At 38.3% G+C, this 288358-nt stretch overlaps 1 protein-coding gene across 1 annotated transcript; it reads left to right on the top strand.

The window, feature by feature from the left end:
• Window positions 1-50076: 50076 nt before the first annotated feature.
• Window positions 50077-269696, top strand: LOC149217021 (uncharacterized). The gene is made up of 9 exons (XM_089390112.1): window positions 50077-50425; window positions 112402-112645; window positions 160296-160365; window positions 160672-160907; window positions 231761-231871; window positions 232020-232187; window positions 232376-232666; window positions 266571-267385; window positions 267701-269696. Exons 2-9 carry the CDS (start codon window positions 112556-112558, stop codon window positions 269694-269696), a joined length of 3777 nt encoding a protein of 1258 aa, XP_089246238.1. The 5' UTR covers window positions 50077-50425; window positions 112402-112555.
• Window positions 269697-288358: the final 18662 nt, after the last annotated feature.

Raw genomic sequence — 288358 nt, 5'->3', positions numbered from 1 at the left:
GACAAATCACAAGGGGAATCAAGAGATCAGAAAGAAATGGAGAACCAACCGAAGAAAGAACCCAAAAAAGATCAACCCAATTTGAGTGTCATGAATCAATCTTATCCCCTGTTTAAAATGGAAGTGTGGGTCAATATCAAGTCGTACCACAGTGAGATCGACACTCTAAAGTTAAATCACTAGTTGCGGCAACTAGAAGTGTATTTTAGTGTCCATTAAATTGAGAAAGAATAAAATATTTCATTTGCACGACTGAAATAAGAGGGCCATTGCTTGACTCAGTGGGAAAGCCACACAAAGACCCTAAGGTTGGAGGGGGGGCCTCTAGTGAATACATGGGATGACTTCAAAACCCTCGTAAAGTCAACGGGTTAACCCTATTGCATATGTAGAGGACCAGTGAATCTGGCGGCACTAATTCAGGAAAAAGATGGGGCAAAGCGTGCAAAGAGTATACCAAAAATTTTAGAAAGATGGTCATAAAGTTGGGGATCTCCCCAAAGAACTCAAATGTACACCTCAAGTATTTGGGGGGTCTACACCACCATCTATAGGAGTAAGTGATGTTGTTCAAGCCCAAATCAGTGTATGAGGCTTGTGTACATGCACAATACTTGGAGAACATAGGCCTGAAGAAAGCACAATCAAGTGGATCAAAGCAAAAGGAGCAAAAGGATGCTTCTAAGGAGGGGAAGAAGAAGCAAGGAAAATTTTAGGGGTGAAATTTTGCTAACTGGCTATTTTTTGGAAAAAAAATATATATATATATATATATATATATATATATAATTCACTCATTTGGTTAAAAATTCGCCCATTTTTTACATATATATGATTAAATATATAATATTCGCCAAAATTTTACCAATTTTAATAGTATATTTTAGGGTTTTTATTGAATATTTTCCCACATTCTATGTGTATGAAGTTTCAAACTAGAATAGTCTCCCATAATACTATACATAGGCATAGTATTTAAATCCTTAAAAAATACACTAAGAAGACGTAGAAAGGGGGAAACGATAAAAATACAACCATAACACACCAATGCAAAGATCCCAAAAACCATTGGAATATTGACGGTCATGCAAAGGAGAAGTGCTAGAAGTTGCATCTAGAGCTTAACCGAAAGAACAAAAAGAAAGATAATAAGGAGAAGAATCTCATGCCCATTGATTCGAGCAACCATGTTGAAAGTAGCTCGAATGTGGATGAGAAGATTGTCTATATGCCAGTGTATATGGAGCGGAACAGTGGACTGGAACTAGAGCACAACAGAACCATGAAACTAGGTGGAACCATGATGGAGAAACCTTGACCTTGTGTAACTGTGACACAAGGAATATTTCTTGATGTTGTGAGGAATATTTTAGATTCCTTTGAGGCCCATATTTGAAAAATATGGAATAGGGTCGTGTTTATACTCAAATTTCATGATTTTTCGCAAGGATCGCGATGGTGTAGTCTATTTTGGCATTACAATAGTTGATTTTCATGCCATCGTCAAATTGGGAGGTATAATGATGCATGAGGGCCAATTGCTTGTTTTTATTTTGGTGAAAGGATGGATGCATGTTGAACGTTCTAGTGATCTTTGTATGCTGTAGTAGGACAACAAGATATAAATCTTTGCGGGAAATTCATCATGTTATTTGTTGCACCAAAACCGAGATGGTGTATATTGAAGGAGAATGTTCAAATGTAGTTGAAGCAAGGGATTCCTCAAACAAAGAATCCAAGCCATTGTTAAAACCATCGAGGAAAGAGGAAGAGCTAAGACAAGTACTTCTCACCAGGCTTGCTTCAGAGACAACTAACCAAGGTATAAAAAGTCTAGGTATTCTAATGTTCATTTTGATTACAAGAAAATTGATAATGATGAGCAAAACTTATGGCATAGAAAACCATGTACCTTTTGTGGTTTGAATAACCATGTTGTTGCCAAGTGTTGGAAAAGAATGGAAATAAGGAAGAAGCCAAGACAAGTTTGGGAAAGAAAGAACTTTTGAAACCATTATAACAAGGGTGGACATCAAAGATCCACCAGTTGGAAGCTCCATCCAGAGCAACGACCAAAGAGAGACATGAAGCATGTGAAAGCACCTATGAAGGAATGAGTCAGTGAAGCAGTTCAACAAGAAAGTCGACTACAAGGAGAAGATCTATTCACCTGGTTGGGTAAGAGATGGGTAGAATTGTGAAGTATTTGAAAATGGCCACATTTGTAAATCACATGTTGTAGTTGTTTGTAAATGTGATTAATGTATAAAATCATTTATGTTGGAAACATAGTGATACTTTGGCCTTGTTATTGGATAACATGGGGCATGATTTTGATGTGAACTTGACCATGAGTGTGTTGTAAACTCTTGGAAAGTATAGGTATTTTATTAGGTCTTATTATGGTCTCGTAATTGAACATGTATTAGAAACTATTGGTTTGCATATGGATACAGGTGTCGGTTTCACCATTCCAAATTCTGAAGTACAAAGGTGAAGGAAAGGGAAGGTGGCTTGTCAGAGGCATATGTTATGCATATTGAGATTGTAGTCATGTTTATGCTTTTGGAGGACCAAAATCTCCTAAGTGAGGAGGAATGGTCCAGGTGGGTCTGGAGAAGCCCAAGAATTAAAGTATTTAGATTTCATCGAAACTAGAACTAGATTGAAGAGCTCATAGTCCTGATTCCAATAGCACAGATGACACCTCAATCTGACTTTGTATGTACAAGTTGTTACCAGTCAAAATCTCAAGGCAAAGAAGTAGGACTTTTATCGATAGATAAATTTGGAGGCTCACTAAATTTGGAAACTCAAACAAATTTGGTCATAACAAATCAAGCGACAAATTCAGCTTTAACAGTAGCCAGAAATGGTCTAAATGTCACCTAGTTAATTTTTACAGTGAACCCCGCTAGAATCTGATGAACGATTTTATATTATTATTAAAAAAAACAAATATATATATATATATATATATATATATATATATATATATATATATATATGTATACATATATACATATATGTATATATACATGTATATATGTATATATGCATACATGTATATATATGTGTACATATACATATATAAAGATCAAAGCTATCAGAGATATCCTTGTGACTGTGGCAATTTGTGATCAGCATGGGACAACGAGGACCCTCGGTCAAGCGCGCAGACCGTTGGCCCATGGTAACGCACACTGGTGCAAATTGGCAAAACCAGAGGTTAATTCGAGAAACGGGGGCAAACCCCTCAAAGAAGGAAAAGCCCCGAGCACCCGGACCCGAAATATTATGAAATGCGGAAAAGTAATTATTTCGGTTCCGACGGAGCGGGATTCCACAAAACCGGCAAGATATCGGAAGGGCTTGAGGCAGTAAGCGGTTTCAACCAAGTTCTTCCCAATGCCACACACCGATTGCCACGCGTCCAGCGGAAGAGAGAGAAAATCGCTCACATCGGACAGGTAAACATTGAGCTACTCAACCGCCCGATACGAGCGACCACCGTAGGATTTGGAAGGCCCAGATCGACGGCGGAGACTCAACCGGATGGATGACCGGATTCGACAGGGTAAAAAAGGCAAAGTTATATAAGATTTGAAGTTCGATATGGACAATGCGTTGGCGGAGATTCGTGTTTCACGGGCATTCTTGGAGTTAACGGACAAAACAACCATTCAAACATTTCCAGTGAACCTGACACACCCATCCATTATAGAATAGGTGGCCACCTCCCTATGAGGCGTTATACAGTGATGATAACGCAGAACAGAGGGATTCAAACGACATAGGCAGGGAACCGGAGAGTCGAGAAGTGGAAACGAACAGTCAGGAAGCAGATGGCTTTAAAGCCACGAACTGACAGAGACAAAGCAAGCAGTAAGTAAGTGAAGCAAAGCAGAAAGCATAAAGAAGAAGCCGAGCTGACCTGTAGAGCAAAGGCAGCATCGAGCCAGAGTTAGGACAGAGCTAGAGAGAGTCAGAGAGTCTGTGTACTCCAGAGACGACTTGAGAGGTTCAAGTGAACTCCTCTGTATATGCCTGTCATGTATGAGTCTCAGATTGGGCTCATACCACTGTGACCAATAAAGGTCAGGTTTCAGTAAGGAGAGTCTCTGTACTCCAGAGACTTGGGGAATCCAAGTACAGTATTGTTGATTTATGTTTGATGTGTGAGACTCAAATTGAGCTCACTGTTGTAAAAACTCTACTTTGAAAACGTAATAGAGAGGCCACCACTGAAGGCTGGACCAGGGGACGTAACCCAGGAGTATTGGGTGAACTCCTTATTAAACTTGTTGTGATTATATGTTTTCCTGTTACGTTTTCTTTAATTGCTTCATTGCCTGTGTACTTCACAATCTTATCGATCTGTTGCATAAAGTAACATAGGCACATCCATGCACATGAGTTTATAATACCTTAATTGTTTGTCTTAGATAAATTACGGACCAAGTGGTATCAGAGCTCTAGGTTACTAAGGTTAGACAAGCTTGTGTTGGATTTTTGTTGTTGAATGCTAACTAGGACAAAACTCAAATTAAGAGAAGGAGAGTTGATTGAAGCTAACCCTAAAATTGGAAGAGCCTATCCTAAAAGGAAAATGGCAGAAGAAAGTCCCCTGGAATCAAACTCCTAGTTCATGGACAGTTTCATGACCATGAGGGCCATGGTAGAAGAAATGCATAGAGAATTTAAGAAAGGTAGAGATGAAGATTCATCAAACTCCAAACAAGATAAAGGAGCAGAAGAATCTCTCCTCCATGACCATTCTAAAGGGAAAGAAGAAAAGCTTCCCACACCTCCTGATAGTCCTGAAAATAAAAAGAAGAAAGCATCTTTGATTAAATTAGATGTTAAATTTGATTTGCCAATATATGATGGAGAGTTGAATGCAGAGAAGCTGGATAATTGGATTAGACAGATAGATGTATATTTTAGGGTACAGAGCATCGAATCAGACAAAAGTAAGATTTAGCTGACCAGCCTATTCCTTGGAGGAACTGCCTTGGTGGGAAGGCAGGACACAAGCTGACATAAAGAAGCATGGTAAAATTCTTTCTGCCTGGAGTGAATTTGTTTCTGCAATCAAAAAAAAATTCTATCCACTAGCTTATATGCAGCAAGCCATGATGAGTTAGCAAACTCTTCACCAAATGAAAGGGAAAAGTGTACAAAGTTACACCCAAGAATTTCGAAAGAGAGCTTTGATTCTAGGTATTTCTTTAGACTCACCTGAAACTATACTGAAGTATATAGGTGGTCTACATAGTTACTTAAGGCACACCATTCTCATGTTTAACCCTACTAGCATAGATGAGGTATCTGTCCAAGCCACCCATCTTGAGGCTAGAGGCAAGAATGTGGTCCCAGAAGTTGGGGGATCATCAAAACCCACTACAAGCAAGAACAAGAAAAAGAGAAAACAAAAATGGAAAGAGAGGAAGACAAATACTGTACAAAACACCAAACCTTCGTGCACCCACTGCAAGAAGGATGGGCATGATGATGAACATTGTTGGATTCTGCATCCAGAGCTAAAACCCAAGAAGTACGATGGCAAAAAGAAGAAGATTGTTGCAGTTATTCAGAAGGATTTGGGGTTAGACTCAAGGGATGAAAGAACAATCACAGCCACAGGTATAAAAGGTAAAAATTCTGAAGCATCTACTAGTAATTCTGCACAATCTATTGATAATGAAGAAAATGAGAGGAAAAGGCATGAGCTTTTTCATATTAGAGTTATTTCCAAGCATCAAAAGATTGATACTTTGTTTGATAATGGCTCACAAGTAAATTTAATTTCTGAAGCAATTGTAAAGAAGTTGGGATTACTAACCAAACCTCACAAGAAGCCATATCCATTAGGTTGGGTATGTGATAAAGCAAAGCTACAAGTGACTAGACAATGTAAACTTAGGTTTTCTTTTGGGTCAGCATTTGTAGATGAGGTTGAGTTAGATATAGTTCCCTTGGATATATGTGGAATTATTTTAGGAAGTCCTTACTTGTACGATAGAAAAGCCATTTTCTATAGAGCAGAAAACAAGTATCAACTCGTTAAAGATGGAATTGAATATATTATAAGAGCTCATAAACTCAAGAACAATTATACTCTCATAAATTCAGGACATGTGAAGAGAATTGTAAATTCATGCAAACAATTTTTACTGATGGTTGTAAAGGAAAAGAAACTTGATAAAACCAATGCATTTGAGGGTTGTAATGCTAAACAGCAAGCTAATTTAGAAAAATTTGTTTTAGAATATGATATATTATTTCAAGAACCTAAAGGTCTGCCACCCAAAAAGGAAATAGTACATGATATTAATTTGCAGCAAGATGCTGCATTGCCTAACATCGAAATGTACAGGTTGTCCGCTTTAGAGAATGCAAAAATCAAGAAGTAGGTACAAGAGTTGCTCAAGAAAGGGTTCATAAGACCCAGCACAACACCATGTGGGTATCCAATCGTCTTGGTGAGAAAGAAAGATGGGCATGGAGAATGTGCATTGATTACCGAGCACTGAATAAAATAACAATCAAAAATCGTTATCCCCTTCCCCGCATAGATGATCTATTAGATCAGTTGAAAGAAGTTGTTTACTTTTCCAAGTTGGACTTGCGTAGTGGCTACCATCAAGTCAGAGTTGCAGAGCAAGATGCATGGAAGACTGCTTTCAAAACGAAGCAGGGATTGTATGAGTGGTTAGTTATGCCTTTTGGCTTAACTAATGCTCCTGCTACTTTCATGAGAGTAATGAATGATGTACTCGGGCCTTTTATTGATGATTTTGTCATTGTATATTTAGATGACATTCTTGTATTTAGTAAAACATGGGAAGAACATTTGAAGCATGTAAAGCAGACTCTAAATGTTTTGAAAAAAGAAAATCTTTATGTTAAGCTATCAAAATGTGAATTTGGTAAAACATCCTTGAATTATTTGGGTCATATTGTAGGGGGTGGTGAATTGAAGATAGATCCCTCTAAGGTTGTGGTCATTGTAAACTGGCCTAAACCCAAATCTGCTACAGAAGTTAGAAGCTTCCTAGGAGCAGCACAGTATTGGAGAAAGTTCATTTCTAACTTTTCCTTAATTGCAGCTCCCTTACACGCTTTAACAGGATTGAACAAGGTGTTTCGGTGGGGAGGCAAACAACAGAAAGCCTTCGACACCTTAAAAGAAAAGATTAGTATAGCACCAGTACTAGCATTATCCAATCTTCAAATACCATTTGAGATTGAAACAGATGCCAGTGACTATGCCATGGGAGCAGTGGTTGATGCAACACGGTAAACCCATATGTTATCATTTTGAGACATTTAATTATGCAATAGTTAATTATCCCACATATGATAAAGAATTGTATGCAGTAGTACAGAGTGTGAAAAAGTGGAAACATTACCTAATGGGCAAAGAAACAGTGATACATACTGATCATCAACCACTTCAGTATTTACACTCACAAACTAAGTTGCAGCAATCAAGACACTATAGGTGGATGGGTTTTCTACAACAGTTTCATCTTGTCATCAGATATAAAAAGGGCATACACAATAAAGTTGCAGATATGTTGTCCAGACCAATCATAAATGCATCTGCTATACTTAAGCATAACTTAGTATTGTGTTAAAGCTACATTGAATAGTATGCTCAAGATATAGATTTTAAAGATGTATATGCAACTTTAAGTCATGGAAAACAAGTAGAAGAATTGGATTATCATGTTAAGAACCAACTCTTGTATCATTTTGGAAAGTTATGCATTCCTCAAACTGAAAGAGTAAAGATAATTAGGGAGGCACACACTTCCCTGATATCAAGTCATTTTGGTGTAAGTAAAACAGTTGCACAGCTGCAGAGATTTTGTTATTGGCCAAAAATGAATGAAACAGTTTCTAGATATGTAAGAGGGTGTACCATGTGTGTTAAAAGCAAGCCCAATAATAGAAAACTAGGCTTGTACACTCCACTACCAGTTCCTTCTCATCCTTGGGAAAGTATTTCCATGGACTTTGTTGGGGGACTGCCTAAATCTAGAAAAGGTCATGACTATTTATATGTTATTGTGGATAGGTTCAATAAAATGTGTATTTTAATACCTTGTAACAAACAGATTATAGCTGAACAAACAGCTAAGTTGTTCTTTCAGCATGTATGGGTTCATTTTGGATTACCCACTTCCATTATATCTTATCGAGATACCCGATTTATCGGGAAATTTTAGTCGAGTCTGTGGGAATTGATGGACACCAAACTGAAGAAGAGCATAGCCTTTCATCCATAAACAGATGGCCAAATAGAGGTAGTCAACAGGACAGTGATCCAGTTGCTCAGAGGCTATTGCAGCAAGCATCCCAAGCTTTGGGATGAACATTTATGTTATGTGTGTTAGCGCTGCTACATAGCTTCGGTTTTTGGAGGTCAGAAATGAGCTCGGTTCGCTTAGTCATGCTTAAAGGGAAGCTCATAACGGTCACTTTCTCCTTTTCCTTTGCCCCACTCATTCTCCCTTCATCAGTCCTAAAAACGATTAATTCCTTTATCGGATCCCGGTTTAATCGCTATCGCAGATCGCATCTGTGTGTGTACAAAGGTCGCGCCCCTCAACTTCCGCCGATGCGATATTGCGATGCGATCTGATCGCAATCGCATCCATGTGTGTATAAAAGCCATGCCCCTCTGCTTCCGCCGATGCGATATTGCGATGTGATCTGATCGCAATCGCACATCGCCATATGTAAAGGCCCAAAGAATTACCCAAAAAACTCGATCCGATGACTCTCGTCTCGCCCGATCACTCCTCCACCGTCTGATCAGTTCCACCCAGATCCAATGGCCCATGCTTATTCTGCTCCCGCTTCTTCCGATGTCCCTCGCCAAGCCATCTCCACCATCTATCCACCCGATCTGACGGCCAGTCTCGTTCCTCCATCAAACTATTCCACCCACTGCACAGACCGCGTACCTTAACCGTTCCATGCTCCCGAAAGGACGAAGGTGACCAGTTTTAGTACCAGGTGCATTTCCTCCTCAACAACCACATTCAAGAAGCAGTATGGCCGAGAAGGAAAGGGATAGAGCACGAATAGGCAAACGCATTTAACAGTTATGGGACTTCATCCCATACGACACTCCAGCCACCTGAGAGGACAACAGAGTACCCGAGAAGATCAATTTCATCCTCTGCAGCAAGCAAATCACACTCAGACTCCATCAGGCAGTTAAAGCGGTTGGTGGTCAATTATGACCCCTCCATACTTAGAATGGCCGAGTGCCTTTGTAATGAAACTCTATATATACCCAGAAATCAGATGTAATCTGGGGGGACGGTTGTTGCTTGATGTAAGGCTCAACTTCTAGAGATTGTAACTGCTTTGATACTTGCAGCGTCTCGTCGGCATTTTCAGCTAATACAAGCTTCTTTTGTTGTTAATTGCTCTTTCCATCTCTTTTCTGTTCTAGGTTGTGCTTGATATGCATTCTTCCTGAACTATTGATGTTTAGCATTCGAGGGGCTGTCATCCCACCTTTGTGTTATAATCTTGCATGTATCAGTGAATGCATTGATCAGGTTTCTTTTCACTTAGTGACAGAGAGCTGTCATCCTGTCTGTGCACTAGGGAATTAGATTTGCAGACCTTTTTACTCGTTGCAGCTGGCCATCACAGGGTCCTATGCATTTGCCGGTGTGGTCAGTATTCTCCATATTCACCCAATCCTAAAACTGTGAGTAATTGGTGGTCTAAAGCCTTGTAGTCTGGGGGTGTTCATGCATGTCTGGAGTCAAGAAAAGTAGGAGTGGTTATCTGGCTTGAATATGCATAACTCATTCCATTCATCCATTTCCAACATCTAGTTGAGTTTGTGACGTCCCGAGCATCTCCGAGCTACAACCTAGGAGAGTTTCTTGGGGTGATAACATCAATTGGCATTGTTGTCGGGGAGAGGAGATTGAAGCTCAGCTTCCCTGGGAGAACGACACGGTTCCATGCTTTGATGATAAACAAAGTCTAGACACATTTCTGGTTGTAATCATCTATCTGGTGACTCTACTGGAGAACCTACCTGGTGGCGACTCCACATTTCAGTTCTGGCTCAGTTTGTGAGGCATACCTGGAGAAATGCTCAGAAATCACCAGCTGACCCAGTGCCTGACCCTGAGAAGATTGTTAAGCAAAAGAAGACATCACAGAAAGGAGCATCAGGATCAGGTAAGCCTAAAAAATCTTATGAATCTCTGCAAGAAAGGCTTGTAGCTGAACATGTGTAGTTTAAAGATCTAGAGCCTAGCACTGTTAATGAAGAAATACCTACAGAGATTCATAAAGCTCCTTGTTCATTTAGTTCCCCTTTGGATCTCAGTCCAAAGAAAGTCTCCCATACAGTCCATCATACTCCTTTGTCTCTGTCATCTATTTCGTTACTTCCTACCATTCAATCTGCCAGTATCCTTCCATCTATCCCAGTCATGGCAAGCCAACAAGCTCCCACGAAGATGGAAAGAATCATAGCTGCTAGGTATGGACCCCTGTTCTTTCCTGTTCCTTTGAATGCCATGCCTGCAGGAGAGTATTAGAAATATATGCCCAAGTTCACTGGTACAGAGGGAGTAACAGCTAAAGAACATCAGAGGATGAGAGCATATAAAGAGGGGGTGAAATACAAACCATCTCTACCCGATGAGGTCAAATGCTCTAAACTTTTTGAGGTAGATGATCAAATCAACCCGATTTTGCAAGTCTTTGATGAATCGGCTAACATGCAGACTGACAAAGAGAAGGGGAAACAATTTTGGTGGCCCAGTAAATGGGCAGTTTTTGAAAATTTAGGTTGTTTAAGGTTTTCAAACCTTAATGTTGTAAATGTGTTCTTTTACAGGTTTTAGTGTAGACTTAATTAGACTCCATCCCCAATGGAATACTATGCAATGTTTTTAATCTTGTTCTGATGTAGAAGGCAATGGTCTACGGTTCTTAAGACCTCACAGGGAGGATCTCATCCCCAGAAGGAGCCAGTGTTAGCGCTGCTACATAGCTTCGGTTTTTGGAGGTCAGAAATGAGCTCAGTCCACTTGGTCATGCTTAAACGAAAGCTCATAATGGTCACTTTCTCCTTTTCCTTTTCCCCGCTCATTCTCCCTTTATCAGTCCTAAAAGCTATTAATTCCTTTATCGAATCCCGATTTAATCGCTATCGCAAATCGCATTCGTGTGTGTACAAAGGCCGCGCCCCTCAACTTCCGCCGATGCGATATTGCGATGCGATCTGATCGCAATCGCATCCATGTGTGTATAAAAGTTGCGCCCCTCTGCTTCTGCCAATGCGATATTGCGATGCGATCTAATCGCAATCGCACATCGCCATATGTAAAGGCCCAAAGAATTACCCAAAAAACCCGATCCGATGACTCCCGTCTCGCCCAATCACTCCTCCGCCGTCTGATCAGTTCCGCCCAGATCCAACGGCCCATGCTTATTCCGCTCCTGCTTCTTCCGATGTCCCTCGCCAAGCCATCTCCACCGTCTATCCACCCAATCCGATGGCCAGTCTCGTTCCTCCATCCGACTATTCCACCCACTGCACAGACCGCGTACCTTAACCGTTCCATGCTCCCGAAAGGACGAAGGTGACTAGTTTTAGTACCAGGTGCATTTCCTCCTCAACAACCACATTCAAGAAGTAGTATGGCCGAGAAGGAAAGGGACAGAGCACGAACAGGCAAACGCATTTAACAGTTATGGGACTTCATCCCATACGACACTCTAGCCACCTGAGAGGACAACAAAGTACCCAAGAAGATCAATTTCATCCTCTACAGCAAGCAAATCGCACTCAGACTCCATCGGGCAGTTAAAGTAGTTGGTGGTCAATTATGACCACTCCATACTTAGAATGGCCGAGTGCCTTTGTAATGAAACTCTATATATACCCAAAAATCAGATGTAATCTGGGGGGATGGTTGTTGCTTGATGTAAGGTTCAACTTCTGGAGACTGTAACTGCTTTGATACTTGCAGCGTCTCGTCGTCATTTTCAGCTAATACAAGTTTCTTTTGCTGTTAATTTCTCACTTTCCATCTCTTTTCTGTTCTAGGTTGTTCTTGATATGCATTATTCCTAAACTCTTGATGTTTATCATTCGAGGGGTTGTCATCCCACCTCTGTGTTATAATCTTGCATGTATCAGTGAATGTATTGATTAGGTTTATTTTCACTTAGTGACAGAGAGCTGTCATCCTGTCTGTGCACTAGGGAATTAGATTTGCAAACCTTTTTACTGGTTGCAGCCAGCCATCACAGGGTCCTGTGCATCTGCTGGTGTGGTCAGTATTCTCCATATTCACCCAATCCTAAAACTGTGAGTAATTGGTGGTCTAAAGCCTTGTAGTCTGGGGGTGTTCACGCATGTCTGGAGTCAAGCAAAGTAGGAGTGGTTATCTGGCTTGAATATGCATCATTCCTTCCATTCATCCATTTCCAACATCAAGTTGAGTTTGTGATGTCCTGAGCATCTCCGAGCTACAACCTAGGAGAGTTTCTTGGGGTGATAACATCGATTGGCGCCGTTGTCGGGGAGAGGAGATTGAAGCTCAGCTTCCCTGGGAGAACGACACAGTTCCATGCTTTGATGATAGACAAAGTCTAGACACATTTCTGGTTGTAATCATCTATCTGGCGACTCTATTGGAGAACCTACCTGGTGGCGACTCCACATTTCAGTTCTGGCTCAGTTTGTGAGGCATACCTGGAGAAATCCTCAGAAATCACCAGCTGACCCAGTGCCTGACCCTGAGAAGATTGCTAAGCAGAAGAAGACATCACAGAAAGGAGCATCAGGATCAGGTAAGCCTAAAAAATCTTATGAATCTCTGCAAGAAAGGCTTGTAGCTGAACATGTGTAGTTTAAATATCTAGAGCCTAGCACTGTTAATGAAGAAATACCTGCAGAGATTCATAAAGATCCTTGTTCATTTAGTTCCCCTTTGGATCTCAGTCCAAAGAAAGCCTCCCATACAGTCCATCATACTCCTTTGTCTCTGTCATCTATTTCGTTACTTCCTACCATTCAATCTGCCAGTATCCTTCCATCTATCCCAGTCATGGCAAGCCAACAAGCTCCCACGAAGATGGAAAGAATCATAGCTGCTAGGTATGGACCCCTGTTCTTTCCTGTTCCTTTGAATGCCATGCCTGCAGGACAGTATTAGAAATATATGCCCAAGTTCACTGGTACAGAGGGAGTAACAGCTAAATAACATCAGAGGATGAGAGCATATAAAGAGGGGGTGAAATACAAACCATCTCTACCCGATGAGGTCAAATGCTCTAAACGTTTTGAGGTAGATGATCAAATCAACTCGATTTTTGCAAGTCTTTGATGAATCGGCTGACATGCCGACTAACAAAGAGAAGGGGAAAAAATTTTGGTGGCCCAGTAAATGGGCAGTTTTTGAAAATTTAGGTTGCTTTAAATGAACCTCTCACTTTTCTTTAGTTAGTTGTTCATTGAAAAGAAATGGTTTCTTCACTCATTTAGCTGCATCTTAGGAGCTTTTGAAGATACATTCGGTAGGGCCTTGAAACTAAAATTTAATTCAAGATTAACTGCTAAAATTTATTGAATTAATCTAAAAACGCATTGGAACTCAACACTCACATATCTAGAGGTCTAGGCTAGAGACGTGTTCCGACGTCGTTAAACCTAGTGGCTGTTGTTTTCACTAAAGTTGGGTGATTCCTCCTTTTGTGAATCGATAAGTACTATTACGGACTTGTGCTCCCTGTACCGTCGTGTATATGATGGGAGACCCCACTAGGTTACAATCTTATTATCCATAGGAAGTCGAGTCTGCCGCATTATGAATCGTAATGCACCAAACACAGCATTTGGGAAGATTAGCTGTCGTACGAAAAGTCCTTGGTCATTTCTCTTTCATTTTACTACCAAGGTGTATATGCAATTTGACAATTTGTCTGGTAAACATTTTTCCTAGAATTCCAGAGTAGTCACTTTCGTTCCTTTTTTGAAACTTTAAAAGTAAAAGGATCATCTGAGCACTTGTCCTTTCAGGCTCATTAAAATTTGAAGGAGACTAGAGTCATCTTTTTTTCCTTTTTCTTGACTCTATAAACATGAAAAGGTAAAGTTTTGTTCCAATGTCATAGAATTTATTTGCCCACGATAACATCCTACCTGTTAATTTTGGCCACATTGTGAGTAATACCCTTTTCAAAGCCCTCTTACTTAAATCTTATCTCCTGGTCTTTTGAGTTTAGGCCATCCTGGTGGACTCATTTGTTTCGTTGTCTTTACCAAGTGACGGAGAGCCTTCTTCCCCCGTCCCATCTAAGGTATCATCTGCTAGTGGCTCTCTTGCTATTGTTCCAAGTATTCAGCCTCTTGCCTCTCGATCTCTGAGTGGGGAACCTTTTGATATCAATTAGACTCCTCCCAACGTTTGGGAATTTCTAAACAAGGATCTTCTGTCTACTCCCCCCTGATGCTTCGGTTCCTATGGCCTCTTCCGACATGGATGAGTCGAGTCCTATTAGCAGTCAAGAGAGCCTTGTGTCAATTGGTGAATATCAGTTTTCTCCAGAAGGTTTCCCTTTCCACACCTCTCCAAATGTTTCATTACCGCTTCGCTATCGCGCTCTGGCTGACATACTTGGTTCTACATCTCTGCACCAGAGCTCTGTATGGTCTCGTACGACAGTTCTGACTTCATGGCCGTTCATGTCTACTCAGTCGGCTTCGACCTCCATTCCTCGGACGCAGGTTACATCAGTTACATTTGTTCCATCGATGCCCACTGTTTGTGTGGCATCTTCGGCTTCTTTTGTTAGTGCGGTTACCGCATCCTCGGTGGTCAATGCTGTTAGTGGGATATCTTTCGGACCTGTTGATAGTGGTCCTTCACCTCTGGCATCCAGAGTCAGTCAACCTATGGGTAATGTACCTATTTCCTCAAATTCCATTCCGGGGGGGTTGTCGTATGATCAATATATGTTTGCTCTTCAAAATCTAACTTATAACCCTCTAGGTTCTCAGCAGATGTTTATTCCGCATAACCCTCCACACTATTATGATCATTGTGGAGCCCATATGTATTATACTGGACCTCTTCCTCCGACGGCTCCAGTTGATAGTCAAATTCCACCTTTGGTTTCCTGGAATCACACTACTTACCATGGCTCGCAAGGACAACCCATTCAGGGACAACCTTATTCCTCGGTAGGTCAGTCTTATAGTCAGCAGGGGCAACCTTTAGGCTCGCAAGGATAACCCTTTCAGGGACAACCTTTCGCCCAAACAAGATCATCCTTTGTTTATTCACGACAACCTCCTTTATCTCAAGGACCTCCTTCTGGTCAGTTAGGTCAGCCTCAGTTCCAACAAGGCTAACCTGTTGCTTAGCAAGGACAACCTTCTAGTCAATTAGGTCAGCCCTAGTTCCAACAAGGCCTACCTGCTGCTCAGCAAGGACAACCTTCTAGTCAGTTAGGTCAACCCCAGTTCCAACAAGGCCAACCTGCTGCTCAGCAAGGACAACCTTTTGGTCAGGTCAATCCAGTTATTAGTCAACCTAGTGTTCAAATGTAACTTGGACCTCAAGCTCAAGCTGGTCCCCAAACTCAACCCGATCCCCAAGCTCAGTTGGGATTCCAAACTCAACCTATTTATCAGATACAACCTCGGCCCCAAGCGCAGTTTGGGCCTCAGTTTTAGTACGGTCCTCAAGTACCTCAGCAACCCCAAGGGCAACCTCAAAGTAATCCATATCAGAACTATCAACAACCTCAGGTTAATCCTTATCAGAATTTTTAGCAGCCATATGCTGCCCCTGTTGGTCAAGCTGGTAATCAATGGTTTGTTGGAGGTCAAATCCAAGTCAACAACCAGGGTATGGTTTCAATCCTCCAAACTATAACCCTTATGGACAAAATCCTTCGGGACAAGATCCATAGGGGGCAACAAAGCACTTGTTGGAACCCAACGCTAGTCCTTGTCAAAGACCCATGATGTCTTTCAATCCTCAATTACCTTTTCTTATGACTTTGGAACTGCGTGATATGTCGAAGTTGACCAATGATCCTATGCTTCATAATCCATATTGGCCACCTGTTCCAACCAAGATCCTTGGTGACTATCCTAAGTTTGAAGGCAAGTCTTGAGAACATACCCATGCACATGTCATGACTTATCACCTTTGGTGTTCATCCAATTCTTGGCTTGACGATTCTATTTGTCTCCATCTTTTCCAAAGGACTCTTACTGGTTCCACTGCAAAATTGTACATTGAACTCGCTCATGGGACTTTCCAAGATTTTAACTCTCTCACGATGGCATTCCTTACGCATTTTCAGTTACCGATTCGCTATGAAACGGGAACGCATCTTCTTACCTCTCTGAAACAGGACACAGCTACTCACATCTCTGATCATATTCATGAATGGAGAAGGCATCGTCATTTGATCAAGTTCTGGATTCCTGATCAGCTATTGAATGATTGGTTCACTACCTCTTTTATCGGTCCAATAGCCAAATATATTGCTATGGGGGCATGCGTTACTAAAGAGCAATCCATCGTGCATGCTCAATATCTTGATTTGGTATATTCCCAATCTGGCATGCTTTATGACGTCTTGCCTGATGCCCCGCAACCTAGAACTTCTAAAGCTTCGCCGACACCTTCTGTCGATGGAGTTATTGGTTTCGTCGCTCAGTCTTCTTGAAAGTCTTCCACGACTCCTGCAAAGAAAAAATCCATTGCTCCTACTGAAACTGCTTCTCAGTATCCATCCAATCCTGGGAAAACCTCAGAAGTTAACGTCGTCCAGTCCACCACGGTGGAGAAAAATTCGAAGAGTAAGAAGAAAGGGAAAGGTAAAAATAAGTCTGACACGCCAAAGCAAGAAACTCCTAAGACTCCTATCGATGATGGTTCTAAACGCAAACCTAAATATCCTTGTCCTATCTATGATGAGGATCACTTCACTAAAGACTGTCCTCGACAGTCTGAGGTAAGTCGTTTGCTTAACGGGACTTCGAGGATTCTTGTTGTGCTTAAAGAACCTTTTCCTTCCCAGCAAACTCAAATGGTGGACCAGCGCCAATCCTCTTCCTCATCTGGTTCCTAGGTCTTTATGGCTGGGACTATTTCTATTCACGTGTCTACTTGATCGAAAGATTATGCTCCGTCGGTCGGGAAAGAACCTGAAGTTCCTTCTAGTGTTCCCCTGTCCAGTTCTAGCCCTCTTCATATTGAAAAGCCTAGTAATGAGTCTGTCATCGACCACCTGCTAAAGGAATTCTCCATAAATATAGATCGCTTTTCTTATCCAAGTTATTATTTAGTTGTTTCCTGGTCAATTATAGTCGTTTCCTGGTCAAATATAGCCATTCCTAGTCAATTATAGTTGTTAGATAACCTGCTCTGTCTATTTATACTACAGCTATGATCTAGTTCTTCAACTTGTCCATACGATGAAACACGCTGGCTGGTTTGAAACGCATAGACAAACGAATTATGATGTGATTTCCGCCGAAAACCCTCTCAAAAACTCAAAGACTATTCATCGTACTGTTATCGATGAAGGAGCCTCGACTTGCATCATGTTTATTGCTTGTTGGGAAGCCATTGGTTCTCCCTCTTTGAGTCAATCTCTGAATACCTTGGAGGCATTTGATGGAAGATATTCTCGTCTATTTGGTATTCTCCCACGTTTTCCTATCACCTTGGAAGGCAAGATGGTCAACGTCGAAGTAGAGGTTGTCGACGCCAATCTGACTTACAACCTTCTACTGGGTCGAAGTTGGACGTATGCTATGCATGTCGTTGCTTCTTCACTATTCCGCATACTCCGTTTTCCTCATCAGGGGAATTTTTTTACATTCGATCAGTTTTCCTTCTTTGCTTCCTCTTCCTCGGAAGGCAATGTGCCATATGTGGAGCATACCAGTATTCCTTATGAGAGTGTGGGTGCTGGGCTCTTTAAATCTCCTATCCTCATGGGCATTTTTTCTGCTCCCACCTCCTAATGTCACCTCCGTTAATATGATCTCTGTTAACCCTGATCCTTGGGTGATCCCTCCTCTCGATCAGGTAGATTCTTGGGGTGATGTTATGCCACTAAGCCCTGTTGAGATCAACTATGTTGAAATCGTTTCGGATTCAGCTTCTTCTTCTGACTCTACTCCTTCGAGTAGATCTCTTGACACGTATGTGCAATCCCCTGGGCTTGGAGATATTGCTTCTCCTGATCCTTTGTAAGAGACGTTTCCTTCTAATGAGGCTATTCTTGAAACTTTTCCTTTTGAATATCCTCCTTGGGTTGATAGTCATCATCCTTCCTCGTTTCTTCCTGGATTTGGGGAAATGACTGCCTGTCTAGATAATTTTTCTTCCTATGTTCCTTCTCAACCACTTTAGATGCCCATCTTAACTCATGAGGTCTTTTCTGAAGGGAATATGGGAAACATCACGCAAACCATTCCTATCGACATCTCTGTTAAACTAGGGGTTGTCGAAAATATTCACATTGGAGTAACTTGTTCTCCCAAGGAAATCGAGATTTACACTAGTCTCTTCCGAGAGTTTTGCGACGTGTTCGCTTGGTCGTATGAAGAAGTGCCCGGTATAGATCTGAGTATTGTGGTGCATGAGATCCCTACGTATCCTGATGTGAAACCAATTCATCAATGTTTACGTCCCATGCACCCAAGAAAGGCAGCTGCCATTAAAGGAGAGGTTGAAAAACTTCTCAAGGTTGGGTTCATTTATCCTATTCCATTGACAGACTGGGTCTCTAACATTGTCCCTGTGACTAAAAAGTAGGGCACTATTCGAGTTTGTGTTGATTATCATGATATTAATCGCGCATGTCTGAAAGATAACTACCCCACTCCCTTTATTGACCAACTTATTGATGACTGTGTTGGGAGTGAAATATTCTCTTTTATGGACAGCTTCTCTCGCTATAACCAGATCAATATTTTACCTGTTGATCAGCACAAGACTTCCTTTATCTGTCCGTGGGGTACTTTTGCTTATAAAAAACTTCCTTTTGGTCTGAAGAATGTCGTTGCGACTTTCCAAAGAGAAATGTCATATGCTTTTCATGATATTAGACACATTGTTCAGCCTTATTTGGATGATCTTCCTACTGATTCAACTAAATGCACAGAACATCCAAAGCACCTCCGTTAGATTTTTCTTTGTTGTAGGAATTATAATATTCATCTCAATCCACACAAATGTGTCTTTTGCGTTGAGTCTGGCAGACTCCATAGGTTTGTCGTTTCTAAGGAGGGTATTCGTCTCGATCCACTCAAGGTCGAAGCTATTTTGAATCTCCAGCCTCCTCCTACTTTGCACCAGTTCCAGAGTCTGCAAGGGAAGGCTAATTTATTGCGTCATTTCATCCCTAACTACGCTAAGGTCGCTAAAGGTTATATGCGTCTGCTTAAGTGTGACATTCCATTCATTTGGGATGAAATTTCCCAAAACTCATTTGAGCAGCTCAAGACCCTTCTTGTTTCTGCTCCTTTGTTGCGTCCACCTACCTATCACTGTGATTACTCGCTTTATCTAGTTGTCGCTGATAGTACCATTGGCATGGTTCTAGTATAGGACGACGATGATGGTTCCGAGCATGTCATATATTATCTTAGCGCAACCTTCTTGACACTGAGATTCACTATGCTTATGTCGAGAAGTTGGCCTTCGTAGTCGTTCAAGTTGTTCAACATTTTTGTTATTACATTTTGTTGCATACCACAACCATTATTTCTGATTGCAACCTGATGACATATATTTTGTCACGTCAATTGCTGGGGGGCAAATACTCCAAGTGGATCGTTATCCTCCAAGAGTTTGATTTGGAGTTCATTACTGCCAAATCTAAGAAGTCATTAGTTTTCGCTGAGTTGATTTGCTCCTTACCATCTGCTTCCGCTCCCTCTCGGATAGAGGACAGCATTCTAGACACTACACTTTTCTTGATTAGCACCCTCGATCCCTGGTATGGTGACATCATCGTTTACCTCCAGACGTCTTCATTTCACTTTGACTTGTCTAAGGATGCTTGATGACGTATTCGCCATAATTCTCAGCCATATCGTATTATTGGAGACACGTTATACCATGTCAGCATTAATTATATTATTCACCGCTATTTAACCCTTGAGGAAGCTGAGAAAGTCTTAAATGACTGTCACTCTAGCATCTGTGGCGGTCATATGTCTGGTTATGCCACTGCTAAGAAGATTCTTCGTGCTGGTTATTTTTAGCCATCCATTTTCAAGGATTGAATTCTTCTCGTTCGTTCCTGTCATGCATGTTAGATTTACCAGCGCAAGATGCATGCACCACCTTCTCTTTTGCATCCTGTCATTACCATTGACCCTTTTGCAAAGTGGGGCATTGATTTTATGACCTGTAACCCTTGCTCGGCTGAGGGGCATGGGTATATCATCATTGTCATTGATTACTTTATGAAATGGGCTGAAGCAGTGCCTACATTGACTAACGACAGTAAGACAACTACTCAATTTCTATTCAATCATGTGATTGCCAAGTTCAAAGTCCCTCAGGCCATCGTCACAGATCATGGCTCTCATTTTTGTAGTTACATGATGGCCGAGTTGACATCTCAATTGGGCTTGCGTCACAACAATTCGACAACATATTACCCCCAGTCCAAAGGCCAAGTCAAAGCAGTGAACAAAGTGTTGTTCACCATGCTTTAGCGTACCATTGGAATGCATAAGTCCAATTGGCATTTGATGTTTTTTTCAACTCTATGGGCCTACTGAACCTCGGTTAAGGATGCTACCGGTTTTACACCATTTCAGCTAGTTTATGGTCTGGAAGCTACCCTTCCGATTAAATGTGAAATTCCTTCTGCTGAATACCACTCCGGTGGAGGAGCATCTTCTTTATTTAGAAAGACTTGATGAGACTCTTCAACTTGCTTCATTGGTCATTGAAGCACAGAAGAAGCGAGTGAAAGCTCACTTCGATCAAACGGTCAACCCACGTTCCTTCATTGAATGGGATTTAGTCCTGTTGTATGATCAAGCTCATGATAAGCTGGGGGTAGGCAAATTCAAACCCATGTGGCACGGGCCCTACATTGTAAAACGTGTTTTGCAAAAAGGTGCCTATGTGCTGATTGATTATGAAGGCAATCCTTTAGATAAGCCCTGAAACGAGCTTTATCTCAAGAAGTATTATGCATAAGTCTTTCGTGCATTTCTATGTACATAAGTGTGTTTTAATTTTTGTACATGTTTGGCTTGGTGTGTAAGTGTTTTTTTCTTATTATGTCATTTTGCTTCTTATGCAGATGTTTGTCTCACCTTATGTTGATTTCGTTGATGGTGCTTGTCGCAGTACTTGAAATCTTTCCTCCAAGGCATGGGTTATCTATGATCCTCACGTGAGTTGGTAGATCTTCAAGGTGTTTGTCTAGGATGTACTACGAACAATGTCGTTGAATATAGTGCAGTTGTTGAGCTATTGACTGAGGTTTTTGCCCTCAATATGCGTGCTCTGATCGTAAATCTAGATTCACAACTTGTTGTCCTCCAGCCCAACGGGCGTTATTCCATTAGAAACCCTCAGATTTTAAGGTTGTATTTACGTGTTTGTTTACTGGAAAAGAATTTTGATTTCATTACATATCAACATATTCCTAGAAGACTAAATACATTAATAGATGCATTGGAAAATCATGTATTAGATAGACATTTGCGACATCTGTAAAAGTAAATATTGAGACATAATAAGTTGGTAAAGTAGAACATAGGTATGTATGTATGTATATATATATATATATATACATATATATATATATATATATATATATATATCATGTGTTGCAAATCGTAGTGCTCAAAAATATGTGTTCAGGTTACATCATGAGACAACATGTCTCTCAATATTGCAGAAAATAAACCTAGGGGTCTAATCTGCGTGATGCTCTCTATAGCACCCCACTACTTAGACGACACGTCTAAGCAGTCGATGGATCCTGTTCAACACCCCTGTTTTGTGTCGTTGGTACTTTCGAGGGACATCTTCGAATCCCGCGTAATCCAGGATCCCCTCTGTCAAGCCCTCTAGGTCTCAAGCAATCTCATCCTCCACGTCTCTGCCAGGAGGAGGTAGCTCGAACTCCCTCTCGACTCTCCGAGCAATGGGAGACAAACCTGCAAGTCTTTCTGGTCCAACATCTGCAAGATTGAAACATAATGATCAGGACATATATATAAAATATCATAAAAAATTACAAAACTCTCTAAAAATCAAAAAATGAGTTTGTTACCTCTATCATCCCAGTTTTCCCTAGGAAGAAGTACTAGGTCTGGATCACCTCTGAAGTTAGTCTCGACATATGGCCAGTCCTTTGCAACGATGATTTGGTGATATAGCCACTCGAAGAACTTTGGTCTCCACGACATCTGTTGACCCCCACCTCCTCGAGGCATCAGTATAGCCCAGCGAGTGATCCGTGGCTCCCGTGGTGGTGGCCTTGCCACAACCACTTCCTGTCTCTGAAAGATGGGAAGTCGTTCCAAGATGAACGGTACAAGGATTGAGCCATACCCGAACTATTTGGTATCACCTCACTGGCATTTTGTCAACTGCCTTTTGAGGTTGCCTGATAATGCCTCTGGCCAATTGAATATGGTGGGGTTAAGCAGTCAGCGACCAGCCAGAGTTGAGTCTTGGTGGCCTCATGCAGGGCCTACGAACCAGCTGCTCTAGTGATGGTGGAAAGGAGGACTTGCAGGGACAAGTCAGCTACTGTTGCGATTTTTAGTTTACCTCCCTTGTTTGATTTATGGGCCTCTTGGCACATTCTCCCGATGAGCATGTTCATCGTCTCTCCTGTGATTCGAGTACCTGTCATTCGGGGCCTTTCTCCCCTCCGTGATAACCTTGTCAAGAAATAGATGTCGGTGGCAATGATTTCTATTTCCTGCCCCCAAATGTTGAATTTCCCTTCATTTGGATCCCATGGTCCAACCAGGTACTGAAATAGATCGAGGTGTGCTCTTAGGCACGACACAATGAAGAACTTAAGGAGCCTGCAATTCCTGGGCACATCCAAACAATTTGGATCCCCCATTGCCAACTCATCATCGTTGTTATGTTCCTACTATTTCCATTCGATCACCATGATTTTCTCCTTGCAAACACGCAAACATCCAGTTATAAATGCCATAATTGTGCTAAAAACCCCATGAAATTGCTTAAATTTGGAGGAATTTTGGTTCTCGGCGCTCGTTCGCCTGTTTTTCAAACAGGTGCGCCGAGCCAGAATCTACAGTTTGGAAAATTAGGGCTCTTTGCGACTAATTGGTGTACAGTTGCGAAGAGCTCATTTTCCCTTCATTGGAAAATTCGGATCTTCGCAGTCCCGAGCTGGGAACTTGCGCCAACAGCTGCGGACACTCCCGTCTGCAAACCTCCTCTAAATCATGACTACAAACTTCAAAAACAAGATACATTCTGTCTAAAAATGCAGGAAAAAGGTGTGGTGCCTACTTGGATTGGACGGATTCGTAAACAAGCTTTTGAAACTCCTCCAATCGATCGCTGAAATCACAAATGCACAAGGGTAAATTTTTCCACTCCAAGGTAAAAAGTAAAAAGTGAATTGTTTTTTACCCAATGGTCCTTTTATAAGCTCTTTTTGGCAAATTAGGGTTTTAGGTTAGGGTTTTCGGTCTATTTTATGCATATTTACATCGAAAACAAATCTTACACTTGTTTTTGTGCAGCGACAGGTTCCAAGTACTCTGGTGATGATTTACGAGTTGTATTTTATACTTTTTTGGACTCGGTAAAAACATGAAAAAGTCCCTTTTGGAGTCATCTTTAAGCTCTTTTCAGAGTCTCTAAACATGAAAAGATCGTCGATCTCTTGTTGCTTTGAACTTTTTAACAGTTGCGAAGCGTCATCTACCCAGTATAAGTTTACCCCTTTTACGGACTAGGATAGATTACTTACAAAAAAGGTAAACGTTGATCTATCAAGGTCAATAGGTTCCCTTGGGTATTGTTTTCTACCTTTTCGGATTCAAGAGACAAATTTACGAAAAGGGACCTTTGGAGTTTTCTTTTCTGTGTCTTTTTCAAACTCTATAAATATGAAAAAGACTTCGAGTTTTACCTATGTCGGACTCGTTAAACCTTGACGACATTGGACTTGTCATCATGATGAGACCGAGCTTCTCCTTCCTAGGGCTCGTTAAAACTGACTAGGTCGGATTTGTCCAAATGACAAACTTACATTACAAGCATATGCTATCCCCTTCAAGCTTGTGTTTCAAAAATAATTGGGGTACTCGCCAGAAATGGTGGGGAAAAATTGGGAAGTATTTTGTTGGTTGTATTAATTATTACGGTAGCTTGTCGCTCTTGAACATCGACACTCTTTCTGTTTCGTGTCAGGTTGAGATATCCTCACTTTATCATTGGCCTTTCGAGTTTGGGGTATCCATTTTGCCTCATTCCATCTGACCCTTGCTGCGTCATCATGACCTTTGATCCCTTAGTACCAAAATGCTGCCAAACTCCTGAGTCGTGTCGTCGATATGTTCAAGAGCTTAATCCTTCTACAGTTTGTATCCTTACACACCTTCCTCAGAATCTTTGTCTCATCCACATTCATCTTATTCCTTTTTCTTGCGTCGATGATTTGGGAAACATTATGGCCCTCCTTTGACCGATCACTTCCTATCGACTTTAGCTCATTATCTGGGAAGTTGATCTAGAGACTCCTTTCTAAAACCTTGGAGCTTGCATGCCTTAATGGCAAGTTCTTCACATTCGACGACAGGATTTCATCATTAGCCTTCAATCGAGTGATTTCATGAGTGTTTGACTTCAGATCATTCTTCACACTTTGTGAATTGTATTAGCGATACCTTGAGAACCATTGACATTACTGGTGGTCTCTCTCGCGCTTGTTAACGGTTTACATCATTGAGCGGTAATCAAGCAATTTTCTAGTATGCTCGACTTCAGCACATCTATTCGCATATTATAATTTGTACCATGATTGGGTTGGGATTCAAGACTCTGGGCTCAGATTACACAAAGTTCAGGTTGCGCGGATTGGTTCATGATTGAATACATGACTCTTTTGATTAGATGGTTGCGACCATACCTGAGTATTTCATATGGTCCTTTTGATTGGATGGCTGCATCCATACCGCAGATCGTTTATGTTTATCTTCTGGATGGTTGCGCCCATGCCTTATGCACATGTATTTCCTTTCACTATGTACTCATGTATTAGAGATATGTAGTATACCTAGGGGGGATAATATGGGGTACAAAGGGAGGTACCCAAGGGAATAATGTAATAATTGGATGGCCATGGTAATAAATAAGGTGGTTAACCTGTATCATGTAAGGGAACACAAGTAGTTAGTAATAATGTAATGGGCCCATGGTATTAGATAGATGGTATTGAGGGAACTATGGTAATGACCCATGGTATGTATGTATGAGGCCTATATAGAGGCTAGAGACTCCCCATTGAGAGATGTCAAGGACTATTTTATGAACAAACATATGGCTTGTGGAGTGTTCTTCTTTCCTAAGGAGTGAATATATGGTGTTGCCCTACCTTAAGGGTTTGATCAATAAAGAAGCATTTATATATATTCAAATCTTGTTATTTTTGGTGATTATTTGCAGTTATTGGGTATATTGGCATGTTTTCATATAATTGCAGGTCAGATCTATAACAAGTGGTATCAGAGCACTTTCTTGGGCAAAGCAAAGAATTTTTTTATTTTTATTATTTTTTTGCAGGAAATTTTTGGGGGCCGAGTTTGCAGATCAGATCTGTAAGTTTTGGTGCAAAATCTACAAAATCTAATTGTAGATCTAGATGTTTCATGAAAAAATACCCAATTTAAAAAAAAAATCGGCTGAATCGGTGTCCAGATGAAGGAGATATCACTGATCTAAAAAATCAGTGGTGTTGTAGACATTTTTCAGGGCAGCGAGTTTGCGGAGTAGATCTGTACGTTCTGGTGCAAAATCTGTAGAATCTAATTGCAGATCTGACATCTTTGTGAAAAAATACCCAAGTTCAAAAAAAAAATTAGTCGAATCGGATTACGGACGAGAGAGATATTGCTGATTTAAAATCAGCGTTTTTTAAGAAATTTTTTGCGATGACGGGATAGTTGCAGCGCGGATTTGAAATTCCAGTGCCTAGATTGAAATTTCTACCACATGGGAAGATGTAGAATGGTTGTTCCATTTCCGAAAACAGGTCATAATAGGGATTTTGAGCAATATTGACGGAATTGTGGCCATTTAAAATTTTCACCAAGTAAGTGAGCTTTTCTCAAATCCTCTTCCTGGAGATGATATATTTTACAGGAAAAGATGATAGCCCTACTATTGAAGAATTCATACAGAGACAAAAGTTAAAATACGGGAATATTTGGAAGGATATGATACCACTTAATTTCCAAGATGAGGCGTCCAAATGGTTGCGCTCATTTGACAACAAGCAGTGGACCAAACTGTCAGATGAAGAATTTGAAAGAGTCTTTTTAGACAAATGTTCTCATGCTAGAAAACAGAAGAATGAGACATGTAAGGGGTTATTTTCTACTGGTATATCATTATTGTAGGTTCATGGATTCATTTAGAAGGAGAAGATTATTGTGTTTATAAGTCCTAGTTGTCAGCATATTTTTATCAATGTTAATTTGGCAAAAAAATTGCAAGTTCCGACAAAACACATTGAAAACACACAAGTTGGTGATGAGGATGTTCAAGTTGATAAGGATTTGAAGATTTCTATGGATAATTATGTGTTCCATGGTGATTTTTATACTTCAGATCTGGATAAAATGGATGTTGTTTTGGATATCCTTGGATGGAATCCGTGGGTACTATGAATATTAATGTGTTGAAGAAATACCTGAAGCTCTGGTATAAAAAGAAGAAAATTACATTACAGGATATTTCCATCAATAAACAGGTAGAGTCCACGGAGGCTGAAGCAGAAGATGTTCCAGGGACTGACATATCAGATGATGAGCCATTGATGGTTGACAACCACACACAAACATCAAACTAGGTACCAGAAAAACAGGTAGAGGCTGAAGCAAAAAATGTTACATAAGAGGGGGACTCAGTGGTTGAAGTAATATTGAAAGATACGAAACAACAAGAGACACAACAATAGGTACCAGATACCCATCAGGCTCCATTAGGTGGTGAATTAAAGAAAGATACATTGTTGGTTAACACTTCAGCATATCACCACCCACATCACCCCGCAAGAAAACAACCAACAAGATGGCAACGAATTAGCCACAAGGACAACAACCCCTGCATGACAGATAGAGAGGAGCGAAGATCCACCTACTACACATCAACACAGAAGAGCTGCCAAGGTCAACTTCCATCTCAAACGAGCGAGGCACCAGCGAGATCGAGGGTTCACCTTTCTCTTGGATGGCTAGATGCACATGCACGTACTAGTGGTCTACTCTTTTGAGTATATCTTATTATTTGTGTTCTTCCCATGTTTTGGGGACGAAACATGTTAAGGGGGGTGGAATGTAGTATACCTAGGGGGGATAATATGGGGTACAAAGGGAGGTACCCAAGGGAATAATGTAATAATGGGATGGCCATAGTAATAAATAAGGTGGTTAACCCATATCATGTAAGGGACCACAAGTAGTTAGTAATAATGTAATGGGCTCATGGTATTACATAGATGGTATTGAGGGAACCATGGTATGACCCATGGTATTATATGTATGAGGCCTATACAGAGGCTAGAGACTCCCCATTGAGAGATGTCAAGGATTATTGTATGAATAGGCATATGGCTTATGGATTGTTCTCCTTCCTTAAGGAGTGAATGTATGGTGTTGCCCTACCTTAAGGGTTTGATCAATAAAGAAGCATTTATATATATTCAAATCTTGTTATTTTTGGTGATTATTTGCAGTTATTGGGTATATTGGTATGTTTTCATATAATTGCAGATCAGATCTATAACAGATATCAGTGTAGAAATTCCCACTGTAGATCACCTGATAATGCAATGTACTAAAGCAAAATACTTGATCTACTTCTACTATCAAACTTTGCGGAAGCTTAATCAATTTGAGCAAGATCAATCGGAACACGTATAACAGAGAAGAAGATTCAATCACATATGAAACACATAAGAATACTCTGGGGAAAGCCTCAACTAAAAACCCAGCTATCTGTATTATTATACAAGTGGAAATATCTCAAGATTACACAAAGCTTTAGCTCTCAAGCTATCCAGCTCTCAATACAATCCCTCTGCTGCTCATAGATAGTCAAAGGCTTCTCACAAACCTTCTCCTCTACCCTCCAAGCCTCCTATTTCCTTGTGCAATTTCTCCTGGGGTCCAATGCTACCACCTGTGTGAATTGGCCTCTCACACTGCTCACTATTGCGCAATCCTGAAGGAGATAATTCCTTATGCATGCATGAGTTTCCTAGGAAAATTCCTCCAACTGATAGTACATTGTCCCTTCCTTTGATCTCAACTGGGCCTCTGACTGAACTGACATGCATGAGTTATTTATGAGAGAATATTCAGTTATCTGAAGTGCGGAAGTTATATGCATGCATGCATTAACTAACTGAACTCACAATTAGTTCAACAAACTATTTGAACTAATCTAATTGGACTTAAATCAATTAACTGAGCTAACTAATTACAACTCAAAGTACAACTCATCCTAATCTCTTTAACTAAGGGATAAATTCCTCAATCAATGGGATAATTGTTGCATGTCCTCACATAGACTTCATGTTTGATTTTCTCCAACTAATTAACTCAAGATGAATTAATTAATTATTAATCAAACAGCTGCTAAGAACAAATTCAAATTTTACTTTTCAATTTTAGTTCAGGGGCTAACTAAAATTGGAATCCATCTCGAAATGCTATTTATAACAATGTTATTTTGAACACTTCCATTTTTCATTCCTTGTTGCTATGTCCAACACTGGTACCTAAACAGATATTTATAGCAATGCTATTTTTAGCATTTCTTGTTGCCATTTTCAACACTTCCTCTCAATAAGAAACGCATTCAACTCGAACCCTATCCTGAACCTTTAGAATGTTCTGCATGCAACACTTCTCCCAAGTGTTATTGCTCCAACAACTCTAGAAACAAAAAAATCTCCCAAATGACCTCTTTGTTGGGCTAGAAACACCCTCTGATGCTGAAGCTCCCTCTGCCGCTGGCAAGTTCTCCCTCTCTGACCTTTGAGCTGCTGCAACACTCCATGCATCTCGCACCGTTGAACACCTCTCTGTACCATCCTACACTAGTGCAACACTCTTGTGCCTCTCGCATTGTTGTAGCCTGCTAGCTCTGCACTGTCTTGGGATTCCTGCACTGTAGCTCTCTCTGCCGCTCCATTCGAATCTGTCTCTACCCACTTAGCCACTCCTGCTACTTCTCGTCGGGGCTCCCGTAGCAAGGTCTAATCAAAGAGGTTGGGAACCTCAATGATCCCGCTCCTATTCCAGCCTTCTTGGGACTATCACTCCACATCGTCCAACCTCCTACCTGGAGGTATGGATGCATGTGCTCCCTCTACCCACTTGGCTCGAAATTTCTCCCTACTGGAGGTCTTTGCATGAGTGGATGCATCCACTCTGTCTTCTCTCGGCTTCTCTAGTTGTGGTTGCTCCAAAACCTCCTGAAGCTGCTTCACCAATTGTGGCTCCTCCACAATTGTCTGAGACTTCTTCTGGCGCTGCATGTTGAGAGGTAATGTACTCTCCCTCTCAACCACCAAGTCTCCATCAGTTTCCTTGCTCCTCAAGGCTTTGCATGCATCTTGAACCTCAAGAGCATACAGGTTCTTGACTCGTGAACCAATCTGCTTCACCTGTCTAGTGGTGATGTGTCAAAGGAAAACCTTTCCCTTACTAAAGACTACATCATAGCCCTTGTCTTCCAGCATTGCGATTGACACCAAATTTTTCCTCAGTCCTGGTACATACTTGACATCGGTCAAGGTAATGCGAGCTCCATGCTCCCTCTAAAAAACAACTGTGACTACACCTAAGACACTATACTTTTCATCATTACCCATCGCTATGAGTATCTAGAGATCTTTCTTCTCCAAGGTACTGAACAAACTCTTGTCGTCGGTCATGTGGAAAGAAGCTCCACTGTCAAGAAACCAACCACATCCCACCATGGATGAAACCATGCATACGAAGAGGGTGAAATCCAACTCGAACTGTGAGGCCAATGCCTCACCTCCAGATCCTTCCTTGGATCCCTTCTTGGATTTCTTCTTTGGACAATTTGTTGCATAATGGCCCATCTCATGACAATGAAAGCATCGTACTTTCAATTTGTCAAACTTCTTCCCACCATGGGAAGAACTCGATTTGGGATGAGAATCCTTCTCCTTCCCTTTCTTTGCCTTACTCGCTAAGGCGCAATTTTCTTCATCCTCCTTGGATGAAGAACCATTTCTAGTGCTTCTCCTTATCTCCTCTTGCATCAGATCCAACCAAATTCGTTCCCAATCTGGCAGTTTCTCTCTTCCATTTACCGAGTCTTGCTAGCTATGCTAGCTCTTAGGAAGATCGAGGAGAGCAAGACTCACCATGTCATCATCGAATGTCATGATCCCTTCACTTCCAAGCTCATCCCTACAGGTGGTAAGCTTGTTCAGATATGTAGAGATCGTGTCGCCCTTTTCACACTTGATTTTCCGAAGCTTGTCTTTCAGCGCCAACTTCCTCTGATTGCTGCTATTCTGATATAGATCTTTCAATGTTTTCACATCGAAAACGGTGTCTCCTTCCCATGGAGGCTCGAGACAATGTGGTCTCGAACTCCCTCCAGGAGGATTCTCCTTGCTCTAGCTACACATTTCTTCCATTATCCGAATTTTGTAGCATTAGCTGCTGCCAACTTAGGAACTTCTTGATCAATGAAGTCCTTTATACCATTGTCCTCTAATATTGCTTCCATGCGATCCTTCCAGGCTATATAATTCAAGTTGCCATCAAGGGCATACTCGAGTCTTAAATTGCTAAACGCCATTGGTGAAATTGAGATGTGATAAGAACTCGATTTCTGTATTTAGGAACCTCAAACTTCGAACTTCTCCCTTCTTGTATACTGTTCTTCGCTTTGATCAACATGGCTCTGATACCATGTAGAAATTCCCACTGTAGATCACCTGATAATGCAATGTACTAAAGAAAAATACTTGATCTACTTCTACTATCAAACTTTCGGAAGCTTAATCAATTTGAGCAAGATCAATTGGAACACATATAACATAGAAGAAGATTCAATCACACATGAAACATAGAAGAATACTCTGGGGATACCCTCAGCTAAAAACTTCGCTATCTGTATTATCATACAAGTGGAAATATCTCAGGATTACACAAAGCTTTATCTCTCAAGCTATCCAGCTCTCAGTACGATCCCTCTACTGCTCATAAACAGTCAAAGGCTTCTCACAAACCTTCTCCTCTACCCTCCAAGCCTCCTATTTCCTTGTGCAGTTTCTCCTGGGGTCCAATGCTGCCACCTGTGTGAATTGGCCTCTCACACTACTCACTAAACTCAGAAGTAACTGCGCAATCCTGAAGGAGATAATTCCTTATGCATGCATGAGTTTCCTATATAGGAAAATTACTCCAACTGATAGTACACTGTCCCTTCCTCTGATCTCAATTGGTTCTCTAACTGAACTGAAATGCATGATTTATTTATGAAAGAATATTCAGTTATCTGAAGTGCAGCAGTTACATGCATGCATGCATTAACTAACTGAACTCACAATTAGTTCAACAAACTATTTGAACTAATCTAACTGGACTTAACTCAGTTAACTGAGCTAACTAATTACAACTTAAAGTACAACTCATCCTGATCTCTTTAACTAAGGGATAAATTCCTCAATCAATGGGATAATTGTTGCATGTCCTCACATAGACTTCATGTTTGATTTTCTCCAACTAATTAACTCAAGATGAATTAATTAATTATTAATTAAACAACTGCTAAGAACAAATTCGAATTTTACTTCTCAATTTTAGTTCAAGGACTAACTAAAATTGGAATCCATCCCAAAATGCTATTTATAGCAATGTTATTTTTAGAACTTCCAGTTTTCATTCCTTGTTGCTATGTCCAACACTGGTACCCGAACTGCTATTTATAGCAATGCTACTTTTAGCATTTCTTGTTGCCATTTTCAACAATCAGTTGTACTTGCGGTTGCAGGTTCTCCGTGATGGTGTTCTGTTTTAGTTATGGATTCGTAAAGCATTTCACCCCTCCCACTTGCTCGGCCTTCATGCTTTTGGGGGAATCTGTTACACAATAATTTGTCACCGACCCTGTATTCCCTGATTCCAGACACTGTCGGTCCGTGTTATTGACATTTTCCTTGTGTCATGTTGCAAATTATGTGTCAATATCTTCCTTGTCATCTCAGGAAGAATACCTCAATTCACTACTCCTGGAGCAGACCCTTTTTTACCTATGTTTTTGGGTCATTGCGGGACAGCAGTTGTTCCACCTATGAAGATGGCCAAGATTGCACTAGCCCTAGCGAAGTCTTCGCTCTATCTATGTGTTGCACTCGCAACGATATACTTTTGGCAAGTTTTTTAAACAACTCGTCGAAGCTTCAAAGTGTAACAGCTTCATGGGCGGTCTTAGGGTCGGTTGTTGGACCAAATGAGCTTGCCTCTCTCCTTTGGGATGGTTATTCCGCCTTTTGTGCAACCTCTCAAAGAGATAAGCTCTTTCTCCCATTTCTTATGGAAGCTCCTCCTCCTATAAATACTTCCTCCATGACTAAGATCAACTAGCCTGGTAGCTTCAGAGTTCAAGAATTCAATAGTAAAAGTAGAGAGTTTTGCCAGAGTGTGGAAGTAGCCTCTCATATAACTTAGCTTGGGATGGTTTTGGGTGGAGTTAACTTGATTGTAAGAATGTTCTAGCATTAGCCTTTTGGGTAGGAGAGGGAGTTATTTGTCCTTTTGGGAGATAGTTCATGAGTGAATGCTTGCGAAGACATGCTGACAGGACCCTTCAAGGAGGATTACAACGTCAAGGCTTGGTTGTAAGTTCTACTTTAATTTACATTAATACAAATCAATAGCTTATTTCCTATATCTTATTTCGAATTTCATAGTGATAGCTTGAAGCTCCTTGATTGTTTGAGTAGATTGTTTTTGTCATACTCTATTATGTTTGTGGTTATGTTATGTATGTTGTTTTCAGGTACAAGTGATTAGAAGAATGAGAGCTGGGGCAACACAACAGGGACTTCATCGAACGACGTTTTTAAGGTAAGCCTTCATGACATCAACTTTCTAAGGAAATTTGATTTGGTATTGTCTTTGTTGTGACTAGACCCACTCTAGGGCTAGAGGGGTTGCCTCTGTCCGCAGAGGGAACTTGCCTGCGTCACACATTGCCAAAACCATAGAGGAAAGATGATGCTGAGAGCACATCACAATATTCCTGTGATAGTGATCATTATAAAGGAAGAGCTAAGGCAAGTAATGCTCGCCAAGTTTGCACTAGAGGCAACCAAGCAAGGTATAAAAAGTCTTGATATTCTAATGTTCATTTTGATTACAGGCAAATTGATAATGATGAGCAAAACTTATGGCATAGAAAACCATGTACCTTTTGTGGTTTGAACAACCATGTTGTTGCCAAGTGTTGGAAAATAATGACAACTAGGAAGAAGCCAAGGCAAGTCTAGGAAAGAAAAAACTTTTGCAGCCATTGTAACAAGGGTGGAAATTAGAGATCCACATGTTGGAAACTCCATCCAGAGCAATGACCAAAGAGGGACAGGAAGCATGTGAATGCACCTGTGAAGGAACTAGTCAGTGAAGCAGTTCAACAAGAAAGTCTGCTACAGGGTGAAGACCCATTCACTTGGTTAGGTAAGAGATGGGTAGAATTTTTTAATAGTTTAAAATGGCCACATTTGTAAATCACATGTTGCAGTTATTTGTAAATGCGATGAATGTATAACATCATTTATGTTGGAAATGTATAGATATTTTGGCCTTCTTATTAAATAACATGGAGCATGATTTTGTTGTAAACTTGACCATGAGTGTGCTATAAACTCTTGGCAAGTATGGGTTTTTTATTGTTTCTTGTTTTGGTCTTGTAATTGAACATGTGTTAGTAGCTACAAGGTTTTATATGGATACAAGTGTCAGTTTCATCATTCCAAGTTCCGAAGTATAAAGGTGAAGGAAAGGGAAGGTGGTTTTCCAGAGGCATATGTTATGCAGATGTCGATTACAGTCATGTTTATGATTTTGGAGGAACATAAGCTCTTGAGTGGGGAGGAATGATCTAAGTGACTCTAGAGAAGCTAAAAAATCAAAGTCTTCAAATTTCATTGAAACTAGGTCCCGATTCCAACAACGTAGATAGTGCCTCACTCTGACTTCGTATGTGCAAGTTATTGTTAGTCAAAATAAGTCAAAGAAGTAGGAATTTTATCACCAAATAAATTTGGAGGCTCAGTAAATTTGGAAACTTGGAAAAATTTGGCCATAACAAACTGAGTGAAAAAATAGGCTTTAACGACAGCCAAAACTGGTCCAAATGTCGCCTAGTTAATTTTTCTAGTGACCCGCCCAGAATCCGGCTGACGGTTATATATATAATAATAATAATAATAATAAGTTGGCGGGTTATGTTGGCGGGCTACCAACCCCACCAATGTCCAAAATTTAAAATATATTATGATTTAGGGCCCTTAGGTCTAACCTTGGGACCTTGCCCAATGACCCAACAAAGGTACCATATATAAAAGGGTTGGTGGGATTTGAAGCCCGCCCAATCAACAATCCCAAGTCACAACACCAAAATTAAACCAACACCGTTCTAACAGAGGCCAAAATAGAGGCCGCATGTTTTAAACCCGACTAGCTCCCCAACATATTCATGAATTAATCCTCTAAATCATTACGCCCACGAAAACCATATAAGCGTAATTCAATTGAGCGCAGAGGACAGAGAAGGGCGGGAGCAAAACAGTGACCTGCAACCAAAGCACAACAAAACTATAAATTCAGGTAGAACCACGCCGATATAACCCTAACCCTATGGAACCCTAACACAGGGAATATTCTCTTATGTTGTGAGGAATCTTTTAGATTCCCTGGAGACCCAGATTTGACAGAGTTGGAAAGAGGTCGTGTTTATACTCAAATTTCACGATTTTTCACAAGGATCATGATGGCACAGTCCATTTTGGCATTTGAGTAGTTGATTTTTAGGCCATCGTAAGATTGGGAGGTATAATGATGCATGTTGGCCACTTGCTTGTTTTTATTTTGGCGAAATGATGGATGTATGTTGTAGGTTTTGGTGATATTTGAATGTTGCAATAGGACAACAAGATCTTAATCTTTGTTGGAAATCCATCATGTTAGTCATTACACGAAAATTGAGATGGAGCAGTGATGAAAGATGGTCATGTTGACACTTTTCCAGAAAGTAGTCATGTTTACAGTCGTTGGTCTCAGAATTTCGAAACAATTATGATGATGATGAGTATGATTTGAATTTGATCAACAGAGTCAAGTGAACCTGTTGCCAATTATGTGAGAGTGTCCATTTATGCCACTTTTGTGAGAAATCATTTATTTGTCTTGTTTAAGGAGAAGTCTTTGTGAGTGATATTTGTTTGTAGGAGAATGTCTCTTTGAAGGAGAGAGATTGTCGCTTGAGATGAGAGAGATATCCTTTTGTTGACGAATATCTTCCATGTAATCATTATCTTTTGTTATGACTAATGAAGAAACCTCCCCATTCTTGGCCTATGGCCTAAAGACATAGTCCACACTGAACGAACTTCGTTATCATGTGTTGTGTTATGATTGCTTCATGGTTAGTTGCCTCCTTTTTATGTTGATGGATTGTTGAAGTATTCTTTAGAGAATGTATAACTCATATTTCACATGAAAATATAAGTGTCAGTAAAATGTCCTACAGATGAATATTTTTGTTTAAGAGTATTCATAAAAATTCTTGGACATCCATATAAAGATACAAGTTAAGAAGACAAAGATTAATGATCTGTTTAACTTAAAATTGCAGGAAAATCTCGTTGCAACAAAGTTGGTCAAGAAGCTGGGATTGGAAGCTCATGATCATTAAGCCCATATCCATTGGGATGGGTAAATAAGAATGTAGATTTGAAGGTAACAAAACAATTCAAAATTATATTTGCCATCAACATTGATTTTATTGATGAAGTAGAACTAGATGTGGTTCCCCTTGATGTATGTGGAGTCACGTTTGGGAGTCCCTACATGTACATGCAAGAAGTAACATTCATGCGGAGATCCAATCAGTATTAGCTCGTCAAGTATGGAACATAATTCACCATAAATACGCATAAAGGCAAGTCACAAATTTCACTGGTAAGTGCTAACCAAGCCAAGAAATTAATCAGTTCTCACAAGAAGTATGTTTTATTATTTAAAAGAGAAAATTAGTTTGTAGAAGATTTAGTAACATGCAAGGCATCCCTAGAGGGGTGTACTAAGAAGCAGAAACAACAACTAGAAAAGTTTCTACATGTATATATGGATGTGTTATGAGAGCCTAAAGGGTTACCACCTAAGAGGGAAGTGGAGCACAAGATCCAACTATTTCCAGATTCACTATTTTCAAAAATTGGGTTGTACATGTAGTCTGTTATATAAGCAAGTGAGGTGAAGAAACAATTGTAGCAACTACTGGAACATGGTGTCACTCGATTGAGTACATCACGATGTGTGTTACCCATCATCATTGTGCCAAATAAGGATGGGACTTGGCAGGTGTGTATAGATTACAGGGCATTGAAAAAAGTCACACTTAAGAATAGGTACCCCTTGCCCAGGATAGATGATTTGTTGGATCAGTTGCAACAAGAAAAATACTTCACCAAGATGGACTTAAAGTCTAGATATCACCATATTTGAGTTAGAGAAGAAAATACATGGAAGACCACCTTCAAAACCAATCAAGGTTTGTATGAGTGGTTAGTCATGACATTTGGCGTATGTAATGAACTAGCTACGTTTATGAGATTAAGGAAGTATTTATTGCACCCTTTTATAGATTCAATAATTATTGTCTATTTGGATGATATATTGGTATACAATGCTACTTGGGAGGATAAAATTTCACATTTGACGCAGGTGTTGGAGACATTAGAGAAACACCAACTGCTAACAAATCCCAATAAGTGTGAATTTACATAACGATATTTGGTGTATATGGGGTATGTGATAGGTGGAGGAGAGCTAAAGTTAGATCTTGCCAAGATGGAGGCCATCATGAAATTGTCAGTGTCTACTAATGTTTATGAGATCAAGAGTTTCATTGGGGAAACACAATACCTGAGGAAATTCCTAACCTCATTTTCAACAGTAGAAACACTGCTCCATGCCATAATAGCAAGTGGAAAGAGTTTCCAGTGGAGAAAGGGTCAGCAGGGGGCTTTTAACGAGTCAAAGAAGAAGATAAAGCAAGCATCATTTCTGGCATTACCAAACTTGCAACAACCCTTTGAAATGGAGACATATGTGAGTGGGTATGTTATGGGAGCAATCTTGATGTAGGGAGGACGACCTGTATGCTACCATTCTAAAGTATTTCATGGGTTAGTTCTTAACTGCCCTACCTACAACAAGGAGGTCTATGCCCTAGTGCAAGTTGTGAAGAAGCGAAATCAATATTTGATGGGAAAGGAGACAGTAATCCACACTTATCGCCAACCACTATAGTACCTGTAGGATCAAAGTAAGCTACAACAAAGCAAGCATTGCAAGTGGATGGGGTTTCTACAACAATTTCTGTTGGTGATGAAGTACAAGAAGGGAAACACAAACAAGTTGGCCAGCATGCTCCCAATTCCACCCATATCAAAGATCACAACTTTGGGGACTCTTATGCACATGGAGCCATTCACCCATGATGCATACAGAGAGGCATGTTATGAGGATGCAGACTTCAAGGAGGAGTTTCAACAATTGTAGAGTTAGATTCATGTGCACGATGATGACAACACCATTGAATACCATCCCTAGGATGGGTTACTCTATAGGTTGGATAAGTGATGTGTTCCTAAAGGTGAGATATTACAATTGATTAGAGAATTTTACACCTCCAAGGTTGCATGGAACTTTGGTGTAGGGAAGACCGTGACCAACTTGCATAAGTATGTGTATTGGCCCAAGATGCAAGAATAGGTAGTTAGATTCATAAGAAGATGCATTATTTGTTGTACCAACTAGCCTAGCAACATGAATAAAGATATATAACATCCCTTACTTGTATCCACTTGTCCTTGGGAAAGCATTTTCATGGACTTTATTGGAGGTTTACCAACCACTGGGAAGGGACATGACTACATGTTTGTGGTAGTTGACAACTTCAACACTATTTGTGTTCTGATACCCTATCAAAAGACCATAAGTGGGCAATAAGCAACATATTTGTTCTTTGGACATGTCGAAGGGCACTTTGGGATACCAAGGAGCATTGTTTCAGACAGGGACACAAGATTTCTCAGTGCAATATGGACTACATTGTGGGAGAAGATGGACACAAAGTTGAAGAGATCTACAACATTCCATCCACAAACATATGGGGAGATAGAAGTAGCCAATAGGACTTTGGTGCAAATTCTAAGGGGATGTAACTAGAAGCATCCAAAGACCTAGGATGAAAATTTGGTATATATACATCATTCTTACAACAGAGCAATCCACACTTCTATAGGAAGTTCCCCAATTGAAACTTGTTTTGGACATTTGTTGTCTTCACCTTTGGACATTGCATATGTGAAACAAGGAGTAGTGAGGGAAGATATTACAAGAGATGCCTTAAGGGCTAATTTTTTTATAGAGAATATCAGTCATGTCCATATACAAGTACAAGGGACACTGCAAAAGTCACAGTAGGAATATAAGGCCATGCATGATCATCATAGAACAAAGAAATTGTTCAAGGTGGGAGATAGAGTATGGCTACAACTGAACAAGGAGAGGCTACACGGGCTTGGTAAGAAAATCAAGGCTTTGAGGTATGGTCCCTTCAAGGTACTGGAAAAGGTTGGTGATAATTCCTATCGAATGAGTTTGCCACCATATATGAACATTTACTTAGTTGTGAATGTAGAGAATCTAAAACTTTATGAGATTTCCATGTTAAGTCAGGAAGAGGAACACGGCCTACCTTCTGTGGAGGATTTGGCACTAAATGATTAGGTAAAGTTGACATAAGATACAATTTTTCATAAGAGGTCCAAAACTACAAGACAAGGGCAACATTACCTTTGGCAGATTGGGTTGAAAGGACAACTTCTAGGCAATGCTAAATGGTACATGAAAGAGAAGGTGGATTTTTTTTTCCTTACCTCATTCAGGAGAAGCTTTTGGGGACAAAAATCCTCCCAAAATGGGGAGGTGTGATCCATATTGGATCATTATAGTGTTTTTCATCCATCTCGATGCTTTTAGGGTGGAAAAAGTGGACGAATAAGCTCATTGGACCCTTTTTATCGGTGGGACCCAGTTTGGAAAAATGGGGCTTGAAACCTTCCGGTAACATTTTGAGGCATAAAATGACTTTTTTGGGGTAAAAAATTACTGCTTTAGCTTCCAACGATGCAATAATCACATCAATTGGAGTCTGTAAGTACAAAATATGCCACTCGGAATTGAACCTTCTTGTTTTCACCACCATAATTTGAGAGGATGCCACGTCAGCCCCCATTATTCATGGAAAATGGGATACCCTATGATTATGATGTAGAAGACTCTAGAAGAGTCTATATTGTAACTTCGGTTAAGGGTTGAGGTGGTCAAACCTAACCACTAGAAGGCTAATCAGGCTTTGTTATAACTGGGCCACTAGAAGGAAAATGGGTTCCATTCTTTCAAGTGCATTTGTTGCATAACTAAGTAAAAATAGCCAAGAGGGATAGGAGATAGAGCACACCTAAAGAGGATTTGTGCACTGTAGTAGCCCACAGGCCATAAGTCATACTTCTTTGTATTCGTAGCCATATTTTCATTCAGAGAAAGAGAGTGGAGTGACCTCACCTTCTAACTGGGTTTTTCTCCTGAAAGAGTTTCCTAGGTCATATCGTGCGTCAAATGTGTTTGTGAGCTTTTATTTTTTCATTCTCTATTTTCTGCATAATTTTTAATTCGCATGCATGCCATATTAACAATATTCTACAGATCTAGAAATATATATAAAAAAGAAATAAGAGTGTAACAATGTAGAATTTCATATTTTAAATATAATTTTATTAGATCTATTGTGATGAAATATCTAGTAGAATATCCACGATAGTTTATGTATCAAAATCTTCCCATAGTAATGAACAAAATTTAGTTTTTTCTCCACCATCGTCAAGTCTTGATGAGTATGGAGGAATGAGAATAGTATATAGAGGTGCATAATTGATTGCACTAGTCACAACACTTTTTTTGGTGCAACAAGAACCAACCACAATTTGTACCATGGATGCTACCCACTAGTTGACGTTGAATTGATATCATCCCCTTCTCCTACTTTTTTTCTGCAGTTGCACTAGTTGAGTGTAATTGGATATGATGATTATTGAATGATATGTTTGGGAGGAAATTACTTCAATCCACCATAAAGAATGCATTCCTCTTAAAAACTCATAATAAGTGTTTGCCTTGGGTAGTCTTACAATAATGAACAAGACACAATGGTACTTGAAAGAATGAAACAAGTAGGTGAAAAAATAATTTGCAAATGTGAAGTAGTAACATGGTGAGGAATTATGATAGAAGGAAGAATATATTCAAGATTGGAAGCAAAAGGTAGTTAAGACTCAAGAACTAGTTGTTAATATGCTAGCTTGTATACCACTGTCAACTATTTATAACATGCATCTCAGAGAACAATGGTTTAGAATACATCTAGAATGGAATTTATTTAACTTGCAATTTGACATGAAGAGTATTGGAAATGTTATGTGGAATTTACATTTCCTAGTTCCTTGAGAGGAAAAATTTGCTCTATGAATTATGTTTGCACAATTATTGGATAACACTCTGTGGAATCCTAACCATTTTATATGGGATATCAATCTTCAGGCATTTTAATCCACTTTGCAAAATGAAGTTAAAAGAGCTCATGGGATAGATTATATATGGGAGAGGATTTTAATGCACCTTCGTGGGTTCAAACTGAAATGAATTTTGTGGTTGATACAACCAAAGGTCATCATTGGAGGATTTCAAACCCTCACATTTGAGACATGATGGTCCATGAATAATAAACTCTACTAGCTGAATTCATTGATTTTTACACAAAATCAATTGAAACTGTAGTTTTCAAAACAGATTTGGGGAGATCACTAATGAGCTCAAGCATTGGGAGCCACATTCCTTACCAAATACCCATGCTTCATTTTACTAGATATGATGTCTATCACTATTACTAAAGAGTTGGAATTTCCATGGGTTGGGTTTTAAAATCCATTTTGGATTGAAGATGTGGTTTTGCTCATTATAAGGGCAGATCTAGAAAGAGGTGATAGCTAATCATAATCTTGCAAGGTTTCCATTTAGGGAACGCCTATACTTGTTTCATTCCCTATGACCTTCACGTAATTTGTGATGAAAAAATCCTTGATCTAATTATGGTTATGATTAGGTCATTGCACAAGGAATGTGCAATATGATGAGCTTGGCAATTCCCTTATTTTGCTTACCATTTTAATTGTAATTCTTCCTCGAGTTTGAACTTTTAAACCCCTTTGTCATTCATTTTGACCAAATTCATGTTTTTGATGACCTTCATAATACACAAGGGCTTCACCATGTTGATCAATATCATACCACATTCCTTTATAAAGAGGGTTTTTAGACCCTGAGAAATAAAGTCAATATATTGTAGGTATTGGGAGGTTTACAAATATTTGGGGGTATTAAAGGGGTGTCTAGTAAAAATGAGGGGGGTTTTTTAATTGGAAATATGTGTAGACTCACCGAGTGAAGACTCTGCATCAGGATATTACCACTTCATACTTCAAATTTCATGATTAATGAATAATTTTTGCATAAGATGATAGTAAAATGCATGAATTCACATATTTGGAATTGTTAGTGATTACGTTCAACATACTAGATTGATGCCACACCCCATTTTGTTGAGGTTCATTGATAGTTGGAGAAGTTATGCTAAAATTTATCATCTAAGAGTTTCTCATTGGAATGTACATGAGTTGTTGTAGAGTCTTGTTTAAATATTGATGAACCTTTTAACCACTTGTTGATGAGTTGCATGGCATGCTTGAAATTTTAAAATCAAAATAATTTTCCCACGCATATAAAATTGGAGATTTTGCACAGAAGGTACTTTGGGATCATATCATTCCGCAATTTCAAGATTTTATGGTAGCTAATTAAAAAGCAACTAAAATACTACATATTTGTCAAATCATTGCCCTTTTTAGGAGGAATTTTTTTTTGTCTTTTACTCTCCTTGAATGTAAAGAAAAGCATCAAAGGATAGGAAAATCAATTTTTTGAATACGAGTTATTTTTCTAAAGATGGGGTCATGGCCTAAGAACTTTTTTGTTAGATTGTATAAATAAACAGGTTAGAGAACCATTTGGGTTGATTGGAAAATTGTTAAAAACAATTTGATCATTTTAAATCATCGATATTGAGTTACCTTTGTAGTTTGAGTTAGTTTTAGGAGAGCATTTAGTGAGTTATAGAGTAAGGGTCCACTATTGCATCATGCATTCATTGATGGTCTTAGTGTTTTCAACATTTATCTTATTTCTTGTTTTCATCATTGTTTATGTAATTTTTTTTCTTGGTTGAATAACACAAGTAGTATAATGGCTTACTTTCAATGCTTTAATTCCTTGTTATTTTAATCCCTACAATATTGCTTATCTTTACAAGTTGGTAATGTAACATGTGCATTTGACAAGCCATAGAACAACAACTTGCATGCTACTTTCATAGAATGGTCAAAAGGATTTAGGTTTACTTTATTTGTTCTTAATTTCATTGGGTTAATTTTGTGAAGCCACATAATAAAGTTCTTAAGTTTCTCTCGGTTGAATTTCTCTAGAAGTCCTTGGCTAATTTTGACATCTTTAATATAGTTATAACAATTCTACAAAGCCATAGGTTATTAAATTTTAGGTTACTTCCAGTAAAGTTGTCTCCATAGCCTTAGGCTAGTTAGTGTTTAATTACTACAATGTTTGAGTCACAACAAATCAAAGTATGTAATCTTAGAATTTTTTGTAGAATGATTCATCTACATTTTTATGATTTCTTGGTAGTGGGATACAATAAATTGATTCAAGATAACCCACAAAAATAGTAGTTAGTATCCTAATCACCCCAACAATTAGAAGCAATGAAAATACACATACATTGTAGGCATTTGAAAGTTTATATTCCCAGGTTTATAAACTAAATTAAACTCTAACTAATCTTCGACTCTTTAATCCTAATTATTACAGGAGAAATCATTGTGTGTCATGACCTCCATACCTGTATGATTCCTTTGAAAAAACTATGGATTGGAGAATCCACAAGCAATTGTCTACTCAATAATATAAGGATCATCCCACAAGATGCTTGCACAAGTGTGACACATCCAATACGTCAACATTTGAACTTGCACAATAAGTTGCATTTATAAATTCACATAAATTAGCAAGCTATCGTATTGGGAAATAATAGCAAGAGGTTATGCCTTATCAAACATGACATCACTCTGTCTCATCTTGATGAGATAAATAAGAACTGAAGTAAACTTCAGTAAATTGAAAGGAAAATTTTAGCGTGAGTATTATATAATAGATTAGGCCTCCATCTTCATTAGTCACGATTACCATTTACATCCTAAATAAATAACTAGCTCCTACATCATAAGTTTTACACTCAACTCTCAACGACCTAATTAAATTAGATATAATTAAAAAAATTAAAGGCCTTAGTTCACAATAACTATAACAATTTTTTTTTTTTGGGTTGTTGGGTGGGGGGGGGGGGGGGGGCTAATAAAAAGAGGTGTGGTTTTCCAACATGGCTTTGATTAGTTGATAAAAATTGAGGTGTTGTTATACCTTGCCCATATTCAAATCCCTTTTAGTACATTTTTTCCCTTTGTGCATTGACACACATGTGCAAATGGGCAATTAGCCGTGGTTGAAGCCAATAAAATCCTTGAATGTTTTTGGTGAAATATATACCCCTAATCATGTATGCTTATCTAAAAAACACATTTTAAAGCATGCGATATATTGAAACTTTATTATAATGTAATATTTCATATTACATGATGACACTTCAATTGCTAAGTAGCCTAAATTTCATATAATGAACCAAGGAAACAATATCACACAAAATTTGTGTTTTTTCACTTGATGTATTCACATTTTTTCATTTTTCATGACATGTGGTTTTTATATGGTGTAAATGAAATATTTCTTCAACCCTTCAATCTCGAGGGTCTATAAAACATAAGCCTTTCAAATTTGATCATTAGTGTAAATAGTGTGGAAGTTAACATGTTGCTTATCCTCTTTTCTTTTGAATTTGCAAAGCATAGGGCTCAACATAGTTCCATACTTATTAAGTTCCCACATTCTTATCATGACATAAAATTTACATAGAGTTTTCATGGGCCTCCATCAACAAAGATATGGTAATTTTGAAAGGCTCTAAGAAGAAGCACTTACAGTTTCTTCACTATTGTGGAATGTTTGGAAGACAACATAATGTATATATTTATGCTTTTAAGCTAGCAAAGGTGTGAAATGGCGTACAACATGGCAAGACTTGCATGTCCTCCCAATGTGATATGTACTCTCCCAAGTAACCTATGTATACTTTTCCCACGATCACCATCGCATACTGCTTTGTGGCCATAAGTCTAATAGGAATTCGTCCCATATTGGGCTCGCTAATGTATGAAGAAAACAAGGGCCTACTTAGCAGTGAAATTCTCATCTTCATGTTAATGTATCTAAGGAATTCATTCCATATTGGGCTCGCTAATGTATGAAGAAAACAAGAGCCTACTTAGCAGTGCAATTCTCATCCTCATGTTAATGTATCTATTAATCTTAAGATGGATGTTGTTGAAGATTGAAAAGAGTTAGCTGACTCATCTCATCCCTTAAGTTTGACAATCCATGCAAACTACCATGTGCATTGTTTGATCATGAGTATTCGTTATCCCGATTAAAATATGTGCTATAACCATCTCCATGTTGTAGATATTTCCTAATCATGGTAAGCTAAGTAGCTCTCCTTCTTGAAGTTGAAGGCCAATCTTAAATATCATAAGTTTCTATCCTAGGCAACTCTTGTGGGTGTTGTTCATGGTTAGAAACATATGTACATACAAACAATCTCATCAAGGTAAGAGGTGCCATAAGTGCCTTTACACAGATTGCTAAATCTACTAAATGTGTTGTTGTACCATGCAACTCCACTCCTTGATTTCCTATGACTGAGGCTACCACAAATATTGGGCCAAATTATTAGGTTGTACAAGCCTGAGTGCGCTTTATTACAACGTATGGTGACATGCATCATCCAAACTATTACCCATGGCCTATTATTGTTAGCATAGCTTACTAACTCATGAATAAAGATAATCACCATAATGTTTAGAAACCTAATGATTTATTCACATTCCACCCCCTAATGACTGCATAAAATGAGCATGGCACCTAAATTTTTGCTTAACTTAGAATAGAAATGAGTCACATGTTTGTTTAACTAAATATCATTCCACTATTCCACCTAATGTGCTATACATATCCATAAAAAAAATGAACTATCAACACATCACACAACTCAACTCATTGGATGTCCATTCACTCAGTTACCACTATCATCTTAGCGTAATATTTCTCGATTAAACCAACCACACTTAACCTCAATTGCGAGTAAATAGGAAGCATGCGCATCACATCAATCTAAATATCAAATACCAAATTTGTACTATGATAAATTACATATAACAATTTGCTTTTTTCCTTTTAATTGATAAAACACAACTCTTAACACAACTCTATACTTACTAAGCCCCTACTTTCTAATTGCAACTTCAGGTTCGATATAAGAAGCTCTTCAAATTGACCACTATCATAAAATGGTACTATAAACCAACTTTTCACTTAACTTGAGGAAGCCGTAGGGTTAACATAAACATTATATCTAAGTTACATTTATTATCAAAAAGTGTGGATATGGTTCCTTGAAACAAAATACCGAACTAACTTTTCTAGCAAGGTACTTATGCAATTGGTATTTATTGGTATTTCAATATAAAGAGAGATACATTTTAAAACAAAATACTAAAGTAATGTGTCTAGTAAGATACATATGTTATTCACATTTATTTTTATTTTCTACGTAGATATTTATAAACAAAATGAAAATGAAAATATTAAAAAAATACCATTCATTTCATTCATATAAATAGAGATAATCTTAGTTTCTACATGAATGGTTATTAAATTTGAATGAAACAAATATTTATATTATTACCCTAATTAAGTTTCCTCGTATTTAGTATAATAATAAATTATGGAATAAATCAATTAATTGATAAATTCAAATTTTTTTAGGGTTAAACTTTGATAAAAGTTATGGTTAAATGAAAACTTTAATTATGGAATTTTTTTTTTTTTTTTTTTTTAAGCTTCAGTAGGACCCACTCATTTTCCAATTTTACAACCTCCCCATGAATCGAACTTGACTGGGGGGTGTGAAAGCCATCCGCCCCAACCATTACATCATGCACTTTATGTGCTTAATTAATTATGGAATTTTATTTTAAAGGTTTTAGTTCATTTTAAAATGATCAAATATTTTTTTTCCATTTACTAAAATTTTGACTATGGAACTTTATTTTTAAGAGTAATTATAATTTCTTTATTCATGAAAACTTTGACTATAAAATTTTATTTTTATTTTATTTTAAAATAATTTACGAATAAATTCAAATGAAAAAATAAATAAATATAAATAAAATTTTATTCATGAAAACTTTGACTATATAATTTTATTTTTAGTCTATTTTAAAATAATTTATGAATACATTTAAATAAAAAAATTAAAAATATAAATGGAACGGCCTTTTCTACAAATTTATCCACTTTTTAACATATTTAGCAACGAACAATTTCATTGATATTTATTCCTATTTTTAATTTATAAATATTCATAACCAAAATACCAAATTAAAATACAAATATTCATAAACAAAATATGATGTAATGAGTGAAACTTGGTCCCGTGAGAAAAAAAACTAATCATAACAATTAAATTTATTAACTTTTTAACTTATTCCATAAATTCATATTTATTTTAACTTTCCATATTAAAAAAAAAACAAAAAAACCTAAGTACAATAAACATCTTATTCACATCTATTTGCATATTTTTCCAATATGATACTCATAAACAAAATATCAAATATTAAGTTAATGTGCTGGAAAAATTTCCAATAAAACCAAAGTGTTAAGTTAAAGCGTTAAAAAGATTGAATTTGTCCACTTTTTATTTCGTGTCATAAACTCTAAATCATTAGAATCCATTAGTCACTATGCAAACAGTTTAATTCTAAACTTTTGATTTTGAGCGTGTTTTTTTAACTAATTTGTTTTAAATGAGATTTGATAATCAAAATGCCTTGAAATTATGTGAAGGAATTATATTATTTAAATAATATGAAGTTTTGGTAAACAATGTAACTTTTTTGTGATTTTAATAATTTTTTTTCATATGCAAAATAAAACTATATATATATATATATAAAATTAAATATATTTTTTATTTTTAAATGGTGTGGTTTAATTTATAAAAGAAATCATTTTTTTTTTTTCAGGATATTTTTTGGTAGAGATTTTTGAGAACTTGTATTTAAGTTATTTAATTTGTATAATTTGAGTGTCACATGAGATGTTGAATCTATTTATGTATTCAAAAATGCCTTTTAAAAGATAGAAAATCATATTATTCTTGAAATTATATTGCCAAATTTAAATGAGAAAGTCCATTTCATCTATAAGTTAAACAATACCAAATTAAATTACAAAATACCAAATTAATGTGCATACCATAAAACTCATATTATTAATATTTATTAAAAAAACTTATAATACTTATACCATGTTCAAACTTATTCTATTAATATACATCTACTTTTATAATAAAAAAAAATATAAAATATAAAATTAATATTTATTCTACACATTAAAAAAACCAAATATATTTAATTAAATACCTATATCATTGATATATGGTAATTTTCATACAAAATAACAATTGCATTGATATCTATACACATTTTTCAATATAAATATCTTCCAACAAAATACAAAGTTAAGTGGTAACAAAATACTCACATCTTTAACATTCATTCAGTTTAGAATTTTTTTTTAAACTTTAAATTAATTATATATATATATAAAAAAACAAATAAAATTAAAAAAATTATATTATTATTTTTATCTGAACTCATGTATTTTGTATTAAGTTTATATAACATAAAAATTATATAGACTAAATTTTTTTCATTACTAATTTGTTTGAAGGAAAATCAAATCAATAAAGTTTAGAATCTTGAGGTTGTTAAAACTTTATCTAATTAGAGCCTATTATAAATAGAAACTTATAAAAATAAGGTTGATGAGGTACATTGACATGAGAAGACAAAAAAGACTACGAATATTACAAGAAAAAAACCAGTGAGTCATAACAATTATTGCGTAGAATCAATGCACCTATGGTGGATTTTTACTACTCTCATTTGAGGAGAAGGAGATAAACAATGCACCCATGGTGGCTTTTTACTACTCTCATTTGAGGAGAAGGAGATGTTCGAAGGAGATGTTTGCTCATCTCCTAGCTAGAATGTTCAACTTGCAATCTATACTATCAATATGGTCAACTTTCAATCTATACTATAAATATGGTCAACTTGCAATCTATACTATCAATTTTTTCCTCCAACTCTACTAGAGATTTCTCTTGTACCTTCATATGCAACCTGCAATATTCAAATGACTTCGTGCCATGACAGATGAATTGATGAGAGCACATACGGTGCTCCAAGTATAGTGTGAGTTGCAACCCCTTTTCGTGTGTGCTGACATAAGGCTAGAGATAACTACAAAATATTATATTATTATTCTTATTTATTTTTCCATAAAAATATTCATACCTAAAATATTAAATTCAAACCTTTATTAAAAATAGGCGAGGTCTAACTTCTAAAAAGAAATAACATTTTTTCACGACATTTTTCCTAGTCAGTTTTAATCAAAATTAGGCAAAGATTTTTAAAATCTTGAGTTCAAGTTGTTTAATCTAAGTGCCCCATGGATTTTTTAAGTGCTAAATATATTTATGAATTCAAAAATGTATTTTAAACAACAAAAAATTACATTCTTACTCGATAACAAAAAATCCCATTGTATTAACCTATTCTAGTGAGAAAAACTATTTTTTCTATATATTAAACTATACCTTAAAAATATTTATATAAATAATATTTTCTATTTATAAATAAAAAACTAAATTATCATATCTATTTGAATATTATATAAATAATATTTTCTATTATTTATTATTTTTAAATAAAAAAACTAAATTATCATATCTATTTGAATATTTGATTTTCCATACAAGTATTCATAAACAAAATACCAAATTAAAATGTTTGCCAACATACTGATAGGGCATTAATATTTCTTATTATTTTCCAATATTATAAATATACGCATGTTATTGATATTTCTTCTTATTATTTGCCATGTTAATAAAAATGTTATGATTTTTTTTTAATAAAGATGTAACAACGCAACGACACCTCAAAAATTTTGCACATCGTTTAGTTAGTGTTCTCCAACGAAGATGTGGCACATTTAGTGAGGTGATTCACGAAGAATCCCCTCATCCTCTAAATATAGTTAGGGTTTATCAACTCCAAATTGCGGGTGGTGGAGCGGCGGAGGCTGGTTTGCTGTTGAGTGGCCAGCGGAGCGGCGCGGCGCGGCGGGGCGGGGCGGCGTTCACATGACACGATAAAAATAAACCAAAAAAGACATTTAAAAGAAAGAGCCGAGGCCGACGCCTCTTCTTCTCGTTTCTATTTCATTTGAAGAAGCCGACGACGGAATCGCCAACGAAGTTGACGGCCACGATTCGCAGAACGCAAAAAGCATTGAAACCCCACAAACCCTCGTGAAATTCTCGTGTGCTGATGGCGACCGAGGTCACGCGATCGAATATCGGTGAGTCCATGATGCCTGTGAATTTTCTTCTATCTCGACAAAATATCCGTATTCTGTTGCCTGTTTACATGTATGTATGCTTATGGCTGCTTGAATCTTCGGATTAGAAGGATTTAAAATTTAATCGCTCTTTGAAGTTGCTTAGATGGCGTCGTAGAAGTAAAGATAAAATTGTCTGGCCTCTGTCCTGCCACCCGCGAAGATGGCGGCGCGGCGCTATCTTGGCAGAGTATAGCACAAATGTTAGACAGATGTGGTGTTTTTTTAGGGGCCTTTGGCCATCCGCTGTTGGCTTTAGTCGCAGGCTGCTGTATTGTTGTACAACGATGCACAGCGAAGTACATGCGGCTGCCGCGGAGCTTCGAGGCCGCCTGCGTCGCGGGTTCGAAATCGGGGACTTAACAGGGGGGAGGGGGTTCCGGTGTTTACATGTGGCTAATGCCGGGTCAGGGCTTTGTGTAAAATCTTGGGAGGAATAATGGTGGAGTCATCGTTACAACGCCGTCGTTAACCCCGCCGATGGTCTTTTCACGTTTGTTCTCCATTTGCCGGTGACGCAGGCGTTTCTTGATCCTTTTACGAGCTTGCTTGGGGTCTGCCGCCGTGATTTTGCATTCTACGTGAAGATTTGAGCTCGAGTTCCGTCAATTTTGTCGCCGATTACCTCGAGGTGATTCGAGCCGTGGTGTTCAAGTTTCTGGAGAGAATGTTGGGGTGCCGACGATGCAGCATGTTGGGGTGCCGACGATTGAAAGATGTTTAAAAGCTTAAATGGCCAGGTGATTGAAGGGTTCGTCGGCCTTTTAGAGTGGTGAGGCCAAACCCGCTTTACTGGTTTGGCATGAAATGTTAAATTCTCATGTCAGACATTCTGGAGTCTAGTAAGAAAAAAAAGATGCATTGTATTATACAGCATTGGGTTCAGAATGTATAAAAGTTAGCTTTGGTTTTTGTATTGTGTTAATGTCTTAAGGGTTCATGCAGGCACGTGACTCTATTTACGAGGACATTTGATGCTTATAGAGGCATGTGTTATTTTATTTTTTTAGAAAAAAAGGTTTATATCTAAGAAAAATTGTACAATTCAAAGTCCCCACCCCACCGTCTCCCAACTGATATCGTTTCCAGGGAGATGGGCATGACTGTACTCTGGTTCTTGTAGGGCATGTGCTATTACCAGGCAAAATAGTCCCTGCATTTTCAAATATTTTTTAAGGGAAATAGTTTCAGTACAGGTTTTACCTTACCGTAGAAGTAAATTTCACGACCTTTACTACGTGAATACACAATCTATTCAATAAACAATGTTAGTAGACAATCTTAAGAGATAGATTGACCAACTGAGAGAAACATCTTGCCTCTTGCACCTTAAAATTTTGGGCCTAGTAAAGCAACACAATCTGCGTCATTGTTATTCCGTTGGCAAAAAAATCTGGCATATACATGCATGTGAGACTCTTGCTATTTGAAATTGAAGTCTCTGCTTCACACCCTTCTGTTATGGTGTCATATAAGTAGTAGTAGAGGAAATTTTTTACTGGAACCTCTAGCAAGAACATGTAGACACCATTTATTTGGTAAACAATGTTAGTAGACAATCATGAGAGCTAAATTGACCAACAAAGAGAAACATCGTACCTTTAGTTTTGGACCTAGCAAAGATATTAAGTTTTAACCAATCCATGCCAATATTATTCCGTTGGCATAACAATCTGAGCCTATGTTAGCATGTGCATGTATGTGTCACTCATGATTGGATATTGGATTGAAAGGATTTGAAATTCAATCAATCTTTTGCTATTTTTAAGATCTTGCTTTGTATCCTTACTTTTATGAAGACTCCAGTGGTTTGAGAAACAATGTTATTAGACAATCATAAGAGATAACTTTGCCAACTAACATGAAGACACTAGTGTTTGGGAAACAATGTTAGTATACAATCATAAGAGCTCTAATTAGCCAACTACGTGAAAGATCAAGTTTTGGGATTAGCAAGGGCATAAACTAATATGAGTCATTATTATTCTGTTGGCATAACAATAACTTTTGAGCCTATGTACATTTATGTGTGACTCTTTGGATTTAAAGGTTTTGAAATGCAACTGTTCCTTCGTTATGTTTAAGCTCCTTCCCATGGCTTTCTTTTTATGATGTAGTGGAAATAGAAGTACAAGAAAAATTTAATTGGAAGCTTGAGCAATAACATGAAGATACCATCTCTTTTGTAAACAATGTTAAGGGATGAACGTGAGAGTTGAATTGGCCAAATAAGGGAAAAATCACCTCTCTTGCACCTTAAGGTTTTGGGCCTAGTAAAGGCATAAGCCAACCTGTGTCATTAGTTTTTTGTTGGCCAAACAATTTGGGCTTATGTATATGTTTGTGTGACTCATGCTTGAAGATTGGATAGAAAAGATTGGAAATTTAATTCTTTTTGCTATGCTTAATACCCTTCTTTGTATCCTTACTTTTATAGTGTTATAGAGGTAGAGGGAGAGAACATGAAGACACCATCTATTTGGTAATTGATGTTACTAGACAATTATAAAAGCCACATTAGCCAGCTAAGCTAAGCTAAGAGAAAGATCTAGTCCCTTGAGGCTTGTAAACTTTTGAGCCTACTAATTGTGCAAACCAATCTGTGCTTGAAAAATAGAGATTATTGTATTACATGGCTTTTGGTTTGAAAGAGTTGTATTATGTTTGAAGTAGAGTAATAATAGAGATGGGATGTTGTTCAAATTGATGTGATGGAGTGGAACTGGAACCTATGTCATTGGATCCTATTGCCCCGCTCCTATATATGTTTTGATACATATGGGAGAATAGGATTCAAGTTTATGGTACTATAAACATGTTTGTTGCTTCATGTAGTTCATGATATGACTAATGCAATATCAAGAAAAGTTAATGAATTGAAACCTAATGTACACCATAACTTCAACATAAATAATACAAACTATGGAAATAAAATAATGCACACTAGATTGCTTAGGAACTATGGACCTCCCAAACAACTCACACTCTCTTTCATTTGAAATATACTTACTTTTTATTGAATTTAGAAAATGGTTTGATTGTGCAAGGCATATTACAAAAAATAATAAACGTGAAAGTGTTGACACCGGGAAAGGAAATCTTGGGTAGACTGAAAACCTCTTAATAAACCTTGAGAAGCAATTTGTTGTAGCAAATCCCCTTTAGCAATTGAATTGGAAATATTTAATAACTATCAGTAACAATTTTTTCTTCCCCTTTACAAGCTCTGGGATAACATGCAATCGAGCAATATGATCTTGAAAGGTCCACAAAAATAGGTGGTCATTGTCATTAAGACAAATTCATCATGCATTAGAAGCAATGTTTTAAAACTCGAACTCAAAATCCATCGAGGGTCAACTTGTACTCTGACTCAAACTTTGATTGACTTGGATTGATTTGATTTCAATGGCTTGGTTTACTAAAAAAATACATAAAATATTTAAATTTTAATGAAAATATTATATTTTAAAGATTCCAAACCATGATTCCAAAAAATTATTGAAAGTTAGAAAGAAAGCATTATGAATAAAAGAGTGAGAACATTTAAATGGAAAACATAAATGATAAGTAATATTCCACCTTTGCCTCTATCTTGATCTTTTAGGGACATCAATCAACACCACAATTAATCAATGAATGTATTGAATTGATTTACATGAGCAAATGAAGCTCAATAAGTAATACAGAGATATTTACAGAAATAGAAACATCAAGTTTCTATTAGGAAATAGAAACAACCAGTTTCTTTAGAGTCAAGAAGCCTGTATAGACCATGATCCTCTAGGCCAACAACAACCGTAAGCCTAGTGTTCCTGTCAATAATGGAGCACTTGTGCGCACTGAACACTACATCAAGCTGAGGAGAGTTCCTCATAATCTGGCTGACAGACAACAGATTAATTTCCACACTAGGAACATAGTACACATTCAGGGAGATGAGTATGCACCCACCAGATTGGATCTGAACTGTACCTTTGCCAACCACTGTGTACTCTTCACCTCCGCCGAATACCACGGAATCATTGAAAGGTGGGAAATCAATAAACCAGTCACGCCTGTGAGAGAAATGGTGTGATGCACCAGAGTCAATGTACCAGGCCGAAGACGGGACATGATCTGAAGACCTTTTAGCCATAAAGGCATAAAAGGCAGATTCTGTCTGCTTGGAATGTTCTGCAACATTTGCTGTCTGATGGGGCCCTTCCTGTTTCTTCTGTTCAGAAGCAATCCTCTGTCGGCAATCTTTCTTCATGTAGCCGAATTTGTGACAGTAATTATACTGCACATTTTCTTTCTAGCAGGTTCAAAAAACTAAGAAGAACCTTTATGCTGAAAGGACTGAGAGGGTTGATATTTGGCAACAAAAGCATTTTCTGAGGAGGCTGATGAGGCACCACTACCAAACTGTTGTTTCCAACGATCCTGCTGCATGAGTTTGGTGCATAACTCCGGAAACTTCAGATCAACATTAGTGGAGGTAATGTTGAGTGTTTCTATGAAGTGCTCATAAGATTTTGGTAGACTTTTCAGAGTGATGACTACCATATCTTCTTCCTCCATGGTTCGACCAATGGCTTCGAGCTGATCTCGAATGTCTTTAATCTTGTTAAGATGTTCCTGTAAAGACATATGTTCGTCCATCATGATGGAGAACAACTGATTCTTGAGAAAGAAAGCTCTGCTCTTGTCGGATGTCTCGTGCAATTCCTTCAGATGTTGCCAAATTTCAGCAGCTGTTTTGCCGGAAGGAATCTGCGGTAACTGATCATCAGTCACAGAAAGTTTGAGAAGCATAACAGCCTCTCGATTTCGATTATCAAACTTATCTTGATCAGTACCAGCTATACCGATATGGAGCTCTTTGTTCAGAACGAGCTGGTCAGGACGCCTATACTAAAAAATGGTCAACATTCTCTGTTTCCAGATGTTATAATTGGTGCCATTAAAGCGCTGATTGCCTTCCAACATCAGATTGGTTAGCGAGGCCATCTGCACGTTTCCTAAGACACATAAAACAACAAAGGAGTCTGGCACAGATTTCTAGGCAGATGCCGGCTGATCTAGAGAAAAATCTGACAGGTGCAATATGAAATAAAACTAGAAGTCGTAATTTTTATGGACAGATGATACCTGTATCACGCCAAAAAAAAAATCCATTACTCCGTACGTGCGACCCCTCCTCGGTTCGCTCAATGGAACTTGGCAAATGACGCGCACTATCTCTTTATTAAAAAAACACACTGCTGAAGCACACAATCATAGAAAACAGAGCTGAGCAGTTAAAAAATGGCCAAAAGACAGGTAGAGAGTAAACGTTTCGATTCTGGTGGCTTTTGATAATGTTGCGGACGCATCACACGGAACAGTGTCTGACGATATTAGACTGCCTCCATCGTGTTATTACGTATGTTTGCCATGCAATACCAACTGCTTGCCTCCAAATGTATGCACAAATTTTTCAGGGAATATCGTGTGACTGATTGTGTTATAGATGACAGACGGTTACGATGAAGAACATCATCACTGTGTTCTCACTCCTCAACTGATTTTCACGGCGTGTTTTCGATGGGACCTATGGTCGACTCTCCAACATGTTCCGCACCATCTGCATTCCACCAATTTCTGGCGGCATGGGCCCTGTCAAATTATTGCCCGAGAGATCGAAAAGAAATTCTAGGTTTCGAAGACTGGCAGCCTCGGGAGGAATGGTGCTGGAAAGATTTTCCTGCGAGAGATCGAAGGTGTCCAAGAACTTGCATTGTTCCAAATTGTTTAATCTCACGGCCACTTTTGCGTGAAAGCAATTCAGTGTTTTGAATGAATGAAAATGTTGTGTAAGCCCAGGCAAATGGAAACATGCGGCTAGCGGCTTTGTAGCGGACTGGGGTTCCTGGCAGTGTGAGTTCCTCCAACTCAGCTAACTGAAATATAATCAGTTCGTAGAGAGGTGACAGCCTGGGCAAGACCGACAACAGCCGAGCTCGGAACAGAGAGCAGTCGAGCCCAACAATTTCCCTGATGCCGAAGAAAGAAAGAAAAAATATTGTCGAGTTGTCAGAGAGAGAAAGGTTGAAAGCCGGGCGTCGAAGTAGCAGGATGTTGGAAGATACAAAGCGGTTGGTGCCTATATCTTGCTCGAAAGTCTGTGACAAGATTCGATCCGGCTGTGGCACGAACAACTGAGCGAGAAAAAACAAAACCCTCTCGTGGTGTTTTGTCAAGGTCTGTCGAACTCTAGCGGAAAACAAATACGACACCCCCAAAAAAAATTTCAGATTTCTAGAGAGCAATTTCAAAATGAAGCACGAAATTTTCCAAATAATGGAAAATTATTTCGAAAGAAAACCTAAGCTTTGATACCAAAATCAATGAATGTATTGAATTGATTTACATGAGCAAATGAAGCTCAATAATTAATACAGAGATATTTACAGAAATAGAAACATCAAGTTTCTATTAGGAAATAGAAACAACTAGTTTCTTCTAAGAAACTGCTAAAAAGATAAAAATAGAAAACAACTAATAAGAATGAGCATTAAGCACTAAATAGCATTATTCTAATAACGATTTCAATGACATTGCCTAGTGCAAGCCTTACAATATGGTAGAAAATGCTTAACATGTCTAATTAATGATTTTAGTTTGAGTGAAGGAGCCATGATAGAGTAGTTCAACAATTAATACCGCTAACATCGAGGTACATAAAGGGCTTGGTGCTCTTGATTAAATGCCAATCCTATGCCCTCATACAATGATAAAATCCAATGAAAATGTTGCAATCCTACCAATCTTGAAATCTTGAAAATTGTTAAGTTTGTTCAATTTTGAATGGTATATGAAATTCTACTCTCCATATGAAGTTTGATGAGCTTGGAGTCACTCAAACGGCTTGGAACAATTAACAGTAATGCTAAGAAATTAACTAAAAGGGTAAAAAGGAAAGATAAAGGAAATTTCAACTTTTACTTCTTATCATTACCATTGATTGCCAACATTTTTGGTCAAATCATGTGAGGCAAGATGAGAGTTATCCAAGGCAAGACATTGGTAGGGTTTAGGAGTTAGGTTTTTTGGTTTTTATTTTTATTTTTATTATTATTAAAAAATTGAATTTTTTTGGTAAGTCTACCATTTTGGGATCTTGGAGCTACTTGGTCAAGTAGGTACAAACTTGGTTGAGTAGGGTCAATTTGGTATAAAAATGGCCAAGTCAGGCTTTGACTCAGTTGGTTTTCATAACCAAATTGGCCTTTTAAACCTAGTAGGATGCCAAGTTAGTACGACCACCAATCAACTCAAATGAGTTGAGATCACTTTTTTTAAAACACTTACTAGAACATGTCCTTTATGTTAGAAAATCCGAAAGGCAGAAATATTTTCTTATATAGATAATTACTTTTGATTATTTTATCTTTATGTTCTTCTTTTATCTTTCAGTTCATCAAGCAATTACCAAAACAATAACACAAGGACAACAGTTGTAGGTGGACAGCCAGAGCAAAACCCATATCTAGGGGAAAACCCTGTCAACAATTCTTCCTTCAATAGTTTTTTGAGATAGTCCAAGACTCTAGACCCTGAAAGAGACTTCCTCCACACCAAGTCAACCCTCAATCCTTCTTGCAGATGATAACCCTTTCAAAGCAACAACTTTGACCAGACTTGGAAGACTTCAATCTCCCTTGATACACCTTAGAAATGAGTGAGAGTTGTCCCAAAATTTCGATCTTGAGGTCTTCTATCTCCTTCCAGAAACTCACACTTCTTTCCAGCTCCTTTCAAGCCCTTTACTAACTTCACACCTTTCTAGCTTCCAACTTCAGAGATCGAACTATGTGAGAGAGAATGAGATGCTCCAAATGAATTTGAACTGCCTTGTATTTATAACCTTCCAGGGAGGTCGAATTACTCTCCTTGAGGCTGACTTGATCTTCTTGAGGCCGACTTGGTGTGGAGACTAAATTCATTTTTGACTCAAAAAAGTTTCTTTTTACATGATTCGAAAGCCCAAGAAGGGTCTCTTTTAATGTACAATGACTCTAGTGACTCAAAATAAATCCTAGAAGTCATCAATGGGGACTTTGACCTAAAACATGATGACCCAAGCATGAAACCCATGCTTTAGTAAGTCATGATAATAATAATAAAAATATTTTCTTCATTCTTTTGATAAGTACATCTCAAATACATTTATGAAACCAAACCTAGTTACATATTTCAACACTCCCTCTTATTAACTAGGGAGGTATTGTTTTAAAAAATGGTCAAGCCGACTTTGATTTGGCTGAGCTGACCAAGCCATACCCTTGGCCGGTTCGGCTCGACAGAAAAATCGATCTCGTGGTCGATTTATTACCGAATCGGCCGAGCCGGTCAACGACTTGGCCGGTTTGGTAACAAACCGGCTGGCTTGGCCGAGTCTGTGTTAAATCGGCCGAACCGGCCAAGGACGCCCAAAGTCGCCCAACGACTTGTTTGGAAGGGAAAATCAAACCCCAAACATAATTATAATTTAGTTTTAGGTTTTCTTTAAGGCCATCTACCTCTCCCAAGCCTATAAAAGCTACCCAACCCCCTCACATTTGCTCATAGCTATCTCATTGCATGTGTGTGAAAATTTGTGAGGAGTTTGTGAAGAGTTGTGGAGTTTGTTTTTGGAGCAGCAGTGAGGAGTCTTGGGCAATCATTGGAGGAGCAGTGAGGAGCTTCTTGGGCAGCCATTGGAGCAACATTGAGGAGGCAATTTGTGCCTAGAGGCATTTTTTTTTCACTTATAAAATATTTTTTTGCTTGTGTTTTTTTTATGCAAATCTAGAAATTGAAAAGAATAATTTTTGTAAAAGAAATGAACATTGAAGCATTGTTTTTTGCTTTTGTTTTCATTTTCAGATTTTTTTCCTTTCATTTCCAAGTCCAAATATCAGAAAATGGCTCCTAGAATGAAAGATGCTGCTTGGGCATATGTTGAAATGATTAATAATCAACTGCATTGCAAATTTTGTCATAGAGAAATTAAGGGCAGTCATAGGCGAAACAACACTTGGCTGGTGTTAGAGGCCAAATTACTCCATGCGAGGCACCATCAAAACAAATTGGGGAGATTAGGAAGGAGTTGCTAGATAAATTTGAGAAGTTTGAGGAAGAAAAAGCTAGGCAAAAAGAAATAGAGGCTGAAATTGTGAGGAAGAGGAGTATAAAACACATGATGGCTGCCAATCCCAATTTTGATTATGAGGGCTCTTCATCTATCCCTTGCGCTGATGCATCCGACCCCTTTCACGATGTTCCTCCCTCTTTGGAGTCTATTCAGGAAAAGGGTAAGGGTAAAATGAAAAAGAAGGGTGATATCAAAAGTTATTTCACACGCTCCTCTCCCTTTGATAGTGCAAATGGTCCTCAAGCTAATAGAGGTCAAATGCAACCCACTTTAGATGACCATTGGAAGAAAGAATTGAGAGAGACTGCCTGTGATTACATAGCTAGATGGTGGAATGATGCTGAGATCCCCTTCAATGCTTTTTGTTCACCATATTATGAACATATGTTTGATGCCATAGTTGCTGCTGGAAAGGGCTTCAAAGGCCCTACTAAGCATGAGTTAAGGGGATCTCTTTTGCAAAAATAAGTTTCCTCCATTGATGGATATTTGAAAGATTTCAAAAGTTCATGGGCAAAAATAGGATGTACCAGCATGTCAGATGGATGGATTGATCAAAGGAACTGTACCATCATAAACTTTCTTATCTTTTGCCCGCAGGGAACCATGTTTCTAAAATCAGTTGATGCATCTGATAGGGTGAAAGATGCACACTTGTTGTTTCAGATTTTGGATGAGGTTGTTGAAGAGGTGGGGGTGACTAATGTTGTTCAAATCATCATAGATAATGCCTCTAACTATGTTTTTGCTTGTTAGAGGAAAAACACAAAACCATCTTTTGGACCCCATGTGCTGCACATTGCATAGACCTCATGCTTGAGGATATTGGCAAAATAGATTGGGTCAAGAACACTGTAGAGCATGCCAAAAGCATAACAAAATATATCTACAATCACTCATGGATTTTGAGCCTGATGAGGAAACACACAAGGGGCAAGGATATTATTAGGCCTGCCATCACTAGATTTGCAACTCATTTTTTGACATTGCAATCTATGCTTTCTCAACATAGAAACTTGGAAAGGGTGTTTTCCATTGATGAATGGAATGAATGTCTATGGTCTCGCAAACAAGATGGCAAAGATGTGAGAAAGAAAGTTAATGAAGAAATATTTTTGAAAAAGGCAGCAGAGGTTGTGAAGGTTGTTGAGCCACCGGTTAAGGTGTTGTTGTTGGTGGATGGGGAAATATTGGCTATGGGCTTCATTTATGAGGCTATGGATCAAGCAAAGGAGCAAATAAAGGTAGTATACAAGGATATAGTGGCTAAGTATGGGCCCATTTGGGAAATCATTGATCAAAGATGGAACAATCAATTCTATTGCTCTATACATGCAACTAGGTTTTTTCTGAACCTAAGGTATCATTATAAATCTTTGGAGGTAGAAGCTTTGACTGGGGAGGCCACAGATGGATTGATTGACTGCATTGATTGCATGGTCCCTAAGGAGAGTGATCAGTTGGAGATACACCGACATATCACTTGTTTCAGCAGAGCCACAGGTACCTTTGGCAAGAACCTAGCAAGGATTGCAAGGGAAGTAGATGAGCCAAGTAAACAAAAGTTTCAATTTTTTGTTTATAATTTGAAAGGTGGATATAATTTGTTGAGCTAACTCATTACACAACTATGTTTTTTGCAGCACAATGGTGGGAGGCTTTTGGTAGCCATTGTCCTCAATTGTAGAAGTTTGCAATCTGTATTTTGAGTCAAACTTGCAGTGCTACTGGGTGTGAGTGCAATTGGTCTGTCGTTGAGAGGATTCACACAAAGAAGAGAAAGTGTTTGGAACAAAAACGGTTAAATGATCTAGTCTATGTCCAATACAACCTCCGACTAAGACGCAACCAATTGCTGAACAAAAGACTTGATACAAATCCCATTGTGTTGGAAGATATTGATCTAGCATCAGATTGGGTAGTGGAGAGTCATCCAACAGAGTTTGATTATGATGAGGATATTGGTCTTGATTTGGATTTACAGATGGAGGCATTAGTTGAACATAATGTTTAGTTGAATGCAGATCCACTTGTACCAAGCCCAGCGCCAAGTCCTCCAGTTGCAGACACTTCCTCTACTTAGCCACGACGAAAGCGCATATCTCGTCTATCTCAGCGTGCAGCTCCTGCGCCTGCTAGTGCTACTACTTGTACAATTGCAGTTGGAGATGGTGATGAGGAGGAGGAGCCATGGGTTTCCCTATTTGGCTTTGATTTGGAGTTTGAGCTAGATGATGTTGGCTTCTTTAGCAGTAGCCAGTAGTACTGATGACTCGTGATGTTTTACAATTTACTTTTGTTGTAGAGGCCATTTAGAGCCTCCTTGGTTATGTGTTTTTGTTTTGATCTCTATATCATGCATGTATTGGACAGTGCACTGGGTGCCATTTTGATATAATGGATATATTCATGAGCCTACTTTGATCAGATGTTGTCTTCTCTCAATATTATAATTCTTTGTGTTTGGAAACATGAAAGAAAATCTTTAAAATTATGTTTTTTCATAAAAAAATAAATATTTAATGTATTTTTTACAACAACTGAGTCATTGAAATCAAACTGGCCGAGTCGATACCGAGTCGGAGTCAGAGTCGGGGCCGAGTCGATACCGAGTCGGAGTCAGAGTCGGAGCCGACCCTCGGTCGGTTGGAAACTCGAGTAAGAGTTTTAAAACACTTGTACAAGTATAAGGAAGATCTCAGAACACATGAACCATGGAGAATTTTAGGCATTGCAATGCCATGGACTAGATTCCTGACCAGGGCAATCTATCCAAGGTCCTCCAACAGTTTAGGCACCGCAATGCCATGGATTAGATTCCTGGCCAGGGCAATCTATCCAGGTGGGACTAAGATGGACTAAAGCTTGCATCCTCTCTAGATACCATCAAGCTTACTTACTAACCATCAACCCAGGGATCTAGGTGTGTATACGAGGTCAGAGCTCCATGACCAACGCCATCCTCCCTACTTCGGGAACTAGATATCAACACAAAGTGCCGACCATATGTCCTCCTAGGTAATGTCTTAGATCGGCGACAAATCTCTGCCAATGAAATAGATCGACAACTCTAAATATGTTATCAAACTTCCAAGAGATTTATCTGTACAAACACAACCCCAATTACAAACAAACTTTCAAATGTACATAAATAGATACAAACCTTCGGGGTCTTCTAAACAACTTGATGTTGCTTCTCAACTTTTCACAGCGGGACTTAGAGCTTTCCAAATGAACCTTGACAGAAGATTTCTCAACCATGCAACTTCCTCTCCTACTTTTCATGCAACAACATATTCTACAAATAGATCCGACCCTTATTTCGGTAGCCCTTCAAAATACGTTCTCCAATTTCATCTTTCACTCATGGCCTTCACTAAAACTTACGACTGTTAGTCATGGTCTAGTGCATGACACATGAAGTAGAGAACCATATCCATCACTGCCTCTTAATTGGGGAGGATATAATTTTCATCTAGGCTCCTTCTCAACTTAGGGGGCTCAACTTCTTTTCTATGACATCGGACAATCTTCCGTGGCTTCCATCCTTCTCATCAAAGTTATCATGATCATCATCATTCACATCACGCCTATCACATCAACTTTACTTTGCGAACATCTTCACCATCTTGAAGATTATGTGCTTGCACAACCTGGATAGCAAGTACAACCAAATTTATAGAAGCATGAAGTTAACCATATCAAAATCATGGAAGCATTCAACTTTAGACATTAGAATACTCAAACTTAGTTATACACAAGAGACACATATATTTCAGCGTCTTACTAGGGTTTCTGTCATAAACCCTTGACTACTTCATCAAGACTTTGAGCATTTCATAACAACTTTCACTATATCTAGGGTTTCAATGTTTCTTCCAGAGGTATGATATACCCTAATACAACATATTGCAAATCCTAGAAACAATTCAGGCAAATATAGATCTACAATGTATCTAACAACTTTATAATTCATATGTTAGACTTCTTACTAGGATTTAGTGTGAGATCTTAGATTTTATACATGAGCTTTTAATAAACAAAACTAATCACAACTCAATTCAAAGTAACAACATGACTAGCTTCCACTAGGGTTTGTTGCAAACCCTAGATTTTCTCAAACAATCAAACATCAATCATAACTAAAACTCAGAACATAACAATCTTACACAAATCTCAAATTATCACATAATCATCATATATTAGAGATTTGGACTTCTATTAAGGTTTAATTACAAAACCCTATAATTCACAAAGACTATCATCTTTAGAGAATCAAACTTCGACTAGGGCTTAATTCCAAACCCTAGGACTCATAACCATCAATAATTAGGTCAACTCATATATCTAGGATTCCATCATCATGCATAAGCATATCATAACATGTGTTAGTCAAACCCAACTACACAAATATCAATAAGAGTTAGACATATAACAAACTTGATTAGACTAGGGTTTGATTAGACAAACACGCATACTAAGGATTTCATTTCTAGGACATTATAAGGGTTTTGCTTATACACCCTACCAAAACATAATGATCTAGGGTTTCATTACAAAACATAGCAAACCCTAAATTTTCAATACTTCAAAGGTTCAGGATTTCAGACATTACCACTCAACCCTGACAAGTTAGGGTTTCCCTAACCATGTTAAAACCCCAAACATGACATTATCAAAGCATCGAGCATTTTTTTTTGACTTCGGCAATTACCCTAAGTAGGCTAGGGTTTCACACATTATCATCAACATACACTTAAGTGAGGGTTTTCGTAATGAACCTTTCTAAGGTTCCACAAGAATAATCAAAGATATGAGGAGGGTAGATTAATCTAATGATGAATCACCCAATCAAGAATCTTTAAGATTCAGGAAAGCTAGACACAAGGATGTTAGTGATAGTTTATCAAAAATGAATATGGAGAGAGCAAAACTTGTAATTCAAAACATACCGCTTGTTTCTTAACAAACCTTGTAATTCCAATGCTTTGTTTGGTGAGGCCTTCTTCCTTGAGTCTTCAACAAGTTTTCCTAAAGAAGGAAAATAAGAGTAGAAATGTGATTAGTATTTAATGCAAACAAAACTAGATAAATAAGACAAACTAAAAATGAAATTGGTAATGAGATAATTATCTTTGGAGGTTGGTGTGGGCTCCCTCCAAGCTTGAGGGATGCCTATAATCTTAAGAGAATGTTTTTCCAAAATATGTTAAACCTACAAATACTAAAAAGATAAAATAACTAAAGCTTAGATCAAAGGACTTAGTAGTGTAAGTCCCTTGTATGCAGTGCTTCGGACTTAGTATTCTTTGGAGATCCTTCTTCAACAACATTGGCTTGATCTCTGCTTCTTTTTCTTGTTCTTTGGATTGTCAGTACAATCACTTTTATAGTGACCCATCTTGTGGCATTGGTAGCATTCTATCTTGGACATATCGACTTTCCTTATTGGCCCTCTTGACTTCTTGGAGTGTCCTTTCTTGTGAGAAGCAGAGTATGCATTTGACACCTTTTCTTCGTCATTGTTGGATACCAATGGAATTCTCATTTTTTCTTGGGTGCAAGCATTCCACAATTGTTCAAAGTTAGGAGCTTCTTTCCAACTATCGAGACTTGAAGCAAAAGAGCTCCAAGTAGGAGGTAATTCCAATAGTGCGGTGATTACTAGCTCCTTCTCTAGTACAATTTCATCTATGGCTTGTAGTTCATCGCTAATTCTAGATATCCTCACAAAGAAGGAAGCCACAATATCATCCTTTGTCATCTTAGTAGCCCTTAACTCATTCTTCAAACTTGCTACTTGACCAATATTTTTGATAGTGAATAATTTTGACAATGCTTCATACATTTCTTGAGCATGGTCTATATTGGAAATGTATGGAACAAGATTGTCCTTTATGCTTTCTACCATCAGTGTCATAGCCAGTATCTCCAATTCTTTATACTTCACCTTATCTGCATCACTGGATTCTTTGGTAGGTTTTTTCACCTCTCCTTTGACCACATCCAAGACCTTGTTCTTTTCAAGAATGAGGTCAATCCTCTTCTTCCAAGACTTGAAGTTTGATGCTCCTTTTAATTTGTTCTCACTCTTTATTGTGTCAGACATTGTCCTTGAAGATAGTGAGCTTCTTCTCTTTTAAGAGCTCCTTATATGATCCCTAGATCAATCCTTCAGTTCCTTCTAGTAGAGACTCAAGACTGACTTTTTCCTCCTTCACCTTAGCTTTGAAACCATGTTAGAAAATCAGAAAGGCAGAAAGATTTTTTGATATAGATAATTACTTGTGATTCTTTAATCTTTATGTTCTTCTTTTATCTTTTAGTTCATCAAGCAATTACCAAAACAATAACACAAGGACAACAGATGTAGGCGGACAGCCAGGGCAAAACCCCAGTCTAGGGGAAAACCTAGTCAACAATTCTTCCTTCAATAGGTTCTCAAGATAAGCCAAGATTGTAGACCTAGAAAGAGACTTCCTGCATACCAAGTCAACCCTCAATCCTTGTTGTAGATGATATTCCTTTCAAAGCAACTTCTACCTAGGAGCATCAACAACAACTTCAACCTAGTAGCAGTAGCAACAACAACTTCGACCAGACTTGGAAGACTTCGATCTCCCTTGATACACCTCAAAACTGAGTGAGAGTTGTCCCAAAATTTTGATCTTGAGGTCTTCTATCTCCTTCCAGAAACTCACACTTCTTTCCAACTCCTTTTCTATCCCTTTACCAACTTCGCACTTTTCCAGCTTTCAGCTTCAGAGATCAAACTATGTGAGAGAGAATGAGATGCTCCAAATGAATTTGAACTGCCTTGTATTTATAGCCTTCTAGGGAGGTCAAATAACTCTCCTTGAGATTGACTTGATCTTCTTGAGGCCGACTTGGTGTGGAGGAGACTAAATTAATTTTTGCCTAAAAAATAATTCTTTTTACATGATTTGAAAGCCCAAGAAGGGTCTCTTTTAATGTACAATGACTCTAATGACATGGAATAAATCCTAGAAGTCATCAATGGGGACTTTGACCTAAAACATGATGACCCAAGCATGAAACCCATGCTTTAATAAATCATAATAATAATAATAATAAAAATATTTTCTTCATTCTTTTGATAAGTACATCTCAAATACATTTATGAAGACTGAACCTAGTTACGTATTTCAACACTTTAGATGATTGTTGAGGTAGGTTGTGTAGAACACGCCTCCCATGGGTCACAATCATCCACAATAAGAAGAAAAATCTAATGTGGTTCCACATGTCGACGTTACAAATTTGTTAGAAAGGGGGATGCACCTTGCCATTCATTGTGCATCCATGCACCAATTGCAAGTTGAATGGGATGAATTTCCCTAAGTGTGCCTTCTTTCCCTTGTAATACTATCTCGAAATGTGTTTTCTATGTAAAGGAGGATAGGGCTACATGGCCGTAATGTTGCCTACATCCTTTAAGCACTAATGGTCACTTGCCCTGTTAAAATTGGAGGTTGGATGGGTGTCTTTGCATAGGCCTTGTGTCCAAGCATGTAGAAGATACCTTAATAATTATGTCGAGAAGCACTCTCCAGCCCAATATGGTAGAGATGTTGTAATGTAATGTCTTGTTTAACATTTGGACTTGGTCAAATTACATACAAATAAAATAAAATAAAAAAATAATTATAACTAATAATTAAACCAACCTAGATCCATCTTAACTCCAGATCTACCAAGCGCAGAGAGGGATCAAATCAGTGTGGAAAAAGTCCCGATAAAATCTCCCCAAAACGCCAAGAAAAGGATTAAAATTGCCGACTTTTTAATCGGGATTAAATCGAAAAAGTCATTAAAACCAATCCTTTAATGATCAAATCATCTTAAGTCGGGATTTTATTGAAAAAGTCCATTTTTGATTTTGCCGACTTTTTGCCGACTTTTTCAAGACTTTGCCGAGTTTTTCAAGACCCTTGCCGAATTAATCCCGACTTCGACTTTTTCCACATTGGATCAAATACCTTGAGATGCAAACCTATTTTAGAGTGAAAAGAAATTTGATCCCTCTCAACACTTGGTAGATTCAGAGTCAAGATGGATCTAGGCTGGTTACTTATTTCAACATTTTTTTTCTTAGATAAAACTTAGGAAAAGCATGATAATTAGTTATTATTGGCTTTGTAACTTAGATTTCAAAAATTTATAACTTTGGAAATCAATATTTCTTTTTTGACTGGATCAAAAGAAAGTGATAAGATCAAATTTTGGCCTTTAATATTTTCTTTGAGGATCTCAAGGAGGAGATAGGGTTATGAGAGAAATTATAAATTGCTAGAATGAGTGGGTGAAGGACACAATTTGGAGATCACATCGAGTGAGAGAGAAGAAGGTCGATTTGGGTGAGAAGAAGGAAGGTCAAGCAATTGAAAAGGGATCGAGTTTGCAGAGAGAGAGAGAGGGGCTGTGCCTAAGTTGAGTTCACAGGAGTAGGGCGGAGTTCTTTGCTGGAGGAGAGGCCACATCCTAGTTTGAGTTTGCTGAAGAGAAAGGGGCTATACGTTGCAAAGGGAGAGGTTGTTTGTTGGGCCGTACTGTGCAAAGGAGAGGGGCCATTTTCTAGGGTTGTTCTTGGCTATAAATTCTCTGGAACTGCTGTTGTAATATTTTCTTGATTTATTCTCTGAAGCCTAATAAAATCCCTCTTTGCTGGTTTTTCCCCACATATGGGTTTTTAAGGGTAAAAGCTGTGTAAAAGTTTGTGCTTGGATTTATTGTTTCTGTTGTGCATAATTTGTTAAAACTCAATTGTGTTAATTGTGTGTAGATTTCGTATTTGATTTTTCTGGGTTTTTAGTAAAAATAAAATTTAGAGTATAAAATTATTGGCACGTTAATAATTTTTGTTGGCTTAGAGAAAACTAACATGGTATTAGAGCAAAGCCTCTGAAAGAAATTTAAGCGTTGCACAAGTTCAAGCTCGAAGGAGTTCGTGGTCTTTCTAGGGATTTTAGTAAACAATTATTCAAGGGTTTGATTTACTATGGAAACCAATGTCATGTATGAAGACAGGTTAGAAGGAGCGGCAAACTATCTTCAGTGGATCACAACTGTTCTCAAGGAGAACAAGTTGCAGAGCTTTGCTAACTCCACAGTGATTTTGCCAATGTTAGATCTTGTTGCCCTAAATCTCCATGAGGTGAAACAAGTAAGGGCTTAGGGGATCATCTTAGGTGGGGTGAAAGATCTGCTTGAGAAAAATACTGCCAAAGATGTTGGATGCACTCACCAAATTGTACTAGAGTGACAACCAGAACTAGAAGATGGCTAAAGGATAAGCTTTATGGCACCAACATGTCCAAGGGAGAGAACATGGCTTCCTACCTTACCAAGCTCACGCAAGTGTGAGATGAGATGGTAGCTGTAGGGGAGATAGTGTGTAAATCTGAACTGGTGCATATAGCCTTGAATGGCTTTACAAAGTAGTAGGATGTATGTAGGATGCATCGTGGGACGAGAGCATCTTCCCACCTGAGAAAGGATACAGGATATTTCACACAGGAGGAGATCTGAGAAGGGTCTCATCATGGAGACACAAAAGAAGCGAGAGGAGGAAGAGAAGGAAGGTGTGCAAGGGGTGTGCCATGGGCAAGTACACCAAGATTGTGTCTCCTAACAGTGACAACAGGTCTAATGGGATATTGGACTTAATTCATTTAGATGTATGTGGATCGATGTCAGCCCTGTCTACTAGAGGGTTTGACCCTGACCAATTAGACTCTAGTAAACCAAGTCCCCAAACCGTAGAACTATACAAAATGTGGGCCAAACAAGAATGTCCATGAGTGACATCTTGGTTGATATGTCCTAAAAATGATTTTCAAAAGACTATCTCTCAAGAAGTGCTAAGTGTCGAATTTTGTAGCTATGGTTGGTCTTCATAATTTATATTTTTGGCCCTTGAAATATATAATGAAATTGTAAGACATGTTCTTGATGTCATTTTCATTAGTTAGCCCTAAAAAGAATTAATATAAGACATGTTCTTCATGTTAGTATGAAAAGAGAAAATTTTGAAATTTGATTTTTTGAATTTTTGGCTCCAAACTTGTCAAGTCGGCCCCAGTGAAGAGACACGCCCATTCAAACAAGCATAACACTATATATAGAGCATTCGGCCTCCTCCACAAGGCATCATTTGGCCTCTCACATAAGAAGACATATTTTGGGCATCCTTGCAAAGAAGGACAAGAAGAACGAATTCATCTCTAGCATATTTCTCTCTCTACTTCACACATGTGACTTTCTGGTCATATTTTGGGCAGTAGGTCGAACTTCTGGTAAGCATGGCCGAGTTTCTGGGCATATTCTAGGAGGTCGAAATTCGGCCTAGGCAGATTAGAGAGGGTTGAAGTTGAAGGCTAGAAGATTGATTTGAAAAGAGGGTTGTTTGACCAGGTTTGATGATAGATTTGTTGGTTAGTTTGACCTCATAGTTGATTAACAATGCTAGGTGTATCTCTTGTTGAACTAAATAATTTCTCGAAGGAAAAGGTTGTTGGGTTTGCCCCCCTAGTGGGTTTTCCTAGGTTAAATATTGTGCATTATGATCTCTACTATCCTTATGCATTTATGGTTGAATTTCAGAAGTATAATTGCGTAATGATAAACTGCAAGTGCTAAAGGAATATCTACATCATTAGAAGTAATTATCAACATTTCAAAAATTTGTGCTTGTATCTATTGCACTTGAAAAATTAACACTAAGGACCCATAACCCTTGTTGATTTGGGTTGATGTACATGTTGCAAATTGAAGCTGGGTCCTTTGAATAATACCCCAAGATAAGTATATGAGTTGGTGATCTTGATCTCCTCTCCTTTGAAAAAGAAATGGTGATCACAAAGGATTTTCTTTGAGGCATTGAAGATCATGGCCTTGGCCTTATCTAGGTTGGTGTTCAACTATCAAAGTTCACAGAAAACGGCCAGGGCGTCCAATTGTTTCTTCAATCCATTTGGGAATGAGGCTAGAAGAACCACATAATCCGCAAATATCAATATGGAAATCAAGACATGGTGTAGAAGGCAACCATCACCATCTTGTATTTGTTCCTACAAGGACTCCAACTCGTCAGTGTAGATCCCAAATAATGTGGGTGGGAAGGGGCATCCTTGTTTTAGATTAATAGTATTCCAGATAAAATTTGATAGCTCATGTGCTATGCATAGATGACCAAGAATTTATTTGTATGAATGTGTGATGGCTATTAAAAGGGTCTCTGAGATGCTAATGTCTTCGAGTCTCTAGAATAAAGCCTTCCTTGGGAAAGAGTCAAAATCTTTTTGAAAGTCTACAAAATAATAGTAAACTTTTGAAGAGCAATGTTGAGCTTCCTCAATGATGGCCCTAGGTGTAAGGATGCGATCAATAGTTTGGTGATTAGTTTAGAATCAACTTGTCCTTTAGCTCTAAGTTGCATCTACTCGAGCTCTCTAGAGAGCTACAAGTGGAGTGATGTAGCATATAGCTTCAAGAATGTGTGGCCCACCATGATTGTCCTATAATTGTTGGGATCTGAGTTGGGGCTCAATTTGTGTATTGGGTGAATGTTGTGCTGTGACCATGTTGATGGGAAACCTGTATAGACCACATGGTTGAAGAGATCAACTAAGTAAGGAACCAAAGCACGAAGATTTTGCTTTAAGAACTCTACCTAGAAGCTATCCTCGCTTGTTGTTTTGCTACTGTTCATCATCCAAATGGCTTCTTTGATGTCAATGTCTAAGAATAAGAAGTGTGAAGAGGGGGGAGAGGTAACTTGAATCTGGGGCTGCCTCGGGATGTCGTAGAGAGTGGATACGTTGGAGAACATGGATTTGGGGTTAAGGTCGAATGGGAGGGGAGAATTTCAGGGGAAGACAATGCAACATAAGTGTTTAGGAGAGTGAACAAGGAAAATACATTAGTCTCATCTCTTCTTTGAAACAAAGGCATTTCTTTTGACAAAGGAGACGATGATAGGAAGCTTTGAGGTTGGCGTAAGAGGGGTGAGTATGGGTGAGCGTGTGTTAAAGCTGACAGTGGAGAGATTTACCTTTCTCATCACACCATCGATTCATAGGACATGTGTTGGTTTTTTGGGAGGTGGAAGAGAGTCAGGTTGAGTGAGGGTAGGAAGGATTTGAAGGGTACATCCCAAATGTTGGATGAGAGGCAATTGTACTTAGTCTACATAAAATCAAGTAGGGAGAACTAGGTCACAACGGGGAGCATTTGGCAAAGGTGGATAGAGAAGATTATATGCCCTATTCATTGAAACAAAAAGTAGTATGGGGTGGGTCTTTGGGGAGAGGTGTAGCAAGAACAAGGTGTCAACTCATCGAGAGAAGGAAAGAAGGGAATGGTTAGTGAGGGGGACGGGCGAAATAGACAAGTGATGAGTAAAGCGTGGAAGTTCTGGATAGAGAGGATATAATCAATGACACTCACTCTTGCACCATTAGGTTGGCACGTGAAAAAGGAAGACTTTGGAAAATATGGGAACTTGTTAAGTATTAACAAATCTCGAGTTTTCCCTACGTGTAAAAGAGGTCGGCCATAGGTTGCGAGTGGTCCCAACTCCCATTGCATCATCAAACATCTAGTGAAGTCCCAATGACTATGCATCTATGCCTTGGATGCAAAATGTGTTCTCAAGGCTCTAATCGATCGTGGAGAGGAATTTTGAGGGTCTTGGTGTGAGAATTGAAGTCACCTAGAAGGATAGCCTCCCCAATGACTGAGTACTAGGTGATGCCGACATACAAATCGATAAAGGGGTCCCCATCAAGCCCATTATCAATAACATACGACAAAGAAGTTGGAGGGAAGTAACATATGACAATGTAAATGTCCTTGGGGAGGGGAAACATCTCAAATCCAGACCCACATAAGGCTAGCAAATTCATTTGCAACCACCAAAGATATTTTATTCCGAAGGGAGTCTCTAAGGAAACAAGCAGCTCCACCTCAACATCTGATACCACCCGAGCTCCTTATCTATTTTCTACACGCTAAAACCAGTGATATCCTATAATGTCTGAGAGAGGTTGAATAGGGATCTCCTGTGTCTTGGTTATGAATAAGTTGTTTGACGATCTAAGAGCATCATATAAAGACCTAACAATGACTAGAAAGACCCATTTCCATTCCAATAACTGATGGAATGAATGCACCATGTCGCCCCTCCTAATGGGCTTGTTATTTGGAAGCCTTGAAATGGGGTTTCCACTCGGGTGGAAAGGACTCCTGGATCACTGCGTTGAGGTTCTTGATGATTGCCATTTCCTTGCCTGACAAGTTGCTATAACTAACTCCCTAGGATATTTGAGCTCTACAACTTGTCTTCTAGTGAGATCTTCATCCGAGAACTATCACTAGGAAGGGAAAACAACTTTTGCTTAGCTCTAAGTGCCCAAAGTTGATCAGTTGCAGTGTTAAACTAGAGAAAAAGAGTGGCGTCAGACCGAAGTCAAACACTATCAAAGGTGACATCAAGGAGATACATATTATCTCTGAGGAATAAGGTCCCAACTACCATGGGGTTTGATAATGGAAGAGGTAAAGGTTTCCATCTCACTATTAGGTTTAGTTCCTGTGCCTGTTGCGTATGTTCCTCCACGAGTTTAGCTTGTAACACCTCTTTAATAACTGCTAGATAGGGGGCCTTTACCCTTTCCTTTAACTACTTGTGCCCATGAGTTTATATGAGTTTCCATTTCCCATTTAAAGGTGGCCTCTTGAGATCTAATCTCCTCCTACTTGTTTTTAAGATTTTCCATGTAAGGTGTTGCTAAGGGGGTGGTGGCAGGCATCTTGCTCCTTGTTGTCATTCAATTGTTGCTTTGGTGATGTGTTCTCCAATTCAATTTTTGCTACTCTATTTGTGAGTTCAACCGTTGCCCATAATGGCAGGTTTGATGATTCTAGGAGTTCTAGTCTCATTTTTAGTTATTGAATTGTATAGTTATTGCCGCCATCTATAGAAGCTTGTGTATTTGAGTTTGGAATCCCTGCGATTACCTTTTTGTTGATGTCTTCCCTAATATTAGTCATCCTTTTCCTTGTATTGACTATAGATAAGGAGGAATCTACGCGCTCTAACAAAGGAGGGTTGAATAATCTGTAATGAGGTCATGCAGAGAAGTTGGAGTGGTGAGCTGCTTAGAGTCATCTATGTCATGTACCTGATGTTGCTCTACTTCACCATAGCCCTCAGCTCTTTGCCCACTGTTCATTGCGCTGCCAATAAGGGCATGGGTGGCTTAGCTTAGCTCTCACTTGATGAGACCTTGCGCCTTAAAAACAAAACCCTACAGTCAAGGAATTGATCATGTGCGAGTTAGGTGAAGTGTCGAGGGCACAAGATTGATCAAGGGCCAAGGTTTATGAGTTGGTTGTGTTGGGAAAAGTCAGGGTTTGTAGTTGATTTTGTAGCTCAAGTTGTATCCAAAGCCACAAATGAATCAAAGTTTGTAGCTCGTAGCTCATGTGAAATGATTTGGGTTACTGCTTCTTCACGAGATAGATGCGCCAAATTTGAGGACACAAAGGTCAAGGGCAAGATAAGTAGTGAATAGGACGACAATCAAGGACAAAAACTAGTATTAGAGAAAAGACAATGTGGATTGGTGTGAATAATTCATGCTAGATTTTAGAGTTTATGGGTGTCATGGACTAGTGCAAGGGATTGGTGTAAGGACTCGAATAAGACAATGTTTGACAAGGGTTGATGAGCCACTTGAAAGTTTTACGATTTTGCAGCACGAAGAGGGTCGATGAGTAGCTGGAGAATAGACTAGATGTGCAAATGTTCATAGAATCAACTTGAGGGGATTGTGTAGAGGGTTGGGAGAATGAGCATAGGGTGGATGTGAGGATGTGGTGAAACACTAAACTCACCTTGCAATGCAAGCTCATATGCCACATCCCGTATTATGCTCGATATCTTGAATGGACCACAAAATTTGCCTGCTAACTTGCAACAACTTTGCAACTTAGTGATCTCCTCTTGGGCTTCACTTTTAAAAACGCATGATCACCCACTTGAAATTCTCTAGCTACTTTTCTATTGTCTACATAACTCTTTTTCCTATCCTGGGCTGCCTTTAAATTATGTTTAATTTTAATCATTTGCTCTTCCATTTCCTCGAGCATCTTGGGCCCAAGCATTTCGTTGTCCATCGAATTATCCCGACTGATTGGTGTATTGCATCTTTCTCCATACAATGATTCAAAAGGGCTTATTTTTAACAATATCTGACACCCATTTTTGTTGGCAAACTTGACTAAGTGTACGTAATCTTTGTTGAAAAATGTAACTAGTGTCGGTCTTCATAATGCAATAAAATGTAATTTATATCATTGATATATTTATTATTATTATTTTATTTTGGTCAAAGCACGCTCTTCATGCTTATAGAGTTAAAAAGAGTCAAAAGAGAATTTATTATGAGTTAAAATAAATGTATTTGAGTCAAGTCCCATTTGGACTTTTGAAAGAGAGAGAAAAATAATTTTTATTTTGAGTCAAATAGTCAACACAAGACCAAGTTGGCCCTCCTTGGACAAGTCAGCTTAAGAGGTAGCTATTTGACCCTCCTGAACATGTATATATACAAGTCAACTCGACCTCTTGGAAACATATTCACTCATCAACACATCACATTGATTTCTATGCCAAAACAAGAAGATAAGATAACTTAAGTCAAAGGAGAGAGAAAAGATAAGTTTTCTGCCCTAATTTTGTTCACACATGCGAGATTTATGTGATTTCCTGAGGCTACTATAGGGGTGAAATTTGGCCTCCATGGCATACCTGAAATTTCTGTGATTTTGACCAAGATTTCAGAGAATTTGACTAGCATTGACTTTGACTTATTGGTGGTAACGTGGAGGAGGGTTGGCTTGGGTTCTTTGTGACAGTCTTGGTCTTGGGTCTTGGATATCTCATTTTGATTTTGATTCTATAAGAGAAGGATTTTTGGGTTTTCTCCCTTGTGGGGTTTTGCCCTAGCTTGGAGCCTAATTTTTGTGTTCTTTGTCTCTTTGTGATCTTTATGTTTTGGTAATTGCTTGATGAAGAGAACATAAAATTTAATAAGAAACCAACAAACATTCACAAGTAATTATCAAGTTAAGAGAAACCAATCATTATCTTCTACTACTTGGTTTCTCAACAATATTCCCACGTGAATGATTTGTACATCACATGCATCCTCAACAAGTCTCAATGACACTTGATTAACCCTCTTTGTTTGTCCACTTGCTTGAATCTCCCATTTCCACTTTGGAATGGGCAATGGTTGCAGGAAATTAGTTGGATGGCCACACTTAACCTTCACTTTTTTGCATTTCTTTCCTTTAGAGATATAACTAGCTACATCCTTCTTTAAGCTTGGCCACAAATATTGACTTTTATGGCTGCAATGGTCTTTTGATAGCCTGGATGTTTAGTGTAAGGGATATTGTGCATTTCCTTATTAAAATTTTCCTCTCTTGTGAATTTGACACAAACTTTGCCCCTATAGATTAGGATTCCATCCTCTTTTAACTCACAATCCTTGTACTTTGGCTTTAAATTTCTTTGTTGTAGTGCTTCTTTCAATAGTTTATAGTGTCAATCTGAATTTGCAGCTATTAAATTTTTGATTTTTCAAATCAATGCTATACATGCTTATGACTGTAGCATGTATATCATGTATCCTTCTATTGAGTGCATCAACCACCTTGGTTTCTTTTACCCTACTGTTCTCCATCTCAAAGTCATATTCACTAAGAATTTCCAACAATCTTACTTGCCTTGTATCAAATATTGGTTGTTCAAATAAATATTTTAGATCATTATGGTTTGTTCTCAACTCAAACCTCTTGCCCATAGGATAGTGTCTCCTTATTTTTGGAGCATGCATTACAGGTGCCAACTCCAATTCATAAGTGGCATAATGACTCTAATATTCCTTCTATTTCCTAGCTTCATAACATACTTCATAACCATTTTGCATAAGCTCTCAACCAAGCCCTTCTTTCTATGCTATACACATAATGAATACCTCATTTGGATTAACAGTCTTTAATATGGTGCACTTGTTAATAAATTCTTCAAGTGCTAAAAAATTTCTTGACACTTTGTTGTGGTTCAAATTTCAGACTCTTCTTTTGCAAGGAAGTGATTATGTGTGCAATCTTTGAATAAATCTTAAGTAGTAATCAACAAGTCCCATGAGTTCGTGACATTTATTGGTGTTGGCTAACTTCTGATTGCTTCAACTTTCTCAAAAAAAAATTGTGCAGTTAAACTTGTAGAGGTGCTTTGATGCCATGTGTCAACCTCCTATGGGAAGGCACTCTTCGTAGATGCTTTGACTGTCAAGTATGTCATAAAACCCTCCAATATGACCTCATAAGATGGGCATTTCCCTTTATGTGTATAATATTGCTATTTGTGTGCTTGAATTCATTTATTGTTTTTCTACATCATCCCATTGACATTTTCATGACTTGTTCCAACTTCACCCCACCTTTTGTGACCTATTTGAGCTTCATTGACCTTTGGAGCGACTAGCTTTTTTGGCCCTATGAAACCTTGTCACAAAACCTCCTTTTTGGTTCTCTAAAACCCCATGGCATACGTTTGCAAACCAGTTGCGAATCCTTTGCCTCCTCATCAAGACCCCCTTCGATAGCTCCATCTTAGGGCTGCGGGGGAGCGGCTCCCACCCCTTCGAATTGCTCCCAGAACGTACTCTCGCAAAAAAAAATTCGCTCCCTGGTTTTTTCACAAATTTTTTGTCAAAAAGATGTTTTAAACGGAATTTTTTCCAAAGAAACAAGAGTTTTTGAGTAGGGAAGCCTAATATTCAAGCTTATGGCCCTTGTATTGATATGCAATTCATGGTAATGTTAAATTCTTAAATTTTTCATCCTTTTACTTAAATTTTTAACATTACCATGAAATGACTCAGGATGTTTGAGAGTAGTTACGACCTCATTGGATTTCATATGGAGAAACTAGAATTTTAGATTTCACTCAAAATCCAACAGACTTATCAATTTTTCAGGATTTCAGGATTGGGGTGATTGCAATGTTTCCATTGGATTTTGTCATGTAGTAGGGTATGGGACTCGTATTTAATCAAGATCACCAAGCCCTTTATGTACCTTGATGTTAGTGACATTGGTTGTTGAACTCCTCTATCATGACCCTATTAAAAATGTACCCATCACTCAAACAAAATATTGACTTGACATGCTACATTTTTTCTATCTTATGTTAATTGCTTAAAGGGCGATATTAATGACAAAGATCCCAATATAGGCAATGATTTTGATGATATGTAGCTATTTGTTGTAGTATGATGTTTTTGGATGCTAGAGGCCATCTAGAGCCTATTTGTTGATGTATTTTCAGTTCAAAGATGGATTGCACTCGATGCTATTTTGGTTATGTGCACCCTTACATGCTATATAAATGAGAACTTGTAACTTGTGGACGTGGTTGTTGAATATTATAACTTCTAGATGATTGATGTTATATGGTTTAATCCATGTTTTCATGCTTTTTATATCTAATCCATCATTCTGCATGCTTTGTTGAAATATATGCATCAAAATATATAAAAATATATACTATATAAAAATCCGCTCCCGATTTGCTCCCGACTCGAGAGCTTTTGAAAATGTCGCTCCCTACTTTCGCTCCCGCTCTTAAGTAACCTTGCTCCATCTCGACCCAATGACAATCCCATCTTAGCGCAACTCAATTGCTTAGCTCCTATTCACAAGTTGCTATCCGTTCTAGCAAACCCTTGACTCGAGTGAGTTTCCATTTGTCTGTGAGCTTTGTTTATCCAAGCAAACCTTCGACACGAGCTTTGTTTATCCAAGCAAACCTTCGACACGAGCTTTGTTTGTCCAAGCAAACCCTTGATATGAGATTTGTATATCCAAGAAACCCTTAACACAATCTCTGTTCATATTGCATGTGAGTTGTTGTCTATGATCCAACTCCTTGTCTTCCTAGCTCTTGTTTGTGACTGTCTTGCCTCTTGTTTGCAACCTTTGTTTGCATCTTGAACATGAAACTTTTCCATTTCTTGGCTTGTCCACAACCCACCTTCACTCCATCGTTGTGAAATTGGAGCAATGAATTTGGAGCTACCTCCTTGTCCCTTCTCTCGATGCCCCCCTTCATTCTCCCCTTCCTCATCTTCCATTCCTTCCTCTCTCACACCCCTCCCTTTACTTCCCTTCTTACTGTTGTCCCTCCATGCCACTAAGAACCCCCTTCCACTTCTACCATTCCTTTTAGACTGTCTACCCCCAAACCCTACCTCGAGCTCACTTTCTTAGGGAAGCATGCATACCAATGCTAGTCTATAGAGTGGCATTGAGGTAGGTCTTGAGGTTTCTTCTTCCCATGATCACCCTTCCTTCTACAAACCCCATTCTACTTGCTACCTAGTTTTGCAAGTTCGCTACATTTTTTGAGCAGTTACAAGCCAACATGAGATTTCTGTCTTCTAGTATCTCATAGGTGGAATTAGTGAACCTATACCTTAAGGAAATGCTCTAGGAAAACCATGTTTAGGACACCCTAATGCCACTCAACTATGTCATACATGTAAAAATTCTTGACCTCAAGAATAAACATGAGGAATTTCAAAACTTATAGGCCACTGTTAAACAAGACATAGAGACACATATTAAATCGTGGGTATAGGTGATCAAGGGGAAGCACAAGACCCCTACCCCCTTCTTGCAGAGGTTGAGGAAGTTGTCGAGGCCAAGCTAAGGGAAGAACGTAGCAAGAGAGCTTGAGAATTGATTTTGCTTGAGAGGAATTTGCATCATATACCTTTGGGATAACCTTGAGCTTTTGGACATTACACTTGAGAGCAATGTTTTAAAACTCCGACTTGGGTTCGGAATTGGTCGAGGGTAGGCTTCGAATCTGACTCTGACTCGGTATCGACTCGTGTTCGGAACTGGTCAAGGGTTGGTGTCGACTCCGACTCTGACTCGGTATCGACTCGGCTGGTTTAGTTTCAATGACTCGGTCATTGTAAAAAATACATTAAATATTTATTTTTTTATGAAAAAACATAATTTTATAGATTTTCATTCTTGTTTCCAAACACAAAGCATTAGAATATAAAGAGAAGACAATAGATTATCAAAGTAGGCTCAAGAATATATCCATTATATCTAAATGGCACCCAGTGCACTGTCCAATACATACATGATATAGAGATCAAAACAAAAACACATAACCAAGGAGGCTCTAAATGGCTTCTACAACGAAAGTAATCTGTAAAACATCACTAGTCATCAGTACTACTGGCTATTGCTAGAGAAGCCAACATCATCTGGCTCAGACTCTGAATTAGAGTCAGAGAGGGAAACCCATGGCTCCTCCTCCTCCTCATCACCATCTCCAGCTACAACTATAGAAGTAGTAGCACTAGTAGGTGCAACAACTGCACGCTGAAATAGACGAGATATGCGCTTTCGTCGTGGCCGAGTAGAGGAAGTGCTTGCAGCTGGAGGACTTGGGGTCTAGGCCTGGTACAAGTGGATCTGCATTCAACTGAACATTATGTTCAACTAATGCCTGCATCTATAAATCCAAATCAAGACCAATATCCTCATCAGAATCAAACTTTGTTGGATGACTCTCCACTACCCAATCTGATGCTGGATCAATATCTTCCAACACAATGGGTTCTGTATCAGGTCTTTTGTTCAGCAGTTGGTTGTGTCTTAGTCGGAGGTTGTATTGGACATAAACTAGATCATTTAACCGTTTTTGTTCCAAATGGTTTCTCTTCTTTGTGTGAATCCTCTCAAAGACAAACCAATTGCTCTCACACCCCATAACACTGCATGTTTGACAAATATGAATTGCAAACTTTTGTAATTGAGGACAATGGCTACCAAAAGCCTCCCACCATTGTGCTGCAAAAAACATAGTTGTGTAATGAGTTAGCTCAACAAATTATATCCAACTTTCAAATTATAAACAATTTAACAAAATAAGAATTTGAAAATTGAAATTTTTGTTTACCTAGCTCATCTGCTTCCCTTGCAATCCTTGCTAGGTTATAGCCAAAGGTACCTGTGGCTCTGCTAAAACAAGTGATCTGTCGGTGTATCTCTAGCTGATCACTCTGTCAATGCAGTCAATCAATCCATCTCTAACCTCCCCAATCAAAGCTTCTTCCTCCAGAGCTTTATAATGATACCTTGGGTTCAAAAAACCTAGCTGCATGTATAGGGCGATGGGGTTGATTGTTCCATCTTCGATCAATGATTTCCCAAATGGGCCCATATTTAGCCATTCTATCCTTGTATACTGCCTTTATTTGCTCCTTTGCTTGATCCATAGCCTCATAAATGAAGCCCATAGCCAATCTTTCCCCATCCACCAATCGCAACACCTTAACCAGTGGCTCAACAACCTTCACAATCTCTGCTGCCTTTTTCCAAAATATTTCTTCATTAAATTTATTTCTCACATCTTTGCCATCCTATTTGCTAGACCATTGATATTCATTCCATTCATTCCCTGCCCCCTGTGTGTTTCCTCCTCAGGCTCAAAATCCATGAGTGATTGTAGATTTATTTTGTTATGCTTTTGCAATGCTCTACATTGTTCTTGACTCAATGCATTTTGCTAATATCCTCAAGAATGAGGTCTACGCAATGTGCAACACATGGGGTCCAAAAGATGGCTTCGTGTTTTTCCTCTAACATTTTACCAACAAGAACATAGTTAGAGGCATTATCTTTGATGATTTGAATGACATTAGTCACCCCCACCTCTTCAATAACCTCATCCAAAAGTTGAAACAACAAGTGTGCATCTTTCACCCTATTAGATGCATCAACTCATTTTAGAAACACGGTTCCCTGTGGGCAAAAGATAAGAAAGTTTATGATGGTACGGTTCTTTTGATCAGTCCATCCATCTGACATGATGGTACATCCTGTTTTTGCCCATGAGCTTTTGAAATCTTTCAAATATTCATCAATGGAGGAAACTTCTTTTTGCAAAAGAGATCCTCCTAACTCATGCATAGTAGGGCCTTTGTAGCCCTTTCCAGCAACAAATATGGCATCAAACATAGGTTCATAATATGGTGAACGAGAAGCATTGAAGGGGATATCAACATCATACCACCATCTAGCTATGTAATCACATGCAGTCTCTCTCACTTCTTTCTTCCAATGGTCATCTAAAGTGGGCTGCATTTGACCTCTATTAGCTTAAGGACCATGTGCACTATCAAAGGGAGAGGAGGGTGTGAAATAACTTTTGATATCACCCTTCTTTTTCATTTTACCCTTACCCTTTTTTTGAATAGACTCCAAAGAGGGAGGAACATAGCGAAAGGGGTTGGATGCATCAATGCAAGGGATAGATGAAGAGCCCTCATAATCAAAATTGGGGTTGGCAACCATCATGTGTTTTATACTCCTCTTCCTCCAAATTTCAGCCTTTATTTCTTTTTGCCTAACTTTTTCTTCCTCAAACTTCTCAAATTTATCTAGCAACTCCTTCCTAATCTCCCCATTTTGTTCATATGGTGCTTCACATGGAGTAATTTGGCCTCTAACACCAACCGAGTGTTGTTTCAACCTATGAATGCCCCTTCCATCTCCCTTAATTTTTCTATGACAAAATTTGCAATGCATTTGATTATCAATCATTTCAGCGTATGCCCAAGCAACATCTTTCATTCTAGGAGCCATTTTCTGATATTTGGACTTGGAAATGAAAGGAAAAAAATCTGAAAATGAAAAAAAATGCTTCAATGTTCATTTCTTTTACAAAAATTACTCTTTTCAATTTTTAGATTTGCACAAAAAGAAAAGCAAAAGCAGATTTTAGAAGTGAAAAAAAATACCTCTAAGCACTAACCGCCTCCTCAATGCTGCTCCAACAAACCAACTTCTCAATGCTGCTCCAGTGGCTGCCCAAGAAGCTCCTCACTGTTGCTCCAATGATTGCCCAAGACTCCTCACTGCTGCTCCAAAAACAAACTCCACAACTCTTCACAAACTCCTCACAAATTCTCACACAAATGCAATGAGATAGTTGTGAGGAAATGTGAGGGGGTTGGGTTGCTTTATAGGCTTGGGAGAGGTAGATGGCCTTAAAGAAAACTTAAAGCCAAATTATAATTTTGTTTGGGGTCTGATTTTCCCTCCAAAACAAGTTGCTGGGTGTCTTTGGGCGTCATTCGCTGGTTTGGTTGGTTTAACGCGAACTTGGTCGAGCCGACCGATTTGTTACCGAAACAGCTGAGTCGTGATTGGCTTGGCAACAAACCGGCCATCGGACCCATTCTTTTTGCTGAGATGGATTGGCCAAGGGTATGGCTCAGTTGAATCCTAGTTGGCTCGACCATTTTTTAAAATAGTGCTTGAGAGTGCTTGGTTTGGAGTTGATTACACTTTGTTCATTTGGTTTAGGTTAGGTGAGGATCAACTTCAGGTGCTATGGGCCAACCAAAAACTATTCTCCCTTTCTTGTACGATTTTCTTAGATGAGGACCTTACCCAATCCCAAGTCGTAGAACTTAAACACTCTAGAGAATTGGTTGCAACAACATGGTAGTTATGGAAATGAGTAGTCATTTGCACTCTTAGGGCTGTCATTTGGGATTTCACTCCCCTTAGATACTCACATCCTCGGGTCTCAAAATGAAGGTCACGTTGGGGGTGGTGATAGGGTTTTAGGTATCTCAACTGGTTGTTGGAATGGCGACAGATCTTTCTAGTAATCATTGGGCATGTTATTCAGTGCTCTTGGTACATTCAATATTATTTTTATCACTATGATCTATGCCAACCCTCTTTGGACTCTGTTCGCTCCTAGACATAACATGCTATCATTGGTTTTTGATTTGCTGATAGGGGTCTAGATCTTTAAGCGATGTTAGAGGCTTAGCCAGAGTTGCCTGCTTGGTTCAAGACTCCTCCTTGGATGGAGTTTCTCTTGTGGCTTTAGTCCAGTTTTGCTAGGTTCATGCCAATTTGACTCGGTGGATTTACCTCTCCTCACAAAAACATTTGTGGCAATTAGGTACTTATCCGATATTGTCATCTCAATTTGCTATTCACAGTGACTTGGACAAAGATCATTACATGGACCTTTATCCCATCATCATTCAATACGCGATGATAGGAAATATCATCTTACTCAATGACTTCAATGGCCATACTCGTGCTCTTCAAATCCCTCTCCATAATTGCTAAGAGGATGTGTTCTACATCTGCCATCTAGGAAATAGATTTAGATTTAGTATGACTCAAATGGGCATTAGATGATGCATCTGGGCCTCTTATGGGTTATGGTAGGCACCTATTGCAACGTGGTGGATCCCATGAGTTATTGGTTCTTAATGGCCTTCCCTACTTTCTTGAGTCTTACTTTTGATTGGTTGGCCTCACAATGAAGGAGTGAGTGTAGTCGATTATGTCTTTTCTAGTCAGACTCTACTTTCGTACATCCACTGCTTTTTAGTGATTCCAATCACCTTAGCCGACCATGCTCTTTCATCTTTCTCCCTTCAGATTGACACCCTCCCTCCCCCTCTATTAGCCCACGCTGGACCACCTTTTTCTTTAATGAGGGTGATCTCGACATTTTTACTTCCCATATTTATCAAAGACTCTTGCCTAAGTCCATTTTCCCATGCCTTGTTTTTGTTGATGCCAAATACAATTGTCTTTCTTCGGCCATTTGGGAAGTTGCTCTTTAGTCCAACCCCCATCACACTAAATCCACCTCACCCCTTCTCCCATAATCTCATCTCAATTTGCTATTCACAGTGACTTGGACAAAGATCCTTACACGGACCTTTATCCCATCACCATTCAATACGCGATGATAGGAAATGTCATCCTACTCAATGACTTCGATGGCCATACTCGTGCTCTTCAAATCCCCCTCCATAATTGCTGAGAGGATGTGTTTTGCATCTGCCATCTAGGAAATAGATTTAGATTTAGTATGACTGAAATGGGCATCAGATGATGCATCTGAGCCTCTTATGGGTTATGGCAGGCACCTACTGCATCGTGGTGGATCCCATGAGTTATTGATTCTTGAATCTTACTTTTCATTGGTCGGCCTCACGAGGGAGGAGTGAGTGTAGTCGATTATGTCTTCTCTAGTCAAACTCTGCTTTTGTTCATCCACCACTTTTTAGTGATTCCAATCGCCTTAGCTTACCATGCTCTTCCATCTTTCTCCCTTCAGATTGACACCCTCCCCCCCCCTTTATTGGCCCATGCTGGACCACCTTTTTCGTTGATGAGGGTGATATCGAAATTTTTACTTCCCATCTTTATCAGAGACTCTTGCTGGAGTCTTTTTTCCCATGTCTTGTTTTTTTTGATGCCAAATACAATTGTCTTTCTTCGGCCGTTTGGGAGGTTGCTCTTTAGTCCTACCCCCATCACACTAAATCCATCTCACCCCTCCTGAAAACTAGATCTCGTTTCGTGAACAAGTGGTATGACACTAGTTGCAAATTCCTCCGTAGCCAATTTTGACATGCATTTACCAATACTTAGCCATCCTACCCTCATCTTAAAGCTTTGTATCATTGATTGCTTTGCCATAACAAGTGCCTCTTCATTTTCCTACAGAGGCGTGGGTTGAATGCTTCCCTTATAAGTTCTTCTAAATTTTTATGGCACACATTCTTCCCTTGTTATTCTCCTATTCCTTTAGACCCAAAATTCATGTTTACCATACATCCTCCCTATATGGTGTTCTTGGAAAACCTTCTATCTAGGTTACGTCACCCCCACCTTCTTGCCATTTATGGAGGCTATTTGGATGATGAATACCGGTAAAGCAACAAACGAGGAAGGGTTCCAAGCAAAGCTTTTCAAGTAGGGTCTTCATTCCATGGATAGCCACCTAGCCGACTTGTTCAATCATGTCTTTTGCACATTCTTGGTTGCATTACATTATTCATGCGATTCACAAATTGGGATCTAGTAGGGAGCCCAACAACTATAGGACAAACATGGTAGGCCACACATATTCTATACTTTATACTACAATCCTTCATTTGAAACTTTTTAGGGAGAGCTTGAGACGAGGCAACTTAGAGCAAGAGGACATGCTACATTTCGATTTGATTAAAAGACTATTGACCACATCCTTACACTTTGGGCCATTATTTGACATTGCTCTTTGAAAGTCTATTGTTGCTCTATGGACTTTAGGAAAGCTTTTGACTGTCCCTTGGGAGGCACTTTTTTCAAAGACTTGGAGATATTGGTACCTTTGATATGTCATCGACTGCTATTATGTGCCTTCACAAGTTGGTTCTTGGTCATCTTCACACAGAACCATGAGTTATCCAATTTTATCTGGAGTAACATTGAGGTGAACAGGGTCGCCCCCTGCCCCCACATTGTTTGGGACCTATATTGACGTGTTGAATCCCTTCGTACATGAGCACATCTTGGATGGAGATGGATGCCTACTCCACCATGTCTTGATATCTATCTTATTTTTTATCGACAATGTGATCCTTTTAGCCTCATCCCCGAAGGGTTACAGAGATAGATGGATGCCCTAGCCATCTTTTATGTCCTTTGACAATTGGCGGTCATCCAAGGTAAAACCAGGGTCATGATCTTCATTGGGTCGAAAAAGACGCTCTTTGATTACCATTTCTTTTTTAGAAGAGAGGAGATTGATATCACTTGTACATATACTTACTTGGGAGTACTATTAATAAGACTTTGCTTTAGTCTATGCCATGCACTTCAGCCCCGAGTTAGCAAGGGCTATGTTTCCCTAGACCTCGAGAGGCAACGCTTTTGGAATAATTTTGAGGACATATCATCCAAGATGTCGCTATTGAATACTCTTGTTCGACCCACAATTGTATATGGCTCTGAGGTGTTGGGTATATTAGAGTTCGATTTGTTCTTTAGCAGAGAGAGTACATTTTACCCTCTTTGACCACATTATCCGGTGCAAGCAGACAATCCCACAACCCATCATCCTTGTGGAGTTTGGAGCTTCTCCTCTTTGGCTTGAGATAGTGTTTGGCCTCGTCATGGTCCTGTATTGCATTCAGAGTTTTGTCGATATAGCAAAGGGTTGAGATCGATACCCCTACTTTGTAATGTCCCTTTCTAGAATAAAGCAAATGAACTCGCAAACCTTTTAAAATATTCTTTGGAACATTTTTGTCAAACAATTTGCATGACAACCTTTCTACAAACACTTAGCATGCAAGGTAAATAACATTTTATAGAAAGGATATCCTTCAAACATTTAGCATACAACTTGAGCGCAAACCCTTATACGACAAGGAATCAAATAATTCGCGGGATAGAAGTTGAACCTGATCAATTTTATTAATGAAATTTTGAAATTGACATGCTAATCTTTAATTTATGGAACCTCTAAACACTTTGAGAATTGATGTGAGTTGGTTGGAAGTGCATTGCTGAAGCAATATGCCCTTCCAACGAGTTGTTGTTGCATAAGGTACTCCATGAAGGTTGCGCTCAACCACTCCACCATTACGTGGCCTTCCTTTAATATATTCTGACCTTCTTTTGTAATTCGCTACAGGTATTAAACAGAGCCTCGACTTCCACACTTTTTCATCCTCAGTGCCTTTGGTACCTGAAAACAAAGAAAACTTGGCTTCTTGAGATCTTGTCTCCAAACTGTGACCCCTTTTAGTGCTAGTTAAGGATTTGAATTGATCCCTTCTCCTTTGATTTGAAGCACCTGTGAGTGGATCTGTGTGATCCCTCCTTTAATCTGAAGCACAATTGAGAGATCTGAAGTAATCCCTCCTTGTCGATTGGCTAGGGTGTATGGTTGTAACATTGAAACCAATCTCGTTGGATCAAGTAGGGTGGATCTCGCAGCATCGAAACTATCCTCCTTACATTGGTTCACACCCTTACATTCAAGCTCAAAGAGCTCACAATCAATATCAAATACAATCACCAATGCATGCCCAAAAGTGAGCTCCAGGTCATTGGAATTACCATGGGTCATCAAAACACCATTGATCTCCCCTTTTTACCTTTTTTCTCTCTCAATATTATAAAGTGACTTTATAAAGTTTTATCCTTTAATTAATTAAAAGTCATTTAATAATCACTTTCCAATTTAATTAATCAATATCACCTTAGAGATGACATTAAATAATTAAATTAACTGAATCCTATCTTCTGTTCTTGAACAGGGATATTACATACCTGGCTAATTGCTGATTGGAATCCATTGCATCCATTAGTCCTCTTGCTTGTTCTCAATGTTGCTATGTCAGGATCTAAAATCTTTTTGCATTTGTTGGCATTATGATGGATTAGCTCCCACCATTCAAATATTCCCTTGATGCACCTGGTTACCTCTTACCTATGCAATAGGAGATGAAAATGATCATTAGAGATGACATCTATAGGCAATTTGTGCAGGTCACTTAGATCAACCCTTAGTGTGGGTTGTGTTCAAAGATGGCCTTTTATGCTACACACATATGGTTATAGGGGATGGACTTATTATTCAATCCCATTATACGTTTTGTCACTGGATGCATGCTCTTTAGATCTCCCTGGGCCAGTTTAGAGTTGGGTCTCATAGGGTATGGATCAAGACCGATCACCAAAGTAGTCGATCAGAAAGGATTTGCTCATTGTGCCATCTCTGCTAGGAGGAGATTGAGGAGCACTTCATCTTCTGTTGCCTGGTTTATTATGAGATTTAAGGACAATTCCACTGTCTTTTTCGAGAGTTACAGATGCTTGGCCGATTCTTGAGCTATCTTGACTAGAGATGCTTGGCCTTTTAGATGCAAGAGGTCCTTTGTCTTTGCTCTTATATCCTTTAGCCACACCCACTCCTTGGACTAGCTTCCATTTGGTTGATTACTTCCTTTTTTAGAACACTCTCAAATAGGGCCACCAAACGACAAATGCATAGAGATGATTCTAGATTAGTGATGTCATTGAGCTCTATTCCCACCTCCTTGAGACCCCAACAATACAATTAGACCAAACCTCATACCAACAAATAATGTAGTCATCGGATGATATCTTACAAACCACAATGATGGGCCTTTCCTTCTAGAGAGTTGCACATCATTAGTTTTATATCCTTGCTTTGTTATTCTTTTTGAGAAATACATATGTTGAGTTTTCTTCATTTGGCCTTGAATGCTAGGAGAGAGTTTTAGTGGACATGGATCACCGTTTACGACTGGTACCATAGGCTAAAGAGCCACTCATCTTGTACATCTTTCTCCTGTATTGTCTCTCCATTCTCTGGAGTTGGACTTCTAGGCTTTTTATTTATACTGCTAGGCTTTTTATTTATACTGCTCTGTTACTTCCTGTTTCTTGCTTTTATGTAAGAGTAGCTTTAGTGCTCCTACTTTGTGTAGACATCATTGAACCTAAACACAGTCCCATTGGCCTACTTTAGTGGTCATTTGTTGGACATTAATACATTTATCATTATCTTTAACTTATTATTTGGATCTAGAGTTATGCCTTCCTTTGAGATAATATACCCTAGGTAGTGGATCCACTTTTGGTAAAAAGAGCATTACTCAATTTGGCATGGAGCTAATGTTCTTTTAGCACCTATAGTAACATCCTTAAGTGTTGCTCATGCCCTGCCTCTGATTTGGAGTAAGCAGGTTTGTCATCTAGGAAGACTATGACGAACTTATCCAAGTTATTTCTAAAAATGCCATTCATCAGGCACATAAAGATGGTGGGTGCAGTCAATCCAAATGGCACCACTACAAATTCAGAATGTCCATATGTTGTTTTGAACATTGTCATGTTGATGTCTTCTTCTTTAATTCTTATTTAATGGTAGCCTAATCTCAAGTCAATCTTGGAGAAAACCTTAGCTCCTTTCAGCTAATCAATTAAATACTTATTTTTGACTATTATCTTATTCAACCGCTTGAAATCAATGCATAACCTCAATTTACCAAAATATGATGTATAATTTTTCCTTCTTGTTGCATCCTCTCTCTCTCTCTCTCATCGAGTTGGTATAAATAATGTTATTGTCCTTTATTGATTGTTTTTCTTATATGTCAGGTCAAGTAACCTAGGAGCCCTTGAATAAAATGGAGGCCTTTGAAGCCATTTCACTATTTTTCACATTAAATGTGGTTATTGATATGGTAAGGTACTAGGTTGTGAAGTCATGGAATAATGAGCCAAAACCATGTGAGTTTTGAATGTATGAATAACCATATGGACCTCAAGTGGCATTAACTATGTAAGATTTGATCATGCTATCACAAAATCCAGCACCTTAGTGGAAAGCCTTTCACAAAGGTTGAGACAAGTGTAACGTTGGAGTGTTACCACTGTGATTTGTGTAATCAATTCCCTCTTTTTAGTGAAGGATGTATCCAACACAAGTGAGGCTTCCCTAGTAGCCTCAAATAATCCTATAGCAAGAAGAAATCAAGTCTATGGCCTCCTATATTAGCTACTCAATAGACTACCTCTTGGGTATAGCTTTCAAGGTGAGAACAAGATGTTTCATTCAAGGCTATTTTCAGATTTGAGTGTGTGAAGTATTCAAGACAATTTATGGCATCCATCAGGTTTGAACTTTGAAATAGGTCAAGAGGTTAGCCCAAACACTACAAATGAAAGAAAAAACTATGGCTGTTGCAAAACTTGTGTAAGAGATAAAAAACTTCAGCAACATATCAAGTTACAACAACAGAAAATAATTCAGCCCTTGAACAAGAAAATAAGCAATAAAAACAAGGGTTGAATTTATGAATTAAACTAGGGTTTACGCAACCATAATTTTCTGAATATTAAATGAGATATAACAACAGATGTCCAGCCCTAAGAAAGCTGTAAATTAACTCAGCAATGCAATATATGGCAATAAGATGAATGCTTAACCATACAAATATTCAATAACCCTAAATGTCTAGATATTCTATGGCTGAAAATGCATATTTTGCTGTTATAAATGCTAATTTAACTCTAAAACAAAAAATAATAGATAAAATTCAGGTTTTAGTGATTGACTATTAGGAGTTATAGTAGAGCCCACTATTTTTATAGGCTAATGGAGTCAAAACCATGGACTCTCTTGAAGAAGATCAAGAGTGGATATTGGGTGATACCTAAGGTTGCCCACTACTAACTTTAGGTGATCTTCCTATAGGGTGATATCTAGGGTTGTCCACTACTAACCCTAGAATATCTTCCCTGTCCTTTAACAAGCTTTTAAGACAATGTCAAGGGAGAGTTCTCCACTGGAAGCCTTCCTAGGGTTTACAAGATAGGATCTATTAAAAAATAATACAAGGAAAATGCACCTTCACTGCTCGATAAGCACATTTGCACTCAATACATTCAATAAACAAATCCACAAAGACTTAAAAAACACTTACTAGGTAAATCAATACTCATCTGTAAGCCCTTGCCATGAATCACCGATTTAACTTCATCTCTTCACGAGGTCACATAAGTCATTAATCCATAACTAAATATAATAGATAGAAGCAGAGAAGTAGTAGTAATCCTCTGTAAGTAGCAATGATCAAATGAGGTGATCTCTGCCCCTAATTTATATGAGGAAACCAAGCGCTTTATCGCTCTAAGGTTAATATCCACTAACAACCTCGAAAACATAAGAAATCCATGATACAAAGTGGATAGATCTAAAGCTGACCCCCAAATATGCCTCTACAATGAAGAATTAATGCCCAATAATGAAATCATCCTCAATAAATGCTCCATAACTGACATGTGTGAAGAGAATGCCTAGAAAGGGTGACATCATCTCCAAATTTTGGTATAAATGTTCCAAAAGTCATGCCCCTCCCCTAAAGGTGCATGGTGTCATCTATAAGAGTCATGTCTCCTCATCAAAAGATGGCACAACATCATTAATCACTCTATGTTGGCTCAGATGAGTGTCACATCATCATCATCATCAATGTCCTCTAAAGGAGCATTTCTATGTATACACATCAGCAATCATAGGCTCAAGAATCAACTGAGATCAACCAACAAGCATATGAGGGTCAATTTAACATAAAAAGTGAGTCATATTTAATGTAATAGCCATGTAAGTAGATCACATTTGGTATTTTCTTCAAACTTCATACAACTCTTCAATTTATGCAATTTGCCAAGTTTAGGTAAGGGAGGATCATCATAGAACTCTATTAGATGTGCTAGTACCCAAGTAGAGGAGCATTTCCCAAGAAACCCATCAAGGTGTAAGTGTGAAAGATGATAATATGACTTTGGGTCCGCTTCACAGGATTGGTGTTGTTGACATGCAAGGCCATGTGTAATGGTCATATCCATGGGTGCCTTTGTTTTCTCAACAATGTTTCTATTAGACACCCAATCCCCATAAGATTGATTCAGAATCTCAGTTTAGTGTTCCTAATTTGAGCAACAAGGTGCACAAGGCGATGTAGTCATGGATGAAGGTCTTGAGGATCCTATAGAACTTGTCGCCCATTGTCCACATTGTCTTGATTCTCTCAATTGTTTTCTTGAACCATGGATGCTTCAAATTTGCATTGCTCTGGTAACCCATAATGAGTTCCCGCTTTTGAATTTTGTAGTTATGGTCGGTCTTCATATTAATATATTTTTATCGTTGATGTATTTGTAACATCAAATATTTATGTAAAGCATGTTCTTCATGCTGAAAAGTAAATTATATTCTTATGCATTTTTCAAAAAGAAAAATATAAGGCATGTACTTCAAAGTTCATGACCTTGTTAAAAGAAAAATTTGAATTTTGAACATTTGTTTTTGGCTCCACAAGAAGTCCAAGTTGGACCAACCCTCAATGGCACCCATTCAGCCTATTGGATCACTATATATGTGAGGCATTCGACCTCTCCTATAGCATAATTCGGATCATCAAGATATAGTATCTCCTGTCTAGCCAAATGAAGAAGTCTAAGGAGCAAGTCGAAGAGATTAAGGAGCAGAACAAAGAGTCTAAGGAGTAGATCGAATCTCTGTGAAAGGGCCAAAATTTCTGTGGTATCTTCTTCGTGAAGGGGCCGAAAATTTTGTGGTATCTTCTTTGTGAAAGGGGCTTGTTGACCATTGAAGCACACTTCAAGATTCTATGCCCAAGGATATTTCAAAGCATTCCCGCACTTATAGAGTTCAGATATCATCAGGGATTTTAAGCCTCTTCTTCTCTCTTCTTCTTTATTGTACTAAGATTTTGCAGCCCTACGGGGATATTGTAAATGTGATGTTAGAATGATGAAATAACGCCATGTAACAGGCCTAGGTAGCTTAGGACTTTCCTATCAAGTGAGTTCACTCCAGGAAGTTATTTTCACTTAATTAATTATTTGTGATTTTAAGTGCTTAATAATTAATTGAGTTTTTTCTCCCAAATATACCCCAAAGTTGGAATGTGGCTTGATGGTAAGGCCTTAAGTGAGGCTTAGTGTTTAGAGTCAATGTATATTACCATGTTAGATCACCTATAAAATTTCGTAGAATTTGATTGGGTCTAGGTGTCATTTTTTAAATTATTAAAATTTCCCTCAAGATGAGATTTTTAATAATTTTTTTATGTAAATTTTAATAAGTGATTGGTATGAGTAATCAAAATTAGACCTCAACACCTCAACTTTCTACTAAGACACACTTTTGTTGAAAAGTAACTAGGTTCGGTCTTCATAATGACATGTGTAATTGTGATTTTCTGTAATTGATGAAAAGAAGAAAAATAAAATTATTATTATGCTTGTCTCATGGGTTTCATGAGCAATGAATTTTATTTTTAGTAATGGCTCCCATTGAGAGCCTTTAGGATGTGTCATCTAGCCATAAAAGTCAATTTGAGGCTATGTCATGTATGAAGGACCCTTCTTGGGCATACTACATTTTATATGAGTCATTAGATAAGTATAAATAGCCCTTCCAAGACCAAGCAAAGTCTCCTCTTCAAGTCGGCTCCAAAAAGAATAATGTAAACTCCCCAAAAGACATGTTGGTTCACATGCACTCATGTCGACTCATATACAGAGGCAAACTACTATAAATAGGCATCTCAGATTTCATATTTGACACAGAATTTTGGACATCTGATCTTTTGCAATTCGGTTGAAGTTTGAATCAAAAAAGGAAGTGTAAAGAGGATAAGGAGTAGTCTCATAACCAACAAAGTGAAGGGCAAGAAGAGCGAGGTTCTTAGGATACTTTATGGGACTGTTTTAAGGGAAGCAAACACCTATACAAGCTATAAGTCTGTTACAACAGTAAGGGATGAAAATAAATATATTGCAGCAGTGAAGGCTAAGGAGAGGAGAACTTTGTTGCAGCAGTGGTGCAATCCTCCTAGGGAGCTGAAATGGAAGAAGGCCGAAAGTTTAAAGCAGCAGAAAGCCAAGGTTGAAGAAGAAGTCGATAAGGAGGAAGGAGCAGAAGGTTGACTATCGTTGACTAAGGATCTTGTGTCTTGGTCTTGGAGTGGCAGATAGGTCAAGGGTCTTGGTCTTGGTATTCGTCAATTGGAATCTCTATAATAAGAAGAATTTGTTCGGGTTTTCCTCTCAAAGAGTGAGAGGTTTTGGCCTTGGCTAATAGCCTATATTTTGTGTCTCTTGTCTCTTTATGGTTTATGCAATGGTATTTGTTTGATGAAGAAGAACACTAATAACCTAAGTAAAAGAAGATCCTAATCTAAAGAAGTGAAAAGCACTCACAAGCAGTTACTAATAAAAGAGAAATACACATAATTACTATGCCCTAGATTTCTCAACAACTTTGAAAATTGAGAGTAAAAATTCACTTATAGACTCTCTGTTGGAAATACTTAGAGGGGGGGTGAATCAATATTTCTTTTCAATTGTTATTTTTACCAGTTAGATCACTTATATTTAGAACACAAAATGAACAATAAGAATAAATGCTTTTATTAATTTCTTCTTTACAATAAATCAATTACAATATATGTAGGGCTCCAACCCTAGATGAAGACACCGATCTTCAATCTCCCAGGCTCCAACCTATATTTGCCAAGCACCGACATGGACTTCCAAGGCTCCAACTTTGTCAATTTTGAGGCACCAACCTCAAGGGCTCCAACCCTATATCTGGTTCAGGCTTCGACCTAGTTTCTTGAGGACTTTGATCCTCTAGGGCTCCAACCCTATCCTCTAAGGTACCAACCTTGTCTTTTCAAGGCTCTAACCTCTTGGGCTCCAACTCTTACTTTACTTCGTCAAGATGTATTTGGTTATACTTCACGGCTCCCAACGTCTTCTTCAGCAAGCCTTGTCAATCTTCAGCTATGCCTTCCCTTAGTCTCCACGTCACGCCATCACCACTGATCTTCATGTCACCCAAACAAAATCTCTAAGGTTACCTCATTATGGCTTCAATGCATCACGATCTTTAATGATCTCCACAAATCTTCAATATGCTGCTTCATAAAGTTCTCCAACTTTGCCCTATTCTTTTCTCAATAGAAGACTTTAACAACCACGACAACTTCGACCACAACAACTTCAACCACGACAACTATGATAGTTTCGACCACGGTAGCTTCAACCACGACAACTACAACAGCTTCAACTACGACAACTGCGACAACTTCGACCACGACAACTACGGTAGCTGCGACAACTTCGACCACGACAAATACAACTTTACAACAGCTTCAACTACGACAACTGCGACAACTTCGACCACGACAACTACGGTAGCTGCGACAACTTCGACCACGACAAATATGGCAACTTTGGCCACAACAGCTTCAACCACAATAACTACGACAACTTCAACTACGGCAGCTGCGACCACAACAACTACGGCAGCTGCGACCACGACAACTACGGCAACTTCAACCACGACAACTACGACAACTTCGACCATGAAAACTACGGCAGCGTCGATCACGACAACTGTGACAACTTCGACCACAACAACTACGACAATTTCGACCACGACATGCAATTCTAGTCTACCTCCACGCATGCCTTGATCGCTGCCTCTACGCATGAGATAAGGGATTGATTTGGAGAGGTGTCACTCCTTGAGCTTGGTTGATGAGATTTGATGGGAGTTGGCTCCATCTTCACCAAGAAATCTTCACACTTGGAAATTTGATGTATGCACATGGGAATACGTTGGGCCAGCTAGAGGAGTTCGATTTGTTTGAAGATACACTTGGCGTTGATCTCTCCACTCTTGGATTTCAACTTGGATTTCTTGGGATCTCCTCCATTTCCACTTGTCATATGGGATTTCTCTTGGCATTTGCTCCCATTCTCCTATTTAAATGAGCCATTGGCTCCTATTGTCTCATCTTGGAACGAGCTACTGTGCTTGGGGAGACTATACTGCTTTGTTTACTTACATTTTCATGCTATAATAAAGACTTTGGGGTAAATATTGTGGTGTTCTTCTTCCATGGATATGGTATGATCTTTCTGATTATGTGCTTATTATTCTATTGGTGATAATTCTATTGTTATTTCCATTTGCTTTCATAGATTTACTAGTGTACAATTATCTTGCACTGGTATTTGGGTTAGAGAAGTATTCTAGATTGGGATGTTTTAGTAAATTTTTGGTTAAATTTCTAGAACTTCCTCTTCATTGTATCATCTAACCCCTATGGATCTAACAATTTACCTTGAAGTTGTTAGAAATTTTTTGAATCAAATCTCAAGCGTGAGGGGACGTTTTCGGTTGAACTAGCCCACTCTTGAGCATAGAAGTGGAAGAACCTACATTATAATTTCCAAGGCCTTATCATTTGAGATTTGTTGTGTAGGGGTTTCCTTGGCCTTGGCTTGTGATAAAATCTATTCCAACTTATTTTCCTCAAATATTGTGCTTCTATTGAACAAATCTGCTAATATAGAGCATGTTATTTGCTAATCAAAGAGAGGAGTTATACTCACACTCCTTGATTTAGCTCTTGTAAATCATTTGTAGATATTTTTGCATTATTTTCTTGGTGTCATCCACTAATCCTTGAAGTTCATTTTGCAGAGAAATAAGAGCTTATCTAAGGGGTTTCTCTCATACAATTTTGGCAGGGACTTTAGAGCCTAAGGCTGGAAATTATCTCCAAATTTTTGTAGGCTGCCAACTATCTATTGGAGCAAGAAAACTTTCTTGGTCGTGAGCCCTTGAGGGCCTTCTTTTCTCCTTGGTTATGAGCATAAAGAGGTTGTTGTTTATCTCTGTCAAGGCTGTGAGCAAAAAGAGGCTTATCCTCTCTCCTTTTCGCAAATTTCTTCATTCTAAGTGGCTGGGGCTTTTTGAGTAAAATTCCTTGAAAAATTCAGAGTTGTATTGAGGAGTTTCCTTTGTGTCTCATTGCCATAAGTTTTTTAAAATCTCCTTACTGGTTTCTTAAGGAAGGTTTTTTTTTTTTCCAAAGTTCAATATCATTGTAAAACCTTGAGGATTTGAGCCCTTCTCATTGTCAAAGGGTCTCCTTCTTTGTAATATCTAATAATAAAGCAATCTTGTTTCTTGAGGGAGCTTGGGAATTTTCCCATGGTATCCCACCTCCTTATTTAAAAAGGAGGTTTTTTTGCTTCTTAGCTTAGTTTAGTTTAGATCTAATTGCTAACTTGTTCTTTGCTCTAACTAGATTAGTTTCATCTTCATTGTATTTGGATCTAATCTCTTGCATTGCATCTTTTGTCTAATTTGCTATATGATTTAGTTGCATTTGAGTAACTCATGTCTTCATCTCATTAATATCTTAGATTAAAAGTAGTCCTTCTATTTTCTGATTAGCAATCTCATTTGCCATCATTTACTTGTGCTTTGTGATATAATTCTCACTTGGTTTAATTGTCATAACATATTATAAGTGAAGAAACATTTTATAGAGCACTTTCAATTAAAGGCAATTGAGTTATTATTCTAGCTTTTGAGCTAATCTTTTTTCATTGGCCTTGTTTCATTGAGTAATTGTTGTTGAGAAATCTAGGGGCAGCTAGATTAGGTGATTTCTCTTTTGATAACTGCTTGTGATGTATTTTTACTCAACTTGATTAGTTGCTTCTTTCACTTCATTATTATTAGTGTTCTTATCATCAAACAACTACCAGACTATGAAGATCAATGAGGCAGAGGACACAAAATGTAGGCTGCAAGCAAGGGAGAAAACCTCTCCTCCTGAGAGGAAAACCCACAAGAATTATTCTCTTCTTATAGAATGTTCAGATGACGAATTCCAAGACCTAAGACCCTTGTCAAAGACCCCTCCAAGACCAAGTCAAACCTTCCTTTGATGAGCTTCTCTTTTATATATTCGCCAGTCAAACTTGCTTACTAACTTTAGTTTTCAACCCTAACTTTAGAAATCTGACAGCACTTCAGGACTACAATTTTGACCTGCTTGTAACTCTTGCAGTTCTGCACGTGTGGGTGGACTTAATGCTGAAATGACCTTCTCCTCTCTTCGCTTGATGTGCCTCCTCTTTCTAGACAACTCGGCTTGTATTGTAAGGCTTCTTGACACCAAATAGTGACTTCTTGACAACTCTGCAACTCGGCCTTACTGCAGTCACAGATGCCCTAATTATTTTGCACGTGTGAGGTAAAGTAGCCCAGAAAAACGGTTCGATTCTTCCTCTTCTTATTCTCCTCTCCTTCGTTGGTTCTTTTAGTGCTTGTACGAACTTCTTGTGTGCTTGAATGATTGATCTCAAATGTGGTCGACTTCCATCTTATATATAAGCTTATTGGATACCCTTAATATCCCATTCCCAACATGTCTTCTTTAGGAGGTTGACCTCACTGTTAGATAGGCCGACTTGTTGCTGCTCATTGACAAGGTCTTGGAGGGTCTTTATGAAATTTTTGACTTTACAAAAAATTTCTTTGACTTGATACAATGAGCCCAAGACGATCTTCCATATAGGACAATGACTCAATTGACCCCCAATTCCTGTCAATCTCGTCAATCGAAGTTTGTATGCAAAAGTTACACCTTGCAAAAGTTGATTTATTGTGATTGGCCACCATAATTCGGGAGGATGCCACGTCAACCTCCTTTACATATGGAAAAGGGGCTAGCCATGTGGGGACTGTTACCCACCACTAGTGGGTGACCCCATAGGGGATTTTTTCTCCTAGATTTGTCTTCAGCCGGTAGCTAGCAGCGCCTGACAACCACCAATGTAGCGCACATTCTGCCAGATGTCTCTGCCCCCTGAACCAATCATATGTCCGCTCACCCATTTTTCGAGATCGTATGTTTGAAGGTGGGCCATCCAATCCTAAAAGTATGATTTTTCATTATGCAATTGGGTGCTTATGCTTGTTTTACTTGGGTACACTTGCGTATGGATTATTGGGTGACTTGGAAGGATGAAGGGTTTTGACTGTAGTCTTGTTCCATTACCTTAACTTGGGGGTTAATCCTCAACTCTAGTTCCGTGGATCTGCCCTATTGGCTTATAACTTTAGGATGGGCACTACTTGGGAAACCTTGATTTTGGTAGCGTGGTTCCGTTTTCCTATTCCACATTTTTCACTACTCTCCGCACTTTACAAGCCCTCTTTCATCACCTTCCCTCTCTGGGTCCACATGACCACTGGGTCCGCAAGGCTCTGGTACTCCCCTCCCCTTGCCCACATGTTTGGGTCAGGCCTGGAATGATGCGCCAAAGGTTGATGCAACTAAAAAAAAGGGATAAAAGCATAATATGGCCACATACAAAAGGAAATGTACCAGAAAATGCAAAATATGTCTGAGACAATAAAATTTAGCATGTGGGAAAAAGCGAAATATGAGCTCTGCCCCTTATCTTTATGGCCATCACGCTGGTTCCTAGGGCCACTATTAGTGTCCCCTGCATCAATAAGAAACCCATGTATTTTCCAACCCCTGGTCAGTGATGAACTACCCCACCTTAAGGGGGTGATCACTGCTATATCATACATATCATGCCCTCATCCCCTGGAGCCCCGAGCCGTAGAATAAAAGAAAAATCAATAAAAGGAAAAAGGAAAGTGAAGAAGGGTGGAAAAACAAAGGCTGAGATAACTCATGTACCGCGATTTCTCCCTCCTACATTCATACACCCAAATATTTGGACATATATCATCATTACCACCCTTGAGCCCATGGCATTTGGCCTTGAGACTCCTGTGTCCTTATCCACCTCATTATTATCCACACGACACCTACCACTTGAAGGATGTACCTTGGACATGTCCTTCCCTTTAGGGGCTAAGAACACCTAACAGGGTTGTTTATTAACTACTCCTACCGAGGGAGGTAACACCATTACATGTTCAATAACCCCAAATGTGGAAGGGAACCCATTATGAAGTCTCATTTCTGCCCTTGATTAACGAGCTTATCTACTCAATTGCACTAATGATTATTGTATCTAAAGGTGAGGAGACACATTAGATCTTATACAAGATTGGCAGATGGTTTCACTTTGGGCTTGGCCATCCTATACGGGATCCAAGCGCACCAAAGGATCATATTGACACTTGTAGGGGAAGCGTTGAGAGCCCATGGGTTTCCATCATATGATAGAACCTTATCTCATGCTATGGGCAACCTCAACACCTTCAATAACTTGTTCATTGCCCACATTATATACGAGATGATGCACTTGGACCAATAGTGCCCCCAACCGACTTAGCATGGTATATAGGCTTTGATAGTGATACGAGGCCCAAAGGAGGTTTGTCTCATCCTTGAGACATGGGAGGTCAAGCACCATCTTTTACACTAGGAGACCCATGAGACCACTACTTGTGCCCCAGAGCCACTTTGGAGCACCACATGATGTTTTACTTGGAGATCAAGGGGCCACCCCCTTGACCGTCATTCATGGAGCCCTCTTCTTCACCATGGCACCTTGAGGACTCGATTAGGTCTTCCAATGGCCCTCCTACACCATTGCTACATCATTTCAACTTCATTGTAGCTTATCTTACACTTTATGAGTGATTAGGTGGGCTTGTCACCAAAGTGATGTTATTTTGCACATTAAAATATTTCTAGGAGCATCTTAGGCTAATTCAGACTCTTAGAGGTTCATACAAATAAAGTGAGACCTCATTTGTATCAAACATCATCACACACACTTGGATTTCTCTTTCTTGAGAATTTCACATTTCTTCTTGGATGTCTATTAGAGCTTCTCTGATGCATTTCAATATTTTTGGGAGCTAAATCTTGTATTTCTTGGATTTGCTAACTTGATCTTGGATTTGGATATATCTCTTGTTATCTTGTAAGTGTTTTTGTTGAAGATTTTCCATATAATGATGTCTAATGTGTTTAAATTTTGCAACTAGTTATTTTTTCTTGTGCCCTAATTATCAAATATTATTGTGAAAGTTGTTAGATTGCAAATTTGTACGTGTTACTCATTGATAACAAGTAGATGAATGTTTCTGGTGGATTAAACTTTGTTTTTCTTCCATGAAAATCCATTGATCTTGGGTGGGTAAATGCTAAAGAGTGGTAGCTAGGACATCACAATTTAGCCTCCTTGAAGACAAATTTTAGCTGAATTTTGAATCACATTGACTCCATAACCCAAGGGTAAGGCACTAATCCAGGGAAATTTGGTGACCACCCTCATTTCTCCACTCTTTTTCACCTTCTAAAAATTTTCGGCCCCTTTCCTAGATGGCCGAGTAGGGCTTCCTGCGAATTGCATTAGGGAAGAGCTTTTGCAACACTGCTTGGGTAGGCTACTGCGCTAGTGTTTCCCCTAGTGCTCCTCCAAATTTGAGGCAATTCCCACAATCAAATTGTGAGAAAAATCAAGCCCTAGTTGCGTTCCCAGGAATCATCTTGAAAGTCTTGGTGGGGATCTTCTTGAGGGTTTTTGCATATAGTATTCTGTGGAATAAATCATTCAAAACCCTTTCACTACGCTACCTTGACCTAGTGAGCTCCTTGGAAGGCCTCCTCCCACAAATTTTCATAAACCCCAAGTCTCGTGTGGTTCCATTCTAAGATTCTCAAGGATAGCGAAAGCCTATTTAAAGGCATCTAAGTATCATACAGAGCTTCTTGAGAGGTGCTAATCATCTTATGAGCACTCTATCCTTGGAACACTTAAGAAATTTAGAGAGTTGCTATAAGTTTGGGTTTGATAGATTTTCAATAATATGGCATGCAATGTCATATAACAACCGGAAGAAAGTCTTAGAATGATAAATTAATAAATAATCAACACTATCATTTATATATGCAAGGTTGAGGCAGTTGAATTTTTGTAGCTGAAATATATAAAAAAAACAACATAATGATGATGTTGGCCCTAGAATTAGGGTTGACAATGCAATAAATGCTAGATTTTGCATTTTATCAATTATTAAATGCAATCCTTGCTTAAAGGGAAGTAACACACAAAGTATTATTACTTTTTAGCAATATTTCAAAGAAGCCCTAACCCTAACCCTAGATATCATAATTTTAGAGAGGAGAAAGAAAATATTTTTAGAAGAGAGATTGATCACCACTACCTAGACGAATGCCTTGATCTAAATGGGCAATAGAGTCACTTAGGGAAAAATTTAATGGATACAACCTTGATGAAGAGGGTGAGAGGGCTAAAGCCTCTTCTCACAAACCCTAGCGACTTCCTTAGGAGGGATATTTTAAGTTCAAGTGATGCACAACTTGGAGTTCTCTTTAAGGATTCAAGGAAAACAATTTCATAGGGCACAAGGCATAGAGATTTCAAGATAAATATAGTGTTTTTAAGCACGACGCATAAAAAAACCCTAATTCACATAAGATGACATGCAAAATATAGAAGGTAAGCATTAAACTTACAAAAGTTCCACAAGAATCTCTTCAATCAATCCCAAGAAACCTCCTCACGCAAAATTCCTTCTCCAAGACAAATTCATACCATAGAACTTCATTTCAGCCAAGTAGAAGAGATACAAAGCTAGTGCACACTTTCAAAGAGAGTAAGTAATGATGAATGATCATGAATAAGTGAATAAGGCTTCCCTCTATTTATATGAGGGTAACCAAACCTTATTTCACTAATTTTACAAGCAAAACCCCAAAAAATGTTTACTTGAGCATTCAACTAGGTCAAAGGTCACAAGTTGACCTTGAAATAGCTCTAAAACATAACAAAATGCCAAAAATTGCCCACACGTGTGGGAGAACAATGGTGTCCACCATGACGTCATCCTCTAAAATAGGCAATAAGGCATCAAGGAACTAAGACAAAGGTCAAAGAGTGCTCCTTACTCCAAGAAAGTCCTAAAGTGCATGTGTACATCTCCAAAAGGTGCCTCTTCCACCACCATGTCATCCAAGAGGCCCTATGTAACCCTTTTCAAGCATGTAGGAGTGACTTGGCACCTCTAAGGGAATGCGTTTTGGCTTCAAAGAGGGATGTGATAGCCCTCCCAAGTCATCTTAGATTAGATAAACATACTCAACTAGGCTTTGGAATAAGGTACAATAAAATAGGATCAAGGCCAATCTAGTGGTGCCCTAGGTCCATCTGGGTGCATCATCAAATAGTCCAACGCCCAAGCATTGAAGCTCAGCATTTTAGCGTCTGGAGGTTCATCAAGAGATGCAATATCATATGGAAGTTGTTTAAGGCCCAATGCTCATTTCTTGAGGGCCAACATTGGGGCTGCAAAGTTAGGTCTACTCTTAGAAAGGGGCAAAGAACCCACTGGAAGGTGTTGAAGTAGAATGAAGCTATCCCTCAAGGGATCTTTGCTGCAATGTATAACCACCTGAACAAAGCCTCACAAGATCAAGTGAGATTAACTTCATTAGGGACATGAAACGAGTAAAGCATCATAATGAATGATATCTAAAGTTAGGGGCAGAACAATACTTCACAGAAAACTCACCTTCAAATGTCTAACTGGATTAGGATTTGTAAACAGGTTACCTCATTTATGTTACGAATGATTAGGTTAACAACCTTGTTAGGGGCATTGTGGTGGCATGAGTTACCCCTTTCTTGGCTTGTTTTTTCCACCCCTTTGTTTTGCCTTTTACTTTAATGATTTTCCTTCATTTGGTGCATAGATTAGGAGTCCATGCTTGCTTTGTACTTTTCCAATACCCCTTTAAGATGTAGTAGTTTCTCGCTCATCAGGGTTGGGACGTTCAAGAGTTCCTGTTTTTAAATAAAGCATTAAATGCTTGAGGAACTGGGTGATGGCTAATGAGGGGGAGCTCATGCTGGGCTTTTTCCCATGCACTAAATATTGCCCCAGCCATCTTTTGCATTTTACATTTTCTTTCATTGTGGCTTTATATGCTTTTAACTTTCTTTCAGTTGTGTTAACCTCCGGGGCCAAGTTTCTGGGCCTTGACTCAAGGGTGTGAATATAGGGTGCCAATCCTAATGACCAATGACTACCAACCTGAAGAATGGAGATGGATAATTGGGAGAAACAGAAAGTGTTTCGCATGGATTACCTTGTACACACTATATCAGTTAATGCCTCCCCATCAGTGTCCTTCCTAAATCCTAAGGCCTCATAGGATGGCCCATTGGACTAGAGTCAAAGACTAATCTCCCAAGTGCAGTGTGGGAAGAAGGATACAATCGAGATTTTTCAGTGATCTAGTTTGTCCTGTGATCCATGCTAACATGCTCATAACATTAAATGAAAGCACATGATTGCGAGAATGGTTAGATTACCTGCTGAGAGATGACCCACTTTCCTTAAAGAAGAAATGCTATATGGAAGAGAGATCTGATTAGAGCAATGGGTGGAGGACTCTAGTATAATATTATGTGCTGACCATCATGGGTTTCTGCCTGGCTGGCTGTCAAATGAGGATACAAATTTTCTCCTATCGGTAACAGGCCACATGGCGTCTTTGTAAGCATTACATGCCTATTTCACTTTGTCCATTCATACTATACTTCCTGCTATCTGGATTAAAATTACGACTTTGTAAGTTTATAACTACTAGATGGTGGATTCTAATCTGTGTACTAAAGGGTTGATGCTCTAATAATTAATTTACTATAGATGATATTTCTAACTTAATACTTTAATATTTGTCTACAAGTAGCACAGAAATATATGTTTTATTTTCTGCAACTAATTTGGCAATCTGCCTGTTATTTTAATGTGAATGCATCAATATATAAAAGTATATGTTATATACAAAATGCTCCCAGGATGCTCCGCTTGCAGAATTTTTGGAAGGAGTGTTGCCAATGAACTGGCTCTTCACTTCTGTTCCTTGCTTTGGCAACACTAAATCATTCCTTTGGCTTTACTTTTCTATTTCTCGTAAAATAATGTCAAGATATCTTATGTCTTCTTTGAATATTTTTGCAAATACATGTAAGAGTTGCAGTAAGTTGTTAATTTCATAGTGGAAGTCGAAAACTAATTATCTTCAATATATGCCCTGGCATCATACTTTTGCAAATACATTTAACGTTCTACCTTTGTAGTTTTTCAATGTGATGCTAAACCTAATTGGGGAAACATGGTTCTTCATGAGAATGGGCATGCAAAATATTTGCAAACCACATCTTGATTGCAAATGTTTCATTCCCTGTAGGTGGAAGAGAACTGGTTCTGTAACGTTCTACCTTTGAATATTTTTGTTCTGAAGAGTGTTTTAGTTCTAGTTGAACCACTGTTTTTGGTTAGTTGAAAAGTACAAGACGTTATTAACATCTGACAATTATGTGCTTCAAAATTGTTAATTGTCAAACTTATGCTGTTGCTTATCTAGAAGGACACTAGTTTTATGATATTTCAAATATGGTTGTTGATGCTCCTCCTTTCCTAGTTTGTTTAGTGTTCATCCGCTGAGGCTTTAGCTTCACTTGTTTGTAGGGTATGACATTTTTTAGATGTTTAGCTATAATAACGTAATCCACAAAGTACCGGCCATTAGGGCAATGGGACTAGAAAATACAGCCAGTTAACTCTGAATATGGGAGTGCTAAGATCACTCCTTGGTATAAAGATAAAACTAGTTTCCCGGTATCAGTGGCATCTGGATGTTGGAGGATGACTGCTTTCAATAGGAGATTTTAGGCCTGCAATCTCCTAGAAATTGATTATCAGTGCACTCACTTTCTGGGTGAGAAGTGCAATTAATTGTGTGTGAATTGGTGTTAATAAGGGTATGTGTAGGCCAGCTCCGTTGGACTCTAGAGTGGGTTGCCTATAATGATGAGTTATCAACATCACCCATGATAAGGGGTAGGCTGACTATGACTAGAGCAAGATGATCTCACTCATAAAGAGGGTGACTACCTACCAGGCTACCATTAATATTGACTGCAAAGGTCACTGATTTTTTAACTTTATTTATTTTTTCTTTTTTTTCTGAGGTTTGTGTTTATTTATTTTTCTCTCAGAATCGTGCTTGTTTATTTTTCTGGTAATCATGCTTATTCTGGTTTCTGTGAAGGCCTATATCCTAGCACACTGAAGATGTGGTTTATCATTTCTTTACTTTTGTTTGGGAATTTGTCCTTGACATTTTTAGGTGGGGGATATCTATTCTAGTGATGATGAATGCCCTTTGCATTATCATTTTGTTTAACATGTATTTTGTTGCATTCCGTTTCTTATTAGAGATGTTTAGGTTTTTGTTCTTACTTTGAAACTCTAAGTTGCATTAATATGCTTTTTCCTGCGGCTGGTTAGCTTCTATTAATCATGTTGATGATCAGATATAGATTGTTGAAATGCAAAGGGCCTTATAGTGGGGAAAGCATGGAAGTTTATAGTTAGCTGCATACTGTGTTATCCTGAACTTGTTTTAGCAATTTGGATCCTTGAAGTAGTCTTTGGGTTGTCTGATTGTCCTGTTAATTTTGAGATTTCTTATTTTCCCTGGTGAACTTGTTTATTGCCATTGTGTCAGCCCCTAGCACGTATATATTGTTTTACTTTCAAAATATGCCCAAAACTACCTCGTGTTTTTCTGCAAGAATATGCATGATAGAAATATGTGATTTGTTTCTCTTATACTGGATTTGAAGAGCCGAAGCCTTAGCTTCTTTATATTCAGGTATTCAGATAACAATAGGTGCTTGACCTATTTGATGTTGCTTTTTTATTTTTTGTTGGCTTGACCCACGGGGGATTTGAACTTTGAATCTCATGATCTACACAATATTTCAGAACACGACAATCACCAACTGAGCTGCCCCCTGTGGGCTTATTTGATGTTGCTTTATTACCAGTTTGAGCAATTCATTTTCATCTGCCTAAAGTTCATCATTTGCATGTCCATCAAATAATTCATTTTAAACCTTTAGTTTTTTTCTCCAGTAAAATAATGCTGGTCAGCTGTCTGTCATTTCCTTCATTGGTGTCTTGTGATTCAGTATTTAGGCAGCTGTTCTTTCTTTTGGTTTGTCTCCATAGGAACTCTAGCAAATGAGAGCCTCACTTGAGTGAAGAAACCTTGAATTCTTATTAAAAGAAACTGACAAACTGACAATTTTTTTCCCCTGAACGTTGTTTACAAGAATTTCTTTTGTAACTCGCAGTTCTATTTGCTCAAAATAATTCATTGACAAACTTAACTTTTTATGTATTTAAAAGGCACAAGAGTATTATGGTATGTGGAAAATCTTGTTGGTGTAGCTTTTGCGTCATTAACCTGTATCCATCTCTTTGGTTTCATATTTAAGATTTCAATTTGAAGGTCTTCTTTGGTAGTGACAGATCAATTATCTTTGTCATTTCATGATAGTGACTATATTTCAAGTTCTTTACATGGTGAAAAGAAATCTGGTTATCTGTTAGATGAATCTAAAATTTGCCTGCCTTCCACTGGTAATTTTGATAATTTCTTCAAAAGACCAAGACATCAGCAGTGTTATCAGAAGTTAGAACCAGATCGGAACTGCTTGAAATGGCTTGTCTGGCTGTTTTCAAACCTTAACTGGTCCGACTGGTTGCATAGAACTGGAAAAGGCCGATTCAGTACCAAACTGGCTGGTTTTTGTATGGAACTGGATGGCTTTGTACAATGCGACTAAGGACCTTAGTAACACAATTTAAAAAAAAACAATAATTTATAAGTAGAGCATCTTAATATTCAACTCTAGGGCCCTACTAATGCTATCATTTTCATCCCTTTACTTAAATTTTTGACATTATCATTAATTGTTTTAGGATGTTTGAGAGTGGTTCCAACCAGTGTTGCAAACATCACGATCGGGATTAAATTTGCGAGGGTTTGAAATCAGAAAAAATCGGTAAAAATCAGGAAAAAATCGGCAAATACAAAAATATTCATTTTTTTTCATTTTTTTTAATATCTAAAGCATCTACAACATCAAATAAATGCATTGACACATAAATATGATAAAAGAACTAATATATAAGATGTGCGATATCATTTCTAGTGCTACATCACACATAACAGTGAATCATGTCTTGAATACTAAGTCTTGAGTCCCAACTCAGCCTCAAATATCAACAAAAAATATAATAATGTATTTCATATCATGAGTCATAATGTCATATACAATGAAATGAACCAAATAACTAATACTACTGATTTCCTGTGCCCCTCTTGTGAGAAAATACAATAGCTTTCCCTCTATATGTAGAGTTGGCAGTGGACTCTGATGTGCTCTAGAAGTTGAAGAACTAGGAGCTATAGGAGGTAGACCACGTCATATACTGGTGACAGGGGTAGCCTGGGTAGGTGGTGTCACCTCCTCCTGTTGCTCCTCCTCCTCCTCCCCCTCCACTACCTCCTGCTCTAACCAATCAACGACCGACTCCATGAGAGGCCTCTCGGCCTCAACCCTCCATGCAGCAGTGGTGTCAATCCCATCCAATGAGATGGCCTTCACATCAGGTGTCCTCTCAAGTTGCTTTACCGACAATCGAAGATTGCAGTAGACGTAGACCATGTCATTAAGTCACTGGGATTCCAACCTATACAAGGGTCATAAATTAATAAATTATAAATAATAATTATAAAAAAAAATTATTTAATGAATTCAAAAAATGAATTGGAAATAAAGAATATTTGAAGTTTTAACTTTTAACCTGTTGCGCTTCTTGGTGTGTATTTTTTCAAATACACTCCAGTGGCGCTCGCATCCTGAGGAGCTACATGTTTGGCTGAGCACTCGAATGGCAAATCTTCGGAGATTGGGTACTCTTCCACCATAGCTTCTCCACCATGCATCTACAACAAATAAGATAAACATAAGAAAAAAATGAAATTTGATAGTGGAAGCAAAGTATGAAGTTATGAACTTGAAGAGACAATGAAATTTGAAACAAACTAAAACATACTTTACTTTTTAGTCTTCCTATCAACCACAACCATGTCAAAACTAAATGTGCCACTTGGCATCTTGTATGAAGTTATCTCCATTTCTTTGGAGATTTCTGCACGTTCTGCTGGAGATGGCACCATCCTCTGAACACAAGTAAAGAATCCATTCATGACCTCAGCATCAAATAAGAAACCACAGGAGTGAGCAAATGCGAGGTTCAGGTAGATCTCTGCAGCATGAATGGGACGATGGAGTGTATTATTTCATCGCTCATCAATCACTTCCCATAGGAGTTATTTCTAAAATCACTCATCCCCCTTATCATCATAGTAGGTCCGAATGGATTCTTTGGCCCTATCCTTGGCCTCATACAAGTAGCTCATTGCGGGCTTGTCTCCATCAACTAATCAAAGAATCTTTACCAAAGGTTCAATAATGTTGCACACCTCTTGCACTCTCGCCTAGAAGCTTTCCTGGTATGAAACTAATCTGCATATGGCTTCTCCCTCTGGTTTGTGACTAAATGTCAAAGCACGCCACTCATCTGAAAGAAACATATTCACATCCCACATGGAATTCAAGAGGGATTGAAGAGATATGAAACTGGTGGCAAACCGTGTAATGGCAAGACGCACCAACTCCTTGTTGTTGGTGAATGTTCTCATCAAATGAAGCACAAATGCATGATTATATATAAATTTTGTAATTCTTTTTGATGACTCAACAATATCCTTGACAAAAGGAATTTTTCCTATGTTCTCCAACATCAAATCAATGTAGTGTGCAGCACAAGGTGTCCAAAATAAGGTAGGATGCCTTTCCATAAGCATCTTGCCAGCAACAACATAATTTGCAGCATTGTCCGTTATGACTTGGACAACATGTTCTAGACCCACCTCCAGAATGAACACATCCAACAAATCACATAATAACTGTGCATCTTTGATATGTGCAGATGCATCAACAGATTTCATAAACATTGTCCCCTTGGGACAATTAACCAAGAAGTTTATAAGGTTTCTACCCTTTTGATCGGTCCAACCATTTGACATCACAATGCATCCTGTGTGTGCCCATGATGCCCTAAACTCCTCCAATCTCTTGGTGCAGTCAACCTTTTCATTTTGAAGAATGCGCCCTCTAAAGTCATCATAAGAAGGGACTTTGTACCCTGGGCCAACAATAGCAATAGCATCAACCGTGGGCTAGAAAAATGGATTGTTCCTTGCAATGCTGAAAGGAATATCACTCCAAAGAAGAAACTTGCCCAACAACTTGTTAGCTTTTTCTTTCTCCCTTTTTTTAATAATTGAAGAGATAGATGGTTGGGAATCAGGTGCGGTTCTAGTAACAAAAAATGATGAGGCAACTACATGGTTGGTTGTAGATACTAATGCTGAAGTAGAAGCAATACCACTCTCATGTTCACCTCCCAATCCCAACACTCTACTCCAAGTTCTTGCTAGTTGACTCTTCAGAGCTCCCTTGGACAATTTGGTTTGCTCTATATCTTCCAATGATCTGAGGGCTCTTCAGATGATTTTTAGATTTGTATTTGTGCAAGGCCTTACCTCATGTCCAGGAATTTGTGCAAGGTGATACTTCAATCTGTATACCCCCCCTGTCATATGATGCCCACATAATTTGCAAGTCAAGTTTGATCTGTCAAACCCTCCATCAGGGTCACCAAATTCCCACAGAGGGTCCAATTTCCTTGGCATGTTTGTAATTTTGTTCAACTCTTGAGTTTTAATGTAAGATGAAGTTTGAAGTTGAACCTAGGGCACAAGAAGAATTGTAAGTTAAAAAATAAAAATAAAATTTACACACAACATATTGAATTTTTGACCCAAAAAACCTTAACTCAATGCAACAATAATGGAAAAAATACACATTCAAACCCAATAAAAAATGATGGAAAAAACTAGGGCACAAGAAGAAATTAAACTAATAAATCTAACAATCAAGTTTTTGCATTTTTGACCAAAATAAATCCTCTCCACTATATGCAACAAAAATGAAAGAAAAAACACAATCAAATCCAATCAAAATTCATTGAAAATAAATGGGTGATAGAAACCCAAGGAAAAACAAGAAAAGACAAAAAAAGGGCTAAATTTGATGCCCATACCTGAAAACCACACTTTGCTAAAAAAACTTTGTCCAAACTTGATTTTTTCTTGCTTGGGATGCTAAATTCCTTCACTTTTCTTCTCTCTTGTCCTTGTAGATGACTTCTCCTCCTCCTTAGCTCTCACTCTTGCCCCTTGTCTGAAAAAAATTGCAAAAAAAACCTCAAAATCACATTTGTAAGTCGTTGTTTTCGGCGGTCACAATTTTTAATGATCAGATCACGATTTTTTCAAAAAATCACGATTTAATCGCGATGTTCACAACACTGGTTCCAACCACGATTTTTTAAAAAACTCACGATTAAATAGCAATGTTCGCAACATTGGTTCCAACCACATTGGATTTCATATGGAAATAGTAGAATTTTAGATCCCACTCAAAATCTACTAGATTTAACAATTTTTAGGACTTCAAGATTGAGGGGATTGAAACATTTCCATTGAATTCTGTCATGTATGAGGGTTTGGAACTAGCATTTAATCAAGAGCACCAAGCCCTTTATGTACCGTGATGTCAGTGGCCATGATTCTTGTACTCCTCTGTCTTGACCCTAGTTAAAAATATAAAATATACCCATCACTCAAACAAAGTCTCGATTTGACATGTTAAGCTTTTTTCTATCTCATTTTAATGCTTAGAGGTTGATATTGATGATGAGGCTCCAAATATAGGCAATGATTTTGATGAAATGCAGGTATTTGTTGTAGCATGATTATTTTTTTTGGACTCTAGAGGCCATCTGGAGCCTCTTTGTTGATGTATTGTTGGTTCAGAGATGGATTGCATTGTGCTATTTTGGTTATATGCACCTTTGCTATATATATGAGAAATTTTACATATTTGTCTATAATGGTTTGGATTCATATGGATGTAGATGAATATATATGTTTTATTTTTATTTTTTTAATTTCCAAAATTTGTATACTTATGTATATTTTGGTCGGCTGTTTTTCTTCCCCATTTCCAGTCCGGTTCCTGGTTTTGGCATTGACTAGTTCGATGATCGGTCTGGTTCTCATAACATTGAATCTCGGTGAAGATAACCGTTGTTGTGGCCTTTTTTAGCCTTTAGGAATGAATGATAATTATCAAGGATACAATGGAGATGAGAGTAACAAGTACCATGCATGAGCTCATTGAATATTTGCGCGGGAAACTTATTGATTATCTATAAGAGTTTAATCAGACTTAGTTCTGATTCAATGTTTGAAAGTTGCATATTAACTAGCTTTGTCAATTTTGAAAATTAATTCAAATGTAGCATACTGTGTACCTTGAAAATTAATGAGATTTAGATCAATGCATAATAGTAATCTTCCTTGTTGCTTGTTATGTCAGGCTATAGGGATGAGTAGTTTTTGTGGAAGCTTCTTGTTGCTGTTCATCATCACAGTGATTAAATTCTGGAAAGTGCTGCATTGTCTAGTTTGGTGAATTAAAATGCAGTCTATAGAGAATGAGATTTGCTTTTACTGTCCAATTTAGCCAAGGAATTTGAAATGGATCCTGAATCACAGCTCAAAGTGGGTCAGTTTGTTGAAATATTTGGGTGGGAGGGGCAATTATCCAAGACATGGATAGAGGCACAGGTATGTTTGGCAACTTCTTTAAAGTTTTAATTATGGGACTGAAGATTGTTAGCAGCATCATGCCTACATTTTCTCATGCTATGTTTGTTTATTATGCAGTTGTGCATGCCGAGTGCTTAATTTGTTTTATTGGCTTCTGTCATAATTTAAAAAATTGGGCTTTAGAAATATTTTCCTATATTGGATGAAAAGCCTATTGGCCATAGACAAATTTTATGTTAAAAGTGGCAAATCCAAGAAATATATACATGAGATAGATGAATAAAAATCGGTTACCATCTCATCTGAGGTGCACGAAAATTGAGATTGTTGCTATGCTTTCATTATAGTAAAATTAAGAAATGATGGTGATATGTTTCCTTGCAAGGACAATGGAGTATACGACTCACTTTTATATCTGATTGTTCCAGTTTGGAATAAAAGTAAATGTATATATAAATTTGAATGATTGTTTACATGAATGCTGGCATTGGGTTTTATACTTTTATATGCCTATGGTGACCCTCCATGTACATTTGTGTCTTTACGATTATGCCTTTTAGTAGCTACACAAGATTTATATTATAATGTAAGTTCTATATTCCTATATTTACATATGTTAATTTTATATTCATAACATTGCCACTCCCTTCAAAATGTTTCCTCAAATCCTTGATAAAAAGAATTATTTTGAAGGGGCAGTACGTGTGGGGGGATACTCTATGATCCCAGAGGAAAAGAAGTATCGTATGCTTGGCATCTAGGAATCTCTACTAATAACCTGGCAGAGGTCCATATATTGCTGCAAGGTCTGAAGCTAACATCAGATTGCCATATTACCTCTATCATTGTGCTAGGAGACTCCAAGATACTTATATAGGCAATGCACAATACTTCTCATTCTTCTAAGCACAAAATAGCATCAGTCTTGACCAGGATCTCGTAGAAGTATCAAAGTTTAAAAAAGTGAAGTTTTTCAGGTTCTAAGGGAGCACAACTCTAAATTTGACACAGTTGCAAAAGAGGGAAAAAGGTTGACAGTTGGGGTTCTAAGTGTTAATGGGCACATTAGTGTTGAAGGATGTAGTTATGGTCTGTCTTCATAATCCTTGATAGTATTTATAATACTATGTAAAAACACGAAAGAAAATTAAATTTTAAATTAAAAGAAAGGAAATCCGCAAAACCACCTAAAATTAAGATCCTTGAAAAGAACTCATACTCACGTAAATAATGTATTTACCATCAGTTATTACCCACCATAATTTAAGTACGTATTTGCATAAAGACGGAATAGGAATGAGATGTAAATAAATATACTTACCAGGAGTTACTGCCCACCATTACTTACGTGATTTTTCAACACTATAACAAATATGAGTAAAAATGTAAATGTGCAGACTTATTAGAATTTAATCTACAAAGGGATGTGATTTGAGACATGTCTCTTAGGTATCTTGGGTATAAAATACACTTAAACTTTTTCATTTTACACACACACACTTATCACCCACTTATCTCTCTCACACACACATCGTGATATCTACTTTCGTTTCATGGTTATTAATTGAATGTCTAAAGTGTGATTGCTTGATGAAAAGATAAATGAACTATAATACATATTCACAAGTAATTACCATAGTTCAGAAATAAAGTATTCATATCAATGTACTGAAAAATCAACATGGTATCAGAGTTTTGGTAAATCACTCCTTGAAAAACCCTACCTTGAGATCACTTTTGATGAAACCCTAGATCTATATTCAAGTTGCATCCATGGCCTCTATTATGAAATCAGAGAACAATTTAGTGGGGCCCACTAACTTTAGGGCTTGGAAGACAAGAATTGACCTAATTCTTGCAAAAGAAGGTCTTTTGGAAATTGTGCAAGGCAAAGTGACTGAACCTACAAATGAAGTTGGAAAGAAGAAGTACAAGGAAGATGACATGACTCCCATAAGCATTATTGTGGACCCCATAAAGGACCATCTTATTGCATACATCTCAAAGCTTGAGACTTCAAAGAAGATGTAGGATGCCCTAAATAAGTTATATACTGTCAACAGTATTGGCCAAGTCATGAGCTTTAGAAATGACCTTCGTGATATAAGAATGACAAAGAATGATACAATGGATTCATACTTTGTGAGGGTTTCTCAATTGAGAGATCAACTACAAGCTATTGATGAAATTGTCTCTGATAAAGAACTTGTGACTTCAACACTTGATGGACTACCACATTCATGCGATTCGTTTGCAGCAGGTATAAGCGACCGAAGGGAAACTCCAAGTTTGGAAGAAGTATGGGCAGCTTGTGTTCAGGAAGAATCAAGACTTCTATCTAGAGAAAGAAAGCCAAAAGAAGAAGAAGATTCCCAAGCCTATGCAACTCGTTGCATGAAAGTTGGAGGAAGAAAGGAGTCTGGCTTTCAGAAGAAGAAAAAGGGTTTTGATAACAGACATAATTCTCAAAGGAAGAAAAATGTCTCAAATTTAGTGCTTTCGTTGCAACAAATTTGGTCTCTTGAAAGCCCAATATCCTAAAAGGTTCAATGAAAGGAAGAAGACAGGAAATTAACATGCTACCATGGCAAAATTGGATGAGCAGTCCAAGAAATTCAATGTTGAAGGGGATAAAGATCACTTCTACTATTCCACACTTGCAGGATCTCTTGTAGATGACAACAATATATGGCTGATTGGCAGTGGAGCTTCAAGATATATGACAGGGGAGCATGATTATCCTACAAGTTTGATGGAAAGAAGATTGGCACAAAAGGTAGAGCTTGGAGACAAGAACAACTATGCAGTCAAAGGAATTGGGACAACATCCGTTGAACTGAAAACGGGTGAAAATGTTCACTTGAGCAACATACTTTATGTTCTAGGCTTGAAAAAGAATTTGGTTTCAATTCCATGTTTAGAAGATAGAGGAGACATAATGGCCTTCATTGATGGGAAAGACCTTGTGCGGGACAAGGACTTTAGCCTAAGCTCTGCTATGGTTATTGGGATTCGTAACGGAAGGTTATATAGACTCTTGGGGAAATCTTTCAAAGCATTAGTACGTAATGATATTAACCCTAGTGAGCTATGGCATAGGAGATATGCACATCTTCATTATAGAGCCTTGCTAACTTGGAAGCAAATTGTTTCAGGTGTACCATATTTGCAAATAGATCATAAAGGTGTTGTTGATTTTTGTAACTATGGTTGATTTGTATAATGTATTTGTAAATCATATTTAAATACTAAGAGTCAATTTTTTTTTTTTTTGTGTCAAGTCCCATTTGGACTTTCAAAAGAAAGAAATTTGAATTTTTGAAATTAAAAGTTTTTGGCTCCAAATAGTGAAGTCAACCTCTTCCTAGTCAAATCAACCTTCTCAAACAGTCAGGTCGGCTCCAACAAAGGACACACCCATTTGGCCAAGGAAAAGACTATAAATAGATGACATTTTTGTCCTCCAATAGCACCAAGCAAGCTCGCATTTCTGAGGTAGAACGAGGGGCATGTCTGAGGCAGAACAAAGGGCATCTCTGAGGTAGAGTGAAGGGTATATAAGAGGTAGAACAAGGGGCATGTCTGAGGTAGAACTAAGGGCATCTCTAAAGCAGCGAAATTTTGTAGCATATATCTCCGAGACAACGAAATTCTGTAGCGTACATCTCAGAGGCAGCGAAATTTTTGTGACATATACTCTTTGAAAAAGGGAGCCGAATTCACTATGTTAACCTTGCAGCGAAGTCCAAATTCATGTGGAAGTTAGACTCTTGTTGCAGATAGTTTGAGGGATTTACTTGGACTATCTAGAGAAAGTTTTGTGGGCCAATGTTGTGAACATAAATTATGCAAAAATAGATAAAAATAGATAATAAATAATAATCATAATAATATAGATATAATAATAAATAATAAGTAAATTAACTAATGGTTAGTTAGTTAATAATGAAAAGGTATGTCTTAGAGACATGTCTGTTCGTGAAAGGGTACTTACCTGTCTATATATATAGGGCCCTCATTCTCATTTGTAATCATCCTACATCAATTCTTTTATACAATATACAATTTACAATTTCTATCCTACAATGGATGTCTTTGTCTACGAAGTATTTTAATATTTCCGCTGCGTATACGACTTTTGGTTGTTACATTGGTATCGAAGGTACGTCTGATCGGGTCTGTGGCCATCAACCTATCGTCAACCTTGTTGTTGTCGTGATTTAATTGTTTCGCTACACCACTCTTGGAGATTCTCCATACCACCGGTTTCGTCATTCAGGGCTTTGGCCATTAAACAAAAAAATAAAGAAAAAAAGAAGATAGTCAAAGAAAAAAAATACATATAAAGATTAAAAAAAAATAAAATAAAGAAAAAAAATCATATAAAAATATACTATTAAAAAAAAGATATATATAGTCTAGTGTAAAATTTGAAGGAGAACATTCATATATATATAAAAGTTCTACATTATTGATAAAAAGTGCATGATAAATTTTAAAGGGAATCTTACGAAATATCTTTAAAACTATACGTAAGAGAAGGAAGAGTAGATAATATTATATTGAATCTTCATTAAGTGGTTTACAAGCTCGTGGTATTAGCAACCCATGGTAATTTCCCATGGTATTTTCAAGGTAAAAGAAGAACAAAAGGAATACAAAATCTCTTTATGTGAATGGTAAGTTTTACTTTTATGTGGAGAAAGTTAACTAAGTTAAAGGAACATAAGTGGACATATAACTTTTCACTAGGGTTGTAATTTTTCAAAAAGAAAAAGAAAAGATTATAAATAAAAGTTATGTAAAGAGAAGTTTTATGTTATAAAGGGGTATTTAAAGAAAATTTCCAGTCATAAAATTATTGAACATAGATATAAGTACAACGTCCAAAGGAACTTTAAATATATACCTAAAGTCATCTCGACAAAACAAAATGGGATCAATAATTGAAAAAAATGATGGAGCTCAATTCTAAAATGACGAAGGCAGAAAGGTTTTCCTATAATGGTCTTTTAGTTACAGATCACAGAGTAATTACATTAAAAGGAATTATCCAAGGAAGAGAAGTTAATGTCGACATAAGCCCAAACAACGATAAAATTATATCAACATCAACTTGGCAAATCAGCTATTAATTCCAGAGCTAAGCATTGGTGTAAAGAAAAATATTTTTGACCAAAAAGAGTATAAAATTAGTGATCTACAAGTGACAATAGGTCATTATGAGTACATATCTCAATTTCATGTTGTAAGGACGGATAAAAAGACTGACATCATACTCGGTCAACCCTGGTTTTAGGATTTGGGTACATTCATGTTAAACATAGAGAAACAAGTTTTGACCTTTCCTTATAAAGGTAAGATGGTCACGTTTCGAGACATAAAAAGTAAATCAAAATCAATAAAATCTTCATTAAAAGACCTTAAAGATATCTCAGACTAGATGTTTCAAGATAACGAAGAAACTATATCAAAGAAGCAAAAGGAGCTTGAAGAAGTCATCTATAGCAAAGACAAAGAAATTTCGTGCCACAAAGATCACCAAGAAAAACTACTCCAACAAGTTAAAAAAGCTAAAGCATCAAAGAAGGAACTTAAGGAGCATTTATTAGAACAAGAACAAAATTTACGTTTAAAGAGTCTTAACCAAACATTAGTAGAACAAATCAAGTGTTTAAAAGACGAGAAGCGTGAAGTCCAAAATAAAGTTGACTTAGAAAATGAGGAATGCTTACGTCTTAAAAATCATAACCAAAATCTGCTCAAACAGATTAAAAAACTTAAAGATGACTAGAAATCATTGATGCATAGGTTCGAAGAAATTGTTGCAAAAACGGCATCAAAATCTCGCTAGATGCAGTAGTCCAAGTTGGTGAAGAAGAAACAAACATCGATCCCACTAATCTCATAGTTTAGGCAAATCCAAATCCTACTGAAGTAAAGACATACTCAGAGGTTTCCATTCAAACGACGAACACTCCAAATGAGGATACAGTAATCAATTCAACAACAACAATGCTTTAAATAAACCAGGATAACAACACAAACAAGATAAGGAAAAATCAAATCACTAGAATTCATATCGACATTGGAATCATGAGTAGACAACTCAATCAAGCTACGTATTTAGAACAGAAACAACAACATAATGTTCCGAAGAATACTAATGTCAGTGCAATCCATTCATGTGATAACAATTCATCACAAGTTTTCAGTGACTGCAAGATTCGACAAAAGATTAATTTAGGATGGTCTGATCCCTTCTTAATGCGACAATTTTGTTTGTCACATAGAGGATCATATCAACTCATATCGACAAGGATGACCTTTCCAAGACGAGAAAGAAGTTCGTAGTAGGAAAAGAGATCAAGTCCTTTTATCATCAAGCTTTGAGGACAAAGCTTTTTGAAGGGGAAGGCAATGTTATGAACATAAATTATGCAAAAATAGATAAAAAATAATAATTATAATAATTATAATAATAAATAATAAGTAAATTAACTAATGGTTAGTTAGTTAATAATGAAAAGGCATGTCTTAGAGACATGCTTGTTCGTGAAAGGGTACTTACCTGCTTATATATACAGGGCCGTCATTCTCATTTGTAATCATCCTACATCAATTCTTTTATACAATATACAATTACAAATACTATCCTACGATGGATGTCTTTGTCTATGAAGTATTTTAAATATTTCCGCTGTGTATATGACTTTTGGTTGCTACAACGAACTGATTGACTTGACCATGAGGATGGACCATGTTTTGGTTTGACCTAGTTGTTGACTTAGATGTATCTTTTTTAAATTCAAAAATTATCTATTGAAAAAGGTTGTAGGGTTTTTCGCCATGAGGGTTTTCCCAGGGTAAATCTTTGTGTTCTTTGTGTGGACTATCACTTGTTGAAATTTGGTACCAGAGGACAGGTGGTTCCTTAAGGATTTGATCTTTGGCCTAGGGAAAAGTGTCCAAAAAGAATTTAATTTTTCTCCTAAAGTGACTATAATTTTTATAAAGTCAAATCTAATTTAAAAGTGACTTTAAGTGATAAAGTTACTAAAGTCTAATTTTAAAGTGACTTTATTAAAGTCAATGTAAAATTAGAAAGGAAAAGTGACTTTGGAAATAAATGACTAAGTGGGTCTTTATTAAAGTGGGGTGAATTAAAAAATAGAAAGTGAGATTTAAATGAGCATTTAAGCTCAGCCCTAGATCTCAATCTATTTCAGCCATTGGATTTAGGGATCACCCAAAAGTCACTTAGGGTTAGATTAAAGGAGGAAAAGGTCATTGATTCTTTTCATGAGCAGATTGAGAGAAGGAGAGCAAGAGAGCAAGGGAGATTTCTGGACAGGGAGGAGAAGGAGACAACAGCTTGGCACACATTCCAAGGCAGCAGTTTAGCAAATCCGTACAGCTGAGTTAGCACACAGTGAAAGGCAGATTTTGGCACGATTTTCTAGAAATCCGTACAGCTGTTTGCACAGAAATCGAGGAGCTGTTTGCTAGCACATTGTCCAAGGAAATCCGTACAACGTATTGCTGTTTTTTTGCACGCAAATAGAGGTCTATACAACGCATTTATTGCAGGCCGTACAACAACATTTAAGGCTGAAAGTGGGCACAAAAATCGAGGAGGCCGTATAGCATTTGTTGCTGTCCTGTTTTGCTGTTTGCTAGTGTTTTTAGTTGGCTGTGAGGCACGAAAACGAGATAAGTTGTAAAATTTGCTTGCTGATTTTTTGCTGAATATTTCACACCGTAAAAGCATTTTTCAGAAATAAGAAAGAACTCTCGAACTGGTTTTCCCCAAGAGTTGTAGGGGGTTTTTCCAGGGTCACATTGACCAAAAATCACTGTGTTCAAATGTGTTAAATGGCTGTTTGTACCCGCTGATTTTTATTTCTGCATTTTCCAACATTCTGTAAAATTTGTAGAATTTGTGTTTTCAGCAAAAATTTATTTTTTCAGTTGTTGAATGTATGGATATGGGAAAGGGCATTTAACTATTATGGGAGAAATAAGGTGAAACTGAAAACCGGGGTGGGAAATGAGAAATTTTTACATGGTATCAGAGCTTGAGTGTTGAAGTGCAGTTTGGGACAGCAAGGAAGAAAATTACAGCTGCTGATTTTTCACTCAGAAAATTCCAGCAAGCTGATTTTTCACAAACAACAGTTTTATCTTTACTACAGCAGTGCTATTTTTCAGTTTTAGGACAGTAGGATGTCATTAGGACCGAGGGTGGAGGATAGGCTGGATGGGCATACAAATTACAACGTTTGGAAGGAAAGAATGCGAGTATCTTTGAGGAGGCAGAAGTCTGGGACATCATGGTGCATACCACACAGAACCCTGCTGTTGTACCTACTGATGCTACTCAGTTGGCTGAGTATAATAAAAAGAACAACAAGGGTAAGAGACTGATTCTAGACGGAGTCAAAGACCATTGCATTCCTCATGTGAGAGGAAAGAGAAATGCCCATGAGATGTGGATAGCATTGTCCAATCTCTACTAGAGTACCAATGAGAACCGGAAAATGGTCGTGAAGGAGAAGCTGAAGACTATTAAGATGGGTAATGATAGTGCAGCTGGATATTTCACAAAGATTACTAATGTGAGAGATGAGTTGGTATCAATTAGAGAGGACATTCCACCCACTGAGTTGATGCAGATTGCAGTGAATGGCCTCCCCCGTTCATGGATGAACTTGTTGATGGGGTTTGTGCACGTGAGACCCTTCCCACATGGGAGAGGTTTTGGGATGATTGCATTTAGACAGAGACAAGAAAGGTTAGCTTGGGGCAACCAAGCCATTTGAGCAGGATGAGGATGTAGCACTGTCGGCAGGAGGCAAGAAAGGAAAAGGGAAGAAGCTGGCTTCCACAAGCAATGGTGGGGGCAAAGGCAAAGGTAAAGGTAAACAGGGTAACACACAGAAGGAATATTCCAAGGTGAAGTGTAGGAATTGTCAAAAGAAGGGACACTATGCAGTTGTGTGTCCGGAGAAGAAGAAGAAGAAGAAGGGGAAGAACCAGAACGTGGCAGCTTCAGCAGAGGTTGAGGACTTTGCAGTTCGTTTTGACAGAGAGTTTGGGTTCACTACGTATGAGTCCTCTAGTGCAGGATTACCTGCCACACAGGTTCAGAGGGAGCATGTTTTTCCCTCGATTAGCGGAGCATCTTCAGGTATCTGGTATGTGGACAATGGGGCTTCACGTCACATGACAGGAGTACGTGAGTACTTCTCAGAGCTTTCAGAGAGTGGCACTGATATAGAGGTAGTACTCGGCGATGACAGAGTTGTTAGAGCAGTCGGGGTGGGGACACTGACATTTCAGAGGGAGTCCAAACCTCCCTTGAAGGTAACAGATGTTCTTTATGTGCCAGGGATGAGGAAGAACCTTATATCCGTCTCAGCTTTGGAGGACAGAGGATATGAGGTACTGTTCAGGGGAGGACATGTGTTGATGTATCCCAGGGGCACTCCATCTGATTCAGCTAGAGTGATAGGTGTACGCCATGCAAAGGTGTACAAGTTTGCATTCCAGTCCCTTGTGGCATTGAGCAGTAGTACTGGCAGCAGAGCTAGCAGTTCTGAGCTGTGTGAGATTTGGCACCGCAGGATGGGACATATGTATCATGGAGCCTTGAGGACATTGCGGGAGATCACTACTGGTGTGCCAGATTTCAGTGCTGATCGCTTTGATACTTGCAGAGGATGTGCGATGGGCAAGTTTGCCAAATCCCCTTTTCCCAGCAGTGACAACAGAGCGACTGGGATACTTGATTTGATTCATTCTGATGTGAGCGGTTGGATGTCTCATGTTTCCTTGAGTGGATATGAGTACTATGTTTTATTCATTGATGATCACTCCAGGAGGACCTGGATTTATTTCTTGAAGACCAAGAGTAAGGTCTTCAAGCGGCTTCAGGAGTTTAGAGCTCTTGTGGAGACACAGACAGGTCGGAAGATCAAGTCCCTGAGGTCGGACAATGGAGGAGAGTACACCCTTGGAGAGTTTGTTGACTATTGTGCGGAGGCAGGCATTAGGAGGGAGTTCACTGTTCCTTACAACCCCCAGCAGAACGGGGTTGCGGAGAGGAAGAACAGATCCATCGTAGGGGCTGCCAAAGCCATGTTACATGATCAGGGGTTGCCATTGTTCTTGCTGGCAGAGGCCTGCAACACAACTGTTTATTTGCAGAATAGGAGTCTGCATCGTGCCTTGGGGCACATGACTCCGGAGGAGGCTTTTCTGGGAAGAAGCCTGATATTGGTCATCTTCGTATCTTTGGATGCATTACATACTCCTACATACCCAAGGAGAAGAGGACCAAACTAGAGCCCACCGTAGAGAAGGGTATCTTTGTGGGCTACAGTGAGACCTCAAAGGCCTTTAGGATTTACATTCCTGCACAGAGGAAAGTTGTTGTCAGGCGGGATGTGAAGTTCGAGGAGGACATGGCCTTTAGGAGGTCACGGGAGTTAGAGTATCTGGATCAGCCAGACCCTCAGCAGCAGTTGAGTCAGTCGCAGGGATCAGGAGGATCAGGAGGTACATCTATGAGGATGTCAGGTCCGTCAGTGAGTAGTGGCTCGCCGAGCCAGAGGGGTGGTGCTCCGGGCAGCATGCAGAGCAGTTCACAGAGCAGTTCACTAGGGAGTCCACTGATGGACAGTTCACACGGTACCTCAGCTTCTACAGGTTCAGGTGCAGGCAGGAGGACAGCAGACAGACAGTCAGGAGTTCAGGCTCCTGATGATGATGGGGAGGAGGAGTTTCATTCTCCTACGGGAGAAGTGCACTCAAGGAAGAGGAAGCCCAAGTGGCTTCAGGACACCTTGAGAGATGCCACATCTGTCGCTGAGCCTAAGAGGCCGGTCAGAGAGAGTAGACCACCTGAGAGGTTTTGTAGCTATATGGAAATGGTTACCAGCATCCTTGACTCTGAGCCTTCTAGCTATGAGGAGGCAGCTAGCCAGTAGGTCTGGAGAGAGGCCATGCAGGAGGAGTATTCTTCTATCATGAAGAATGATGTTTGGGAGGTGGTGCCGAGGCCTGAGGGCAAATCCGTGGTTACTTCCAGATGGCTTTACATGGTAAAGCATGCTGCAGATGGTAGCATTGAGAAATTCAAAGCGAGGTTTGTGGCTAGAGGGTTCTCCCAGGTAGAGGGAGTTGATTATGAGGAGACCTTCGCTCCCGTGGCTCGATATACTTCGATCCGCTCCATTATATTGGTAGCAGCAGAGATGGGTTGGAAGATCCACCAGATGGATGTGAAGACTGCATTTCTCAATGGCTTCATACAAGAGGAGGTGTACATTGAGCAACCACAGGGCTTTGAGGTGCATGGGAAGGAGTCCCATGTGTGCAGACTGAAGAAGGCCCTTTATGGCCTGAAGCAAGCTCCCAGAGCTTGGTACTCTAGGATAGATACATAATTGCAGGGGATGGATTTCACAAAGAGTGAGGCAGATCCGAACCATTACTTTATTGTGATAGGTGAGGAGCCTCTCATTCTGGTGCTGTATGTGGATGACTTGGTCATTACAGGTGCAGAGAGACTCATAGAGCATTGCAAGAGAGATCTTGTGGCAGAGTTTGAGATGAAGAACACCGGCTTGATGCATTAATTTTTGGGTTTGGAAGTGTGGCAGGAGGAGGGGCATTTCTTCCTGGGGCAGGGGAAGTATATTGTGGACATCCTTAGCAGATTCCACATGGAGGATTGTAGACCCATGTCGACACCGATGATCACCAACTGGAAGAAGCTTCATGCTTCGGATTCCGAGTTGGTGGATCCCACATTGTACAGGCAGCTGATTGGTTCCTTGATGTATTTGGTCAACACTAGACCAGATATTTGTTTTGCAGTCAACACGATGAGTCAGTTTATGTGTGAGCCTAGGAAGGTTCACTGGGTGGCTGCAAAACACATTTTGCGGTACTTGCAGGGGATAGTGGATTATGGTCTGGACTACAGGCAGGGGGATGGAGTGAGATTGTCAGGTTATACTGATTCTGATTGGGCAGGTTGTGCTTCTGATAGGAAGAGCACTTCAGGGTGCTATTTTGGGTTGGGTTCAGCAGTAGTGTCATGGTTCAGCCGGAAGCAGCAGTCAGTAGCATTGAGTTCAGCGGAAGCAGAGTATATGGCAGCCAGTCTAGCTAGTTGTGAGGCCATCTGGCTTCGCAAGATGTTGTTTGGCTTATTTGGTCAGCCGTTGAGACCTTCAGTGATTTACTGTGATAATCAGAGTTGCATTAAACTCACGGAGAATCCAGTATTTCATGACAGGTCAAAGCATATTGGGATCAAATATCATTTCATCAGAGACTGTGTTAAGAAGGGAGCTGTGAAGCTTGAGTATATTCCCACTGATGAGCAAGTTGCAGATATTCTTACCAAAGCCTTACCACGGGGCAAGCATGACTACTTCAGAGACAAGATGGGTGTGGTGAGGAACACCTTCCTCGGTAAGAGGGAGTGTTGAAATTTGGTACCGGAGGACAGGTGGTTCCCTAAGGCTTTGATCTTTGGCCTAGGGAAAAGTGTCCAAAAAGAATTTAATTTTTCTCCTAAAGTGACTTTATAATTTTTATAAAGTCAAATCTAATTTAAAAGTGACTTTAAGTGATAAAGTTACTAAAGTCTAATTTTAAAGTGAGTGACTTTATTAAAGTCAATATAAAATTAGAAAGGAAAAGTGACTTTGGAAATAAATGACTAAGTGGGTCTTTATTAAAGTGGGGTGAATTAAAAAATAGAAAGTGAGATTTAAATGAGCATTTAAGCATTTAATCTCAACCCTAGATCTCAATCTATTTCATCCATTGGATTTAGGGATCACCCAAAAGTCATTTAGGGTTAGATTAAAGGAGGAAAAGAAGGAAACGGTCATTCATTCTTTTCATGAGCAGATTGAGAGAAGGAGAGTAAGAGAGCAAGGGAGATTTTTGGACAGAGAGGAGAAGGAGACAGCAGCTTGGCACACATTCCAAGGCAGTAGTTTAGCAAATCCGTACAGCTAAGTTAGCACACAATGAAAGGCAGATTTTGGCACGATTTTCTAGAAATCCATACCACTGTTTGCACAAAAATCGAGGAGTTGTTTGCACAGAAATTGAGGAGCAGTTTGCTGGCACATTTTCCAAGGAAATCCGTATAGCGTATTGCTGTTTTTTGCATGCAAATCGAGGTCTGTACAACGCATTTATTGCAGGCCGTACAATAGCATTTAAGGCTGAAAGTGGGCACGAAAATCGAGGAGGCCGTACAGCATTTGTTGCTGTCATGTTTTGCTGTTTGCTAGTGTTTTCAGTTGGCTGTGAGGCACAAAAAACGAGATAAGTTGTAAAATTTGCTTGCTAATTTTTTGCTGAATATTTCTCACTGTAAAAGCATTTTTCAGAAATAAGAAAGAGCTCTCGAATTGGTTTTCCCCAAGAGTTGTAGGGGGTTTTTCCAGGGTCACATTGACCAAAAATCACTGTGTTCAAATGTGTTAAATGGCTGTTTGTACCTGCTGATTTTTATTTCTGCATTTTCCAGCGTTCTGTAAAATTTCCAGAATTTGTGTTTTCAGCAAAAATTTTTTTTTTTTCAGTTGTTGAATATATGGATATGGGAAAGGGAATTTAACTATATGGGAGAAATAAGGTGAAACTGAAAACCGGGGTGGGAAATGAGAAATTTTTACATCTCTTTATGATCTTACTATCTTAAATGTTTTATGGTTGATGTCTTCTTCTTCACCCCAGTGAGCATCGCCTGATGCAATGAGTGCTAAGTGGACTATTCAAAATTCATGAGAAATTAGTCAATTACGACTACCTCTCATGGAAATGGTCATACATGAATGACTTACTTAACACAGTTGAATCCCAAAAAACGATATCTAATATAATGCAATGCGAAAACCCTTAATACTTAAATTCAAAAGAGTGAAGGGAACTCTACTTGAATGGTTCATGAGGCACAATACTTGCTAAGGTTTTGAAAATGGGGTAGCAAGTTAAGTGGGCTTAATTGTGGGGAAAACTCTACAGTTAAGCGCGCTTGAGCCAAAGGCGATCTGGGATGGGTGACCTCCCGGGAAGTCTTGGTTACCGGGTGCAAGCCCCGGAAGTGCTAATTGATGCTATGTGATTCATTTCACTAGTTTCAATCCCACTTCTTCACCCCTGTGAGCATCACCCGATGCAATGAGTGCTAAGTGGAATATTCAAAATTCATGAGAAATTAGTCAGTTACGACTGCCTCTTATGGAAATGGTCATACATGAATGACTTACTTAACGTAGTTGAATCCCAAAAAATGATATATAATATAATGCACTGTGAAAACCCCTTAATACTTAAAAAAAAGGAAAAAAAGAAAAAAATTATCAAAAAAATTATCTTTTTTTTTTTGGTAGGTAAGCACCCACGAGGGATTTGAACCAGTGACCTATCGCAAGGAGTGCCTTAACAATGCACCCATTCACTGTCAATCCAAAGCCCCGTGGGCATCAAAAACAATTATCAGTATAGAAGACTATGTAAAAATCAACATGGTATCAAAGCTATGGTGAATTCTTGGGAGCCCCAGCTGGAGATCTAATGTCCAATCTCAGGAGATCTAATATGGTTGATGAAAGACCTCAGAGAATAAAATATGATGGATTGAGACTTACTCTGTTTTCCAATCTCTAAAGGCTGAAATCCTCTGTTCTAAGAGGTCGAAAAATCTCAGGACCAGGAGAATGAAAAACCCTGTGTGATGCTTCAATATCTCAGATATCTGAAGTCTAATTTCAGGTGATCTGAAAATCTCACAGTCTTATCTTTGCAATGGTTCCTCAGGCCAAATATCAGTAGGACCGAAGTCCTTGTGAAGTAATCAAGTACTAATCCTCGAATTTGTCTATTGTGCATAAGCTTGAATCTCAGAAGCTCAAAACAAAGTCATCTCAGAGGTTCGAGAGTATCAGTCACCTCTGCACAAATTTCTTTAAGAAAGGGATACAATATCTGTCTCAATATCATGGACTATATTTCAGTCTAAAGGCAATCTTAATGAATAAAGAACTGATGCTAAGACAAAGTGTTGAAGACCTAAGCAATCATATAAAAGGAACATTCCAAGGAACAATTGTTACAATGGTTAAAAGAACTAGTTTGAAAAGTAGTCTTTGTTCTAGGAAACCTTGATAAATTGTCTCAGATCCAAATCTCCTAAAGAAGCAAAGCGATCACCCCCATTTGGTTTAAGATCAATTCATCTCAGTTAAGGTTTCTAAAAAGGATGAAATCCCTCTCATCAAAAGGTCTCAGATTCTTCAGATCGAACCTCAAAACCTTAGTCAAGGTTACCTCAGGCCAAAAGACTTCTCAAAGAATCGTCAACCAATACTTCTTGTTTTGATATATTGTTGGATCATCGAAGATATATGGTTCTGAAGCAGAAAAAGTGTTTTTTCTAAGATCAAAGGATCTTGAAGTTCAAATAGAATTGCTAACGATCATTGCTAAGGAAGATCACCTATGTGAAGCTGACATTAAGGTCTTCAAAGGAAAGGTACCAACGAAGTTTAAAAGGTATGTTGTCTTTATTTGAGATCAGGTCTATATTTGTCATCATGGAATAAGCATATGTTCTTTAAAGGGCGTTTGTACAATCAAGACTAGACACTGAATATCTTGATCTGAAAAGGAACCTCTCTCAAACCTATAGTGACATTTACTGAATTGTCCTTAAACTTGACATATTGCTTAAGTTTTCATGCTAGATGACTCTTAGAACATTTGGAATAAGAACTATGCATTATTGTTTGTGTTTAAAAATGTAATTAGGTTTAGTCTTCATAATGACATGTGTAATCATAATTTTATGTATTTGATGTAAAGAAGAAAATAAAACTATTTTGTAATGCTTGAGTCATGGGTTTTATGCTCAAGGAATTTTATTTTATAGTTAAGGCTCCCATTGTGAGCCTTTAAGGTTGGTCATCATGTCATAAAGTCTAATGAGTCAATGTCAAAGATTGAAGACTTATTTGGGGTTATTATACATTGTAAAAAGGGAAATTATTCGAGTCATTAACCCTCCAAGACCATGTCACAAAATCTCCTTGAAGTCGACCTATGAAAGGTAATTAAGTATTTCTTTTCAATTGTTAGTTTTACGAGTTAAGATCACTTATAATTAGAACACAAAATGAGCAATGATAGAATAATAATTTTATTAATCATAAATGACGAGGACTCCAATCCTCTTTACAAGTACAATAATAGATCAAGGCTCCAACCCTAGATGAAGACACCAATCTCCAATCCACCATGCTCCAACTTGTATTTTGTCAAGTACCTATTTGGACTTCACGATGCTCCAACCTCTAGGGCTCCGACCCTCTTATTGGTACAGGCTCCAACCTGGTCTTCTTGAGGACTCCTATCCTCTAGGGCTCCAACCCATGGCTTCAGTTCTTCAAGATATGTTTAATAGTTCTTCAATATATGTTTAATAGTTCTTCAAGGCTCCCAATATCTTCTGCAACCAGCCTTGACAAAATCTTCACCTTCAACAATGCCTTCAAACAATCTCCAAAGCACTTAGCTCATCAATGACAACTTTGTCTTCTTAGAACGTGTCTCCACAACTTTTCATAGCACCCAAGCAAATTCTCCAAGGTTACCTCATGATGGCTTCAATGCATCATGGTCTCCAATAATATCTCCAAGAGGCTTCAAAAGGTCTGCATACAATGCCCTTCAACAAGCTGCTTTCCCGAGACTTCAAAGATCCTTCAATAATGCTTTGGTGATGTGTCAAGCTAAGCCCAACTGTCTACACAAGGATCTTGACTGCTTTCAAAGTATCTTCAAGGAGAAAGCAAATTCTTCAATAAGACTCCTTCAAATGCAATATTAAGTCTTCTCAAAAGATCCACAAGGCTCTTCAAGAGATGCTCATCCACACACCACAGGTTCAAGGTATCTAGGTGTCTGTTCTTTTCACAGGTCAATAAAGCTTCAATCTTCCCATGAGCAGTGATCCTTCACACAAGTCTGAGTCACTTGTAACTGTCTTCTATGGACAAAGTCCGAGTCTTGAAACTGTCACTCAGATAGGTCTGCCACTGTTTCAAGGTGTAATATGTTTATTGGACTTCACAATTGACTAATCTAAGATGACTGTACCGAGTTCAGATCCGAGCCTCACAATCCGAGCTGACTGTCCGCACACTGAGCTTGTAAATGTGGACTGGTCTGAGGTTATACCCCTGAGGTTGAGCACTGAGGCTATCACTGTCACAGGTGTGCTCAGGTCCGAGCCTGAGGTCTGTTCTCCAACAAATCCGAGCTTGTGGGTGACTGTCCAAGCTTGCACTTCCAGCTACAACAGTTCAATAAACCGAATCTTTAAAACATGTGTCCGAGCCCTCACCTTCCACTGCAACTGTCACAAATCCGAGCTCTTGGTAGGTTATTACAGGTTCGAGGTATTAATGCATCAAGGTCTGTTGCGTTATCTGAGTTCATGTTTTAATCCGAGCTTAGTTCACAAGGCTGCAATCTTCCACAGGTCCGAAACTTTTCAGGAGGCTTTCCGAGCTTCTAATATAGCAGTTCGAGGCCTGTACCCAACAAAAATTGAATTTTGTAACTTCAAGGACTGGTCTGAGGTCTTTCCAACCAAAAACGAGATCTGCAACACAGGCAGAGTTTGCAGGTTCAGTCTCTACACTAAAGGCCGAAAATTCAGGTCTGTAATATGCCTTTCACAAGGCCAAAAATCACAGTCTGTTTTAGAGTTGAATTGCAGGCCAAAACTTCAAGATTGGTTAGGGACAAGTTGCAGGTCTTCTTTTCCTTTAACTCGGATACCTTGTCTTGGATGAATAACAGATCTGTCCACAAATTAGACCAAACTGGACCAAACAATCATCTACAGTTTTTCGTCCTTAGTCTCCTTGTCACTTCAGATTTCAAACTTTTATTATCTCAATGCTTGACCGAATTCTTGGACCAGAATGACGATTTCAGTTTGCTATTTATAGTCGTTTTGCCATATATTGAAGAGACACATCGGTTGGTAATGGAGCTGACTTGTAGGCTGGCCTATAAAAAAAATATTTTATTTTTAAGAGGGAACTGACCTAAACAATAATGTTTTTATGATGAGTTTGTGCAGTTGAGATTGCAGTGCAGAGAAAGAGTGCACTTGTGAGGGATATCCTTCTTTTGTTAGCAAAAAAATGAATGTGAGAGACAAAGTTAGTGAGTTTTTGAATCAGCGTGTGTGTTGTAAATGGAAAAATTCATGTGATAGCTGTTGGAGCCCTTCTTGCTGTCCAGAGTTTTCAAATTGCAAATTCATGTGTTTAGAGGTCCATGCAAGTTTTGAATATAGGGTTCTAAGGTTTCATCATTTAGGATTTCATTATCTAGGATTAAGGTACTGAATTAGGACAGTTAGGATTTTTATATAGGATTGGATGTTTATAGGGTTATAGATTTTAATCTATAAGGGCTAAGGCGAGGGTTCCTTCACAGATCCCGTTCTTGACACCATCCATTAGAATTAGGGTTTCATGTAGAGCATATTAGGACTAGGGCTTCAACTAAGGCCTCTTTGATGTACCTAGGGTTCATGCATCATGCTTCAACAATCATATTGACAACAATGATAACTTTATCCAACAGATTGATGGATCAAGGTTGATTCTACATGATTTGTTGACGAAAGCAAAAGAGCTCATATGTCAAAGGGAGTTGCATTGACTAGAAGATTTGCTCTAGAGGGAGAAGTCAAGGCTTCTTCAGGTATCTTTGCTTAGCTTCAAATGGATTTGACCTCAGATGAGAAGGAGAGTAAATAAGGATTGCTATGGCAGGATTTGTTTTAGGAAGAATATCCAGTTAGGATGATGGATCAAGTACATGAAGCAGATCAGTTTATGGTTGAGCCAAAGAGTATAGCTCAACATGTGTTGAAGTACCAACATGGTACAATTGGTCATGGCACAGTTAGTTATGAAACAGAAAAGTACAACTACAGGAATTCAAATTGGGCAAGGAGTGCTAAAGACTAAAGAATTTGTACATTGCTTCAGTTTGGGCTCCATTTAGACGAGTAGGAAGCAAAAATCTACTGCACTCAGTGGTCGAGTATATTGCAGCTTGGTTGGCAAGTTGTGAAGTAGTATGGCTTCAAATTACAGGATTGTTTTGATTAGGTGTAGATGATAACTTAATGACAGGTCAAGGCACCTTAAAGAAGAGAGCAATAAGGCTCAAGTGCATCCACCAATGAGCAGACAACGTATGTTTTGACGAAGTTGTTGACGAGAGAGAAGCTTGTGTACTTCAGAGACAAGCTCGAGCGTGTGGAGATTACCCCTCTCATTGAGAGGGAGTGTTGATTTGATACCAGCATGGATGGACATTCTCCCGATCAGGATAATGGTTTGAGAGGCCCAAAATACTCCCTAAGTTAGGGTTGAGTGAAGTGCCTCTCGGTGAGGAGACCTAATCACTCCTAGGAAGGGTGTAGTGAGGTCTGTCAGCATTGGACCTGATCACACACCAGGGAAAGGTGTAGTGAGGTCTGTTAGCATTGGACCTGATCACACACCAGGGAAGGGTGTAGTGAGGTCTATTAGCATTAGTACCGATCACACACCAGGGACTAGTGGAGTGAGGTCATTCAACATTTAGACCCAATCACCAACCAAGGAAGGGTTAAGTGAGGTCTTGGCCAAGGGTGCTCCTTAAGAGGGGTGAGGAAGTGCCCCCCAAGAGGGTTGAGCGAGTACTCCCCAGTAGGGGTCGGGAAGTGCTCCCTAGGAGGGTTGAGCGAGTACTCCCTATGAGGGGTGAGGAAGTCCTTCCCAAGAGGGTTGAGCAAATACTCCCCAGGAAGGTTGAGTGAGTGCTTGCTAGTTGAGATCTTAGCATTTTGGCCTAGTTAGAGGCCTTGGGATTTGAGGGTCTTGATATGTTGATGATATGCCATGGGTTTCGTACCACCTCAGATATGGCCACTAGCGGATGCTGATGGTAATGATTTTGCTGATGATATGTTGATGATGTCAAAGATGTTGATAGGTTGATGATGATTTGTTATGACCTTTTCATAGAGAAATTCTTCCAACATGAGAACATCTAGATAGTCATTATGTATAGCTCCCTAGTTAAGAGGGAGTGTTGATTTTTGTAACTATTGTCGGTCGTCATAATGTATTTGTAAAACATATTTAAATGCTAAGAGCCAAAAGAAAAATATTTTGTGTCGAGTCCCATTTGGACTTTTAAAAGAAAGAAATTTGGAATTTGAAATTAAAAGTTTTTGACTCCAAATAGTGAAGTCGACCTCCTCCTAGTCAAGTCGACCTTCTCAAATGGTCAGGTCGGTTCCAACAAAGGAGACACCTATTCTTCCACAGAAAAGGCCATAAATAGATGATATTTTCGTCCTCCAGTAGCACCAAGTAAGCTCGCATATCTGAGGCAGAATGCATGTCTGAGGCATAACGAAGGGCATATCTGAAGCAGAACGAGGGGCATGTATGAGGAAGAATGAAGGGCATGTATGAGGTAGCGAAATTTTGTAGCATACATCTTTGAGGTATTTTCTGTATTCAAGCTTCTGTGATCCATAATGAATTAAGCGAAGTCTTTCGGTAGAAATCACATGAGAGAATTTTTTGGCCGACACGTTTCGAACCAACAAGTGTGGTTCATCATCTGGTCCTGATGATGAACCACACTTGTTGGTTCGAAATGTGTCAGCCTATGTTGCCAGGAAATGTGGGTGCGGGGACGGGGACGGGGACGACATTTTTGGAAACAGGGTGCGTGGGTTCGTTAGGTAATATAATATTATTAAATTTTAATAATTATATTTTATAATTTATAATTAATAATATATATGAAATTTGAATTTGTATATTTTTTCAACTTTAAATTTTAAACAAGAAAACTTTAATGATAATCATTTAAACATGCATATTATTAATTAATATTTCATATATATATAATTAATAATATATATGAAATATATTAAAGTTGAAAAAATATAATTAATAATGTATATGAAATTTGAATTTGTATATTTTTTCCAAACCCATTCTGATAATGCATAAATGGACCTGCTTACCATTTTCATCTGGTGGCATTCTGGCACATGCCTTTAGAATAATAGTGAAGATCACCTGGTTTGGATTTATGCCAAACCAAAGCATTCTGCCACAAATTGGAAAGCATCCATGCAACAGTTGTGGTCAGCATATCCTGTTGTCATTGAGTTCCACAAAACCGCATACCACGCAAGCATCCTATCAAATACAATTTTGCAGGTCAAACTTGTTCCCTAACTCTATATTGCCATATTAACATTGCAGGCATCATTGTTTGTCTGATCACACTGCTATAATTTCCATCCTTTTCCATGCTTCCAATTTCTCTTCCTATGCTTATCTTTCATTTTATTTTCCAAATCCAACAGAATTTCAGACCTTTCTCAATTGTTATGTTGCTTGTTTGACCCTCAAACACAAGTCCCCAGTATTAGCTACCATAAAAAAGAGTGAAGATATTAACTATTGTTTTATATAGACAAGCATAACATCTGTTGCTTGATGCTGTTAAGTTATTAACTTATTCAATTTAGAGTTGCACCATATTTTCATCCAAAAATGAAACACATGAAATCAATACAAAGTCAATTATACAGCTTGCTGGCAAGCGTCTTTTGTCAAGCCAACATATGGAATAATACATTACAGCTATAAACTATAATTCTTGTGTGCATCTCTCTATGTCCATTAATGTCTGTTCTCTCTATGTCTATTAATGTCTGTCTATGTGTATGCATCGATTTGTGTGCATACATCTACATCTTATATGTATTTATGTGAGATTTGAATTTCAACACTTCTCATCATGAGCAAAAATAGAACAAGAGTGTCTCTGAAAATGCCTTTACTGCTATTTATAAGTCATTCCTTGAAGCTCCAAGGAAAAAAAGGTCTCTAACTGAAGCCCGATCCCTATTCTGCCCAGACAAGCTCTCTGCAATCATATATCCAAGGAGGTCGACAGTCCACTCATAGCTTTTGTTCACTTGAATATCTTGATGTAACTTCAACCTAAAAATTTTGAAAATACCCATGCTACTTCAAACTTCTTGTATGGGCTCTTGTCCTTGAGAAATGCCCTAGGGAGATATAGCCTTTGGCACGATACATGAAAACATTAAACAGTCCTCAAACCTCCACTCCCTTTGTAGAGACACCAACAGAATATATAGCACTTCCAACTAACTTATTTTACTTAAGCCTCAATATAAATCCCAAAAAAACAGAGTTGAGGAAATAATGAAGTGGATTAAATCACTCAGGACAGTTTCCTGCATGGTGACCTCATTTATGAACTTGGCAGAATGGTGGCAATTACGACATATGCACTTCTTGCGCTTTTGATGAGACTTCAGTGGTCTTTACAACTTGCTGAAAAGCACAAACAAAATATAAGCTTCTTCCTCTTGTAAAACAATGCAGATTCCCACCACTCCTATTGCACATCATGTGATGATCACTACCACCTGCTCTTGTTTCTTATCATGCAGCATAAAGTGCACATCAGGTACATCCCCTGCTTCCTTCATCAACCCTGTCAGTCACTGCAAGTCTGCATAGATCTCCTCTGTCTGTGAGTGTGATCTATCTCCTACAACAAATGTATGCACTTTGTTCTTAACCTCAATCCAACTATATATTATTAATTATATTTTTAATATAGTTTTTTTATGAGATCCCAAAGAACCCGAAGAACCCAAAGAACCCAACCCGAAGAACCCGAAGAACCCAACCCGAAGAACCCAAGAACCCAAGCACCCGAAGAACCCAAGAACCCAATAACCCGTTAAAGGAAAAGAACCCAATTTTTTTTTTGAAGAACCTGGTTCTTCATGGAAGAACCCGGTTCTTCTGGGTTCGTCTGGGAAGCACCTGTACCCGAATCTGGTACTTGGGTGCGGGAACCCGGGACGGGTTCGAGAACCCCACCCTGGGAGCGGGTACCTGTGCAACACAGGTGTCAGCCCAAAAATTCTCTCATGTGATTTCTAGCGAAAGACTTTGCTTAAATCTTTGAGGTAGCGAAATTTTGTAGCATACATCTCTCGGAGGCAACAGAATTTCTGTGACATGTACTCTGTGAAAAAGGGAGCCGAATTCTTTGTATTATCCTTGTAACTAAGTCCAAACTCCTGTGGAAGTCAGAGTATCTTGCAAATTGTTCGAGGGATTGACTTGGGATGTCCAGAGAAAGTTTCGTGGGCCAGCTAATTGACTTGACTAGGAGGATGGACTAGGTTTGACCTAGTTGTTGTCTTAGATGTGTCGATTGAATTGAAGAGTTCTCTATTGAAAAAGGTTGTTGGGTTTTTCCCCATGAAGGTTTTCCTAAGTTACCGGATCCGTGGGGGTTAGATGGCAGAAACACGGATCCACGGATTTGAAACGGATACGGATCTGGTTGGATTCGTGGAAGATCTGCCAATCATGTGGTTCTGGAACGTATGTGGAATTTTCAAACTGTTTCGAATTGTTTTGGCTAGCTCGAGCTCAGATCCCGTGGTTCTGGAGGCGGATCCGACAACAACAAACACATGAAATAAGAATCGCTCAATTTAGTGTAGGTCTTTGGAAAGACCCTGACACATGTCAAACAACAACGCATACTTGGGATCTTAAGAACCGATTGGTCTCCAAGTCCCTGCTAATCGATCGAAAGTGATAAGACCTTAATCTAATATCTTAACCCCATTCTTTGTGATTTTTTATTAACCTACTTTGTGCTTTTACGTTGCTGCTATCGCAGTCCTCTTAGCTAAACCCCTATTGCTTTTTGTGTTGAAATCGTGAGCAAGTCTGAGGTCTTGAAATCGCTAGCCAGTGAATTCTCTGATTTAAAGGTGGATATATAGCATAATTTGAGTAGTTATAGTGATGCCGACTTAAGATGTACAAGGTAAATCTAGCCATTATTACACACTTCTGTTTCCAAGGTTGCATGTCGAAAAATAAATTTCCTTCCTCCGCTTTTCATTAAATTGTTTTAGTACAATGACGGGTTCCCAGAAGCCACACGTCGTACTGGTTCCATTCCCGGCATTGGGTCATTCCATCCCGTTCTTCGACCTTGCAAGGCTAGTGTCTCTACATGGTGCCACGATGAATCCCTCCTTCCAACACAACAACAACATATATGATTTAACACAACTATCTTCTTAAGGGTTTTGAAGACAGAATGAAAAGCAAAGGGTTAGGGTTAATGATATGGAGATGGGCGCCTCTGTCTGAGGTCTTGAAATCGCCAGCCAGTCAATTCTCTGATTACAAGGTGAATAGATACCATAATTTGAGTAGTTATAGTGACGTCGAGTTAAGATGTACAAGGTAAATCTAGCCATTATGACATGCTTTTATGACACGCTTCTGTTTCTAAGGTTGCATGTTGAAAAATAAATTGTATGTTTGAAATTTTAGTCTTTGGTTTATAATTATTTTAGAATGTAGTGGATAAACATTAGATAGTTTAAATAAGTTTAAATTATGATTATTAATATTTTAAAATATTATAAATATTAAATATAGTTATTAACATTTTTAATATTTAAATATACTTATAATATTAAATATTAGATTTAATAAATATAGTAAAAAATATTAAATATTTAAAATTACTCAATACTTAACTTATACTTAAATATTTAATAGTTATAATTTAAACTATCATATATTTATGTTAAATAATTATAACTTAAAATAATAGAACTATAAATTATAAAAGCTTTTCTATATTAATTTTAATGTTTTAGGAATGTTTTTTTATATTAAGTGTTAATGTTGTGATTTATGAATGGTTTTGATTTTGAACTTCCAATATGTTTTATAAATTAAAAGAATATTATATATAGTTATTAGCATTTTTAATATTTAAATATACTTATAATATTAAATATTAGATTTAATAAATATAGTTCTTCAACTTGTCCTGACGATGAACCACACTGGTTGGTTCGAAACGCGTCGACAAAAGATTGATTATGTGATTTTGCCGAAGACTATCTAAACAATGTTATGGATCACAGAAGTCTAAATTCCTTGATAGTAAAAAATATTAAATATTTAAAATTATTTAATATTTAACTTATATTTAAATATTTAATAATTATAATTTAAACTATCATATATTATGTTAAATAATTATAGCTTAAAATAACATGAACTATAAATTATAAACGCTTTTCTATATTAATTTTAATGTTTTAGGAATGTTTTTTTATATTAAGTGTTAATGTTGTGATTTATCCATGGTTTTGATTTTGAAATTACAATATGTTTTTTAAAATTAAAAGAATATTATTATATATTTTTGTACTTGCCGTATCTTTGCTGTATCCGGATCCTGACTTTTCGAAAGCTTGACGGATCTAGATACAGATTTGTTTTCTGGATCCGTTCCCGTATCTTGGTAACTTGGGGGTTTTCCTAGGGTAGATCTTAGTGTTCTTTGTGTGGAGTGTTCTTTATGGTGATGTCTTCTATATAATTATGGAATATTGAATAAGAATGTGAAAACATAAAAATCATAAAAAATAATTATCAGTATAGAGGACCATGTAAAAATCAACAGGTGTGTGTAAGGGATGTGCTCTTGGAAAGAATGTTAGGAAACCCTTTCCAAGCAGTGAACATAGGTCCAAAGAAATTTTGGATCTAGTCCACTCCGATGTGTGTGGTCCTATGCTGATGAAATCTCTTGGAGGTACTCTATACTATGTATCCTTTATCGATGACTTCTCTCGCAAGATGTGGATCTATCTAATGAAGTCAAAAGACAAAGTTTTCAGAATGTTCCAAGAATTCAAAGCTGAAGTGGAGAACTATACAAGGAAGAGAATCAAGATCCTGAGATTAGATAATGGAGGAGAGTATACCTCTAAGGAACTCATTGCCTTCTGTAAGGAAGCTGGGATTAAGAGAGAGCTAATAGTTCCCTATAATCCTCAACATAATGGAGTAGCCGAAAGAAAGAACAGATCTATTGAAGAGTCCATGAAGGTGATGATCAAGATGTACCAATTTTCTTGTGGGGAGAAGTTGCCAAGACAGTCATCTACATCTTGAATAGAAGTCCTCATAGGCTTCTGGAAGATAAGACTCTCGAAGAAGCATTCACAGGTTAGAAACCATAGGTTGATCATATGAGAATCTTTGGTTGTCTAGTGTTCATACATGTACCCAAGGATAAGAGAAACAAGTTATAACCTTCTGGTAAGAAGGGAATATTTGTTGGGTATAATGAATCATCAAAAGCCTATAGGATCTATGTTCCAGGGCAATGACAGGTGGAAGTAAGCAGAGACGTGACTTTTGATGAAGATGCAACTTATTGGAAATCCAGAGAAGAGCACTCAGACACTGAAGATGAAGAGAAGAAGCATGTGGCTCCTAAAGAAGAGGTTATAGGTCCTCCCTCATCTTCTAGTCATCCTAAAGATCATGAAGATATGCTAGAAGGACCTTGTGAACCATTGGATCCTGTGGTTGTTCCCAAAAATAGAAAAAGACCAACTTGGCTAAAATCTACTTTGCAAGATGCAGAAGGACATGCGGCTCCACAAGGCACCTTCAGGGAATCTAAGAGACCTAAGAGGTATTTTGGTTATGCAGCTTTAATGACTAAGTTGATTGACTTTGAACCTTCCAACTTTGAGGAAGCAACTACTTCACAAGTGTGGAAGGATGCAATGATGGAGGAATACCAATCTATTATGAAGAACGATGTTTGGGAAATTGTTCCAAGACTTGAAGGAAAGTCTGTGGTAACCTCAAAGTGGATTTACAAGATCAAGCATGCAACAAATGGGAGCATTGACAAATACAAGGCAAGATTCGTGGCTAGAGGATTCTCCCAAAAAGAGGGAGAAGACTATGATGAAGTCTTTGCACCAGTTGCCAGATTAAAGAAGGCCTTGTATGGACTCAAACAAGCTCCGAGAGCTTGGTATTCTAGAATTGATGGATATCTGACGAGACTTGGTTTCTCTAAAAGTGTTGCTGATCCAAATCTTTATATCAAGGTTGTAAAAGGTGAGCTGGTGATATTGCTACTATATGTTGATGATTTGAGCTGGTGATACTGCTACTGTATGTTGATGATTTGTTCTTGACTGGTGTAGAGTATCTTATTACTCTGTGTAAAAGTAGGTTGGCCTTTGTATTTGACATGAAGGATCTTGGCTTGATGCATTACTATTTGGGGTTGGAAGTCTAGTAGAACCCTAGTGAAATCCTTCTTAGACAAGGAAAATATGTCATCAAGATCCTTCAAAAGTTTGGAATGATGGAGTGCAAGTCTATGGCAACTCCTATGGTGACGAACTTGAGAAAGCTGAGAGATTCTGAGTTTGACTTGGTGGATCCATCCATGTACCAGAATTTGATTGAATCATTGATGTATTTGGTAAATACCAGGCCAAATATTTGCTTTGTGGTAAACACCTTGAGCTAGTTCTGATTGAATTGAGACATGAGCATTGGATTGCGACAAAAGATATATTGAGATATGTGTGTGGTACTATTGACTATTGTTTGAGATATGCTTCAAATGGTGAGATACAATTGCAGGGATATATGGGACTGGGTAGGGAGTGCGGATGATAGCAAGAGTACATCTGGTGAATGTTTCAGTTTGAATTATGTTAGGATATCCTAGATGAGCTGGAAGCAGACCTCTATTGCACTTAGTACTGTAGAAGCAGAGTATATTGTAGCTTGTTTGGCATGTTGTGAGGGAGTATGGCTTTAGAAGCTACTATTTGGATTGATCGACTAGATGCTAGAACCAACTTTGTTGTTTTGTGATAACCAAAGCTGTGTGTAGCTGATAGATAATCCAGTGTTTCATGATAAGACAAAGCATATTGAGAACAACCCAAATTCTCAGTGGTAAAATGACGTCCGTGTCCTGTAGAATTGAAAACAAAAACCACAGGCTCCTACTAGTGAATTTGCCCACAACCTTGTAAACGATTGGAAGCGATATTGATTTAGTCATGGTTAACGCTTTGATTTGGTATCTAATGCAGTAAAATACTTGTATCGATTGTATTGAAAAATCAACAATTAGTTCATTAAGTCATACCTTAAAGATCTCAAGACATTAGATGACAAGTACCACCTACTTAATGATAAACATGTTGCTCAGGAGGCAGCTTTACTTTTCAAGCTTGGCCATGGATGTGTTGGCAGCCTAGTGTTGGCATTGATGTCAACAATGATCTGGTTGTATGTTGGTAGCATGGTCTTGATGTGCTTATGGTGTTGCAGGTGGTTAACATGTTGTTTACAGGGGTGATGATGTTATGTTGCTGGTGGCTACAATTCAGAGTGAAGAATTTGAGTTTTCCCCAAATTAGGGGACGGGCGCCAATTACATACGAGCAATTGGCGTTTGTAGTTTGGTTGCCTAGATTGCCATTGTCAAAAGGGTGTCCGCAACCCAAATTCTCAGAGGCAAAATGACGTCTGCATCCTGTAGAATTGACAACAAAAACCACAGGCTCCTACTAGTGAATTTTCCCACAACCTTGTAAATGATGGGAAGCAATATTGATTTAGTCATGGTTAACGCTTTGATTTGGTATCTAATGCATATCGATGTCTTTACTCACAAGTGATCTAGTTCAAAGAGGTGGAACACAATGAATGCGTTGATTTGGTCTCAAGTTAGCAGTTTGATCTGTTCATAATTAATTGTTTGATTATGTCTTCAAGGGTGTAGCAGTTTGTAATCATTGTCTTTGATTTGGTCGAAACGTAGTGGTATGTTTTCAATGTGTGTTTGATCCAGTCCGATTTGATTCATTGGGCAATTAGTTTAATGTGCCATGTGATGCATCGGTCAATGGTTAGATACAATGCGCTTTTGGAGGTGTGATGAAGCACAAATATGTTTGGTATCAATGTGATTAGAGTTTTATGATACAGCTGTATGTGGTGTGTGAGGCTGTTGCATTTGAGAGATGTTACCCACCAAAAGTGGGTACCCCTAGGAGAGCATTTCTCCTAATCATCTTCTTCTAGTCTACAGCCAATAGCCCCTGATAGCCACCTTGTCACTGATGCGATGTGCCCCTTTATCTATGTCACCTGCATAAGTTGTATGTTTCCTCGCCCATTTGTCAAGAGCTCATGTTAGAAGGTGGGAAATCCTACCCAAAAGGTATGTTTTTCATTGTGCAATCAGGGGCTTATGCTTGTTTTTCGTTTGGGCATTGTGGCATGGGTGACTTGGAAGAAGGGAAATAATGAATAATTTTGGAGGAGGGAAATAATTTTGGCATTTGCTTTGTTTTTCATTGCATTATTGGGTGACTTGGGAGAAGGAAGGGATTTGACTGTGGTTTTGTTCTCTCACCTAAAATGGGGGGTTAATCTTCAATCCTAGTCTCGTGTGGTCTCCCCTATTGGTCTATGGCTTTAAGAAGGGCGCTACTTGGGAAACCTTGATTGTGGTACCGTAGTGCTGTTTTCCCATTCCATATTTGTCACTTTTGTCCACACATTAAGAGCCTTATTCATTATTTCCCTTCTCTAGGTCCATAGGGTCTAGCACACCCCCTCCCCTTGTCCAAATATCTGGGTCGGGCTTGGAAACATTGCCCAAGAGATTGATGCAGCTAAAAGAAAGTTAAAAGCATATCATGGCCGCAAGCAAGAAACAAAAGATCATAAAATGAAAAAGATGGTTGGGACACTAAATATAGCATCTGGGCAAAATCAAAGGATGATCTCTACCACTTATTTTATGGCCATCACTCTGATTCCTCAGGCCTATAGTTTCCCTATCACATCATTAAAGGAACCCATGCACGTACAGCCCTTGGTGGGTGATGAACTGCCCCACCTTTAAGGGGGTAATAACTGCTATACACCATTCATAGTATGCTTTCATTTCATAGAGCTACGAGCAATAGTACAAAGAAGAATCAAGAAAAAGCAAAATGAAAATAAAAGGGGGTGGGAAAAGAAAGGATGGGGTAACTCATGCAACCACGTTTGCTCCCTCCTCACATCTGTACACCCAATATGTAGACTTCCTCATTATTGATACCCTTTCTCCCATGGTTTTAGGCCTTGAGACCCCTTCATCCCCATTCTGTACCATAATTATTCATATACCACCTACTGATTGAAGGATGTACCAGGGACATGTCGTTCCACTTAGTGGCTAGGAACACCTAATAGATTAGTCTATTAGCCATTCCTACCTAGGGAGGTAACATTATGGTGTGATCAAAGCCCCAAATTTGGAAGAGAAGCCCCATATGAAGTCTCAATTTGTCCTTGATTAACAAGCTTGGTTCACTTGGATGCACTAATGATTAATTATACCTAATGGTGAAGATGCAAAACTTGACATTGTGTGATTGGTAGGTGGTTTTCATCATGGGCTGGGCAACTTAATTGGGGCCTAGGTCCACTAGAGGAGCATTATGACAACCTATAAGTGTAGTGTTGAGAGCCATGGGACTCTTATCACTTGCAGAGTATAATTCCATTCCATGGGCAACTATAACACCCCAACAGCCTGCGCTTTGTCCTACATTAATCATGAGATGATGCACTTGGGCCAGCATGCCCCTAGCCAACTTAGCAGTGTATACATGGTTTGGCACCTGATATGAGGCCCAGATGAGGTTTGTCTCCCCCTTGTGACATGGGAGCGTTGACTCCATCCTCTGAGCCCTCAACGTTGGAGCATAACCAACCTATTCTCACCAAGAGACCCATGAGATCTATTTTGTGCCCTAAACACAAAATTGGGCTGCACATAATAATTTGCATGGAGATTGAGGGGCAACCGCTAGGTTCGGATTTTTGGAGCCCTCTACACCTGACTTGGCACTGGAGGGGCCCAATGCATGCCCTAGAAGGGCCTATTCATGCATGACGTCAACATTTCAACCTCTTTTGGGGGTTAACTCTTATGTTGTACATTGGCTATGAGGTTGGCTTGTAACCTCACTTAGTTTTTCCCTTCATTTACAACTTGGAGGGGCTTTTATAAATTAGAGTTTATTATACATGTATAAATTGGAGAGAGATCATTCTAATCTCTCATCATCATCACTTGTATCAATAGACCTTGTTGACCACACTTTGTCAACAGTCCAAGAAGAAGAGTACAAAGCAACAGACAAATTTTCTTGAAGATCAAAGTCATCATTCAACATTAATATTGTCATTATAAACCCAAGTTTTGCAAAATTATTGTAAAGGATGCTAGTTTTGACCATTAGGCCATGTAATAACACCTAGGTAAGCCTATGATTTTTGTAAAGGGTTTCATCCTAGGGAGATTTTTAACCTCCCAGAATTATGTGTGTTTGTAAACACAGATAACCGGTGGAGTTTTTCTCCCAGTTATAACCCTAAAGCTAGGGTGGAATTCGTTGATAAGGTCTTAGGTGAGTCTTGTTTATTGAGTCTATGTGAAAGTGTGTTTAGGAATATTTTAGTGCATGACTACTCATATTTAGACACCATGGCTAAATTATTTTATTATAGACACTTGGTTTCATACTAGATCATATTGTGTCACAAAATTGGGTAGTGTCTTGAGAGTCTATGTCTAAATGTGTATTTTCTCTTCTAAGGGTTGAATTAATTTGTAATATCTTTATGTAAAAAATATTGTAGTGCATGGTTACTCATAGTTAGACACCATGGCAAAAGTATTTGAGGGTGGAAAAAGTAATTAATCCCCTCTTGATTCTTTAATTAATTTTTTTTGGCAAAAATAAAAAGAAAAATAATTAGCTAGAAAATTAATTAAATTTATGTCAAAAAATAATTTGAGAGAATTCAAATTCTCTCCAAGTGGAAAATATTCAAAATTTCGTGGGTCAAAAGAATTAATTTTTGGAGGACCCCCACCAGGGGAAAAATGGATTTAAATTTTTTTTTTAACCCCTTGGACTTTTGGTGGTTAAGTCAAAGTGAATTTTTTTGAGGATATTAGTCCAAAATATTATTTTTTGGATTAATAGAAAAGGGGTTTTAAGAGAAATTCGATTTTTTCCTCAAAAATAAAAAATCAACAGTGGAGATCAAGTTGTTTCAAAGGAAGATCAACGAATGTGATTATTTTGACGAGGATCAAACCAACTAGCCGTTATTTCCACTTGGAGGGGTTTTCTTCTCTCATTTTCTATGTAAGGAATATGTAAGGAAGCTATAAAACTCCTCATTTCATCTTTGGATGATGTAATCTGTAATGCATGTACTAAGCCTTGCTCTGCTAGAATTGTATTTTTCATCATAGAAAGACTTTGGGGTTTCAATTTCATGGTGTTCTTCTATCTGCTGATTTGTGGTATGTTCTAGTAATTTTTCATGCTCTATATTATTTTTTGGATTAATAGAAAGGGGTTTTAAGAGAAATTCATTTTTTTTCTCAAAAATAAAAAATCGATGGTGGAGATCAAGTTGTTTTCAAAGGAAGATCAACAAATGTGATTATTGTGATGAAGATCAAGCCAACTAGCTCTTATTTCCACTTGGAGGAGTTTTCTTCTTTCATTTCCTATGTAAGGAAGCTTTGAAACTCCTCATTTCATCTTTGGATGATGTAATCTATAACACATGTACTGAGCCTTGCTCTGTTTGAATTGTACTTTTCATCATAGAAGGACTTTGAGGTTTCAATTTCATGGTGTTCTTCTATCTACTGATCTGTGGTATGTACCAGTAATTTTTCATGCTGTATATTATACGTGCTTCATAAAATTGTTATTTCATTTGCTGCACGGTGAAACATCTATTGGTACAAGTATCTTGCCTTAGGTTTTGGGTTTAGATCTACAGGTCTAAATCTCCTATGATCTAAAAATCTTTAAGTTTTGAATAGAGATCTATAGGTACGCTAGCCCTTGGTCTCCAAGTTTACAGACTATGGGGAAGAATCGACCGTGTTTGGTTTCTGAGCTTTCATTTTGTAAGGTATTTTGCAGAAGTGTTTTGGCTAGGGATTCATTTAGATACGTCATTCATTTTAAAATCTATAAAATTTCTATAATCTCTTTCTCTTGTGCTATAACAGAATTTACATGCTAATAAGGGCAAGTTTTATTCTATAAATATTGTAAATATTTGTAAATAATTTTTCTAACCCTTGTATTCTAATTCTAACACATTTTAAATTTTGTATAGCATTTGGGGTTTTGAATTTTGAATTTTTTGTATATATTTGGGTTCTTTTATTTTTCATTATACAGGTGATTTTCTCAAGCCATCAAAGAGGAGATCGAATTCTTTTTGTCGAGAAGCTAGCGTAAGGGCTAGGGTTTTAAGGGTTTCATACCCTAAGGAACCTGTCCAAGCAATTTGAAAGGGGTTTTTAGCATTTTGGAAGTAGATCTAGGCCTAGGAGGGCTAGATCTACCCTCCTAGCCTCCTCTAGGCTCAACACATAGCCAAAAGGAGGAGGCTGCAAGCATAAGAGGTAAAATCGGAATGATTTTATGGTCAATTTCTGAGTTGTAAAGCTAATCTCTTTATTTTGCAGGGGCCCGAATTATTTTGGAGGCCTCCAAGGCCTGGCTGAGGGCACTTACAGCCTTGTGGAGGCTTTCCGCAGGCTATTTAGCCCTCTTCTAATCCACAGCCCTTTTAAGGGTCTTCTCCTCCAACCGCAGGCCTAACTAGGCCTTTTCACCCTGCCATTTGCCTTATTTATTGGTGCCGCAGGCCCATAAGGCCTTCTTCCCTTTGCCACTGCCCTTATTCTGCCCTCCTTCCTCTGCTGCAGGCATTCTAGGCCTTGAATTCTTTGATCTCGGTCCTTTAGGAACCTTAGAACCCTAGGCCGAGGCCCTTTCTAGGCCTTTTCTCACCCTGCTGCCCTCTCCTAACCTCCTAGCCCTAGCGTTTCCCTTCTCTCCCTAGCCTCATCTCTTCTTGACTTGTCTTTGTCATGAGCATTGGTTTTTGGAACTAATTCTCTTGTTTTGTAGGCATTGGATTTGTTTCATCTTGCTAACAGTGGTGGTTGCAGGTAGAACTACTCATTAAGGAGTCCTAGTTCACTTGGAAGCCAAATTTGTCATCTACAAAGGCCATAATGCCTAGTGGTTTGGCACTCTAAACCCTACCCTCTCATCTCTATTCCACTACATCTCTGAGATACATTATTTACAGTGGCATATTCATGGTCTAAAGCTCTTAAAAACACCCTAAACATAGCACACAATAATCATAGTCAAGTTAACAACTGTTTGGCTCTTATTTCTTGTTCTTTGGTTGAATAATCTTGCTATACAGTGGCATCTTTGAGGTCTGGTTACTTTGCTAGGACTGATATTTTTTGCTACAGCTAACTGATATAAATTCGCAGTGGTCTGATCTAGCATAATAGTGGTATCTTTGAGGTCTGATATGCTGCTTATAAGGTCTGATATAAATGTCTGACGTCTGGTATATATTTGTTCAGCAGTAAAAATCACTTTAATAAGACACTAGTTGCACCATAACTCATTTCTAGACTCTTGATCCTCATTTTCATTGTTAAATGCTATTGAAAATGTGTTTAAAGTTGGCTGTTGCTAAAGGAGTAGTCATTAAAGCGGTAGGGTGATCTTTGAAGTGGTCTTAAACTCACTTATTGCATCATTAACATATCTTGGCTCTTGTCTCCATTTTGCATTTTGCATCGCATCTAAATTTCAAAGTTGCACATTGTCATTTGCATCTTACATCATTTGGTTTCGCATTCATCAGTTAATAACCGCTTGCCTATCATAAGTTCACCATTGGCAATTCTCATCTTTTGTGCTCCTAACATAAATAGCAAGAAAAAGTAAATTGTGCTCTCTAATCATCTCACATAACAAGATTAAAGGTGAAGTTAATTTGCTAGTCTCATTGGAAATCTTGTTATTTATTTAGTTAAGAGCATTCTTGCGATTGATGAGATAACCATCTTGAGTAACTTGTGTATTGAATATAGTGCTATTGTTCTTAAATTGCACAAGTGGTAACTCTTGTTCTCTCAATGTGAAAATAATTATTTCGCTAAGAGCATTATCTTGTTTAACAATGTTGTGATCTCATAATAATCTTGTGATATCATCTTCTTTGAGTAATATTGTGATCTCAATTGAATAATCCTATTGCTAATTTTGTTTCATTGGCACTGTTTCCTTTGGTTCCTAATTTGCATATCAAGTGTAAAGTATTCATTAATTTGGTGCTCCTTGCTCCTCTTTGGTTATTTATATAGAGCACGTTTTATTTTTCGAGATTGCTAATCATTGGATAGATCTTGAAGTGATTTCTATTCGGCACTCTAGTGATCTTGTTTCATTAGCACATTGTTTTAATTGAGATTGTTCCTAATATTGCTCTCTAAGTACTTTGTATTGAACATCATAAGCATCTAATCATTTAACTTAAAGTACTTAAGAAGCCATTTAATAATCTCATTTAAGGCAATCACTCATAACTTTCACTTCATCCTTAAGATTAGTTGTGCATTAATTAATTTACCTCCAAGGATAACGTTGGTTGAAAAAGGATAGGAGCACCTTTCTCACACAACCTGTGAAGTTTAGACTCTCTCTTGTGGTTAACACAATAATCTTGCAGTCGTTAGGGCCACAGTCCTTACAGCGCCGAAGGCATTTGGGTGGCTAGAACTCAAAGGGAGGTATCATTAATAAAGCCATAAGTTTCTTCCCCTGGGTTTCTCTCCACAACCTACCTTTGAGACTAACTTCAAGACAATTGAGAGAAAGGATTTACTTAGAATAGACATTTAATCTAAAAGTAACCAAGAGTTTGCATCTCACTTAGTTCTAGGTGTCGCATCTCATATAGGATAGTTTTCACCCTAGCAGCGATTGTTCATCTAGTAACTTGGTATCTTAATTCATATTGTGCAAATAATTTGACTCCTATGGCACTGGTCTTATTCTTAAGAAATTCTTAAATCTAATAAAATTGTGCTAAATAATCTTAACTTGCAGATCATTTTCAACCCAGTTGCTAGGCCATTCAGTTGTTTTCTCCATAGAACTCATTGTTTTATCCATAGGGACTACCACCCTTAGCCTGCTATAAGGAGACAACTTAAACATAGAGGGCCGAGATCACTGTGACAACCCTTGCCTGAGCGTTTTCGCATTTACCTATACAATTTGGGCGACAACAAACCTCTTGAGAGAATTTTGCGCTTGTTCCTTCTTGGCTATAGGAGATCTTTTGGATGCATTTCGATGTTTGGAGGCAATTTCGATTGTCTTTGGAGCTATTTCTTTGGATGATGGATGGATATACTACATGTTGTCTTGTAAGTGCTTAATGTTTATGGAATTTTATCTTGAAATTGTCTAATGTATGGAATTGTTGCTTCTATAATATGCTAATTTGTGCCCTACCTGTTGCAAATTAATTCTTGAAAGGCTATCTAGTTCAGTATTGCATATATTTCTATTGTATGACATATAATGAATGTTCCTGGTGGAGGAAACTCTCCATCAAATTCCATTATCCTTAGAAGTGGGTAAATGCTAGAGATTGATACCTAAGGCATCAATTCCTAGCCTCCTTAGAAATGATTTAGCTTATCTTAAGCCTCAGAGTCTCCATATTCCCAAAGGACAAGGCACTAATCCAAGTCCTAGGTGATCATCTTCTCTTTTCATTCATAAACTTTCCTCCTAAAATTTTGGTCCTCAAGGTAGGACGTCTAACTAGGGCTTAGAGCGAATAGCCCTAGGAGAGGGTTTGTGGGAATTTAAGAGCCTAAACATCAAGCTAGCTATTTGATCTCCAAGTTTGGTGGGCATCCACTTAGATTTTCTCCAGAAATTCTCTTGCCCTAGGGGTTGGCTTAAGAGGGAAACCCTAGTTATTCCTCCTCAACTTGGGGACTTCTTTAAAGGTTGTATGAGCTTAGTACTTGTTGAAGTATATCACAAGAAGCCTTTTCTCTTTATTGCCTTGATCTCGGGAGTACCTAAAACTAAGCAAATTAATGAAACCTTAGGTCTTGCGCATTTTATCCATATGTCTCTTCTAGAGGGTGTAGTGTTTCTTGAAGCCTTGTACCATAAACTTGTGCCTTTCTTGAGAGGTTCTAGCCTATCACTTTATAACCTAACCCTAGAATACCTTTCATAGATGATCATACCCTACTGGGACTTCTCCTATCGGTGAAAGTCCGTAAAGAGTAGGGGACCTTGTTTGTGGTGATAATGGGCCATTATCCCATTGTTAGCACTTAGTCTAGCTATTTGTTTTGTAAGGTTTCCCTCTCCAAGGTCTGCTTGATTTTGTGGTAACAAGAGACAAATTCCACATTGGATTGCATAGAGGTTACATTATGTGTGAATTGCAAAAATGAAAAGTTTGATTTACATACCTTTGTAATGTAAATATTATTAAGTCTGCGTATGGAATTGATGGATCAAGTGCGCACATGGTTATACAAGTTCGAATGGCTACCCACATTGAAAGAAAACGATGAAGCTGTGCGAGTTAGTGTACGTGGAGACAAAGTGCATTTTTCTAGAGGAATGATATGTTGAGATGTGTTTATCACCTGTAGCAGAGCATGAGTGGTTGCAGTGCTCTTTTGAAAGATGATTGAATATATGTGTTTGTATTGCAAGTAGAGTAATGGATGAAATGCGATCTGGTTACAAGTGTAATATCTGAGACATGGTGCAATTCTACGGTGGAATGAGGTGCTCTGTAGCTGGGCTTTTTGATGGTCAAATATATTCACCTGTGAAGGAATGAAAACATTTATCTATTTGTATGGCTTCCTGAGAGTGAAGCAAATGTAGTGCGATGCTGAGCTGCATGTGACAATGCATTTGGTGTCCAAGTATAATGTATGTGATTTGTAATGCAATGGGAAGTGCGATTTGAACACCTATGCGTTGAATAACCATCAGTGATCAAGTTTGAAGTTATCTGAGCATTGGATCGAGGCTTGTTGCAGAGTATTTTTAGTATGGTTTGATGCGGGTGCATGCAATCTGAATGCGCTGCTGCATTGGATTAGAGGTGCTGAACATATACATATATACACCTGTGCAAACACTTGTAGCTGAGGATGACTTGTTGTCATGATGCCATTGTGTATGTAATGTTGTTAGGGTATGTCAGTGGGCATGCGTTGTTGCAAAGACTGTTGTATTGCTTCTATAACCTTGTACTTCATATGCTACTGTAAGGGTGTGACAATATTAGAGTGTATGACTGAATGAGTTTGCATTGCTGCTATGATTTATGAGCATGCTGCTGCTAAAGCCATGTAAACGTGAGTGTGAGTCTTAAGTTGAGAGGTCAAAGTATTTGAGAGAATTGGGTGCTAGGGTTTGACATTGTTGATGTATTGGGTAGAGAGGTTTTATGTTGTAGAGGTATTGTGTTGCTAGGGTTTGTTGTTATTGGTATGTAGAGTTGGTTGATGTTCCAGGGGTTGTTTTGCAGAGAGTTTTGTTGTTTTGATGTATTGTTATTGAGCAGAGAGTTTACATGGATCCAGTATGAAATCGATGAAACATGGTCAATAGTGTTTTGAGCAGAGATTCATGGGCTTAGTCTGAAAATATATGAAAGGTGGTCCACAAGATTTTGAAGGTCGGGCCCTTTGGTGGCAAGTATTGGCTTTTTGATTTAGGGAGTAGTAACTTCCTTTAGGCGGTGGCCTGAGAAACTATTTGGGGGTTGGAGCATCAAACAGACCTGTGGAGCCATTTGGGAGTTGGTGCTTCCAACTTATTGGGGTTCTGTGCCTCCAACAGATGAATGTTTATGGGTAATTACAGAAGTGGTGGCTTCCATGAGGTAGTGGTCTGGAGCGAATGGTTGCTCGCATACATTGCAAGTCAATGCTTGCATACTGGTGGCTGCTAGTATATGATGTAAAGAAGATTTTTAATAATAAGAAGAAGAGAACAAGCGTTTGGTGGTTTTCCTCCCAGGAGGGTTTCCACCTAGTATTTGGTGTCCTTATGTGCTTTGATGCTTTGTGTTGTTGCTCTCATGGTTCATTTGTGTATGTGTTAATTGCTGCTCATATGATCTTGCAATGCATATGTTATATATTGTGTTGCTAATCATTGAATGATCTGTTAATTGAAAGAAAGGTAAAAGGTTGTAATTGGTGATCCATATTGGTACAACACTGGTTCACCCCCTTGCCCCCCTCTCAGTATTGTCAAGCTCCCAACAATTAGTACTAGAGCGGGTGTCTTTAGGTGCAACTTGACCATTGGAAATCAGATCTGATCAATTTTGTTTTTTGATGGATCATCATAGTGTGTCTCTGCTCAGTGCTGCAAGTTACCAGGTATGAAGAGAAAAGGTTCAAGTTGACAACTTGTGGATTTATTGTCTGAAAGCTAGTGTGTGAAGGATATGGCAAAGATGCCCTCTTAGCGAAAGTTCAATGGTAGAATGCCCCAGCAAAGTGTGTGATCTACAACAACCTTCACAATGCAAATCTTGAGAAGGTCATGAATATAAAATCTGCAAAGGATTTATGGGAATATCTACATGTTTTGTATGGAGGAGACATCAATAGTAGCTATGGAGAGCAAGAGAAGAAGAAAAAGATGAAAAAGAAAAAGGGATGTCAGAAGATAGATTCTCAACCAAATGTGGTCCATACACCTAGTGCAAGTTCAACTGATCATCAAGAGAAGAAATCAGAAGATGAAGGCACAAAAAAAACCATATGTGATGTAACAGAATGGATCTGAAGCTGAGCCACCCATCTACTCGGATGATGGTGAGTTATTTCAGAGTTATGCATTAGATAGCTCTGATGGTATCCATTCATATTTGAATAGTCAAGATGATGATGTAAAGGTTCTTAAAGCTGAGCTTGAGTAAGCCATGGTTGTAATAGATAAGCTAATTGTTGAAGTAGAGAGGATGACAACTGTGTGTAGAGATCAAGAAAAATTAATGCAAATTTTTGATGAGAAAGAGAATGAGCTGAAGAAGGAAGTCAACAACTTGAAGACCCAATTAGTAGAGGCAAAAAGAATTCAAGAAGTGAAGAGAAACCAACTAAAAGAAGGTGAGGGCTGAGTTGAAAAGTTGAAGGTTGAAGTTGTCGCTGTAAGGAAAGAGCTAGAAAAGAAAGACAATCAGTTAAAGATGGAGAAAAGCACCAAGTCTTGGTCAACATTCGTAGTAACTAAAGATCTCCCTTGGTTAGATCTGGTCCTGGCTTTTAGAAGGGAGAATCTAGTTCACATGCAGGTGGAAACAACAATGCAGAATCTATAAAGGCTGTAGCAGGTAATGGTAGCAACAAGAGCAGCAAAAGAGGTAGCAAACAACAAAACCAAATGTCGAGGAATGGAGCAGGAAGATCACCCTTGTCAAGACAACCTGTTCCTAGAGAAGAATATGGAAGAATTCAAAGGAGGAGTAATAACCCTTTGCTCATTCAATGGATGAGGTCAAATGCTACATTTACCACAACTTTAGACATGTTGCAGTCCCAACTGTAGGAGCAGATTGTTTAGACCTAATCAACAAAGTATGAACCAATATGTTAAACATGGACAACAGACGAGATAATCATTCTTTTTGTATACAATTGGATTTTTTGGTCATTGTTTTGCATGTAACATTTTTGGGCACAAGGCAATTGATTGCAGATCTCATGCATGGAGTAGAAGTTGTTGATTTTTCGAGTGCAAATTATAGAAACACTTATTTTAGAAACTTGATAATTACGTCCAATGATGTAGATGATTATTTAGCACTTCCAATGTTTCATTAACCAAATACACATTCATAAATTCAACCATAGAGAAAATAAAGCAGTAGAGATCATAGTGCACAAGAGAGTAGACTTACCCTAAGAAAACTCACTTGGGAGAAAACCCAACAACCTTCTTCTTAGAGAAATATTTAGTTCAACTAGAGATACATCAAATTCAATGCTTATGGTCACACTAACCAGCAAGATGCTTCCACAAGATAACCAACAAGATGCGAAGTCCAACTTCCTTCACTTGTCCACAAAAATCCTCCTAGAGTAGCTCGGTTAGGATCATCAAGATTGTCCACCAAGAGTCCAAGTCAAAGCCCTTACAAATCTGCCTTAGCCACCTCGGTCAAGGGGTCTACAACGCAGGTTTGAATTTCAGTCTTAATAATATAGAGATAACACATAGTTTCAGTCCTTTTCCATAGATAGCAGCCATTGAAGTTTTGGCCTCTTTACACAGAGAGTCCTTTTCTTCTTTTTTCTTTTTACATAAAATTCTTTTTGATACAATTATGAAAACCAAACTTAGTTACATTCTCCAACACCCAAACCCTATGGTCTCAAAGGAGGTTCCACTGGAATAGAGTCAAAAACTTACCTCTCCCAAGTGAAGTGTGGGAACAAGGTTACAATCAAGGTTGGTCAATCATGTAGTTTGTCTTGTGATCCATATTAACATGGCCATAACATTAAATGAAAGCACATGAGTGATAGATTGATTAAAGTACTTGCTGAGAGATGACCCACCTTCCTTCAAGAAGAATGCCAAATGGGAGAGTGATCTAACCGAGGCAATGGGTGGAGAACTCTAGCATTATGTGATTTGCTGATCATCATAGGGTTGATGGCGATGCTTAAATTTTTTGAGGTTAAGATAGATCTTTGCTGGTTTATTTCTATGTTGCATTGGTTTTTGGGATGGAAGAATGGCGTGGATGGGGGGATGCATCCCAGGGACATCTAGAGTGCACCCTCAAATTTTTCAAGGGTTGTGGGTTGGGGATAATAATAATAATAAAAATAAACATTAAAAAATGGTAAAATAATAATGATAAACATTAAAAAATGGTAAAATAATAATGATAAACATTAAAAAATTAAGAATTCACCACGAGAATTTGTAGATGCTTGTTGGCTCGATAGTTTATGCACAACCCTTAGACCTAGTAGTTTTGAAAAAGCTCGGGCACTTATGAAAAGGGTTGAGTGACATTCCATTACTGGCTTCCTGGACATGAGAAAAATGTGGCGTAGCTTTAGCACACTGAAGTGCAACTATTTTCAATTTGCAATAATGTCCACAAAGGTCTATGAGACAAAGAACTATCTCTATAACATCTTTTCTTCCTCATATTTCTTGTCAATTATGGTTATGATAAAAGGCATTCCTTTCTCAATAGGTTCTACAGTTTTTTTCATCTTTATTGAAAACCACAACAAAACACTTTGGGATATAAAATGCATTACCTTCACAATATGTTCTGCAGATTTTTACATTTTTATCGAAGACCCCTACAAAACAATTTAGATTAAATTCTATAAAGAGATTAGATTCATATGTCAAATTAAGGTGATTGAATTGGAATGCATTCAAACATTCAATACCAATTCCAAGTCATTACTATCTGATTGTTTTCACAAGGCTTGAGTTGGGATGGCGGAAGAATTGGACTTAACTACTCGACACCCATGTACAATGTGTTAACAAGCGATGAGGCCAAAAATGGGAACTAGAGAAATAACCAAAAGGGCTAGCCCTTTGATATTTGAGATGTTGCATTTCCCACTTTTTTGACATGGAGGCTTTGCTTGCTGTAAGGTTGTTACTAAAAATACAATAGTTAAATCACCATAAACCCAAATGGAAGCCCATCATATAAAACAAATGTTTTGGGCTGTAACTTGTACAACATATTTAGGTTCAATAAAATATGAAACAATTGGATGGGAATAATGATCATATCTCCCAATCATCATTGTCCACTGTTAAAACCAATGTTGATAATATCGCGATATTTTCAACAAAACGATATATTGTCGAGTAAATATCGTGATATTTTCAAAATATCGGCGATATCTTAGCAAAATATCGCGTGACAACCTAAAATATCGCTGGGCAAGCTGGGCTGCGGCTACAAAAGCAATTTTTTGACTTTTATTTGCTCATTTTGCTTTCTTAGTCTTGGAGAAGGAAGGGGAAGAGCTTTGTGGTGGTTTTCAAGGAGGGATGGAGGATCAAACAACCATTCTCATCACCAACCAATTTTTTTGTGTGGATCAATGATTCAAGAACAATGAGACAAACTTCATTTCTTCCATTAATAGGTATGTTCCTAGAACACGTATGTTAAAGATTTTTTCATAGATTTAGGGTTATGCTTGCTTGCCTCTTTGCCTACCAACATTTTGCTTCTTTGTTTGTTTCCATTTGCTATGATTTTCATGCCCATGAGCCAGTGTAAGGGTTTTCTCCATATTTGGACAACAAACTTCATTTTTTTTTTTGTTGTTCTAACTTTCTTATGCACCCTCTTATTGCCATTTTTCATTGCAAGTAATGTAGTAAAAAAAATATTTTTTAAAATGAGGTCGCTGCTATTTTTTTGTGTATGGGGGTTTAACGCCAATTTTTTGTTTTTTTGGTGCCCTAGGTTTGAATTAATCCACTACAAATATGCCAAAGTTCTTGGACCCATTTTGGGAGTATGGGGACCTTGATGGTGGGACAAATCAGGCATATCTAACATTCCATCTGGCTAGACTCCTTGGACATGAAGTTGGGCTTTGTATGGAATCTAGTGCAAAGCTTATACCAAAAGATCTTCAAGCAATTGAGGAAAAATACAAAAAGAAAGAAGAGGCAGAAAGAAACAAGGCTGAGTGTGCAGGTAAATCTTTTGGGATATCTTCTTCAGATTTTGAGGCCGAGGGTAGTGGGAGGGGCTCCAGAGCGTCACCTGCTAGTGCTAATGTTATTGGGAGTGGGAGGTCATCCTTTTTTGTTCCACAAACCGGACATGGAGCACAACCTTCCATATAATCAGTTGTTAAAAGAAAGGAGAAGCAAGAAGCATATATAGTTATGGGGAGGTGTCTTTTCTGGAGCGAATTACCTCTTAGCATCACTAAAACCAATCTATTTTGGCAACCAACTTGTGATGCTATTGCTATTGTGGGCCCAAGGTACAAAAGTGCTACATATGAGGAGTTGCGGGGGCCAATCCTTCAAGCGAAAAAGCATGACATCAACTTTAGATTGGTGAAGCTGAAACATACATGGGAGGTGTCTGGATGCACAATGATGTCTGATTGTTGGCTAGATAGGAAGGGTAGGACCCTTCTAAATTTCTCGCTACATTGTTTTTAGGATACCATGTTTATTAAATCAGTGGATGCATCAACACATATAAAAGATGCAACATTGATATGTGAGTTGTTAGATGGGTTCATCCGGGAGATTGGTGTGCAAAATGTGGTGCAAGTCATGACAGATAATTCAACTAATTATGTGTTTGCTGGCAGGATGCTTATGGAGAGGCACCACACATTGTTCTGGACTCTATGTGCAACAAATTGTATCGATTTGCTACTTGAGGATTTGGGGAAACTCTTCTTCATCAAGGAGATGATTGATATGGTTAGGAGTGTCCCCAATTTTATATATAACCATGCTTTTGTTCTTAGCCTCATGAGGAGATACACTAGAAACAAAGAGTTGTGGTGTCCTGCAATGACACACTTTGTCACCAAATTTATTACTCTTCAGTCTTTGCTTCAATGCTAATTTGAGTTGAAGCAAATGTTTGTTTCTGATGAGTGGCATGATTGTAGATATAACAGGAGATAGGATGGGAGAGCCATTGCAATAATGGTGTACACTGACACATTTTGGCAAGGAGTAGAAGATGTGTGCTTAGTTAGTGAACCTATAATAAAGGTTCTAAGATTGAAAGATGGGGACAATCCTGAAATGGCTTATTTGTATGAGGCCATGGATAGGGCCAAAGAGGCCATTCATGCTTATTATGCAGACAAGGGTTCTGCTGGGCTTAATAGACAGATGATGTTATGGGATGTGATTGATAGTCGGTGGACAAGGATGCTTCATCGACCCATTCATGCAACAACACTCTTCCTCAACCTCGCATTTTCATACAAATGCGGCTCTAATTTTGATGGCGAGGTGATGGAAGGGCTCCATTCCTGTATTCATAGGATGGCACTTGATCCTGAGCTTCGTAGTAAAATCAATTGCGAGATGTAGTTTTATCGGGGTTGTGTTGGCCTATTCGGCTTTGATGATGCTATTAGGGAAATGACCCTCTTGATGCCACGTAAGTGACAAGTCATGACTCGCTAGAATTTACTAATTTATAATTCTAGATTTTTAAAATTCAATTATGTTTTATTTGAAAGTTTAATTATGTTTTCAGTTTTTAACTTTTTTATTTCTTTATTTTGTTGTCGATATTTGGTGGCAAAACTATGGTGCAAGGGCACTAAATTTGCAGAAATTGGCCATAAGAATCCCGAGTCAAACATGTAGCTCTTCAGGGTGTGAGCGAATTGGAGTGTATTTGAGAAAACACCCAAAAATGTGCAACAGGTATAACTTTGAGCTTCAACGTTTAGTTGAGCAATTACATTTATCGTAATTTTAGTTTATGACCCTGAAGTATCAAGAGTCAAGACTCATTATTTTTTTTGACACTCTTACAGGTTGGAGTTCTCATGCCTCAATGATTTAGTGTATGTGTATTACAAACTCCGACTTCAAGTGAAGCAAATAGAAAAACCAATGGATCTAGATGCCATTTCCGTAGACAATATTGATGTATTGTCTCAGTGGAGGGTGGAGTTTTAGGTGCCCATCTTGGAGGAGTCACCTACATGGTTAGAGGAACCATTAGAACAGGGGCAACAAGAGGAGGACGACTTAGGGCAGGAGGAGCATGAGGAGTAGGAGGAGGAGGAGGAGGAGACTGTGGGAGAGTCAGTGTCAACACCATCTCCTATAGATATAGGAGAGCACAACTCCATATCCAACAGTGATAATTTGACATTAGGTGCAGGGTCATGGCCTTCTACTGCTAGGGGTAGGCTTGGAAAACAACTCATCATGTTTTCCCGTAAAAGGGGGAGAGGGCACTGATCTCAGATAGCTAGCTGCTAGTTTTATTTGTTTTTCTACATATAACTCATGATGATGAGATACTTTTATATATGTGATGTTATTTTGTATTGGTTCTCCACATTTGAGTCCTTGATTGGACAATTATCAGGGATCAGTAGGATTTGGTATCGCCTTTTACATCCACTCCATATATATCAGTGCTTTTTTCATATTTATGTGCCAATGTGTTTATTTCATGTTGTTATTGCTTTATATGTTTAAAAATCTGAAAAAAATGAATATGTTATGCGTTTTTTATGTTTGCCGATATTTTCGTCGATATTGCCGATAAGATGTTTTTAGGACCCTCACCGATATTTTTCCGATACTGATATTTTCAACACTGGTTAAAACTGAAGATAAATGCCTGGAACAATCCTGAAAACTGCTTGGAATGTTGCTGAAATATGCCTAGAACATCTTGGGGACAGCCAAGTCCCCAAGTCCTTGATGAAGTCTCCAGCAATTTACGGATGTTTCCTAGGATTTCCCAAGTTCCTGAAATGCTGAAACTGTGGGTATGGTTTTTTTTCTTACGTGCCGAGTCTGCGTGCAACATAGGTTCATTTTATTTTATATATATATATATATATATATATATATATATATATATCTATCTATCTATATATATATATATATCTAGACTCTAGAGGAATCGGCGATTGAGCTGGTTTCATAATCGCTAACCGCTACCACTATAATCTCTAGGTGCCTTCTGCAGATGCAGATGTGGGTTAATCACGGGGATTTGAACATCAGATCTCATAGTTTACATAATGCTTCATAACATGGCCAGTGCCAATTGAGCTGCCCCCTTGGGATTATTTTATATTTTTATATTTATTATGGTCCTTTTTTAGTTTTCTATTATTATGGTGCACTATTTTTTGATTTTTCACTTTTATGGGTTTCAGTTTTTTCCCAATTTAGTTTCCTAGCAAAACAAATGGCTGTAGATGCACCTTGGTACTCTTAGTGAAACAATTTTTCTTTTTGAATTATTCTAGTGCCTTTCCTGATCATCATTGTAATGGATAAGTAGTAAAATCTGTGATTAATTCAAGAGAGAAATTATGCAGCAGAATATGGATTAACAATCAGAGTGCAATTTTAAGTCAGTATTGTTTAAAATCTTTCACACACATTACTCAAAAATGCTTGTTTTAAGAAATCGGGAGTCAGATACACACATTTGGCTGTAGAAAACGTAGTCCAATGTCATATTGGGCCAATATACTAATGTTTGGCCAAATACTCTCTGAGAGGCAAAAAGGAAAGAAATTTGAAGTGTCTTTTTAGTATGTTTGTCTCTTGTTTCTTTAATATATATATATATATATATATATATATATATATATGAATTTAGTTGAAGAAGATGACTATGTCAGCAGATTAAAAATATTTTCATTGTGATGAGGCAGGAAAGAACTTGAATGAGAGCCTAATGATACTTAATGATTTCCCGTTTCTCATCAACTAAAAAATGCAGCTTGCTTGCATACTGTTTCTTAGGAAATGGGATAAAGAGTCGAGGAATCATTTGATTAGTTTAAGATATTCTTCTATGCAGTTATTATATTGAATACAGTTATCATAACTTGACACCCTTTATTAACCTTCCAGATTTTGAATATTGAATTGGCAAATGGAAGGACACAGTACAATATTTCCTTCAACGACGAAAATGGAATAAGTAAGTTTGCTTTATAAGAGAATAATCTAATCTAATTGTTGTTAATGGGTGCATTCTATTTTGTTACAAATTCATTGTTTTTAATGGCTGCATTCTATTTTGTGGATATAATTTTTATGTATTCACGAATACAGTTGGGAACTAGGTTAACAATTTTTTTTTTATCTTCTTTCAATGATTTAATATTGTTTTTTTTAACATTTTAAATTTAAGATGTACATGAATGCATTCGTGAAACTTAATGACAAAGATTATGTACACTATGCTATTGTGTAAATTAATGGTTTCAACTTTCTATGCATGCAGCTAGTAACTTGATTATTGACAAAGTTTCGACCAAGGACTTGGCATCTGCTGAAAGTGGAAATTGGATTCGGCCAACACCTCCAAGGGAGCTCTATAGTGTTTCTGAAAGAGGTAGAACAATTGTCCATCCGTTAGCTAACAATAGCTGGCAAGCTGGGGATGCAGTGGATGTCCATTATGTAAATCACTGGAAACCTGGAAGGATAATTGAGACATCATGTACGGGAGAGAAAATGGTGAGTGTTATATTTAAGCACATTGTCCTTTAAGAAAGTTGTTGGGACCATACACATACAAAAAGTGTTGAGAGGAGGGTTAATTGTGTTGTCTATAGTTATTGGGTCCAGACTCCAAACAGTACATTCCAAAAGACATGAAGATTGAGGCATTTTTATTCAATCTTCAACATCATTTAATCAAGAAGTTAGAACATATTTTTCTCCAAAATCAGCATTGTTGTTTGAAGGAATATTGGTGTTAGAGGAGAGGATGTAATGATGAAATTTCCATCTTCTATTCAAACATTATTGCTGTTTATGTTGGCTGATTTACAAAATATATATGCTGTTATGCTCCATTCCACAATGTTGGCCTACTGCCACGATCAACAGAAGGTTTGGCCTTGCTACATTCAGCACTTTCCATGAAAAGTACCACTAGTGTGAAAATTGTCTTTATGAAGCTAATCTTTCTACAAGTCATATAAAATAATACCATTTTTTAGAAGGATAATGCATTTTATTCATGTCCATTTAAACCAATCTATCTTGTTGGGCATGTGATAAGTCCCTTTAATAACTGAAGGAAGGAACTTTGTGAGGTCAAACACCTTCCCTCACAAGGGGTTCTCGAGTCTACACCGTTGAGGTTTGAAGTTTGAACTTGGATTTTTTCATGGTGGCACTTCATCCCAATCATTAAGACACATCTTGATGGATGCATGAGAGGCCAGGAAGCTTGTAACATATAATAGATAAAATGCTATTGCATGGGAATTTACAAGGAATGAATGTGTGGAAAGTGACTATGGTTGTATGGAATGGCCAAGAGGTTTGCCAAACTTCTTTTTGATAATGCTTTGTTAAGGAGCATAACTTAGGTGTCCAAGCTTGCTTTTAATGATATAGCATTTATTTACCCCTTAAGAATGAGTCGGTTTCTCGCTCATCGGGGTTGGGACATACAAATGTTCCTTTATTATATGATGGGGCATCTAGTGCTAAGGAATTGGGTGGTGGCTAATGAGGGGGGTAAAGCTCATGCTAGGATTTTTCCCACTTGGTAATCGATGTCCTGGCCATCTCTTGCATTTTAGCTTTTGTTTTTTTTTTTGTTGTGGCCATCTCATGCTTTTATCTTTCTTTTAGCTACATCAACATTCAGGGCAAAGTTTTCCAGCCTTGACTCGAGGATGTGGATATGAGAGTGCTAATCCCAATGAACCAATGATAGTGATGATGGAAGGTGTTAAGTATGCAATGGTTATGGATACACTACTTCAATCCAAGTTTTCCAAGTAATGCTCCCCATTGGACTAGGGTTAAGGACTAACCGCCTTGGTAATGTGAGAGAACATGTTTACAATCAAGATCAGTCAATCATCTAGATTGCACCTTTATCCATGTTAGAACTTAGAATGCCCAAAGCATTAAATAAAATCACTTGAATACAAAATGGTAAAAGTACCTACCTAGTGGTAACCCACCATTTTTTGAGAGGAATGTCAAATGGTGAGAGGTGTATCATTGGTGAAAATGGTGGAGGAATGTGGCATATCATCATAACTAAGCAATGCATAGGGATGTTGGCTATCCAAAATAGGAGAAAATTTTTCTCCTATGGGGTTACCCACTTTTGATGGGTAACCCCATAGCCAATCGATACAAATCGTCTAGTCATATCTCTTTGGAGGAGTGGTTGGTTTGGTACGTAACTGGTACAAATCGTCTAGTCATATCTCTTTGGAGGAGTTGTTGGTTTGGTACCTAACCGGTACAAATTGGAACTCATTGATCAGATCCCATAGTCTGTGGGTGTGTGACCCACAAAGGTGGTTTTGGAGGAAACCAAAGGTTGTTTTCCTCCCAAAGCAAGCCATATTGGCTATAGAACCAACCCACCCCCCCCAAACGATAAAACTAAACAAAAAAGCTATCTCAACACTGGCAACAGTAGCAATAAATGTTAATATTAAATTCTTGAAGCATTGTCAATTTTTACTTAAATTTTTAACATTACCATTAAATGTTTCAGGATGTTTGAGAGTGGTTCCAACCTTACTTCATAAGAAGAAAGTAGAATTTCATATCCCACTCAAAATTAAACAGACTTAACAATTTTTAGGATTTTGGATTGTAGGATTGCAATATTTTCATTGAATTCTATCATGTATGAGGGTATGGGATTGACATTTAATCAAGTCATGAAACCCTTTATGTGTTGAAATTGGGTAGCATCAAGAGGTACCCTCACATGCCCTTGGTGCTAGGATTGTGAGAGAGAAACACCCACATAGATGAGTGTGTGGGTTTTTGCACCCAAGTTTGGGGTTTTGGACCCAAAGTGAGTGGGCTTGGAACCCAAGGAAATTCTAATTTAATGTTAAGGTTGTGTTGGGGGTTTTTTGAAGGACAAAGGGGCTTCTTAAGGGACCTAAGGACAAGTATAGATAAGGAGACAATGGAGAGGATTCTGACAAGAATCATAAAGGAGTATTCTTCTTGTGTGTGGTGGTTAATGTTGGAAAACCCATGTGTTTGTAGATTCTGATGATTTTCCTTGACTTGATAATTATTTGTGAACTTTGTTGGCATCTTATTAATTTCCTAGTGTCCCTTTTCTTCATCAAACAATTACCAATATAAACATGAAGATCACAAGAGACAATAGACACAAGATATAGGCTCCATGCTAGGGCAAAACCCCACAATTGGGGAAAAGCCAAACAATCCTCTTCTTCCAGAATCAAATCAAAATGAGATATCAAGACCAAGACCAAGACTTTTTCCTCCTTAAGATCCCCAATTCAGCCCTCTTTCCAAGTCATAGTAAAAAAAAATCTTCTTCTAACTTCGGCCCCGTCCCAATTTGCAAACTTCTTCAGATTGGTTTTGTCACAAAATTATAGGTTGTTTTAGTTATCTGGTCTTGTCACAAATCTTCAAGGAACACGCACGTCATTCCAGGGAAAACATCGCATATCTCAGCTTCTGCAACTCACATACTTCATTAGAAAGATCCAAGTTGTTCATGACTATGAAGGGTCACCACTATTCAACAAGCCTACTTGACCAACAAGAGGGCCGAATTGGTCTTATGGATGACTATTTGACTCCCTTAAAATAAAAAATTTCTTTTCCTTTTTTTTTTCTTACAAAGAGTCTCAATGGACTTTGACTCAAAATTAGTTCTTTGACTTTAAAAAAGCCTAGAAGCAAGAAGAACATGCTTGACCTAGATGTGAGCATGAAACCCATGCTTAAATAATTTTTTTTCTTCTTCTTTCTCATGAAATACAAATCGATACAAGTACATAAATAACTATGAAGACTGAACCTAGTTAGATTTCCAATACTCTCTTAACTAGGGAGGTATTCATAATGACACAACAGGTCCATCTCAAGTTGAAATATTCTCATAAGAAGGGATCCATATTGATAAGCATCAAAACATCATCGTAGTTAGCATTGTCACATTCCAAAGGCCTTGACAGATACACTCGATGTCTCACAAGATTAGAGCACAATGCTGGGAGGCATTCCATGGAACACAACACCACCTCACCAAGGTCCATACTCCAGCTAGGATACCCGAAGTATATCTTTCACCAGACCATTTCCTTCAAGGAAATGTTTGTCCATCGGACCATTCTTATCCAAGTCCATATGACTTAGGATCTCCATCCTAATCTATCACATTACATGACTCAAGAATGTCTGTCCAAGATGCTTATCTAATCCATCATTCTTCTTATCCATGTCCATGTACTTGACTTAGGACAACAGTCCTAATCCATCACAATACTTGACACAAGGAGAACCAAACTAATTCAAATCATTATTCTCCCTATCCATAATGCATGCACCAGTCTTACGGTTGTTAGTCCTGGCCTAGTACATGACACAGGGAGAACCAGTGTCCAACCTTACTCCCTCTCAATCTGAGAGGAGAAATCTATGGTCACTCCCTCTCAACCAGTGAGACTTTATCAACAAGCCTCAGCCTGTGTCAGAGGTACGCATACTTCTCTTACATCAGCTACTTGTAATTGTAGCTTTCCTCTACCAGCCCCCTTACCACTTAAGACTGCTCACATTGCAACTTCAAGGGCTCCAACATTGCCTCCTAACAGATCATTATGCTGTTCTTGAGGTCTTCTAAGGTTTCATCAAACTGCCCTCTTAACAGCCCCGAACTTGTACTGTATTAGGGTTCCACAAATCTGCCTTCTGATCAGTCCTCTATCTACCATTTAGATGACTGAACCAGGGCTTGTTACATAGCCCATGCTTCTGTTATTTGCCTCCTCAAATCTGATAGAATCTTAGGGCTTTTCCTAGCAGTGCACCCAACAATAGGTCCACTTTATCTTAGGATACTTCCAGATCTGCCCAGATCTAGGGCGCTAATTCTGCCCTCACCTAGGGCTTCTTCACTGCCACTGACAGTCCATGACTGACTGCCCTTAGGTTGCTCAACAACTGTCCTTCACTTTCTTTACTGTACATGCCCTAACTGTTGTCCAACTGCTCATTCTACTGTAAATTCATTGTGGTAATATACTGCCCTGTTGATGATCAAACTGATCGGCAATTAGAGCCTTGGCCTCAACTTGTGTACAGATCTGAGCGGTTTTTTTTACAGACATTGGGACAGCCCCTTAAGGGTCAGCTTACCACTTTAGAAACCCTTAACTAGGTCTTGCTATATCTGCCTTTATCTAGGGCTTATATACCTCTGTCCTAGTCTCTTCAGGACAGATCTTGTCTTTAGCCCAAAGACTGTCTCTGCTGGCTCTTATTTCTCACTGTACAGACCACTTCTTTTCTGTTCAGAATCATGCTCCTCTTCTCTGATTGCAGCAATCCTAACCTTTAGATCCATCCACATAGACAAGCATACAAGTGGTAGCATTGTCCCAGGGTATGATATCTAGTCTCTAGGTGTCCTGACCCTCCTTTTTCATCATAAATCTGAGAGTGTGTGGAACAGACTTTGGGGCTGTAGCAACATCGAATAAACCCTCAAGATGACTCACAAAACCGTGTCCTATTTACTTCAGGAATATATCCAACAAATCATATCTCCTTATATCCGTTTCTCCTTGACAGCATCCTGCTAGATCTCCAAGACTCCTTCAGATCTGAGCTTCCTTCACTCTGAAGTTCTTGGCCCTGTCTAGGGCACCCTGAATTAGCCTCAAACCAGAGAGAACCCTCTCTCAAAGACCCTAATTCCCTGCTCTGTTCTTCAGATGAATATGGCCCAATTCTAAAAGGCCCACTAGGCTGCTCGGCCTTCAAAATAGGGCTGCTGTCCACCTGAAGTAACTCAGAAAATTTTTTGGCCTTTATTGCAGAGAGACTTCTCCTATATCAACTCAGAGTTTGCCATCATAAATTCGTCCAAATCTCCTCCTTGAACCTGTAGCGAACCAAGAGACACAAAAACAAAACGTTACCTTCTTCCTTTTCTTGTTCAACTCGGCTTCCTAAGGTATTTGGCCTCTCTAGCTCTGTCTTTATTTCTGCTCCAGCTAGGAGTCTCTGTCCTCCTACAAAAACTGGTTTTGATCCTGTCACAGATCAAACGGAAACATGCCCAGAAAAATTATGCACTGCCCTTCATGAACTCTGTCAGACAAAACATGAGATAGACAACAAAACTCGTCCTTTCTCCTTTGCCAACTTCGCTCCTTGAGGTCTGTGGTCTGCTTATGATCATTCACATGATGATCTTGTCATCCTTCCAAATGTATCAGTGTGGTGTTGTTGTCACAAGAGTATACTACCACTACTGTCATACACATCTCCTGCCAAGCCTAGAGAAAACATACATCATTTTCCTTTAGCAATTTGTCACTTCTCCACATACAAAGGCTCATCATTATATCACAATTATGCTACTGCTCCATCAGCATACTTCGGATTCGGATCATAGGTTTGATTAATATCATGCCACAGATCAAGCCATATGATAGGACCATAAACTTGGATTTTCCTTCCACAGTCTCAGATTATCAATATATTCGGATTATCTAAACAGAACTTGGATCATCATATAAATGTTTTGGATTATCTCCATGTTTGATATCACAGGAACAGAAATTGGGACTTGCATCACAGAACCTTCGGTTCTAACCTCACAGGAATTTTCAGATGATACTATAGGATTTTAGTATTGGATTGTAGAGGACTTCAGACTGAACATAGAGTCTCTACTTCGGATCATACTTTTATCAACAGAGTTTGTTTTGTGCCCACTGCCCAGTATCACAGGTACTATTATACAATGAAACTTGCCTCACAGAATTTTGCATTTGTCAGATCTTGTTAAGAGAGCCTTTAATAGAGGAACTGTTGAGGAGGTATCTTCAACTATGCCAACGATAGTGATCTTCAAACTGCTTCTTTTACCATCCTTAGCTCTGATACCATGTTGGAAAACCAATGTGTTTGTAAATTATGATGATTTTCGTTGACTTGATAATTATTTGTGAATTTTGTTGGCATCTTATTAATTTCTTAGTGTTCCTTTTCTTCATCAAGCAATTACCAATATAAACACGAAGATCACAAGAGACAATAGACACAAGATATAGGCTCCATGCTAGGGCAAAACCCCACAACTGTGGAAAACCCAAACAATCCTCTTCTTCCAGAATCAGATCGAAATGAGATTTCAAGACCAAGACCAAGAATTTTCCCTCCTTAAGATCCCCAAGTGAGCCCTCCTTCAAGGTCACAGTCAAAAAACAAACTTCTTCAAACCTCGGACCTGTCCTGATTTGCAGACTTCTTCAGATTTTGGTTCTGTCACATAATTATAGGTTGCTTCAGATATCTGGTCTTGTCACATATCTTCAAGGAATTCACACATCATTCCAGGGAAAACTTTGCATAGCTCAACTTCTGCAACTCACATACTTCATCAGAAAGACCCAACCAAATTTTCTGTCTTTTGGGTGGAGGATACACATGTATATATAGTTGTTTGTTCGTGACTATGAAGGGTCATGACTGTTCAGCAGGCCGACTTGACCAACAGGAGGGCTGACTTGGTCAATGTTACTTGGGAGCGGGAGCGAAAACGGGGAGTGGGAGCGACATTTTCAGAAGCTCCCGGTTTGGGAACGAATTTTTAGATAATAAATATTTTTTTTGATATTTTGATGTATATATGTCAACAGGAGCATGTAGAATGATGAATTAGATATAAAAAGCATAAAAACATAGATTGAAATTTGAACCATATTACATCAATCATCTAGAAGTTATAATCTTCATCAACCATGTCCACAAGTTAGTAACATACAACATATTGAGTCTCATGATTCATCAATCTTAAAGTTTCAAGCTTTCAAAATTCAATATATAACATTTATCATCATTGATCACCAAAATTGTACTTGTAAGCTAAGTGTAACCATTACAACAAAGAATATTTAACATGAAATGAAATGTTATAAAATGAAATGAAATGAAACAACTTTCAACTTTCACGAAGCATCATATTCATAAGTCAGTACCAATGAGTTATAATTGCCAACTTAAAACTTCAAACTTAAATTGTCATATATTGTTTACAAAAAATATCATAATAAATATAAAAGAGTCAACAGTTATAAAAACTACTAGAAACTTGAAAAGACAATTAAATCTATTATCTATTGCTAATGCTTGGGCCTATTGCCGCCGCAAGAAATGTCTAATTTTTTAGTCTTGTTGGAAATCAAGATCTTTGTCATTAGTATCACCCTCATTAACATAAGATAGAGAAAAAATAGCATGTCAAGTCAAGATTTTGTTCGAGTGATGTTTACATTTTTAGTAGGGTCATGATAGAGGAGTTCAACAACCAATGTCACTAACATCAAGGTACATAGAGGGATTGGTGCTCCTTATTAAATATGAGTTCCATACACTAATACATGATAAACATTGCAATCCCCCCAATCTTGAAATCCTAAAAAACTGATAAGTCTGCTGGATTTTGAATGAGATTTAAAACTCTACTTTCTCCATATGAAATCCAACGAGGTCGGAACCACTCTCAAACATCTTGAGTCATTTCATGGTAATGTTAAAAATTTAAGTAAAAGGATGAAAATGAAGATTAAGGAGAATGTCACTTTTACTTTAAGAATTTAACATTACCATGAATCGCGTATCAATACTAGGGCCATAGGCTTGATAATTAGGTTGCCCCACTAAAAAATTATTTTTTTCTTTGAAAAAAAATTCATTTGGAATGTTACTACAAAAGAAATTGCAAAAAAGGCTAGGGAGCGAAAATTTCGCTCCCGAAATTCGCTTCCATGCGGGAGTGATTTTGGGAGCGTGCTCCCTGGTCGCTCCCAAAGGGAGCGCGGTTCGGGAGCGGGTTCAAGGGGGAGAGCCACTCCCCCGCAACCCTGCTTGGTCTTATGGAGGATTATTTGACTTATTTAAAATAAAAAAATTCGTTTCCTTTTTTTTTCTTACAAAGAGTCCCAATGTACTTTGACTCAATTAATTCTTTGACTTAACAAAAACCTAGAAACAAGAAGAACATGCTTGACCTAGGCTTGAGCATGAAACCCATGCTTAAATACAAAATTATTTTTCTTCTTTCTCATGAAATACAAATTGATACAAGTACAAAAATAATTATGAAGACCAAACTAAGTTACATTTCCAACAGTTAAGGAAGTTACAGCTAAGGAGGAAGCTGCTTGAGGTTATGTTGGTTGAAAAGGAGGTCGAGTATGGCCTGTTTGGAGAGATTGAGAAGGCCACAGGCTTGGTTAAGCAAGCCACTGGCCAAGGAACAGGGCTGTAGGGCAAAACAGGAGGGTCAAGGACTGTAGATGGAGGCCACAACCATTGAAGGCCTAGAAAAGGTGGGCCGTAGGATTGTTAGGGCAGGCCGTAGGGAGAACAAGAGGGTGGAGGCTGAAAGGAAGCTGAACAAGGCCAGTAGTAGCTGAAGGAACTAGCTGAAGGCTACAAGAAGGCTGGCAGATGGCTGACAGTGCTATAGCAAGAGGGGCGAGGACTAAAGGAGTAGGCCAAGGTAAGAAAATTGCTGTTTGGATGGTTTAAGGTGGGTTGGTAATGCTCTAGTTTGCTACAAATGTGTAATTTAGAGCGCTGTAAGTGTTGTTTGGGTAGGAAAGACTTAAAGGACAAAGTCTCAACCCTGGTTATTTGGTCAAAAGGATTTGACATTGTGTTTGGCATTGTACTGGGATATAAAGGGACATTATCCCTGGTGCAGGGGCCCTGAGGTTTTTCTTATTAATGGAATTGTAAGAAACATGTTTGGGCATAATTCTTATTTTCTATGTATTGTTCTAACTGCTGGTATATGTTATGCAACCAGCTCACAAAATAGAAAAGAAGATAGAGCAACGACTTCAAAATCAGCTTCTTCGAGGGGGAAACCTCCTTTACATTACACAAATGAACAATTCTTGGATGATACAAATGGCAAGACCTCCTTTCTATATATAGGAGTCTAAGGGGTCACAATATAGTGAAAGTCGACATAACAATAATAATGTAAGGGCACAACAATAACAATAGTGGGCTTCTATGGGGCGCAATAATAACAACATGGGAACAACATGGGCACAACAATAACAATAAGGGGCTACAATGACAATAATAATAAGGGAATACACTAGTATTATAGGGACCTACCATGCCCCTCTCCTTCATAAAAGTGTTTTCCTCAATGCTTGAGTAGTTCTAAATGCTTTTGTATAAAATTTTCATCTTCCCATGTGGAATCTTTAACGAGTAAGATCTTCCACTTGATGAGATACTCTGAAATTGACCAAATTCGTAGTTGTCAAGTTATTGTTTCTGTGACTGCTTCAGGTTCCAATATGATTTTTCCTTCCTCATCAAGTTCTTGCAATATTGTTTGAACTGGGAGCTTGTCACCTATAACATTCTTTAACCATGAAACATGGAAAACTGGGTGCACTTGGGAAGGTGTAGGAAGCTCCAATTTGTATGACATAGTACCAATCTTTGCAACACCTTGTACGGACCATAATACTTTGCTGATAATTTATTATCCTTCTTAGCTTGCTTGAGGGACATTTGTTTGTATGGTTGTAGTCGTAGAAATACCCAATCACCTACATCAAAACTTCTTTCGTTGCGATGTTGATTTACCTGTTGTTTCATTCTATTTTGTGCCAAAGTGAGGTTATCTTTTAAGAGTTGGAGAACTTGTTCTTGATGCTCGATGTGATCTTCCACTACTTGAACCTTAGAATTTTCTCTTAAATATGATGTGATGGACGGTGGATGATATCCATAAAGTGCCATAAATGGGATCTTTTTTGCTACAATATGGAAGGAAGTGTTATACCACCATTCGGCCAGAGGCAACCATTTGACCCATTGTGTCTGTTTATCAGATACAAAGCAACGAAGATATCCTTCCAAACATTTGTTCACTATCTTAGTTTGCCCATCAGATTGAGGATGATAGGATGAGCTATGAGCTAACTGAGTGCACAGATAAGAAAATAATTTTGTCCAAAATTTTCCAGTGTAAATGGGATATCTGTTGCTTACAATAATCTTTGGGTTTCCATGTAGCTTTTGAATTGTTTCCATAAATGTAGTAGCAACTGCACTGGCTTTAAAGGGATGAGATAAGGCACAAAAGTGTGCATACTTGGTAAGTCTATCAACTACCACCATGATGACACTCTTTCCTTCGGACTTGGGTAAACCTGTGATAAAATCCATTGAAACCTCCTCCCAACGTTGATTTGGAATGGATAAAGGTTGTAATAGACCTGGGGTCTTAATTGTTTCAACTTTATTTTGTTGGCAAACTATACATTTTGCCACAAACTTTTGAATATCAGATTTAAGGCCATCCCAAAAAAATTCCTTCTTAACCCTGTGGTAAGTTTTTAAAAATATTGAGTGCCCTCCTATAGGAAAGGTGTGCAATTCCATAAGAATTTTTTGTTTGAGTTGGGAATTCTTACAAAGGTATAAGCGATCTTTGTACCATAACTAATCATTTTTCAGCTAAATGTATCAGATGTACTGGGGTCTTGTTGTAACTTTTGAATGATTGCCCACACTTTTTTGTCATTATTCCATTCATCCCTTGCTTCGTTTATCCAATCTGGTTGGATAATTGAAATGGCGCTAAGCAATGCTTCCACATCCTCATCCTTTCTTTAGAGTGCATTTGCAACAACATTTTGCTTCCCTTTTTTGTAGATGATTTCAAAGTCATAACCCAACATCTTTGTGACCCATTTTTGTTGCTCTTCTGAAGATAATCTTTGTTCTAAAAAGTATTTAGACTATCATGATCTGTTTTTACTTTTGAAGTGTCTTCCCATTAGGTTAGATCACCATTTCTTAAGTGCATGTAGTATTGCCAACATTTCCTTCTCATAAATAGCATATTTCAAGCATCTCTAATATGGGCTTTTCATTTCCTTGGTCATTGTGTAAACACTTTCCTTTGATTGGACGACTTTCGAAAGCAATGGGTCTTTCTTCTTGCATTAAAACAACACCAATTCCATTTCCCGAGGCGTCACATTCCACAATAAAGGTTTTTGTGAAGTCTGGCATAGCTAAGACCAGTGCTTGGCACATTGCCTCTTTAAGATGGTCAAAGGCTTTCGATGGTTCTGGAGTCTCAGAAAATGCATCTTTCTTTAGTAATTTTGTTAGAGGTGTTGCTATTCTCCCATAATTTTTAACAAAATTGCGATAATACCTTGTGAACCCGAGAAATCCTTACAGGTGCTTTATGGATGTGGGGATTTTCCATTCCTTAATGGCTTTAATTTTGCTCAGGTCTACCTTAAAACCTTCATGAGATACAATGTGACCCAAATATTCCACCTCTTGTACTCCAAAGAAACATTTGGAGGTTTTTGCATATAATTGTTTCTCCTCCAATAGTTTGCGCACTCTATGAACATGTTGAACATGATCCTTCCAAGACTTGTTGTAGATTAGTATATCATTAAAAAATACTAACACAATTTTTTTAAGGAAGGGTTTGAAAATGGAATTCATCAAACCTTGAAATGTAGAAGGTGCATTGGTAAGGCCAAAAGGCATGACCAAAAATTCATAATGACCCTCATGAGTTCAAAATGCTGTTTTCGGAATGTCTTTAGTCTTCATTTTGATTTGATGATATTTTGAACGAAGGTCCAACTTGGTGAAATAAATTGCTCCATGTAATCCATCCAATAATTCATAAATGACAAGAATGGGAAATATATCTTTAATAGTGAGTTTGTTGAGCTCCCTATAATCTAGACACATGCGCCATGATCCATCCTTCTTGCGCATCAATACTACTGGAGTAGAGAAAGAAATTTGACTAGGTTGAATTATACCAACCTCTAGCATCTTTGCAACCATAAGTTCAATTTCACTCTTTTGGGCATAAGGATACCTGTAAGGCCCGATGTTTGGAGGAACACTTCCTGGAATCAAATGAATAGCATGATCATGATCGCGAATAGGTGGGAGACATTTGAGAGTCTCAAATACCTTGGAATGATTGTTCAATTTCACTCTTTTGGGCATAAGGATACCTGTAAGGCCCGATGTTTGGAGGAACACTTCCTGGAATCAAATGAATAGCATGATCATGATTGCGAATAGGTGGGAGACATTTGAGAGTCTCAAATACCTTGGAATGATTGTTCAAGACATTTTGGAGATTTGGAGAAATAGATGATTTCAACATGGAAACCTCTAGCGAACATAATTGTGCAATTACGCGACGTTGTTCTTTCTTTGGAAGCTTTGTCATGTCATTAGAGCTGATTATCTTTCCCGATTTCCCTGCGATACCCCTTAATTCAACTTCCTTTCCTTCTGAATTTTTTTCAAGAAAAGTTCTTGTAAATTAAAAGCTATCGTACCCAAAGATTGTAGCCATTGAACTCCTAGTACAACATCAACACCACCCATTGGAATGGAAATCATTGGACTATTCAACAAATATTCTCCCATGGATAGCTTGATATTATGGCACTTTCCAGAGCAATTTATGGTCCTTCCATTTGCAACCATCACTTGACACTTTGGTGTTGGATATAGGAAGTAATTGAATTCCTTCGCTTTCTTACAATGAATAAAATTATGGGTATTGCCCGAATCAATCAACACTATTACTTTTTTCTTCTTGATATGTCCTTCTATTTTGATAGTTTGAGGATTGGTTATTCCGGCCAATGCATTACAAGATATGGTTGGATTCATTTCTTCTTTCTCTAGGCCTTGTTCCTGGTGTTTATCCTCTTCTTTTGATGTTTCTTGTTCCTTTTCTTCTTCCTCTTCACAATCTATGTAAAATAATTTCTTCTCAGCACACTTATGACCTTTAGTGTATTTGCTATTACAACTGTAACAAAGCCCTTTTTCTCTTTTTTCTTCCAATTGTTGTGGTGTCAAACTTGTAGGTTGTGGAAGGATAGGAGCGACAACACTTCCATCTTTATAGTTGTGATTGGTAGGCTTCCTTGTTGCGATAATTTTGTTTTCAATTTTTCTTGCGAACCTGAATACCTTTTCCAATGACTCATGTTCCCAAAGGTGAACGTCATGTTGGATGTTATCCTTTAATGTCCCTATGAATACATCAATCCTATGCTCCTCTCCAATATCTTTTACCCTTATATTAAATTTTTGAAAGTCCTTAATGTGCTCCACCATTAAACCTTTTTGTTTGAGGTTTATCATTTGGCTAAAAATGGTGATGCTTTTTGTATCCTCATAATGTGCTATCATTTCTTTCGTAAAAATTGCCCAAGTGACAATTTGTTTACGAGAGCAAAGCCATCAATACCATACAAATTGATTGGGTTCCAAATATAAAGTCGCAATGCGTACCTTTTGTGTGTTTTGCACATTATGGAGATCGAAATATTGCTCCATCTGTAGTATCCATGTTACAGGATCCTTGCCATCAAACTTCCTCATATCGATCTTTGGAACATGGTGGGTCTTCAATCCAACGTTAGAGTCTATGAAATCATGACTAACATTTCTTTTGTTCTCATCATGAGTTTCCTCTACTACCTTTTTGCCATTAGGAAGCATTTCTTGTAGCAACTTTGCCAAACCTCCTTTCAAACCTTCCATGTCTTTCTTCAAATCTTCAATGTTTACTTCTAAACCATCCATCTTAGCTTCCATGCCATTTTTTAAACCATCCATCTTAGCTTCCACGCCTTTCTTTAAACCATCCATCTTAGCTTTTGTTACTTTTTGTGAGAGTGAAATTTGTTGCACTTGGTCTCGTAATTTTGATATATCATGTTGCATTTCTTCCTCTTCTTCATGAGTTATGCTAGAACTTTCAGGTTGCTTACTAGGTGTTTCCATTTTCTTTCTTCGGGGCATCAATTAATGATAATTATGCTTCACTATGTCCTTTGAATTCTTTCAAACTAATTTTTCAAACCAAACTTATGCAAAATTTTAAAAAGACTACACACCTTTTTTGGCTTTGTAGGAGCTCGATATTGAATCTGTTGTATCTTTGTAATTTCGGATCTCCAAGGTTTGAAATTTCTTTCTGTGGTAGCCCTCCGAGTCCTCGTTCCAACCCGACAAGTCTGATCACGATTGGATTCTCCAAGGGGGAGTTATTCCAAATCTCCCACGATGACCTGATTAGAGATTGGTTCAGTAGAGCGAACTTGTACAAAGTGAAACGTGTCACTATTTTGACCTTCGGACTTTAAACCGATACACAAAAAACTATAGTCCGTCTTATTTCTGTACCTTTTTACGAAATTTCAATCTGATGCTCAGAGAGAAAGTTATGATGATTTTCCGGAAGACACCTATTTGAGATATAATTCGGGAGCCCGCAAAACCCTAACTTCCTTGGATCATATCTCTGAAAATATAGCGAGACAAGATCTGAAATTTGGACCCAAGGTTCATCCAGATTTTGGCTCAAATGAGTTTTAATTTTAGCTTCTAAAACATTGTAGAAAAAGGTTATAGTGAAAATTCCACGATGACCTGTTTGAAGCAGCGAAACCTAGAATCCAAAGCTCTAATACCAATTGTTATGCAACCAACTCACAAAATAGAAGAAAAGATAGAGCAACAACTTCAAAATCAACCTCTTCGAGGGGGCAACCTCCTTTACATTACACAAATGAACAATTCTTGGATGATACAAATGATAAGACTTCCTTTCTATATATAGGAGTCTAAGGGGTCACAATATAGTCAAGGCCGACATAACAATAATAATGTAAGGGCATAACAATAACAATAGTGGGCTTCTATGGGGCACAATAATAACAATATGGGGACAACATGGGCACAACAATAACAATACGGGGCTACAATGACAATAATAATAAGAGAATACACTAGTATTATAGGGACCTAACAATATATTTTGTTATACGAAAGTTTTTTAAGCTTGGCATTTTTAATGTGTTTATGCTTTCTTGGGGTACACGAATTTCTAACATTATGTACCTTGATGTTGGTGGTATTGATTGTTGAACTCCTCTACCACGACATTAACAAGAATGTATCCTTTGCTCAAACCAAAGTAATTGGTTAGGCATGTTAATGTTTTTTCCACCATATTATAATGTTAAGGAGATGAACCCTTCACTCGAATCAAAATCATTGGCTAGGCATGTTAAGCCTTTTCTACCATATTATAAGGTTGAGGAATTTGAGGAGTTTGAAGACTTTGAGCCAGGTGATGTTTATGTAGCTCCTATTGATGATCCCATTTCTAGTAGTGGTGATGAGTTTGATGAGTGATCACGTTGATTAGTGGTTTGTAGTAGGCTGGTAACCTAGTAGGTTGTAGTATGGCTTTTGGACTCTAGAGGGCATTTAGAGCCACATTAATTATCTATTTTGTTGCTGATATGTATTGAACTCAATTCCATTATGATATATTCACCCTTACATGGTATATATATGAGAAACTGTTGCATATTTTATCTCTAATGGTTTGGAATATTGGTTTTCAATCTTAAAACTATTTTTTTTCATTAAAAATTAATTATTTAATGTATATTTTTTATAGCTGATTTATTAGATATGGTTCGAAACTTGGTTTGAAACTTTGATAGGTGGTCAGTTCAAAAATTGGTTTCGATTTTTAAAACTATGCCTTAAATACATGTGTAGTTATGCCCAAAAGATGGGGAACTACTTTGACGTAGCTGGCCAAAATGGTATACGCACATATTGCGTAACCAAGTGAATAGACCACAATTCTGTTGTTACAATCTGCATCAAGGTTGCATGGAGTGAGTATTTTCGACAAGTGCAGCATCAAGAACGCCGTCTAGAATGCCAAATTAGTTGCAGAATACATGAAAACATTCATCTTTATACATAAATCAAGATAGAAATGGCATCCATGGTACATTAATGATTAATTCAACCATCAAGATTCTAGCAATTACAAACAAATATCAAATTTTGAAGCATAATATAGAAAGTAGACTTTTAAATGATTGACATATGCTATCTTGCATTTGTCAACATGACCAAATTTAGTTGCAGAATATATGAAAACATTCATATTTATACATAAATCAAGATAGAAATGGCATCCATGGTACATTAATGATTAATTCAACCATCAAGATTCTAGTAGTTACAAACAAATATCAAATTTTGGAGCATATAATAGAAAGTAGACTTTGACATATGCTATCTTGCATTTGTCAACATGACCAAATTCTAATGTTTATAAAATAGGCCATATACATATAGAAGTTGCAAGACTACAAATTCCAAATTCAAAACACTAATCTAACATCTATGGCGAATAAAGTAGTGAATTTATCTACGATTCTTTCCTCCTCACACCACCACGATGCGAAGTGTGCTAGAAGCATAATAGAACTGTGTGTTGGACCATGGGAAGCATATCCGGAACTGTGTGCTAAACTATGGTAAGCATGCCAGAACTGTACACAAAACTGTCAGGGTTCTATAGTGGTAGGAAGCGTGGAAAAAAACAGAAAGCATGGTTATGAATTTTTGGAACAGAGATTACATAACACTTTGGCATTGGTCCCATTCAAAGCGTGGTTCCAATCTTCGGACCAAGGGGGCAGGCACTCCTTGGAGTCTGGACCCATTTGATAGATGTTCAACATCAAATGCCTGCCAAAGAATTATAAAAGAAAAAAATGATACATGAATGATGTCATACTGTGTTGTTCCTTGAGATGTTCCTAGGTAGGGAACTATGCTGAGGCACTAATAACTGTTAAAATAATTTATTTGAAATGAACTTTATATCTGACAGTAGGACGATAAGATCTTACTGATTCAGTCACTAGGCTACTTTCCAACTCAAGACAACTATCTTCACATTGAATAATGGTGGATGAAGAACAATAAATATAAACAAAAAGATCTCAAACATTAAAACTAATGTTTTAATCCTTTCTATGAAGAAGACATACTAGAAAGGAATTGCAGTAATCAAACATATTTGTTACTGTAATCATATGAATTTGTTCACATATAATTCCACAAGAGAAAGGTAAGCTGCATGCAAACTGTATTTCACGTAAATCTTTCAGCTCATGAAATCACTGTAAACAATATTTGGAGTAAAAAAGTTTATCAGAAAACAATCGCAATGCCTGTACAATCTGAGCAACAACAGGCCTTAAGTGAGTCATAGTGTCTAGAGAAGGTATATACCATGTTAGATCACTCGTAAAATTTCGTGGAATTTAATTAGGTTTAGGTGTCATTTTTTAATTATTAAAATTCCCCGTAAGACAGGATTTTTAATAATTTTTTTATTAAAAAATGTAATAAGTGATGTCTAGAGAATTTGTAGGGGGTATGAGTAGTCAAAATTGGACCTCTACTCCTCAACTTTCTATTAAGACACACTTTGAGTGGTGAAAAATCACTTGAAACCCCCAAAACCCACTTTTTCCTAAGTTTAGTGGGAAAATGAGAAATAAATTAGCCAGAAAATAAAAGTGGAGAAATTTTTTTCCCACATGCCAAATGACTTGGAAATTAAGTAGAAAATCAAGTCAAGTTAAAAGTGGGTCAAAGTGACAAGTTGGATGTTGAGTGGGAACCCAAATCATCAAGCAATTATGGCACATGGGAATTTAAAATTTGGGCCAGATTTACCAAGTCGAATATCCAAGGAAAATCAACGCATAGCTTGGAAATAATTGTAAAAAATTATAGGTGAGATTATTATGGAGTATTGTCTCTATGATAATTTACCAACTATACATTTGTACGCTGATTCCTGCCTCAACCTACACGCACAACACTCTTGGGCCTTCATGCAAGGAACTTTGGTCTTCAGTTTGGAGAGGTGGCATCACAACATAGATTTGTGGCATTTTTTTTGAGAAATTTGTGGGATTGCTCTCCCATTCCACCCACCAGCATCCGCACTTGGCACAACAACAAGGAAAAATGAATTTTGCACATGGGACAGAGAAGGAAAATGCTGCCACAACAGGAAATTGATTTTACACTTGGCATTGGACGCTTTAATCATCAAAATTGACTTGGCATTAAGATTTCAACCTTCTCCAATTGTCAATTGGCTATACATTGGGATTTTCTCCAGTTTCTCTTATTTAAATCAGCCTTGGGCTCTAATGTAAGAATGAAAAAAAGAGCTCTTGTGCTTGGGGAGATTATCTTGCTTTGTATACTTCCATTTTGGTGAAATAACAAGACTTTGGGGTTCATATGTGGTGTGTTGCTTCCATTTTCATGGTATGAATTTCTGATTATGTGCTTATGTTCTACTTGCTATAATTTCTATTTGTCATTTCCATTAGCTTCATTGATTTACTAGTGTCTAGCTACTTTGCACTAGTATTTGGATTAGAGAGTTATTCGGTTGAATTGCTAAGATTTCCTTTTCATTATATTATCTAATCCCAAATGGATCTAACAAATTGTCTTGAGCTTTTGTAAAATTTCTTGGGAATTAGATCTCAAGCGTGAGGGGACATCCTCGGTTACTATACCATTCTTGAGGAAAGAAGTGAAGAACTCACATATCTGTATTTCCCCAAGTCTTATCATTTGAATTATTGTGCAGGGGTCTCCTTAGCCTTGACTTGTGGCAAAATATCTACTTCAAAAAAGAACTATTTTCTCAAACCTATATTTTGCTTATATTGGATCGATTTGCTAAAATAGAGCAATGTTATTGGCTAGGCTAGGAGAGGAGTTATGCTCTAATCCTTGATCTAGTTTCCTTGTAGATTATTTGTACATATTTTCTCACATTACTCTTTTGTATCATCTATTAATCCTTTGAGCGCATTTTGTAGAAAACAGTCAGATTTATTTAGGATTTAACTCATCTAACTTTTGGCAGGGATTGAGGCTCTCAAGGCTACAAATTACTTCAAGATTTTTTGAAGGACATAAACACTGTTTGGGAGCATAAATTCCTCAAGGCTGTGGGCCTTGGAGGTTGTTTTTTCCTCTGCTAGACCATGGACATTTGAGGAGGCTCACCCTTTTTCCTTGCACAAGCTCTACATCTTAAGTGGCTGACCCTTGAGCGAAAGTCCTTCAAGAACTTTTCAGACTTGCTTTGAAAAATCCTCTTGTATCTCATTTCCATCAACTTTTGTAAAGTTCCTCATTGTTTTCTTGATGAGGGATTCTATTGTTTCAAAGCTAAATTTTTCATTGTAAAACCCTCCTTGAAGTTTGATCCCTTCCTCACTAACAAAGGGGCTCTTATTGTGTAACATCATAATAATAAAAGTGACATTTTTCTCTTGGAGCTTGGGGAACCATCCTCGTGGCATTCATTCCCTTTCTCTCTTTTGGGAGAAAACCCTTTTCTTGTGTGGTGTTTCATTTGCTTTTCATATCTCCTCTTTAGTTTTGGTGTTGTTAATGCTCTCTTTATCTCATTTGGCAAACTAACATTTCATGGTCACTTGCTAATTGTTTACTTTTCATTTTATGTCATCTACTTTTAATTTCATTCACTTACTTCATAACTTCATGTTAAATTTGTCCTAGTTTACATTGCAATTTGTTTCAATTTCACTTTGAGCACATCTTCAAATTTGGAGCAATTTTGCAAGTTTCATTTATTTTCTATCTAGCTTGAATAATCTAACTGTGCATATTTTGGTTCATTAGCTCAACCTACCTTTCATTTACATATTGGAGTAGCTCATTAGCCTATGCTCTCTTGATGCAAATTTTTCGCTTGGATAATTATTGCAATATGTTTTTTTTTCTAAGTTATGCTAATTCTATTAAGGTAAGAAAAATATCATACACAGAGGCCGAAACCTGTACTTAGCTATGCCAGAGGAAAGGCATCAACTAGCAAAAAAACTAGATTTGAACTGCCCAGAAGGGAAATCAGTGCTTAACTGAGGTTTTTCAAAAATATTGTCTTGTTGCCCACGCAGGGGAAACCAACAAATTAACAAGTTTTGCAGCATTTTATTTGAGGAGACTAAAAATAAACCCAACAGAAGAGCCTAATATTTTAGTATTCCCCAAGAAAACCAGTGAAAACTAGAAACTGAATGAACAAAATCCTAGTGAACCTGAGACACGTGGTGGCTGAGTGGCGGTCTACTAGGTAGGCACGTTGCACGTTGAATGACAGTAGGGTGGCAGACTAGGCGGCAAACACATGGCATCGAGGTGGCGCTAGGGACGTGGCAGCGACAAAGGGTGCTCCTCCACGATGAAGCATTCGTACTCGTCCATGGCACCACTTTCCAGTGGCATAGCCTCCGTGTCGCCCGTCTGCAGCTCCGGTTGCTCTTCCTCGATGATGCAGCAATATTCATCGAATACCCAATTCCTTTGCTGAGCCATTTCCACTTCCTTCCCTGTGCGTCTGGTTGGCAACTCTGTGCTTCGCTCCCCTGCACCCTGAAGACTCGATTGTGCGAGTTCAGTTTTGGCTTTGTGTTGATTGCTTCTCGCAGTGGTTCGTCCTCTCGCATCAATGCTTGAGAGCCTCATTGCTTCAGGGCAGTCTTCATCCATTGCTCTATTTTTGTTAGCTGCCATGAGTCGACCGCCAACCTCAGAGTCTTGTGCGTCTGAATTCTGCATCTCCTCATGAAAGCTTATGGTAATTGTGGCAATGATGAGGGGCTGGTTCAGGGTCGAGCGAAAGGTAAATTGAGCGTTCTGGCACTGAGGCTGAGGAGCAGGTGGAGTGCTTCTGGGAGAAGGGCCGGAAGTGGAGGGAGGCGTAGCAGAGGCTCTCGAGTGGAAACGACCTCTGCCACTACACGTATTGGGGTAGCGGCCAGTGTTCTGCTCAGCCAGAGAGGAGGTGGTCTCCGAAGTAGAAGAGTGCCTGGAGCGACTCAGGCTCCCTCGGTTCCCACCTCTTTGGCTGCGCATCCTATGGCGCACCATGCTTTCCGCAATTGGAGGCGAGTTTTGGTCCGAATTAGGCGCAGTGGGCTGCTGCGTTGCAGCGGAGCTACCAGGCAATTCTGCAGAGGGATGAGCTACCAGGGTCGAGGGGATGAGGATTTGCAAATTCAAGCTATGGGTGAAATGGATGCCCGAGCCAAAGTCGATGTAGCAATAAAGACTACAACGCCGTCCAGTGGTGGTGCGGGAGCTGGGCGCCGCCACTGCATGAGGGCAGAGGCATTGCAGGGGCCAAGGTTGCAGAGGAGGAATGGCAGGAGCAGAGGTGGTGTTTTCCAAAGAGCCCATCGTTACTTTGAGCTGAGGTTGAAGTCGGTTATCAGAGCGGTGGCAGTATTCACTCGAGGCACATTTATGGCAGTGGTTAATGCCATGTTTGGATCTCTGTGCGCCCTGTGGGAGGCCATGTGCTCTCTCCACACGCCAACCCAGTTGGCAGCCACCTCATCGTCCGCTATTTTCACCCGCATCTGGGAAATTATTGCAATATGTTACAATGAAGATACATTTTCATTTTCAAGGCACTTGAGTTGGTATTTTGAACTTTGAGCTAATTTTCATTGATTGTTTCCATTGATTTATTGGTACATTGTTTCATTGAGCATCATTTCAAGCTTATGTTATTGTGCTTAATGTAATCTTATTCACAAATTTCGTTGGCCATCTCTTTATTTGAAGTATATCGTTATAAATATATCTCTTTAAAGGCATTCCCTTAACTTTTAGGCATTTCACTTGCATATTAAACTTAGGCTTGCATTTTTTAAAACCTACCTCCAAGCATAAGCTTGGTTGAATAGACACTTTAGAACAAATCTTTTCTGATTTTCTTTCACTTGTGTATGGAGTAAGGTTAAAACATGTGACCTCGTAGTTCTCTTGGTGCCTTAGTCCCCTTGTAGGAACTATTACCACTTAAACCAGCAGGGGACCTAAAGGGGTTCCTAAAAGGGCAATTGCTAGGTCAAGGGCAGTTGTGGAGGCTTAGAACACTGTCACCACAACTTAGTCTCCCTGCTCTTTACGGAATTTCACCGATGGGAGGAGTCCCGGTAATGTAGGGATTCACTTGTAAAGTATATGTCAATTGATAGGTGAGAAGTGACCCTGAAAACCATTTCTCAATGATGTTGTGAAGAATGGGGCTTGCTTTCTCTTTAAGCAAGGGACTTGGTCCACTAGGGATAAGAGGTGATGATTAGAGGGTTGAGGGAGAAAGGTTAAGCTATGAACAAGTTTCCTAATCCCTATAATCCTTGGGAAAATTGGATTCCCAAATGGTCCTTGAAAAGAGTCTTTAGTGAGAAGCGGGACCACATGGGGCCAAGTGGACCGAACCCAGGTTCGGGGATGGAATGTAGCAACCAATGATGTTCCTATCCTGGATAAGGTGAGGGGAAAGGACCAACCAAGAATACTTTCTTCAAAATGTTGAATTGATCTTGTTGAGGTCTAGCCTTGGGGATGCCTAGGCACAATTCGATCCTAAAGCTAGTGCTTGAGATTCTCGGAGATTCCACCGTTAGAATTGCCTCAATTTTGGAGGAGAGGGAGGGGACCCACTAGTGCCGTAGCCTATAGGAGATCGAATTTTTTCCTTGGGTTAATTCCCGGGAAATTGATGCCCTAGGTGACCCAATGGGGATAGACTTGGGGAAAAGGTGGAAAAAGGTTAAAAGAGGGTTGAAATGATCACCCTTTTTGAGGGATTAGTGCCTAGTTCACTTGGGGATATGGAGACAAGGATAATGATGAGTAAGAACTTGGTTTCTTGATCAAGGAGGCCTAGAAAGTCAACTTCATCCAATGTTGAGAGAAAGAAAAGAAAAGTGACCTTAAAGCATTTATACTTCAAAGAAAATGATGCAAGCTTCTCAAGATAAATAAATCTCTAGGACATTTCATTCATATAACATTGGCCCATACATTAAATTAGCTAAAACATGCTCAATTCCACATTTTGATAATGCAACAACTAGCCCTAATTTTAGCAGTATACAACAATAAGAATAATAGCATCAAAATTTTCTTACAATATTATAGATTATATCCAACCAACATTTCGTTTGCTTAATGCAGCTCCAAGACGAGCGAAATAGCCCAAATCCATACATCAAAATTCATCCACCTCCAAAAATATCCACCAAGGAAAAAATGCGAAAATTATCTATGATTAGAGAGATCCCAAGTCAAGTGATGATACAAATGAATGTATCTAACTTCAATATATAGCCTCCTAAGGAGTTCTAATTAGCCTCTGGGTCCCTAATGATAAAATAATGTGCAAATAATAACCCCTAATGGTGACAAACCCACCATACTAGCTCTTAATGTAAAAACAAGCCTCACAAGGGGCCAAATAATGATGTATGCATGTCGTAGGGCCCTCCAAAGGCTCAATGACATCCTGAAGTGCCATATTGGGAATAAAGTGCTCGAAATATGATGGACACGGGGTGGCCCCTTGTTCTCCAAGTAGTAGACTTGTGGTGCTCGTAGTGGGTCTGAGGGCACATCAATGACCCTATGGGTCTCCATATGAATCAAAGATGTCTGTAGATCCTTTGCAATGGTCTAGGTGGTGGAATGAATGCTACCATGACATCGTACAAGTGTTGGGACACCTGCCAAGAGTGTGGGGCTCCTGTGGGGGCCTGTTGGGCATAGTGTACCAATCTTGTCATCATCGACCCAAAAGTGGATTGCTAGTAGTCTCTGAACATCCATGAAGATCTGTGGAGTGTTGTTTGCTGCTGTGGAGGCCCATGGCTCTCTATGCACACCCTACATGTGCCAATGTGGACCTCTGGGGGTCAGGATCCCATATAGGGAAGCCAAACCCAAATGGAAACCACCTGCAATCCTGCATAAGATCCAATGCGTCCCCTAGGCTTCCAGTACAATCAGTCATTAGAATAATTGGGTAAAGGAGCTTACAAACCATGGATAACAAAGTGGGCACTTCATAATGACATGCCCTTCCGTAGTGGGCTTTGGCATGTGCTAGTGTCTCCAAACTCCAAAGGGGGTTAGCCAAGTACCTTATTAGGTGGTTTCAACCCTTAGAGGGGATAGTATGTCCAAGGTACACCCTTCTAATGGGGGTGGCAAGTGACAAATAGGTGAGATGGAATAGGGAATGAGAGGGGCAGCCTTGGGCCACATAATGGGGCATAAGGGTAGCTAGATAAGGGTAAGCCCACACCTGGGTATATAATGTATAGGAGGGAGCAATGGTGGTACATGAGGTGACTCAACCTTGATTTTTCCCACCCTTCTTTATATGCCTTTTGCCTTTTATGATTTTTCTTTAATTAACTGCTCGGGGCTCAAAGGAAAAGAGCATGATGTGTATAATATAGCAGTGATTACCTATTTTGAGGTAGGGCAGTTTATTTCCCTCTAGGGATTGGGACAATCATGGGTTCTTGAATGATAGTGGAGTCTCATCTAGGGCCTATGGAACCAGAGTGATGGCCATGGATGGGGTAGAGCTCATGTGTCATCTTTTGCCCACGTGCTAATTATTTTGTCCCTACCATCGTTTGCATTTTGTGGTACAATTTCTTGTTAAATGTGGCCAATTATGCTTTTTCTTCTTTATTTTAGTTGCTTCAACCTCCCGGGCATCATTCTAGGCCTAACCCAAGGTGGGGGCAAAGGGGATAGGGAGGCTAGCCCTACGTGGACCTAGAGTGGGAATGTGGACCTAGGTGGGAGAAACTATGAATGGGGGTATATTGAGTGGAAAGGGAGTAGTATGTGCGGGTAAAGGAGCGGGACCACGCACCCAAAGTCGGTGTTTCCCAAGTAGTACCACCCTAGAACCAAATGGCCAATAAAGGAGATCCCACAGGACTAAGATCCAGGGGTAGCAACCAAAAGAGATTCAGGAGACAAGAGTACAACCTAAGCCCACTCTTTCCGCCAAATTCCCCCATCAATCCATGCCCAATGGTATCCATGTTAAGTAAACTCAATACTCAATTATCAAATGACAAGACATACCTTTAGATTCGAGAGGCCCACCTTCAAACATACGATTATTTCAAGTGGGTGAGGAACCACATGGATGGGTCAGGTGGCAGAGAAAAAGCACAATGAGCTAGTAGGAGGCATCAAGGGCCTGCTGGAAGCCGACTGAGGCTCATCATGGAGAAAAATTTCTCCTGGGGATATCACCCACAAGGTGGTGGGTAACAAGAACAAAGACACGTGGATTGCAAGGATCTTGGGAAGGGTATCATTAATGACAAGCTTGTGCCTCCTCAACCCATCTTCCTTGCAACTCAACCCAATATTTACCTTGTTGTAAGAAATTGAAGGAAAATTTCTCACCATAGTTTATGCATTTAATTAAAATTGACCAAGATAACTTGCATCTCACATAGTCTAAAATTGGCATCATCTCATTTTGCATCAATTTGATTTTTGGGCATTCTATCTTACTTGCAATATTATTGTACTTGTTATCTAAACTTTTGCTCATGGCTATTTGATGTTGTCCTATTGTAATTGAGCATTTCCTTTGAAAGTACAAGCTTCATTTATTTTTGCAAGTTATACCTTACTGCTCATATTTCAAATATCATCTTGTACTAACATTTGTCTTGCAACATTACTTATCATTGCAACTTGAAGTGTATTTCTTTTTTGTAAGTATATATCTTTACTTGAGCATTGTTTATAAGGCATTGGTTTCACATCTTTACCTTTGTTGAATGCCATATTGATCTTAATTGAACTTATCTTTTACATTGCTCATTAACTCTTGTACTTGCTAATTTTAAATCAAGTTGCATTTGGAAGTGATTGCCTTGTCTTTAGTCTCCTAGAACTACTTGTTTTCAACAAGTCTTTTTGCTTTAGAAACCTTCCTCAGGGTCTACCCTACTTGGCTTTAGCTAGGAGAGAGCTTAGAGAGAGAGAGTTGGGATTAGGTGCCAACCCCTTCTTTGAGCTTTGCCACCAAGGCAACACTTAATGGGGTTGAGGATTTTTCCTACATTAACTTAGCTGTGTAAGCGAGGCGGCAACAATACCAAAATTTTCACCTTAGATCAACAAGGTTTTTGAAATTAACTCATAGACTTCGTCACCTAAAAGGTATTATTAGGAATTGGTCTACTAATCTGTGTTGGAGGGTATTTAGTGTAGGGAATCCTCCCTTGGATTTGTAGGAGGTGGCTTGGCCTAGAGAGTGGGGACTTGTACTGAGGTGATAGTGAACACCTGTCATGTGTGGTGCCACCTTAGCGTCATCTCTTGAGGACATTAACGAGACCTACTAATTTGGGCGATAGTAGTTCCTTTTCAAAAAAGGCTTCCATGATTAAAAATGTTTCAACATGGGAACATGGGGGCACAATTGTTTCTTGCAACTTATCTTGGAATTGCAAGTTTTGGTCTTGAGAAGAATCTCCATAGGTGAAATATCAGTTCCAAGGAGGAGGTAGTCAGTTGCATTAGGACACAAGTTGGATAAGAAAAAGAGAAGTGACATTGGAATAACTAGATACTTAGTACTAAAGCAAATGAAAGTACAATATGGTTTTGGAAGGCTCTTAGTGGTGAGGTGAAGATTTCAAGTTTGTAGACAATGTGCATCTAGACCATGCACAATAGGCATGGAATTTGTAAAAGAGAGGAAGTTTGAGGATAAAGAAAGCAATCAAACTCTAAGCTTGAGATAGTTTATGGATATTTCTTAATATGAATTTTGATAATGAGAAAGAGTAAACTCTTATTGATTCTATTGTATATCTTGAATTGTAGATGGTTTTGGAGTTAGAGGATCTTAGCGTTGAGGAGAAGATTTCAAGTTTGGACATTGTGCATCTAGACCATTGTAGAATTTGTAAAAGAGAGGAATTTTGAGGATAGAGAGAGCAAGCTTGAGATAATTTATAAATATATTGTAATATGAATTTTGATAATGAGAATGACTGAACTCTTATTGATTCTTTTGTGTATCTTGAATTGTATCTTGTATGTGTTTTAATCCTTCTCTATTCTCTGCTTCTTGCTGCAAATAACTTGTGAGGTTTGAACTTGGGTATGCAGGGCCCAAATTGGGACCATTATCTTCCTAACTACATTATTTTTGTATCAAAGCAAAATTTAGGGTGAGATTTTTTATATTAGAGAATTCATGGGAAAATTGGCGATTAGGAAGCTTTGGCATTAGAGAAGCTTTGTGTGGAATTCCTTGGAGTTTTAACTTTTGAGAACTAGGAATTGTTCCTTAATACGTATTTATTCTTTATTTCTTTTGACAAATAACTTGTAAGGTTTGAATCTAGGCATGCAAAGCATGAGTTAGAACCATTACCTTTTTATCTACATCATTTTTGATATTAGAATGTAATTCAAGGTGAGAATTTTTGTAGAAGAGAAGTCATGGGAAAAGTGGTGATTAGGAACCTTTGGCATTAGAGAAGTTTTGAGCAATTAAAGAGAACCCCTAAGGTGGAATTCAAAGGAGTGATGAGAATTAAGGGGGTAAAAATTGTAGCAATGGTGAAGAGAGGTTGTAAAACAAGAAACACAAGAGTTGAAAAGAACAATTGGGGGATTGGAAACAAGACAACAAGGTGTAGAACTAGAAGCCATTAGTTCCAAAGAAAAGCATGAAGAAGAACAAGAAAATGAATATGAAGAACCAATGGATTAGATTTTTGAATAGTTGGAGAGGAGTTTAAGTTGACATTTCACCTTGTGATGGACTTCTTAACATAAAAGTGTTATGAAACCAGCTCAAGAAAAGATAGAAAAGATAGATCAACGCCTTAGAATTCAGCCTCTTTGAGGGGGCAACCTCCTTTACATTACATAAATGAACAATTCTTGGATGATTCAAATGACAAAACCTCCTTTCTATATATAGGAGTCTAAGGAGTCACAATATAATCCAACCGACCTAACAATAATAATATAAAGCCACAAAAATAACAATAGAGGGATTCTATGGGGCACAGTAATAACAATATGGGGGCAATAGGGGCACAACAATATTAATAAGGGGTATAACTACAATAGTAATGGGGTAATCACTAGTATTATAGGGACCCAACATGCCCCTCTCCTTCAAAAAAGTGTTGTCCTCAACGCTTGAGTAGTTCTGGATACTTTTGCACAAAATTCTCATCCTCCCATGTGGAATCTTCAGCGGATAAGTTCTTCCACTTGATAAGATACCCTGAAATTGATTGATTTCGTAGCTGTCGAGTTGTTGTTTCTGTGACTGCTTCTGGTTCCAATATAATTTTTCCTTCCTGGTCAAGTTCTGGCAATATTGTTTGAACTGGTAGCTTGTCGCCTATAACCTTCTTTAAACATGAAACATGGAAAACTGGGTGCAATCGAGAAGCTGCAGGAAGCTCCATTTGTATGCCATAGTACCAATCTTTTGCAACACCTTGTACGGACCATAATACTTTGGTGATAATTTATTATCCTTCTTAGCTTTCTTGAGGGACATTTGCTTATATGGTTGTAGCCGTAGGAATACCCAATCACCTACATCAAAACTTCTTTCACTGCGATGTTGATCTGCCTGTTGTTTCATTCTATTTTGTGCCAACACGAGGTTATCCTTTAAGAGTTGGAGGACTTGTTGTTGATGTTCGATGTGATGTTCCACTGCCTGAACCTTAGAATTTTCTCTTAAATATGATGTGATGGATGGTGGTTGATACCCATAAAGTGCCATAAATGGGGTCATTTTTGTTGCTGTATGGAAGGAAGTGTTATACCACCATTCAGCCAGAGGCAACCATTTGACCCATTGTGTCTGTTTATCAGATACAAAGCAACGAAGATATCCTTCCAAACATTTGTTTACTATCTCAGTTTGCCCATCAGATTGAGGATGATAAGATGAGCTATGAGCTAACTGAGTACCAAGACAAGAAAATAATTCTGTCCAAAAATTTCCAGTGAAAATGGGATCTCTGTCACTTACAATAATCTTTGGGTTTCCATGTAGCTTTTGAATTGTTTCCATAAATGCAGTAGAAACTGTACTGGCTTTAAATGGATGTGATAATGCACAAAAGTGTGCATACTTGGTAAGTCTGTCAACTACCACCATGATGACACTCTTTCCCTCAGACTTGGGTAAACCTGTGATAAAATCCATTGAAACCTCCTCCCAACGTTGGCTTGGAATGGATAAAGGTTGTAATAGACCCGGTGTCTTAATTGTTTCAACTTTATTTTGTTGGCAAACCAAACATTCCGCCACAAACTTTTGAATATCTGATTTAAGGCCATCCCAAAAAAATTCCTTCTTAACCCTGTGGTAAGTTTTTAAAAATCCTGAGTGCCCTCCTAAGGGAGAAGTGTGCAATTCCATAAGAATCTTTTGTTTTAGCTGGGAATTCTTACAGAGGTATAAGCGATCTTTGTACCATAACGAATCATTTTGCTAGCTAAATGTATCAGACGTACTAGAATCTTGTTGTAACTTTCGAATAAGTGCCCACACTTTTCGTCATTCTTCCATTCCTCCCTTGCTTCATTTATCCAATCTGGTTGGATAATAGAAATGGCGCACAACAATGCTTCCACATCCTCATCCTTTCTTGAGAGTGCATCTGCCACCACATTTTGCTTCCCTTTTTTGTAGATGATTTCAAAGTCATAACCCAACATCTTTGTGACCCACTTTTGTTGCTCTTCAGAGGATAATCTTTGTTCTAAAAAGTATTTAAGGTTATCATGATCCGTTTTTACCTTGAAGTGTCTTCCCATTAGGTAGGGTCGCCATTTCTTAAGTGCATGGAGTATTGCCAACATTTCCTTCTCATAAATAGCTTTGCTTAAAAACTTTCCCTTGATTGGACGACTTTCAAAAGCAATGGGTCTTTCATCTTGCATTAGAACAACACCAATTCCATTTCCTGAAGCATCACATTCCACAATAAAGGTTTTTGTGAAGTCCGGTGTAGCTAAGACCGGTGCTTGGCACATTGCCTCTTTAAGATGTTCAAAGGCCTTTGTTGCTTCCGGAGTCCATGAAAATGCATCTTTCTTCAATAATGTTGTTAGAGGTGCTGCTATTCTCCCATAATTCTTAACAAACTTGCGATAATACCCTGTCAACCCGAGAAATCCTCGCAGATGCTTTATGGATGTGGGGATTTTCCATTCCTTAATGGCTTTAATTTTGCTAGGGTCTACCTTAACTCCTTCATGAGATACAATATGACCCAGATATTCCACCTCTTGGACTCCAAAGAAACATTTGGATCTTTTTGCATATAATTGTTTCTCCTCCAATAGTTGTAGCACCCTGTCAACATGTTCAACATGATCCTTCCAAGACTTGCTGTAGATTAGTATATCATCAAAAAATACTAACACAAATTTTCTAAGGAATGGTTTGAAAATTGAATTCATCAAACCTTGAAATGTTGAAGGTGCATTGGTAAGGCCAAAAGGCATGACCAAAAATTCATAATGACCCTCATGAGTTCTAAATGCTGTTTTCGGAATGTCTTCAGTCTTCATTCTGATTTGATGATATCCTGAACGAAGATCCAACTTGGTGAAGTAAATTGATCCATGCAATTCATCCAGTAATTCATCAATGACAGGAATGGGGAACTTATCTTTAATAGTGAGCTTGTTGAGCTCCCTATAATCCGGACACATGCGCCATGATCCATCCTTCTTGTGCACCAATACTACTGGAGCAGAGAAAGAACTTTGACTCGGTTGAATTATACCAGCCTCTAGCATTTCTGCAACCATACGTTCAATTTCACTCTTTTGGACATAGGGATATCTGTACGGCCTGATGTTTGGAGGAACACTTCCTGGAATCAGATGAATAGCATGATCATGATCACGCATAGGTGGGAGACCTTTGGGAGTCTCAAATACCTTGGAATGATTGTCCAGGACTTTTTGGAGATCTGGAGAAATAGATGATTCCGATGTGGAAACATCTAGCGAACATAATTGTGCAATTACACCTCTTTGCTCCTTTTTTAGAAGCTTTGTCATACCATTAGAGCTGATTATCTTTCCTGGTTTCCCTGCAATACCCCTTAATTAACTTCCTTTCCTTCCATAGAAAATTTGATGAAAAGTTCTTGAAAATTAAAAGCTATTGTACCCAAGGATTGTAGCCATTGGACTCCTAGTACAACATCAGCACCTCCCATTGGAATGGAAAGCATTGGGCTAGTCAATACATATTCTCCCATGGATAGCTTGATATTATGGCACTTTCCAGAGCAATTTATTGTTCCTCCATTTGCAATCATCACTTGACACTCTGGTGCTGGATATAGGAAGCAATTCAATTCTTTTGCTACCTTACAATGAATAAAATTGTGGGTGCTTCCTGAATCAATCAACACTATTACCTTTTTCTTCTTGATTTGTCCTTCTATCTTGATGGTTTGAGGAGTGGTAATTCCCGCCAATGCATTACAAGATATGGTCGGATTTATTTGTTCTTCATCTAGGCTTTGTTCCTGAAGTATATCCTCTTCTTTTGACCTTTCTTGCTCCTTTTCTTCTTCCTCTTCACAATCTATGTAGAATAATTTCTTCTCAGCACACTTATGACCTTTAGTGTATTTGCTATCACAACTGTAACAAAGCCCTTTTGCTCTTTTTTCTTCCAATTGTTGTGGTGTCAACCTTATAGGTTGTGGAAGACTAGGGGCAAAAACACTTCCGTCTTTATAGTTGTGAGTGGTATGCTTCCTGGTTGCCATAATTTTGCTTTCCATTTTTCTTGCTAACCTGAATGCCTTCTCTAATGAATCAGGTTCCCAAAGGCGAACATCATGTTGGATATTATCCTTTAAAGACCCTATGAACACATCAATCCTATGCTCCTCTGGAATATCTTTTACCCTTATGTTCAATTTTTGGAACTCCTCAATGTGCTCCATTATTGAACCCTTTTGTTTGAGACTTATCAATTGGCTAAAAAAAGTGTTGCTTTTTGTATCCTCATAATGTGCTATCAATTCTTCCGTAAAAATTGCCCAAGTGATAAATTGTTTACGAGAGCAAAGCCATTGATACCATACAAACTGATTTGGTTCCAAATATAAAGTTGCCATACGTACCTTTTGTGTGTTTTGCACATTATTGAGATCGAAGAATTGCTCCATCTGTAATATCCATGTTGCGGGATCCTTGCCATCAAACTTCCTCATATCGATTTTTGGAATATGGTGGGTCTTCGATCCAACATTAGAGTCTATGGAATCATGATTAACATTTCTTTTGTTCTCATCATGAGTTTCCTTTACTACCCTTTCACCATTAGTGACCCTTTCTTGTAGCAACTTCTTCAATTCTTCCATGTCTGTCTTCAAATCTATCTTCAAATCATCCATCTTAGCTTCTACGCCTTTCTTCAAACCATCCATCTTAGCTTCTACATCTTTCTTTAAACCATCCATCTTAGATTCTGTTCCTTTTTGTGCAAGTGACACTTGTTGCACTTGGTCTCGTAATTTTGCTATATCATGTTGCATTTTTTCCTCTTCTTCATAAGTCATGCTAGAGCTTTCAGGTTGCTTACTAGGTGTTTGCATTTTCTTTCCTCGGGGCATCAATTACCGATAATAATGCTTTACTATGCCCTTTGAATTCTTTCAAACTAAGCTTACGCAAAAATTTAAAAAAAAACTACACACCTTTTTTCACTTTGTAGAAGCCTGATATTGAATCTGATGTATCTCTGTAATTTCGAATCATCCGGTTCTGAAATTGTGACCTGTAGTAGCCTTCTATGTCCTCTTTCCAATGCCACTAGTCTGATCCAAATTGGATTCTCCAAGAAAGAGTTATGCACAATCTCCCGCAGTGACCTGATTATAGACTAGTTCAGTGGAGCGAACTTGTATGAAGTGTCACGTGTCACTGTTTCAACCTTTGACACTAAAAAATATGTACAAAAAAACTACAGTCCATCCTCTTTCTGTACCATCTTACGAAATTTCAATCCCATGCTCAGAAAGAAAGTTATGATGATTTTCCCCATGTCACCTGTTTGGAATGTAATTCAGGAGACTGCAAAAAGACCAACTTCCTCAGATCATATCTCCGCAAATATAGCGCGAAAAGCTCTGAAATTTGGACCCGAGGTTCAACGCGATTTTTTCTCAAATGGGTTTTTTTTGCAACTTCTGAAACGTCGCAAAAAAAAAGTTATAGCGAAAATGCCATGATGACCTGTTTGGAGCAGCGAAACCCTAGAATCCAAAGTTCTGATACCAAATGTTATGAAACCAGCTCAAGAAAAGATAGAAAAGATAGATCAATGCCTTAGAATTCAGCCTCTTCGAGGGGGCAACCTCCTTTACATTACATAAATGAACAATTCTTGGATGATTCAAATGACAAAACCTCCTTTCTATATATAGGAGTCTAAGGAGTCACAATATAATCCAGCCGACCTAACAATAATAATATAAAGCCTCAAAAATAACAATAGAGGGATTCTATGGGGCACAGTAATAACAATATGGGGGCAATAGGGGCACAACAATATTAATAAGGGGTATAACTACAATAGTAATGGGGTAATCACTAGTATTATAGGGACCCAACAAAAAGAGTGCGTAGATTGGATAAATGACATGAAGGAACCTTGAGTATTACAAGATTGAGGATCCAAACATGGTGAAGTTTTCCATTATAAAGTTGATTGGGCACAATAGTATTTAGTTGACTCTGTGTAGTGTGAGTGGGTTTGCAAAAATGAGGAGGTTAGGTCTTGGAGTAAGATGGTATCTTAGTTTAGAGAGATTTTTATGTCAATAGACAACAAACAAGTGCTTTTCAAAGATGTGTAAAATTTGTGATAGAGAGACAAAAGAGTGTAGGAGCAAACTAAGGAATTCTATCAAATTTCCATCAATGTAGGGTGTGATGAGGATGAGATATAGAGAGTCTCGAGGTATGTGAATGCACTAACATTTGTAGTCAAAGCTGAAAGGATATTGCAGAAGATAGGTATAATGGAAGAATCATATTAATTGGCATTAATAATAGAAGATGGTAGAGTAAGTGGTAGTAGAGGGAGTTTAGTGCCATGTTGGTGTTAAGAGTAGAAGAAAAAGTTGCATAGACGAAAAAGTGTCACTTGACACTTAATTCTTAGAAAATTACCTAATCTATTGATTAATTGCATATCTAGGTTAATTAACTCAAAAATTCAGTAGAAGCAAAATATACCAATATCAATCACAAATAAATGACATAACAAATACTATCCGATCTCAATTCGACATAAATTTTTTGAACTTACTTGGGATCCCAACATAGGAAAATTACCTAACTGAGGAAATACATACAACAACTAGACCTGATCCAATTGATCAAGCCTTCCTTTGTTGATCTAGATCTCTTTGCTGCCCCCTTCTTTGGACCCAACACACACTCTAAGATGTCTCTCTCAATCTTGTGTTGTTGTATGGTGTGTCTTTTCCTTCTCCTTTAGCATTGCTGTTATAACTTTAGTTTGAGCTAAATTTGTAACCTTAATCTCCAAAGTGATTGATGGTAGAGATGAGATCTCGCCTCACTTGAGATCAAGAGCTTTTTAGAAAATGTAAGTAGGTTCGGTCTTCATAATAATCTTTGTATATTTTATGTAAAAGAAACAGAAGAAAAGGAAGAAAATAAATTTTATTATTATTATGTTTTAGATAACCATGTTCTTTATGGTTCTAGGATTTGTTGAGTCAAAGAGTCAAAGTCCTATTTCGACCTATTGTAAAGAAAAAGGAAAAAAGAATTTCTAAATGTATAATTTGGGTTAAAAAACCCCTCTAGATGCGAAGTCGGCCTACTTGTGTCGACCTTGCCCCAATGGACATGTCTATTCGAATCCCTCTGGACAATATAAATAGAAGGAGAGTTGAGCTCATTTGGACACACACAATTCAAATGATTTGATTTGAAATTTCGCAGAAGGAAGGAGGGTTGAAATTAGAAAGAAGGATTTCTGCATGAGCTTGAGTTTGTTGAAGTTCTGCCTCGATATATCTCTTGTTGAAGATATGTTTTGTTAATGAATATGTTGCTGGTCTCTTGCTAGTGATGAATTCACTATGGAGAATGAAGGTTCGACTTGGCATCTAAAAGGGTAATGGGTCTTGGATATCTCATTTTGATTGATTCTATAAGAAGAGATTTTTTCTGGGTTTTCCCCTTAGAGGGGTTTGGTTTTGGCTTGGAGCCTATATCTTGTGTTCTTTTATCTTCTGTGGTCTTCATGTTTTTATTATGGTAATTGATGTTGGAAAATGCAAAGTGGCAGCTATTAATTCCAATTTTCCTTAACCTTAATATTTTCTTGTGAACTTTATTTATTTTCTTGTGTTTGGTTATTAGATCTTCTTCATCAAACAAATATCAAGAGCAAAACAATGAACACAATGGACACAGATATTAGGCTCCAAGCCTGGGCAAGGCCCCTGCAAGGGGAAAACCCAAAAAAACTCTTCTCTTCTTATAGAATCTGCTTCAAATGAGACAATCAAGACCCAAACCCTAGACCAGGTCCACCTCCAGGTACCAAGTCAGCCCTTTAAGAATTCCTTCCAATAGGATTGCTTCAACCAAATTCGAACTTCAACTCTACAACTTCGTCTTGCAACTTCAACCTTGTAGTTGTTGCAAAAACCCTAATCCAACAACAAGACAATTCTTCAAGAGATCTTTCTTTAGAGCAAGACAATATCTCCTAAGGTCAATGAAGTGAAAACAAGATACTCCCTGCTCCAACTACTCGTTCCTGCTACTTGATCTTCTTGCCATTCAGACCTATAGTTTCGACCTTCTTTGTTGCTGTAGAAACCCTAGATTTCGTACGTGTGAGAGAGATAGAGCCCAAAAACAAGTTTTTCTTTGACTTCTTGAATTTCTTTTGCCTTCAAGACTTTCACTCTTCCTTCCTTGCCTCTTCTAACCTTAGATCAAACCTTTTCTTGAGAGATTGAACTTGTGCGTAAGTGAGTGCTAAATGAGGTCGAATATGCTTCTATATATAGCCTTTCCAAGGGGTCGAATTCCCTCCTTTAGGCTAACTTGAAGCTGCCAGGGCCGACTTGTACTTTGGAGGTTTCCAAGACCTTCTAGACTCAAAATGTTTTTTTTTTTCAAGATAGATTTTGCCTGGAAGGGTCTTATATGTTGAAATTTGTAACTAGGTTTAGTCTTCATAATATTCTATGTACTATTGATTTTTTGTATTTGATATAAAAGAGAAGGAAAAATTTATTATTACTATTTTATAGCGTGGGTTTCATGCTCAAGATCAATTTATTTGTAGGTCAAGCACCCATTGTGTGCTTCTAGGGTTTTTTCATATAGTGTAGGAGTCAAAAGAGTCATTGTTATATGTAATCAACCCTATTGGGCACATTGTATCAAGTCAAAAAGAATTTACTTGAGTCAAAATTGTATCAAAAGTCCCTCAAAGATCAAGTTGGCCTACAAGAGACCAAGTCGGCCTGCAAGAGAACAAGTCAGCCTCATGAAGGGTAATTCAACCTCCTTAGAAGCCTATATATAAGAAGTAGTCTACCTCATTTGAAGATCATCAATCAAGAAAGTTCTATCTAAGAAAAGGAGAAGAAGAAAGAACAAAAACAAAGACTAGAAGATTACAAGAAGAACCAAAATCTAAAGTTTTCTCTATGCATCTCAATCACACGTGTGAAGAACTAGGGTATCATTTATTGCAGTAAAGTCAAAATTGCAGTCATCTTAAGAGGATGAAGTTTGGTGTGAAAGGGATGATGTTTGCAAGCCTCATCACTTAGAAAAAGAGAGCAAGTACAACGAAGAAAGAAGAAGACCTATTCTGCGCTAACATCACCCACACGTGCGAAAAGGACAAAATTGCAGGAAGGCGGAAAAAAGTACAGGTATGCAATAAAGACTGAATTCTGTTGCAGTAATTGAAGTTATGAAGTTTGACCAAAATTGAAGCAATTTGACTATAATTTGATCTTGTTGAATTAGAAGAGGGTTGGCTTGGTCTTGGAGGGGTCTTTTGTCTTGGGTCTAAAGGTCTTGGAATTCATCATTTGAAGATTCTATAAGAAGAGAAGAATTCTTGTGGGTTTTCCTCTCTTGGAGAGGTTTTGGCCCTGGCTAGCAGCCTATATCTTGTGTCCACTTGTTCTATTGATCTTCATGTTTTTGGTAGCTGTTTGATGATAAGAACGCAATAATAATCAAAAGAAGAAGAAGCTAATTATAAATTCTACAAGTTGAAGTAAAAGAACATCACAAGTAGTTATCAAATTAAGAGAAATCACCCTAATCTAGCTGCCCTAGATTTCTCAACACAGTATCAGAGCTAAGGTGACAAGGAAAGGCAGCTTGAAGATCACTCAATTGAAAAAGGATACATAAGGGTTGAATACAAGAGAAAGAGGATGAAGAAGATCTAGTCATCACATCACAAAGACCATATCATCTTGAAGGAAGAACTCTTGGAAAAGGAAGAGAAGAACTCAAGGACCCCACATCTCAAAGAAAGGACTTTACATATTTGAAGCATCTTGGAAAGCCTCTACATCATCATCCAAAGTAAGTAAAGAAGAGCACTTCATCATCATCAAAGGAATCAAAGTGATCTCCCTCCTATTGAAGAAAAGAGCAAGCCTCAAGCATTTTTGAAGGAAGAAGAACATCTCTCTCTCATATTGAAGAAAATGAACCATCATTTTGAAGAAGGTAGATCATCCCTACCTTATTTTGAATCTCATGCTCTAGTGGAAGACATCATCAACAAGGAGGCACCTTCATTTGTCAAGTAAGTACTTTATATTTATGCCTCATCCTACAAATCAAATGACTACTTTCTACAAGGAGAACAATAAACTTGTTGGTACATCAAGCTACCTTGAATGGAAAAAGAGAATAGATTTGATTCTCATAGAAAATGAATTTTTTGAGTATGTCAAGGGTTCAATCACAAAGTCTCCTCAAGAACAATGTCAAGGATTGTCAAAATATATGAAAGGAGATATAAGGGCTCAAAGAATCCTCATTGAATCTATCAAGGATTCTCTCATTCACTTTTTAGCAAAATTGAAGACATCAAAAGAGATCTATGACAAGTTGGTAGAGTTGTTCTCTGTAAGTACAACTGGGGAAATAATATATTTAAGAAATGAATTATACAAGATGAAAGTATCAAAAGAAGGAGAAGCTTCATATCTCATGAAGGTATCTCAAATTAGAGATCAAATTCAAGAGCTAGGAGAAACTATATCAGATCTAGAAATGACCACTTGTGTACTCAACGCACTACCATATGAATGGGGTAACTTTGTATCAAGCATCTATGGAAAGAAGGAAGCTACACCATTCAATGATCTATGGGTATTATGTAAAAATTGAAGAAACCAGATTAAAGGCAAAGAATGATGTTGGATCAAATGAACAAACACAAGCATTTGCAACTATGACAAGAAAGAAAGGAAAGTTTGGAAAATTCAAGCTCCGGAAGAAATTTCAAAAGAAAATTGACATGTCTAAGATTCAGTGTTATGAATGCAATGAATATGGGGACTTCAAGAGGTATTGTCCTAAACTCAAGAAGGGCAACAAGTAAAAGAAAGAAAGAAGTGAAACCCATGTGATCGAAGAAGTAGAAGAACCGAAAGAGAAGAAATCGAAGATGGAAGAAGTAAAAGACCTCTACTATTAAAGGTCTCTCATACATTGAAAAACAATAGTCATGGCAAAAAGCATTACAATTATGATAGGATGCATTGTAGCAATAATTGAGATGACATCATTAATAGAAGTATAAAAGGATAGTAGAAGTAGCAGTTTACATGGTTTAAGCAAGTCATTTAGCAAGATAGAAGGATAAGAGATCATCACACCTCATCATCATTAGAATAAAGCATCTGTAGAAAAGGGATCATCAAGATCCTCCATTAGAAGTTTTGTTGGAAAAGTTCACCTCTACTTAGAAGAAGCAATGTTAAATAAATAGTCTACATTCCACCTAATGTGGGATCCATAGTTTAGAAGGATGAAGGTATGGTGACAGAAAAGTGCAGCATGACAATCTAGTTGAAGCATTTTCATCTTCAAGCAAGGAAAAGGAAGCTGTTGAAGGAAGCCTAGATGACCACATGAAGGAAGAAGTATGCATATATCTGGTAATTTCTTGATAGATAGATAAAGTCATGTCATCACTTAATTGCAGATAGAATGGTTAGAATGCTCTATTTCATGAGCGTGATTGAAGAAGAACTTACTCTTCCATATGAAGAATACATGAAGGTATAAGTTTGGGATACTACATAAAGGCATGATGGAATGAAGATATCATATGATCTCATAAAGAATATGAGGTGATAGGCAACAATTGTTCCTATGCAGACAAAAGTATGTATGGAGATCCTGAAGAAGCAGCATGTGAAGCAGTTGAAAGGAGAGTTCGTGAGGATGTATCTACAACTACTTAGATAAGATGGTTAACTAACATCTGATAACAATTAGAAGGATTAGCTATGACATCTCCATGAAGAAGCTATGAAGACTCTGATAAGTATAGTTGGTAATAAATGACTTAGAGATGGATTTGTATAGTATACAAAAATATATTGATATTGCATAAACAAATGTTATAATGAAGGGCCATCATGAAGAGGTAACTCTATTTGTTGAAGTTCACTTTTTGATTTTTGAAAACGAGCATCTGGTTGAATTGGAACAGGGATACCTACAAAAGGTTGGTGAAATTCACCTGCAACAAAGTATACATAAATTTGGATGGATGATTTTGAGATGAACATGACTTGGAAGAAGGTAGCAGTGTGAAAGATAGCCAGACGATGACAATGAAGATCACTTTTTGATGAAAAGAAGGATGACATGACTAGCATTAATTGTTCAACACTATGTTTCATTGAAGGGAAGTGATGTAGAAGTATTAGAATAATGCTATTTTAGTGTTTAATGCTCATTCAGATAAGATCGTCTGTGATCTTATTAGCAGTTTCTTAGAAGAAACTTCTTGTTTCTATTTCTGAGTAGAAACTTGCTATTTCTATTTCTATGAATAGATTTGTATTATTTATTGAGCTTCATTGTTCATTGTAAATCAATTCAATCCATTCATTGATTATGGTATCAGAGCTCGGGTATTTTTTTTCGAAATAATTTTTCATTGTTTGAAAAATTTTGCTTCATTTCGAAATAGCTCTCTAGGAGTGATTTTTTTTTTTACTGGGCATCATAATTTTTGAGCCGCATTTTTCTGAGGCAAAGGCAGTGAAAGGCAGAGGGCTCTGGTGATTGTAGGAAGTTTTACTCAGGCGTGCCACGCTCTGATGTTTGGTTTGATCTGCCACTTCCGTGAGCTCAACTAAGCTCCACTATCAATCTACCCACGATTTAGCAGCTCTCTGCTGTGACTTGATTGAGGATTTGGGTTTCACGTGGTGTCGAAGGTCGTCAATTTTAGTTAGAAGGAAGCCGCAAGTCCAACGCTACCAGTCCATGCAGGGACGACCTACGTCCAACGTTACCATATTTTTTTTTGTCCAGCGATACTAGTCCATGCAGGTACGTCCGACGTCCATCATCCAATAGTTTCTTTGTGCTTTCTTCTGTTCGTCAAGAGTTCGGTGCCATTTCGGTGGGTTCACTTCTTTCTTTCGCTGAGGGTGAGAAAATCCGCCTTCCTCTGCTATCCGCCATTGCTGAGCCTCTGTAAGCGATTTGGTCGCGATTTTTCGCAGAGCAGCTTGTGAGACTTGCTGCGGGTAAGCTTGGCGAGTTTCTCCATTAGCAAGAGAAGGCGTCCGACGTCCATCATCCGGTGGCTCCAGCTCCATCTCGAGAATTCGTAAAATATTGTGGGACACAGCATCGACACCATCGAAAGATCTAGCTGTTCCACGAGCCACTTGGATGCGGGAGTCAGGCCATATCTCGTCTTGCAGGCACCGTTCTCCGTGTTTTTTGTGACCACCGAGATATGGAATACACCCACGATTCTGAAGAGGCGTCGGACAAGTGTTTAGGAAGCCTGGCCACTATTTCGTTGAGGGAAAGAGTGGCGCGGGGACCTTCGCAACACAGAGCACCATCATTTTTGTAGCAGGCAGTTGATCTGGGTGCACGGCGGTATTATAGCATGACAACGGTCTTGAGGAACTACTGTATCATTAGAAGCTGCTCATTGCAGCAACATCATCATTAAAAGCCTTCGCAACATTAATATCGACCGAGGTATTTTACCTGTTTTTATTTATCGTAAAATTCTTCTGATTACAGATTTGATGTGGGTTTTGTAATATCTCAACTGGGTAGTCGTTAGAATTTTTTAGGTGCATCGTTTTTTGTGTCTCGATTTTTGCGTCAGCGGATTTGAATTTTGTCCCCAACACCTGTTAGATTTTGTTTGGATCAGCCGACATCTGCATTGAAATCTGTGCCAGACTCCTTTGTTGTTTTCCATGTCTTGGGAAACGTGTAGATGGCCTCATTAACCAGTCTGATGTTGGAAGGCAATCAATGCTTTAATGGCACCAACTATAACATCTGGAAACAGAGAATGTTGACCACTTTTGAATATAGGCGTCTTGACCAGCTCGTTTTGGGCAAAGAACTCAGTCCTGGTATAGCTGGTGCCGATCAAGATAAATTTGATGATTGAAATTGAGAGGCTGTTATGCTTCTCAAACTCTCTGTGAGTGATGATCAGTTAACACAGATTCCTTCCGGCAAGATAGCTGCCGAAATCTGGCAACATTTGAAGGAACTGCATGAGACGTCCGACAAGAGTAGAGCTTTCTTTCTAAAGAATCAGTTGTTCTCCATCATGATGGACAAACGTATGTCGTTATAGGAACATCTTAACAAGATTAAAGAATTTGAGATCAGCTCAGAGCCATTGGTCAGACCATGGAGGAAGAAGATCTGGTAGTCATCACTCTGAAAAGTCTACCAAAATCTTATGAGCACTTCATAGAAACACTCAACATTACCTCCACTAATGTCGATCTGAAGTTTTCAGAGTTATGCACCAAACTCATGCAGCAGGATCGTTGGAAACAACAGTTTGGTAGTGGTGCTTCATCTGCCTCCTTAGAAAATGCTTTTGCTGCCAAATATCAGTCCTCTCAGTCCTTTCAGCAGAAAGATTCTTCTCAGCGTTCTGATCCTGCTAGGAAGAAAAATGTGCAGTGTAATTACTGTCACAAGTTCGGTCACATGAAGAAGGATTGCCGACAGAGGATTGCTTCTGAACAAAAGAAATAGGGAGAATCTCATTAGACATCGAATGTTGCAGAACATTCCGAGCAGACGGAATCTGCTTTTTACGCCTTTAGGGCTAAGAGGTCCTCAGATCATGCCCCGTCTTCTGCCTGGTACATTGACTCTAGTGCATCACGTCATTTCTCTCACAGGTGTCACTGGTTTATTGACTTCTCATCTTTCAGTGATTCCGTGGTATTTGGTGGAGGTGAGGAGTACACGGTGGTTGGCAGAAGTATAGTTCAGATCTAGTCTGGTGGGCGCACACTCATCTTCCTGAATGTGTACTATGTTCCTGGTATGGAAATTAATTTGCTGTCTGTCAGCCAGATTATGAGGAACTCTCCTTAGCTCGACGTGGTGTTCAGTGCACACAAGTGCTCCATTATTGACAGGGAAACTCGTCTTACGGTTGCTGTTGGCCTAAAAGATCATGGCCTATACAGGGTTCTTGACATTGGTGATTCTCCAGAAGTGGCTCTAGCAGCTCGTGTTTCTCCCATAAAAACTCTGTGGCATCAGAGATATGGGCATCTAAACATTCATTATCTCTCTCAGCTATCTCGGGAAGGACTTGTGTCAGGGTTACTTGATATCCAGACTCAGCAGTTGGGAGTGTGTAGTGCCTGTCAAGCTGGCAAGCAACATCGGTCTTCATTCAAGGATGGAGAATCTTGCGCGCATCTAAGGTACTCCAGTTAATTCATGCTGATATTTGTGGTCCTATGAATACATATTCTATTACTGGTTGTAAATATTTTTTGCTTATTGTAGATGATTTCAGTAGGAAGATGTGGGTGTATTTTCTAAAACATAACACTGATGTATTTAGTATCTTTCAGATGTTTAAGTCCTTAGTTGAAAAAGAGTCTGGCTGTAATATCATAACTCTTAGGACAGATAACGAGGGGGGGGGGATTTTGTTCTTTTGCTTTCTCCAACTTCTATGATACTCATGGCATCAAATGCCAATTAACTACACCCTACACTCCTCAGCAGAACAATGTTGTCGAACGTCGCAATCGTACGGTTGTTGAAATGGCTCGTTCCATGTTACAACACAGGAATGTTTCGAACAAATTCTGGGATGAAGCAGTGTTTACTGCTGTCTATCTTCTTAACTGATCACCTACTCAAGCTGTTAAGGGGAAGACTCCGAAGAGGTTTGGTCTGGCTGTAAGCCTAAGATCAGTCACCTCAAAGTATTTGGCTCGGTTGCATATGTTTGGATTCCAGCTGCTAAGCGTTCTAAATTGGATTCCAAAAGCCAAAAACTCATGATGATAGGGTACAATGATCACCACAAGGCCTATAGGCTGATAGATATAGCCATTGGTCGTCTTAGCTTCAATTGGGACGTAGTATTTGATGAAGACAAAGGATTCTTTCAATCTCCTCCTTCTGAGCATTGTTCTAAGGATTAGCCTCACAATGTTCTTCTTCCGGTAGGTCCACCTGATGGGAGGGATGATGCACATCATCAATATTTGATGATGCACTACCTGAGCTTCCTCCGGAAAATAACCCTCCTCTTGCTGCTTCTATTGTTCTTGAGCCTCCTCCACCTCCTCCTGATATTGGTTCCTCTACTCTGTGGCCTAAATGGTGGGCTAAAACTATTGGTGATCTCCGGGATAATGAGCTCCTTGAAGGTAAAACTTCCAGAAATAAAAGCAAACAACAATCTACAGTAAATTTTGCTCTTATGGCTAACCTACATAGTATTTTTGATCCTCAAACCTATTCAGAGGCTAAGGGTACACCTGAGTGGGAACAGGCTATGGAAGATGAATTCCAGAGTGTTCGGAAGAATCACACTTGGACACTTTTTGATCTTCCTGCAGGGAAAAAGCCCATTAGCTGCAAATGGGTGTATAAAGTGAAATACAAAGCTGATAGAACCCTAGACAAGTATGAAGCTCGCCTTGTTGCTTGAGGGTTCTCACAGAAGGAAGGCATCGACTATGAGGAGACCTTTGCTCCTACAACCAAGATGAGTACCATACGGCTTGTCCTTGCCTTGGCAGCTCAGTTCAATTGGAAAGTCCTTCAGATGGATGTAAAGAGTGCTTTTCTGAATGGTGACTTACAGGAAGAAGTCTACATGACGCAGCCTCCAGGATTCAAGGTTGCCGATCAAGAACAGAAAGTCTGTAGATTAGTCGAAGCACTCTATGGTCTGAAACAAGCTCCTCGGGCTTGGTACATGAAAATTGATCAGTGCCTAATAGATCATGGCTTTCAGCGGAGTCCATCTAATGCAAACCTATATATCAAGCATACTGGTGATGATATTCTGTTTGTGGTTGTCTATATGGATGACGTTATCATCACTGGCAGCTCACCACATTTGATCCATGGGATCAAATAGGATTTGTGCAACACTTTTGATATGACAGATTTGGGACTTCTTCATTACTGTTTGGGGGTTGAAGTCTGACAGACTAAGAACAACATCTTTCTCTCTCAGTCCAACTATGCCAAAAATCTTGTGGACAGGTTCAGAATGCAGGATTGCAAACCTGCCATGACTCCTATGGAACCAGGGCTCAAACTTTCAACTCAGTCATCCTCACCACTTGTGGATGAAACTTTATTCAGGCAATTAGTGGGCAACCTCATCTACCTTACTGCCACTAGACTTGACATCAGTTTTGCAGTGAGCTACATTTCACGCTTCATGTCAGCTCCTAAGGCTGATCATTGGATAGTAGCGAAGCGTGTGCTACATTATGTGCGTGGCACTTCTAATTATGGACTTATGTACACTCGGAGTTCTGATCCCACTCTCAGGGGTTACACAGATTTTGACTGGGTCGGTTCGGTTGATGACCGTAAATCTACAGCTGGGTATGTGTTTAGTTTGGGATCCGGTGCTGTCACCTGGACTAGTAAGAAGCAACAGGCAGTGGCTCTCTCCTCGACAGAAGCAGAGTATCGGGGAGAAGTTAAGGCATCTTGTGAGGCAGTTTGGCTTCGACGTATGCTTGCGGATATGCATGTTTCCCAGGCAGGTCCTACTCCCTTGTTCTGCGATAATCAGGGAGTGCTCAAACTTGCCAAGAATCCAGTTTTCCATGAACGAACAAAGCATGTGGAAACCCATTGTCACTACATTCGACAACTTGTTAAGACGGATCCATTCAGTTGCTATATGTTCCCACAACGGAGCAACTAGCAGACATCTTCACCAAGCCCCTTGGTGTTGATAGTTTGTAAAATTCAGAGGGTCTATAGGTGTTGTAAATAGATTGAGCATTAAGGGAGGGTATTAGAATAATGCTATTTTAGTGTTTAATGCTCATTAGGATAAGATCGTCTGTGATCTTATTAGCAGTTTCTTAGAAGAAACTTGCTATTTCTATTTCTGAGTAGAAACTTGCTGTTTCTATTTCTGTAAATACATTTGTATTATTCATTGGGCTTCATTGCTCATTGTAAATCAATTCAATCCATTCATTGATTAAGAAGATGGTCGAAGCCCTATGAAGAAATTATGCAAGAAGATGGCTCCACGATGTAGAAGTTGAAGTTTGTTCATGACTTGATGATGCAAAAAGAGAAGCCCTACAAATTGTGAAAATTTCACGATTGAAATTCTATTGCAACAACAAAAATTAATTCTTCTAAGTGATAAATTAATTATTGAGCTTATTGCTACACCAACAATGAATTAATCACATTGCAATATTCACAAATAAAAATATGACGAAAGATAAATTGGAAACTGAGAAAATATTGGCGCGCACACGCAAAAATATGACACCATTATTTTTAGACAAAAATCGCAATGTTCCACCAAGACTCCGGTGTGGGGAGACGCACAGTGGGGACGTGTGGGAGTACCCTCAAATTTTAGGGAAATTTCGGGGGTGCAGGGAGACGTCGAGGTATATATATATATATATATATATAATTCAAGTTCATATTCATTGTTCATTGTTCAATAATGAAAGCATAAATATTAAATAGACAATTGAATCATTGATCCATATTCATTGTTCATTGTTCAATAATGAAAGCATAAATATTAAATAGACAATTGAATCATTGATCCATCCTCATCATTCATTTTGATACATACATCATTCATATGACATACTCATTATTGAACTATTCATACATACCATGAGATTCGATAAAAAAGTTAAAAATCAATAATGAAATATTCAAATACATTGATCCATATCATTCACTAGTCAATGATTCATCATTCTACAACCTACATTGATTTAAAAATTAAATTCATCATTTATCATTCTAGAATCTAAATTGAAAGCAAAACATACTAGTATATTTTCAAAGTTTGAACACTAAATTTATATAACTCAAAGTTTCAAACTCAAAAATAGTTAAGAATGAAGAGTCAAGTCATCAATATCTAGTATCACAACTCTAAAGTTAAAACTGAAAAGTAAAAATGGATAATGAGCATTGAAAATAAAATGATAAATCAACATCAAGGACTCAATCTCAATGATTGGTCCTCTACATCCATCTGTTGCATGAAGTTATCTGGACCATCAATGGGAATGTCAGTATCTGAGTTAGAGTCACTCTCTTGAGTAACCATCGAAACTCCGACCAAATCGTGTTGCAGCTCATCTGGTCCATCGTCATCATCTATCTGTGCACTATCCTTTGGATCCACATCCCATCGTGTTGTCGGTCCCTTTTGATACTCTGGTGTCTTCCTATGTGCAAGACGTAGAGAATTGTGCACTGCAACTAGCTTCTTCGCTCTCCTAGAGGAAAGTCTATTCCTCTTGATAGAGTGGATGAAGCTATATGTGGACCAATTCCTCTTTGCTGTAGAGGAACTCTAAGTTTTTGGATCTCTACAACATCATCCCCATGCATGGTCCACCAACCAATGGGGTCAGTATGGCCTAAATCATTGTGATCTTCCCTTGCATCATGCTTGTTGAAGGGACCACCGAGACTTGCAAATTGCATCCATTGTCTCCTAATTGTTCTCCCTTCTTCTGAACTATACATCTTTTAATGACAACTCGAAATCCCTTTTGGACCTCTGGATCTTCAATGGGAAGAATTCTACCAGTCCTTGCCACATACCATTTTGGGTTGAGTGCATATGCTACCAAGTGCAAAGGTGTATTCATTCGATCCCATCTACGCTGTATAAGGGGTCTAATTTGGGTCGTATAGAGCTCTAAGGAAGGATCTTTCTCACGAATGGCCACCCTTACTTGATCCAACATACTATCAAAAGCCATATTTCTCCAAGAGTAGGAGAATCTGTGTCAGTGTAGCGAATGACCTCAACTACAGGATGTAAAAGTGACACCAAATAACCTCAATTTGTCCCACCATTATCCAATATCTGAATCTTGATTTTCTTTCCTTCCTCTGTCTTGGATTTTTCCCATCTGTTCCACTCTGGAGTCACAACCATGGCCTGCAATGCTGATTGCACCTCCAACATCCTCTCTAATAAAAGAAAATAACTAGCATATCTGGTATTAGTAGGCTTGAGGAATTCCTTCCTCGCATGAGACCTGTACATGGCTAAAGAGGTATAGTGATTGCAAATAAACATCTGCACATTCTTGCAGTTGTCACCAAGTTAGATACCCACTCAATTTTGCCAATGTCTTTCAATGCATTATTGAGCGCATGCACACAACAAGGGGTCCAAAAAATATCCTGTATTTACTTTGAATCATTAATCCTGCTGATTTACACACTGCTGCTGCATCTGTCACGACCTGTACAACATTTGTAGATCCAACCTCCTCTATAGCATCATGAAGAAGCTCAAATTGGAAAGCTACAACTTTGCTCTTTTCAGAACAATCAATAGCTCTAAGAAAGAAAGGCCCCTCTCGACAAGTAACTATGATGTTGATAAGTGGACTTTTGGCAATGTCTGTCCACCCATCCATAATGATAGAACCACCTTCCCTCACCCATGTCTGCCTCAGATTTTCATTTTGCACATTAATATTGGCCACTTGCCTTTCTAATATCACTATCCTCAACTTATGTTCACCTGGGGGCACATATGAGGGTCCTGCTGCTGCAATTGCCTTGACCATCTCCTTGTAGTAAGGAGAACGACTAACATGGAAAGGAATGCCATTGGCAAAAAGAAATTTTCCAATGGCATCATCTGTATCATCACGGTTCAACTTACCATACATCCCTATAAGAGTTGGTCCCACTGCACAAGAACGAGAACCCTTAGTCCCAACAGGAGATGGTGGAGGCATATTTTTCATTTGTTTTAATTTTCTTTTGGAGCTTGTGGCTTCATCAATATTTTGGTGAGCTTGGGCCATGACATTTTTACTTGAGAATGTGTCCTTCGCATCTGCTTCCATTTGCATCCTCAAGAGCTCTGATTTTTGCAATAAGATTAATTTTGTATATATATGAAGCCCTTTACCATCTCCACCCAAAAGATGCATCTTGATCTGACTATAACTCCCAACCCAAGAATGACCACAAACATTGCATTTCCAATGGTGTGTCCCACCTCTTTGTTTTCCTTGTTTTGGTTGAGTTGGAGAGTCAGTGATTTTGTAACACATAACAAAAGAGGTTTGCTTGGATTAAATGTCCCATTTGCATATTCTCCCAATGACTTTGACGGGGTTGTAGTTGCACTAGGAGAAACACTAGCTGCATTGCTGCCATGGGTTTCATTCATTGTTGTTGGGATTTCAGATCCAAGAGGACTTTCTGTTTGAAGATCATAATCACTATCACTACCAATGGCACTGTGGATGCTCATGCTATTGTAATCAACCATTTTACACTTGCAGCTTGCTGTGTTTTAATTTATTTTGCAATTTTATTTTTTTGGTTTTCTGCCCTGCAGGAAGGGTTTAAAAAAATAAATTCTCATCATGTAAATTAAAATTTACAATGCAAATCTACTAGAATTAAATTTAAATTATTAAAATTTAAAAACTGAAACATTATTATACACAAAAAAAATTTAAATTACAGTGAACAGTTCACTGTGTTTTCATTAAATTTAAAAATTATTAAAAATTTAAAAATTTAAAACATTAAGATTAAACATTACAAAATAGATTTTTTTGTTTTGTTTTGTTATTTTTTGTTTTTTAAATTTGTTTAAATTACATACAACACTGTTTGCTTTTCACTGTTCAACAATATAAAAAAAATAAAAATTTATAATCTACACTATTGTTCACTATTCAGCAAAAAAATATTAAAAAAAAAGCAATGTTTACCTAGAGGTCGATGGCACAGGCACTGGTCAATGGCAAAATTTTAGTGAGGAGGTCAATGGGCCACAATGTCACGACATAGGGGTCGACGACGATGGCAGCGTGGCACAATGCACACGTTGGAGGTTGACGACAAAGGAGCAAGTCGACGATGACGAAGGAGTAGGTTGACGATAGTGGGTACAGGTCGATGACGCACGGGCAGAGTAGCGTGGTCGAGTTGCGGGCTGGAGCGAGTGATGTAGGGGTCAAGGCTGGACTCTAGAGCAAGTGGCGTCGACTCTCGACAGACAGGTCTTTTAGTGGTCTTGACGGCGGTAGGAGGATGGCTCGGTGACGGCTCAGCATATTCAGCAAGTTGACTAAGAATGAATGTTTAAATGAAGAATGAATGTTTTATTAAGTTTTAAGTTTCATTTTCTTCAACCTAGGTTTTAGTTATTTAATATGTTTTGTTTTATTTATTCTTAATTTTTAATTATTAATTTTTTTAATTGTTTTGATTTTTGATTTTTTAACTTTTAATGTGGGTCGTATTAGACAAATTTAAGGGGGATGCCTAGACACACCCTTTTTGCGGAGTCTAGACTCCCACATTGGGGAAACGCACCCCCTTGTGTCTCCCCAAAAAGGGTGTGTGGGGAAACACATCCCTAGGAGACTCCCCGTTTCGGGTGCGTGCACCCGACCCTGGGGGATGTGTCCCTGTGGAACATTGAAAAATCCTTGGGAAAACCCAACTTGGGAAAACCTGTGTAGTAGCTAAGGGTTTTATTATTAAACAACAACGAGAAATTTTGAGTAAAATAAATACCACCAATCTGGCAAATCTTTCCAAGAGAAATATTGGCAAAAATTTTCCGAGGGATGTTACCCTTTCTCTTGGCAATCTTGACACTTGACTTCCTCTGAAAAGCTAGTAGTCTAACCAGCTATGCGTAGGCCCAACATCACCCTAACGCAGACCCTCACAAGTTTTGCTTGAATCAGTTGTCAATCAATCCGTCTTGCCTACTCCTGACTGGGAAAATGCTTCTCCGGCCTTCTGGAAAACTTTCCCGACCTTTGGAACTGAAAATGTCTTCGTCTTCAACTAGATGAAACTACTCTTTTGAGGCTCTGCGTTACCTTTGTGAAGCTTCTTGAAGAAAATTTTCATCCTCTTTCTGACTCTCCGGGATTGGAAAACTTCCCCTGGACAAACAGTCTCTGCCTTTCTCTGTCTCTGCTTCACCTCTCTGGCTCAAACTCTTCCGGCAATTGCTATTGCTCTTTGGAGAAATCAAACTGCCCAAGGAAATTGATATCAAGTGTCTCAAGTGTGTGTTCCCATCTACCCATCAACTTTTTATAATCTCATTGTGGGACTCCAATGGCTAAGATTAAAACTTAATCAATGGTTGAGATTATTTCCTTGTCGATTCGCATGAGTTTCTAGAAAATTCTCACCTTTCTCAATTAATATTGATTAATTAATCATTTTTCCTAAGTTTAGACTTAGGAAATATTTAAAAATTGGTTAATAATCTAAGTGAGACATTTCTAGGTGGAATTTCTAGAAACGATTTCATGGTATTGGAGAACTCGTGTGTTTTAGCCTCTCCACAAAGTTTCGAGACTAGAATGTTGAAATATGTAACTAGGATCGGTCTTCATAATGATTATGATTTTATGTATTTAATGAAATGAATTTTTTTATTATTGCGAGTCTTGAGGCATGGGTTTCATGCTCAAGAGAATTTATTTTATAGGTCAAGCACCCATTGAGTGCTTCTAGATTTGTCATAAAGTCATTGAGTCATTGTCATGTATTGAAGACCCATTTGGTCAAAAGACCCTTCAAGACCTTGTCATGATACAAAGATCTAGTCAGCTTACATGAAGAGACAAGTCGGCCTAAAGGAGCAATTTGACCTGGTGAGAAGCCTATATAAAGAAGACCTTGACCTCATTTGGAAGACACACTTCACTTACACAAGTTCGATCATAAGGAAGAGAAGAAATGTGAAAAAGAAAAGGACAAAGGAAGAAGAAGAAATAGAGTTTTTTGGGATTGTTTTTGGGCTACTTCTCTCCACACGTGCGAAGGAACTAGGGTTCATACTGTCGCAGTAAAGCCGAGTTGCAGTAAAGTCATTGAGTCATTGTCATGTATTGAAAACCCATTTGGTCAAAAGACCCTCCAATACCTTGTCATGATACAAAGATCTAGTCAGCTTACATGAAGAGACAAGTCGGCCTAAAGGAGCAATTCGACCTATTGAGAAGCCTATATAAAGAAGACCTTGACCTCATTTGAAAGACACACTTCACTTACACAAGTTTGATCATAAGGAAGAGAAGAAGTGCGAAAAAGAAAAGGACAAAGGAAGAAGAAGAAATAGAGTTTTTTGGGATTGTTTTTGCGCTGCTTCTCTCCACACGTGCGAAGGAACTAGGGTTCTTATTGTTGCAGTAAAGCCGAGTTGCAGAAGTAAATTTAGGTCATTAAGAAAAGCTATTTAGAGAATTCGCCCAAGCAAAGAAGAGAGGAGTAGAAACACACCATTATTTTTCTCATGTGCTAGGGTTAGGGTTTCTACAGAGGAAACTGTTGGACAAGTCGAAGTTGCAGAAGAAGTTGCTGGGTAGGTCAAAATTGCAGAAGAAGTTGTTGGGTAGGTCAAAATTGCAGAAGAAGCTGTTGGGTAGGTCGAAGTTGTAGAAGAAGTTGTTGGGTAGGTCGAAGTTGCAAAAGTTGTTGGGCAGGTCGAAGTTTCAGAAGAAGCTGCGAGAGGTCATATTTGCAGAAGTTGCTAAAAGCAATGTTTGACTTGGTCTTGGAGTGTCATGGTCAAGGGTCAAAGGTCTTGGAATTTGTCAATTGAAGATCATTAAGAAGAGAAAGAATTATGGTTGGTTTTCCTCAAGTTGGAGAGGTTTTTGCCCTGGCTGATCATCTACATCTTGTGTCCTGGTGTCTCATTGTTCTTTATGATTTGGTAGTTGTTTGATGATAGAAAACATTAATAATAATCAAGTGAACAAAGAAGCTAATCAAGTAAAGTAAAAATACATCATAAGTAGTTATCAAAGTACAAGAAATCACCTACACTTGCTGCTCCTAGATTTCTCAACATGGAATCAGAGCTAAGGTGACAAGTCAAGGAAGGGCAACTCAATAAAAGACATTCAAGGATCAAAGTTCTAGAAGATTATTAAGGGCTTCAAATCATCAAAAAGATCCTCTCATCTCCAAGGCATTTGAGTACAAGTATTACATCATCATCTTGAAGAAGATCTCAAAAGCCCTAGTTTTTACTCTTGAAGTATTCTTGGGAACCTCATTGAACTATCAACTCAAAGAATGAGACCTCAATAGACCCTACCTCTTCTTAAATTCATGAAGAACTACAAAGTGAAGCATCTTGAAGTCTACTCATCCAAGGAAAGAAAGATCAAAGGCATTGTCATCATTATCAAGGATTCAAGGTGATCTCCCTCTCCTTCAGTCAAGGATCACTTTTGGAGAAAGACATCTTCATCAAGAAGTCTTCTATTACCAATATCATCATCAAATTCAAGAAGGCGACAGGTTTAAGATACTGTCGTCAAGGAGTATCTTGACAAGTAAGTATATTTATGTCCACATCTAAAAGAAGAGGTGTGAATTGATCCTCATAGAAAATGAAGTTGTGGAACATGTTAAGGTCTCAATCACTAAACCTCCAAAGGAAGAAGCCCAAGCACTCGCAAAATACATGAAACGGGAAGTAGGGGCTCAAAGGATTCTCATTGAGTCCATCAAAGATACCCTCATACCCTATGTATCAAAGTTGGAGAGATCGAAAGAAATATATGACAAGCTAGTAGGATTATTCTCCGTAAGTGTTGTTGGAGAAGTGATATAATTAAGACAAGAAATCTACAAGATGAAGATATCAAGAGAAGAAGGAATTGCCTCATACTTTATGAGGGTGTCAGAAATATAAGATCAGCTCCAAGAGTTGGGAGAAGTAATGTCTTACAAGGAAATGACTACCATAGTGCTCAACGCACTACCAGAGGATTGGGGAAACCTTACATTAAGCATCTATGGAAAGAAGGAAGCTACTCCATTCAATGAATTGTGGTCATTATGCAAAATCAAAGAAACCAGGCTAAAAGCAAAAATTGATGTGGGATCAAACGAGCAAGCTCAAGCATTTGTTGCCATGGCTAAGAGAAAAGAGAAGTTTGCTCCTCAGAAAAAGAAGAAGAATATGGCGAAGATCCAATGCTATGTCTGTCATGAATATGGGTACTACAACAAAAGAGGAAGGGAAGAAGCTCATATTACTGAAGAAGTGGAAGAAGCTGAAAAGAAGAAATTCAAGGAGGAGGAAGTAAATGATATCTAATATGATTGAGATAATCTTCTTCACCTAGTTCTTTTCAAGTCTTTGTTTCAAAGTTTTGTAAAGTATAGCTATCATGGTAGAAAAACATTAGAAGCATGATAAGATGCATCATGTTAGGAGATGGTATCATAAAAGCATACGATTGAAGCAAGAGCTCATGACATCATCATAAGAAGCTTAGAAGATAGCTGAAGTAGAAGTCTATAGCAATCATCAATAAAAGGAAGTTTCTCTTGGTAACCTCATTGGAAGCATAAGTAGTACTTATGGATAGAAGAAAGTGATATAGTATAGGACTCAAGGTCCTTCGTTGGAATATTCCTTGGAAGATTCACCTATTGGAAGAAGGAAGTGTCTCGCTGAGAATTCCACCTTATATGGGATTCATGGGATGATGGTATGATGACAAAGAAGTGAAGCAGGTCAAGATGATTGAAGAAATTTCAATCAAGGAAGTTGTCGAAGGAAGTCTAGATGACCAAAAAGAAGAAATGAGGTATGTATGCATGTATTTGATAAAGTTTAGTCATGTCATAGAGTTGCAGATAACATGATAAATGTTCTACCTCATGAGCATGATCAAGAGAAAGGGATCTCCTCCTTTCGAAAGATGCATGAAGGCATGGTTCACATATTGACTAGATGAAATCAACATAATGAGTCCTCATATGGAATATGAGGTGGTTGACAAAATGAAGGAACTATGGATGGAAGTTCTTGGGGAGAAATATGTGAAAAAAAGAAGAAGAGATCGTAAAAAATGCAACTATGATCACAAGGGGAATCAACATCTTATGAATAGAATAATTGACCATGACACCTCCATGGAAAAGGTATGAAGACTCTGATGCAGTCTGGAAAAAAAGAAGACTCTTGACATTGTATATCTTGGAGATGTGTCAATATGTATGTAGGTTGTTGATAATACAACAAGCAGATGTCATGTAAGACCATCACAAAGGTAATTTGTTGTTCATTTTTGATTTTTGAATGATATCAGGATGGGCTAATACAAGGCCACCAAAAGAGAGTTGTGGATGTCTCCTAGAATTGGTACTCATGTGATGGGATGAAAGATCTTGAAGAAAAACATAATGTGTAGAAGGTAACTATATGAAGGAAAGCCAGATATGGATCACTGTCTGATAAAAGAAATGATGACATGACTGGCATGATTCATGAATGAAAGTGGTGGATGGTCTATGCCCTATGAAGAATTCCCAAAATATGAAGGCTCCATAACAAAGAAGATGAAATCCATGACATCGAAAGAGGGAGCCCTACAAGCAGCTGATTGTCCCATGATCTCCACCTAGAGCAGAACATTGCTGGAAACAAATCCTTGGTTAAGAGGGAGCTTGGACAAGTTCCAGGACGAGAGAACTTGGGGTACATTCCTTTTGTAGGAGTGGGTACATTCCTTTCCTTTATAGGAATGGGTATATCCCTTTCCTTTATAGGAATGGGTATATCCTCCCTAGTTGAGAGGGAAAGATAGGGACATCATTCTTGTCTTCACTTGGGAAGAAAGAATGGAGGATTGGGTAAGCATCTGACATGTGATACTCTTTGAGGATGTGGTAGGGTATGCAAGATAAGAGTAGTCATAAAGGACCAATATTCTTTGAGGAATGGGAATCCAAGATGGGAATAGTCCTAGAAGGACATATCCTGAGAGAATCTGGGTGGGGTATGTTCCTTGAGAGACAAAGATGATGGTGTCTATAAATCATTGGTCTCACCATCATTATGCTTTGATCTTGTGGAGAGATAAAGCTGTTAGTCAAGGCCTTGCTATGTGACAATGCTAGATGATATGATGCTCTAAACAAATGGGTTACCAATCCGATGTTCTTATGAGAATTTTTCAGATTGAAAATATCCAAGTACCTTATATGTATTATGAATACCTCCCTAGTTAAGAGGGAGTGTTTAAATATGTAACTAGGTTCGGTCTTCATAATGATTATGATTTTATGTATTTAATGAAAAGAGAAAAATAAATTTATTATTGCGAGTCTTAATGCATGGGTTTCATGCTCTAGAGAATTTATTATTTGATAGGTCAAGCACCCAGTGAGTGCTTCTAGGTTTTTCATAAAGTCATTGGGTCATTGTCATGTATTGAAGACCCATTTGGTCATGTTACATATTGTAAAAAGAAAATTTATTGAGTCAAAAGACCCTCCAAGACCTTGTCATGACACAAAGATCTAGTTGGCCTACGTGAAGATACAAGTCAACCTAAAGGAGCAATTCGACCTATTGAAAAGCCAATATAAAGAAGACCTCGACCTCATTAGGAAGACACACTTCACTCACACAAGTTTGATCATAAGGAAGAGAAGAAGTGTGAAAAAGAAAAGGACGAAGGAAGAAGAAGAAATAAAGTTTTTGGGGCTACTTCTCTCCACACGTGCGAAGGAGCTAGGGTTCATACTGTTGCAGTAAGGCCGAGTTGCAGAAGTAAAGTTAGGTCATCAAGAAAAGCTATTTTGGAAGTCGAATTCTCTAGGAGAGAGATTCTACCCAAGTGAAGAAGAGAGGAGCATAAACACACCATTATTTCTCTCACGTGCTAGGCTTAGGGTTTTTGCAAAAAAAATTGTTGGACAGGTCGAAGTTGCAGAAGAAGCTGTTGGGCAAGTCAGAATTGTAGAATAAGCTATTGGGCAGGGCGAAACTGTAGAAGAAGCTATTGGGCAGGTCGAAATTGTAGAAGAAGCTGTTGGGCAGGTCGAAGTTGCAAAAGAAGCGCTGGGCAGGTTGAAGTTGCAAAAGAAGCTGCTAGGCAGGTTGAAGTTGTAGAAGAAGCCGCTAGAGGTCAGATTTGCAGAAGTAAGCAAAGTTTGACTTGGTCTTGAAGGGTCTTGGTCAAGGGTCAAAAGTCTTGGAACTTGTCAATTAAAGATCATGAAGAAGAGAAAGAATTCTGGTGGGTTTTCCTCTGAAGTGGGAGAGGTTTTGGCCCTGGCTGATCGCCTACATCTTGTGTCTTGTTGTCTCATTGTTCTTTATGCTTTGGTAGTTGTTTGATGATAGAAAACCTTAATGATAATTAAGTGAACAAATAAGTTAATCAAGTAAAGTAAAAATACACCACAAGCAGTTATCAAAGTATGAGAAATCACCTACACTAGCTACCTCTAGATTTCTCGACATAGAACACTTGCGATGCTACGAAAACTAACACAAACAACTGATAGTACCATGATCTCCATAGAAGAATAGATAGTTGTTGTTGAAAACAAGTCCCTAGTTGAGAGGGAGCTTGGGTATATTCCTTTCATGTAAAGGAATGAGTAGATCCTCGCCAATTGAGAGGGAGAGATAGACACATCATTCTTGTCTTCATATCATGAAGAAAGAATGGTGGATTGGGTAAGCATTTGAGACAAATACTGATACTCTTTGAGGATGAGGTAGGGCATCCAATAGGCAAGAGTGGTTGAAGAGGAGATTCCTTGGGGATGTGTAAATCTAAGAAAAGGATGGTCTTAAAGGGACATAGCTTGTGAACATCCAGATGGGGTATGTGCCTTGAGAGACAATGATGAAGGTGTCTATAAATCATTGTCTCCCCAACATTGTGCTCTAATCTAGTGGAGAGATAGAGCTGTTAGTCAAGGCCTTGCTATATGACAATGCTGGTTGATATGATGAGATGCATTGATATAAGCTGAAAAGATAACTTATGAGATGGCTTACCAATCCGACTCTTCTTATGAGAATTCTTCAGTATGAGAATGTCCATGTACCTTCTATGTATTATGAATACCTCTCTAGTTAAGAGGGAGTGTTGAAATTTGTAACTAGGTTCGGTCTTCATAATATTCTATGCAATGAAGATAATATCGGCGATATATCGCTGACTATTGAAAATATTGTGATATTTTCGGCAAGCCAAAATATCGCCGAGAAAATATCGCGATATTTTTGGCTCCCGAAAATATCGTGATATTTCTTAGATATCGGCGATATCTTGGCAAAATATCGCGAGACGATATAAAATATCGCCAGGCGTGTTTCGCTGCGGCTAGAAAAAGGAAAAATTGTTTTTTTTTCTTCATTTTTGTTTCTGAGTGTTGGAGAAGGAAGGGGAAGAGTTTTGTGGTGGTTGTCAAGGAGGGTTTGAGGATCAAACAACGATTATTATCATCAACTAAGATTTTTTTGTGGATCAAAGATTGAAGATTAGTGAGACAAACTTCATTTCTTCCATTAACATGTATGTTCTTAAAAACCCCTATGTTAATGATTTTTCATAGATTTAGGGTTATGCTTGCTTGCCTCTTTGCCTACCAACATTTTGTTTATTTGTTTTTTTTCTATTTGCTATGATTTTCATGCCCATGAACCAATGCAAGGGTTTTCTCCATATTTGGACGACAAGCTTCTTTTTTAATTTTTTTTTTCAACTTTCTTATGCACCCTCTTATTGCCATTTTTCATTCACATTGCAAAATGCAAATAATGTAGTAATTTTTTTTGAATGAGGTGGTTATAACTTATTATTTTTTGTGTTGGGGGGTCTAATGCGAATTTTTTGTTTTTTTGTGCCCTAGGTTTGAATTAGTTCACTACAAATATCAAATATGCCAAAAGCCTTGGACCCATTTTGGGAGTATGGGGAGGCTATTGGTGGGGTAAATCAGGCATATATATCATGCAACTTGTGTGGGACCAAGATGTCAGGAGGGGTTACACGATTGAAATACCATTTGACTAGACTCTCTGCACATGATGCAGATGTAATGCCTTGTATGGTTTCTAGTGCAGAGGTTATACAAAAAGCTCGTGAAGCAATTGCTGAACAAGATAGAAAGAAAGCTGCTAGGGAGAGGCCAATGGTCTCAGATAGATTGCTGCTAGTTTTATTTGTTTTGCAACTTTTGCTACATATAAGTTTATAACTCATGATGATGAAATACTTTTAAAGTTTTATATATGTGACGTTATTTTGTTTGAGTCCTTGATTGGACAATTATCAGGGATCAACAGGATATGTGCTGTTATTTTGTTTGAGTCCTTGATTGGACAATTATCAGGGATCAGCAGGATTTGGTATCGCCGAAGTTTGATGTATCATTTCTATTTGACATCATATATATTAGTGCCTTCTTCATATTTATGTGCCAATGTGTTTAGTTCATGTTGTTATTGCTTTATATGTTTAGAAATCTGAAAAAATGAATATATTATGCATTTTTTTATGCTTGCCGATATTTGATGATATTTTGCCGATACTGATATTTTCAACACTGATTCTATGTATTATTGATTTTTTCTATTTGATATAAAATAGAAAGAATAATTTATTATTACTATTTTATAGCGTGGGTTTCATACTCAAGATCAATTTATTTGTAGGTCAAGTACCCATTGTGTGCTTCTAGGTTTTTGTCATAGAGTCTAGGAGTCAAAAGAGTCATTGTTATATGTAATAGACCCTTTTGGGCACTTTGTATCAAGTAAAAAATAATTTATTTGAGTGAAAATTGTGTCAAAAGTCCCTCTAAGATCAAGTTTGCTTACATGAGACCAAGTCAGTCTGCAAGAGCACAAGTCGGCCTCATGAGGGGTCATTCAACCTCCTTAGAAGCCTATATATATGAAGTAGTAGACCTCAATTGAAGATCATCAATCAAGAAAGTTCGATCTAAGAAAAGGAGAAGAAGAAAGAACATAAACGAAGACTAGAAGATTAGAAGAAGAACCAAATTCTGAAGTTTTCTCTATCCATCTCACTCAGATGTGCGAAGAACTAGGGCATCATTTATTTCAATAAAGTCAAAATTGCAGTCATCTTAAGAGGACGAAGGTTGGTGTCAAAAGGATCACGTTTGCAAGCCTCATCACTTAGAAAAAGAGGACAAGTACAATGAAGAAAGAAGAAGACCTATTCTACCCTAACATAACCCACATGTGCGAAAAGGACAGAATTGCAGGATAGTTGAAGAAGTACAAGTCTGCAATAAGGACCAAATTCTGTTGTAGCAAGTGAAGTTCTGAATTTTGACCAAAATTGAAGCAGTTTGGCTATAATTTGATCTTGTTGAATTAGAAGAGGGTTGACTTGGTCTTGGAGGGGTCTTTGTCTTGGGTCTAAACATCTAGGAATTCATCATTTGAAGATTCTTGTGGGTTTTCCTCTCTTGAAGAGGTTTTGGCCCTGGTTAGCAACCTATATCTTGTGTCCATTTGTTCTATTGATGTTCATGTTTTTGGTAGTTGTTTGACGATAAGAACACAATAATAATCAAAAGAAGAAAAAACTAATTATAAATTCTACAAGTTGAAGTAAAAGAACATCACAAGCATTTATCAAAGTAAGTGAAATCACCCTAATCTAGTTGCCCAAGATTTCTCAACATTATAAGCATGATGTTGGCTCTCTTGACTCAAGACAATAAATCCTGTGACCTAACAAACCCTAGAAGTATGAAGAGCATGCTTTTACCTAGAAGACCATCAATAAGAAGCATGGAACCCATGCTTTGAAATTATAATTTTTCTTTCTTCTTTTGTTTGTTACATAAGATATACATATTGAAATGAGTACAACAACAATTTTTTTCTAGTAGGAGTACAACAACAATTATGAAGACCGAAACTAGTTACTTTTCCAACATTCCCTCTTAACTATGGAGGTATTCATAATTGTACAACTAGTACAACATCATTATCAAACTGAAGAGTTCTCATAAGAAGAGTCAAATTGATAAGCCATCTATAAGCATCAACATTATGACCAACATAGTCTTTGAGGCCTAACTAGACAAGCTCAACTTCATTCGAGAGCATTATGTCGAGAGACTTTACGTGTGATACCACACCACCTCTACAAGGCACATACCCAATCTAGATGTTCACTAGGTATGTCCTTTTACGACTATTCTTATCTTGGATTCCCATCCTCAAAGAATATCGGTCCTCTTCGACCACTCTCATCTTGGATACCTATCTCATCCTCAAAGAGTGGCGGTATCTTTCATTTCTTGGATTGTCCATCCTCAAGGAAACCACAAATGCTTATCCAATCCTCCACCGTTCTTTCTTCATGGTCTTCACTTAGATTTATGATTGTTAGTCCTGGGCTAGTGCATGACATATGAAGAAGAGAATGCACATGTGATGTCCAACATCACTCCCTCTCAACTGGAGAGGATATCCCTATTCTTCTTTTGATCAGAGAATAGATCCTAGAGGAGATTCCAAACTTCCTTCAATTTGGGAAGTCAACACCACAAGTCTTATAGCTTGTTTACATAAGAGTATCAACTACATGTTCTTTATAGCTGCATGGCTCCCTCTTTCCTTCTCATCTCATTACATCAAGCTTTCTTCCTTCCTAGCTATTGTTGTCGCCCAAATTGTACACGTGAATGTGACAACGCTCAGGGTAGGGGCTGTCACTCTGATCCCGACTCTCTTTGTTTAAGCTGTCTCCCTACAACATGCTAAAGGGGGTAGTCCCTATGGATGAAATGATGAGTTCAGGAGACATAACTGAATGTCCTAGCAACTTGGTTGAACATAATTGGTAAGTTAAGATTATTTAGCACAACTTGATTAGATTTAAGAATTTCTTAAGTATGAGACCAGTGCCTTAGGAGTCAAATTATTTGCACAATATGAATTAAGATACCAGAGTACTGGATGAACAATCGTTGCCTATTCTAAGTATCCCCTCTCAACTGTTTTGAAGTTAGTCTCAAATGTAGGTTGTGAAGAGAAGCCCAGGGGAAGAAAGCTATGGATTTATTAACGATACCTCCTCTAGAGTTCTATCCACTTGATGCCTTCGACGTTGCAGGGACTGTGGCGTTGACGACTCCAAGGTCACTGTGTTAATCACAAGAGAGGGTCTAAACTTTGCAAGCTGGGTGAGAAAGGTGGTCCTATCTTCTTTCAACCAAGCTTATGCTTGGAGGTAAATTAATTAATGCACAACGAATCCTAGGATGAAGTGCAAGTTATGAGTGATTGCCTTAAATGAGATTATCAAATGGCCCCTTGAGTACTTTAAGTTAAATTACTTAGGATTAGATGCTTATGATGTTCAATACAACAACATAAACAAAGTACTTGAAGAGAGCAATATTAGGAACAATCTCAGTTAAAACAAGGTGCTAATGAAACACGATCACTAGAGTGCCAAATAGAAATCACTTCAAGATCTACCCACTGATTAGCAATCTCAAAAATATAACAAGTGCTCTAAATAAATAACCAATGAGAAGCAAGGAGCACCAAGTAATGAATCCTTTACACTTGATATGCAAATTAGGAAAAAGAGGCAACAATACCAATGAAACAAGATTAGCAATTGGATTATTCAATTGAGATCACAATATTACTTAATGAAGATGATATCACTAGATAATCCTTAGATCACAGTGTTGTTAAACAAGATAATACTCTTATCCAATTAGCAAGCAATTCCGTATGTTACTTATCAATTAGAAGCAATAGGTTACAAAAGTATTCTAATCACTTTACAAGAGCATCAACAAATAAGTGACATAAATATCATTAGCTTTCACAATTAGCCACTTTAGAATATTAGAAATTTCACAATAAACCAATACAATGCCAATGTCAAGTTAATTAGAGCACAATCTTCTTTGAGATGAGATTACTAACAATAACTTCTAATGCAAATGCGAAAAATGCAAGAGGATGTAATGATGCAACAAATGCAATGATGAAACAATGATTTTCTATGCTTATCAATCAACCCAACATAAGATACCAAAGAACTACAAGGGCAGTCTGCTTATCATTTGCAAATGAGGACAAAATGCAAGATAGGAACACCTTAAGCTATGAAAATGAATTCTTATGACCTTTTAGCACTTATTAAGGTATTTCCTTATTGCTGTAGCATGTATATCAAACACAGAAAATTATATATCAGACTCAGAAAATCATATATCAGACCTTCAAAATTAATTAGAACATCATAGAAGCATTGTCACAAAAGCATAAATATTGAATTATCAGTTGTGCAATGATTATAGGCTTACGTGAGAGTGATTTAAGGCTTCCTTAGGATGTTTCGATCATATTTATACCAATGTAAGTATGATGCCTCAGATCTGATTGCAATAACAATGAAGAGAAAGAAGGTAGAAGAACCAAACCCTCAGGCCTATAGGCATAGTTTAATGACTAGTTGACTTTCCAATGGACTTGAAATTCTTCAAACACCTGCAACACAATTTGTTAGCTTGAAATAGGATAGATCAACCCTCTTATGACTGAAACTAAGCCTTTATGGCTGGTTGATGAATTGTTGAGCTACTTTAGGCCTTGAAACCCTTGCCAAAGAGGCTAGCAAGTCTGGAAAACAAATAATTAGCAAGGAAAACCCAAGATTTATGGCTCAAAATGATAGAAATCAATTACAAACAATTGCCAAACTTACCCTAGACCTGCAATTACAAAGATTAGTGTCAAAATTTAGCGCCAAACTCAGAAAATAGCCCAAAAATGACTAAAATGAAGGGATGAAGGCCCAAAGAGGCCAATGTCTAGGGAAAAGAGGCCAAATAGGCATGTGGCTAGGGAAAGGAGGCCAAATAGTCCTACGGCTAGGAGGGATAACCCTCCAAAGGGCTGTGGTTGCCCTAAATGAGGCTGTCTAGGCCTACAACAAGCCAAGGGAAGGCCCTTAGGGCTTGCACCTAAGCCTTAGAGGAATGCCTCCTTGAGAAAAGGCCCACAAAGGGCTGCCGATGAGCAAGAGGGGGCCCATAGGGCTTGCGACCAACCTCCAAGACGTTTGCGGCCACAAGAAAAGGCCCTAGAAAGGGTTGCCGCAAAGGAGAAAGGCCACAGAAGGTTTGCGACCAAGCAAAAGAGGGATGCCGCAAGGGTTGGAAGGCCTTTTAGGCTTGCAACTAGGCCTTGGAGCGTTGTCGCTAGGGAAAATCCCCCAACTAGGGCCGTGGCTAGCGTCCAAGAGGCTCAAAATGCACTTGGACCCCTGCAATCAAGAGGAAAATGCCCCAAAAAGGATGAAACCCTCCTTCAAGGGGCTGGATGGATTCCTTCCTGCCTGAGCGTTGAGTTTCCGGGATGCTGGGAAGACTAGATCTTACCCTCAAGGGCCTAGATCAACCTTTCTTTCTTCAAGAGTTTGATTTCTCACTTGCAAAATGAAAAAATGGAGAGCCTAAATACCCAATATATATAAGAATTTCATATTTCAAAACCCCAAACCCCAAACACTGTACAAAATTAAAAAATGGGTTATATTTAAAATACAAGGTTTAGAAAAGTTATTTACAATATTTACAAAATAAAATTCGCCCTTATTAGCATGTAAGTTTCGTTATAGCACAAGAGAAAAGGATTAAATTTTTTGAGATATTTTTAAAATAAATGATGTATGTAAATGGATCACCAACCGAAACCCTTCTGCAAAATACCCTGCAAAATGAAAGATCGGAATCCAAACACGGTCGATTCTTCTCCACAGTCTGTGAACTTGGAGACCAAGGGCTAGTGTACCTGTAGATATTTTTTCAAACTTAAAAGATGAATTGTGAGATCATGAGAGATCTAGATCTACGGGTGTAGATTTAAACCAACACCTAAGGCAAGATACCTATATCAATAGATGTTTTGTTTTGCAACAAATGAAATAACAATTTATGAAGAACATATAATATAGAGCATGAAAAATTACTAGCACATACCACAGATCAACAGATAGAAGAACACCATGAATTGAAACCCCCGAAGTCTTTCTGTTATGAGAAATACAGTTCCAGCGAAGCAAGGCTTAGTACATGTGTTACAGATTACATCATCCAAAGATGAAATGAGGAGCTTGATAGTTTCCTTATATAGAAAATGAGAGAAGAAAACCCCTCCAAGTGGAAATAACGACTAGTTGGCTTGATCGTTGTCAAAATAATCTCATCCGTTGATCTTTCTTTGAAAATAACTTGATCTCCACAGTTGATTTTTTTATTTTTATTTTTGAGAAAAATTCAAATTTCGCTTAAAACCTTTTTTTATTAATCCAAAAAATAATATTTTGGACTAATATCCTCAAAAAACTCACTTTGACTTAACCACCAAGGTCCAAGGGGTCAAATTTTCTTAAAAAATCCATTTCTCCCATGGTGGGGGTTCTTCAAAATTTAATTCTTTTTTGACCCATGAATTATTGATGATTTTCCACTCACAAATAATTAATTTTCTGGCTAATTAATTAATTATTTGTTTTTGCCAGAAAAATTAATTAAAGACTCGAGAGGGGTTTAATTATTTTTTCCACCCTCAAATACTTTAGCCATGGTGTCTAACTATGAGTAACCATGCACTAAAATATTTTTACAAGATGTTACAATTTAATTCAACCATTAGAAGGGGAAATACACATTTAGACATAGACTCACAAGACATGACCCAATTCCGTGAAACAATATGATCTAGTATGAAAAATACATAGACTTGATAACAATATGATTAGTATGAAAAATACATAGACTCGATAAACACTAGGACTCACCTAAGACCTTGTCAAAGAATTCCACCCTAGCTTCGGTGTTATAGCTGGGAGAAAAGCTATGCTGATTACTCGTGTTTACAAACACACATAATTCGGGGAGGTTTAAAAACTCCCTAGGATGAAATCCCTTGACAAAAATCATAGGCTTACCTAGGTGTTATTACATGGCTTCACAGTCATACTAGAGTCATTTACAATATTTTTTAATGAAATTGTGTTTACAATGATAAAACTGGAAGCTGAATGATGATAATGATCATTGAAAAAAATAGTTTGCTGCTTTATACTCTGCTTCTTGGACTGTTGACAAAGTGTGGTCAATAAGTATCATGGGGCCATCTTCTTCCTTCAATCTCGTGACAACTTTCAGGCCATCACTTTCATGTTGTCATCATCAATGAAGGCATTATAGTGATCTCTTTGTGTTGTATGAACTTGACCTTCGGGTTATCTTTTCGTACTGCTACCTTACAAGATGAATGCATCTTGACTTCATAATTGCCATGTATCATATGTTGAGCTTGGCTCAGCATTCCTCATATATTCTTGCAATATCCTTCCAGGTAGCAAAACCAATATGTTAATGAGACAACTAATAACAAAAATATTAGACTTACCTCATTATGGTGACCTTTTCATCCAAGTGTCAACATCCTCATGGTTCTTCTCCACACGAATCTTCCTTGAATCAGAGTGCTCAAGGATCGAACTTGATTACCAAGTTACAATTTTCTTCTAGAGACTATACTAGACGTTAATCACTATTCTATATAATCTAGTGAGAAAGTCTTAATCGTTTCTTCATTCTAGGGTAAGTCAGATTCTTCTTTCAAGCATCATATAATCATATGAAAGATTGACTAAGCATATTTTATGACGAACTTCTTTAGCAATCTGTACGCATGAATCCTACCCAAAAGTTACTTCAAATATGCATTTCAATGCTTTCATTCAATCATCTAGCTATATGCCTTATAATGAGCATGCAACTTGACCCATTGCATTCCTTCATCCCATGAGAGTATTGTTTCCATACTATATGGAATGTATACTAATCTTTGTCATAATGCTTCTTCCAAGAACCTTCCAAAGTGATGGTTCTTACAGGATCATGATGATCCATCTTAGCATAATGACAACTTCTAACATAATGTTAGATAATGCATGGATGAATAATAGTATGCAAAATGGTCTAACTTTAAAGACTAGATGATTTCTACAAAGCAACTCAATCAAGTAGACTCTAAGTATGCTACTATCACATGCTTCTATCTATGATGCCATATAAAATCAAGATTCTTTTAGAGCAAACGACAATGCATGCTATCGAAAAGACCAACTTCTCAAAGAGGATGCCTTCTTTAATAGTAAAGATCTTTGTCATTTTCTTTCTTTGGCTTCTTCCCAGGTTCTGCAATTTCTTCAGCTATGTGAGGTTTGCTTCTTTCCTTTCTTTTGTGGTTTTGCTGACTTGGATAGTCCCTCTTAAAGTTTCCATACTCATTGCATTTAAAGCAATGAACCTTGGACATATTTGGCTTCTTCTCGGGCTTCCCAAACTTTCCCTTCTTTAGCATCTTGACTCTAGCAATGAAGGCTTGAGGTTGTTCACCTGACTCATTGCCATCCTTTGCCTTGATCCTAGTTTCTTCCAAGATGCATTGCGCTCACAACTCATCAAAATTAGTTCAGTCTTTCTTGGAGTGAATGCTGGTTGCAAAATTGCTCCATTTTGGTGGCAAGGCATTTAGTACACAAATTATCATTTCAGAATCAGAAGTTGTTTCCCCAAGCCCCTGCAAGTGATCTCTTAATTGAGAGATCTTCATTAGAAAGGATGCCATGTCCTCATTCTTCTATTTCTTCATTTTATATAGTTTATTTCTCAATGACATCTTTTGTCCTGATGTACTTACAAAGTATAAATTTACTAGCTTGTCCTACATAGCCTTAGAAGTCTTCAAATTTGCAATTGATGGAACAAGAGGATCCTTGATGGATTCAACAATGATGCTTTGTGCCCTTATTTCTCCTTTCTTGTATTTTGCTAGTTCTTGGGTCTTGCCTTTGCTAGGTTCAGTAACTTCACCAAGAACACAGTGCATTACTTCATGTTCAATAAGTGCCAGATCAATCCTTTTCTTCCATGCTAGGAAATTTGCTAAGCCAATGAGCTTATAACTTTCCTTGCAAAAAGAACCCATATGACTTATAGATTCAGACATAGAGTGACAATATGATACTTGTCAATCAAGAGTCTTTCCTCCTTTGTTGAAGTCTCCAACTGTTTCAAGGCTTTAAAGATTCTTCAAAAAGGACTTCCTAGAAATATGTCTTCTAGGATACCTTCAGCAACAACTTCAAAGAGTGATGAAATGATACCAAGATCCTTTGATGTTTCCTACAAAGATGCTTTTCAAATAACTTGCCTTCTAAGAGAGATCAACAACCTTCTTGTAATCCTTCCTCTTCAAGCTTTCCTTTGATGAGGTCTTGATCTAGTCTTCTGCAAATGATTCCCCTTAGTAAACCCCTCTTGTATACATGAGTTGATCCTTCCAGCTGCCTTTTTGTTCACCTTAGCTCTGATACCATGTTGGAAAATGCAAAGTGGTAGCTATTAATTCCAATTTTCCTTAACCTTAATATTTTCTTGTGAACTTTATTTATCTTCTTGTGTTTCATTATTATATCTTTTTCATCAAACAAATATCAAGATCAAACAATAAAGACAATGGACACATATATTTGGCTCCAAGCTAGGGCAAAGCCCCTCCAAGGGAAAACCCAAAAAAAAACCCTTCTTATAGAATCTTCTTAAAATGAGACAATCAAGACCCAAACCATAGACCAGGTCCACCTCCAAGTACCAAGCCAACCCTTCAAGAAATCCTTCCAATAGGAATGCTTCAACACTTCCAGCTTCAACTCTGCAACTTCGTCCATCAACTTCGTCTTGAAACTTCGACCTACAACTTTGACCTTGTAGTTGTTGTAGAAACCCTAATCTAACAACAAGACAATTCTTCAAGAGATCTTCCTTTAGAGAAAGACAATATCTCCTAAGGTCAAAGAAGTCAAAACAAGATACTCCCTCCTCCAACAACTCGTTCTTACTACTTGATCTTCCTACTATTCGGACCTGCAGTTTCAGCCTTCTTTGTTGTTGCAGAAACCCTATATTTCACATGTGTGAGAGAGATAGAGCCCAATAACAAGTTTTTCTTTGACTTCTTGAATTCTTTTTTTCCTTCTGGACCTTCGCTCTTCCTTTCTTGCCTCTTCTAACCTTAGATCGAACCTTTTCTTGAGGATCGAACTTGTGAGTAAGTGAGTGCCAAATGAGGACAAATCTAATATAACCTTTCCAAGGGGTTGAATTCCCTCCTTTAGGCCGACTTGAAGCTGCTAGGATTGACTTGTACTTTGGAGGTTTCTAGGACCTTTTTGACTTAAAATAAATTCTTTTTCAATATACATTTTGCCCTGAAGGGTCTTATAAACATGATGTTCACTCTCTTGACTCAAGACAATAAATCCTATGGCCTAACAAGCCCTAGAAGCATGAAGAACATGCTTTTACCTAGAAGACCATCAATAAGCATGAAACCCATGATTTGAAGTAATAATTTTTCTTTCTTTTGTTTGTTACATAAGATATACATATTGAAATAAGTACAACAACAATTATGAAGACCGAAACTAGTTACATTTCCAATAATTGCTTGATGAAAGAAGGAAAACATAATAATAAAATTGCCAACAAGCTCACAAGTAATTATCATGTAAAGAGAAATCTAATCTAAATTGTAAGCCTCCCGATTTCTCAATAGGGCTTAGATTAAAACATAATCACTAAAGTAAATAATTTACTTTTCCTAAGTTTATTTTAGCTCAATAAACCAACATAATAATTATGTGCTTTTACAATGTCTAACTTACGCTAAGTTACAATAGCAACTTGCTCACACTTGAGCAAGTGTTCCAAGGAGACTGTTGGCAACTTCTACACGCCTAGACACTTAGGCCTGTGTAGAAGTACTTGCTCGAGCTACAAACATCAACGAAAAATAGCAGGAGGAATTTAGTGTTGTGCACGTAGGATTTGGACAAAGAGAACACTAATAAGTTAAAGGTAGTTCATCAAGCAGAGGTAGATGTAGAGCTTGAAAAGGATTTTGAGGCAGAGGTCAAATTGTTGGTGGTCACATAAGGAAGATTTATTGCTGTACATGGAGAGGAAGTAAATAGATTTTTTGAATGCCCACAGAGGGATGGCATGTTAAGAAATGAGGGTAGAACACAATTAACCTAAGGTGAGGGAAAAGCAGACAATGTGATAATTGGAGCAGCAACAGAAAGAAGTGAGAATTCGTTGTTTCACATAGTGAAGATGGCGCAAAAGAACGAGTATCGAGAGAAGATGGGTTGTTGAGGAGAAAAGATCTTCAGTACTAAGTGCAAGTCTAGAGGTAAGTGTTGTAAGGTTGTGATATTCTAGGGGTACAACAAATATGGTGGTGTTTGAAATGGTAGAGAAACCATGGTTGGCAAAGCAATAGCACTTGAGAATGTATATTGATATTTGTGGTTAATGTAAGTTGTCCTTTCACATTAGCGAGTACCGTGTGCGATATTTATGGATGCATGGTGCTTGCTATTGGGGAGGCCATGGTAATTTGATTGTTGCAAAATGCATGGTGGAGGAAGAAAACTTACATCGCCATGAAAGATGGAAGAAAATTCCAATTCCCAAGCTTTTCCTGGATTCATCTGTCTCTATTAGAATTGAGTATTGTCCCATCCTTTTGTGGAAATTGGGGTTCAAGGTTCTTGAGGTCTGTGTATTTATGGTATTTATTCAAGTGTTTTCAACAAATACATGCACTTCTTTAGTTATTGAATCATTCTTAGCTATTATATGGGGATAGAAATGAATTATCAGCATTTTACTGATTTTAGCTTCTCTTGAGCTTATCTTATTGTAATATTGGAAGCTTTTGCTGATTGTGATTGTTGTAGATATATTTTTATAATGGCTCAAATACCAAGGTAGATTCAAGCCTGGAGATAAGGGCTCAAGTAATCTGGAATGGCAAAAGCTGGTTGCTTGTCGATAATGAAACATCACAGGTATATTGAGTTTGTTATAGTGGGTTTGGTTACATTTGTTAATAGTTTAGACTTTTAGCAGTTCGAATCTGTTTCTGATTCTGTAACCTTGGTAGACATTTCTTTCCTCATTTATGTAGAGTTAATTCTATATTTGTTGATTGTTTAGATGGGCACTAAAGGCAGCTTCAAGAATAGATACAAGCCACATGTTGGCGAAGGTCTGTTGAGCCCAAATAGGGAAATGGTTACAAACTTTGTAAAAAATATTTTCACCGAATATCCTTCATTTGCTAGGGCAATCCAGAGAAAATGTCTTGGTCGCAGTGGTAAAATGGTAAAGTATCTTGACAGTCCAAGTTTGTGATTTTTGGCTTTATGAACTCTGAAAACTTGTATCCCTTTGTGTAGTAAAACAATCCTTGGGTTTTTCTTTTTGCAAAGGGATTTTTTCTTTCCTCTCCTGGCAAGTGCATATTTCTTTATTGCAGATCTCTAATGAATTGATCTGTTTCTATTTTGCAGTCATTTCCAGTAATGTTCATGACAAAATATCTCTCAGGATCACAAGGCATTGTGACATTTAACGATTGTGATGGGCTTTCATGGAGAGTAGAGTGGTATGCATACTTGCAGTCTGGACGGAGACTTGTGTTCACTACTGGATGGCCTGAATTTGCTTCTGATCACAATGCGAAAGATGGTGATATTTTACTTGTGGAAGTCCTGAATTCAGAGCACTTTAGAGTTCAAATTTTGTCAGGAGAAGGTTGCATTGCTGTCAAAGAGGACAAGGACCCTGGGTGTGCAGGAGAGGTTAGTTTTCTGGCATTTTGTCATAACTCATTATATGTTTTAAATGGGTTGGACTCATATTATATAGAACACCTTCACATACATTGGGATAACAGACTATAATTCAGATAATATGTTCCAATGAGAATAATTTAGCTGAAGGAAGGGAGAGCATTTTTATCCTTTCATGGAATAAACTCATGTAAAACTTGACAGTAAGTGAACTGACTAAAGGCCGCTGGGCATGATAGAGTGGTTAGTGTTCTGGTATACATCATAAATAGGTTGGATCCATAATATATAGAATACCTTGACATACTCTGGATAATATATTATTATTCAGATAACATGTTCCAATGAGAATAATCTAGCTGATGGAAGGGGGAGCATTTTATCCTCTTTTGGAATAAACTCTTGTAGAACTTGCTAGTAAGTGAATTGATTGATATGTTGAATCTGATAATTAGTTAATTCATGTTAAAATAAATGACAAAGAAACCTTATTTAGGAAGACAATATGACCTCTAAATTGTGAATTTCTCATAATTTTTTTTTGCAAAGTATGGGCAAAGGGGAATGGTTTCAAAACAGGTATGAGTTTTGTAAATTCCACTTCAAAAAATATAGGAAATGCGAAAATTGCAGTATTATTCCATATATACGTATAGTATACTGTAGACACACACAAACACACAGGAGGAATATGATCGCCACCTCCTGCATTTATTCAGTGAGGAGTAGATCACCTTTATTGAGCTGGCACATTTGGTGTTATATCTGGTCAACATCACTGACAATGGATATAGATGAGAACGTTAGTTCAACATAACCACCCTTGTAAGTTGCTAATCACACCACAAATGCCATATCTGACTCTTACCTTGCATGGTGAAAGCATGCTCACCAGGATTTGAACTTGGATTATCTTTACAACAACCATGCTGCTGGACACACAACTTGGTATTAATTTGATTTGCTGGTGGCCACAAGAAAGTATTGAAGAAATAGGTCAAAGTGCTAGAAATGATCAGGAAAACGCCCCAGAAATATTTCTCAAACATTTTTGTTTCTCATAAAACATGTCTTGGTGTCTTAGATAAGGATATGTTTTCAAAATGTTTGTGTTTGAGAGAGAGAGAGAGAGAGAGAGAGAGAGACGATCAAAGCTTTCTCGACTCTGGAGGTCAAGGGGTAAAAAAAATCTAATGAGAGAAAACAAATTGCATATAGACTTTGTTATATCAAATTATCAATCTTTCCACTGATAGATCTTGTGTGAGCCTTTGAGTGATTATGTCTTTCTTATTGAAATTGACTTCCTAGGGGTTGTTTACCTCTAGGAAACATTTTGAAAATGTAGCCACCATTAAAATAAGTAGCACTGAATAATATATTATGAGCCCTAATATATAGTATAGTGACGTGTTATAATGGTCGTGAATGTTAAATGACCAATTAAGTTAATATAATAAGATTTAGTATTGGTAGTCAGGGTTGATTAAGTTGTTCAACTATCTGAATCATGAATTAAAGAATGCTAGCACATTTTATCGATTGACTCCTTTGAATAATTTACATATATCTTACACCTCCCTTATATTGTGTATTAATTTTTCCAACATGGTTTCTGAGTGATATTGATTTGTTTGAGCCTAGAAATACCAAAGTTTAAAACATTTGGATCCAAGTCACATGTAAAAGATGAAGATGGGGAGAGATTGCATTAAAATAAAAACGGGTGAGGTGTATTGATGTTATTAGCAATGGGTATTTCTTTTGAATGCATAAAGTTGGACTTCATAGATTAGTTAATCCTTTAAAAAAGGTGTACAAGAAAAAGGGAAAATGAAATAGGGGAATAAATTGAATGAATAAATAAATTGTGTCAAGGACTGTAATAAAAATTTTGGAATTAGTCCAAGGAGAACCCTATGCCAAAAAACTTCGAGATTGTATGAGAGAAGCTGTAACATACTTGCCCTTTTTTTTACTGGCAACAATGAAATAGCCCAAAAAATTGTTGGAAAATATGTTAGCCATGGTCCGTATTTTCATAATGAAGAATATTTCAAAATTTGAATTTTGTTTTTTGCCTCCAAAATCTTCAAGTCAACCACATCGTATTTTAGGTAGGCTGGGCGTCTAAGAGGGCACCCATTCGACCCCCTTCAAAAGGCTTTATAAATGAGTACCTTCCTACTCATTTCACACATCGATTTTGTCTTGAACATCTCTGATCCAGCGAATTTTAGAAGGAGAAAAAGGAGGGCCGAAAATCTGAAGGAGCGCATGGCACTTGGCTTGACATTTGATCTTGGTTCTTAGTTTTGGTTTGGTTATTATTTGGTTATGGTTATTTTTGATGTATTGATGAATCTGGAACTCTCTCTCTCATAAGGAAAGAATTTTTTGGGTTTTCCCCTGGTCTCGGGCCTAATCTCTGTGTCTCTTGTCTCATGGTTTCATGGTTATTTATCTACCACTCTTTCATGGTTTAATGGTGATATTTACTTCTGTATAACTGCTTAATGATTTTTGAATGAATACTATGTGAATTTAATGCTAACTAATCATTGGAAATAGTTGTACTTGTTATGTAGAAGAAAAAATATTTCTAGCCTGTGCCATAGAAAATCAACAAAAATAACAGTATTTAGGAAATCCCACAAACTAATATAACTCAGATTTATTTTTAGTTGTGTTATTGGATCCACAAGGTCTTGATGTTGGATTTGTGGATCTGCGTTTCAGATATGGAAATAGATACAGATCCACCCAGATCCACGTAGGACCCACCACATAAACAGATTCTTCAAACCCGGAAACATATCCTGTTGATTTTTGAGTAGCTTGGGAGGTACTCCGATCCCTAGGGTTCAAGGTTTGGAGATTGGAGCACCACAATAGTCACTTGTTGGTTTGGAACCCAAGGTTGGGGTTTTGCACCCATCGATGTTTGGGCCAAAACCATGGAGCGTTTTGGACATGTGATGGATGGAGATGATAGAGGACAGCGAGGAGAATCCAATGCTTTGAGAATCATCGAATTCCGAGATGTCCTTGATGAGATATGAATTTTTGAAGTTGACAATGAATTTTTGGGCACTCAAGTCATGTAGGCTTGAAGTGGAAATGTCCAAAAGATGTGTCCCTTCAAGAATTTGGTGGATATAAATAGAAGGTGTTTGGAGGTCATTTCATCATCCCATGTGCAACATTTCATAGTAACACAACTTCTGAAGCAGCCGCAGTGACTTAAGGACAGGACGTGGAGGTGAATAGGACTGTTTTGGGTTGGAATTTGTCTCTTATGCAGGTCTGAGTAGAGGAGCAGGCAGGCCGCAGCTCCTAGGTGAATTCTGGGCTGATTTGGAGTATCCTAAGGGCTGGTTCTTCTCCCATTTAAGGAGCCGCAGGGTGGCTGTAGCCTACAGGAGACCGCAGGTCTGTTTGGGCAGCACTAAAGAGGGGCCGAGACCCTGTTTTAGGGAGCAGTCAAGTCCAGGCAGAAGAAGAAGGGAGGCCACAGTAATTTGAGGTTGTTTGGAAGTGTTTGGGTGGGCTGATAAGGTCTGTCATCTTGCCCTAACCAGGAGCCTAAGTTGCAGCAGTATTACACCAGTCAAAGGAGGTATGTATGTTGTGTTTATGTTGAAGTTGTTGCTAGGTGGATAGGCTGTCCAAGTGTGGACAGTTTGGGTAACCTGTGGAAGCCAAAGAGGAGGGACAGACTTGATTGTTAGATTCCCTAACCAGTGGGCAAATTCTACAGTGAAGTTTTAGTGTGCGGACAGAATTTGTAGCAGCCTGTGGAAGCCATTTGGAGGGCTTATCTTGGTGGATGAAAGCCCATCCTAGGAGCAGATTTCACAGTGGAGTATTGGGCATCATTGGACTGGTGGAGGGCAGCGTGTTGATAGCCCAAAAGTAGCCCTTGACAAGCAATCATAATGAGAGCTTGACAGCTGAAGGTTGGGTGAAGTTGTTGAGCCCAATGTTTTAAAACTCCGACTCCGACTCGGCCGAGGGTCAACCCCGACTCCGACTCGGTATCAACTTGGCTGACTCGATTGCAATGACTCAGTCGTTGTAAAAAATACATTAAATATTTTTTTATTTTTTTTTATAAAAAAAACATAATTTTAAAGATTTTCATTCATGTTTCCAAACACACAACATTAGAATATAGATAGAAGACAACATATGATCAAAGTAGGCTCATGTATATATCCATTATATCAAAATGGCACCCAGTGTACTGTTCAATACATACATGATGATGATATAGAGATCAAAACAAAAACACATAACCAAGGAGGCTATAAATGGCCTTTGTAACAAAAATAAACTGTGACCAATACTACTGGCTACTGCTAGAGGAGCCAAGATCATCTGGATCAACCTTTGGATCAGAGTCAGACAGGGGGCCCCATGGCTCCTCCTCATCATCATCTCCAACTGCAACTGTAGAAGTGGTAGCACTAGCAGGCTATGCAGCAGCTGCAAGTTGAGATAGACGAGATACGCGCTTCTGTCGTCGCTGAGCAGAGGAAGCGCCTGCAATTGGAGGACTTGTTGGCTTTGGGGCTGAGGCTGGTAAGTGGATTAGGATCTGCATTCAACTGAACATTATGTTCGAGTGATGCTATTGTCTGTAATTCATAATTAATATCCTCATCAGAAGCATACTCTGCTGGATGACTCTCCACAACCCGATCTGATGTTGGAACAATGTCTTCCAACACAATGGGATCTGAATTAGGGCTTTTGTTCAGCAATTGGTTGCGTCTGAGTAGAAGGTTGTATTGGACATAGACTAGATCATTTCACTGTTTTTGATCCAAACGGTTTCTCATCTTTGTGTGAATCCTCTCAAAGACAGACCAATTGTGCTCACACCCAGTAGCACTGCAAGTTTGACTTAGAATATGAATTGCAAACTTCTGCAATTCAGGACTATGGCTACCAAAAGCCTCCCACCATTGTGCTGCAAAAAACATAGGAGTGTAATGAGTTAGCTCAACAAAGTTACAAATTATATCCAACTTTCAAATTATAAATGATTTAACGAAATAAGTATTAAGAATTTGAAAATTGAAATTTTTGTTTATCTAGCTCATCTGCTTCCTTTGCAATCTTCGCTAGGTTCCTCCCAAAGGTACCTGAGGCATTGTTGAAGGTTGTGACCTGTCAGCGTGTCTCCAGTTAATCACACTCTAATGGGATCATGCGATCAATGCAGTCAATCACTCCATCTCTAACCTACCCCTTCAAAGCTCCCGTATCCTTAGCTTTATAATGATACCATGGGTTCAAAAAATACCCAGCTGCATGTATAGGGCGATGGAGTTGATTGTTCCATCTTTCATCAATGATTGCTCAAATGGGCCCATACTTAGCCACTTTATCCTTGTATGCCCTCTTTATTTGCTCCTTTGCTTGATCCATAGCCTCATAAATGAAGCCCATAGCCAATATTTCCCCATCCACCAACCGCAACACCTTAACCAGTGGCTCAACAAGCTTCACAATCTCTGCTACCTTTCTCCAAAATATTTCTTCAGTGACTTTCCTTTTCAATTCTTTGCCTTCCTGTTTGTGAGACCATTGGCTTTGATTCCATTCTTCGTTGGAAAAAATCTTTTGCAAGTTTCTATGTTGTGAAAGCATAGATTGCAATGTCAAAAAATGAGTAGAAAATATAGTAATGGTAGGCCTAATAATATCCCTACCCCCTGCGTGTTTCCTCATCACGATCAAAATCCATGAATGATTGTATATAAATTTTGTTATTCTTTTGGCATGATCTGCAGTGTTTTTGACCCAATCTAATTTGCCAATATCCTCAAGCATGAGGTCTATGCAACGTGCAACACATGGGGTCCAAAAGATGGTTTTGTGTTTTTCCTCTAACAGTTTACCAACAAGAACATAATTAGAAGCATTATCTGTGATGACTTAAACCACATTAGCCACCCCCACCTCCTCAACAACCTCATCCAATAGCTGAAACAACAATTGTCCATCTTTTACCTTATCAGATGCATCAACTGATTTTAGAAACATGGTTCCCTGTGGGTAGAAGATAAGAAAGTTTATGATGGTACAGTTTCTTTGATGAGTCCATCCATCTGACATGATGGTACATCTTGTTCTTGCCCATGAGTTTTTGAAATCTTTCAAATACTCATTAATGGAGGCAATTTCCTTCGGCAAATGATACCCACTTATCTCATGCATAGTAGGGCCTTTGAAGCCTTTTCCAACAACATGTATGGCATCAAACATAGGCTCATAATATGGTGAATGGGAAGCATTGAAGGGGATATCAACATCATACCACCATCTACATATGTAATCACAAGCATTCTCCCTCAATTCTTTCTTCCAATGGTCATCTAAAATGGGCTGCAAAGTTCTACTAGCTTGAGAACCACTTGCAATGGAGAGGAGGGTGTGATAGTGAAATAACTTTTGATATTCATATCACCCTTCTTTTTCATTTTACCCTTACCCTTTTTTTGAATAGACTCCAAAGAGGGAGGAACATATCAGAAGGGGTTGGATGCATCAGTAGAAGGGATAGAGGAAGAACCCTCAAAATCAAAATGGGGGTTGGTAGCCAACATTTTTTTTTTATATTCCTCTTCCTCCCAATTTCAACCTCTAACTCTTTTTGCCTAGCCTTTTCCTCTTTAAACTTCTCAAAGTTGGCTAACAATTCTTTCCTAATCTCCCCAATTTCGTCTGATTCACATGGGGTAATTTGGCCTCTAATCCGTGCCAAGTGTTGTTTCAGCCTATTAATGCCCCAAGGACCTTCCTTAATTTTTCTATGGCAAAATTTGCAATGCATTTGACTATCAACCATTTCAACATGTGCCCAAGCAACATCTCTCACTCTAGGTGCCATTTTTTGACTTGGAAATGAAAGCAAAAAATTTGAAAATGAAAACAAAAAAATGGCATTGCTTTAATGTTCATTTCTTTCACAGAAAACATTCTTTTCAATTTCCAGATTTGCACATAAAAATTAGCGAGCAAAAACAGAGTTTTACAAGCGAAAAAAAATACCTTCAGGCACAAACTGCCTTCTCAAGGTTGCTCCAAGAAACCAACTCCTCAATGTTGCTCCAAATGGTTGCCCAAGAAGCTCCCCACTCCTGCTACAATGCTTGCCCAAGACTCCCCACTGCTGCTCCAAAAACTAAAAGAATGTTCAATGAATTAATTCACATGGAGCAAACAGCTCAATGATAATACAAAGATATTTACAAGAATAGAAACATCAGGTTTCTATGTAGAATATCGAACAAACAGTTTCATCTAAGAAACTGCTAAAAGAATAAGAATAGAAACATCTAAAAGACTGAGCATTACTAAATAGAGATATAGAGATATATTCTAATACCCTCCCTTAATGCTCAATCTATTTACAACACCAATAGACCCGCGAAATTTTACAAATTTATCAGGACCAAGAGGCTTGGTAAAGATATCGGCGGGCTGCTCTGTGGTGGGAACATAGTGCAACTGAACTGAGCCGTCTTCAACCAACTGTCGAATGTAGTGGCAGTGAGTTTCCACATGCTTTGTTCGTTCATGAAAGACAGGATTCTTGGCAAGTTTGAGCACTCCCTGATTATCACAAAACAAAGAAGTAGGCCCTGTCTGAAAAACATGCATATCTGCAAGCATACGACGAAGCCAAACTGCCTCACAGGCTGCCTTAACTGCTCCCCGATACTCTGCTTCTGTTGAGGAGAGAGCCACAACCTGTTGCTTCTTACTAGTCCAAGTAACAGCTCCAGATCCTAGACTAAACACATACCCAGCTGTAGATTTACGGTCATCAACCGAACCGGCCCAGTCAGAGTCAGTGTAGCCACTGAGAGTAGAAGTGGAGCTGTGAGTATATAAGAGGCCATAATCAGAAGTACCACGCACATATCGTAGCACCCGCTTTGCTGCTATCCAATGATCAGCTTTAGGAGCTGACATAAAGCGAGAAATGTAGCTTACTGCAAAACTGATGTCAGGTCTGGTAGCAGTAAGATAGATGAGACTGCCCACTAATTGCCTGAATAAAGTTTCATCCACAAGAGGAGAGGATGACTGTGCTGAAAGTTTGAGCCCTGGTTCCATAGGAGTCGTGGCCGGTTTGCAATCCTGCATTCTGAACCTTTCCACAAGATTTTTGGCATACTTGGACTGAGAAAGAAAGATCTGATTTTCAGTCTGCCATACTTCAACCCCCAGACAGTAATGAAGAAGTCCCAAGTCTGTCATCTCAAAAGTTCTGCATAGATCTTGTTTGATCCCATGGATCAAATGTGCAGAGCTGCCAGTAATGATAAGATCATCCACATAGACAACTACAAACAAGATATCATCATCAGTATGCTTGATATACAGGTTTGCATCAGATGGACTCCTCTGAAAACCTTGATTTGTCAGATACTGATCAATTTTTATGTACCAAGCCCGAGGAGCTTGTTTCAATCCATAGATGGCTTTAACTAACCGACACACTTTCTGTTCTTGACCAGCAACCTTGAATCCTGGAGGCTGCGTCATGTAGACTTCTTCTTGGAGATCACCATTTAGGAAAGCACTTTTTACATCCATCTGATGAACTTTCCATTTGAACTGAGCTGCTAGGGCAAGCACAAGCCTGATAGTACTCATCTTGGCTGTAGGAGCAAAAGTCTCCTCATAGTCTATGCCTTCCTGCTGTGAAAATCCTCGAGCCACAAGCCGAGCTTTATACTTGTCTAAGGTTCCATCAGCTTTGTATTTGACTTTATACACCCATTTGCAGCCTATGGGTTTTTTGTCTGCAGGAAGATCAGAAAGAGTCCATGTGTGATTTTTCTGAAGACTCTGAAATTCTGCTTGCATAGCCTTTTCCCACTCAGATATACCCTTAGCTTCTGAGTATGTTTGAGGCTCAAAAGTACTGTGAAGGTTAGCCATAAGAGCAAAATTGACTGTAGACTGTTGTCTGTTCTTATGCCTAGAAGTTCTACCTTCAAGGAGCTCATTATCCCGGAGATCACCTATGGTCTTAGCCCACCATTTTGGCCGAAGAGAAGAAGAACCAATATCAGGATTAGAGGGACCAATATCAGGAGGAAGAGAGGCAGGCTCAAGATCAATAGGGATAGCAAGAGGGGGATTAGCTTCTGGAGGAAGCTCAGATAGAGTAGTATCAAATCTGGATTCTACATCATCCCTCCCATCGGATGGACTGACTGGAAGAAGAACACTGTGAGGCGGATCCTCAGAACGCTGCTCAGAAGAAGAAGACTGAAAGAATCCTCTGTCTTCATCAAATACTACATCTCGACTGAAGCTAAGTCGACCAGTGGCTATATCTATCAGCCTATAAGCCTTGTGATGATCACTGTAACCTGTCATCATTAGTTTCTGACTTTTGGAATCCAACTTAGATCGCTTAGCAGATGGAACCCAAACATATGCAACTGAGCCAAAAACTTTGAGATGACTGATCTTAGGCTTACGACCAGACCACACTTCTTCAGGAGTCTTCCCTTTAACAGCCTGAGTAGGGGATCGGTTAAGAAGGTAAACAGCAGTAAATACTGCTTCAGCCCAGAATTTGTTTGGAACACTCCGGTGTTGTAACATGGAACGAGCCATTTCAACAACCGTGCGATTGCGACGCTCGACAACACTGTTCTGCTGGGGAGTGTAAGGTGTGGTGAATTGACGTTTGATGCCATGAATATCACAGAAGTTGGCAAAAGCTGAGGAACAAAATTCCCCCCCATTGTCGGTCCTAAGGGTCATGATATTACAACCAGATTCTTTTTCAACTAAAGTTTTAAACTTCTGAAAGGTACTAAGAGCATCAGATTTATTTTTTAAAAAATACACCCACATCTTTCGACTGAAGTCATCTACAATAAGTAAAAAGTATTTGCAAGCAGTTATAGAAGCTGTATTCATAGGACCACAAATATCAGCATGAAGTAACTGGAGTACCTGGGATGCGCGCCAAGATTCGCCATTTTTGAATGACGACCGATGTTGCTTTCCCGCTTGACAGGCGCTGCATACTCCCAACTGCTGAGTCTGAATATCAGGTAATCCTGACACAAGTCCCTCCCGAGAGAGCTGAGAGAGATACTGCATATTGAGATGCCCATATCGCTGATGCCATAGAGTACTGATGGGAGAGACACGAGCTGCTAGTGCCACTTCTGGAAAGTCACCGGTGTCAAGTAGCCTGTATAGACCATGGTCCTCGAGGCCAGTAGCAACTGTCAGACTGGTCTCCCTGTCAATGATTGAGCACTTGTGTGCACTGAACATAACATCAAGCTGAGGAGAATTCCTCATAATCTGACTGACAGAGAGCAGATTAATCTCCATACCAGGAACATAGTATACATTTAGAAATATGAGCGTGCGTCCACCAGACTGAATTTGAACTGTACCCCTGCCAGCAACAGTGTACTTTTCACCTCCACCAAATACAACTGAATCACTGAAAAGTGAAAAGTCAATAAACCAGTCACGCCTGTGAGAGAAGTGGCGTGATGCACCAGAATCAATGTACCATGCAGAGGAAGGTACATGTTCTGAAGACCTTTTAGCCATAAAGGCGTAAAAGGCAGAATCTGTCTGCTCGGAATGTTCTGCAACATTCGCTGTCTGATGTGACCCTCCCTGTTTCCTTTGTTCAGCAGCAATCCTCTGCCTGCAGTCTTTCTTCATGTGACCGAACTTGTGACAGTAATTACACTGTACACTTTTCTTCCTGTTAGGATCAAAAGACTGAGATGATCCTCTCTGCTGAAAAGACTGAGAGGACTGATATTTTGCAGCAAATGCATTCTCCAAGGGCACTGATGAAGTACCACTACCAAACTGCTGTTTCCACCTATCTTGCTGCAGAAGTTTGGTACATAAATCTGAAAACTTCAGATCAACATTTGTAATGTTAAGTGTTTCAATGAAGTGTTCATAAGATTTTGGTAGACTCTTCAGGGTAATGACTACCATATCTTCTTCCTCCATGGTCCGACCAATGGCGTCGAGCTGATCTCGAATGTCTTTAATTTTGTTGAGATGTTCCTGTAAAGACATATGTTCATCCATCATGATGGAGAACAACTGATTTTTGAGAAAAAAAGCTCTGCTTTTATCAGATGTCTCATGCAATTCTTTCAACTGTTCCCAGATTTCAGCAGCTGTCTTGCCAGAAGGGATCTGTGGTAACTGATCATCAGCTACAGAGAGCTTGAGAAGCATAACAGCCTCTCGATTTCGATCATCAAATTTATCTTGATCGGTCCCGGCTGTACCTGGACGAAGCTCTTTGCCCAAAATGAGTTGATCAAGACGCCTGTACTCAAAAATGGTCAGCAGTCTTTGTTTCCAAATGTTATAGTTGCTGCCATTAAACCGTTGATTTCCTTCTAACATCAGATTGGTAAGTGTGGCCATTTTCACAAAGAGAATACAAAAGTATGACACACAAGAACAATGTAGCTGACTGCTTATGCTGGTGAAAATTTAAAGAACGGACTTTCAGCTGTCTAAAACAATAGTAGGACTGCCAATACAGTTCTGAGAATACAGTTTGCCACAAGAAAATGCCGGTCTACCATAAGAGTATACTTATGCAATGTCAGATGTAATGAAGACTGTCAGGATCACAAAAAAAAATTTCCACTGATTGGTAACCCACTGCTGGCAATCAGAACCATACATACAGCAAATACAAATTTTTGAAATACGGACCCACATATGGCATTAAGAAGCTTCAGATAATGATGACTATTGAAGATGACCTCGTGTCTGTTGATGATCTTATTGAGGAGCAGCTAACTGTTGAACCAGCAAATGAATACATTCAGAGTTGTGACATTGTTGCATTTAACAAAATCTAATGATGCACCGGGCGTGCAGCGTGCCAGTCTTCAGTTTCAAGCTTACACTGCTGGTAAATACCACGGATATATTTGGCTCACAAAACAAATACGCAGATCTGAAACAAATACGATCTACACCACGGATGTATTGGCCCACGTGAGCTTCACGTCACGTCTCAGGTATATATTAGTTTGAAATACGTGTCACGGTGTCACGTCTCAGTATATACGTCTCTTGTCTCAGGTATATACGCCTCAGAAATGAACCACGGTTTTCAAGTATCCACGGTTCTACAGCATACGGCAACGGAACCACGGGTCGGCAGAATATATTCACGCGTTTCAACAGAAATATGTATTGACCACGGGTTTCAAATATCTATCCACGGGATTTGAAATATAATGACCACGGGTGATTACATACGGGCGTATATTATAATCCACTTGCGTATATAAACCACGGGTTACGTATATAGAACCACGGGTTACGGGCGTATATAGAACCACGAGTTATATAACAGACAGAGCGTGTATACAACAGAGCTATAACAGAGCTATATAACAGACAGAGAGAGTATATACGGGTTATATATACGGGTTATATAACAGAGCTATGACAGAGAGCGTGTATACAAATGCGTGTATACAAATTTGGCGTATTATAGAACCACGGGTTTTGACAGCGTTTAATCAGCAAAAAAAATTTGACCGATGCTCGCAGATCAATTTTCAAAAACACAACTCCAATTTTCAAACAAACAAATGAGTTTTGAAAGTAGAACACCTGGATCACAAATGCTGAGAAATTCCACGGTGTGGTCGAGTAGCCGCCAGGTGAAGAAGGAGATAGCCGGATCCGTTATTCCAAGCAGAACTGACCAGCAAAAACTTCCACGAAAACAGTCACCGCCACAAAGTTATTTCTTTAATAAAATGATCATGCAAGAGAAGAATCCATTTCTGTATCGAGATGGACGACTGTAAGCTTTTATCACAGCGAGCAAAGCCGAGGCTAAGACTCAGTGAAGGCTGCCTGGCTTACAGAGGGCTCGACCTTAGAAAGGACTCAAGAGATTACGATGCAGATAGTATTACTGTTTCAAGAAAAAATCTCTTAACCTTGCTCCGATACCATAAAAGAATGTTCAATGAATTAATTCACATGGAGCAAACAGCTCAATGATAATACAAAGATATTTACAAGAATAGAAACATCAGGTTTCTATGTAGAATATCGAACAAACAGTTTCATCTAAGAAACTGCTAAAAGAATAAGAATAGAAACATCTAAAAGACTGAGCATTACTAAATAGAGATATAGAGATATATTCTAATAAAAACAAACTCCACAACTCCTTACAAACTCTCACTCAAATTCTCACTCAAATGCATGAGATGGATGTGAGGAAATGAGAGGGGTTGGGTGGGTTTTATAGGGTTTAGGAGAGGGGAATGGACCCCAAATACACTATAGGCAAATTAGAACCCTGTTTGGATTGCCCCAAAGGAAAAAGTGAAAAAAAACGCTGTTTTTTTGGTTCACGGGCCGCTGTATCCAACCCAACCGAGTAGGCTTAGACTCGGTCGAGCCGGCCGGGTTATTACTGAGTCGGTCGACTTGTTAGACAATTCGACCGACTCGGTAATAATCCGGCTGGTCGAACCAGTTCACAAGCCGAGTCGACCCGGTGAAGCCTTGACTTGGACCAACTCGGTCGAGTCGTTTCCAAGCCGGCCGAAACTTAAAACACTAGTTGAGCCTACGTGTAGCTCTTTGATGAATGAAAGAAGCTACTAGAAGGCAGATTGGAGCTCAGGTGTTGGCCAGCCTAGAAGAGCGGATTGGATCAACCCGTGTTCATTGAAGTAGAAGTGACATGCAATAGTGATAGGTGGCAACCCTCCTAGAGACTCTATGTGTTGTCTCTTGATGGACTAAGGGGCAGCTAGATAGCAAAACGGAAATGAAGGACCGGTAGGACGAGATACGACATAGATGCTGTGATTGTGCACTACAGTAGCGAGATTGTAATTGTATCTTGTATTCTTGTACTTGTGGATAATTGAGGGCCATTATCCCTTGTATGGGAGAGTCCTAGACTGTGGTATTACTCAGTTGGTTTAATATAACAAAGTTGGTTTGAAAATTTTGTAAAAAGCTGGCGATAATTGTGCGTGTGTGATTTACTGCTGTTTATATTCCATTGTGCAAAGTAGCTTTGTTGAGATTTTTGGTTTGGTAGCGTCAGAGATTTTAATATTCTATCCTAGATCCCAAGATCGTGGAAATTCAACATATCCCATGCCACCAAAACAGATCTGGTGCCAACTAGCCCTTGCACGCCAGATCCCAAGCAAATAACATTATATTTTTTGGTTTATTTTTATTATTTTAAGGATATTTTCCACCTGTTTGAAACCATAAAAAGTAAATACTCCATTTAGACTTTTAGTTAGATTACTTATTAGTAATCTGTATTCATTACCTATAGGCTGCATAGCACATGATAATGCTAGTAGGAAAGGATCAAAATTTTAATTTTCAATTTTTGCTAGTGCTAACATGAAAGCTTTGAGAAGATACGTAGATAATCATATATAGTGTACAAAGGATGGTTGTATCAATAATTATTTAATTAGATCAATCCCATCCAACTCTGAATGAAGAGTCCTCTTATAGCAATATGATACATAAGACTATATCATGTTGTCAAATAGTGTATAATATACGTTTACCATTGTAACTAGATGGGAATTTTTAGATTTTGAGGTTGATTTCAAGGAAGATGACAGGTTGGTAATGATGTAGAGTAGAAATAATCAAATGATGAGCATGTAGACCCATTTTTCGACATGTAGTAAGACCTACTCTACATCATCATATGAATAGAGTGATCATTGATGATGTACTCAATTTTGTATTTACAATTATCTTTTTTGTATAAAACATGATGCATCATGATTTCATTGTTCAGATTTGTAAGTTATCTAATGATATCAGTTCTAATGTTTTGATTCATGAATGGTTTTAATTTTTAACTTTCAATACTTTTTTTTAGAATTAAAAATTATATTATTGTATTTTTTGTACATGGTGTTTCCCCACAGTATCCAGATCCTGGCTTTTCAAAAATCTGGTGGATCCGTATCCGGATCCATGTCCATTTCTGTTTCCTGGTAACTTAGATTTTTAGACTTGGGATTACAATGTATTATTAAAATGAACAATACCAAGATAACAATTTTATTATTATTATGATTATTATTATTTATTTCTTAAAATTTAACTGTCAGCAATGAAATAACTAAGAAAGAATATTTAGGAAAACCCTCAAACTGATATAACTCAGATTTATTTTTGAGTTGGGATTACAATATACAATAAAAATGAACAATACCCAGATAAACAAAATGCTTTAGAAACAATATTCAAGCATACCCATTAAATATGGAAATGCACAAGTTTGATTTTGAATTGAAATCTGCAAAATCATTGTAGCAATGTTACTGTAGCAGCAATACTGTAGCGAGCTCTAAAATCTTTTTGCTGCCACAAATATTCTCAAATCTGCTATAGACTATAGATATCAAGCCAACAATGAAGCCCAACTATGATCTTCGTATGGAATCACCAAGATATTCCCCAAATTATATCTCTCAATAATGTGGAGAATGCAACCTGCAAGGTGTTTTGTCCTCACACACCTAGAAGGAGTAATCTCCTTTAGAAAATGGCAATGTCAAATATCAAAACCAACCTATGAAATGAACTCTACTAATTTGCTTTTATAACTCTCCCAAGGAATTCAACCCTCTTTATCAAGCCATGTGGAATTAAATATAATCACTTCTAATCTCCAAGCCATCATCGTTTTTTCTGTTCTTTGCTTTTCCTTTTTTCTTTAAATAAAACATCTTTCACTTTATAACTGGCCCTTACAGTCCCTTCAGACTATAGGAAATGCCAAGATAGTCATCAAAACTGAACCCACCGACAATACTAAAAAATAGTCACCTTGCCAGCTGACCTAGCAAGTGCTTGAAACTGACTTACTAAAAATAGTAAGTATTGAAAAACTATCCCAAAATCATTCCAGAAAAAGGCATCCTGCTCATAATCCCAATGAGATCTCAACTGACCATTAAACATTGCGAAACTGCCAGATAAAATTGCCTCCAAGTTCGCTAACCCTAAGGCCCTAACCTAATAGCCTATAGGAACCAACTAAAAGGCTAGAGGTCCACCAACTCCACCGATTAGGAAGGGGACATTACAAAAGCCAATGCCAAAGAACTAGAGATAGTCATGTGCATGTGAGCATGAGAGGTTTTGAACATAAGAGACCAAAGCCAACTCGCCACTATGTACTCTTGTGCATGGTTTTTAGAGAACCCAACCAAAATTTGTTTTGGGACTACATCAACTTGAATGTACACTAGTCTCCTCACTTGTGCACACCCTAGCAAATTTGTTTATAGACATGCCCTTACCCCACTACTTTCTCTGCATTTGTCATTAGAAAAGGAACCAATATGGAAGAGGTGTCCACATTACCATTAAAGATTTCCTAGACCACACAAACCATTTTTCATTGGAGAAGAAACCACAATGATTAACAACATGAAGCGTCCTCAACCATACTATCACCAAATCCCTAGTGTGAATAGCAATGTGTCAATAGACAAGACTATAGACTAAGGCTAAAAATATAGAGTAGAGGGATCTTTTTTTTTTGTTTTGAATATTTTATGGGAACAAATTACTTGATAGAATATATTGTTTTTGGTACATGTATAAGCCTCAAACATTATAAGAAATGTTGGTTGTATTAGTTGTTTGTTGCAACTATGAGAGTTATTGTGCACATAACCTTGAAAATATAGAAAGATTTTTTTTTAGAAGTTTTATTGGTATTATATAAGAATTTTTGATACAATATTTTAAAGGGCAAAAAGCTTAGATGTACAAAGCTATAAATACATAGAGATATATAATTCTTGAAGATTATTTTGTTATTATTTTAAAAAATATGAATAGAAAGGCATTTGATACTTTGGCCTCAAATGTGGTATGGAATAAATTATTGGTTTAACCCTAAGTTGCATGAAGTGTTGTATCGTTTTGGAGTTTCCGAAACGGGTACGTTTAGAAATTTCACCTCCAAAAAATGGAAATGTTGGTCGAAACATCGACCAAAACGTTATATATGTATAGATATATAATTTTTTTTTTTTTTTTAAATTTTTTTTAAAATTTTTATTTTTATTTATATAAATAAGTGAATAACACATTACAGGGAAAATTTTAAGAACCCCCCCTAAATTTATAAATATAATAAATGGGTGAAACTCCATGGTATATAGGAAAAATGGAAGGCGATTTTATCAATAATATAATATGTATATATAATTTTTTGGCGAATCTCTCACCACGCATGGCGAATATTTTACTCAATTATAAAATCTTGTAAGATCTTGGCGAGTCTTTCACTAAATAATAAAACTTTGTAAAGTCCTAGTGAATCTTAGCATAGGCTACATGCTGGTTTAATTCCCCCATTTAAATAGGCTACATTCCAGGTGAATACCATGGGTCAATACCATGTGCCATTTTGGTGAATACCATGGGTCAATACCATGTGCCATTTTTATTTTTATTAATTCTAATATTAGGGTTAATAATGGTTTTTTGCATGGTATTAATAACAATCTAGTCCATGGTATTTGTCCCATAGTATTTTGGCCATAGGTTTCACCTAAATATAACCCATTTTTTGAGTGTTCGTAAATATAAGGTGACTTATGGAATAAATATAAAAGAAAAAATTATTTTTTACCATATCTCTTGTTTATTTATATTTTTATTAATTTACCATACCTCTTTTACAAATATGGTATTTGGCCCATGGGATTCACTTAAATAAAATCTCTTTCTTGAGCCTTCATAAATAGAACAAGGGTTATGGACTAAATATAAAAAGAGGTTTTATTTATTTACGATACGTCTAGTTTATTTATATTTTTATTTATTTACCATACCTTTTGAGTAAGTATAAAAAGACGTTTTATTTATTTACCATACCTCCACTTTACTTATATTTTTATTTGTTTACACCCTTACATGTATATAAGGTGACTTATGGAGTAAATATAAAAAATGTTTTATTTATTTACCATACCTCTCATTTATTTATATTTTTATTAATTAAAACCTATTCTTGAAAATGGGCGAATGGAAGGTTGTAAGTCCTAATTTCAAGGGCTAAATTTACTTTTTTTACCCTCTCCCTTAAAATAAGGTGGGCTATTTGAGGTGATTTGTAAAAATGTACTATGATACAAAATATTCGCCCACTAAAAATTTAAAACCCCTTAATTTCGCCAAAGGGCGAACATTCGCCCCTAAAATTATCCTTGACACATTATCTTGCAAGAAAAAAGGGAATAAGACCCATAGATGAAAATTTAGAAGGAAAACCAAGTCTATATTAACTCTCATAGATGATTAGATGATGGTCGAGTTTCGGCCAAGTTTTAGCCGAGTTTCAGGTACGGGTATGACTCGAAACACTGGGTTCCTAGAAGTTTCGTGCAACATAGGTTTAACCCCTTAGTGTTTGCAAATGGATAATTTTGATATTGATGATTTAATGAAAAGGGATCATATGAATTTTACAATACTTGTTTATATCCATAGCTTTGCAATGTAAAGCCAAAAAAGGGAACTTGGTAAGGATGCTTAGTCAATTAATTGGCTAGTGGAGCTCAATTGTATTTTATGTTTATAACAATGAGAGGGTGATGATAGTATGAGAGTAGGAAATATCTCAGGTAATCAATTGAATTTTTACAAAGAGAGCATGTTGAACATAAACAAAAGTTTTAGAATTAGAGCAAATTTGCACTTTTAAATATTGAGCATGGATGCCTTTCAACTTTTGTTTTGCCATTTTTTAATTAAGTGTTTCGTATTCGGGGAGAAACAAAAGATTGTACATGTTGGCTAGGGGGGGTGTTAGAACAGGTAATACTTAATAATTGCATTGAGAGGTGCTCTACATCCTAATATCACATAGATGTTGTGATGTAATGTGGCTAATGTTGGGCATATATTAAAAAATAAAACTAATGTGGATTCATCTTAACTCCAGATCCATAAAGCACTGAGAGGGATCAAATCCCTTCAGTTGAAAACCTTTTTGAGATGGAAAAAGTTGAGACAATGTTTGCACCTCGAGGATTTGATGCCTGTCAATGCTTGATAGATTTGGAGCTAAGCTAGATCTGGGATCGTGTATTGGGATTCCTAATATACAATGTAGTGATGTGTAATAAAGGTCATACCTGTTAAGGGACTTGTTGTCGCTCAGATTGTACAAGCACCACGACAAATGCTCAGGGTGGAGGTTGTCACTCTGATCCCTGCCTACTCTGTATTAGCTGTCTCCCAACAACAGGTTATGGGGGGTTAGTCCCTATGGAGATGAGGTGAAGGAAAACAAGTTGGGAACCAAATTGTCTGGGAGACAGTTGAGTGGCCTAACTGCTTGGCAAACTTTAGCAAGATTAAGGATTCGATTAGATTTATAATTGAGACCAGTGCCTTATGGAGTAAAAAATTATTGTTCGTTACAAATTAAAGCCAAGTAACCAGATGGACAACTGCTGCTTGGATGATCAAGTAACCTATATGCTATGCAAATCCTAGGATCTATGTGTGATGCAAGGATCTTGGTTAATTTTAAATTATATGCCTAATCTAAGTTTGACCTTCCCTTAACTATTTTGACGCCAGGCTCCAAGGTAGGTTGTGGGAAGGAGGCCAATAGGAAGTAAGCAAAGGCTTGATTAATGATACCTTTTGTTAGGCTCCTATCACTCGATGCCTCTAGCGCTGCAGAGATTGTGGCTTTGTGTTAATTTTAGGTATGTTCTATGCTTAGAGCAATTTATTTCAATTTTCACAGTTAGCTTAATATCATTTCCAGATTAGCAATCACATCAACATTAAAGCAAATTGTAGATAGAACATAAACATAAATAGCAGAAGACAAACCAAGACAAGAGGACACAAGATGTGGCGCTAGCCAGGGACAAACCCCAATGTGGGGAAACCCTTGATCAATTCTTCTTATATGCTCTTCAATAGTTCAGCAGAGAGAGAGAGAGAGATAGTACATATACAACAGAAGTCAACACTTTGACTTATCTAAATAAGAGCATAGATTATCTCTAAGTAGATGATTCATGAGGTAGCTGAACTCAATTGAAGACATGCTTCTTCAACTAATTCTCCCAGGTGACTCCATCACCATGTGACACCTATTATTGTGCTGCTCCTCATCATCATGCTGCACCTCACTGTGCTACACCATGATGCACCCATCATTACTATGCTGCATCTCATCATGCTTTACTAATCATGATTGTACCTTGCTGTCCCAATGTGCTTGTTGCACCATGCTTGCCACCATGTGCTTGCTACACCATGCTTGCCACCACGTGCTTGCTACACCTTGCTTACCATACTGCTGTCCCAATGTGCTTATTGCACCAAGCTATCCCATTGTGTTTGCAACACTGTGCTTGCTATTATCCCATTGTAGCATTGTTGTACCATGTTGCTGTCTCAATGTGTTTGCAACACTGTGCTTGCTGCTGTCCCATTGTAGCATTGTTGTACCATGTTGTCACACATGCCGTTCCAATGTTTAACACATATGATTGCTTGCTGTCCCATTGTTAGTCATGGTTGCTCCTATGATTGCTTGTTGTCCCATTGACCTACAACAACCCAACAATCATGCCCAAAACATTCCTTGAACATGGCTGCCTCCTCATGTTGCTGTTCTGGGCATATGGCAGCCCCTAACACTTCCATGCTGACCTGTTTAGGAGTGACTAGGCCTGTGGCCTGCCACAGACCTTAGCTGCACACACACCAAGCACCTAAGATGCATGCTACAACTCACTGTTCTGAGGTCTGTTTGGTTGCAACAAACTAGGCCTGGTTAGGGCACACAACAGTCCTTAACCAGCCTTCTTTTTGTGCCCAAAAACACTCCCAAGAGATGTGGTTGTCCTTCTTTGAGGGGCCGAGGGTGGCTGCTTCAATTCTGGGCTACCCTAGCCCTTGTCTACCCTTCGACCTGCCTGTAATTTACTGCAGCACCCTACAACAAGACTGTGTAGGGTTGTGACTGCCTTTCCATGGATCTGCACCCCTCCAAAGTGCCCTCAAAACTGTCCTATGGTTGTGGCTCTTCCAGCAAGGGAACTCGGCCCCTTCTCCAACACTTTAGACCCCTGAAATAGACCCAAAACAATCCTCCTTTTACACGCTGTCCCAGCCTCTTCTTGCTACAGCTACCACAGGGAATTATCCTCCTTCAACAAGCTCTCTTCCTCCACAAATGGATGCGTAGAGCTACCATAGCCTAAGGCTGTTAAGACCTCCTCTCTAGCTGCGTAGATCCTCCTTCTTAGGACTGTGTTAGGGCATCCTCCTCAAGACTGTGTTAGGGCTTGTAGAGATTGCGTCTAGGGCTTCATACTAGGGCTCCTTTACTTTCTGCATTTTAGGGCTTCCTCTCTTAGATTCCTCTTCCACTAAAACCCAAAACAAGTGGAGAGAAATCAAGAGTGAAGTGTGTGTGAAATGACTCTCAAGTCATCTCCTTTTATACTAAAAGTTGAGCACATGTGGGGTTTATTTGGTTGCTGGCTGACCTTGACGAATTGTTTATTGACACAAATAAATTCATAACTCCATGAATACTTATCGGAATCGGATGATCTTTAGATCAATCCTACATCTCTCGATGAGAGGGATCCAAGAAAAATATCAGTTGCCATAAATAAGATGACCCACATGGAGTTTGGCCCTAGTTGCCAATTTTAACACTTGGACGACTACAAGGTCACCGTGTTAACCACCGAAGAGTTGCTAAGCCCCTCAAGCTAGATGAGAAGGGTGGCCCTAGGTTTCTATCAACCAAGCTTATGCTTGGAGGTAAATTATTAGTGCAAACTAAGTCTTAGAAGAAGATGTGGCGTTTGTTACAATTAGTTGTGAAACACTTTGGCTCCATAAAATGTTTGATGGACTATTTGACGACTTGCTGGATTCGATCTTGATGCTCTATAAAGATTGTCAGAGAACCTCATTTTTCATGAAATGTCGAAGCGCTTTATGATTTGAGAGTATGGTGTGGATAGGAGCTGAGAAGCTACAAACAAGATCTCCATAGATGAATAGGTAGCTGATGTAGGGGAAGTATGAGTACATCCGACACAAGCTTGGGTTTGTAGGTTATCTCCTCCTAGGATTGAGAGGGAGTGAGAATGGATACCGTTTTCTCCATGTGTCATGTACTATGGCCAGGACTAACCGTCGTAAGTCTAGTGCATGAACACGGATAGGGAGAATGGTGGATTGGGTAAGCATCTTGGACGAACATTCTTGAGTCATCTATTGTGACCACGATTAACAACCGTAAGAGTCAAGTTCATGGACCTGGTAAAGAAGGTCTGGTTGACGAACTTTTGCTTGGGACTAGGAAATGGTCCTATGACGACATACCTTGGTGAACCTAGGTGGGATATGTGCCTTAAGAGGCGATGGTGTCCAATTGAATGCCTCCCATCATTGTGCTTTGATCTATTGGAGAGATAGAGTGTACTTGTCAAGGCCTTGGTAATTTGACAATGCTAGTTATGATGATGTTATTATCATTGATGCTTATCAATCTAGATCCTTTCTTATAAAATGTCTCAAAATGAGAATATCTCGATAAGTCATGAATACCTCCCCTAGTTAAGAGGGAGTGTTGAATCTGTAACTAGGTTTGGTCTTCATAATTGTCAATGTATTTGTATCAATATATAGTTCATATAAAAACAAAAAGAAGAAAAAATTAATTATTGTTTTTATTGTCAGGCATGTTCTTCATGCTTTGTTTTGGTCAAAAGAAAATGTAAAAGGGCATGTTCTTTGTGACCCTTGTGAAAAGAAGAAAATTTGATTTTTGTAAGTGTCATTTGTCCCTCCAAGTTGCCAAGTCGACCCTCTAGAAAAACAAGTCACTCTGTCTAAAGGACATGTCCCTTCACATGAACGAACAACTATATATTGGCACCTATCATTCACCATTTGGCAACCAATTCAATGATCTTCAATGGTAGATTAGTTCGAGTATGTGGCGTACAAATCTGAGACATATTTTACTGGTTAATACGAGTCCTTTATGGCACCTTCTCTCTATGATGATGCAAGGTACCTGTGGTAGATCCCGAATCACATATGCGAGCTACCTATGGGAGATTTTGAGGTACGTATGGACTACCTAAGTCACCTTCTCCAAGGTTTCACTTTTTGATCGATGCATGGCGAGGTACCTGTGGCAGATCCCGAGGCACATATACGTGCTGCCTGTGGCAGATTATGAGGTACATATGCGAGCTTCCTGTGACAGATCCTGAGGCATAAACTTCTAAAGTAAAGTGAGCTACGTGTGGTACCTTTTCTCTATGACAATGCGTGTTTCTAAGATGGAACAAACCTCTATGACATGCGACCTATCTGATGGACCAAATCTATGTGTAATGCAAGCTACAAGAAGACTACTATCTCTGATGATGCTAGCTTCAAGAATGCAAAGTTTGGAGGGTTGACTTGGCACTTGGATCATTGGTTAGTTTGACTTGGATTTCTCTTCTTGATGAAGAATCTATAAGGAAATGATTGATAGATTTTCCCTTGTGGGTTTTTTCCCTGGCATCTGGCCTAATCTCTAGTGTCTCTTGTCTCCTGTGCTCTTTTTCTATATCTTTGAATGCATAATTGGTTGGTGACATAAGCAAACGAAGTAAATGCTAAAAAGGAACATAGAGAACAATCACAAGTAATTATCACGTCCTATTACTTTATCTGGTGCATCACAGGGGATTACTTGGCCTCTTATACCAACCATTGTTGTTTCGACCTAAAAAAACCTCGTCATCCCATTGGGTGCTTGCAATATTTGCACAATATTTTGCCATGAACATCTGGGTGAACCCATGCAACAACTTTAGATTTTGGGACCATGGCGGATGATGAAATTTCAGAATTGAAAGGAAAGAGATGCACAAATAAAAAGAAAAATGCAAAGCCTATGATCAACTGTTAGTCTATTACAGAGGTTGGTTTTTTACTTGAAAGTTGAAACAGAGGGGAAAAAGGAAAAAAAGTAAAAACTAGGACAACAATGAAATCTGAAATTTTTTAAGAGAAAAATCATACCTGGGAATGAAAATCAATTGATAAAGTGTCCTCCAAAAGATTTCGACTCCACTAGACAGCTCCAAACTAGCTCCAAGATGACAATGAACCTCCAAATTTGTTGTTGTTGCTCCAAAACTCAAATGCTGTTGTAGAACTATCCAAACTCTCATATGCTCACAAACACTAGAAATAAAATGTGTGAGGCAAATAGGAGATTAGACATCCTTTTATAGGCTTAGGGGAGAAGATTTAGGAGGAAACCTGCCCATGGTTTACAAAAAACCACCCCAAAAACCACCCGCAGGCCCCATCAACATGTCGAACCATGCAATGCTCAAACCAGATGGTTTTTGACGGAATCAGCCAGACAAGATAGGGTAGTTACCAAACTGGCTGATTTGGTATGTAACCGGTCTTATCCAGCCTTTGAATTGGATTTAGAAAGCCAATTTGATAGCCAAGTTAGCTAACCAGCCGGTTTGGTTGATTTCCAGTTCGACTTGGTCGGTTTTAAAGCTATGCTTAAGAGATGCATTCCTAGCCAATTTTACACAAGTGCATCTGAAGAGAAGTTTCTATGCTATAGTTAACCTTTAAAAGCATTTAACTATAAACTCGAGAACCACTATAATGTTAACTGCAACTATCCACTGGTATAGATCATTCGAACTCTGGATCCATTTGTTGAGAAATCCATTACGACAACAAATTAGGGTTCTCTTAAATTGATTTCTCTTAGGACATTTTCTTGTGATGTTTTCTCATTAGTTCTTCTTTCAAATTGTTGTGTTCTTATCAGCAAGGCAAATGCAAAAAAATGAAGATCACAAACACAAAAGAGGAAACAAGATGTAGGCACTCAACCAAGGCAAAACCCCTCTTCTAGGGGAAAACCCATAAATTCTTCTTCTCTTCTCTAGAATCAAATAAAATGAGACAACCTTGACCTTTTGACCAAAACATAGACTCCCTTCATCCAACAAGTCAACCCTCAACATAAATCAATGAAGTCATCTAGAATCTTGGCTCTTCCTCTCTGCAACTTTTGCAATTCGGCTAACATCTTCGGCGCGTACAATTAGCTTCAAATACTTCACATGTGTGGAACAAAAACAAAGAAATTTCGGTCTTTTGTTTTGATAAGGTTCTCTTCCTTCTCTACTTGAATTCACATCCTTCTTCTTGACATCTCTAAAGTAGAACAAGACATCTCAAAAGTAGAACGAACTCCTTGATTGATTCTTCCAACAGGTTGAGTGGATGGCTATTTATACTTGTTTGATCCTCTTCTATTAGGCCGACTTGGTTGTGAGGTATTGCATGACCATAAAACAATTTTCTTTCTTTGACACAATGAGCCTAAGAAGGGTCTTTTACATTATGATTTGGACTTTGACTTTTGACACAATCCTAGAAGCCTTCTGTGGAGGCTTGACCTAGAAACAAATACATAGAGCATGAAACCCATGCTCATAAAACTAATTTTCCTTTATAAATAATTTTTATTTTCCTTCTTTTTGACAAATACACTACATCATGGCTCAAGTATAATTATGAAGACCAATACTAGTTACATTTCTGAACACTATTAAGTACCTAAAGGCATCAAAAAGAAATTGAGATGTAAATTTGTTGGTGCTTGCTTAAAATATCCCTAGTTAAAATGGATTTATGTTGTTTCGTGTGTAAGTTTCTAAAATTTTGATTTATAAGCACGAATGCTACACATTTCATTCATGCTCGGTTGTTTTTAAATTTTTTCTTTTTAAATCTTTGATTGGTTTGAGTTTTTCTGATTGTCACATCAGCATTAGGCATGGACTTTACATGTCTCCTTCATACTGGTTTGTAGAATGCACCTTGTTTTTGTTTGTTGTAAGTAAAATATTTAACATTAGTTATGTGAAAATTTCTAAATAGAAATCCAACTGCAGTGCTTAATATCATTTCTTCTACTTATTAACTCAGAAATAAGTTATTCACATTGTTTCTACAACAAATATCGAAATAAATTCTACTGCCTCCTTCACAATTAAAATATTGCGGAAAGTGAATGCAAAGAAAAATAGTAGCACAAGTATAACCACGATGACAATTATTTTTGGACAATTGTCCTCGGAAAAACACAATGTGGGAAAACTGGTGCAGTAGATGAGGGTTTCTTTATTATTCTTCAACAAAATCTCATGTACAAGATACAACCAACATAATAGAAGAGGATTGTTTGTGAAAAATTTTACAGACACTTCTCGACGAGTTTCTGATCTAGGAGAGGACTCGCTGCCCCCTTTGCGTCTCCCTGCGTCAGCCCCTGCGTGAGTACTGCACAGTCCCATTATCACACAGCCTCTGCGCTGTCCCTCCTCTGCATCACAACCTCTGCGCTGCGTCTTCTTCTCCTGACCTCTTGATTGATGTTGTTATCCTCTCTCTCTCCTTCTCACTTGCAACTCTCACTCTGATTCGATTTTCTATTGCAGAACTTCGACTAGTGAGAAAATTGGTCTTACTTGGGGCACTGAGTATCTGCCTCTGGTGTGATTTCCAAATGCCCCTCGATGTCCTTATAATCTTCCAGTGGAGAACCAATGACCTAGATTAGATTCTAATCAATGGCTCAGATCATTTGGACTCGATCTTTGTTTTCTTCTAGAAGTTACAACCACAGTTTAGATTAATACCCATCAATTATTTTAATTTCCTAAGTTTAGACTTAGGGACCCATTAAAAATAATTAATTATTTTAATAAAACTGGCTCTTGGTGGAATTTCCCAAAACGATTTCTGGGTATTGTGGAATACATATGTCTAAGCCTCCCTACAAAATTTGAGACTTAGAGCACATTCGATGCTACTAGAAATCAACACTCCCTATTAGCGAGGAATGTGCTCTAGCAATGTGCTTAGCCGAAGCATCACTCTGTTCAGTAACATTTCCATTTGCGCCGCTAATGTCTGCTATCACTGCCCACCAACTATTACGCAAATGCTGCATCTGTACTGTTGCTGACCGTGCCACTTCCAACACTGCATCTGTACTGCAACTCCCTCTCATTCCTTGCTACTGTAACTGAGAAATTACCTATTTCTGCTCCTGAAATGGATTCTCTACCATACCCATCTGCTCTCTGAACTGAATGAACATAGCTTTTCCTAGAGCCTTTGTGAGTACATCGGCTACCTGATCTCCTGTGGGGAAATATTGCAGTTGTACTGCCCCACGCTAAACACAGTCTTTGATAAAGTGACATCTGATATCAATGTGTTTCGATCGATCATGAAATACTGGATTCTCAGAGAGTTTGATACGACTGATTATCGCAGTAAATCCTGGTCGCTTCCATCTTTTTCTGAACAAACTCACAAGCATTTTTTTAAGCCATATAGCTTCGCACGTAGCTGTGCTGGCTGCCATATATTCAACTTTTGCTGAGCTCAGTGCTACGAACTTCTGCTTGCTACTGCACTAAGAGACCATTCCTGATTTAACACTGAAGTAGTACCCAGAGGTACTTTTCCGGTTTACTGAAATGCCTGCCCAATCCGCATCTGTGAATCCATTCAATCTGACATCATCCCCTCGGGATTATTTCAACCCATATCTGACTGTTCCACGCACATACCTAAGAATGTGCTTAGCTGCTGCCCAATGCACCCTTTTTAGTTCCACCATGAATTGACTGAGGGTGTTGACATTGAAGCACATGTTTGGTCTAATGTTGACCAGATACATGAGCGACCCATTGAGCTCTTTGTACAAGGTGGGGTCCACCTCCTTGTCTCCTGATGTATCTATTTTAGCCAGTTGGTGATCATGGGAGTAGCCATGGGTCGACAATCTTGCATTCTGAATCTCTTCAAAAGTTCTGTAGCATATCTTCCTTGCCGAAGGAAGTTCTCCCCATTCTTTTGCCAAACTTCCAACCCTAGAAAATAATGCATCAACCCCATATCCTTCATGTCGAATTATGCTTCAAAATTCTTCTTGCAGTCCTGTATGAGCCTAGATGACCCTGTTAAAAAAAGTCATCCACATATAATACTAGAATAAGTGACTCGTTCTCTACCATTAAATAGTAGAGATTGGGATCAACATCACTTTTGACGAATACCAACTGCTGCAAGTAACTATCAATCCGACCATACCATGCTCTTGATGCCTGCTTGAGCCCATACATGGCTTTCTTTAATCTGCATACATGAGTTTCTTTTCATGAGTTTTGAAGCTTTTGGGTTGTTCTATATACACCTCTTTTTGTATCATCCTGTTCAGAAATGCTGTCTTGACATCCATCTGGTGAATCTCCCATCCCATTTGAACTGCTAGGGATATAACGGATCTGATAGAGGTATATCGGGCTACTGGGGTGAAGGTCTTTTCATAGTCTATTCCTTCTTTCTGTGTGTACCCTTTTGACATGAACTTAGCCTTATACTTCTCTATACTGCCATATGCAACATACTTGATCTTGTAGATCCACCTTGATCCCACAATTGATCTATCCTCTGGTCTAAGTACTACTTCCCAGAGATCATTCGTCATGATAGAACTATACTCTTCTGCCATGCCATCCACCCAAACTTGGTGTTGAATGACTTCCTGAAAGCTAGAGGGTTCTTCAACCTGTGCTACCAAGGCTTGGTATTTTTCAAGCTGTCTACGCTGCCTTTTCTCGGTTCTAGGAGCTCCAACAAACTCCTCTGCATCCTTTAGCGTCTGCCATACTTCCCTGTTGGTTCTACCACTGTTGGTGGGAGGCTCAATCAACTCCTCCTCCTGGTCCTGTTGTTCCATCTGTTGAGAACTATTTGGATTTCCTTCTTCTGAGGAAATGTTGGTACTGGTCACTGTACTTGATCCAGGTGTCTGTCCTCTTGCCTGTCCTCCTTGCTGCCCCTGCTGCTGCTGGACTAATGGAACATCTACTGACTGGCCTTCTGCTGGCATCTCTTGAGATTTTTTGAAAGATCTATCCTCCATGAACTCCGCATCTCATCTCACTACAATCTTCCTACTGCTAGGGATGTAGATTCTGCATGCCTTTGAGGTCTCACTATATCCTACGAGGTAACCCCTTTTTTGCAATCTAATCCAGTTTAGTGCACTTTTCGTCTGGAATGTGACAATATGCCATGCTTCCAAATATCCTAAGATGACTTACTTCTGACTTCTTCCCTGTGAAGACACCTTCAGGCGTTCTCTTCCCCAATGCTCCGTGAGGAGTTCTATTTTGGATATATATCGTTGTGTTGCAAGCCTCTGCCCATAAGAATCTAGGCAAGTCTTGATCATACATCATAGCTTTTGTTGCCCCAACAATAGTTCTATTCTTCCACTCTGCTACTCTATTCTGCTCCGGATTATATGGAGCTGTTCATTCTCTTTTGATGCCCTCCTTTACGCAGAAATCTGTGAAGTCTTTGTCTGTATATTCTCCACCATTATCTGAATGCAATGCCTCTATCTTTTTCCTTGTCGTTTTTCAACGAGAGCCTTAAACTCTCTGAATCGATCAAAGGCCTCATCTTTGGTCTTTAAGAAATAGATCTAGGTTTTTCTAGAGTGATCATCGATAAAGGTGACGAAGTACTCGCCACCACTAAGAGCTCTTGTGGACATTGGACCACAAATATCTGAGTGTATCAATCCCAATACACATTCTGCTCTATTGTTGCTTTTGGAAAAAACTGCTTTAGCGTACTTCCCTACTACGCATCCTTTGCATAAATCATCATGCTCAGTACTAAGGACTGGAACTCTTGTAACAGTCTCTCTAAGCATCCTCAATGCTCCATGGTGTAAGTGTCCCATTTGTCTGTGCCATAATTCATTCAGTTTCTTTTCACTATTATGACTACTGCCTATCAGTGCCATTGGAGACTCGAGTTGCAACCTATACAGTCTGTTGCTTCAAGCTCCAATTTGTCTCTTCTTCTTCCAACTTGGATGTTTGACGTATACTTTCTTTCCAATGAAGTATACATCGTATCCCTTGTCCTGTAACTGGGACACTGAAATCAGATTCATTCCTAACCCGGGCACATGCAAAACATTGGTGGCTTGGATGCTGGTTCTTGCTTTCGTTTGAAATACTATGGTGCCTCTCCCTACTGGAGTACACTTCGTTCTGTTTCCCATAGGAATCTGGAAGTCAGTTTGTTCTTATTGATAGCTTGAGAAATATTCTCGTACTCTAGTCATAGGGGCTGAAGCCCCGCTATCAATGTACCAAACATCTGCTGTTGCTGAACTTGCTAAGCATACAAATTCTTCTTCTAATCTGGAAGATAATTCAGAGACATCTTGAGTTTCCATCTTTTTGCTATTTTTCTAACAATCTCAGACGCTATCCTGCCCCAACAACAGCTATAGGAAAAACTGTGTCTTCTCCTGAAGACTGCGATGCGCCAAAGTTTTTGCATTGTTACCTTTATCACTGACAAACTTCAATTTGGAAATCTTCTTCTCTGTCGACTCTCTTAGAGAGAGATTTTCTCATGAGAATTTTTCCCTTCTAGGCTGGACTGCACAATTCTTCTGGGATCCGATTCTCTGCCTATGCAGTAATTTCGAATTCCCTTCTTCTATTTAACACTGGCTCTTCTGGTTTGCACTCCTACTTAACCTCGCTCTGATACCATGTGAGAATCTCGAAATAGAAATCCAACTGCAGTGATTAATATTATTTTTTCTACTTATTAACTCAGAAATAAGTTATTCACAATGTTTCTATAACAACTATCGAAATAAATTCTACTACAACCTTCACAATTAAAATACTGCAGAAAGTGACTGCAAAGAAAAATACTAGCACAAGTATAACCACGATGACAATTATTTTTGGACAATTGTCCTCGGAAAAACCCAATGTGGGAAAACCGGTGTAGTAGATGAGGGTTTCTTTATTATTCTCAACAAAAATCTCATGTACAAGATACAACTAGCAAAATAGAAGAGGATTCTCTGTGAGAAATTTTACAGACACTTCTCGACAAGTTTCTGATCCAGGAGAGGACTTGCCGCCCCCTCTGCGTCTCACCGCGTCAGCCCCTGCGTGAGTACTACGCTGTCCCTCCTCTGCGTCACAACCTTTGCGTTGCCCTTCCTCTGCGTTGCCCTCCCTCTGCATTGCCCTCCCTTGGCTCTGCATATTTTGCTCTTGACCTTCTGATTGATGCTGAAGCCTGATACCCTCTCACCCTCCTTCTCACCTGCAACTCTCCCTTTGATTCGATTTTCGCCGAACTTCAACTAGTGAGAAAATCGATCTTACTCGGGTAACTGAGTATCTGCCTCTGGTGTGATTTCCAGATGCCCCTCGATGTCCTTCTTATAATCTTCCAGTTGAGAACCAACAACCCATATTAGATTCTAATCAATGGCTCAGATCATTTGGACTCGATCTTTACCTTCTTCTAGAAGTTACACACACAGTTTTAGATTAAGACCCATTAATTATCCATTAAAAATAATTAATTATTTTAATAAAACTGTCTCAGGGTGGAATTTCCCAAAACGATTTTTGGGTATTGTGGAATACATATGTCTAAGTCTCCCTGCATAATTTGGGATTTAGAGCACATCCGATGCTACCAGAAATCAATAAGGTATTTAAAAATGATGATGTAGAATGTATGGCAGAGGGATCATTTTTGTTTTCTATGCACACCTTTTCTCTTTACTCAACTGCTTGGCATGTGCAAGAATCGTTACCTTAAGCAGAACGAGGTCTTCAATGAGTAAAACTTATGCTGCAACTGCTCATTGGCAGATTCCCAACGGGACGAGGTGGAGTCATGGATTCCTAACTAACTTAACATAACAATCTTTCCACACTCGTGTGTTAATTTTCCACTGTTCTATGCTGTTACAATCACTTTAGCCCAATTCTTTTCTTCAAATAGCAATTGTAGATAGAACAGTAAATGCAATGAACAATAGAAGACAATGAAGAACAATAAGAGACACAGGATTTGGTCAAAGACCAGGGAAAAACTTCAAAAGGGGGAAAACCCTTTCAAATTATTCTTCTTATTAGATTGTCATAAAATGTTCAGCAGGGAGATTACAATGATCGAATTCATCAACCAAGGGTCAAAGGTCAACAACTTTGACTTTCCAATAAACCAATACCCAAAAATCCAAGAGGTGAGCTCATAAGTCAAATCTGGTCAAAGTCAACAGCAGTCAAAGATGCCCCGACCAGTCAACATTCAACAGTCAGAGCCTCCAAAAAGTTCGATCTTGCCAGCAGAAAATTTAGCCTCCTGTTGGTCAAGGTCAAGTCAAAACAGTCCAAAAAATTCCTCCAAAAATAGTCAAAGTCAGAGTCGACTTCTGCAGTCAAAAGGCAGCTTCAGGTCTGTGGTCAACCATGGTCAAAGTGCCCAGAAAAGTTTGATCTCTCCACAGGAAAATGGCCTCCAATACAGATCCAAAACCCAAGTAAAACCAAGTCCAAGTATGCCCAAACACCAAAAAGTCAAAGACTGGTCAAAGGCAGATTTCGGCCCTCCTGAAATTCTCGCTTTCCAACTCACATGTCTAAAGGGGACCTGCATTTTTCAGACTTGTACGAACCTCCAAGAGAAGAAGAAGATGTGTGAGATGTGTGTCGAAATAAGGTTGACTTGACTTGTATTTATATGCTTCTTTGGAGGCGCAATTTTTACTTTAGACTGACCTGTACTTTTGTGCACATGGGTTTTCACATTAAAATTATATTTTTCCTTGACCAAATTAAATTCTTCCAAGGGCAAAGAGGGTCTTCTCTGGATGAGGAAGGCTGTCCAAAGGAGGGAATTTGTCCGTGAGCTGCCAATCCTGTCCAAAGGAGGGAATTTGTCCCTGAGCTGCCAAATTAGCACTGTGGGGAGGCCAGGCACCATAGGATAACTGTATATTTAGTACAAGGTTGGGTTGAGTTCTGTTGCATGATAAATGCCATTTTCAGTATCATTTAACACATCTAATTTTGAGAATTTAGGCAGCTTCTGGTCCAACTAAATGACGAACTCTGAATCATCATCTTTCTATTTTCTCCAAATTTTGGCCTCCTCAACTCTCCAAAGCTGTGTTAAATTTCCTGTTGAAGTCAACTGCAACATTATACATTGGAGAATGTATTAATTTGTGCGAATCCTTATGCAGATGATTTAATGTGTCATATATGTACCGATGTTTTTAGATGGTTACATGCTAGCTGCAAAATTGGTTAATTTGTTCAAATGATAAAGCAAAGATAAAGTGTGATTCTTTTTTCTTCTGTTGAGCAATGTGATTTTTTCTCTTTCGGTACATTTATAAATGTGACGATGAAGCGGCAAGCCTATTTGCGTACAAGCATAAGTGCATATATAATTTCAACTCTCAAGTCTTTTTATTAATTTGGACTGAACAGTTACAAACTTATTTGAATTAATTCATCTGTTTTGTTCTTCTAAGCGTTTGATTGTCTTATATAATAATCCGAAACTTTTATCATTAATTTCTGAAAGTTATTATTTGTGCATAGTAAATTATTTCTCAGTAGTATATTTTTTACAGATCTGAGCATTTGCTGTTTCCTTTTAATGTGTAACATATATTGCAGGTCTTTGATTGTACCTATAGCAAGTATTAAACATATATTCGTGCTCTGCTCTTGCTAAACGTGTCTCTGCTTTGCACTGTGCTGTCATAGGTAGCCTCTAACATGAATGATAGCCGTGCTACTGTAGATAGCCTCTAACGCAAATGGTAAATGTGTTGCTGTAGGTAGCCTCTAACATAAATGATATATTAGATGCAAGGAGCAAGCGGTTTTCATCACGTGAAACATTGCAAGTCTTTCTAAAGGGCGGTACTTTGGGAAATTGCATTAAAGCGAAGAGGGAGAACAGAGCTTCTGCTGGATATAGGAGATATAGAACATGGCAAGAAAATCAAAGTAGAAAAGCTAAAATTGGTGACAAGGCTGATACGGAAGTTGCACGATCCAAGATAGGAGAATATAAACATGAAGTTGAAAGAGAGACTTGTTCTCTAACATTTGATACTATTCCTAAGGATAAAACAACCACTGTGAGCCAGGAACAAACTGGAAACCATCAACCTGTATCTTTTTTTGCAACTAAGGAGGCCTCTAGTTCAATTTTAGGTCTTACTACCATTCAGGATGATTGCAGTTCATGCCCAAAAGCGCAAAAAACTCCTTTGGGCCCTAAGCTTATTGTGGACAGGCAACTAATTGATTCTGGATCTCAACAGAGTGATTCTACTTTGATTTTTCATAAGAGGGGGCTGTCAGGTTCTGAGAAAGAAGATTCCAGAATTAATTTGTCACCCTGTCATTATCCTCTCTCCTCTATTTTTGGATTTCAACACACCTTCACTGGTGGGCGTCAGTATGCTGCTTCTTTCTGTCAGTCGAGTAAGGAAATATGCTCACAATATGTATTTTGTGGATTCCGATTCTGCATGCTTCATATACTAGAAGATCCCTCAGCTCCTTATAAGCAGTGTGACTTTATTGTGCCAAGTAGTGGACAGAGGTGTGAATTTGCAGTATCCCTTAGCATTGCGGACATCAGGTTCATTCGTCCATCCTTACTTATTATTTCAATTTATGCCTTAATCCATTCTGTAATATGGAGTATATACTTAGTTTTGTTATTTCATTTCATGTTTTCATGTTAAAACTTAGTATTTTGTTAAAGGTTTTCAGGATATTTTCTTTGTGATGTGTTTCCAAGGCAGCATTTTTCCTTATTCCAAATGTTTTAGATACGTATTTAGCAATGGTTTCATAAGGCATAGTTCCTGAGTGATTTGCAGCATTTCAGATTGTACTAGTTAGAGAAATTTAATGAAGCATAACAACTAAACCTTAAGTTACTGTGTTCCAGATTTTGTCAGATTCACAAGCAAATGAGGATGACAGATTCAAGGTTGGAAGATATGAAGGAGAATTCTTACTGTGGGAACATGTCATTATTAGTTATGGCTGCCACGGTTGCTCATCATGACCTGGAGTGCTTTGACCCTTCAAAAACGTTGGAACCTATAGAAACCAACTTAATTGACCATAGTGGTAGGCAGAGTTCATTGCCAAAAATCCTTGCCCATCCTCAGGCAGCCACTTTTGATGATCCTCCAGTAAATACGCAGCACAGACAAGCGGACCAGGTTAGTGGAGATGATAAACAGCTTACAAAGTATTTTCCTGTGAGAAGAAAAACAGGTCATCAAAGGTCAGGCATAGCTGACAAGGTCCAATCAAAACAAAAAATGGCAGAGGCTGGTAAATCTCATGGTCAGTATGATGCAAAATTATCAGTGTCAAGAAAAACATTAAAAGGTGTAAGAGGGAACTGCAGTAATACTGGAACAAGTATTATGAAAAGAAGAGATTTGCATGTTCCAGTTGCTGCTGGTTATGTTGATTCTGGCATTGAGCATGGTGGAAAGAGTTGTGCTGGGATACTAGAGCGTAATGTCTTTAGTAACATGAATGAAAGTGAAATCCTGGAGAAGGGCTTATGTATGAAAGGAATTCCATTCAAGAAAGAAACATTTGAGGGAGGTAAGTCATGTAGAAATGGTACTGCTAGTTCTCCAAAAAAAATGTTGTCAGAAGCAACATGTCAGGTCTATGAGAAACCTAACAGGATCCCTTTGAATACTCCATTTTTTGGACCTGGTGCCAAGAGAAGATATTCCTTGTTCCGTAGTGTTCCTTCTTTAGTGGAAATAGGACCTATTGATTTAACAAGGGTAGGTTTGATGTGGACACCTGCCAAGTTGTTGCAATGTAGTGGAAAAGATTCTTCTGCTGAGCGCCTGGATCAAATCCGTTTAACACCTATTATAGATTTGGGAGAGTTGGACATCACAACAATGAGTTTAAAGTGTCCTGTTCGTGAGCCAAGGAGAAGCACTGGAATCTTGAAGAAACAGAAGCAGAGATCAGATGCTAAGGAATTGGTTCCCAAGGGGAATGGTCGCCGTGTATCCTTTTCTCGATTTGTTGGTGTTAGAAAGCGACCTTGGGGGGCGTATGGTGCTGAAATACGAACTCCTGAGGGAAAGAGACTTTGGTTGGGTACATATACTACAGAAGAGGCAGCTGCTCATGCATATGATGATGCAGCTCGCAAATTTAAGGGGAAAGGTGCTGTAACTAACTTTTCTAATGATTCTGATATAGATTCCCCATTAGAAGCCTCTTTAAGATCTCTTAAAGATCAGGTAAATATGTTTAGAGAGGCACCAAAGAGGAGAAGGTCATCAAATAGCAAAAAGAGAGATGAAGATCAACTCTTACCAGATGAGAATGCAGCAAAGAATTTGTGGGATCTTACTAATCCTAGGAGAAGCCCACCAAGACTGCTTGATGGTGATTCCCCTTCAATATGTGGAGTTAATGATACGTCTAATTACATCAATATGGATAACACAAGCCCTGGTGGATGTGGATCTAGTCCAGCTGCTAGGGTTGATAATCATGAAGTGGGAAACCAGATATTAATCTCTCATGAATTTGAGAGCACTACAGCTGAGGATCAGCACATACAGGAGCTTTGTGGTGAAAATGGTTCAAAACTGACAGAGAGATTTGCAAGAGTGTACAGTAAGAAACAGAAATTGAGGAAAACTGTTGACCTGAACAGGTCAACATTAAGTGTAACATTACCAGAAGATATATTAGGTGAAGAAGAAACTCAAGATTTATTTTGTTGTGGAAGCAATGAGAAAAAAAGGTTCAGATGCATCTCAACTGCAGTGGCTGGAATTCCAGATAAAAACAACCTTCCTGAGTTTTTGGCTGATAAGGATAAACAGGCAGATTGTAAACTGGAAACAAGATATTACAGCATTGATCTTGAAGTGACGTGGAGCTAGGTGAACATTTTATAGATGCAATTAGTCAGGCTAAGAGAGCAACTGATAGTGAGAACAATTTTTCCTCACCTGAACAAAATGAAAATCCTCAAATTTGTTGAGAATGAGTCACATTTTTTTGGTGTTAGAAAAACGTCTTCTGGCAGGTTTGAAGCAAGTCTTTATGACAGGAATAAGCAGAAGAAGGTGTATGTTGGATGTATAACAGTATGATTGAGGCTGCTCGTGCAAGAGACCAAAAAGGTAATAGATTTGGGTGCTGCTTCAGTTCTTAACTTTCCAGAACTCCAAGAGAAAGCCAATTTACAACGTGAAATTGACCTGCTCAACTCTACCTCACTCAAAAACCTATTTAAGGTACAATCTGCAATGCAACAACTCTCTGTTAAAGCAGAGAAACATGCTAATGTTGCCCCACAAAAACAGATAAAGAGGAAGCCAAGAAATTTCCAGGAGTTGCCTACAGCAAAAGGAAGTAAAGTAACAGACCATTCTGCTGGAAACAATGGTAAGGCTAATGGCTTGTATGATGCAAAGTTCACAAATTTTGAGAAGCCAGGTTATGCTGTATTACAGACCAAGCCAGAGGTGAAAGATGCTAATACTGGGTCTCCTCATTCTCCTACACATAGTTATTTGGAGATCCAAAAGAATGGTCAGGGGAGATTGAATATTTATACAAGGGAAGGAAAAAGAAGAAATTTGTTTCAGAATATGTTGAGATGTCTCATAGTGAAATAAGTAAAAACCATCAGGGGCACAAATTGTCCGAGTCTGGTGATCACACTACATATATGCCAAAACAGGATTTTGTTTATGGATTTGATGGAGAGCAGTACATTGAGTCGGATTATTCTCGTGTATACAGAACAACATCTAAACGGAGGGCTATGCAAAGTAGGAGTGGTCGTGGTCATATTAATCCTGTGCATGAGGAAGAAAAGTTGGGCATACAGAGTGAAAATTTTGAAGAAACAGGTGGTTGCAATTTTCTGAATGATAGTAATAATCTAGAAGATGGTAATATTATCTGCTTTGGCGAAAATGAAAATGGCAAAGACCAGTCATCACATTTGAATATTCATTCAGTTGTTGTCGATTACCAGAATGCTGATAAGGTTGATGGTGATATTTCTTACAGTACTGTGAACACATCTCAACTTAGACTCTCTGTTGAAACTGTTGGAGAGAAAGGACCTCATAATCATCATGTCCAGAATACAAAATCAGGGATTTTCCCTATGATGCTTCCGATTGCTGAACCAAAGAAATCTAGATCTGCAAGGGTTTATAGTTCAAAGAATCTTTACCAGGAAGGAGATTGTTCTTGGCAAGAGACAGGTCAGCAAGCAGGCCTGCCAATTAAAACCTCAGAAAAGTCTAGTACTCGTTCTCAGCCACTTGGAAAAGCTGGAAGATCTCGTAAGTTTCGTCATAAAGCAGCTTCTAAGAGATCAAGCTTCACACGGCATGTTGCTTATAGAGGTGTATATAGCAATGGAAAGAAATTTCAATCCATATATTACAATCCTGTCTCAAAGAAACATACTTACCTGGGAACATTTTGTACCGGGGAAGATGCTGCAAAAGCATATGATCAAGTGGCTTATGGACAGCTTGGTGAATCTGCGAAAATGAATTTTCCTCCTGATTGTTTAGAACCAATGGAAAGTCAAGAGACAAAGCAGAAAACTAGCATGCATTTTCAGCTGGAGCAGATGTCAGATTCTCAGGGAAAGGTGGCTGTTGGTAGTGGCCTTAATGATGCCATCAGTTCCAAGCAAAGCCAAGAGGATTTTGAGAAAGAAACAGAGCTTTTGGAAGCAAATGAAGCCTCAAGTGATTGCTATAATGATTATTCACAGCAAACAAAACTTGACATTAGTTGTCAACCAAGTACAATAGATACTTTCGGAAATAAAGCAAATCTTCTTGATGATAATTTAGTGACTACGCTTCTTGCTGAGAATGCAGATGGAAAACTGCACAGGCGTTTAAGGATGATGAGTTTTCCACTTGAAACTGAAGTCAAGAGTACCTATTCTGCTTCAGATCATTCAAAGATTGGTGATCGGAATGAACTGAGTGCTGGCACTGCTTTTGATGCTCTGGGGGAAATTTTAAAGGCCAGTGAAGTTTTAAACATTCCACAAGACACTGCACCTCATGTCTCAACTTAACTGTGCTTGCTTTGGTGGATAGAACAAGAACGTATGTAAACAATAATGAAAATTGTTTCTCCATAGCTGGAATGTCCACTGTTCCCCAATGTAATCTACAATCCATCCAATCTATGTTGTGAAATGGTTCAGAAGTGGAAAATAAATTCTCATATTAACATGAACCTGACCTGGGATTGTTTCCTACTATTTTACTGATAAAAGCTGTCAGAGTACAGATTAGGGCACAATATTTGGCAGTGTCAAAAGTTAGAGCTGTCTTAGCAGCTATTGTGTTAGGAGTAATATAATTGGAAAAGAATATAATTGTACAAATTCATTATCACACAAGTGCAAGTACATAAACAAATATTACTTTACAATTTGAGATGCATCCTACCTGTTGAAAATGTTTACATGAATCAATTAGGCATGTTAGAAAAAAGAAGAAACTTAACCTACTAGAACTTGCCAATCAACATTGTTATCAGGACAAAGTTATGCTGCTGAAGATTTGTACTTGTCTTAATTGAAGCAGTTTTCTTAGGATCCACCTTGGTCTGTTCAGGTTTGGGGCAAGAATTGCCCCGAGAACAAGAAGTTACCTAATTTCATCAGAGCAAGTCCTTGCTCATGCGTCCTCAAGTAGCTGACATAGATTAGAAGGAATCCTTCTTCTCTGTTAACTTCATCAATATCCTGTTAGTCTTTCCGTACGTATGGAGACTCTCCAGCTATGGCTGTATTAGTTTAATGAGTCCTCAGGGCACCTTCATCGGTCCTTGTTACTGTGTGGTTACTTTCGATACCCACACAAAAACTACTTGAGAAGGATTGGAGTGCATATGGTTTCATGGTTTGACTATATTGCTAAGGACACCTTCCCAGACTTTGTCTTGCTATTTGCCCTGCAGGTTGAGCAGGGAGCTCTCTTTGAGAGTTCCTTTTTCATTGGGAGTTGTTTTGATGTGTACAAATTTATCTAGTGTATGTTAAAAGTGATTTGCATGTCTCTTTGGATTGTTATAGCATTGAGCAGGACAGTTGCAAAAGTAACACTATCACGCCTATTGTTTTGGTGCATAGACGTTGAGGTTAGATTATGGAATTTTAAGACCATTTAGAAGGGCAAAGCTCTAAACATCTGAATGACGCATTTCCTGGTCAAGCTTTTGAAATCTTTGAAAACTTTTAGTCAGTCAGGATGTTTTCCTAATATGCATCGTTGTTTTCACTTGCATCAAAGGATTGTGCGTTATCTAAAAATAGAAAATCTAAATTTCTCGCTCTATATGGTTTTCTACATGCCTAATTGCCTATCCCATTTGTACATGAGTGCTGACTTTTAGATTAGCAATTGGGTGTTTATGCCAAAACAGTTGCTCTTGAACAGAAGCATAGGTTTATAGCGTTGAAGTTCAATTTAACAGTGGTCCTTCAAAACTGGCAGCCATGTGATGTCACTCCATTTATAAAGTACGCTAATGCATCATGTTTATCAACTTCATCTATGACCATTGCATGGAGTACAATTTTTTTTCAGAGGCATCGTTGTCTAGGTTTACCCAATCCCATGGGGTTCATGCACCTAAGCGTGGGACGACATCTGTCCCCTGGAATTTGGGTTGTCCCCTCTAATCGGGACATCCCCATTCTGTCATAGGGGCATTCATTGTTGACCCCATAATTACAAGCATATTTCCCTTTTACTATTCGCTACAACTCCTGTAACAATAATTACAGGGGCTGAACCTTGTCGTAACAAGTATACCTGCTTGTAACTGAACTGGTGAACATAAGTTTCACGGTTCAAGCGTTGGAGCAATAATAATATGTTCCTGTAACCAGGTGGTGCTCACCGTGTAACAGGCTGTCACAGAGTCCTCCATGGCTATAGGCAGAGACATTTATAATATGTATCTATCAGTTTCTGTATTCATGCTTCTGTGATCCATAATGAATTAAGCAAAGTCTTTTGGTAGAAATCACATAAGAGAAATTTTTGGCTGCCACGTTTTGAACCAAGTGTGGTTCATCATCTTATTTCTCTTACATGATTTCTACCGAAAGACTTTGCTTAATGTATCTATCAGGTTTAATCCCTGTAACAACAGTGTCGAACCAGTGTGATATGATCTGCTATTTGGATGCAATACCAGTAGCCCATGTCTAGGTGAAATATATCTATAAACAATGATTATGTGAAGATTAAAGCCACGACATCTAAAAGAGATCCTAATCTTACTCTACAATTATAACAATTTATACGTGGGTGATGGAACAAACTAAATAAGCCCTTTCATATTTCTTATGCTTTTAATTTAAAATGGTATGCTATTACGTAAACGAAGAGGTCTCCTTCTAGAGATAAAGAGGTAATGAAGGGATCTTCTATTATGGGCCAATCCACAAATGCTACTATGTGTGTAGATGATGATATCCAACTAGATGGGCTTGTGGATTTATCTACACCGACAAACCAAGTATTTCCATAACTTTCGGAGGATGAGTCATCTAGAGGAAGTAGAACTTTAAGTAGATTCAATTGTTAGTATTACGAATTAGTGATTAGTCACTAATGATTTATGTGTTATGAGTAAATATCACTGAGCATGTTTTGTAGTTGCCTATATATCTAAAATTATGGGCAGAGTATTCAAGTTAGGAGCACTGAATCTAATGTTTTGAAAATTTAAACTTGAACACTAAAATGGAATTGTGGAAGTCATCATCGTATTCCGTATTTTAATAGTCTAATTTTAACATTTTTAAAAGACACACACACAAGTGATGTATCCCTACACCTACATTTCCCAACTGGTGCATACATACCAGTGCCTGGATTTCAGCACTGAGGTACCTGTACATTTCCCAACTGGTGCATCCATACCAGTGCCTGGATTTCAGCACTGAGGTACCTGCACTTGCAACTGTTCACCTTGGCTACCTAGATGCTGTCTATATTGTTGGGTGATGACCACAGATATATTGCTTATAGTAGGACCAATATAATCTGGGTTTATTCCAGTTCTTGGTTTGTGGTTACCCCTAAGTAGAAACAATAGGGGTCAATAAATAGGGGATTTTTAAAAAATGTGATTTTTCAGCAAAACGATAAATCACCCCTTAAAAATTGTGATTTTTTCAGCAAAACAATAAATTGCTCCTTCAAAATTACGTCTTTTTCAACAAAACGATAAATATCCCCATAAAAATCATGATTTTTTCATTTTATCGCTGCCCAATGAAACAAAAAATCACGTGAAGGGTGGATTAAAGAGTCCAATTTGTCTTTTTCTCACCCCTTTTATTCTAAGTTGGTTGGAGAAGGGAGGAGATGGGTTTGTGGGCATCCTTGTTGATTGTGGAGGAATCTAAGCAACCATCACCAATCCACCATCAATTTTTTTTGCAAAGGGTGAGCTTCATTTGCCAAAACTGTGTCAAAGTTTCCATTAACAAGTATGTATCTAAACTCCAATCTTAATGCTTTTTTTCATAGATTCATCAATTTTGTTTTTTGCAAAGGGTGAGCTTCATTTGCCAAAACTGTGTCAAAGTTTCCATTAACAAGTATGTATCTAAACTCCAATCTCACTGCTTTTTTTTAGTAGATTTTTGTTTGTTTGTTTGCTTCCATATTTGCTTGCCTACATTTTGCCTCTATTTGTTAATATTTTGCCATGATTTCCATGTTTATGAAACAAAGTACGGGTTTTTAATTCTCTTTTTTTGTAATGGGACAATAGGCTTGAATCAATTTGTTTTACACCCTCCAATTTGTTGAGAAACCAAGTTCTAGTAGATAATGCTTGAGTTCTCTTAACTTGATAATAACTTGTGAATGTTCGTTTGACTTCTTATTACTTATATTATCTTCTTCATCAAACGATCATACAAATGTGAAAAACATAAAGATCACAAGAAAGAAAGAGACCAAAATCTAGGCTCCAAGCTAGGGCAAAACCCAACAAGGGGGAAAACCCAACAATCACTCTCTTATAGAATCAGATCAAAATGAGATATCCAAGACCCAAGGCCAAGACTAAAATTGCTACAAAGATCCCAAGTCAACCCTCCAAGTCTCCTCCAACAAGTCAACATCAACGAAAGTCAATGTTGGTCAAATCCTTTGAAATTTGGTTAAAACACAAAATTTTTGGACCTACATCGAACGCTGAATTCTGGCCCTATAATTATCGCAGAGTTGCCACAACATCTTTGCATGTGCGAGTACAAGCAAGGCAAAAAACCTTTATTTTGTCTCTCCTTTGACTTCAACTCTTTTTCGTCTTCATTAGGCACATATATCGATGATGGATGTGATGAGTGAGTGAATGAATCCAACAGGTCGAGTTGACTCATATATTTCTGTCCAAGAGTGTTGAATAGCTGCCACATAGGCCAACTTGTCAAGGAGTGCCGACATGGTCTTTGTTCGATTTTGACTTGAAATAAAAATTCTTTTTCTTTTCTTACAAAAACCCAAATGGACATTTTCTTTTTGACTCATAATAATTTCTTTTTGACTCTTTTGACTCTATAAGCATGTAACATGCTTTGACCAAAAATAAAATCTAATAATGATTATAATAAAGGCATCAATGATTGTTTTACATTACATTTACAGTTTCAACACTCCCTCTTAAATAAGGAGGTATTCATAACGATTCAACATGATATTCTCAAGTTGAAATATTCATATAAGAAAGGATCCAAATTGATAAGCATTAATGATGGTTTATGTCATCATAGCCAACATTGTGAAAATACCAAGGCCTTGACAAGTACACTACCTCTCCACTAGATCAGAGCACAATGCTGGGATGCATAAATTTGGACACCATCGCCTCTCAAGGCACATACCCCACCTGGGTGTTCACAAGGTATGACCTCACATGACCATTTCCTAATCTAAGGAAAAGTACGTCCTCCAGACCATTCTTTACGAAGTCCATGTATCCAACTTAGGACGTTAATCCTAGTCAACCACAATACATGACTTAAGAATGCACGTCCTTGATGCTTATCTAATCTACCATTCTCCTTACCGGTGTTCATGCACTAGGCTTACGACTGTTAATCCTGGCCATAATACGTGACACATGGAGAATACGGTGTCCACCCTCACTCCCTCTCAACCAGGGAAGAGATCCTCACTCCCTCTCAACTAGGGAGGAGACATCCACAAGCCTAAGCTTGTCTAAAAAATACCCATCCTTTTCCAAAGGAACATCATCAATGCATCGACTACCTGCTTCGTCTGTGGAGACATACTAATGCTTCACGACTTCATCTTGCATCAAGTCATGAATCATAAAGTGCTTCAATCTTCCTGGTTCTTTGTCAATCTTCATGTAACCTTGATTAATTAAATCCAACATGTCATCACGCAGTTCATCAAATATTTTATGAGGCTAAATGTCTTAGCCGAATGTACAAGCCTTCACATCTTTCCATACAATTCCATTCCATGTTTTTTCAAGAAATTCTAAATAGAGATGACCAATAGTAGTGCCAACAATAGTTATGCCAATGAAGTGTACAAAAATTCGAACCAATCAGCGGTTGGATCAAAAACTCTTTGGTGATGTTGCCATATATGTAACTAACCTTCTAGGTGATAAATATATTTTGACTTTTTGCTCAATAACCTAATATATCTGATCATGTTTTGCCTCTAACTCCCTATGAAGATAATGTTTCTTAATCCAGGAGTTCCTTTTTGAGTTTGGTTTGATTTCTGATTGCAAGATCCTCTATGATCATGAGGCTCCCTCTACATGATAGGAGTAACCTTTTTCATTTGAAGTAAGAGAACTCCTTCCTTTTGATTAATAGAAACTTCCTTTTGAAGTTTGCTTCCATGTTGCTTTTTAATTGATTGTCTTCAATTTGTACTATTAAATTGCCTGCTCTTCCTGTAGAACGAACTTTGCTATGCCCCTTTAATCCTATTGTCTACTTTGTCAAAATCTAGTTTTGCTTCCGAAATGCTGGGTTCTGGTAGTATTCTATGATGCGTGAGGCCAACTTATGTTCACTAAAATCGAAATCAATATCATGCTAGAGAAAATTTTATAATTTTGCACATTGACCTCGACTCTGTAATTGTTTAGCTTTTATTATCAACTTGTAGTCCTTGCTGCTAAAAGAGATGATGACTGCTTCTAAATCTTTATGATGAAATGAACATCTTAACTACAACTATATTCCTTTTCTATAATAATGTGTAGACAACTTCGATGACTCTATATCATCAAAACCATATTCTTCCTCTTAAATTTGATCTCCGTGACTTTACAATTTGCGAATCCCAAAAATCTTCTATCCTCCAAACACAACTGTAATTAATACTCTAACTGCCATCTTCTAATAAGAAATGAAAAGCAAAGTTGCTTGCAAACCTGGTACTTTCCATATTCTGTAATAGTAGAGGTCCTTATTGTCTTCAACCTTGTGTTTCTTTTGACTTCTTCATTTTCTACTACACGTGCTTCATTTCTTTCCTTCCTTTTGTTGCTTTTATTATTCTTAGAGTTCTTAGGACAATATCTTTTCATGTGTCCATATTCATGGCAACCAAAGTATTGAACTTCAGACACATCTCAGTTTCCATGAGGCTTGTTGTTGTATTTGTGATGAGATCCAAATCTTCCAAATTTTCCAATCTTCTTCGATTTAACAACAAATGCTTGAGAGTTTTCATTATTGGGTTCGATATCATCTTTAGCCTTCAACCTTGTTTCTTCTGGAACACATAGGGCCCAAAGTTCTTCAAAATATGGATTATCTTTTCTTGCATAAATACCTTTTGCAAAACCATCGCAAGCTAGAGGTAAAGCATTGATTACAGAGGTGATTAATTTAGAATCAGATATGGAAGTTTTTGAAGTTGATCCTTTATTTTTGATATTTTCATAAAGTATGAAGCCACATCATATTTTGTCATTCTTGTTCCATAGAGTTGATTCCTTAGAGATATCTGTTGACTAGTGGTATTGACGGAATATAATTTGACCAATTTATCATAAACTTCTTTGGATGTGGATAAATCTAAAACAAAAGAGATAAGATGATCCTTGATCGACTCAAAGCGAATCCTTTGAGCTCTAATTTCTCCCTTACTATAATTGGCCATTTATTTAGCGTTGTTCTTGTTTGGGACCAGAATATTGCCATCAACAAATTCCATGACTTCATTTTCTTTGAGAGCTAAAACAATTCTCTTTTTCCAAGCCTTGAAGTTAGAAGCTCCATCAAGTTTGTTACCTTCCTTACAAATGGATGTCAATTGGTTGGGAGGATTAGACATAGAGTATAGAAGAGTACTTACTTGTCAAAGGAGGAGTAACTCTTATAAAAGTGGCTTCAAGAATGTTGATGAGTGAGTGAGAGATGATGATATTTCCAAGAGCCTTCAACAATGTTTTTAAGACAGTGATGGTTGCTTGTAGGAATTTAGAGGGTAAGTTCCTCAGAAAGAACACCAAAAGGACACCGCTCACAACCAGATCACATATCAATACACCAGTATTTTTGACGTGGTTAAAACCCTCAAAGAGGGAAACAGTCCACGGCCTGAGCCAACGCGACCACTTCAGGCAATTTATTAATCAAAGAATGAAAATTTACATAAGCTTCTCTCATGCACAGATTACCCTACAAATGACCCTCCATGCGCTTTAAATAGAATTCATGGACCAATCGGGTGTCAAGCCACGAATCAAGTGTCGGTAATACCGAGGAGAGAATGAACCGTCGGATCACTACATATCGTGACCGTCGGATTGTAAGTTACAAAATGTACAACGGTAAAGAAACACACTTTACCTAACTCTATACTAGACCAAGTTGTACTTAACTATTTCCTATGTGTCGGAATATCTTAACATTCCCCCTTAAGAACAACTTGGGATAGGATTGAAGGATTTACAAATATGACACAATAGGAGAAGGAAGGAGGCACTAGAGCCTATCCCCCCTTATTGACAACTTCCTAAACTCCAACCATAAATCGAAGTTTAGTGAACTTCGCCTCTGTGAGAGCCTTTGTGAAGATGTCTGCAACTTGATCATCACTTCAAGAACATGGTCGTGAATGAGCTTTCTGATGAAGTACATGTGCAGTTCAATGTGTTTGCTGCGCTGATGTTGAACTAGATCTTTGCATAGCTGAATGGCACTTTGATTATCACACCAAAGTGTAGTCGGATGCTGCTGCTGAAAGCCAAACTCTTACAGGATCTGACGAAGCCACAAGGCTTCCTTACTAGCTTCTACGGCACCACGATACTCTGCTTCTGCTGATGAAAGAGAAATGGCACCCTGTTTCTTGCAAGCCCATGTAATAGGTCCTGAACCAAGAGTGAACACATAACCGGCAGTAGACTTCCGATCATCAGGGTCACCAGCCCAATCGGAATCAGTGAAACCAACCAATAGAGGAGCTGCTTCGGCACTGTAATGAATCCCAAACTGAACTATACCTCGAACATAACGAAGTATTCTTTTAGCTGCTTTCCAATGACTTTCACGGGGGTTTTGCATGAACCGAGCAACAAGGCCAACAACAAAGGAAAGGTCAGGACGAGTATGGGTTAGATACAAAAGTTTTCCTACAAGTTGACGGTATAAGGTAGCATCAACTTCAGGAGAAGTACAAGTGACTGAGAGTTTGACTCCAGACTGAAAGGGAGAAGGGGCTGGCTTACAGTCTTCCATGTGAAAATGACGTAGAATATCACAAGCATACTTGGACTGGGAAAGGGAAATACCCTCCTTGGATTGCAAGACTTGAAGACCGAGAAAATAGTGTAAGTGTCCTAAGTCTGTCATTTCAAATTTCCTTTTGAGGCTAGACTTCACATGGTTTATAAGGTTGGGATCACTACCAGTAAGGATAAGATCATCAACATAAAGAACAAGGATGATAATAGAGTTTCCCACTTTCTTGGTGTAGACAGTATTGTCAGAATGACACCTAGAAAAGCCAGATTCTAAAAGAAAGCTATCCATTTTGGCATACCAAGCCCGAGGAGCTTGCTTGAGACCATAAAGGGATTTCTTAAGTCGACAAACAAGGCTGGAGTCTGTTTGTATGAAGCCAATGGGTTGTTCCATATAGATTTCTTCATGCAAGTCCCCATGCAAGAAGGCAGATTTAACATCCATCTGATGGACTTCCCATTTGAAAGAGGCAGCAAGGGAAAGAACAAGGCGGATAGAGTTCATTTTGGCAACAGGGGAGAAGGTTTCAGTGTAGTCAATGCCTTCAACCTGTGAAAAGCCCTTAGCAACAAGACGAGCTTTATGTTTATCAACTTTCCCACCTGGTCCATACTTGGTTCTGTAAACCCATTTGCATCTAACAAGTTTTCGTCCCTTTGGTAAAGGAACAAGATCCCATGTATCATTTGCCAATAATGAATGATATTCTTCATTCATAGTTGCTTCCCAATCTGGATGGCCTGAAGCTTCTGCAAAGGTGTCAGGATCATAATTTACGAGAGCTTGAGCCAGTAAAGAAGAGGCTCTCTCGCACTGAGAACGTGTGCGTCGCTGATCTGTAGGATCACCGACAAGATCACCTGCTGCATCTCGAGTAGCACGAACCCATTTTGGAAGCTCAGGAGCTGAAGGAGGATCCTGAGATGGTGGGGGAGGATTGTCATCCTCACTTTCATCATCTGAAGAAGAAATGTTTTCAAAGGTAGAAGAGATAGGAAGAGGTGGCACATCCGCCGGACTAGGCTCGCAGGCTGATATATTTTCATCAAATTTTACATCTCTTCTAATGATAACATTTTTGGACTTAAATGGAATAAGTCTATAGCCTTTGACATCTTCAGAATATCCAACAAAAGTACATTTTTCACTCTTAGGTTCTAAAGCTTTATGCTTTTCATCTGGAATATGGGCCCACGCTTCACTTCCAAAAACACGAAAGTGACTTACATCTGGTTTGATTGAGCTCCATGCTTCTTCTGGAGTGATATTCTTTAAAGCCTTAGTAGGAGTGCGATTTATTATGTAATTTGCACAGTTAATTGCTTCTGCCCAAAAACTAAGACCAAGTCCTTTAGATTGTAGCATACAATTAGCCATTTCCTTTAAGGTGCGATTCTTCCTTTCAGCTACACCATTTTGTTGTGGAGTATAAGGAACAGTATGTTGCATTTGAATTCCATTCTCAGTGCAATAGTTGATGAATGTGTTTTTAACATATTCTCCACCATTATCAGATCTTAACTTAAGAATTTGATGTCCAGATTGTTTTTCAACAAAGGCCTTGAAGGCCAAAAAAGTGTTAAATACTTCACTCTTGAGTTTTAAGAAGTATACCCAAGTGCGTCTGGAGAAATCATCAATGAAAGTTAAGAAATACTTGCAACCAGAGAATGACACAACTGGAAGTGGACCACATAAATCACTATGCACAAGCTGTAAAGGGGCTGAGGCGTGCCAAGAGGCACGTTTTTCAAAACTGTCCCGATGATGTTTTCCGAGTACACATCCGGAACAAACACCATCTCTGCAAGATACCATAGGAAGACCTGTCACCATATTTTCTTTACATAGATGCTGAAGGGAGCGATAGTTTAAGTGACCAAATCGCTCATGCCAAAGTTTGCTCACTTCATCGTTATGAGCAACAAATACTGAGGGAAGATTTGATGACCCAAAGTTGTGAAACTTATACAACCTTGTAGAATCATCAGCAATGCCAGTAGCCAAAATCTGTTTAGGATCTTTTAAGTCCTTGATTACAACATCATGAGGTGAAAATTCAACGATTTTACCTTCACCTGAATGAGTTATCTGATATACAGATAGAAGATTGCAGGATAAGGTTGGAACACATAATACATCATTAAACTGACCATTGTCTAGATGAACAGTTCCAGTCCCTACAACATTAAGAGATCTATCATCACCAACATATATATTTTTGGTGTTACAATCATTTAAAGAAGAAAACATGGCTTTGTTTTTGGCCATGTGATAAGAAGCTCCAGAATCAATGAGCCACTCATGAGAATGAGAAGAAGAAGATACATTTAATGCATAACCAGACCGAGATGCTTGACAACCACATGCAGAAAGTGCCATTCCTGAAGATGAAGTTGAAGTTGAAGATTGCCCCAAATGGATGTTATGCTTCTTCATTGCTGCTTACAAGGCTTCCATCTTTTTAAAGCATTTTGATTCTAAGTGGCCATCTCGATTACAAAAATTGCAATGTCTATCAGTCTTCTTCCCTTTGTTTTTATTTATCTTATCATTTTGTTGAAGTGATTTTTCATTTTGGGGCTGAAATTGCTTAGGACCCTTGTTTGGTTTAGGACCATTCTTTTTAGGATATGACTTCTTAGGATTCTTTGAATTTGGTTGCTGCTGGGTGGCTAACGCTTTCTTGGAAGAGTTTCCAAGATTAAGAAGACCAAGGTGTAAGAGTTTTTCTTGTTCTCTTATTAAAGAATCACAAAAAGAGTCAAAGGAAGGGGGCTTGTAGTCTTTTCCTTGAGAAATGAAGGCTTCTCTTGTAGAATGGAAGGTGGAAACAAATACAGAGTAGGCTGGTCCCAACTTAGTAAGGATGGAATAAATAAGGTTACTATCTTCTTTCTTAACCTTAACACCTTCCAAAAGATATCTAAGGGTCTTGAACTTAGACAAGAAATCTTCAATGCAAGAAAAATTATTAGGGTCCAATGTAAGCAATTCATTTTCAAGTTGATGGGCTCTAATTTCATTTTTAATCCCAAAAACTTTATTGATTTGTTCCATTGCTTCATGAGGAATTTCAAGTTCTGCAATATGGAATCTAAGATCTGGAGAAATAGACATCCCTATCAAACCACGTGCTTGATCTTGTCTATTTTCCCATTTAGCAGCCTTGTCTTCATCTTTCGGTTTCTTTTCTTGGCCTGTGGCTATTCGGTAGAGATTTTTACTTCTAAGTAAATCCTCCATGTAGGACAACCATTGGAAGTAGTTGGTGCTGTCAAGGGTAACTTGGTATTGACTCTCCATTTCAACAGAAACTGAAGCTGAAGATGCTGAAAGTAAGTGTTCCAATGGATAGATCTCGAAAAATTAGGTTGGTTTAAAAAAAACGGCTTCCGGATGAAGAAGTTATGGCTTTTTGAAAAAAAGTTGTTGAAGTTGCCGACGAAGTGCGGGAATGTGCGGAAATGAAAAAAGTCCGCCCCCACAAAATGGAGACTTGAACCCAAGACCTCTATTCTCTTAAAATAGCTTTGAACCAAGTGATCTATACAAAAAATTTGAGAGAGAGAGAGAGAGAGAGAGAGAAGGGGGGGGGCTTTGGGTTGCGTGCTTGCTTTGAGAAAGCTCTTTTTCCCTACAAAACAAAAAAACACAAAACCCAACACGGACATGCAAAGAAAACGAACCTTGCGGCTCGAAGTTAGCTTTACCAAAAAAACTAAATATTTTCAAAAATTGAACCTTGCGGCTCAAAGTTAGCTTTAGCTGAAAAACTAAATATTTTTCTCAATGTTTCTGATTTTCCGAGATCACACTAAGGTGCAGGGAAAAGAGCATACGCATGAGAAAAATCCTTCCTTTTTGTTTCTGATTTTCCCAGATCGCACAGAGTCGCAAGGCAAAGAGCATACGCAGAAATGAAAGGTATAGATCCGGTTAAAAAAAGCTAAATAAACCGAAACCAAAATAAGCAGAGAGAAAATAATAGTAAACTGCAAATAAACACTGTATACCTCCAGATCTTAAAAATGACGCAGCTAGGGCTACCAAAAACCTTTTCGCGTGAAACGAAAGGGGTTCCTCACTGGAACAGATGCTCCGAACACAACAAAGCAGTCCTCTCGGCCCGAAAGCAGTCAGAAACAACAGATCTAGGAAACGGCAGTCGGATGCAGTTCTACCGGCTTCAGATTTGGATCACCAACGGACGCGGCCCTCAAATAGCTCTGATACCATGTAGGAATTTACAGGGTAAGTTCCTCAGAAAGAACACTAAAAGGACACCGCTCACAACCAGATCACATATCAATACACCAGTATTTTTGACGTGGTTAAAACCCTCAAAGAGGGAAACAGTCCACGGCCTGAGCCAACGCGGCCACTTCAGGCAATTTATTAATCAAAGAATGAAAATTTACATAAGCTTCTCTCATGCACGGATTACCCTACAAATGACCCTCCATGCGCTTTAAATAAAATTCATGGACCAATCGGGGGTCAAGCCACGGATCAAGTGTCGGTAATACCGAGGAGAGAATGAACCGTCGGATCACTACATATCGTGACCGTCGGATTGTAAGTTACAAAATGTACAACGGTAAAGAAACACACTTTACCTAACTCTATACTAGACCAAGTTGTACTTAACTATTTCCTATGTGTCGGAATATCCTAACATTGCTATGAGGAAGTCTTCAACAATATGATCTTCAAGCCTTTATTTCTTTGATTTGATGGAGAGAGATAATTGTTGCAAGAGTGTCTTCAAAATATGGCAATAAGTTGTGATTTTCAAGTTGCCTCCTTTTACCTTAACTCTGATACCATGATGAGAAACCAAGTGCTAAAAGATAATGCTTGATTTCTCTTAACTTGATAATTACTTGTGAATGTTATTTGGCTTATTATTATTTATATTATCTTCTTCATTGAACAATTTTGCAAACATGCAAAACATAAAGATCACAAGAAAACAAGAGACACCAAGATTTAGGCTCCAAGCCATGGCAAAACCCCACAAGGGGGAAAACTCAACAATCCTTTCTTATAGAATTAGGTCAAATGAGATATCCAAGACCCAAGACCAAGACCAAAATTGCCACAAAGATCCCAAGTCAACCCTCCTCCAAGTCTCCTCCAACAAGTCAAAGTCAATGAAAGTCAACACTAGTCAAATCCTCTGAAATGTGGTCAAAGCACAGAATTTTCCGACCCTACAGTGAAGGCCAAATTTCTGCCCTGTAATTATCATAGAGTTGCCTCATAATCTTTGCACTTGTGAGCATAAACATGGCAGAAAACCCAAATTTTATCTCTCCTTTGACTTCTTTCTCTTTCCTTTGACCTCGACTCTTTTTCTTCTTGATTTGGCATAAAAATTGATGATAAATGTAATGAGTGAGTGAATGAATCCAAGAGGTGAAGTTGACTCTTATATATAGTTGTCCAGGAGGGTTGAATAGCTGCCACATAGGCTGAATTGTCCAAGGAGGGCCGACTTATTCTTTTTCTTTTCTTACAAAAGTCCAAATGGGACTTGACTCAAATACATTTTCTTTTTGACTCTTTTGACTCTATAAGCATGAAGAATATGCTTTGACGAAAATAAAATATAATAATGAATATAATAAACACATCAATAATTGTTTTACATTTCAGTATGAAGACTAACACTAGTTACAACTTCAACACTATTGCCATTTTTAGTTGCTAATTATCTAATATAATTTTCCAAATCTTTGATAATTGATTTATTAAATCAATAAACTATTTTTTTTCGTAGTGGGAGTTTAATGTCTTTTTCTTGTGTGTTTGTTCTACCTTAGGTTTGAATTTCGCAGTGTTCCACTTCCATTGCAAATATGTCAAAGGCTTTGGACCCATTTTGGTAGTATGGGGAACTTATAGATGACAACCGACAAAAACTTCATTGCAAATTATATGGCTAGCACATGATAGGAGGGGTTTCTAGGTTGAAATTCCATCTAACTAAAATCCATGGCAAAGAAATTGGGATTTGTAAAGAATCTATCCTAGAGGTTATGAGAGTTGTGCATGATGCAATTCATGCAAATGAAATAAAGAATGTAGAGGACACTGCAAGTAAGGCCAAATACGCAGCTAATGCTTCAAGGCCATTTACCACTGAGGGTAGTGGGATGAGCTCCATGGATACACTTGCAGAGAGATCTTCATCATTTTTTGTTTCACAAACCGGAGCTGGAGCACAACCTTCCATCAAAACAATGATTAAAAAAAAACAGGTGAAAAGCAAAAAGCAGATAGGGTTATGGGGAGGTGTCTTTTTTGGAGTGACTTACCTCTTAGCATCACAAAAGCAATCCATTTTGGCAGCGAATATGTGATGCCATAGTTTTTGTTGGCCCAAGGTATAAAGTGCTACATATAATGAATTGTGGGGGCCAATTCTTCAAACATAAATGAAGGACATGCTTCAGTTGAAGACCAAACACACTTGTTAGAAAGACATAATGTTCACTGCTTCTCCATTATTTAATTCATTTTCAGGATTCAAAATACATTTTGGGAGGAGAAAAAACAAAAAATGATTTTTCAAAACCGAGAGTAAAAGGCCTCTTAGTTTAATTAAGGCTAATTATGCTTCCCACACAATTTTGGAAGATTGTTGAGCTTTACCAGGAAATTGGTTTATCCCATTGAATGTTAGTGTAATCATTAGTTTTATGCTTCCTCATTTGAAAGGACTTGCGTAAAAACAAGTCATTTGCTATTTTTTTTGTGTGAAACAAAAGAAGAAAGCCATGTCAAGGTTGTTCAATCTGGTGGCTATTAAATCCAATTGCAAAGGGAAATCCATTACATGCTACAATGAACATATTCACTAATAGTTCTAGGAAAATAACAGGTTGGTTATGTCCATGGTTGGTTGTTGTGTTTAAAGTGTCTCTTAAAAGGGTTACACCCCTTTCTTCAATTGAATTTTTGTGGGGTTGAATGCATTTAAAATAAACAAGTAATTGTCGTTGTGTGTCACTCTACATCTCCACCTACCCATGCAACTCTTTTCTTGCATAGGGTCTTTGGTCTGCTATTATTAAATACAATATATTATAGAATATTGGGTAGCATATCTACAATAATATTATCTTTATACTCTTTGCAAAATGGGGGATGTGAACTTTGTTTTTTTTTTTGCGCAGTGAGGCTAGCTATCTTTCTAATGTGGAAATGGAATTATGCATCCATTTGTTAAAGGGGAGAATATAAGTGACATTGAGAAACTAGACATAGTTTAAGAATTCTCAACTACACAATTTAAGAATTGACATCGGAGATGCTTTGCGAGATTAATCAATTATAAGGTGGTGTTCAAACATGCTTTGAGAGAAAGAATTTGATTACTTGAGGATTTTTCTCCTTCCAACTTAGTTCAAGCTCTAGTTGCAAATCCATCTCTGAGACAAGCTAATGATATCGTTGCCGAAAATTTGGTAACTTTACATTCCTTTGTGATCTGCTTGAACGTTGGCTATTGTGTTTACTGTAAAGCATCTCTTAAAATAGTTGTTGCACATTTCTTCAAACGAATCTTTGTAGTGCTAAAGGAATTTAAATTATAGAAGAGGCCCTCGTAGTGTGTCACTCTTCATGGTCCTTGTCTATCGGAACCACTCTCTTTTTACTAGAGTTGTAGGGTCTTTAGTGTCTTAGTCTTCAATACAATCTAGTACAACATAAGATAGTGTAGCATACTTGAGATAGGTTTAGCTTTTTACTCCCTGCAACATG

Source organism: Pinus tabuliformis, chromosome 1_1, assembly GCF_031772625.1.
Source record: "Pinus tabuliformis cultivar Carrire ecotype Pingquan chromosome 1_1, CPIR1, whole genome shotgun sequence".
NCBI classification, from domain to species: Eukaryota; Viridiplantae; Streptophyta; class Pinopsida; order Pinales; family Pinaceae; genus Pinus; species Pinus tabuliformis.
The sequence above is the reverse complement of the archived record's forward strand: the minus strand, read 5'-3'. Positions and strand labels throughout refer to the sequence as shown.

Bases quoted from the DNA above. Each gene is read 5' to 3' on its own strand.
- LOC149217021 (XM_089390112.1), top strand. From the start codon at position 112,556: ATGGATCCTGAATCACAGCTCAAAGTGGGTCAGTTTGTTGAAATATTT. The intron at 160,366-160,671 runs GTAAGTTTGCTT...CTATGCATGCAG, and splicing joins CAACGACGAAAATGGAATAA to CTAGTAACTTGATTATTGAC. The intron at 232,667-266,570 runs GTTAGTTTTCTG...GTGTTGCTGTAG, and splicing joins ACCCTGGGTGTGCAGGAGAG to GTAGCCTCTAACATAAATGA.